Source organism: Danio rerio, chromosome 12 (genome assembly GCF_052040795.2).
Source record: "Danio rerio strain M-AB ecotype USA chromosome 12, GRCz13ab, whole genome shotgun sequence".
NCBI lineage: Eukaryota > Metazoa > Chordata > Actinopteri > Cypriniformes > Danionidae > Danio > Danio rerio.
Genome location: NC_141032.1, coordinates 28191496 through 28479853, shown reverse-complemented (window position 1 = coordinate 28479853; position 288358 = coordinate 28191496). Strand labels below are relative to the sequence as shown.

The window sequence follows — 288358 nt, the reverse complement described above, 5'->3', positions numbered from 1 at the left end:
AAAAAACCTCAAAACCATTGTACATTTTAATTTTTACACTTTAAGAACAACTGAGAGTAATAAAAAAATAGTGTTTAATGGGTTAATTGATAAAATATTAAAACAAAAATCTAGCTAAGAAAGAATTAGAGAAGCCTGTTTTGATAGAAATGCCTCAAGGGAACCTTTAGTAAGTCACATTGACTAGTGCAAAATTGCAAAATTTTCCATTGACCCTGATTGTGAGTTAATTAAGTTAAGCATTATGTATGTGAGCCTGTGGGCATGATGAGCTGATAGCTGCTGATCTGGAAGGGGAGGGTGCATAAACTATCGACAGCCTCTGATACAGAACTGTCAATAACCTGCCTGGAAATCGCACCATTCCTGCTGGCTGAGAATCACACTCTGTCAGTGCATTTAATGCCATCTAAGACTCCAGCCTGAACATTTAATAGGCATTAGACGAGCTGTACTTTCTGTCATTGCCACTTCACACACCTCAATTAGCCGTGAGTGTCTTCTGAAAAGTGTCATCCAGTGGACACTTTCATTCTTTTTCTGAAGGACTCTTTTGTAAAAAAAATCCTTTAAGCTGAACATGAAGCAACTTGCATTACTATAATGGTGTGGGTTTAGGCCTAGAGAACACTATTTCACCACTGTAGAGATGCTCCATCTCTTTGTCTTCTATATGACTTTGTTTCAGAATTGAAGAGTTACATTCTCCTCAATTCCCACTGGTGAAACAAGCATTAAATCAAAGTGAATTTCAATACTTTATCAGCTTGTAGACATGAATATTCTTCCCTTTTAAGTGCTATTAAGTTTGGAGTCTGGGGAATCTTCATTCATTCTTAAAAGAAATCATCTTTTGTACACTTTCTGCAATGTTTATAAATGAGGAGATTAAAGTCATTAACGAAGAGGTTAATTTTCCATAAAGCAATCCCAGAGCAATACTGTTTTAATTCCTATTAAAATGTTTAAAAAGTAATTAACACATTTGTGACTAGAGGGGATTTAGGGTTTTGTTTTTCTATATTTTTGTAATTTATCCCAGTTTTTTTCTTTTCAGACTTTAGCTTCAGCGTGTTTCATGTTAAAAATGATATGGCAGACTTGAACACCATGTAATTTAAAAAAATAATAATTAGAATTAGCTAATTTCCATCATTTTTTTAGTTCTTGCTATTCTCACTTCTCCCCCACTCGTATATTATATGAATAATTTGATGAATTCTTACATGTATATTCCTTTTTTGTCATATTTTTTCCCATTTATCACATTTGACACAAGGTTACCGCACAATTTTTAGATAATCAGTTTATATCTTGCAATAACAGCTTTTTTCTCTCTTAAAATTGTTAGATTATATCTCACCACTCACGCTATTTCTTTTTTGCATTATTTTTGAGTTATACCTTTAGTGCAATTCAGAGAAAAATGTTTATATAAAAGTTTATCAAAATTGTAACATTCTGTCATGCAGTTCTGATTGTGCATTACAGTTATCTTTTCCTCACAATCACATTGTCATGGTTTAGCTTTTTCACAAAAGCACAGGGACTGTCAAAACATATTTTATTTATTTATTTATTTACAAAACACTCACAAGAACACAGAAAGGAACAGGAATAGCAATATAACATTAGACAAAGGACTGAATTAAACTCGGGTATAAATACATAAGACATGATTAAACTGAATACAGTACATACAGGAGTGCGACACAGGTGGAACTAATGAAACTAATGAATGGTGGGAAAACAAATGAATCACATGACATAAACACAAGCACATGAAACACAACACATGGGAAAGCATATGACACAAATACATAGAAAACAACACAATGGAAACACTATGTAACACATTCATTCATTCATTTTCTTTTCGGCTTACTCCCTTTATTAATCTGGGGTCACCACAGCGGAATGAACTGCCAACTTATACAGCATATGTTTTACGCAGTGGATGCCCTTCCAGCTGCAACCTATCACTGGGAAACACCCATACACTCTGATTCACACACACTACGGACAAGTATCCAATTCACCTGTACTGCATGTCTTTGGACTTGTGGGGGAAACCTACGCACCCAGAGGAAACCCACGCAAACACAGTGAGAACATGCAAACTCCCCACAGAAACGCCACCTGACCCAGCCAAGGCTTGAACCAGCGATTTTCTTGCTGTGAGGTGACAGCACTACCTACTGCGCCACCACGTCATCATGTTGTGATATATGTAATTTTAAAAATCAAGATATAAATTTGCAACTGCAAAAAAATAAGTCATTATTATGAAATAAAAATTTAACCTCCTAGTACTTTTTTAATCTGTGATGGAAACAACCTTTTGTATGAAAACCGAACATAATCTAACATTTTTAAGTGAAGAAGATTTTTATTTTCTAAAGCTGTTTAAAGACACATTTAATTGGTTGAGTGGGGGGTTTGGCATATGAATCTACCATAATATGTCTTTGAAAAAAGGTGATGTGTGAAGGCTAAAGGGTCATAAAAGAGCATGAGAGAAGACTTGGGGATACAATGCAGAACCATCTGTGTTAATAGAGCCAGAAAAGCATGAAATGTACAATAAATGTAAATGGGAGAGAAGAGTCCAGTTTACATGTTTGAAATATAAACACTAGTCATGATTGCGAAATTTGAACTGTCCCTTCGGGTACAGGTGAATTGGGTTGGCTAAATTGTGTGTGTGTGTGTGTGTGTGTGTGTGTGTGTGGATGTTTTCTAGAGATGGGTTGCGTCTGGAAGGGCATCCGCTGCGTAAAAACGTGCTGGATATGTTGGCGGTTCATTCCGCTGTGGTCACCCCAGATTAATAAAGGGACTAAGCCAACAAGAAAATGAATGTTTCTGACATGTTTAATGCTCAATAGTCTATTGTCAGATGATTTTTGCTTTGGTCCGCAGTGATTCTGCCCACCTTAAGAGGAGCTTGTTTGCAGTGTGTTTCATGTTCATTGGTTTGTCAAATTATGGTACACCAAGGTTATACAAGGCTTTAGTGTGGATGCTGAGGAACCATAAATCCTTAAAGCTGTTTATTTTAAGGCTTAAACTGATGATAGATACAATCTGGCTCCTGCTTTTGAAGGCCGTGCGGTCAATTCTTTTGATGCCGTAAGCGAGTGTGATCATAGAGGCTTTTTAGACACTGCGCACAGCCTTCAACACCTGTGAGATGCTCTCTTAATGGATTCTCTCAGAGCTCTTTACTATTTCTCACTTGTTAAACCCTTGTCACCTTGCGTCTTTCAGCTCAGAGCATCATGTCCTTGTACAAAGAAAAGATTAAGTGAAGTTCCTCACATTCATACATACATACAGTACGTCCATCATCCCATTGTTTCCTCTCTGTTAGACATGCTGCAAATTTCCTTTGTGAAGATCAGTACAACCGTTACTCTGTTTCGCATTGTTAGCTTTCACTGTTGCCAATTCAGCTTTTTCTTTCATATGTGAAGTAGAATTAATTGATAAGACATATGAAGCAGGGGTTGAAGTTGTGTAGTTAGACTTTGCTCTCAGCAAGTTGGCCATGTTTTTTTTTTTTTTTTTTTGCTTTTTTTTTTTGCTTAAAATCTTTAAGAATTCTTCTCTGTAGTGATGGACAAATTGTCTTATTTAATTTGGAGTTATACTGTACCACATTCTACTAACAAGCTACTATTTTCTTTGATATAAAAGTTTTTAAAGGACAACCGACCATTAGTTTGTGTTAATGGGCACATTTTTACCCCTTTATAAGATGTTAGATAAGCCTTTGGTGTCTTTAGAATGTGTCTGTAAAGTTTCAGCTCGAAATACCCTTTAGATAGTTTATTATAGCCTCCAGAATCTGCCTGTTATGGTGTCTAAATACAGTGTAGCTGTTTTTGTTGCCTGTGGCTTTAAATGCAAATGAGCTGCTTCTCCCCACCCACCGTTCCCACGTGTCTGTTACTTGTCATGCATTTCGTCAGATAAACAGCAGTTAGTGACAGAGACAGACTCGGATGAAGCTGAAATACAGCTCTTTAGTCAAAAATACCAAGTAATTTTTTAATGCATTTGTGGTAGAGTTTATGGCTTTTGCCGTACACACACCCACACACTTTAGCATTTACTGACACCATCTGCGGTGGTGATTATTTTGGTTAAGACTTACACCAATTTTGCTGTCTTTATTACAAATACTCTGTTTTATAAATGTTTTAAACTTATAAAATGAATAAAAATCACAGAGAGTTGGAACAAATATTTTAATCTCAGTTTATTTGCAATAAAAATGCTCTGTGAACATGTACATGTCTTTATAGAAACATGGCATCTGTCAATCAATTTGGTGGGTGGGGAAAACCACACTCCTACATCATGTTGCGGTGGGGCTAAAAATCGCTGGGATTTGGGTCCTATTTTAATGTCAGGAAATGTTGAAAAAGAGACTTGTTGTCAGTGACAGTGGACACTATACATGCAGACAGTTCTTTCCAAACAGCTTACAAAAGTTGATTTTCATCATAGGTGTATTGTCTTTGTTATTATTGTTTAAGGGTGTATTCACACAAGGAAAGTGTCTTAGTTCACTTGATTTTGTCTGGACTAACCATGGTGTTGATTTGTTTTTATTCGGTGCGTTTGGATTTCACACTGCTTTCTGAAATGCTTGCTCACCCACGATGTCTGCAGTGCAATCATCAGCTGCGTTGTCAGAAAAACCAACACTAACAAACTCTTTCTGTTGCTGTGTGGGTCTGTTCACATTTTGCATTTTTTGCTTAAACACAAGTTCTTTATTTCAAATGTAGATGCACACAAGTAGTGAGCAATACATTCATGAAATGTGTATTATCAGCCTAGCCAGCAAACTATTTTGTGTTTAATAGACGTCTGATAGACATCTAAATGTAGACAGCTTGGCTAAAACAAGACTAAACTTGGGCTGTCAGTGAAAATCTAGTAGACATCTAAGAATAGTCTAAAACTAAAATAGTTATTAAACAGACAGATTTGACAGACTTCATATGTGTAGTCATTTATTTCTGTTTTTTGGCAACTAGTCTGTGTCATGAGGGTGCAGTGGGTAGCATGATCACAGCAAGAAGGTCGCTGGTTCGAGCTGCGGCTGGGTCAGTTGGTTTCTGTGTGGAATTTGCATGTTCTCCCTGTGTATGTGTGGGTTTCCTCCGGGTGCTCCGGTTTCCCCCACAATCCAAAGACATGTGGTACAGGTGAATTGAATAAACTAAATTGGTTGTAGTGTAGTATGTGTCTGAATGCACGAGTGTATGAGTGTTTCCTAATGTTGGGTTGCAGCTGGAAGCATATATAGTACATTGATTATAGAAACCTTTTAAAAAAAATAGAATCTTTAAAATAGCAAAATGCTGCTTTGTAAAGAAGTACATAATGCACTCTCACACTATTGTTATTGTACAATGGATATTCAGAGCTTGCACAATTTTGTATGAGGTTCACTAACATGACTTTAAAATAATACACTAAAATATTAAAAAAAATTACCCGTTTTACACAAAGAGTAAGGGCTGTTGTTAGTGATCTCAAAAGTCATTTCAGACCACTGAAGAAAATGAAGTGTATTTTGTCGCTGTTTTGCCGTGCAGTAGGATCATCATCTTGTCTGGTTCTGTCAGGGCTTAAATACACTGGGATGAAACTTCCTGATCAATAGAGTTTCCCATGTATTGATTTGTGGCATGGAAAGTTGCAGTGAGAGATTTTTTTAATCAGTAATGTGAGGCGCGGCGTGTTGCTGTTTGTGGTAATGATTCATAAGAAGCAGCTCTGTTATTCTTTGATGTTCACTCGAGTCAGATGATTTAGGTTATAAACTGCTGCTGCCTCTCTGAAGAGAACTAAATGTCTATAAAGTCATAAATTGCTGCAGAAGCTGATTTAGGAAGAAAACTGTTGGTTCAACGCAGGAAGTACAATACAAGCAAGAATTACCGAAAAAAAAATCTGATTAACTCTTTATTTACAATTCTTTTTATTATTATTATTTTATACAAGTTATCACTTTCTGTTAAAATTATTGCAAAATTTCAGTTCCTTCAATAAAGTGTCATTCATTCATTCATTATATTATTTGGCTAGTTTCTTTATTAATCAGGTGTTGCCACAGCAGAATGAACTGCCAACTTATCCAGCAAATATTTTATGCAGTGCAACCCATTAAAGAAAGTAAGCCGAAAAGAAAATGAATGAATAATAATAATAATAATTGAAAAAATTAAGACATCAATACATTTTACAAAGTAAAACAAACAACTAAGACTAGAAAACACACAGGACATCCAATTAAAACAATCTAAGATTTTAGAATAAATACAAAAATAAACCTTCTGTGCATTTTGCACATATGTGCTCCTTTGGATGAAATTGAATTGCACCACCAATAAAGGGGAAATACGTGTGCATAGTTACCATAGAAATACAAGTTTTTAGCCCTTTATTTTATCAATAATAGTAAAATATAATTTTTGATATATGTTATTTACCACTAGCCAAAATGATTGCCCCATACTTTATTTTTAATTATTTGAAGTTACTGTGTGATTTTTTTTTTAATAGTAAAATGTTTGTTTATTTTAAATTATGTTGCTTTTCATAAATAAAATAAGAGTTTATTTACCAAAATTTGAATAAATTGTCCTTTCTCCAATCATGCAGTTGCTTAACATGTGATGCTTCATATTTGTTTATTTTTGAGTTGTGCATGAACATAAATAAAGGTTTTGTTTAAACCTGTATTATTTATAGTAGTAGTATATGTTGGGGGTGCATATACAGTATACATGTATATACCCCAATGGCTCTTTTAAAAATGCATTTGCCAAAAATATCAGAAATGCCTTTTTGCAGAAAAAAAGGTTCCGTAGCCCTGCTATAGAGCATAAGAAGAGTATCTTCTTGAAATCTTCTTAGAAAGGTTTTAGGACCACACCCACCCCCGCCCCCAATTTTTTTTATTTTATTTTTTTTATTTTTTTGATGGTCTTCAACAAAAGTGACAGAGTGAAGTCTAGGGATATTTCTGAAATGGGGAAAAAGTCTTAACGAACAGATGTGACATGAAAGACAGATGTGAATCTCTTACATTATAGTTTGTGAGTCACCAATGTTTAAAATTTAATAACCAGCTGCATAAAACTTAAATAAAGTCTTTTCTTTATTAAGACACAAGAAGTTTTTGGACATCAATATTTTAATCTCAGAAAGATATTTTTCTCAATTTCTTTTGCTCAGTTGTCGATTGAAATGTTTATAAAAAAAAAAAAAAGTTTAGATCTCTGAACAATTAGCTTATTGTTCACGTCAGAGTTCCATTGCTTATTTATTTAAGCAAATTACAAATGCTTTGACACGTGTACAAACAGTAAGTATAATCGTCTGCAGTTTGGACAAAAACTAATTGCATATGGCTTGTTGAACAAAACTAAGTCGTTTCTCATTGAGGCTGTCAAACACTTCACAACTTCTCAATCATTTTTGATTGTGTAAGCCACCACACTCAAAATTATTTATTTAATTATCAAACATTTGTATACGCACTATAAATATCTGAAATTGTATACACACCATAATTATCTGAAATTGAAATTGGTAAATGAATTCTATAGTTGCAATAAAATTTGCGTTATCTAATCATCAATCAAGTTTGGTAGTGTATATACAGTTAGGCCCATAAATATTGGGACATCGACACAATTCTAACATTTTGGCTCTTTACACCAACACAATGGGTTTAAAATGAAACAATTTGTGCTTTAACTGCAGACGGTCAGCTTGGTTTGAGGGTATTTCAGCTGTGGAGCTAAGCTTCGCCCATTGAATTGGCATTTAATTGGCCCGTTTTCATATCTTCAGAAGTGATTGGTTGTCTAAAGCACACCCAAACGTCTGTTTAAGACAGACACATGTAGGAGTTCCCTTATGAAGTGGAACCAGAGTTTTTCACTCCAGCCATCTTCGTCTTGAAGAATTCCCCCTTCCACCCCTACTCCTTCCCTTCTCTGATAAGGCCAGTGGTTAGCACTGTTGCCTCACAGAAAGAATGGTGCTTTTTCGGCCCCTCGTGTGAAGTTTGCAAGTTATCATCATGTTAGCATAGATTTCCCAGTTTCCTCTTACCGTTCAAAGACATACACCATAGGTAAATTGACTACAACAAAATGGCATTTTAAGGCAACTCTTAGCCAGATTTATCTCAGCACGTTCACTAACAGGGGAGTTCATGAAACTTACCTGAGCTCAAACTTCCCTCTCGCCCTTCAGACAGGTAGGAGCCCCGGGCTCAAGGATATTCTGAGCTCAGGGCTCTCCCACGGAGTTCTGAAGTTCTAGCAAACAATGTGCCAAAATGTGCCAATGCAACAGCGAAAGACTGTAAAAAAAAAAAGAAAAAGAAATGTGACCATGCCTAGAATGGATAAAAATCTGAGTGTCATCTGCATTAAAATTTAAAAATTGCATTCAAATAATCTTAAGAACAATCCAAGTGGAAATATGTAAATGCTGAAAAGAAAGAGGCCTAAAGCTGAACCTTGAGGAACACCTATATACATTTATATACATTTCAATTAATTAATAATTTTTAATTTTTTAAATGTTTATTTAGATTCATTTCAGCTGAATTGGCATTAAATTGTTTAATATTGTTAAGAAAACATATCAGGCAGCATGGTGGTGCAGTGGGTAGCAATCTCACCTTACAGCAAGAAGGTTGCTGGTTTGAGCCTCTGCTTGAGCATTTGACTTTCTGAGTGGAGTTTGCATGTTCTCCCCGTGTTGGTGTGGGCTTCGTACGGGTGCTCCGGTTTCCCCCACAAGTCCTAAGACATACGATATAGGTGAATTTGGTAAGCTAAATTGTCAGAAGCATATGTGTGTAAATGGAAGTGTTTCCCAGTAATGGGTTGCAGCTGGAAGTGCATCCGCTGTGTAAAATATATGCTGGATAATTTGGTGGTTCATTCCGCTGTGGCGACCCCAGATTAAAGAAAGGGACTAAGCCGAAAAGAAAATGAATGAATAAATGAAGAAAACATCTCCAAATACTGTTATTTAATTTATAATTAAATCTGTATTCATCTCTATCATTTTTGATCAGTCGTAATTGAAAAAATGACTTTTTTACACCTTAATTTCTGTGATTTTAGAGATAGATATATTTTGCTCTGTTATTTTATAAAGCACATCTGTGTATTTATAGCTTCCCTTCCACGTTATAGATAGTACATTGTACAGTCTACTTTTAAACAGATGTCTCAGCAGACTTTTCCATCCAGTTGACTTCTCTCACATCAATTCCCCTTGTTTTGCCATTGCAATCTCTGACACCTGATTTCTCAGTTTGCTCTTGCTCGTTTTCATTGCATCTTTACTCACATTATCTCACTCAGTGCTGTTTGCTCATGCGACCCCTGTTTATGAAAGGGATGAAGGCTCTACCTGTGCATGTGTTTCCATGTGGGAGGGAATGCTGTGGGATGGGATTATTGTGGGATTTATGTACTTAAAAAAATCCCATCTCCCTTTTTTCATGGTAATCCTTCCATCAGTGTAAATCCAGGCTTCCAATCACTGCAGACTTCCACGCCGATGCTCTCTGACATGACTTAAGTCCACATTTGTCTTGTACGTCTTCAGAAAAATCCACAATTTTTCCATGGCACACAAGGAAGTCAACAGAAAACACAATTTTTCAAGTGTAATTTTTTGACTATTTGCCCAGCTGCAGGCTTTATTCTTAAATATGACTGGATGAGGAAAAAAAGATGCAGCAATGACTCAGCTGGCTACATGCATGGACATTGATTCATGCAATGAAATTACAGATGTATTTGCGTCACCTGTCAAGCGTGCAGAGGTCTATGAACAATGAACTCAATCTAATGTTCACTTAAAGCAGATAATAAAACCATCTTTTACCACAGATGACTGGAATTAAAATGAATGTAGTGATTAAATGTATTGTTAGATGTTAGGAAATATCTAAAGTGATTGTAAATTTAAAGTCATTGATCATCATATTCACCCTTAACCCTCTACCACACGCATTATGATAAATCTATTTAAAAAAAACATTTGACTATTTTTCTTTTCTTAAAATAGCTTAACTTGAAGTGCAAAAACGTCCAACAGTGGACCTAACTTAGAAATTTCAAATTTAAAACTTTCCTTATAATTAATTTTTTTTGTTGTTTGAAACGGTTTAATTGGTGTTGCAGTATTATGAGCTTTAACACAGAACTTATAAATGACACCTTAAACATACTTTCCAACAACTCATATTCAACCAGCTTTCATTTATTCCACTGTTTTTTTTTCTGCTTAATATTATTAGAAACAAACCTAATATTGTATTAGTGTTGCCATTTGGTAACATGTACATTTGATCCATTTACAAAAACTAATTTGATAAAAGTTTTGAATATTTCATCATAACTTACTGGAGATGATGTTTCAGATTTTTTTTGTGGATCTGACATAATTTGATCCTTTGTTTTTATTGACGTTTACATTTGCTTTCAGCAACTACTCACAATAAACGGCAGTCTTTCAGAAATTACAACACAGCATGTCATGTGACTTAACCAAAGCACATGCTACTCATAGTCTTCTTTTTCCAATAAAAAAAAAAATGAATGTTGGTCTTAAAGAAACAGTGGCATGGAAATTAGCATAAGTATCATGTTGCCATATGGTGACACCATGCAGTAAAGGGTCACGAAACACCAAAACACATTTTTTGAGATGTTGACAGTCATATATGTGTCCCACGCTGCTAAATCCACTATTAGGACAAATATATTTCACCAAAAAGTGAAAATTGGTTGTTGGTACAATGTGACATCTTTGAGTTTTCATCATTAGTTCTAGAGAAAAGGTGCATTCGATTTGAACCATGGCTGCAGCTGGTGATAAACAAGATTAGCCGAGCGCTGGTGGGGGTGGAGTTGGAAATGGAGCCATCAAGCCGGACACTTCGGGGCTCAAAGTTGTGGCAGTTATGATGACCGATCACAGGGCGTCATCATCATTTATTTTTTTATTTATAACAACAAAATATTTACAGGACAAATAAAACAGAATGCAATCTCTACAAACTATGGTTCATTTTTAAACAACAAGGGAATTATAAATTAAATTTAGGTAGCTAATAACAAACTCAAGAGAAAAAAAAGGGAAATGAGAGGGTTATATAAACATAAAAACTAATAGGCCTATTAAATACAACGCAATAAGCACTAATTCTAGGTGTTTAAACATCTCTCTGTTGGCTAATACTTCTTGTTTGAATATGCTAAAAAGGGGTTTACAGTTATTTACATTTATAGCCTAGATATAAAACTGTCCAATAGATATTAGTGTAAAACCCCCCAAAAAAGTGTTTTGATTAAGTCTTAAACAATGATTAAGATTATTTTGGATAATGAAAGCATTTTTTTTTTTAAAGCACTTCAATCCGAAAAAATTGAACAAAGGACTTTCACAAAAGAAGTGAGCTATACTTTAAGTAGAAATTTCCCAGGAAGAGCAAGGTACATCAATGTCACTTTTAAAATTTGTGCAAAACAGCTTCAGAAGACATAAAGTATTTTATAATCATATTAATAATTTTATATTTATTTAATAAAATAGCTTTTTAACATAATTTGTTTAGAAATCTTTATAGGGGTGTCAGGGTCAATGATGATAATTATTTTATTAATTCTGTAAGATTTCTTTGAGTTAAAATTTAGGTTATTCACTAAAATATATAATTTAAATCGTTTATGGAGCTGAATACAGTAGTCTGTATAAAAAAGGACGAAATTAAACCTATGCAAGCAATCTAGTCTTCATAAACAAATTATTTCAAAGAAGATACTGCAGTAAAATATCTGTAGTGTTTTAATAAGTATAATATATACAAGATAGAGATTGTATAAAAAGTAAACTCTTTGTTTCGAAGTTTGTGAGACGGAAGTTGTCCAACAATAATCTCAAAACACATGTGGTTGTTGTCATGCAGTAAACTCAACCATTCGTGTAATATCATTGTCGTCATCGCAGCTCCTGCTGTCGCTCTTTAGACGCTGCAGCGGCTGAGTCCACCTTTTGTTCTCGTAGGGCTGTTGCGGAACTTTGATGCCACATGTGACAGTCACGTGGCGTCTGCGCAGTGTCAAGCCGGACAAAATTTCTAACCTTCATGCACCGCTTTGTAAAAAAGCTTGTATGGTATTTTTAATACATTTTGGACTGCAGCAATCACTTCCTGCACACGGAATAGATGACTTTTCTGCACTGATGGCATTCTGAAACTGAAAAACTTTGAGAAAAATTTAATTAAATATGTGAAAAACACATCTAGCACATATTGTAACATATTTTAGCAGATTTACATTTTGCCGGCCATTTCAATGCCATTTCAATGCCATTTCAATGAAAATGCTAATTAAAATTCCACCACATTAAACAATACTGTCTGAATGACTTATTAAGGTCTCTATTTATCATACTAAAAGGGACACATGCATCTCCCCAGAGCACTAACAAGTTATCATTCACGACTTTTCACACCTGTCCATGAACTGTGAAACAGTCTACCACTCTGACCCAATGTTGAAGAATTACAACATAGACATAACTAGCTCTAAATCAAATTTGGTTAATGTTTTCTAGAATAACTAAATATTTGTGTGTTCTACACATTAAAATAAACACATAAAAATATTTAAGAAATTATGCTTACTTAAATCTTGACAAATCCAGACGTGCAACATTAAAAGAGATCAGCTCAATGAGAAAATTGCAGGTAGAGTAAATTCATGGCAGGATGACCAGGCCTATAAACAATCCAACTATCCAATTGCATCATGAGGACACACAATAGGACTCAGTCAAGGTTTACTATTATGTAATTATTTATGATACTGTGACAGAAATGTATTTGTTTGTAACAGTATATTGTGTAATGAAGGGTGAGTGTGACCCAGTGGCAAACTTAGTATAGTGCAATACATTAAATCACACAGGAACCTCAGTTTTTTCTAAAAAATCTGTTTTTGAATTGTAAGGTTTTATCTCACATGTTTTGCCAAAATTGAATTATCTTATTCTTACTCTGTGTCAACCAATGCATATGTTTCGTTTCTGTTTTTGCAGCTGGTTATGGTAGCAAAAGTGGCGTAAAGGTTTTCTCAGCTGCTTTGGTACATTTTTTTCAGATCAGAATTGAAATTTGCAAAACAGTAAGCTCACTTCTTAAAACAACGCTTAAAAAATAGCAAAAACACCATGGATTACATGCAAAAGCCAGTCTTTTTCTTAAAATTGTTAGTCAATCTCTCAAAAATAAATTTCTGCGTCAATGAACATATCAATGCCATCAGAATGACAAGTCCTTGTCTCATTGTGTATGGATAATATGTCAAATTACTTAGTCTTGTTGTCAGTATAACAGTGTACTCTGGAGGGCTGTTCTGTTATAAACTATGTTCACATTTATTTATTTTTTGCTGTTTGTACTGTCATTTGTTGACAGATCATGTCATTGTAATAAAGAAAGGAAAAGACAGCACTGCATAACACAAAGAAAAAACAAAACAAAAGTAGAAATGTGAACATAGGACAATCTCCTTTCAGATACACCTTCATTAGAAAAAGATTTACCTGGGAGAAATTGACCAGATTTAGGAAAAAAGTTTAATAGAAAGTTTAGAAAAATGCTTCATGATAAAATGTTATGACAACTTGTTTAGCCTTTTTGCATGTAAAGACTTATGCCATGAACAAATTATTAAATTTTGTGGGGGATGAAACTATTCAACAGACACCAAAATAATACATTTAGATCAACATGACATACACAATTGATAGAAAACATCAGATAATTGCACATAATCATTTACATGGATGTACAAAAGCATTGTTCAAACTAATGAGAAACAGCTTTTTTGATGCCCACAAGTGACACTATGATGTAAAGATTGAACAGGTAGTTTTGAGAATTTCAATTTTGATGTGAGAAATGGACCAACATGACTGAGAAAAAAATATATATAAATAAATAAATAAATAAATAAACAGAATTTTTTAAGGTTTTAGATTTTATATAGTTTAGAAAAATTATATTACAGAACGTCTTGGCTACAAACACAATAGGGAACAAGAAAACCTAATTGGGAACGGAGACCTGTGTCTTGAGAAAGACAAATGGGAGGTTGCTAGATGATCAATCACTCTGAAAAATTAGAAAACATGTCAGGCAGAGCTCAGCTCCACAGGTGTCTGCAATAAGTCATTAACAGAGTCTATCAGCTGGTGCCTGTAAAGCCAACATTTCATTGGCTGCATCCGAAACCACATACTTTCATACAGTATATAATATTAAAAACTGTATGTGTGCATCCCATGCACGCTGTTCTATCCCATAATGCCCCGTGAGAAAATTAATGAATGGGAGTGAAGCAAAGCAACTGACGCAGGTCGCATGATCATGACAAAATGACGGAAGTAGTAGTAGACAGACAGACAGACAGACAGACAGACAGACAGACAGACAGACAGACAGACAGACAGACAGACAGACAGACAGACAGACAGACAGACAGACAGACAGACAGACAGACAGACAGATAGATAGATAGATAGATAGATAGATAGATAGATAGATAGATAGATAGATAGATAGATAGATAGATAGATAGATAGATAGATAGTTTTAGCTTCATTTATTTTATATTTGAAGTGATTGTACTGGACAGCAACAATAAAAAACCTCATAGAATTGCAGGCAGTAACAATGGCCTTTATATATTTAATCAGAAAATAAATCTGTCTTAAAGTCTGCAGGATAAGTACCTAATAACCAAAGGAAAACACTAAAAGATTGCCAAGCCTTTCCCTCTGTTTTTGGCCAGAAATAAATATGTCGGCCAGGGTTATGTGGTGATTTGCAGTGGCAAAATGAGCTCAACCAGAGTCTGAGAGGAGAGTAATATGACCAATCTCTTCTTTTGTCTCAGGAGGAATCTGAGTGCCAAATTCCCTGCTCAGATTCTACACTTTAATCATCTCCAACATTAAGGCACATTTATATTTCCTCTACTATCTTGTTCTAGAAATCATTTTGTACGTCCAGTTTTGTTTGAAACAAAACTCAGAAACATCAAAGATTTTAATATGTTGTGCATTTTATTAAATTCGACAGAGTATATATATGCATATATATGCATATATATATATATATATATATATATATATATATATATATATATATATATATATATATATATATATATATATAGTAATGTTTTTTAAATTTTTTTAGTTTTGTTAGTTTATAGTTTTTTTTAGTTTGTTATTTTTCGTGTGTAACACTTTATTTTAGTAGACTATTTGCTTAAATTTACTGATATTGTTCAGTGGTTAGCACTGTCACCTCACAGCAAGGAAGTCGCTGGTTTGAGCCCTGTCTGGGAAAGATGGCATTTCTGTGTGGAGTTTGCATGTTCTCCCCATGTTTGCCTGGGTTTCCTCTGGGTGCCCCAGTTTCTCCCACAGTCCAAAGACTTGTGGTATAGGGGAATTGAATAATCTAAATTGGTTTGGAATAAAAGGACTAAGCAGAAGGAAAATAAATGAATGAATAGTTTAAATTGTGATTATTGATCAATCCTTTTTTGATTACAAACTCTAATGCTTTACTGTACATGCAACAAAATGTGATTGTGTATACCCACTGGATCATTAACAGCGAAGATGCCATTCTGGGCAGCCCCATTAATGTTTTATGATTAAATTAACATCACAGAGCTTCACATATGGCATGATGCAAGTCCTGCTGTCGTTTTTAAACATAGATTGCTTAGATTCACGAGACCAAGAGGTGAGCCAGTAAATATTAAATAAAGATCTGAATGCCAGATTTGAAAGAAATGAAAGAATCTACAGGACAGGAACCGAGAACCACTGCTATAAACAATGTGCAATCTATAAAGTGTTGACAAAAAGCCCTCAAAATTAAAGTAACACTGTTAACACTTGGTGACCTTGAGAAAAAACTGCAACCGTAGACCAACAATTTGCATGAAATTTATTTATTTATTTATTTATTGATTTATTTATTTATCTTTGTATTTGTTTCTTTATTTATTTATTATGTTTATTTATTGAAGTAGAATCTGATGTTCACTGAAACAGAAACGCATAAAATAGAAAAGGATCACTGTTTTTTTTTATTTTGTAATTGTTATAACCTATTAAAACCATAAGAACTGTAAAAAAATACTTTTATATTCTTATGAAAGTTTTTTTTAATGAACACCTACACACAAATACACTGTCAAAAAAATGCTGGGTTCCATACAAATCCTTTATGTTGTCCCAACACAAATCGATTAAGTTAACTTAATTGTTTTTACAAATGTAAGTGGATTGAACATAAAACTATTAAGTTATCCCCCTAAAAATTCAAGAATTGTGTTGATTCAGCTCATTTTAAATACGTTGATTGAACAAGCAGCAAAAATCATTGTTTGAGTGTAATTTAATTCTGTAGTGATGAAACTTTGTGCCTACTTCCACATTACACAGACATGCACACAAAACATCTCATGCAGAATCTTGACAGCGTTTTCCTAAAGCCACTGCAACGTTTTCACTGTTTCTGGCAGGATCTGTATAAGAGTCAAAGATAAAAAGCTGCTTTCAAGCATAAAAACAAGAGTAGTAATAAAGCTTTAATTTAGTTCTTCCCACATTAAAACATGACCTTGACCATTTAATATAAACAGCATTTATGACCATCATATGTTCTGGCCATAATTTAAGGCACCTATTAAAATTGCATTGTTATAAAAGCGCCAAGATTTGTCATTTACAATCTTTAAACAACTAGCAAGAAAATTTTAAATGGGTGGTCCACTATGATATTATATTTAAAACTTTAGTTGATGTGGAATGTATCTGTGTGAACATAAACAACATCTTACATCAATGTAAGACGCTCAAAATTCAATAAAAAAGGGAAATGTTGTTTTTTACAGAGTTAGCTTAGCAAAGCCTACAGACAACAAAGTTTGGGGACTACAAAAAATACATCTGGGTTAGTGAGATCTCAAATGCTCCAAGTTACATGCATTCACCATGCGCATAAACAGTACAGGAAAGATGCATGGCCATAGGTTCTGTAATGTTATAGCAGAGAAAGCTAAAATGCTGTCTAAACACTCATATTTCCACTGAGTTTGTTCTGTTTCTGTATTTGAGCTTCCAAATGACACAACACAAACAGGGAGATGCTTACAATTTGATTTTAATTAAGTTCCACAGAATTATATATAAAAAAAGATATAGCTAGCATTTGACTAAGGACAGATTATAGAATCTTTGCCAGTTCAGTGTTGGATTCGGCTAAAAACTAAAACAAGGAAGGAGCAGCTCCAATCATAATAGAAGAAGCTGTGGATTGTGAGCCACAACCTGTAAGTGTTTTTATTTGTTAAAATTGATAAATTACATACATAGTTTCTAGCAATAATGGTATTTTGTAGCAAGGATGTTAAAAAGGATGTAAACAACAGGAAATGCAGTTTAGCACAGCTAACAATTTAGCTACAACTTCATATTTATCTTTCAAACCTCTGTCTCTCTATGCTGATGCTTTCAGTGTTTCTGCGGATGCTTTCCATGCATTCTACTTCTCCAATAACAAACTCGCAAAAGATATGTCATATAACTTACACAGGCTTATTCTGAATCTATATGATAGACACTTGTCAGATTTTATTTCAGAGAGCAGGCATGAGGTCAGCTGGTCCTGTCTGATTCAGGCACAAACTGATAAGGCTAACAGCGTCTCTCACTGACAGTGTTTAAACAGTGTTTATACAGCACAAAATACACTGACACTAGAGGTGTCAAAATTAATTTTTTCATCAGTGCACCACGTTGCAGATGGGTACAATTTGATATTGGTTCAGTAATAGATCATAACCGGTTATTACATACTGACGTCATTTGTATCATATGTGCAATGTTGCAGTAGAATACTATGGCGAAGGAGGTGAGGGCAATAAATAAAACGCTCCTACTACTTTAAAAGTAAATACATATGCACAATTAAACTGCTTGTGAGTTTGCTGGAAAGTCTTTCATTGACACTGAAGAAGGCACAGCACACATGCCGCTTTTTCACTACTTGGGAGAAATGCTGTAAAAAACCATCTTAGACAACTTAGACAACTTCAGACATATGACCCGCTGGCCTGTTTGTAAGGTAACTTTTCCTCTCCTCTTGACTATTAAAATGAGGCATGAGCGTGCCTGAGGTGTTTTCTTCACTGTGTCTATTATGGATTACCTGTGATAACCGCGCATTATGCACATATAGACTGTAACCGCGGCTGTTTTTCCCACGTCACTCATCGGTGAACAGCGCTTTAATTTTTTTTGTTTGAAACTTTCAAAAAGGTAAAATTAAAGGTACACATATCTGACTGCTTGTATTAAAGGACAAAATTGTGTTACAAATAACATAAAAATTTTATTATATTTAGATTTCCCCGTGATGGGTTGCAGCTGGAAGGGCATCCGCTGTGTAAAACCTATGCTGGAAAAGTTGGTGGTTCATTCCGCTCTGGCGACTAAGCTGAAAAGAAAATGAATGAATGAATGAATGAATAGTATATGTATAGATTTTAATAAAAAAAATTTATTGTGCTGCGAAGAAAAAATCTAATTGTGTATGTTAAGCATCATCAATGCACCGTGATGCACTGAGCTATTGAATTAAACCGAATCGATGGTATGATAATCGTAACCGAACTGAACCATAAGACCAGTGTAGGTTCACATCCCTACTGGTGACCTGGAGCCTGTCTGCAAATCACAGCACATTATGTTAGCTGACCAATTAGAGCCTCTTGAGGGTGGGCCTTTTGGAGGAACTAGGAAATATGACAGGTGAGGATAATTATGCAGCTTTAGTTTTTATTTAAATATGTCTGCTACTCTGAATTATGTCGGAACATTATTTTATTGACATTTTGACTTTCATTTTTGCAAAAAATTTGAAACATTAACATTGTTCTCCCAGTGTATGCGTGGGTTTCCCCCGGGTTCCCAGGATTTCTCTCAAAGCCTAAATACGCTCTACATCATAGACCTTATAAACCTAAGGCTGTACTCACACTATGTACAGTTGCCTTAAACTGGGCCAAAGCACGTTTTTCCCCCCTTCCATCTCCCCCGACGGTCTGCACTAACATTACATTCGGGCCTGGGCACGCTTACATCATCGATGCTGCGCTGTTCAGTAAGCGCTCTCACTCAGCATAGTGGAGATTCCTTTCGTTATGTCTTTAAGTCGTTTGATATGCAGTGTCACACAGTCAAATATTTCGCCGAACAGATCAGCCACCTTTGATACTCATAAACAATCATAAAGTCCTCGTGCTGCAGGAATTAGGAGGTTTGCTGAAGGTCGTGCAGTGAGGGGTTTGTGTCTTTAATAGGGATGGGAAGATTAACCGATATGTATCGATACGCGGTCATGTGCGTGCACGATGCGAGTGCATCGGTTGAGCAGCAGAGGATGAATGAAATTTTGGAAGCAAATCGAGATGCATCGGTTTTTGCGAGATGCATCGATTTTTCCGAGATACAGCTTATATTTTTAATATAGAATGTATTTTTTATTTATTAAGAAGTGTTGTCAACCTGTTTTTGGCGCATAATTTAATCGACCTACATAAAGTAAGCCTTAGCAACGGATTTGCGGATGTGCACACACTACAACTCAGTGTATCAGGTGTGCGGATGAAGCTAGTGGAGCGCCCTCAGAAAGCGCGAGAAGCAAAACAAACATTTTATTCCCCACTGAGTTTTAAATCTAAAGTATGGCAAGCAACATTATGGATTTAAGGATGGACGACAAGACAGGACAGATGCAATTTGCAAAATGTGCCGCGCATCTGTAAAATACGCGGGCAGTATGACTAATCTGAAATCTCACTTGAAGCGGCACCACGGTGTTGTTGTGAAAGCATCTTCCAGTGTTTCTGCATCCCCGGCTTTCGCACTGCTTCAACCAGCTCCAAAAGTGGTGAGAAAAGCATTGCAAGTTTTTTTTTCCATGCGCAACAGTTCTGCTCGCTCTACGCCAATAACGAATGCTATTGCATTGTTCATCTGCAAAGATATTCAGCCTAGTGTCACGGAGAACGAAGGTTTTAAACACCTCCTCCTGTTAATTTTTATTTAATAATAATAATATTAATAATAATAATGATAAAAATAATTGGGTGTCACGGTGGCACAGTGGGTAGTTTGACCACCTCACAGCAAGAAGATTGCTGGTTTGTTATATTTTTATTAGCCTGTTGTTTACAGTGACAGTGATGTTTCAAAGCAGCATAACACTGCTAGTTTACCACCTTAAGTTTTGAATAATCAGTGGCAAAATATATCTTTGTAAAACTTGTTTTCATAGTTGAAAAGTTAAATCACAATTCTTGTTGTGCAATGCTAAATTTATTTATGTTGAAAGAGTGCAAATATATACATATTTTTTTAATATATATTGCACTTATACATTCTGTTTATCTTGAAAATACTTAAATAATATGTGCTATAGGTTCTAAAATGGCCCTCTACTGTAAACTGACACTCTGGCTCTGAGAGAAGAGCCAGTTTGTAAAAAAAAAGTCTTGGTTTTGCTTGGTTTATAAATAATCAAACTCATTCAATGGCACAGCATCCTCTTTCACATCATCTCATAAACTTGATCTAATTAGTTAGTGCTGAAATATCGCATCGTATCGTGATATGGGTGTGAATCGTATCGTGTTGCATCGCAATATGTCACAAATGTATCGCTAATATATCGGATCGTATTCTTTGTATCGAGATGCGTATCGGATCGGCATTATAGCTTAGATGCCCAACCCTAATCTTTAATAATCCATGACAGTTTGCGTTCACTGAACAGTAAGAATGATTAATTAATCCATATGAAACAGTCCCTTAAAAGTCACGTCTCGCTTTCAGTTTCGGGCTTAGGCGCGTTTTGCACTCACAAAGCCCAAGCCCAAGTGAACCGCGCTCAGCCCTGAGCCCAATTCAGAGCACTCACACTTTTAGACGTCTCGCTCTCAGGAAGTTCACCTTGGCCTTAGCTGCGGGAGAGTTTTGAGATAGTCCAAGCTCAATCTCCCCTCGCCCTGCAAAGGGAGGGAGCCCTGGACTCGAGGATCCCTTGAGCTCAGGGCTCTCTCCTGGGACAGCATGCCAAACAATCTTTTGTAAGTTATGAGATAAGTGTGAACTCTTGAAATGGGACACATCCTCTGTCTTTGACTGTCTTTGACTATACTTCTGTTGATAGCACCACCTACTCTTGAAAAAAAGTAAGCAACCAATAAATCAGTGTATAAACTTTTTAGACTTGCAGTCATACTTCCAATTCATCTCTCTTTAACAGTGAGTTTTATCATCAAGCTCAAGCTTTGCTGCTTGTTAGTTATGCTTTAGTTACATGCTGTTAATAAAAGACTTTTCTTTTTTTAAACCAAACTCAATTGACCTCTGTATTGATCTGGGTATTATAAACTAAAAGTAGCTTTCAGTCTTTGCTGGCTTAAAGCACAACAGTTATTTATGACTTGGTGACATTTTCCTGCAGGAATCTCCAGTGAGTTTTTATACCTAAAATGTCAAAAGCAATGGAGGATTTAGGAGCCTTTAGGCTGTGTCTTAAGACGGCATTTGGGTCTTATCTGACATCTTAATTCACGCACTGGAATAATAATAATTATAATAACATCTGCAACAAAACACTTCAATGGTTTACGACTCTATTATAAAAAACTTCATACATACATATATACATAAGTTTTTTGGCATACAAAAAAGTATTCTTGGAGATTTGTATGATTGCAGTTGAACCACTGAATGACATGGAATGTTCTGACAGTGTATTTGTTTCTTTTTCTGGACTTTAAGTGTCTTCTGGACTACTGATATCAATGGTAGGTCAGAAAGCTCTTGAATTGAGATATCTTAATTTGTTTTCTGAAGATGAACGAAGCTCTTAGGGTTTTGAAACGACATAAAGGTTAGTATTTAATAACAGAATTATTTTTGGGTAAACCAATCCTTTGATTAGAAGTCAGGCTTTGTTAATTGGTTGTTAGCCCCTTTCACACATACAGACCTTTCTGGAAAATTACCGGCAATTTTATGGAAAGGTCTGTACTGTATGTGTGATCAGGCCCTTTTTGAAAATACAGGTAAATTCAATCCGGCAATGTTCCGGAAAGAGAAGTTATAACATTACCAGTTTTTTTTGAGTGCTGCTCTGTGTGAACGCAGAAGGAAAATTGCTGGAAAGAGCATGTTCACGATTAGAACATGCTGATGTGAGATGTGTACTTCAGCCAATCAGAACACTCAGACACATTTACATCCATGCTGTTTATGAAAATAAAAGCCTTATATTTTTCCAGACACATTTAGCTGCTAGATGTCAGATAGCGATTCTATGTTTCTTCTTAAAGCCAACTGCAGACAAAATTTTCGATAAAATGCCTATAGTAAACCGCTGTTTACACGTGTGCATGTGAAGCAGCCGATGAGCGCCAGCACACTCATAATATATACATTTCGACATGGGAAAGTGTTCCTCCATATGTTTTCATCAAATTTGTTCACAATACTTATCCTTTCACAGAGTTTGTAATGTAGTCAAATGTTTGCAAATACAAGCGCAGCCGTTTAGAGATAATTTCTGTTTAATAATGTCAGAATTTACCAGTATTTTGGAATGGATGTGTGAATGGATGTGTCTTTTCCAGAAAAAATTATGTAATGTCCTTGCCTGTGTGAACAGCACTTTTTTGAATTTACTGAAAAAAGTTGTTCTGGAAGTTAATTAATTCATTCGTTCATTTATTCATTTTCTTGTCGGCTCGGTGCCTTTATTAATCCAGGGTTGCCACAGCGGAATAAACCGCTAACTTATCCAGCACGTTTTTACACAGCGGATGCCCTTCCAGCCGCAACCCATCTCTGGGAAACATCCACACACACACTACGGACAATTGAGCCTACCCAATTCACCTGTACCGCATGTCTTTGGACTGTGGAAACCCAAGCAAACGCAGGGAGAACATGCAAACTCCACACTGAAATGCCAAATGAGCCAAGGTTCAAACCAGTGACCCAGCAACCTTCTTGCTGTGAGGCGACAGCACTACCTACTGCGCCACTGTGTAGCCTGTTCTGTTTTTTTTTTTTTTTTTTTTTCCCTGGTATCACTGTGTGAAAGGGGCTTATGTGTCCTGTCCTTCTTAATTGCTTTATATTTTAATGAGCACATGCCATATTAAGAATTCTGGTTCTATTCGGGTTCTGGTTCTATACACAAATATGTCTATTAGACTGAATGAAGATTCAAATTATTTCACCAATAAATTGACCTTTCATAAGTTGTTTAATACATGATAGTTGCATTTAACATCTGCCCTAAGTTCACAAAATCACTTTTGTTAATTTAATTTGATGCAGACACCATGAATGGGGTGTCTTTGACCCATATTTGGAAACAACTTGACTTTTTTTTCTGGTTGAACTTTCCCATTAACAAAACCAATGCTGTAAATCATTGGAAAGACAAAAAAAAAAAAAAAAAATGGAAAAAAAAAAAAACGTTTCCCATAGCCATCGAGGCTACATGTGATTATTTACAATCTTATGACTGCCGGTCTTCATATTTGCTCTTTGGTGCACTAGTTTCTCAAAGCAGAAGCAACTCGTACTCAACACTGCTTTTGATGAAAAAAAAAATAGATAGCAATGAGAGAAATGCACCAAAGATTGACCTCACTACTAGACTCAAGGCCAGGCTTTAGACAATATTTCAGTGCTGGGTTAATTGTTCTCTATTTAGCAGAGGTCACAAGTCAGAGGTCACAAGTCAGGGTTATATCACCTGACATCTGCTCCGTAATTGCTTTTTTTAATGTCTGATAAAAGTTTTCAAAAATCCATACCAGTGAAAGGCATACACTTTACTTCACCATGGTACTGTTCTACAGAGTGGCTTTCAATTGCAATGCATTCCAGCTAGATTTGCTGGGATTTGTCCATGCATTGGGCAATGTGTCTCATGATACTGAAGTAAGAGGATAGGTCCTGAGGACGCAGTGACAAGCACCTTACGCACAAAAAGCTTGTATAACAGTAGATTGTACGTAAAATATTTTTTTTATTGCTTGAAAAACAAAGCTGTTCTTTGTTAGTAATGACCCATATTTGTGTACTTCCTCTCAGAAATGCCTCCAGTGTTCAAAATACACAGATTATTTGCCATTATTGTACAAGAAATATGTTTAAACTGTACCGAAAATGTATAATATAATATAATATAATATAATATAATATAATATAATATAATATAATATAATATAATATAATATAATATAATATAATATAATATAATACACTCACCGGCCACTTTATTAGGTACACCTTACTAGTAGCGGGTTGAACCCCCTTTTGCCTTCAGAACTGCCTTAATCCTGTGTGGCATAGATTCAACTAGGTACTAGAAATATTCCTCAGAGATTTTGGTCCATATTGACTTGACATGATAGCATCACGCAGTTGCTGCAAATTGTCAGCTGCACATCCATTATGTAAGTCTCCCGTTCCACCACATCCCAAAGGTGCTCTATTGGATTGAGTTCTGGAAGTAGCTATCAGAAGATACGCTGTGGTCATAAAGGGACGGACATGGGCTGCAACAATACTCAGGTAGGCTGTGGCGTTGACATGATGCTCAATCAGTAATTATAGGCACAAAGTGTGCCAAGAAAATATCTGCCACACCATTACACCACCACTACTAGCCTGAACCATTGATACAAGGCATGATGGATCCATGTTTTCATGTTGTTGATGCCAAACTCTGACCCTACCATCTGAATGTCCCAGCAAAAAATTTAACTCATCAGGCCAGGCAATATCTCTGCAATTTTCATGTGATATATTCAGACCATTCTGTGTAAACTCTAGAGATGGTTGTGCGTGAAAATCTCAGTAGATCAGCAGTTTTTGAAATATTCAGACCAACCCGTCTGACAGCAAAAACCATATTCCCCATTCTGGTGCTCGGTTTGAACTGCAGCAGATCATTTTGACCATGTCTACATGCCAAAATGCATTGAGTTGCTGCCATGCGATTGGTTGATTAATTTGCATTAAAGAGTAGTTGGAGAGTTGTACCTAACAAAGTGGTCGGTGAGTGTATAATAATATAATATAATATAATATAATATAATATAATATAATATAATATAATATAATATAATATAATATAATATCATGTTTTAGTAGGCTGTATTTGTTTCTAACATTTTAATTGTGAGCTCTGGGCTTCACACTCTTTAATCAGCATTTTATATGTGTGTCTGCTGCTAACTGACTGTTAATTAAGGCTGTTTCTGAATCTGAACTGGATGTTGGTTTCAGAAAGAGAAAGATAGAGAGAGTGAGAGAGAGAGAGACAGAACAGCGAGCATGACTGAGCATGTGCAGCTTCTTTACATTTAGCCTATTGATATGAACGTCCTGCTGGCACATAAACACATATGGGGCAAACGGGCACACACTAACACATGAGGCTCACGCTCAGTGTGATTATGAAGGGCTTTAGCACAGGGCTGTTGGGTTGCATGTGGGATGTTTGAGTTTGCTTAACTGAACATCACTCCTCATGCGTACTGGAATCGGCACATGGTTACTGGCATTGACAAACTCATCACACACACTCATGTCGGGCGCAGTTGACAGCTCAGCTCTAGGTTGCGGACAGAGAAAGGCAGAGGAAGATCTTCTTATATAGTAATGCTATTTCTGACATTTAGGCAAACTCTTTTTACGCACGAACTCTGAGCTCTTGTCCCCGCGCGCGATGAACGCGTCGCGCTCGCTTAGCATGGGGATCCCCACTCAAGTGGCCAACAGCACCGCGGTCAGTGACTCTCTTTCCCCGTGGAATTACAGCGCAGTGAGCGCGCACAAACTGATGGAGCTGCCGGCGCGAGCCACTACGGTAAGAGGATGGAGTTTGACAGTGTTGGAGTGCGCGCGTGTTCTGAGTCGTCTGCGAGGAGAAATAGTTTACGTGTTACCTTATAACAGTTATATTAAAGCAGTTGAATTTAAAACTAAAATTTTGGGGAAAATGAAGGCGAATTAGGAGCGCGTGCGTAATCGGAGCAGGTATCTGAGGAATAAGCGCATCCGTGCAGGGGTGCGAATTATACGGGGGTTGACTCTCTCCAATGTGACTGTTAAAAGTACATGCACGAATTGTTTTATGAGTGCTTTTGCATGTTTAACTAGCCACAAAGTTACAAGTGGAGCTGGAAGTTGCTCTCCTAATGTGGTGACCATAGTAACGGTGCGGATGGGTATCGGATGATACAGTACATCGACGATCAGCATTGGAATGATTATTCATTTCATTCATTTATACATTTACTTGTCTTAATTACCTGATTTAGTAATCAGATGTGTTTAGAAAGGATGGTGGATAGCTGACTAGCTTGTCTTGAATATTTGATGTGTTTACTGTGCCAGAGGCGCCAAATTATTTGGGAAGCAGCAAATCAGATCGCTGCAGAACAGATCACTGACATGTTCATTTTCGGCGTGTGGACACGCAGCAGGGACCCTTCATGTCAATTAAATGTGCGCGCTTCTCAGTCACACCTCATTGTTATAGCTTCCGGACTCTGGGGAATGTTGTGTGTGGCACGGTTATCCATATGTGATCCACAATCGTAAGTTTAGTGAACCATTAAAACGTAACGGATTTCACGTGCTTAAACATGTGATATAAGATGTAAATGACTCTCTTAGCTTAAAGCAAAAAAGAGGAATTTTAACTTTTACAGATTTTTTTTAAATTAAATAACATTGAGTTAGATTTTAAGATTAAGATTAGATTTTTAAAATGTTATTTAGGCACTAAAGCAAATGTGGATCCTTGAAAAATTGTGCAATGAAAGGTTCTTTGAAGAACCAAAACGTATGTGAAATCTTGTGAAAAATAAATTATAAATAAATAAAATAAATAATTTAAAATAAATTATTAGAGTGCATTGAGACTTAAATCATTTACATTTGCTGAAAATTTACTCACCCATGGGTCATTTAAGATTTTTTTGACTTCAATGCAATATAAAAGAACATTTTTAGCTGACACTGTGAAGCTCCTATTCATAAAATGGAGGTCAACAGCTTCTGGCACTTTGAGAAAAAAAAAATTATACCATTTACTGGCAACACAAAATTAATACCTGGGTCTAGAAAGACTCAGGAGGCAGATACACATGTTACATATTTTCTTGTATGTGTGAAAATGATCGTAAAAATTGAAGCTCAATGCAAGTGTGAAGGGCAAAGAATCTGTTGGCATACGGTATATCAAATGTTGGAAAAAGTTAATCTTGCCTATATTTACTTACTATTATCATTTTGATGAACAATACACACAGACATGCACACAATATGCACACAATCTCTCTCTTTCTCACATGCGAGTTTGCCCTCACTAACAGTATATGTCATTATGTGACAGGAAGTTTGCTCTGTAGACTGCCATGAATGTGTTCACGTCTGTTTGCTAAAGCTGCGAGTTGAAGATTATACAGCTGTAAATGATGATCTTTTTTTGCATAGAGTGAACATTTTATTTTGTAAGACCTCAGTGTATCATCAAGAGCCACATGTATTAATTTTGTTTTGCCTCGTATGTGTTTTTTTATGCTTCAGCGAAACATCTCCTTTAATATTCTACTGAAGAAAAACTATATATGTGTGGCATGCTCTTAATTAAATGAACAGATAATTAATATTTTGACTGAACTATCCATTTAAATGTTTATAACTTGTTAGAACATTAGTTTAAAATTACAATTGTCTTGGCAAAGTAGGACAATTCCATGTTTTATGTCTTCTCCACAGACCCCCTGTAGAACCTGGCTCAGAGTGTTGAATATTTTATGACAGCACATATTCAGCTACAGCAATACCTCAAATCAAAGTATTGCAAGAACTATTGCATTGATCTTTACCATGTGAGTGAAGCAGTCAAGCTGTGATGTGCAATATAAAGCTATTCATTCTCAGCATTTATGAGTTATATTCATTTGCATAGTCTGCAGTCAGGATAGACTAAATAATTTGTATTTTGACTTTTTTTATTCAGAGTTTTTCTGCAATACCCATGTGTATTCCCTTCTTTAGAATACTTATTTTTTATTTTTAGGAATAATAGAAGTGGTGCTTTTCTAGTTCTAAAATGGAATTAACTTGTTAACAAAGGTTTAGCATCAGGACCATGCCTCCTTAACCAATCAGCTACTCCCTAAAACTTATTTAAGGCAGACCAGCCTCGAGCACTGTTCTTCTCGTTCTCTCATACCCACCCTCCCTCCCTTTCTCCCTCCCTCCCTCCCTCCCTCCCTCTATTTTCTTGCTTTCCATTGACAATCCTTTTAACCCTATATTCCCTCCTAGATTGAGTCGGGGTGTCCAATCACTCTACCAAAATATTACAGAGATGGTACCCCCACTCTGTTTCTCTGGGCATCATAGCATGCCATATCATCCTATTTATCTGTTCATTGTTTATCCTCTTACTTCCGTTTCTCTTCATCCCACTTGTTATCTTACCATCCTTTTCATCCCTACATCCCTGCAATAAAATCTAGCTCAAAGTGTGGCATGGTCCATGCTGGTAAAATGCATGTATAAGGCTATTCTGGGGTGCGTTTCTTAAACAATACCATAACTTGTGGTTGAACTATCATAGTACGTTGGCGTTTCACAATTGTGGGGAAAAAAAAAAAACGATGTAGTGATGAATGTTTCCCAAAACCATAGTTGCTTTGTAGCAGATCCATCGTTTGAACCGTGTTAGTTATAATGTAAAATGTCCATAATAATGCTCTAAACGGGGTGGATAAGATATTCTTTAGAGAAAATCCCCATACTTTTTTTTGTGCAAAATATATATTGTTTTACACACACACACACATTAAAAAATTCTATATTAGTTTTGATAAAAACATGCACTCAATAGTATTATTATTAAGTAGAATATTGTTTATTCATTTTTTTTAAAGTCTACTTCTACTATTTGACACATTCAAACCACTGCAGACATGTTCTAACCAACAGGCCCATGTCATATACAGTACAGATACATTTCTTAATAAATTACCTACTATAAATAAAAATCATTAATATATGCCATTTGTTTTTGTTTTCACAAGCTTTGGAGACGTAATGTAAATTCAGCCTTTAAATAATAGGTCACCTATAGCTTCCATCATGAGCCACGGCTGCATTCAAAATAACATAAATGTTTTCAAAGTGCACTGCAAAGGATACGCAATTGTCAATATGAAGATCACTAAAACAGGACAGTAAAAAACTTTAAAAGCAAATTACACCTAGGGCATAAATGGGATAACTGGGAATAGAACACAGTGTGCTGGGATCGGAGTGAAATGGATGACGTAATGGTTAGAAGTCCGGAGATGGTGACCTCTGCTGGTCAGCGAGGGGAATGACTGGGACCGAGTCGGTGACAGAGCCCCCCCCCAACGAACGGCTCCTAAAGTGAGGCAATTCTCGACGCCGGGGTCTTCCACGGGGGCGAGGGGCCGGCATCTCCGGATGTTGTGAGTGGAACTCTTCCAGTAGTGTGGTGTCGAGGATGTCCTTGCGGTTAATCCAAGATCTCTCCTCCGGGCCGTACCCCTCCCAATCAACGAGATATTGGAGTTGTCCACCCCGGCGTCTGGATCTCAGGATCTCGTGGATCTGGTAGGCCTCTTCACCATCGATCATAAGAGGCGGGGGACCCTGTTCACTGGCTGCCACCTCCCTATCCGTCTCGGCTGGACCAGCAGCAGGCTTGAGCAGAGAGACATGGAAAGTGGGGGAAATACGAAAATGATTAGGGAGTGTCAGTCTGAACGAAACAGGAGATATTTGTCTTTCAATCTGGAAAGGACCCACGTACCTGGGACTGAGCTTCTTGCAGGGCAGCTTGAGGCGTAAGTCGCGGGTGGAAAGCCACACCCATTGTCCTGGGGAATACATGGGACCAGGACGTCTGTGTCGATCGGCTTGTTCCTTGAAACGCCGTACGGCGTGAGAGAGGTGAGTGTGAGCTGCGTTCCAGACCTCTTCGCAGTTTTTAAACCAGGTATCCACCGCAGGGAGTTCAGAGGTCTCGCCGGACCAGGGAAAGAGCGCAGGTTGGAAGCCCAGCACGCATTGAAATGGGGTTAATCCAGTAGATGCCTTTCTGAGGGAGTTCTGAGCATATTCTGCCCACATCAAAAATTTGGCCCATTCGTTCTGGTTCGAATGACAATACGTGTGGAGGAATCTGCCGATTTCCTGGTTCAAGCGCTCTGTCTGCCCGTTGGATTGGGGATGATAGCCGGATGTTAGGCTAACATTGATTTGGAGGTTTTTAAAGAATGCTGACCAGAGTCGGGATGTAAACTGGGGACCTCTATCCGACACGATGTCTTCGGGGAGACCATAGTACCGGAACACACACTCGCAGAGTAACTCGGCCGTTTCCATGGCTGTAGGCAGTTTGGAGATGGGGATAAGGCGGCAGGATTTTGAAAATCGGTCCACTACTGTGAGGATGGTGGTTTTGCCCTGAGATATGGGTAAATCGGTGATGAAATCTATAGCGATGTGGGACCAGGGGCGATGTGGCACCTCCAGGGGTTGGAGTAATCCAGCTGGACGGTGACGGGAGTGTTTGGACATCTGACAGGGTGAACATTTGTTGATGAAGTTGATTACATCCTTGTGTATGGATGACCACCAGTAGCGGGTTTGAATCATTTGTACGGTGGCTGTGCTGCCTGGGTGACCGGAACTGGGGTGGTCATGTACCTCGGAGATGAGTCTTTCTCGAAGTGACGGGGGAACAAAGATTTTATTCTCTGGACAGGGCTGCTGAGATGGATTATTTTCGGCGGCTTGAAGGATCTCCTGTTCGATATCCCACTGGATAGGAGCGACAATTAGAGGGTCTTTGATTATGGGTTCATCATGGAATTCAGAGGTCTCATCGTCTGAGAGGCGGGACAGAGCATCTGCTTTGATGTTTTTTGAGCCAGGGATATAGGTGACTTGGAAGTCAAATCGGGTGAAAAACAGCGCCCATCTTGCCTGTCTAGGATTCAGACGTTTACATGACCGGATATATTCTAGGTTTTTGTGATCGGTGATGACGATGAAAGGGTGTTTTGCACCCTCAAGCCAGTGTCTCCATTCTTCTAGCGCAGCTTTCATGGCGAGGAGTTCTCGGTTTCCCACATCGTAGTTCCGTTCAGCGGAGTTGAGCTTGCGAGAATAGAAGGCACAGGGATGGAGCTTCTTAGTCACTAGGGATCGTTGGGACAGGATGGCTCCAATTCCAGTGTTGGACGCGTCAATTTCAACTACAAAGGGTTGCTCGGGATCAGGATGACGCAGAATGGGTGCACTGGAGAAGCGAGTCTTTAGCTGGGTAAATGCTCAGACAGCGTCTGGGTTCCATTTAAGGCGAGCATTGTTGGCTTTGACCATGGCGGTCAGTGGGGCAGCGACTGAACTGAAGTTTCTTATGAAGCGCCTGTAGAAGTTAGCAAAGCCCAGAAATCGTTGTAGTTGTCTGATGGTTTCGGGTTGTGGCCATTGTGTCACGGAGTCGACCTTTTGCTGGTCCATGGCCACGCCTTCTGGACTGATCATGTAACCAAGGAATGAGATGCAGGTCTGGTGGAATTCGCACTTGGAGCTCTTTGCATACAGCTGGTTTTGAATGAGGCGTTTGAGCACTGCCCGGACGTGCTGGATATGCTCAGATAGCGAATTGGAGTAGACCAGGATGTCGTCAATATACACTATGACCCACTTGTTGAGCATGTCTCTAAATATCTCATTTACAAATGCCTGGAACACGGAAGGACTGTTTGCTAGGCCGAAGGGCATAACGAGGTACTCGTAGTGGCCGTCAATTGTAGAGAACCCGGTTTTCCACTCGTCTCCCTGTCGTATGCGGATGAGGTTATATGCACTACGGAGGTCCAACTTAGTGAAATACTGGGCGGATCGGAGTTGCTCAAGAGCGGCTGGAACCAGTGGCAATGGGTAGCGGTATTTGACTGTGATCTCTTTTAAGCCTCGGTAATCAATGCATGGGCGTAAGCTGCCATCCTTCTTCTTGACGAAGAAAAACCCTGCTGAAGCGGGTGAAGTAGATGGTCGAATAAAGCCCTTCTCTAGCTCCTCAGAGATGTAACTCTTTATAGCTTCAGTTTCAGGTTGTGAGAGAGGGAAGATGCGACCACGAGGGGGCGTGGTGCCGGGTAGCAGCTCAATGGCACAGTCATTTTCACGATGTGGAGGGAGCTTGGTAGCCTTCTGCTTATTAAATGCCTCAATTAAATCGTGATAAGCGTCAGGAACATGACGGAGTTCAGAGTCTTCGGTCTTGTTAATTGTGTTGATCTGGACAGGGGAAACAGAGTGCCTGTTTGAAGTAAGATTGGCAGGGTTTGGAATTTTATACGTCCTTCTCCCAAAGGGCGCCCGTCTACAGCAGTGATGGCTATGGAGGAATCACAGGAGGTTAAAGGAATGGAGTGAGTGGTGGCAAACGTGTAATCAATAAAGTTACCAGCGGCTCCTGAATCGATCATGGCCATAGTCTCAATCTCATCTCCATCGTTTCTCAAAGTGACAGGCAGATTCACAACATTATTAGTGGTAGTGAACATAGTGGTTGCACTCACCGAGAGGGTTTTAGGGAGAGGCTTGTTGGGACATAAAACCTTCGTATGACCTGGAAATCCGCAATAAATGCACAGGCGATTTCTTCTCCGTCGTTCTCGCTCTTCTGGGTTCAGGCGGGTTCTACCCAATTGCATGGGTTCAGGGGATACAGGACTGGAAGCAATTGAGCATAGCGGATTGCGAGTGCGGAGGAGAGTGTCTAACCTTATGGAAAGTTCGATTAGTTGATCCAGTGTTTTTCCCTCGTCACGACATGCCATCTCTCGCTGCAATTCTGGTCTTAGAGCCTTTCTGTAGAGCGTGGCAAGCGGATCATCAGCCCAGCCAGTTTGCGCTGCCAGAGTGCGGAACTGCAGGGCGAACTCAGCCGCGGAGCGATCTCCCTGTTGGATGCACAATAGCTCCTCGCCAGCGTTACGACCACCCTCCGGATGATCGAACACAGTGCAGAAACGTTTGAGAAAGTCATTAAACAAGGGAAATATCGGGGTACTGTCTGGCCAAACTGCAGTAGCCCAGTCTAGCGCCTTCCCAGTGAGCAGGGAGCACACAAAAGCAATTTTCCCATTCTCGTCCTTAAACAAATGAGGCTGTTGGGCGATAAACAGTTTACATTGCAGTAGGAAGCCTTTACATTTTGCTGGGTTACCTGAGAACTTGTCAGGAAAAGCCAATCGAACTCCGGAAGTCATCGGGGTTTGTGCAACAACAAGTGGACTTGGAGAGTAGTTGGCGGTGGGTTGCGCAGTGGCAGCAGCTTGCAGGTTTTGTAGGGATTTCACCAGTTCGTCTGTTAACTGAGTTAGATGTGTTAGTTGTTGTTGGTGTGTTGACAATACCTGAGCTTGTGTTGTGACTTCGTGAGACAAAACCTGGATGGCTGCGGGATCTGTGTTGGGCGAAGTCTTCTGTAACGGGGAGACTGACACGGAGGGATCCATTTTGCAGTATTTATTAAGTCACACTTAAACATCAACACCTCGCACGGCTGTGCGGACATACAACATACAACTCAATGATGATTAGCAGATAACAGAGGCAGAGTGATTACCAGGCTTGAGTCAAGGGCAGGCAGCGTGATTCAGAGTCCGTGTTACAGGCTTTAGTCAGGGGCAGGCAGCGAGAATCAGAGTCCGTGAAAGCAGGCTTTGGTCAAGGGCAGGCAGAAGACAGAGCAGAGTCGAGAAACGGGCTGAAGTGGTCAACGGGAAATCAGGCAGGATAGAACGCTCAGAAATGCTGGCCGGGGCTAAACAAGACTTCGCAATGAAGTGTGTGTGTGAGCTGCTTATATGTGGTACGTGGGTCATTAGTGAGATGGAGAACAGGTGTGCTGGGATCGGAGTGAAATGGATGACGTAATGGTTAGAAGTCCGGAGATGGTGACCTCTGCTGGTCAGCGAGGGGAATGACTGGGACCGAGTCGGTGACAGAGCCCCCCCCCAACGAACGGCTCCTGAAGTGAGGCAATTCTAGACTTAGGCTTCTAACTACAGAGGCGTAGTTGGAACTTACAAGTTTGTTGCGAATGTTCATTGGAACAATGGATTTGTGAAACGCCAAATAATCAAACTATGTTTGTAACGACGGAACTTGCGACCTTAGTTGGCCAACAATGGTTACAGAAATGCATCCCGGGATGTTTTTTTATGATAGGGTACGTACACTTGAAGTCAGATATATTAACCCCCCTGAATTATTAAATCCCCTGTTTATTTTTTCCCCAATGTCTGTTTAACGGTGAGAAGATTTTTTTTCAACACATTTCTAAACACAATAGTTTTAGTAAAAAAAAATTTAATCGCTGATTTAATTTATCTTTGCCATGATGACAGTAAATAATATTTTACTAGACATTTTTCAACACACTTCTATACAGCTTAAAGTGACATTTAAAGGCTTCAGGTTAGGGCAATTAGGCAAGTTATTGTATAGCCATCATTTGTTCTGTAGACTATCGAAAAAATAAAGCTTAAAGGGGCTAATCATTTTGACATTCAAATCATTAAAAAACTTAAAATTCAAAAAAATTAAAAGCTACTTTTATTCTTGCCGAAAGACTCTCCAGAAGAAAAAAAATACCATCAGACATACTGTGAAAATTTCCTTGCTCTGTTAAACATTATTTGAGAAATATTTATCAAATAAAAAAATTCAAAGGGGTTTTAAAATTCTGATTTCAACTGTAGCTGAATTTCTGCAAACTTGATCACATACACACTTGCACATCTTTATGGGGACCTCCCATAGTTGCAGTGATTTTTAACCTAGAACCCAACCCCTAAATACAACCCTCACAGGAAACATGTTTACATTACTTAATTTTGTGGTTTTATGAGTTGTTTATTTAAGAAAAATGTCCCCACAAGGTCCAACTTTACTGGTATTGCAACACAGGGGAAACATTGTTTGTCCCTACAAAGTCAGAAATACATGACAAACACATACCCCACTGGTTTTACAAGTGCAAACACCCAGCAAATGATCAAAATTTACCAGACCCATGCCAAAACAGACTGAGAAAGAATCACACAAATGTCAGATGTGAAAGCATCATGTGGGGATCTGCACATGGGATTAATTCCTGAGAGAAGTAAGCTATTCCTGGACATTTCCTGTTTGGTGATTAAAATGAATTCTTGGAGATGCAGAAAATGAATTCAGGGGAAGAAATTAAACGTATAAAAAAAGCAAACAAACATGCATAATGTAGTGCACAAGAGCATCATTTGAATTGTATCATTTCATCAGATGAAAAATGATATGGAAACAGCATGACAATGATGGGAAATCCTTTAAAGATTTGAAAGCTTTACAGCTAAATGTTGCTAAGCTATAATTCTTTCTGGAGGGTAAGAAAAAAAACTATTTGCTGATGCTTTTCTGACAGTGAGGCTGTTTGCAATTCAGATCAGATAATGCATAACCTTTTCTCTGTAGCAATTCATTTATTTACAGTCTAATTGCAAAGATTGATAGTGATTCACACTAATGTTATGTTATAACATTCTTCAAACAAAGGGTGTCCCTGTTCCTCTGATAAATCAAGACTTTATTTAATAATGTCTTAGCTTCAACTCAGAGCTTGCATTAATGTGCTGATGTGATGTGAGAACAGTCAAACTCCTATGTCTTCCACTGGCCTAATTACATATTATTCAATCCATGTATTTCTCTGCACTCTACACTTGTGCATTTAACTAGTTATTTTCATTCAAATGATGATCACTTGAGTTAATTTATTGTCTTATTGCGCGTTGTTAACCCTGTTTCTGTGGACTATAGTTTTCTGTATAATTGTTTTCACCTTTCACCTTTTGATTGCGAACAATAGACAGATTCGAGTTTTTGCAGCAGTGTGTATAAACCTGTGGGAGAAAGTGATGCAAATGTGGGCTCAAGAATGTAATGGAAGGTGAAAGGTCATGGTTGTACAGGGAGTAAGGAGAGCTTGATGTGTGAAACTCTGCTATATAAATTTGTAATCATCTGTTAGGCTTTGTTTGCCCACAGCTAATATTTGACAATCTACATGAGTTTATATGATGATTGGTTGCATAAACGCTACACATGTGGTCTCAAAATGTAAGATCTGCAACTTTTTGCTATTGCTATCTGCATCAGTTTACATTTTTGCGAAATGGAGTATACATACCTCTGGGTGCATTTTGTTGCACATTTCAGATGACAAATCCACTAGAGTGTGCTGTCTACATTTTTTGTGAATGAAATACTGTACTTTACTACGCTACATTTTTGTTATCTACAACATTCTTTTAGGGGCTGCATGGTGGCGCAGTGGGTAGCACCGTCGCCTCACAGCAAAAAGGTTGCTGGTTCGGGCCTTGGCTAGGTCTGTTGGCATTTTTTGGTGGAGTGGCATGTTGTCCCCGTGTTCACGTGAGTTTCCTCCGGGTGCTCCGGTTTCACCCACATGTCCAAAGACATGTGGTACAGGTTAATTGGGTTGCCTAATTTGTCTGTAGTGAATGAGTGTGTGAATGAGTGTGTATGGGTGTTTCCCAGTGATGGGTTGCAGCTGGAAGGGCATCCGCTGTGTTAAACATATACAGGATAAGTTGGTGGTTCATTCTACTATGGCCACCCCAGAATAATAAAGGGACTAAGCCGAAAAGAAAATATATGAATTAATGACATTCTTGTACACAAAAGAAGATGGGGATTGTTGCACAGATCACTTAAAGCCTTCCCAAATTCAACCAATAGTCTTTTTAAAACCAGATGTAAGAGAAAAGTGAACTGTGACCACATTTTTTTTTTACTTGATTTTCGTTAAAGTGAAAAGGAGCAAAAGTTGTTGGTATCATATAGGGATATCCGGTCACGTGAAAAAGCACAAAATCACAAAAGCAGCTTGAAGCGGAAAGCGTGAGTATGTCTGCGATCTTAAGCTAATTTAAAATTAATGACAACAACATTGCCATAGCAAACGGTAAGATATATAAACTTTGGATTGAAAGAGGTGGAAAGGAAAAGGCTACATTTAATACAATAAATAAACAAAAGTTGTTGAATGTTAAAATAAGGTGAATTAAATAAAAAAATAAGGAACATCCTGGATCTGTTTCTTTGCTCTTCTTTTCCTTTTTTATGTATCATAGGAGTATTTGATCAGGTTTCGGTAGATACTCAAAATCAAATGACTTGGACTCGAGGGCAAAAAAACCTGAACAGGACATTCCTATGCCATACTGCCTCATAGCATTCATGTTACCTTGAAACTGCAGTCAAAGGTATGTTTCAGTATGTTTTTGTGGTTTCACAAATTTGTAGGTTGAAGGATGTATTTCCAATAAGCCTGTGTTGCTAATTCTTGTGAAAAAAATCTATTGATAATTTGCCCAGATAACCTGTCCTATTGATTTTACATTTGTAACTGTTTTTAAAAGATTAGTTCACCCAAAAATGATAATTTTATTAAAAATACTCATTCCAACCCCCCTGAAATTTTTGTTCATATTCAGAACACAATTTAAGATATTTTGGATGAAATCGAAGAGCTCAATAGCTATGTTTCCACTTACCTTTTTCATGCGCATCTTGCATATGCGCATTAAAAACGGTTGATGGAAACGCCAAGATGCGCATAAATTTTGAAAATGCGCATAAAAAACTGAGTAGGATAAACTTTTTATTCGATAAGAAAAGATGCGCATAAACTATGATGGAAACACTTTTAGCGCACAAATTTCAGTATGCGCTTTAAAAAAGGTCATGTGATTTTGTTACAAGAGATCTTGTGATGATGAAAATGTGTGTAAATGGATAAACCAGCAGGCTGAGTACTTTGTAAAACATCTGAAATGTTGTTTAGGTCATTCTAAAACTCCTTATCATTTTAGTATTAGTGTTATTATATTAATAATGACCTCCAGAATCAAGAGCGTCTGTGCTCCGCATCTAACACCTTCAAACGCCACCGTGCGTTTATTGCATGTCAGGAATGCCTTCTGAGGCGCAAGTCATTTATTAGATGAAAAAAAATTGACGCGGCTTTTCCTACTGCAGCAAATTCAGTTTTTACTGTTGATATTTGGTGCCAGTTAATCAGGAAGTGATGCATGTTTTTATGCAATAATACAGTTTTGTGCATAAAGTTCATCTGCATTTTTAGATGGAAACATAGCTATTGACCCCCATAAACAGCAATGGTCCCGACTCATTTAAAGTCCAGAAAGATACTAAAGAGTCCATTTCACTCTGCCGAACTGTTATAAGAAAAGGCAGGTACAGTTCCAGTTATGTTTTTACATGAGGCTGGTGAGGCACAGCCAGTTTATACACCATTCTTGACGCAAAAAAACATTTGACTGGACTCGACGGCATGATTCGGAACTGTTAAGTTTGCCACAGCCATATCACCCTGCAGTCCAAGATGGGTAACTCACTGAAACTATGCAGGGCTGAGCCTGGTTAGTACCTGGATAGGAGACCTCATGGGAAAACTAGGTTGCTGTTGGAAGTGGTGTAAGTGAGGCCAGCAGGGGGTGCTCAACCTGTGGTCTATGTGAGTCCTAATGCCCCAGTGAAGGGCACACTATACTCTTAGTGAGCGCCGCCTTTCAGATGAGACGTTAAACCGAGGTCCTGACTCTCTGTGGTCATTAAAATCCCATGGCACTTTTCTTAAAGAGTAGGGCTGTAACCCTGGTGTCCTGGTTAAATTCCCTCCATTGGCCCTTACCCATCATACCCTCCCATTCATCTCCATCCACCGAATTGGCTTTATCACTGTCTCTTTACTCCATCTATAGTCTCCATCTATGGTGTGTGGTGAGTGCACCGGTGCCGTTGTCCTGTGGCTGCTATCGCATTATCCAAGTAAATGCTGCACACTGTGGTGTGGAGACAAAGCCCCTCATGATTGTGAAGTGCTTTGGGTTTATGGCCATACATGATAAATGAGCTATATAAATACACATTACTTACATACTTGCTATTTACATACTAGTAAAAAAGTGGCTCCTCAGTGGTTCACTGTAAAAAAAAAAAGGAAAAAAAAACATAAAAAAAGGTCAAATGACTGGGTGCTATGGTTGTTAAACAAAAACCATAAAATTACGGTAAATTTTTTTTTGTTGAAATAAAGTGCAAAAAACAATAAACCTACAGATATTTTCATTAAAATGTTTACAGAAAAACACTGTTATTTTACAGACTTTTCCCAGATTATTAAGACCAAATCCGTTCAATAAAGTTACACACTAAGAGTTTTACAAAGAAACACTGTTATTTTACAGACTTTTCCCAGATTAATATGATCGAACACCATCAACAAAGAGACTGCACTAAAAGTTCAAGAGAAAAGTATGTTATTTAAGAGAATTTTCGCTAAATTATTACGATTAAACACCTTTAATAAAATGCCAAGACATGCTCATGGTCGTAATTTAACAGCTTTATTTTGGATCAAAACAGTCTGAAAAAAACAACAAACGAGATACAACTGATTAAAATTCTCACAACTTTAAAATGACAGTTGTTACATTTTATTGAATAGTATTTATGTAAAACATGTAGAGGTTTAAGATAAATGGAGTGATTCAGTTCCAAAGCTTAAATGAAATGGAACTGTAAAGTGAAGGGGACGCTGACAAAAGAGTGCAGATCCAAATGCAGGTTTATTACACAGAGATGGTCAGGCAAGCAACAGTCAACACAGGGGCAAACAATATGTATGCAGGGAATCCAGAGTCATGGTCAAATAACAGGCAAATGATCAGTCCCGGCAGCAAACAACGTTAACAATTACCAAACAAAGCAAGGCAAAAGAAGAGAAAAGCCTCATAAAGTTCACATAACAGTATAACAGTATAAGTTTTGGTTTGGCAGCCATAGCTGCAAGGTCATTTTACCTTTTTTTAATGTTTTTTTTTTTTTTACAGTGCAAGTAATTTTATGTAAATTTTAAACGTTCTTAAAAAAAAAAAAAACAGGAAAAACACTGTGTAAATAAGACGGTAATTTTATTGTGTAAAACAGACAAATTACTGTAATTTGTCATTTATTATATAGTACATAAAATAACAATCAAGCTGTTAATTTACAGATATTGTTTGTAATTTTTATGAACTTTTGAATATAATTTAAAATAACAGAAAAAAAAACTGTATAAATAATACAATTCCCTGTATAAAAAACTAAAATGACAGTAATTTGTCTTTAATGATAAGGTACGTAAAATGAAAGTCAAACTGTTAAGTTAAAGAGATTGTTTGTCAAGTTTTGAATATAATTTAAAAGGACAATAAATACTGTAAAAAAATTAAAGATATTTTCTGTAAAATTAGTTTTTTTTAAACAGTGCATCAGAAGATCATGAGCTAAGAGAATACGTTTGTATGCACATAAAACAAAAACAACAAATTTATTCAACAGTTTACAATTTATTCAACAGATCCTGATGAGAGAGCTCTCAGAGTTCATCTGCTGTAAAATATCTTAATTTGTGTCAGAAGACAAACGAAGGTCTCAGGAGTTTGGAGCGACACAAAAGTGATTAATTAATAACACCATTTTCATTTAGTTAGTGCACTGTGAGTTAACAAGAACCACCAATGAATGACTTAATCTGCTAAATTGCTAAATACTACAATGTATTGTTTGTTTGTTCATGTCAGTAAATGCAATAATGAAGTCTTATTCTACCAGATATTGTACTGCATACTCTAATAATTAAATCATTCCATTATAAATGGGGGAATTCCTTTTGTAATTTTATGTTGCATGTTTGGTGTATTTTATGATTCTGTTGATGGCCACAAAAAGTGACTGAAAAAAGCACTTTGTGTCCCTCGGCTTTTAATGTTTGTGGCTAAACCACTTGACATAAAAGAAATTCTTAGGTAATTTTGTATTTGAATGCTAAACCTTTTATTCTACTTTATTTACCAATGTTATGCTGTGGTTTGTGTGAGCATTGTTTACAGATGTTGAGTGGCATGTGTACATTCATAGAAAACTAATTGGCCAAATTTAATGTGATGTGGCACTCTTTAGAGTTTGTCTGTGTCAGGCAATGCAGACCATTGGTGGTGGCCTGATGCCGTTATGAATGACAGAAAACCAAAAATCAAATGACAGAAATAAAAAAAAACATGCAGCACATTGTATATGCGTGTATGTATGTTTGTCTTTATCAATAAATATTGGTTAACTATGGAGTCTGGGTGCTGGTTTATAAGTTTTCTGGTAAATTCATATGGCTAGGCAATATGGAAGTGTTACTCTGGAAGAATATCGTATCAGATTTTAGCCTGCTTTGCATTCTGTTGGAAAGGTCGACTGCAGCATGATTTATTATTGTACAATTTGAATGTTTTTTTTAAATATTTTCTTAATTTTTGGTAGACCTTCTGCTCTCAGGGTTATTTAGCTGGCAGGCTTGAAAGAAAGAAGTTGTAAAGTTAAACTTAGTTTTGTTTCTAAAGAATCAGGCTGAGCCCAAGGTTTGTTTTCAATTTGTTCAGCGTGTGTTTAAATTGATTTCTGGCTTGTCAAAGGTATAGTAGAGAGCAAACAGGTTTCTGTAATACAAAGTCGTTCACAGAATGGCAACAACTAGACACTGGTCTGTGCTCCATATATAGAGCAAGTGAAGAGTAAAGCAGGCATAATACAGGGGACGTGGGCTGTTTTTGTTTAATTTTGTGAGTATTTATCGGGATTGTGGGGAAAATAAGACTTGCTGCATTATTAATTGATTGATAATTGTTTTTATTTTAAAATTATTTTGGTGAAAAATAGTTTCAAAATATTAACTTTGTTCGTTTGATAGCTGATAGTTTAAAAAATTCAACTATGGGGTGTCTATATTTTCCCCAAATTTGGGGGCAAACAAAGCAGTTCATTGTACAACCCTTTGTATGTATAAAAACATTACACTACACTAAACTTAACTACACTAAAAAAGACAGTTTACAGTTTGTTCACCCAATTTTTGTAAAATGAGAAAAAGTTTTTTTCTTTACATTTTTTCTTAATTGTTCTATGCTTAATCCACTTAAATTTGTAAAAACTAATAATTTAACTGAATTCCTTTATGCTGTTCCAACACAAATTGATTGTGTGGAACCCAGTATTTTTACAGTTCAATCAATAGCTATTTAAAGTTATTTTAACAGGACTATGCAGCTACAATAATTGCTGATCTTTTTTTTAAAATGTTTTTCACAAACTAAAGAGTTTTTCTTGTAGTGCTTTGCTGATTTTGTAAATTACTTTTCTACTAGCATTTTAACTATAAAGATGACATTTACTGAAAAATGTTGATAAATTTTTCTGAAATTTAAATTTTCATTGCAAATATAATGCATAAAGTCAAAGGGCACTATCACACACCCGGTTCATTGGCGCGAGGGTCATTTTGACATTTTGCACCACACTAGTTAAAAGGCAAATGCTTTTTTTAGTTTATTCATGACAATTTGCATTTGTATAATGTTATTATTAGTAGTATTATTTATTATATGGATATTTATATATATTTTTTATTAAAATCAAGCTTAGATTTGTCCACCTGTCAGGTTTGGTTGTCAGGAACATAGCATGTGTATTTGGATATAACTCAGTTTTTTGACCACACTTCGTTATTATTGCTCATTTATTTGTTTGCTGGAAATTAGAGCTGGATTTAGAAATAGTTTGGAAACAAATCTTTTTGCTTAACAAACAAATTGAACTCTAATAGATGTCTTTGCGTACAACAGGTTTTCCTATCCACGAAAGAGAGTGAAAGTGAAAGTAAATAATGAGGAGGCTCATCTCTCATTCTCGCGCTGTAGATGTTTAACTGTTGAGACTCTCATTGGTTTATTCTCAAAGCACACCTATAGCTCATTAAGAGAATAAGCTCAACCCTGTTAGACCATGCTCTGCGGCGAAAAGCGGATTTTTCCGTCGTTAAAATAGCAAAAGTGGATTCTGACATGCCCTTGATGCTTTTGCACTCTGCGGTTTGGACTTTGCTCCTAGATCATCAAAATAGAGCCCTAAGAGAAATCAACCTAACCATTAGGTTTATCCTTATCACTTTAATTTGGCTTAAAACAACCCAGGTTTTTTTTGTTACTACAGAAACTTCTATATAAACACCAATGATTTTGACATTAAATGTTCAAACTATTGTATTTAAACATTTACATACTACTGGCATATGGATGTGAATTTTACACTCCAAAAGGACTGAAGCAGAACATCTGTTCAATCTACAGTGACTTTGCTGTGTCCTTCAAGTCTTTCAGACATTAGCATTCTTCTTAACATCTTAATCTGACAATACACATTGTAGGTTGTCTTTCTTTGTGTTTCCTTATGTTTCTTGTGTTAAGTTATAGTGACATGACTTGAAGCTACATATATAATGTAGCTTTACAACAAATGTTTTGTGTTGAAAATGAACAATTAAGAGGTCTCTCAAAGGTCATCGTGGATTCAAAAGGCACTGAAAAAATCTTACAGTACATATAGTTATACATATACAGCACATCTAGTCTAAATATCTTCAATAGATATTTAGAAACATTAACTCAAATAAATAATAAATCAAAAATATTAAATGAAATGACAAATGTAACAGGGCATTAAACTACTTTTTATTTTTTTGCATTTTAAATTTGTAAACTATAAAATCATGGGCTCCTCATGGTTTGTGTCTCATTTTAAGCTAACTGACATCAGTTGTTTGCTCCCCTCCTTCTCCCCTGCTGTGCTGGCCACACCCACTCCTGCATCTGATCGCGGAGCTCCACGCACATTGTGATGCATTTTTTTTTAAAATCCTGAGGTAGACTACAATTAAAAGTGGGGGTGTCATGACCCTTTAAGTTAAGCCAATTGAGTAAGTAAAATCATCTAGTTTTCAATTTGAAATAGGGTTATTTTATTTACCCCACTGGCAGATGGTTTAGCTTGTTTCAGAGAAACACTCATTTAATATCGACTTATTATTTCTGAAAACAATATTTTTTATTCTTTTAGAAAATGATTCTTAATTTAAGAATATTTAGATTTTATTTCTTGTTGCAGTGTGATGACAGGAATTAGGGCCAAACATATGCTTTTATCTTTGCTACACATGATTGTTTATTCATGTTTATGCATCTGGTAGCTGCTTTTATCTTAAGTAGAAGGTACATCTTTTATCATCATGTGTGTTCTTTAGGAATCAAACTCCAATAACCTTGAGGTTTCAAGCATTATACTCTTGCAGCTTTAGCCATTAAACCACACAGTTCTTCTGCATTGACACTGAACAATATGAAGGATGTGTTGTGTGACGTCTCAATCGATTTTCCTTCAAATGCGTGTGTCATGTCAGGCAGACTCTGAGCCATTCCGCTGAAATTCAGGCTCACTGATAACAGACAGGCTTGTGCTTCTACCAACATTTTTGCGAAACTCAAATAACTTATTAATAACGTCATCTGGAATAGCAAAGAAACCATTCTTGCAGGACTTCCAGAGTTTAACAAGATTATTTGGATTCATCTTCAATGCCTCCTTCTATATCTTACCCCAGACATGCTCAATAATGTTTATTTCTGGTGACTGGGCTTGCCAATCCTGGAGCTCTTTGACCTTCTTTGCTTTCTGGAACTGTGTACTGGAGGCTGAAATATGAGAAGGAGCGCTATCCTGCTGAAGAATTTGCCCTCTCCTGTGGTTTGAAATGTAATGGGCAGCACAAATGTCTAAATACCACAGGCTGTTGAGGTTACCATCCACTCTGCAGATCTCATCTCACGCAGTATCCCCCATACTGAATGTAACCCCAAACCATGATTTTTCCTAACCAAACTTGACTGATTTCTGTAAGAATCTTAGGTCTATGTGGGTTCCAATAGGTCTTCTGCAGTGCTTGTGAGGATGCAGTTCAACAGATGATTTATGGGAAAAATCTACCTTCTGCCACTTTTCCAAATGATCAAATACTGTAGAAGTCAGATTATTAATTGTTGCTCCTACAATTGGGATTGACGACAAGTCTTTTGTCAGGTAGTGTACTTATACATAACATTCACTGCAGATTTCAGAGGAAACGGACACTTGAGAGGCATTAAAGCACTAATTAATTTATGATAATGTGGTTTCTTACTCTACAAGTGATGATTAAATGGGCTGATTAATAATTAATATAGACTCACTTTTACACAGTTGTTTTCATAATACTTATACAAAGCGATTTTATTGGTTGCATCACACATGTACTCCTCCCCAACATACTGCACTGCAGTAAACTTTCTCAGTAGCTCACCTTACAGTGTGTCAACAAAAGAGCTTAAAGCCAAGTGGAAGCCAGTTAAAGTGCCATGGCTACTTGATCAAATAAATTTTGATCACAACTGTTTTATATAAATATTATTGAAAGAGCTCATGTGACCACTCCTCTAGAATTAAACAGTTAAGTTTGACCATTTATGAATTCATTATTATTCTCCAGCTAAGATTACATTCCATCAATATAACCAAATCACCAAAATTGTTAGTGATATCATTAGTTTCAACATAAAGATACAGATACTCATTTTCAGGGCTTAAATGTGACCCTGTACAACAAAACCATTCTCATGTTGCAAGGGTGCATTTGTAGGGAGGCCAAAAATACATTAGATACATTATTTGAATTCAAAATGATTGATTTTTATTTTATACCATTACAAGTCAAGTTTCTAAACTTCAGCTTGAATTCAAGTTCACATTGCCTCAAGAAAGTGAAGTAAACATACCCCTGCTCTTTGCGGAAAGGTCTCTGCTTTTGTTGGACAGGTATAGTAGATAATGTATAAAAAGAACCTTTTTTTTGTTGTTAAAGCAGTGGATCAGTCATCCTTTATCAGAGTTTCTGCTTGAGAAGCTTGTGGCCGTTAGTCTCCAGAGATGCTTTTCGTTGATCAGAAAGCTGTCAGCTGACAGATTTGGAATTGATTGTGTGTTTTTCTCTTATCCAGACTGCTTCTATTAGCCGCAAGCTATGATAATAAGTGGAGCGGCACAGGCAAACAAATTCATGCAATCTGTTGCTCTCAGTCTTGCCAGGTTTATTTTTTACACTTTTAAATAACATGTACATATATGAACGGTAGAGGTCAAAGTTACACTGTAAAAAAAAGTTATTTAAAAAGTAAATTGGCCATGAACTTGGATGTAGCCGCAGCCATAAAGCAACACGTTAACTTTTCTTTGATAGAGTAAACTCATTGGAACTTGGAACTGTTAAGTTGACATAATTATGCACATAGTTCATTTAATAAAACAGGTTTATCCCATTATTTCAAGTTAACTAATCAATTTTATCCACCTACATTTGAGTAGGCCATTTGAGTACAATGAACTCATTGTCATGTTCAAGAAAATAGTCTGAGATGATTAGCTCTTTATGACATGGCATTCTATCCTGCTGGATGGAGCCATCAGTAGATGTGTACACTGTGGTCATAAAGATATGGACATGTTCAACAACAATAGTCAGTTAGGCTGTGGCATTTACATGATGCTCAATTTATATTAATGTGCCCAAAGTGTGCCAAAGAAAATATCCCCCACACCATTACACCCCATCACCAACCTGAACCGTTGATACAAGGCAAGATGGATCCATACTTTCATGTGGTTGAAGTCAAATTCTGACTTTACCATCTGAATGTCGCATCAGAAATTGAGACTTATTAGGCCAGGCAACGTTTTTCCAATGGTTTGTTGTCCAATTTTGGTGAGTCTGTGCAAATGGTAGCCTCAGTTTTCTGCTCTTAGCTGGCAGGAGTGGCATTCGGTGTGGTCTTCTGCTGCTGTTGCCCATCTGCCTCAAGGTTGGATGTGTTGTGCGGTCAGAGATGGTCTTTTGCATACCTCTGTTATAACGAGTTACTGTTGCCTTTATGTCAGCTGGAACCAGTCAAGCCATTCTCCTCTGACCTCTGGCATCAACAAGGTATTTGCACGGACATGACTGCCGCTCACTAGATATTTTTTTCTTTTTCAAACCATTTTCTGTAAACCCTAGAGATGATTGTGAGTAAAAATCCCAGTAAATCAACAGCTTCTGAAATACTCAGATCAGCCTGTCAGGCACCCTCAACCATGCCACATTCAAAGTCACTTATATCCCATTTCTTCCTCATTCTGATGCTCGGTTTGAACTGCAGCAGATCGTCTTGACCATGCCTACATGCCATTGAGTTGCTTGTCTGATTAGAAATTTGCATTAATGGGCAGTTAGCCAGGTGTACCTAATAAAGTGGCCAGTGAGTGTGTGTGTATGTGTGTGTGTGTGTGTGTGTGTGTGTGTGTGTGTGTATATATATATATATATATATATATATATATATATATATATATATATATATATACAGTGCACAAATTTTGCATCTCTTTACCCATTGCTCAGTCGATATAGCCGATATATTTTGGTAAATTGAAGCAAAGTACTTCATACTTAATAAGTACTTAAAAGAAATATTTAGGTTCTTAGGCATCACGGTGTCACAGTGGGTAGCACGATCACCTCAAAGCAAGAAGGTTGCGAGTTTGAGCCTCGGCTGGGTCAGTTGGCATTTCTGTGTGGAGTTTGCATGTTCTCCCTGTGTTCGTGGGGGTTTCCTCCAGGTACTTGTTTTTTTTCCACTTCTCCCCCTACAGTCCAAAGACATGTGGTATAGGTGAATTGGGTAAGCTAAATTGTCCGTAGAATGTATGTGTATGTGTAAATGTATGTGTATGAGTGTGTATGGATGTTTCCCAGTGATGGTTGCAGCTGGAAAGGCATTCGCTGGAAGGGCATTCAAATAAAAAGGTAGTACATTTAAATTTAAATCAATTTTGTAAAAAGTAGAAAAAAGTACAACATTTCAACTAAACTATCTATTTTTAAATAAAATAAATTTTTATAAATAAATTTTTTTTGATTTTTCAAGTTTTTTTTTTTCAAATTTTATTTTTGATTTTTAATTTGAGCATACTAATTTTAGGACTGTGATCTTCAGTTTTTTGTTACTTTAATTAATAATTAATTCCAGTTTTGGCTATGGTGCTGATGAATGTAATGTATATACACCAATATATTGTTGTAAAGCATCCTATAAAATATTATTTAAAAGAGAAATATGTGAGCATATGTACTTAATAATGCTGACCACTGTATAGTGTAACTATATTCAATGCCACTATATTCTATTTTAGAGGGTTGTTATAGGGAGACTTTAGGATGTTTTTTGTTGTTGCAGCCCAAATCTAATGTACCATGGCATCATTCTCACACAACTAATGGGACAAATAAGCTCCTCGTGTTGACATGATTTGTCATTTTCTCTACTTTATGTCTCTTCATATATCTCTTACTGAATGCCTAAGTTATAGTGACATTTTAAGAGCACTTTTCATCTATTTGTGCTTTTGAATCATTCCTCTAAATAGCAGAACGTGCTCATCGATGGACCTATAACAGACAAGCACTTCAATAGAATAGACCTGATGTATGAGGATTAAACCAAATATCATCTCTGTCTCTCTAGATTAGGTGAAATGACAGTTGAGACCAACTGCCTTTGGATATTCTGTCTTCCAGTTTGGTCTTTTTGTAGAACAGTTTGCTCCAGAAATTGTGTCATTTACCTTAAAATTATTATTATTATTTACTTTGTAGATCATTTAATCTGATTAAAATTCTACCTATATATTTATATATATATATATATATATATATATATATATATATATATATATATATATATATATATATATATATATATATATATATATATATATATATATCAAATATTCTGATTTGCTCAGAAAATATTTATTCTTATAATTAATCTTAAAAGTTGTTGCTTTGCTTTTTTTTTTGTGAAAAAGGAGATACAGGAGATGTTTTTTTATGGATAGAATGTTCTAATTTATTTATTTTTAGTACATCATTTATTTGAAATAGCAATGTTTTATTTACCAACACTAATTTAAGACCAGCTCAAACTGTTTTATCTGTTGCTTAAAATGGCATACCATAGTGCAAAAAAGGGACAAACAAGAGAAATATGATGGGATTAGTTGCGTCCATAAATTACATTATTTACTTTTGTAACTTTGACAAATTAAAAGGGTCCCTAAAATTGTTATGCTTTTAATAAAAGTATTTCTTATAAAATAAAAAAATTTGGATTAAAAATTAAATTTGCAACCCCTTCCAGTTTATTTGTAAAATATTTGATATGTAAATATATAATATATACATGTATATATGTGTGTGTGTTCCCCTAACATGGTGAAAAAAGACAAGCTTTTTTTTTTTAACTTTTCAGTCTAAGGTTAATGTTGAGGTTCTGGGGGTAAAGTCTGCCTTCAAACATGATTTGTATGTCACTCTGTAGAAGAAGAGCCTCTTTGCCACAAGTCCTGACTTCCCACCGTGTAAAGAAAATTCCATGTAAATGAGACACCAAAATGCAATTCAAGTGTAAGAGCTGTGTGCTAGATGGTCTGATTAATGCTCACATGGCTTTAGAGAATAGACAGGCATATGACTCAAGGTTCAGTCTTGAATGGTGCGAAATAACCCAGCAGACACACAACATCATAGGACGTCAATAATAGGTTAGATATAAGTCTAAGCACAATGTTATTTTGACGTCTAATAATTACGTAAAATGACGTTAATATTTTGTTGATTTTAGGTTGTGTTGGAAATTTATCAACATTCAATGTCAAGCATCTTAAACCAACATCATATTGACGTCAAATACTGGCATTTATTTGTCAGGTATGGTCACCAAAATCTAACATCCAATAGATGTCATATTGGTAACTTCCACACAACCTCAAGCTGTAACATCATTCGATGATGATATTTTGTTGTTTTTGGGTTGCGTTGGAAATAACCAAAATGCAACGTTTGTCAAATGTTGGACACTGACATCGGCCTGACTTTGAGTTCTGACGTCAACCCGATTTTTATTTCCAAACAAAATGCATTGTCCCATGATGTTGGGGTACACCGTCAATCTGATGTCATGTTGACGTCCTGGCCCAGTCAGCATTTCAGTTTGCATGTTCTCCCTTTGTTCACGTGGGTTTTCTCCGGGTGCTCCGGTTTCTCCCACAGTTCAAAGACATGCGGTACAGTTGAATTGGATGTACTAAATTGGCCATAATTTATGAATGCTTGTAGGTGAGAGTGTATGGATGTGGCCCAGTACTGGGTTGCGGCTGGAAGGGGATCCGCTGTTTAAAAAAAACATGCTGAAATAGTTGCTGTTTCATTCTGCTGTAGCGACCTCCGATGAATAAGAGATTAAACCGAAGGAAAATGAATTAATGTGAATTGTTTACGAATTGCAACCACATGCGTTATCATGTGTGGCAGTCTGATTATTGTATTATTCATGAGGCACATAAAGCACAGAGGATCTCATGATCTAGTGTTTGACAAGGATGTTGAATTGGCCAAATGTAAAAAAAAAATAAAATAAAATAAAAACAAGGGTTCACACTTGGCTAGAATAAAATACAAACATTCAGCAGACCAGAACTGAAAACTTGGGCTTCAGTCCACCTCATAATGAACTGTGGTGTGATTTAATTGAAATGTTAACCCAACACTGACAAAAATTATCCAAATCAACCAACAACAGTTCATAGTGCCAGAAGATGCAACTATAAAGAGAACATAATGCTCAAAACTCCAGTGTGATTAGTCACAAACCATATTCAATTTTAACCTTCAGGTTTAGTCTTAAAAATTAACCTATTAAAGAAATAGACCACCCAAAAGTACATGCTGTATAATGGTATTTAAATGATAGTACCCTTTACTTTGAATAATAGTAACCTTTATTTAACCAAGTAAGCCAAAAGAGAGCCAGTCCTCATTTACAATGATTTCCTGGCCAAGAGACAAAATATAAAGCAGATACGAAACAGAAGTTTCCCAGAAGAACCCATACACCAGCAAGGCATTTCTGTTACAAAAACAAATCTATTTGCTTTATATGAAACAAGTTAAGCCCCCGAAGATATATGGGTTTGATGGTGGATTTATGTGTTTTTGGAAGCTTCAAAATAAAAGCCACCATTATACAGTAAGGAAAATCCAGGGTAAAATGTAAATGACTGTTTTTCTGACAGAACAAAGTCACAGAGGATGGCTTAATGATTTTAATTTAAATTAAATAAAATATTTTGGGTGAACTATTCTTTTTAATTTTTTTAACCTTTCATTAAATTTTTTTTAATTTTTTGAGTGTACACTATGTAAATTATGTGAGGTTGTTTCACAGAATTAAATAGGCCCTCACTGTTTATATATTTAAACACCAGGTATCAAAATGCCTCTTAATAGTATTTTTTTGTTACGTTTTCATATTTTATGTTATTGTTTATATTTAATGTTATGTTATTTTAATAGTAATGTGCTTATGCCTCATTTCTGAATGTTTTGTTCCTCGCCACTGTCGCCACTGTCCTGGTTTGGGACTTGTGGAGCTGAGCATTGATAGAGTTGCTCTTCAGTTTTTGGACTTTCAGCAGTTAAAATTAAACTACACTGAAATGAACTAAACTGAATTTTAACTCTGAACACTGGGCTGAATAATTTACTAGAACTTTTTTGTTAAGCTGCTTTGACACAATCTACCTTGTAGAAATACTATAGAAATAAACATGAATTGAATTGAATTAAATATTTGAAGAGTTTAAATGCAAAAATCTCTAATTGCCATCTAAAATTTTCCTTTAAAATGAGCATTTTTATCAAGCTTCTGTGTGTAGATTTGGTAATATCACTTTTATGGCGGAGATTAAATTCTTTTCCTGATCTTTAAAGTTAAATATTTTAACATAAACAAAGGATGCTGAGAAAAATGTTCATTTTTGATGGAAAGGTTTTTGCATCTGAACTCTTCATTTATCATTATCATCAACCATTGCAACTGTACCTTTATGTAACATAAATATGAGAAATGTTTTGACAAAATGTAAGACAATTACATTACCATGTGTGGATAGAGGGTGGGGGGTGTCTATTATATTTATTAATGATTTATTTCATTTATTTATTTATTATTTTGCTAATTGTAAAAAACAAAAAAAGAAATGCCCTGATATTCTTTGTACACTTGCAATGACCTGAAGACATTCTTTGTCTGACACTCTAAACAAGACCTTTGAATCTAATTTCAGACCAGCTTAAACAGATTTATCAGTTGCTTAAAATGGCATATCATAGTGCACAAAAATACAAACAAGATATCTGATAGGATTAGTTGCGTCCATCAAAATCTGCATTATCTTATTAAGATATATACACCTTCTTTTGTTTGCGGTCTAATTTTATTGATGGCTGGGTGTAGTAAACACAAGAGTATTCAAAGTTTTAACCCACCATAAAAAATCTTTAAATCCAATTTAAACCTGGAGAAAAATAGAAAGTTTGGTCATTTAAAAGAAAAAAAAATCTGTACTATATGGTTCTAATCAAATAAGCATGTTTGTGACATTGATGATGCTTTGCACAGACGGTCAGATGCTCTTCTCAGGAAGGCAAACTCTATTAAACTTTGCACGTAAAATTCTTCAGCCATTACTAATGGAGCGGACACTTCAATGAAATGATAAACCTCTTTAGCGACCCATTTATTTCCCAGCTACTACTGTATATCACAAGCAAAGATGTCCACACTCATTGCATTAATCCACTGCTGATCTGAGGCAGATTATAAACTCATTACTTCTCAAATGTCCTCTTCCCTCAATGTTTGCGATTATCTACTGAACAGTCTTACAATTTCCGCTATCGATACAATCTTCCCATCCACTTCTTCAAAGGCTAACCAGTTTTCCAGTCATTGTTCAGCAGACTGTTTCATTTACGAGAAATGTGAATGATTTGCTAGTGTGTATTACTCACTCTAACTATACAAGTGACCTGCAGAATGTCAATTCGGCTTGTTTTGTTCTGTTCGGCTTCAGCCAATGGAGTCAATAGAGTGGCTTGTGGATGGATAGAAGTACAGTATAAATGGAAGCTAAAACTAAGGTATTGACAGTGGCGAATCGAACTGCAGTGTTTGATACAGTAATTGCCTCTTAAGAACTCAGTCCGACAAGAGGGCGATAAACCCAAAGTTGGCCCCTCTTGCCTTTCTAAAAGCTTTTATGTGTTCTCAGTTCTACGCACCAATCTAATTGAAAGCAACATCAACTGCGCCTCATGCTCTTACAAAAACAGTAAATATGTCTGCCTAATTCCATCTCAGCAGGCTATTGATGTATTAAACGGGTGTTATAGAGATTATATGAAGTAGAGGATTTGAAACTAATGGTCTTTTGGATGAATTCAGATATTGATAATTGTATAGGCATTGTAGTGCCTCTGTTATGCAAATTTAAGGTTCCTAATTTTTGGTTTTAAAGGCGAGTGCAATGTTTGCATTCATTCAATGTCAAAACACATTCTCATAATGTGTATTTGAGCATTATTATTTCATAGTTTATTTCATTCAAGGATTATACAACCCATTGGCTTTAATTCTTTAGTTGTTTTGGTTTATGGAAATAATACTGAATAAACAATCAGTTTTTCATTTTCTCACAGATTTTAAAATGAAAAATAAAAATGCATGGTTATAGCCAGTGTGGGATGCATATACAAAGTAACGTTGCTGTAATTAAAATGTGTTTCTACTGAAAAATTAAAGGGTTGACGTTCCATTTTTAGTTTTTTTAAATGCTAGTTTCAGTCTGTTAGTTTTAAGGATATCAATTAGCTAGTGTGCACCAAAACAGTGACAATTTGCATTTATTCATTCATTTTCTTGTCAGCTTAGTCCCTTTATCAATCCGGGGTCGCCACTGCTGAACGAACTGCCAACTTATCCAGCATGTTTTTACGCAGCAGATGCCCTTCCAGTCACAACCCATCTCTGGGAAACATCCACAAACACTCACTCACACACACTCATACACTACAGACAACTTAGCCTACCCAATTCACCTGTACTGCATGTCTTTGGACTGTGGGGGAAACCAGAGCACACGGATTAAACCCACACAAACACAGGGAGAACATGCAAACTCCACACAGAAACGCCAACTAAGCCGAGGATCGAACCAGCGACCTTCTTGCTGTGAGGCAACAGCACTACCAACTGCGCCACTGTTTCGCCCAATTTGCATGTATAAAAAATATAAAACTGATATAAACATGCAAAGCTTGCAGATTGTCACTTTTGCCTAAATGGATCAACATTTTTTTCTGTCAACTCATACTTGTTTCTCATCAAATCTTGATCAATCAAATTCTTTGTAGTATTTAACATATCTCGCCACCTACAAGATGATCTTGTTTGCTCATTTAATGCGCTTGATCTCAATCACTCTCACTGGCAGAGCAGTGATAAAAACAAAACGCTATTGTCTGTTTTTTAAAAGGGAGGAGCTATGTCCCGTCCTGCCCTCATTTTTAAGTTGAGATCACGCCAAACCTATAATAAAAAAATCCACATTTCAAAGCACTTCACGGGACCTTAAATTACAGTTACTTAAAATATACACTCAAAAAATGATTCTGCTGCTTGTTCAAACTACTTATGTAAACTGAGCTGAAAACAATGCAATACTTGAGAGTTTTTGCAGAACAACTTAATTATTATTTTTTTTAAACAAAACGTTAAAATCCGCTTAAATTTGTTAAGTTATCTTAATTGGTTTGTGTTGGGAAAACCTGAATGAATTGTGTACAACCCTGCATTTTATTACAGTGTATTCGCCTAAAACACTGTTCATAAACTGTCAGAGAATTGTAAATATACTGGTATACAAATAATTGAAGAAGCTTTTCAACTTAAGAAAGTTAAATTCAGCAGATAGTTACACATTTTTAGAAACAATGAATTGAGTCTGAAATTAATGTATCTTATGTATATGAAATATGGTGTCATCATTACATTAAAACATTCTGTGTTTTGATGTTTAAGCTAACCTAAATGTTATTTATTTTAATGAAGCTAAAATACCCTGTAAAATTGAAAGAAGTTTAAGAGTTTAATTTGTAGTCTGTATTTTTTGAGATTCAAAATATTACATTATCTGTGTGTTCAAACTACTTATATAAAAGGAGGTGAATCAACACAATTCTTGATGTTTTTTCTTTCTTTCTACAAGATAATCATTTTCTGTTCAATCCACTTTATTTGTAAAAACAATAAGTTGACTTAATTGCTTCATGTTATCCTAACACAAATTGATTGTGTGGAACCCAGCATTTTTGCAGTCTATTGTAAGTAGTATTGACTCAAGTAAATTAATTACTTATTGAGTAATTAAGTCACTTTTCAGACAAGGACATTAGAAAGTAATATAAATACAATCTTAACCCAACACTATTTCTTGTAGAAGCTTTTGATTGTTTTGTGTCTAAGCACGGATTTTGTATAACTGAAGCACTATAATTATTATTTTTGCATATTGTTAAGTGACAATATTATGTTTTAGTCAGTGATTGTTACTTAATTTAAAAATTATTTTTTTTAAAAACTAAATTCTAGGTTTGTGCAGGATGTAAGACTTACTAATAATTACTGAAGACTTATTTTGAGACACAATAACTCATTTTTATCATTTAATTTTATCTCATACTTTGATCTTTAAAACTTTGCTGAAAAAAAAAAATTATGATGAATTAGTCCTAACCGCATATGTTTTTAGGTTAACAGCAGTTGTTTAGGTTAATCTAACTAAGTTGTTGTAACTTAATTTATAAGTTACGCAAGCTGTTTTAAGTGAGTTTAACATAATATAAATTCAATGGACTAATAAGCATAAAGGGCTCACACACTGTATGGAAGTTAATATAAAAAAGCTTATTTTCTCATTCTTTTCTTTGGTCTGGTTAAGTTTATTTTGTTTTGGAAGTAAATGACAACCAGTCTCTTACATTTTTCAAAATATTTACATTATTATATTTACATTTTTAAAAAATATATTTTTTTTGTTCAAACAAAAGAACGGAAAAAAAAACTCAAACAGGTTTGTGACAAGTCAAGGTCGAGTAAATGGTGGATTAAATAAAGAAAGAACTTTCAGTTTTGTTTTCAGTTTTCATTCTCTGATTTCCTTGTCCTTTACTGTGTAAATGTCGTACACGGTCCTCATCTGTAATCATCTCCTGACATTTTCTTCTTGCACTGTTCCCACAGGTGGCGATGGTGCAAGATGTTCGACATCCTTTCCCGACTGTAGATGTTCCAGATCATGCTCATTACACCATCGGCTCTGTCATTCTGGCGGTGGGCATCACCGGCATGGTGGGAAACCTTTTGGTCATGTATGCCTTCTGCAAGTGAGTCCTGATGTACAGCATCTTTTTTTTTTAGCTTATCTGCTCATTTAGGGACAGATTTTCAGAGGCCTTTTGTCATCCAGTGATGGGAATAACCTGTCACTAATATAATTACTACAGTATCTTTAGTAATGTAGTGTGTTTTTGTTACATTTGCTACACTGTAAAAAATAAATCCGTTAAATTTACGGTAAAAAAATGGCAGCTGTGTTTGCCAGTACTTAACCGTAAAAAACATGGTACAATCCGTAAAAGTAATTTCTCATTTTTACGGTAAACTACCGTCTTTTATTAATTTATAGAGGTAATATGTCTGTATTTTGAATGACCAACATCTACACATCTTTTGTTACACAGTTAGACACGTTTGCACATCCATATGCAGGAGGTGATGAGGAAGTTACATAATGAGCCAGTTCTCATCACAATCAACTTTTCCCACAAACAGAAATGAGTATCAGCATATAGAAGGTGCTCAGTGTCATTCACACAGCAACTAAACACTAGTGTGGTAACACGCATAAAACTATGTTGTATAATAAGTCATGAAAAAAAAAGTCATGAAATAAACATTGTTTATCAACATTAGATGTAACATAAATCTCTAATGTACATAACTGATGGGGAAACTACTAAAAAGTTTCATATTAATGTCAACAAAATGCAAAAAAAAAAAAAGTGATGTGCCATGCAGGGAATTCTGGGAAAGTAAATTTATGGTTATTCGTCTTTTATATTAAGGAAACATACCATTAACCAGGTTACGGATTTGTACTGTAGCATTTTTACAGTTTTTTTTCTGTTGAAATCACGGCCATTTTTTACAGTCTAGGAAGCATAATTTATTTTTAGACTTATTTGTTGGCCAGTGGTTGTGTGTGCAATATTAAAAGTTCTGAACCATCTATTTTGTGTTATTGCTCCACTATAGAAATGACAATACTTACAGTAAAATATTACATTTGATATGTGTCTCTCACATTGTCCCACAGCAACGTAGATAAAATATAGAATAGTATACAATGTTTTATAATATTAATTCTTGCAATTTAATATTTGGGCATCCAAGTTTTTTGACATAGACCTAACACAATAGATATGTTCACTCGTATTATTATTATTGTAATTATTTTTATTAATATTGTTATTATTAGTACTGCTCATTACTTTTTTATATTTATTGCTCAACTTACTGCATAAGCTATTTATAAGTTTTTCTTTAGGAGATAATATATGGGAGAAAAGTATTAAAGTCAATTAGAAATTCAATTTTATTTAGGTTTCCAGTACTCATTTTTTTTAGTACTAGGTATAAGTATTTTGTTTATTAGTATGCGTACCATTATTTAACACCTCAGGAAGCATGCCCTAATCCATTTTGTGCTTGATATACTGTGATATTTAAAAAATGCAGTTGGAGAGTTTTCTCCGTTGGGGTTCAATTGTTTGGAATAGCAGAAGACGATGATCAACATAACAATTACCAAGCCGTATTATTTCTCTGATCTTGGTAGATTGTTTTGGTCATTATGCAAATGAGCTGCTGTGTCTGTTAGTTATCTGACACATGTGGAACTTTGTATGGGATTGTGGTTTCATGCTAATTTGCTCTGTTTAGTAAATCTGACCCCTAGTGAAAGGTGTGCACCTCAAAGCATGTTTAAAAAATATTATGATTTATGGCTTATTCAAAACACGCATAACCACACCATAACAAAGACAACCAATCAGGGTGTGTTTCTAAAATCCATCATTAGCCAACTAAGGTTGCAAGTTGTGTTGTTACAAACATAGTTCGTTGATTTGCCTTTTCCCAAATCCGTCATTCCAACAAACGTTCGCAAACTGAGTCACAAACTTCTATGATTGCAACTACACCTCTGGAGCTGTAGTTAGAAACATAGTTCCTGGCTGTGTTCTATTTCTAGTGGCTCGTTTGCACTGACTGGTACAGTACGGTACGGCTCGGGTCGGTACGGGTCACCTTTATCAGGCTTGCGTTTCCACTACCAAGGGTACCCTTTTGGTGGGCGTGGTGTATGACAAAGTTTCAGTCGACATCATTTTCACTCGAGAATATGTCTACAATAAAGCTGCACAGGTCGCTCACATACAGTATCATATGAAAAGCACTTCTCAAAAAACAGATGCTTTACACACATAAATACTTGTGCATAAATGTTTATTACTAACTTTTCTATGAACATGAGTTGATTATAACTGCATATCAATGACGGTGCGAATTAGCCACACTGTAACATCTGTAATTATATTAAATAAATAAATAAATGAACATATATGAACACATACAGACCCTTACAGTCTCTGATATGTTACCAACTACAGAAGAACTGTACACTGGGTAAATCTGCTCTTCTCCATGGCTTTGTGGCTGTTTATCAAGACAACGACAGGGTTTGTTTGAGCCCGGATCGACCATGGTTGCATATATATATATATATAATTCCGCTGTAATCTCTTGCTGTGTATTTCAAACATGGCGGGTCCTTTGTTTACTTTCTGGCTTGTTGAGTCTACGAATGACGTATCTCTGTAAACCAATAGCTTTCAACTGCGCGTGTAGCTCCACCTTTTGGGACCCTTTCTGCAGTTTGAGACCCTTTCGAAAGGGTGCCGAAAAAGTGGTGAGGTACGGTTTGGTTCGGTACGCCTTTTGACAGTGGAAACGGCCATAAAAGCGTACCAAACCAAACCGTACCGTACTGTACCATTCAGTGGAAACGGGCCATAGTTATCCCATCTATGCCCTAATTATTTAGAACATTCTAAAATTTACACTTGGAATGAATTTTTAAAAAAAGTATTAAAGTCATAACTCTTTGATCTAATTTGCTTTCAAAGTTTTTGTACAGTTCAGTTTTAGTGATCTTCATGTTTACAATTGTGCTCCTTTCGCAGTGCACTTTGAAAACATCGATGTCATTAGGAACACAATCGTGGTGGATAGCTATAGGTGACCTATTATTTAAAAGCAGAATTTTAAAAGCTTGTGAAAACATCATCATAATATTATTACTATTGTTAATAAAGTATGCTTTTTCATTTCCTAATAATTAATAAATATTACATTTAATTTCCTAATAAAATACAAGTTTTTATCAAAACTAATAATGGATTTTTTTAAAACCTTGTAAAACAATATAATTTGCACAAAGAAATTATGGGTTATTTCTCTAAAGAAGTTGTTACCACCCCATTTAGAGCATCATTTTGGATGGTTTACGTTATAACTATAGTGGTTTAAACGATGTATCTGCAACAGAACTCTTGCGCAAAACTGGAACAACGCATAAAACATTTGTGCCATTTCCAGTCATTTGAGTCAAAGAGATCAAAATTCACTTCTGGATACATTGGTGCAAAATATCATAAGAAAAGTCACTGCAGGCCTTATTTATTAAATATTAAATTACCTGCGTTTTTGGAGGTGTGAGAGCAGTCTTTGGGAGCGCAGCTGCTCATAACCGAACCACTTTGATGATAGACTTTGGCTGAGGGATTTTAGAATGACCAAAACTTCATCCATCTACAAAAATTCAACAATTCAATATGGTGTGTCCGCTGGTATGTCCATTAATGCTGTCCCATCTTGCCCTTTTTTGTTTTCATTTTGTTTGTTTGTTATAGTTTATTAAAAAATAAGCTTTCATGTCTTTTCAGATGTGCATGCTGAATTTATTTATTTATGAATTGATTTATTCTTTAAACGTGTTTCCTTTGTACTTCATGCACATTTTTCTAATTCGATAAAAAGTTTATTCTACTTAGTTGTGAACATAAGTTATTATGTGCAATATCAGAAATGTATGAGCAACTTAGCATTTCCATTAAGTATTTTTTTCTAGATTTTCTAAAATGTTCATAAAAATAGGTGGATGGAAATATACTGATAAACCAACGCAATTCGTAACTTTTTGATTTAGTGGTTAATTCGTATGAATTCGTACGATCTAATTTGTACAATTTAGTATGATTTGCTTATTACTTAATGAATTTTGGGGTTAGGGGTTGGGTACCATGCCTCCTTTTTAAAATCGCACATTTTCGTACGACTGAACTTGTGAGAATTCATACGAATTAGTCACTAAACTGACAAAATGTAAAATATTTACATTTCCTTGTGAGATCAGGCTGGATAAACTGATGTTCTCTTTTTTAAATTCAGAACTTTATAATTTGTCTTTTGTTTTGTTTATGTTTTCAGGAGCCGGAGTTTGAGAACACCTGCCAACATGTTCATCATCAATCTTGCTGTCACTGATTTCCTGATGTGTGTCACTCAAACACCAATCTTCTTCACCACCAGTTTGCACAAGCGATGGATCTTTGGAGAAAAAGGTAATCCAGCTGTTAGAAAATCACGACTTGATAAAACAAATCTTTTGAAGGCATTCAAGATTTCTTGTACAGATGTTAAGAAAGAGCTGGACGTCAGGGGAACTGCATTTTTTTTTTATAGCAGATTATCTTCATGATTCACCGATTGTAGTACAGATGAGAGGAAAGTACAGAACAGATAATGCTAGAGGATCACATTTGGAGAGGGATTATTCATTGATGCATAACTGCATCCTGGTCAAGGAGAAGAAACACCTCAGTGTCCTCAGAGGTCATAGCGGAAGAATCAGTGTTTTGATGACAATGCAAAGAGGCTTCTTTAAATCAACCATCATTATGTGCAATGGAAATGTTTTTGGTACATCAAGCAGAACGAACATAATTGGGGATACATTTATCAGTCTTTTTTCAGGGTGTTATTATTGAGGAGAATAACTGTGGTAATTATGTTTTCATCATCCTAGAACAACAATAAACATAAATATATTAAAAACAAATATTTTTAGGAAAAGCACATATTATTACTTGTTTATCAACTTTTTTTCTGCAATTAAGACATTTAATTTGGTCAGTTGAGTGTGCCTTTTGATTTGTCTAATGAATCTTTCTCTCTCTCTCTCTAATTCAATTAAAATTAAATTAAACTTGCTTTATTGGCGTGACAAATGGATTGCCAACGAATTTGCAATGTTTACATTAAATTGAACATACTGTATAAAACAAATGATATATAGTAGTGATAAAAAAATAAAATAAAAATAATACAAATATATATATATTTGTATTATTATATATGTATGTTACACCCTATATATATATATATATATATATATATATATATATATATATATATATATATATATGTATATATATATATATATATATATATATATATATATATATATATATATATATATATATATATATATATATATATATTTATATTTATATATATATATATATATATATATATATATATATATATATATATATATATATATATATATATATATATATATATATATATAGGGTGTAACAGTTCAAAAAAATGCAAGTTGTTAGGTTAGGTTTGATACGACACAGTGGTGCCACGGTTCGGTACGTTTTCGATGCAGCACAAAAAGAAAAAAGCCAGAGGATTATAAAAGTATGATCTTGTTTTTTTTTTCTTTTACTTTAAACAGTGATAGAGCTATACTTCTGGGGTTTCTGCTTAGGTTTGTTGCAGATCCGGTTTCTTCTTTATACTCAAAACCAAAAAGCTTCCGATAAAAAATAAATGTAATATGTAGTAGTTAAACAAGTAAAAAGAAAAGAACAATTTAGTTTTTATATGGAACTCAGACTCAATCAATTTTTAAATATTGTTTTATTTGTTTTTGACGGTCACCTGATTTAGTGGATATGAAAGCAGGAATTATCTGACTGAAATGGGCTTATCAAGTAATAATGTAACCGGGCTCTATAACATTTAACATTTTTTTGAAACCTGAAATTTCCACTACCGTTTAAGGTCTCTCATATCCACAGCTATAAATGTACTGATCGCCTCGGCCTTGTTTTGAATGAAAGTCATTAGAATCAACAGCAAATCAGCAGAGTATCAATAACGGGCTTTTATTGGTCATTTTTGTAAATTACATGACTTATACCTGTTAAGTTTTGTGCCATTGCTCTATAATGCAGTGAAGTATTGGGCGCGTGTGTGTGGGGGAAACTATATTTCTGACGGCAGACACGTGAACTAGGAGAAAGTTTTCCTCTCGTGCTTGAACTACATCTGACTGTTCATAACGGCTTTAACACACACTTTTCAAAGATGAAAACACTACGTAATCCACTCAAAACTCTATTGAATACCATTTTCGGAGTGCAAATTTTCAGTTGTAAACGCTGTAAATCGAAGTTCTAAACATTCTACCTGAAGACGCTGGTCGCTATGGCACCATCCATGCAGCTGCCAAGAAAAAGGTTTGTAGGAGGATGACATTAACTAGCCATTTTGCGAACTAGTACAATGTGTGCCTGACAGGAGTTGTGTTTGGAGGTGGGCGGGTGTGTGCGGTGATATGTGAACAGGTAGGTTATTGAGATTGGCTGTTCTGGGGTCGAGGGTTGCTGGGACAACAGGGGCGGAGCTAGCACGAGTAGGCTGACAGTGACACAGAAGGCAGCAAGATTGCGTGCATGTTTAATAAAGTGATATACTGAGTTCAAAAGCGATGTTCTACTGTTTAACATGACAGCGGGGACGGCAGCATGTTGTCTGCCACGTCATTTAGGATACCATGTTGAGCGTTGTTGCACTGAAAACATTATATTTTGTATTTCTTCTCTTTTATTTTTTTAGATATTAGTCTAAATCGAATCGTTCGGTTTGCAATGCGTACCGAACCGAAAGTCTCGTACCGAACGGTTCAATACGAATACGCATATCGTTACACCAACAATATATACATATATATATATATATATATATATATATATATATATATATATATATATATATATATATATATATATATGTATATATATATATATATATATATATATATATATATATATATATATATATATATATATATATATATATATATATATATATATATATATATATATATATATATATATATATATATATATATATATATATATATATATATATATATATATATATATATATATATATATATGTATATATATATATATATATATATATATATATATATATATATATATATATATATGTATATATATATATATATATATATATATATATATATATATATATGTATATGTATATATATATATACATATATATATATATATATATATATATATATATATATATATATATATATATATATATATATATATATATATATATATATATATATATATATATATATATATACATAAACGGAGAGAGGATTTTTTAACACATATCTAAAAAAGTTAAACGCACAAGTTGTTTGTGTCTGCAGTGTGTGCATGTGAACTTTGTAATGATATTCTGTGTGACTCATCATTGTAACTTCACAACAAATACATCAAACATTAATCAGCTTACTGTAGTGTTTCTCACAAAAGCTTAATGAGATCTGCTTCCTTGATGTCTGTCACTGTGCTGTTTATTTAACGCACACGGGCAGAGATTGAGGCACACTCTGACAGGCACGTGGGAAAGGTGGGTTGGGAGAACTAGCATTAAAGGCACAGCCAACAAAACAGCTACAATGTGTTCAGAGCAAAAAATTCCAATATTTTGAAAGGTATAATAAATAATCTGATGGGTGTTTTAAGCTGAAACTTAGACATTCTGGAGAACAGAAAACCTATCCTAAAACTTGAAAAAGAGTTAAAATAGATACCCTTTAATGATAATGAGTACAATTTGCTTAATAAATAGCACATAAAACATTTTTGGAATTGCACATGTGCCTTAATGTTCCTTTACTTATTCATAAACAACTTTGAGGGAATAAAAAATGTAATTTCCTCAAATGGCTTGTTTATCTGCACGTTTATATCTATGTATTTTTATTCATTCTTAATTTTAGTACATGAAGATAATTTGATGCCATATTTCCTTGTCAACTACAATAAAAAAATATTGTTTTACTTGTTCAAACTACTTATTTAAAATAAGCTGAAACAACACAATTCTTAAAATTTCATTGGAACAACTTATTTTTTTATGTTCAATCCACATAAGTTTGCTAAAAGTGTTAAGTAAACTTAATCGATTTGGGTTGGAAAATATGAATGAACTGTGTGGAATTCTGCATTTTTTTTACAGTGTAACTGACATCAAATGAGTTGAAATATTTTTAAATATTTAATTTCACTTGATTTTTAAATATATATATATTTTATTTTGTTGATAACAATAGTATTTTGTGTTGATTGATCAAAAATGCAATGTTCTATTGTAATAACAAATCTACTTCACATTTGTTCTAAAAACCAGAGGTGAATTAGCATAGTTGAGACATTTTCTCTTCATGGCTTTCTAGAATAGCAGTAAATGCTCCATGACTCAACAGCTCCATGCAAATGCATTAAATTACAAATGTGATCTCTCATTCAATGAAGCTCTCCTAAACATATCACTCTGCTTTGAATTTTGATATCAGTCAAAAAAATAAAACAATTCCTGGAAGCACAACATTGACATGATTATACATGTTCATCTGGTGAGCAGAAGCAAATGTGGGATAATGGGTTGCTCTAATGTTAGGCTTTCGAATAATGGCAGTAATGAAACAGAAAATGCAGGTTGACCGAGGTTGCCTGGGATCACTGATGGTCTTGTTTAGTTTTCAGACCTTTTAAGCACTTGTTCTTTGAAGTGAAGTAGTTGCTGTATGGTTGATGAGGTGGAATGAGCTCAGTTAAACTCTCTCGAGTCTCTCGTCCACCTGAGGTTTTTGAGAGAGATCTGATGTTCAATAAAACACTCTCAAACTGCTGTAGAAGAATGAGAAAGTGGCATCCTTTCTTTCTTTCACTCATTTATTTATTGTTATATGAATCAATGATGTCTTAAGGCAAGACACTGCAGGCAAAGACAAAGTTTTTTTTCCATTTGACTGTCAGTTTTGAATTTTTTTACTTTTTTTCAACTTTTCGTATATACTGTATATGTATACAGTTAGGTCCATAAATATTTGCACATCGACACAATTCTAAGAATTTTTGCTCTATACAACAACACAATAAATCTGAAATAAAACAAACTAGATGTACTTTAAATGCTTTAACTTACATCCAAATAAGGTGACTGTTGTAGGAATTACAACAGTTTGCATCTGTGTCTCCCACTTGTTAAGGGTCCAAAAGTAATGGAACAGAATAATAATCATAAATCAAACTTTCAGATTTTATTACTTGGTTGCAAATTCATTGCAGTCAAATACTGCTTAAAGTCTGGAACATGTAGACATCACCAGACGCTGGGTTCAATTTTTTGTGGTGCTGGCTGTATTTGTACTCTTGTTGCTGGCTGTATTTGGGCAGAGTAATACACAAAGGGTAAAGAGGCTGTACGGATGCTGATATTACTTAAATATATCACAGCTATCAGCCAATTAGATTCAAGATCCAGACAGAACTGTATAACCCAAAATATAGATATGTGTTGATTTTGTCATTCTTTATCAATTTGTATCAGTAGATTTTAACAACAGTGCAGTACTTTATTACAGTAACAGCATTTACAGTAACAGTATTTTAAAGTCAGTTTTCTCAAAATGAGTTTTTTATCCTGCACCAAACTTTAGTTTAATTTATATGTGTATTCTATTTTTTTTACAGGTGGAAAGTGTGTTGGTATTTACTTCTTTCTATTTTTTTGTACTAAATTACTTAAATATTTTTTGATCTTTTAAATGATAAAAAAATATTCCAAATATAGCATTTATTCAATTTAATTATTGTTTATTTAAAATTAAATTAATTTAAATTAAATTAAATTAAATTAAATTTGCAGTTTCTTAAAGGAGTGGTCAGTCAGCTGTTTTCAAATGTTTAATTATGTTTATGGGCATTCATTGAAACAACCCAGGCTCATTCTGATTATGTACCCCTATACACATTCCTGAATTTGTTTTCACGAATCCGCCAGAGGACACTGTATGCATTTTGAGATCTCAAATTTCTTTCACGAGTGCCATGCGTGCCTGCTCTTCACGCATTATTCTACCAGAGGCCGCTTTCAACTGACTGACCCACCTTCCTCCTTCCCCAAACCCAATCGATAGTTTTTTAAAAAGCACAGATTGACCAGCTCCCACCCACTTCCCTGAACCCAATCGACAGTGTTTTCAAAAGCAATCCAGAAAAAGAAAATCCCTCACAGCAGCCTGATTTTTACTACATTTTCAGAATTTACCACATTCTTACCTTGTTAATTACTTGTTCATTTTATTTTTTGGCTTTTGGTTTTGTCTTACCCACTTTTTGGAATCAATCTTCGCCGGACTTGAACCCTGTTGTCACAGTCAACTCCGCTCTGCATCTTAAATCCTCCAACGTACGCGGCGAGCCACTGGACAGACTAACAGCTGAAAAAATGGTCCACATGGAGGTAAACGGTCAGATGGTAAGCGTGAAAAGAAATGGCGTCATTCCACCCTGTAGCATTCATTATAAAGACAAAATACAGCAATACGTTTTTCTGGCTACATCATTTGGGATCTCCAGAAATGTATTTATTTTAATCTTCGTGTACATTTTCAGAATGAGCCTATGTTGTGTTTAAAAACCAAAACAAACAAACAAAAAAATGCATAATTTTTCAAACAATTCCCTGTTATTCTACACCAACTGTTTTCTTTTGACTCTCTGATAAAGCTTTCTCTGAATCCTGTCCTTCAGAAATACACAATGGGCTCTGACTGGTCAACTGGCACATTTAACCACCTAGTACACTCTGAAAGAAGGCCTTGAAAAGTGAATTTTATTGAATAAAATTATCTCCCTTTGCTTTGAACTTTCAGCATTATAATTTTTAGCTATTGATGCTCAAAAGTCAACAATACACAGTAACTAATAATAAAAAAGTTAAATAATAATACATAATTCATAACACATGTCCACATTCAAGGACCCCTTCTAAATCTTACTCAATCAGAATTTAACAAGCATTCTTTGGCTTGACTTGTGTACTGCAAACATCACCTAATTAATAATATCTGAGAAACGTACAACTCCCAGCAGTTATGGATTGTTCATGTTGTTTCATAGTTAATATTTTATACAGGAGGTTGTTGTTGTTCTTTTATAGTTGGAATGCATTATTCTGTCAATGCTTATTCTTAGTTTATTTCATTTTAAGCTCTAGTTATTGCAGCGCATCAATTTAAATGAAATTTAAGGAATACTGTTTTGTGACAGCTTAAAAAAATATAGTTATAAATAAATAAGATTGAAATGTTAACTTATGGTAAGAAATGTTAACTAATGCTAAGAATAACTTTCTTAACATTAGTTGAAAAAAATAAATAAAAGTGATTTGATTTGATTCGAACCACATTTTTTTCAGAGACATTTATTTATTTTAATTAACTTTAATTTGAACATTACCAAATGCAACTTTGGATTTTAATAACATATCCATAAATGGCCGAGGACTGCCATTTTGCTAACAAATACGTAAGAAAATTTAAATGTTTACAAACAATGTTCCTCAAAGAAAGATGCAAGACATTTGTATATTTCACCTTCTACATAGCATAACACGATTCAAAGAATCTGGAGGAATTTCAGTGCGTAAAGGACAAGAGTGCAAGCCTAAGCCTGATCTGTGATCCCTCCGGTGGCACTGCACTAAAAATCGTCATTCATTTATAAGCGATATCACCACATGAGCTCAAGACTAATTTGGAAAATCTTTTTTAACTACAGAACATAGTTTTATCAACAAATGCCAGTGAAAACATTATGGTGCCTAAATGAAGCCCTATGTTAACAATGTCCAGAAGTGCCGTCCACTTCTCTGGGCTTAAAGTCATAGCAAATTTTGAAATTCCTACTTTCTTTTTTTATTTGCTTGCTCAATCCTGTCACAACTGTTTCTGTTTTGGGGTTGTAAATAATTAATTAAATATTGTTCACTATGTACCTTTTCAGAATTTTTTGCAGGATTTGTTAACTTTTGTTCTTGCTTGTTAAAAAAAGTTCATGTTAGTTTACAGTGCATTTACTAATCCTAACAGATCTAATTATTAAATTTACAATTTTATTAATAAATGTTAATAACAACTTTGCTTATGATCAAGATATGCTGTAAGGCATTATTTATTCTTTGTTTGTGTTTAATAATAATAATGTCCTTTTTTACATTTATTTTATTTTAATTAACAAAAGGGTTTTCATTTCAAGGCTTTAGTTTTAGCTATTAAATAGCTCTGGTATAATATACGGTCAGTTAGCAATTATTGCTAAAACAAAATCCTTTAGGACAATATGAGATCAAATGATTGTACATTATCCCTATCTGCAATTATACACACAGCGCTATTCAAACCATAGAACTATAATCGAGTCTAAAGCAATATTTAAACATGCAGTCAATAAATATGGGCTTTTCAATGACACATTCCTAAACTTATACCATTCTCCTGCCTGCACAATGAGAGCCCGGTTCACATTAGTGACATTTCCGAAGCAATTATAGATTCACAGGGTTACAGGGCTTTCCATTATTATTATAATTACACATCCACAGTCTCCAGCATGTGCAGCTTGTATGAATTAACTAGCATTTCTGCGTTGATAAGAAAAACATGTTTTCTTTCATCTAAGGCTATTTCAAGTCTTACACTTTTCATAAAGAAACGCAAGTGAGGTGGTTGATTTATAGAAGGACTTGCTTTTATTAGTGCTGTACAGGCAGTGGTGGACAGTAACAGCATTTTACTTCACTACTCTACAAAAGTACTTTTTTTTGAAGTATTTGAACTTCTCAGGTGTATTTTTATCTCAAGAAACTTTTGCTTGTAGTCAGTGTAAATTAAACTGTGACTATCAAGGGGGGTCTGCTTTTTTACAGTGTGCCTATGCTTGCAAAAAAAAAAAATCATATTTTTGATCTAATTTATAAATCAAACATATTTTCAGTGTTTTTGTGAATAATTTGATTTTGACACAGTAAACTGTGATGAGCTATGAAAGATGCAGGCGGGTGCCTAATTAAATACACACCATAGTTTAATTTGGCCTCACTTTTAGGCTATAATTTAGGCTATAAATTAGATCTAAACACTTTATTAACAAAAAAAGTGTCTTTTGAATAGTTACAGTGCCTTTCAATTGGCTGGATCTGCTTGTTTCAGACCGTTGACTAAATTTTTCCAGCATCCCGGGTGCGTTCATGCATAGGCAATGGTATGAACTATTATAACGGGGTCAAATTTATATTTATAATATAAATAGTTTGACTTCCTTCAAGTGAGTTCAAGCATTAATTAGGGAGGGGGAGGGGGGTTTCCTCTCTCTCTCCACCCATTGTAATCTGCACACTGCTTTTAGTATGGTTACATATTACATTCTTCTTAAAACATGCTCTATGCTTACTGTCTTTTTTATCATGTATGTTTGTATTTGTTCACTCACATTAACACACATTTTATGTTTATTATTTTAAATATGCTATATTATCAAATATACTTATACAGTTGAAACCAGAAGTTTACATACACTCCAAAAAAAGGAACATAACCCCTTTTTAAAAAAGATGTCGGATGAAAAATCATACTAAACATTTACAATTTTAAGTCCGTTAGGATTACCTAAATGATTTAAATTGCTAAATGCCAGAATGAGAGAGTTTTTTTTTTTTTTTTTTTTTTGAGAATTTTTAATAAATTTTTAGACAGTCAAAAGTTTTAATACATTTCCTTGGTATTTTTGTAGCTTTGCTTTTAAACTCTATAACTTTGGTCAAATTTTTTGGGTATCCACAAGCTTCTCACAATAGTTTAATGCAATTTTGACCCATTCCTCCTGACAGAATTGGTTTTACTGAGTCAGATATGTTGGCTCTCTTGCTCGCACAAGCATTTTCAAATATGCCTACAAATTTTCTATAGGATTGAGATCAGGGCTTTGTGATGGCCACTTCAAAACATTCACTCTGTTGTCCTTAAAGCACATTTTAACTAATTTGGTAGTATGATTAGGGTCATGGTCTGTTAAGAAGACCCATTTGTGGCCAAGTTTTAATTTCCTGGCTGATGTCTGGAGATGTTGCTTCAGTATTTCTAGATAATGTTCTTTCTTCATGATACCATCTATGCTGTGAAGTGGAGCAGTCCCTCCTGCAGCAAAACAACCCCACAATATGATGCTGCCGCCCACATACACAGTCGGGATGATTATCCTAGACTTGTAGGCTTTCCCCTTTCTTCTACGAATGTAACAATCAGACCTCAGGACATATCTCCAAAAATTCTTTTTCCCCAGTGTAATTTAGCAAATTGTAATCTGGCTTTTTTGTTGATTCTGGCTTGTTGATTTTCCCATGTTGTCACACAAGGAAGCAGTGTGTTTGAGGTTTTTCTTAAATACTATTCTACAGTTGTGCCTCCAATTAACTCAAATGTTGTCAATTAGCCAATCAGAAATTTCCAAAACCTTAACACCATCAGCTTTTTCAGGGGCGCAATAATCTTATTGTATGTAAACTTGACTTTCAAGAAAAGTTATAGCAATTTCTCAAAAAATATCTCTCTTATTATTCTGTTATTAAGCATAACAGAAACAAATTTGACAATCCTAACTTACCCAAAAGAGAACAAGTTTAGTCATATTAACATCTGACTTTTTAAAATGGTTATGTGCCTTTATACAGTGTATGTAAACTTCTGGTTTCAACTGTATGTGTCATTTTTCAAAGCAGACACTTTAGTTATCATTTCTCAGTTTTGTTAATAAATTGAAGCATTTTCTTGCTAAATAAACAGGCTCTTTTTAAATGCATGTGGTAGTTTTCATTTTTGTGAAACGTAAAATATGTTACTCCAGGTACATTTTGTTGTACATTTCAGATGACAAATCCACTAGAGGGTGCTGTGTAAAATATTGGCGAATTTTAAATGCTTCATGAAATAAGTTGACATTTTTTCGTACAGTACATTTCAGATACACATTGTCCACTGGAAGGCGAACCACTGACCTAAACTTTTCCCTATATTTAACAAATACTATCAAACTAGTAAACGTGAGAAAAGTACACTGCAGCCATCTAAATTGACCCTCATTTTAAATCAGTTGTTACTAAACTGGAGTGCTCTGCATCACAAGTTTACCATCTTACAAACTGAGCTACTAAGCATACTGACTATGCCAAAAAATAACTTGCAAACTTGGAGCGCAGTGAAAAAGAGAGAGTACAGCAAATATATATATTTTAAATCATATTTGTTGAAATAGTTCAACTGTTATGAACTGTTATCAAGACTTTCAGAAAGAAGAAAAAAATAATGTGAGAATGATGACGACAGTCAGAGGAGAGAATAACATCAAATTTACTCTCAGCCCCATTGTCACTGCATTACAAACACTTTGCTTAAGAGGCATTTCATTTGTTGTAATTTGACACAAAGATGACATAATACATACATAAATGCATATAAATGTTCATACGTTTTTAAAAGAATCTAAATAATAAAAACTTTTAAGGATTTAAGAATATGACCGTTAAACACATAACATATATCATAACAGGCTTGTGAAAAGGGTCCATTACATTTATATGAAGCTATCTGTGCTTTTACTCAAGTGCTTGATTTGTATACTTTGTCCACGACTGGACTACTGGATTATATACGATTTTACAGTATTTCTCATGTGTCTGTTCACAGGCTGTGAGTTATATGCATTCTGCGGTGCTCTGTTTGGTATCTGCTCGATGATCACACTCATGATTATTGCAGTAGATCGATACTTCGTGATCACTCGTCCTTTGGCCTCTATTGGCGTTATGTCACGCAAGCGAGCCTTGCTGATCCTCTCTGCTGCCTGGGCTTACTCTATGGGCTGGAGCCTGCCCCCCTTTTTTGGATGGAGTAAGTAATTACAAACACAAGAGGCGTTTTGCCTGTAAGGACAAGAGGGAAGCATTTAATCAGAGTCAGAAATGTAGACATTGAATGTGACAGGTCAATTAGAAATGGTCACATTTTTTAGTAAATCAATATTTGAGATTGTAATGTTTTTGTTTCCAGCAAACATTTTCCATAGACTTAAGCATACAGATCTTGGCTTAAAGAAGGCTACATTTGTGCTGTCAGTGAAAATCCAGTCATGTTAAGATGTCTAACAATACTCCAAAAATATACTAGTCATCAAAAGAAATAAACGACTACACATGTGAATCTGTCTAATACCAGCAGGCACAGAACATCAACATGACATCATCTTTTAGTTGTACCCCAACATTGTGGGGACGTTGCCTTTTTTTTGGAAATGAAAATCGGGTTGACGTCAGAACACATCATCAGGCCAGTGAGTCCAACTTTAAACCTAAAATCAACCAAATATCAACGTCTAATGATGTTACAGCTTGGCGTTGTGTGGACGTTATCATTATGATGTCTATCAGACGTTCGATTTTGGTTGCCATACCTGACAAATAAATGTCAGTATTTGATGTCAGTACTACGTTGGTTTAAGATGTTGGCTCAATGTTGGATTTTGAGGACTTCCCAACACAACCTAAAATCAATCAAATATCAACGTTTTTTGACATTGTTATTGAATGCCAAAATAATGTTGTCCTAAAATGCTGGCTAAACATTGAATTTTGGTCACCTGATGTCACAACCTGCTGGGATCTCTCTGTTTAATGACAGTTCTAATCTTTTTGCCATTTATTAGACGTCCATTTCGTTTTCACTAACTGCCCAAATTTAGCCTTGTTGTAACTAAGTTTATTATGTAGCTAGTATGTTTAGTATGTATCAGCAAGTTACGATGTTATTGATGTCTATTAGACAACTTTTTAAACACAAAATCGCTTGAATGATTTGAAAGTAGGCCAAAGTTTAAAGTACAGTCCAGGAGTTTAAAACAGCTCTTTTTTGATACTTTGATCTTGTTAATAAACACCTTCAAACGACCATTGGTCAGTGATGAAACAGTCCATGTGACTTCAGTTGTTAACTAATACCATTTAAATCTCCAACAATGATTTTGTGCAGCAAAAAGTAAATATACTTTTTTTTGCATATAGTTTCATATAAATACAGTAAACCACTGAAGTCACATGAAATGTTTAGACAATATTTTGCCTTCTTTTTTTGGACACTGAACTTCTCAGGACTATTACTGTCTATAGAGGATGAGAGAGCTCTTGCATTTAATTTAATATAACTTAATTTGCTAGAACTTCTCTGAATTCTTAAAAAAACATGAAAGGAAGCCCACAATACTGTACATACACTCAACAATATGTAATTATATTTTCTCCTGTCAGGTGCATATGTTCCTGAAGGTCTGCTGACGTCCTGTTCGTGGGACTACATGACCTTCAGTCCTTCTGTTCGAGCCTACACAATGCTGCTCTTCACTTTTGTATTCTTCATTCCCCTCTTCGTCATCATTTATTGCTACTTCTTTATCTTCAAGGCCATCCGTGAAACCAACAGGTAAACTGGTTAAGTACGTCATACTGGAGAAAAAAAAAATCTGTAAAAGAGAGGTTCATTATTTATCAAAAAAAGAAAGAAAGAAAGAAAGAAAGAAAGAAAGAAAGAAAGAAAGAGAGATCCATTTTAGATTAGTGCTTTGTTGTGTTCTTTACGTGGTTGATTAAATATGTCACTGCGTAAACTGATGTGCATTGTATTTATCTGTTTGTTTTCACATCTGTATGATGGGAATAATAGAGCTGTGGGGAAAATCAATGGAGAAGGAGGACCCAGAGATTCTATCAAAAAGATCCACCGGATGAAAAACGAATGGAAGATGGCAAAGATAGCGCTCATAGTGATCCTGTTGTATGTCATCTCCTGGTCTCCATACTCCTGTGTGGCTCTCACTGCTTTTGCTGGGTGAGAATCAGCATGTTTTACAATTACCATCCAGAACTTTTGATTGCAATTTACAATGTACTTAAAGTTTAAAAAGCAATTACTTCACTTTAGTTTAAAAAGTGAGTAAACCAGTTGGTCTCAAAGCAATAAATTGACTTTACTTAAAAAGATAAGGAAACTCATTGCCTTAAAAGTATTAAATCAATTAATAAAGTGCCTAATTTTAAAAATTAAGTCCTCTAAAACAATTCCACCACTCCAAAAAATAACTTTTGCTGCTTGTATAAAGTGCATTGGAACAATACAATTCTTAATTTATTTTTTTTTTGGGGGGGACAGCCTATTTGTTTTATGTTCAATCCACTTAAGTTTGTAACAATGATTAAGTTAACTTAATGGATTTGTATTGGGACAACTTGAAGGAATTGTGTGGAATCCATTTTTTTTAAAGTGAAGTTACAATGGGGTTACTTACTTTTTTAAAGTAACGTATTCCTTTTTACAGTGAAAGTACTGAGCTTAATTTACTGATTTTATAAGCTAAATACATGATTTAATACATGTTTTTTTCACGCACCTATCAATTTGGGTTATTCATAAAGTGATAAAAAAAAAAAAAAAAAACCTTTTCCATTTATAGAAAATTGTATTCTACGGAATTCTTTCAAGTAGCAAAGACTATAGAAAACACAAGACATGTTACTCGTATTGTTTTGAGTGGGGGAAAGTGTAACGGTCAAAATTGCAAATAAAGCCCACCTTCTAGTACAGGAGCCAATTATCAATCGCTATAGATTGACAATACTCAGAGGAAGAGGGGAGGACCAGACATGAGTTTCTGCAGATTTTGTGTGATTCAAACGTTTATAAATGAAACTAAAGGCGCAATTGTTGTTTAATTTTATTGGTGATTCCTAATATGAAATTTAATCGTAAGCTTGGCAAGCAGTTTTGATGAATTTGATGTGTCCCCATTCAAACTGAATGCCTGTGCACACTGGGTGTTACAAAAATGCCCACCCAGTGAAATGACTTGCCTTAGAGAGACTTTGACAGTAGATACGTTGATTCTACTGTGTGAAAAGTTAAACAAGAATTTTGAACGTGACGTCTTGCAATATTAAGATTTTTGTTCTAGAAATGTATTCAAATTAGCATATTTATTGAGATAGTTCCTCATTTGCATATTTTAATAACATTGTAAAAATTTTTAAACAATCGTTTTAGTTCAGGTCACAATTCACAGTATTAACAAACCATGATCTAACACTACTACCCCAATAAACTACCAATTAGCTGTTTATTAATAGTCATGTAAAAGTTTAGGTTTTGGGTGGGATTGGCGCTGAAGAATAAGATCATACTTTATAACTAAAAGTCAGTCGTTATTTGCATGAACTATGATCTAAACTTAAGTGTTACCAAATTATTTGCAATTTTAAGTTTTAGGTTTAGGTTTATGAATAGAATATTGTTATGCATTCATTCATTTCCTTTTTGGCTTAGTCCCTTTATTAATCAAGGCTTGCCACAGCGGAATGAACCGCAAACTTATCCAGCATATTTTTTACGCAGAGGATGCCCTTCCAGCTGCAACCCATCACTGGGAATCATCCATACACACTCATTCACACACACACACACACACATACACTACGGACAATTTAGCTTACCCAATTCACCTGTACCCCATGTCTTTGGACCTGTGGGGGAAACCGGAGCACCCGGAGGAAACCCACGGGAATGCGGGGAGAACATGCAAACTCCACACTGAAATGCCAACTGACCCATCCGAGGCTCGAACCAGCAACAATTCTTGCTATGAGGCGACAGCACTACCTACTGCACCCCCACGTCACCCAGTATATTGTTATTACTCAGTCTATGCAATGACTATAAATATATAATATTATTTGAGAAACAGAACTGTAAAATACAGAGCTACATTTTTATTACAATCTGCTGGATAATGTTATTTTTTTTCTTATAGCTTTTTATTCATTTATAGCTACTGGAGGCAACCAAAATAGCTTAATATTTGATGGATGAACTTCAGCTGCCAATGTCACTATATTTTTACACGACATTCACTGCTAGCACAAAAATAAAATAAAAAACACTTGACTTTAGTTGTTTGTTCAGACAGTGCAAAGACTCAAAGCAGAAAGATATGTTAACAAGAGCAGAAAAGGTTTTAAATAAAATATAATAAATATTATCCATTTATGTGAGTCAGCATATAGTGCAGTTTTCTCAAGTGAGAAGCAGACATTTTTTCAAAGTATTTCATGAGTGTAGCCAAGAAGAATTTCTTCTTTAAAGTACAGACATTGCTGTTTCATTTCTCTGGCACTAAAGTAAATAATTGTCTACACAATATGATAATTTAACAAGTAAGACTTGAATAAATATTTAAATCTTTGAACATATTACATTCAAATGTATGTACATATAAATTATAAATATAATAAGACAAAAAGCTTACAAATTCTAATAATATTCAAATCACTATATATATATATATATATATATATATATATATATATATATATATATATATATATATATATATATATATATATATATATATATATATATATATATATATACCCTTGATTTTTTTTTTCCTTTTTTAAATATTTCCCAAATGATCTTTAACAGAGCAAGGAAATTTTTTACAGTATGTCTGTATTAGCACCTTTAAAGTATTTTTTTATCGATAGTTTACAGAACAAACCACTGTTATACAATAACTTGCCTAATTACCCTAACCTGCCTAGCCTTTAAATGTCACTTTAAGCTGTATAGAAGTGTCTTGAAAAATATCTAGTCAAATATTATTTACTGTCATCATGGCAAAGATAAATAAATCTGTTATTGAAGGAGTAAATTTCAATAAATTTAAAAATAACTCAATAAATTTATTTCCTTAAAATTTTACACATTTTTTTAAAATTGTTTGAATTAAAAAAAAAAAAAAAACCTGAAAAATCCCATGTAAGTAAATATTGACAGCCTTTGCCATGAAGCTCTAAATTGATCTCAGGTATATTCTGTTTCCACTGATCGTTCTTGAGGTGTTCAGCAGCTTATTTTGAGTTCATCTGTGATAAATTCAGTTGATTTGGACATGATTTGATAAGACATACACCTGGCTATATAAGGTCCCAGGGTTGACAGTGCATGTCAAGGCCCAAACCAAGCATAAGGACAAAGGAATTGTTTTTAGACCTCCGAGACCAGATTGTCTCAAGGCACAAGGCTTTGGAAGGTTACAAAAAAATTCTATTGGTCTGAAAGTTCCAATGAGCACAGTGGCCTCCATCATCCAAGTGGAAGATGTTTGGAACCACCAGGACTCTTCCTAGAACTGGCCGGCCATCTAAGCTGAAAAGGGCCATAGTCAGCGAGGTGATCAATGACCCGATCTGTCTGAGCTCCAGCGTTCTTCTGTGGAGAGAGGATTACTTTACAGAAGAACAACCATCTGTGCAGCAATCCACCAATCAGACCTGTATGGTAGAGTGGTCAGACAGCACATACTTATTCAAAGATGATTCCTTGGATTTACTTAACTGTTTTACTTTAGTGGTTGTAAACTATTTATTTGGGCTGAATTTAAACAAACAAATTAAGTTAAACATTATCACATTTTAATTTGTTTGCTTTAATTCAACACAAATAAGTTGTTTGCTTTTTTCAGTGTAGCAGCCCACCTGGAATTTGTCAAAAGGCAACTGCAGGACTCTTAGAGCATAAGAAACAAATTTCTCTGGTCTGATGACACTAATATTGAACTCTTTGGAGTGAATGCCAGGCGATACGTTTGGAGAAAACCAGGCACCGATTATCACCAGGTTAATGCCATCCCTACAGTGCAGCATGGAGGTCGCAGCATCATGCTATGGGGATGTTTTTCAGCAGCAGGAACTGGAAGACTAGTCAGGATAGAAGGAAAGATGAATGCAGCAATGTACAAACACATCCTGAATGAAAACCTTCTTTAGAGTACTCTTGACCTCAGACTGGGGCGACGGTTCATCTTCCACTAGGACAATGACCCAAAGCAAACTGCCAAAATATCAATGGAGTAGCTTTACAACAACTCTGTTATGTCCTTGAGTGGCCCAGCCAGAGCCCAAACCTAAATCCTATTGAACATCACTGGAGAGAGATTTTATTTTTAATAAATTTGCAACATTTAAAAAAAAAAATCTTTGGGGTATTGCTATAACATAACACAACATAGCACAACATAACATAACATAACATAACATAACATAACATAACATAACATAACATAACATAACATAACATAACATAACATAACATAACATAACATAACATAACATAATAAACATGAATTAAACACTCTTTGAATTAAATATTTTTTCTCTGTTTAATGATCTCATATCCCACATACTGTACATGCTGTTACACATTTCCAAAAGACTGAATCATTTTGCTCATTTACCTCCTCTTTGGCTGTGTTTGGATGTTATGTGGGTTGAATAAAATGAAAGCATATGGAATGATGTGTAATGCCGTGTCCTCTTATTCTTTTCACAGATACGCAGACATGCTGACACCCTACATGAACTCTGTGCCCGCTGTTATTGCCAAAGCATCTGCCATCCACAACCCCATCATCTATGCCATCACTCATCCCAAATACAGGTTTGATGATGCTGAGCCTGAGCCTTTTTTATAAACTATTTGCTTGCTGCAGATTTACAGTTGAAGTCAGAATTATTAGCCTCCCCTTTGTTTTGTTTTTTACTTTTACTTTTTTTAAATATTTCCTTAATGATGTTTAATAGAGCAAGGAAATTTTCACAGTTTGTCAGAAAATATTTTATCTTCTGGAGAAAGTCTTATTTGTTTTATTTCATCTAGAATAAAAGCAGTTTTTAATAAAAAAAAAAAAACATTTTAGGGACAAAATTATTAGCCCCTTTAAGCTATTTTTTTTTGATAGTCTACAGAGAAAAAAACATTGTTATACAATAACTTGCCTAATCACCCGAACCTACCTAGTTAACCTAATTAACCTAGTTAAGCCTTTAGATGTCACTTTAAGCTGTATAAAAGTGTCTTGAAAAATATCTAGTAAAATATTATTCACTATCATCATGGCAAGGATAAAATAAATCAGTTGTTAGAAATTAGTTATTAAAATTATTATGTTTAGAAATGTGTTGAAAAAATCTTCTCTCCGTTAAACAGAAATTGGGGGAAAAAATTAAACAGAGGAGCTAATAATTCAACGGGGGCTAATAATTCTGACTTCAACTGTAAGTACTATACAGTGACTTCAAAGAGATCAGTAGCATGTCAACATTTTTGCACATATAACAGCACTACGGTTTTTGTTTTAGCGATTTGTTGTATTGAAAAGTAGTTAATTTCATTAAAAAATCTTGGATACAATATAGTGTAAAAGTATTATTAAAACAGTGTTAAAAACAATATCTCTAACAAGGCCGTTAAATAGTTGTACAGTTAAATATTCACATATCACGGAATATCAGTGATGTAATTTTTATTTATATTTATTTGTACGTTGGTTTTAAGTAATATAAATAGAATAGAATATGTTGTTACAATAAAAATGTCTCTTGTGTTACTTTTGTATGGTGGCCAAGAAAGCTTACCCTGCTGCATTTTTTTTTTAAAATAAGCAATTACAAAAAGTGCCAACAAATTAAAAAAAGATCTTCATCTTCACACGTGCTGCAAATCCTCACAACGCAAACACATTTTTAAAAAAATTTGCTGCATTTTTTCACAACGCAAACAATTTATAAAAACAAATTATAAAAACACGCTGCATTTTCTTACAACACTTTCAAATAGAACAAAATACAATGGAAATGTTTCAAGGGGACTCTAAAACGTGCCGGACCTTACTATTTATGTTATGGTTATTTAGGCCAATAAAATACAAAACAAGGGAATCAGGATGTTAAAAAAACAAAAAAACTCACCTTTCAAAGATCACCTACAACATACACTGAGTAATAGTCATGGCACAGCGGCGTGCATCACAGTTTTTGGGTCCTCTTGCCAATACCAATTTATTATCAGCCAATTATATTTTAGCACCTTGGTGGAAAACAGCTTATTTCATCATTCAGTCAATAAGGCTCTCAAACCTGTGTCCATGACCAAAATGCGAACTCCGGGGGACAGTAGCAGACTCTAAAATGAGATGCAGATTCAGACATTCACGTGAGGTGGTTATTAATTAGCAAATAATATAAATATTACAAACATAAACATTAGGTGAGCAGGTTACATTGTAACCCTGTGTCCCAACAATGCAATGTGACACTGATATTCTGTTCTGTAAGCTCAATTTCAAACAGTTTATTTTGAACTATCTGCAGCTTCCTTCAGTAATATGACAATAAATGCCATGTAAAATGGCATTCAAACATTCAAAAGTTTGCATGTTCTCGATGTGTCTGTGTAGGTTTCCTGATGCATAAAACATATGCTGGATAAGTTGATGGTTCATTCCGCTGTGGCGACCCCTGATTAATAAAGGGACTAAGCCGAAAAGGAAATGAATAAATGAAAATATGAAATTATTCAAATTGAGCACCAAAGCAGACCTGACTCAGTAACCATCTGCTCCAGTTTTTTTTTTACACACCCTGCTTTCCAGTTTAAAAAGGTCTGTCCAGTGAAATGAAACCTTGTTCTACAAAACAAAATGTGTGCTGCGTGCTTCAAGGCCTGGCAGACCTAAATCGTTCAGTGACTTTGTGTTCAGAGTGCAAGCACAAGTACCTTGAGATGACAGAGGTAGATTCTGACCTTTAAAAGTCAGATTTGCTTCAGATTGATCTGCTGTGAATGCGCTGAGCCATGTGTTGCTCTCATAACCGATCTGTGGTGAGACACACAAGATTAATGCCCACCATGAAGCACTTGAATGATGAGGTCATCACTTACACATCACCTCAATTTGAGGTCATCCTTATGAAGGATTGATAAGTTACATAAGACACAACAAACACAAAGCTCTCTTCCCCTATTTAACAAGTAAACATTTTCCACAGTTAGGCATTTTTAAAAATTAACTCATTCTGTTTGTGATTGCTAATGGTCTGCAGAGTTTAAAGGGTTGTGTCATTCTTGTTTTACTTTGTTACTATGTTGTTATCTATTTCGATCTTTAACAAATTAGCATAATTACAGCTTAGTGTTTTTATTTGCTGCCTGCAAGTATCAATTCTAACCCTCAAACACTTTAGTTGGGTCATTGTTATTGACGTCATGTCAAGAAGAAACATTTATTGTAGAGACAAAACATTTATTCAACCGGAACTTATGCAGTATTTACAATCACTGAAGATTGAGAAAGGTTCTGAAACTGAGTTTCAGATATGTTAATGAGTGTTTAATTTTCTATATATGATAGACCAATTGCAGCTGATTGGAACATCTGACCAGTCAATGCAGAGCATACTCATGAAAACAACATAGGCTCATTCTGAAAACGTAGCCCTATATACATTTCTGGAGATCGTGAATTATGTAGCTAGAAGTACATATGGCTGAATTTTGTCCTTAAAAGAATGCTATGGGGCAGCATGATGCCATTCCATTTCTCGCTTACCAGCTGACCACTTACAGTACCTCTGTGTGGATAGCTTTCAAACTGTTACCAGTATGTCCAGTTAGCTCGCCATGTACTTCGGCCGACTTGAGACGCAGGGAGTTGGCCATGACATTGGGGTTTGAGTCCAGTGAAGAACAAATCCAGAAAGCAGGTAGGACACTTTTCTTTTTCTGGATTGCATTTTAAATCTGTTAGTTGGGTTTAGGGAAGTAGGTGGGCGGGTCAATCGATGAATTTGAAACCACTATTGGTTGTGTTCAGGGAAAGAGGAGTATTGATTGGTCAGTCATTCAGTAAGTCAGTTAGTCAGTTATCATTGGCCTCTGATGGGTTATGCAAGAACAGCAGTCGTGAATGGCACTCGCAGGAGAAATTAGAGATCTCAAAAAGCATACACATCGACCTCTGATGAATTTACATAAAACAGAAACACAACTCCTGAGGGCTTACCAGAAATGTTCATAGCAGTACTTTTTTAGAATGAGCCTGGGTTGCATGAGAAGGAGGGGTTTTTAAATATCTTTTAACAAATCTTTGTGACAGCATTGGGACATGAAAAAACAAACTGAAGCAAAATTATAATTTTGTGCAAATTGTTTTGTAACAAACCTGAAACGTGACTATGCTAGATTTTATTGCAATGCTATACACATAGCCGGAGTTCAGAAATACATTGTATTATTTGAATAATATTTCAGAATAGCACTTAACCTAAAAAATAAAAAGCATTTGCTAAAGAAATCATGTGATTTAATCTTTTTTCTGTATGTTTGTCCTACATAAAAATGTAAAATGCAACAATCTACCGGGTGGACTTCCAAGCAAGTTTACCAGAAAAGCTATGCAAATTTGCATTTACATGTATTTGTTAATAAATCATCCACTAATCATTTTTCTTTCTTTTTTAAAATTGTACAGATAAGCCTGTATCCAACAGTTTTCTCTGCAGTCCTTATTTGTGTAAAAAGAAGCAGATGTCATTGGTGTTTTACTGCCTCACATTTATATTTTCTCCCTTTTGCTCTGGCAGGTCTGCCATTGCCAAGTACATCCCTTGTCTTGGAGTGCTGCTCTGTGTTCCTCGTAGAGACCGCTTCAGCAGCAGTAGCTTTATATCCACACGACGCTCCACATTGACCAGCCAGTCCTCTGAGACCAGCAGCAACTTGCATCGAGCCGGAAAGGCACGCTTGTCCTCTGTATCTGACAGCGAATCAGTAAGAAAGCACCTCCAGGCCAGAAACATTGAACCCATATATTTGTAGCCACATACTTCTGATTTCATGTGTGTAGTTTCAAATTCCCTTAAAATCACTGTTAGAAATTAACTTGATAGTTTTTAATCATTTTCAAGGTTTTTTTTTTATTCTACAAATGACTACTAATAGAACATTGTTACTATTATCCCCTATGTTAAGCTGCTTTGACTCAATCTACATTGTAAAAGCGCTATAGAAATAAAGATAAATTAAATTGAATTGAACATTGTACTTACACTTTTAAAAATGAAAGTGCGGGATTTTCTTTTTGTCGAAAGCTCTTCAAAGAAATGTTTTTGGTGTCAGGAACATTTTCATAGTCTTCCACTATATATATATATATATATATATATATATATATATATATATATATATATATGTGTGTGTGTGTGTGTGTGTATAAACAAATCTACTATATACACACTTTTGTGGACCGAAAATGTTGAAGGTTCCTCATGGAACTCTCAATGCCAGGAAAGAACTTTTATTTTTAAAAGTGTATGTGACATAATTCAGTTGAATAAATTCCATCAAAAGTTTACCCTGTAACTTTTTAGACCAAGAACCAAATATTATGATTTATATTAAATATTGGATAACAGATCAATCACAGAGGAATTCACTTTGTATAAATTTGACTCATATTTGTCAAATTGTCCTTCCTCATCCAAAAGCACACACAAATCAAATGGTTTTCCTTATGTCAAGCTGTAAAGCAATAGTTCACCTAAAATTTACTCATTTACTCATCCTTTTACGTGTTCAAACCTGTTTGACTTTCTTTCTTTTAGTAAACACAAAAGAAGATATTTTGAAGTAATTTGGAAACCTGTAAGCATCAACTACTATAGTATTTTTGGTACTATGGAAGTCAATGGTTAGAGGTTTTCAGATTTCTTCAAAACATAGTCTTCAGTGTTAAAGGGCACCTATGATGAAAAACAACTTTTGTAAGCTGTTTGGACAGAACTGTCTGTATGTGTCAATTGTCCACTGTCATATTGGGGCGATAACCCCAACGAGTCTCTTTTTTTAAATTTACTGACGTTAAAATAGGACACTTGGCGATGCAGTGGCGCAGTAGGTACTGCTGTCACCTCACAGTAAGAAGGTTGCTAGTTCGAGCCTCGGCTGGGCCAGTTGGCGTTTCTGTGTGGAGTTTGCTTGTTCTCCCTGCATTCACGTGGGTTTTCTCCGGGTGCTCCGGTTTTTCCACACAGTCCAAAGTCATGCAGTACAGGTGAATTGGGTAGGCTAAATTGTCCATTTTGCTGTGGCGACCCCTGATTACTGAGGGAACTAAGCTGAAAAGAAAATGAATGAATAAAATAGGACACAAATCCCAGTGATTTTGAGGCCCACCACAACGTGGTGTAGGAGTGTGGTTTTCCCAACCCACCAAATTGATTGAATCCACAGAACTTTTTTTAGCAAATAAACTAGGATTAAAACAAATGTTACAAGTCTCTGTGATCAGCTGCACCTCAGTAATTATTTTTGTAAGTTTAAAACGTTTTTAAAACAGAGCATGTTTGTAATAAAGACAGTAAAATCGCTATGTAATTCTTAGCCGATATAATCACCACGGCCACAGGGTGTCAGTAAACTGCAAACGGCATTTATGTAAGACTCATCATTTCAGAAAGGCTTAAATAAACTCCACCACAAATACATCAAATAAACTTGTGACGGTATTTTAACTTCATCCCAGTCTGTCTATCACTGACTGCTGTTTATCTGATGTAATGCAGGAGAAGCAGACACACATGTCAGAGCGGTGGGCAGGGAGAACCAGGTCATATGGATTTAAAACCACAGGCTACAACAACAGCTACAGTGTACTCAGACACCAAAATGGACAAATTCTATATTACATGTTAAATAATCTGATGAGTATTTTTTAGAGCTGAAACTTCACATACACATTCTAGAGACACCAAAGGTTTATCTTACATCTTAAAAGGATTTGCCCTTTAAACAGAATAAAGAAACTCAAAAGTTTAGATCCACTTGAGTGTGAGTAAATAGTGAGTACATTTTTGGTGGGTGAACTGTCCCTTTTTTAGCAAAGCTCTTTCTGTTGTAACTGCTTAATGTGTGTTGTGTATGGACAGGGCTGGACAGACACAGAGGCAGATCTCTCCACCGCAAGTTCACGGCCTGCTAGTCGCCAGGTCTCATCGGAAATCCGCAAAGATCTATGCGATATCAAGCACAGCAGCTCTCTGAGGCTGAAGGTCAAAAGCAGAGACTCTGGAATCTTCGACAGGACATCAGCCCAGAGTCTAGCCGACCCGAGCACCAACCGGCCCTGTGCGTACATCAGCGTAAGTGAGAGACTTCATTTAGTGTCATATCTACCTCATTTATCACCAGCTCCACAGCTCACCCGGCGCTCTTTGATTTATGAAATTAGGAAGTCCCACATTCATTTTAAGAGAGGAAACGACTCCATCAGATTTAAAAAATTAATTTGGAAATTTCATTCCATCCTTCATATCTCGACGACAGTTCGCTGCCCTGGTTTTAGCCAGCGCTGTACTTTGACAAATGACAAGAGTGCTCAAGAGTCTGCATGCTTATGTGTGCTAATGATGCACTTTCTGGGATTTCTTATGACTGTACGCTAATTAAGTTTGAGAGAAATTGGTGCCTCCTTCACCAACTTTTTCTTTTAAATGTAGTGAAGCTATTGCTGTCTGACATTTAAATACAGCTCTTTTTAACTAGTAGATGAAGTAGTGCTTTTTAATTGAGCCTCCTGGTACAGTATATATTTTTTTATCTAAATGATACATCATGGGTAATTTTTAAAGTACACCTATTTTATAAAAACTAGGCTAAAAATACTGTTCGAGTTAACAGCTACATATTACCAATACCAGTTTCATGTGCTGCTTATTCAGTCCTACTTTGCAAAATTATAAGGTTCTATCTGCGTTCTAAATGATTTTGAGATATTGAGCTTCAGAGTTTTGCATTCCATATAGCAAACAATATGTGTGTAACAGTTCACTTTCATACATTACCATGACATAGACCCCAAATGTACTCTAAATGTAAATTATCAAAATTCTATTCAAGTGGTAAATTGGGGTAAAATAAACGGCAAATGCACATAAAACCTTCTAAAAAGTCATATTCTGCTTGGAATAATGAGTTACTATCTGGCAGATCCTTAATTGAAGTATTGCTTTTCAAGAAATACAATGAGTCTGCTTATTAATTTATTTAAAAAAATAAATTAGGTATTGTAACAATATGTTGATGCTTGACAAGGTTTTAGGCATACAAGGCTGTGCTAAATATTTTGTCCAGTGCAGATGTTAATTTTATGTAATTAATATGCTAATCTTTATTGGATTATATATTTTATATGATATTTATTCAATTGTAAGCCCCATTAATTAAAATAAGTATTTGCCCTTCAAGGTTTAATATCAAATTTAAAGACTTTAAAAGAAAACAGACAATGAGCAAATGAGTTCAACAAAGTTTAATAAAGACTGAAAATGTTTCACAGACTATATATATAAAGACAAATATAAATATTTTACATTTAATATTTAATTTTTTTAAATTCCTGTTTCTTTTTCAACAACGTAAAATGTAACATTTCAATGTCAAAAATGCTTCCAAATTCTAACATTTTCGCAGGTTTCTTTTCAATTTTGTGTGGTGCGGCATTATTTAGTCAACTCTTTCTGGTCTTTCCAGCTGTTAACGGCAAAGAAAGCTGATCCTGATTGGTGGCAATTGAAATGCTGGTTGGCTCACAGAAAGAAGCTTATAGAGCCAAGCTAGAGTTTGTTTGTTTGTTTTTTAAGTAAAAAGTCTTAGGACCCTATCACACACCTGGTGCAATAAGGTGCAAGACATGTTTGCCCTGACGTGTTGCTATTTTCAGATCAGCGTAACCCTAATTTTCCCATTTTCCACCACTTTGCTTAAATAGCAAATCCATTTGCGCCACTTTGTGGACTCATGGGTGTCCGGTCCAGAAAAGAGATGTGTTAAGGTGCATTGTTGGTGCGCTGATATTTTGAGGAACCAAAAAAGACCAGCTGAAAGCTTAAAACATGCATGATGTACAGCAATGCTCAAATATCTTTACAAAAAATAAGTAAATAAATACAGGATTAAAATAGTTCAAAATGATTACTTTCTACATAAATATAAAAACCACTACCTTCATGCTTTCATCTTGGGGGGCTTTTTTGGTCTATTCACAACAACTTGCTTTTGTGTAATGATATTATTCATAGTAGTATTGTTTATCATATGCATATTTATATTTGTTTTATTAAAAACAAGCTTAGGTTTGTCCACCTGTCGGGTTTTGTACCATATGGGGCATAGCATATGTGTTTGGATATATAACCTTTTGACCACAAAAAATTATTATTGCTCATTTATTCGTTTGCTGGAAATTAAAACTGAATGTAGAAATAGTTTTAAAACAAATCTTTGCGCTTACAAACAAAATTTATTATGTAGGCTTGTGGATGCCTTCAGTGGAGTGTACAACACCGTTTCCACTGTAAAAAGTGCTATCCACAAAAGAGAGAAAGAGAAAGTAAAGGCGCGGAGAGTATTTTTCCATCCTTAAAATAGAAAAAAGTGGATTCGGACATGCCCTTAATGCTTTTGTGCCATGTGCTTTAGACCTTGCGTATAAATCGTTAAAATAGAGCCCTTAAAATGTAAACAAATTAAAAAAAACATCACATAATGTAAATAAGTTGCTATTTAATAAGAATATGTGAATAACTGAATTTTGGCAAAAATGTTAGACAGAACCTTATAATTCTAAGATGACGAGGCATTCAAACAAGGGCTTTTCTATATCGCTTTTTTGCAAGTAATGTGAACTGATCATCAACATATCATTGTGCATTATGTATGCCCAATGTGATATATCCCTGCAACCTTTATTTCCAAATGAATCAAAACTGAATCAAAGGAAATCGAAATCAGAATTGCAATCTTGAGAAATAAAATAAATTGTAGAATATGTCTGTTTATCAAATTTAAAGTTTAGAACAGAGGCTTATGAGAAATGATCCACAACCCATTTTTGGATTGCGTTTCAGAGAGCAGAAAATTGTCATGTGTTAATGGAATGAAACAAATCCAGCTTTTCTGCTTATTATTCAAGATGTATAATGTAGAACTGTTTCTATTTTCCTAAAAAAAATTACTTGTACATTTTTAAACCAACAGAACTTTCAACAGAACACAAATCAACAGAAGATGTAAAGGTAGTTTGGATAATTACAAATGGCATTCCTTCAAAGAGCCGACTTCAATGAGGGTCCATTACATTGAGATTAAGCCTGCTTTAATTCTCCCATCCTAATCTGTTGGTTTTAGAGAGATTATCCCTATAAACAGAAGCTCATCCTATGTCATCAAGATGAATGGCATTAGTGTGTCCACTGGGTGGCACATTCAGCTCTGCCCATCTACCTCTTTCTTTTGATTGGTCACAGTCCAGTTTAGACAGTGGGAGCCTCACAATGTGTTAAAATAAACTTTCAAATTAGAAAGAGAAGTGTCTACTTCAAAAAAAAAAAAAAAATTAAATAATTTTAACTACTGTTAGTCAGTTAGTCTCTCATTATGGTAAATTTTATGTGTATCTTCTCTGTCCTTCTTTCAGACGGTTGGTGACAAAGATGAAATCTCCATGGCCGAGGTCAGCCTGTCAAGCTGTCCCTCGTCTTCTGTGAGTACTTATATTGAACTGGATTTGTTTTTACAACCTAAAATAAAAAAAATAAAAAAAAATAAATAAATAATGTATGAAGAGAATGAAAAACGCAAATAATAAAATAAATTAGCGATTTCTAAATTTTCTTTGACTTGTATTTCATTGCAGACAATACAACAAACATGTAATATTTTCCTTATGATTTTTATTTTATTTTATTTTATTTTTTTCAAAATAAACACATATTCCAATTTTGGTTCTAGCAACACATTTCAAAAAAGTTGGAACAGTAAATTATTTACCATTTTGTAATGTTGACATTCCTTTTCACAACAATTAAAATAAGTTAGGGACTGAAGACCTGAAGACACCGAGTGATGAAGTGTTTCAGGTGTCATTTTGCCCCATTCTTCCTCATACAAGTTTTAAGATGGGCAGCAGTACGGGGTCTTTATTGTTGCATTTTGCTCTTCATAATGCACCACAAAATCTCTATTTGAGACTGGTCGGGACTGCAGGCAGTCCAGTTAAGTATCTGTATCCTTTTCCTCTGCAGCCAGGACTTTGTAAAGTGTGCAGAATGTGGTTTTGTCTTGTTGAAATATGTCCCTGAAAAAAAATGCAGCATATTGTGCTCCAAAATCTCCAATAACTTTTCAGCATTAATGGTGTCATCACAGAAGTGCAAGTTACCTTTGCTAAGGGCACTGACCCAACCCCATACCATTACAGACCTTGGATTTTTGGCTTGTTGGTGGTAGCAGTCTGGATGACCTATTTTTTTTGGTCCAGAGTAGACATTTGTCCCAAAAAATACCTGAAATACTGTGTTCCACTGTGTGATGGTCCATCCCAGAAGCCTCCGAGCTAAGAGAAGTCGATAACGGTTCTGGACACTGTTAACCTTTTAGTACAGTACAGTTTAGTGGATGTCACTGTGGATGACATTACAATAATTTTCTCACACGTATTAATTGGCAAACTGGCGATCCTCGGCCCATCTTTCTTCCTACAGGTGTAGACCTTTCTTGGATGCTATTTTCGTAACAAATCATAATAACAATCACCTGTTGACATCCTCTGTTTTAAATCACATTATTGAATGTCTTGCAGGTCTGAATGTCTGAATGACCAGACAAAACATGAAATATATTGTGTTCATATTGTCTGCAATGAAATACAAGTCAAAGTAAAATCATTGCAAATCACTACTTTCTTTTTTGATTTGCGGTTTCCATTATGTCCCAACTTGATGTTTAAATTCAACACATTAACAAATAGGGAGTTCCTAACCTCATGCTTATAATAATAATATTACATTTTATTATTAAATTAACCATTATCTTTTAGATTTAGCAAAAATAATCTGTTTGAAATGATAGGAAAGGGAGATCAAAGAAACAAGAAACACCAAGAAACATATAATGCAACCACGGTAGTTTGATTCCTGAACAAACTCTTTTAATGGGACAATTTGGGGGTGATTTTTGACCCTGTATGTATTATGGTTGGATGTTCACAGTAAAACATAAACACAAGTTTTTGTATTTAAAATTTTAGTGATTAAATAAAACTAATCAAAAACGTGCATAAATATTAAGATAAACTGATCAAAATAGACTGATATAACAAAACAAAATTGTCCTTTAGGGTTTTTTTAACCCACAAGGGACACTATTGAAACCAAACGTCATCCCAAAAACCATTGTTATCCAACTACAATCATCCATTGTTCATTGTTCACAACCAGCACAAACTCTATGGATGGAATTGCAGCTCGTGACCTGCTTATTTTCTTTTCATGACAGATGGACCTGAATAGATCATGAAAGTGTCTAAATAAGCAAGCTTGCATGCTATACAATATATATCTTTCATCTCACATACATATATATTTCATTCTGCATGTAATAGTGTGTTGTAAGATTTAAAGCATTGTTTTGTGCATGTGCCTATGTGCAAATGTGCTCCTTATACCAACAACCATGACACATGCAAAATCACTTACAGTAAAACAACTTTCTTCCTCATTCTGATGCTCAGTATGAACTTTAGACCATATCTTCATGCATAAATGCATCAGGATGCTGCCATTGCCATGATGGTTTATTGGATATTTGCTTAGTCTAACAGGTGTGCTTAATAAAGTGCCCAGTCTGGAGGAGAAATGTTATGAAAATAATAATAATGATGCACCACGATCATAGATATATCTATGAGATGAGCATCCTATTTCTCAAAGGATGCTGAAAAATAACAGGTAATTTACTCTGTAATCTTTTTCGAGGTTGTGTGTGAATAACGCAAACATGCCTCATTCATACGGGATTACAATCACAGGGTCCATCTGTGAAATGCAATTTTACCATACCTCTACAGGGAACACTTGTCCAAATATGTCTTCTATATTACAGCCATCCCATAGACGTTCATGTTTATTAATCTGATTTGTAGCTCCCTTGGTGTAAATGTGGTAATAAAATATCTATTTGGTTCGACATAATAGCATACAGGATTTCATTACACTGAATTCAGACCAAGAAACAGTGTTGCTTGATCTTTAAAGAGAAGGGATACGCAAATGGCACACTATAACAAGTAAAACAATCGGCATGAGGTCAAATTAAGCTTTCAGATTGTCCTGTGTTGAGCTATGGTGTTGTTGATCACTGGCTGAGCTGCACTGTCATAAAGGTACCCCCAGTGTGTCATTATTAAGAACAACAGTGACTGGAAGAGAAGACAGGAAGCAAACCTGTCAGTGAATGCAAACACACACAAAAAATAACAGTCCTGCAAGTTCTCTCACAGATCAAGCTGAAAAAACTCCCTGTGCTGCTGAGCATCAACATGACCATGGCAAAACATGGTTTCAAGCTACAAAATATCAAGCCAGTTCTATACTCTCAGCCTGGTCTGATTTGTATTCAGTTATTATACATGTGAGGTTTACAGTTTGTTGTGCTTTGTATGTGAGCTGAAAAAAATACATATGTGTGGAAAATATATTCAGAAATATAAAGTATTATCTGTTTCATTATTTCAACTCCCAAGCATCCGAGGAGACTTTTTTGGGGCAATATCATTTAGTTTTCATAAAAAACATAGTTTCTTTCTTCTCAGCGGCTGACAAAAATTGACTCGTTTTGTAAGTTTGCCATCCGAAAACATGAAAAAAGAGGACTCGATTTAACAAAATAGAGTGGTTAATGAAAAACATTAAAAAGTGACTCTATAAATGCAAATGCAGTTTCTGAAGCAAAACCTAAAATTCACAGGATCTGTGGGGTGTGTTTCTGGGTGCCAGAATATGGTTGACTCAATGTGCAGCAGTTATAAAAAAAAAACAAAAAAAAAAACAAAAAAAACAATGGCAATGGAATTGCTGTTACATTTCACATTAATTACTTACATTTTAAAACACATTAATATACAAAAATACCATTTTTAACGGTGGTTCATTTCGCTGTGGCGACCCCAGATTAATAAAGGAACTAAGCCGAAAAGAAAATGAATAAATGACTTATTTGTAACAAGCATTTTATTTATTTCACAGCTATACTTATAGGGCCCTATTATACAACTGGAAAAAGACATGTTTGCTTGATTTGTTGCTATTTTCAGATCAGCGCAACAGTCATTTTCAAGTTTTGCACCACGTTGTTTAAATAGCAAATCCATTTGCGCCGCTTTGTAGACTTGTGGGTGTGCTGATTTATAAAAAAGGGTGTCTTGCTATTTTGATGAACTAAAATAGACTGCACCACTGACAAACTAAAACTGGTCTAAAGTCCAGCACAGAGCACTTTAGTTATGCATTTGTGTGGGTCCAAATACTTACACATTGCTTAATACACACATGATGTGCAGCAATTCACAAATATCATTACACATGAAAAAAATAAAAGATTAAACTGTTTCGAAAATTCTGATTTTCTACATGAATATAAAAAACACTATCTCCACTCCTTCTTCATCTCTGGGTGCTTTTTTCAGTTTATTTATGACAATGTACATTTGCAATAATGTTATTATTATTATTATTATTATTATTATTATTATTATTATTATTATTATTATTATTATTATTTATATCATTTATATGTATATTTATATTTGTATTGGTTTTTTTTTTTTTTTTATAAAAACAAGTTTAGATTAGTCCACCTGTTGGGTTTTGGAAATGTATGCATCACCATATGGGGCATAAATTAGGACATGGGTTTGCATATAACTCTTTTTTTTCACACTTTGTTATTATTGTTTTTTTATTCATTTGCTGGAAATTAGAACTGAATTTAGAAATAGTTTTGAAACATCTTTGAGCTTAATAAACTAAATAAAAAATGTAAGCTAATGGAAGCCTTCATTGTCATGCCTTTAGACAGGTATGTTTTAAAACAATTTTCGCCACACAAAGCTTATTTAGATTATGTTCTTGTTTATGAATGGGTTTATATGCACGGAAGTGTTGTTCAGCTACTGAAAACGTCCGGCAAAAGATTGGCCATTTTCAAATACATGGAGTACCTTTTACAGCATCCATAATATAGTCAGTTAAATAGACCTGAGGATTCGTTTACTTGTTCAAGTGAAAAAGGAGATGAAAAAAAGTGATGTACAAGGATCAGCGAGCACAATTAAAAATGAAAAGTCATTCGTTTTCTTGGTAACGGAAACATAAGTGTAATGTAAAAAGAAGAAAGGATATTGCTGTTTTTAGCACTCTTTTTTTTCCTGATCTAATATTTATTTAGTATAATAACAAAACATAAATGTGCTCTTCCGCCTAACCAGCTTTACTGAGGTAAAGTTTAATTTATATTCACACATTTGTTTAGTTTTGAACAGGACAGCCTGTGACACACACACACTTTTTTTTTTTTTTTGCTCGTTCAAACTACGCATTTAAAATGAGCTGAATCAACGCAATTCTTCAGATTTTACTGGGACAATAAAATTTTTTTATGTTTAATCCACATAAATTTGTTAAAAGTGTTTAGTTAACTTAATCAATTTGTGTTGGGACAACATGAATGAATCGTGTGGAACCCTGGATTTTTTACAGTGCAGTTTTGGGGAAATATAATTCCTGCACCCGCTGGCCTGTCAACAACTACGCTTAATCAAGTGTGTGGCTCCATAGAGTTTTCCAACTGGTGAATGACATGATCTAGTGTTATATCTATCAGTGCACGTTCGCGTGTTCATGACTTAAAGGAGGCGTGGCTTTAAATGACAGGGGAGGGTCGTAAAATTTCTAAGCTATTATGCTAATGCTAGCATTCTGGCAGATCACCTACTGCACCTTTAATACTTTAACACCAATGTAATCAATACAGAAATGTAGATTTTTAACATCAAAAACTGTAAAATAGAAAAATTTTATAAAAAGTATTTATGTGTTTACTCCTTCACTCATTGTATTTTCTCTGTCTCAAATCAAGCAGAATGACGTCTCAGAGAAAGCAGATGAGAAAAGGCCATTGGTTCGGATCCCCTCCATCATTGTGACTTCAGAAACCTGTCCTGCTGTCCTGCCAGCGGGACACTCTTCCAGGCTCATACCTGGAGCTCCAGCAGTCACAGACTCTGTCACCGTGACTGACTGAACACTGATGCTCTGTCATCTGACTGTCTCTTCCTCATTTCTGTCTTCTTTACCCAGGGCTCAAAAACCAACCTGCATGCAGTTACAACTGACATCTGAATTATTGTTACCTTTGCTTGTTTTCAGATGGAAAACAAGCCACTTTAAGGTAAACAGGGTGTGTATTTTTGACATGAAAGTGGGGTCAGGACACCTATTCAGGCTTTTTCCGGTGGTGTGGAGATGATCCTCTCCTCTCAGGGAAGAAAAGCAGCAGTTGGTGTCTGTGTTGTGGATTTTGGCACCGGTTCTGAATATGTGTTCAGATTTCCTTTTCAATGAGCTGCTTTGTCCATTAATGCCTGTGCAGTATAGGTCATAGCAAAAACCCATTGCCTGTGTCTGCACAAGATCAGAAACAACATGCTATTTTAGAAATGAGGATTTAACACTTAAGACCCCAGTATACTTCAAACAAAATTGGACAGTGAGCAGAAATTACATAATTTTAACAAATCTGGAAAAAACTAAGATTGTTTTGTTCAATTTGGCAGCTCATTATACAACAAACATGACTAGTTAGCAACAGGAGAGTATGTAGCAGAGCTGGTACAGATATATCCGCACCTGTATAATTGCTAGCAGACAGATTTAAAAGACTCTGAAGGAGTGACACACCAGACAAAAAGCCCCAACATGTCACGTGTCACATGTGTCTTACGCTGCAAAAAAACTATGTAATAACAATATTTTTTTTTATTATTATAAATAATAACAAAGACAACATTTTTTACATCAACTTAATTTAGAAAGTTAATCTGATTTAACTTTATTTTTTAGGTTAAACAATTTTTAAGTTGATCTTTTAAGTCAGCTTAAATGATGTAAGTAGTGATGACTAGTTAAATTAATTCAGCATTCAGTTAACAGCAAACGTGAACTTAAGTATTCACATAAAAAAATTACAAAATGTGTGACGTGAGCAGGCCCGTGCAGAGACCGTCCAAAGGGCATGTGCAGGATAAATTTTTTGAAGACCGGGGGTGGGGGGGGGGGGGGGGGGGGGGAGGTGGGTGGGTGGGGTTGTTGTTGCGCGCGTACTGAAGAGCGGTGTTGTCGCGCGCCTACTGAAGGGCGGGACCGAGGGTGTGTCGCGTCGCGGGGGCACTTTTGATAATTTTGGAAGGGCACTTTCTATTCAAGACTAAAAAGGGCATGTGCACTGCACAGGTTGAGCCCTATGTGTGCACGTGCCTGGACGAGAGAGACGTTTTACAACCCTGCCTATTGCAGCACAGGGATGTCAGAAAGCTTGAAAACAGTATACCATCACTTAGCCCTTTAAAACGTCTTTTTAACCCTGAAATGAAGAACAAAAACAAAGTTTGTTTGAAGTATAACAGGGCCTTTAGATTTTATCTAGTTTTCAGAGATTTTGGTCTTGCTTTGACATGTAGAGCCCTGTTTATTTGTGTGCACTGCCAATTTTACTAGAATTTTTCACTAGTACATATGTTTAAACATTCTTAAACCAAGATGCATTTAATTGAGAAGAAAATGGTTGATGATATTTAACTGTGTTTAGTTGAAATATATCAAATTTAGCTTGAGGTTAAGATTAAAATGAGAAAACAATTCTGATAGTGTGGCTACAAAAATATATTTAAAGCCTGTGGCTACCAGAACGTTGTGAGTAAAAAAATACATACATGCAATTAAATAAATCACAATTATCTGTCTGTGCAGAAAACTGAGCATTACTTACAGCAGCATTACCTTTAATCCTTTAATCTTTTAATTACAAACAAAAGCAAGATTTTTCCCACATAGGCTCATTCTGAAAATGTACCTCTATATACATTTCTGGAGATCGTGAATTATGTAGCCTAAGTAACGTATGGGTGCATTTCCTTTTCGTTCCTTGTCGCACTTACCAGATGACTACTTACAGTACCTCTGTATGGACTGATTTCCCGCTATTACCAGTTTGTCCAGTTAGCTTGCCATGTACTGTATGTCAACAGACTTGAGATGCAGAGAGCAGTTGACCAAGATGACGGCATTCGAGTCTGGCGAAGAATGGTTCTAGAAACAAGGTAAAACAAAAACAGAAGCCAAAAAAAATTAAATAAACAAGAAAATAACACAGTGGGAATGTGGTAAAATCTGAAAAACGTGGTAAAAGTCAGACAAATGCTTTTCTTTTTCTGGATTGCTTTTAAAACTGCCAGTTGGGTTTAGCAATGTGGGCAGATCAAAAAAAAAAAAAAACATAGCTCCTGGCACATATTTGGCACTATCAAGAAATGTATATAGCGATACATCTTCAGAATGAGCCTGGGTTAGATTTTTGATGTTTTAATTTCTGATTGAATTTTTGGTGGGACTTAGGCATTTGAGGAGTTTAAGCGGAGTTAAACTTTAAAAGGAGTTAAACTTTTTTTTTCAGAAAACATCCCTTGATTTCCCTAGTAATTTGTCTTCTGCAAGAATTGTTGAATATTTTGTCTTGTAATTCTAAAATAAATCTTTTTTTGGAGTGTAACCATGTTAGGACAGAAAGTTTGGGTTTATGTTTTAAAAGTGGAGTGTGTAATTACATGTTCATTCATTCATTTATTCATTTTCTTTTCAGATTAGTCTCTTTGTAATTACATGTATAAATGTAAGAAATATATATTTTTACTATAGTCACTATTTAAAGAAAAAAGTTAAGTATACTAAAACACCATATAATATTGTGATATTGATAATTTTACAAACAAAACTAACAACAACATATTGTTTTAAATACTAAATGAAGAAGATTAGGTATTATAACATTTAATACAATCAGACTGTTTATGTTACGTTAAAAATAAAGTTATCATTATCCAAGTTCATTTAAATGTATCATAGAAAAATTAAAAACATTGCAAAAAATTGCATAAACTACAAAACAGTTGTTTACTTATGTAGTATTTTCAGTAAACATATTGTAAACATTCTTAAATCAAGATGCATTTACTTCTGAAGCCAAATGACAGAGAGGCAGAGATGCCCAAAGTTGGCCCATTATAAACTTTGATTTGGCCCACCATCCCATCTGAGATGAGAATGATGGAGCGATCGTCATTTCTAATTTAACGTAACCTTTTTTTTTATTTGTTTTTTTGCTAAACTACAAAAATAATGATAATAAAATAATTGAAATTAAATGTTTCAATGTAAATACTGTCACTCGAAGAATAGAGGACTATGCAGAAGACATCGGCAAGTAAATCGAGGCAAAAACTAGTAAATGAGTAAATATAAATGAGATTGTTTTGATTTAACTGTAATGAGTTCATCATAAATTACTGTATTGGTTAATAAAAAGTAATGTTTTAGAGTGATTTTTAAACATTATTAAATAATTTATGAAATTACCAATGGCAACTATATTTACCTTCGGCCCTATAGTGTCAATCAAGTTTGGTGTGTGGCCCTTTATAAGAAAAAGTTTGGGCACTCCTGTTATAACGTGTTGTTCTCTAGAAGAAAAAAAAAGCAGCAAAATTTTGTACGTTTATATTTAAAATAAAAAATATATCTGCCAATTGGGGTAAAAAATAAAATGTAATTCTAAGGAAGAACAAGATACTTTTCCTTATTGAATTGGCAGATATTTCATTGTTTAAAGTATAAACCTAAACCCACTTTTTTTAAGAAAACAACTTAACATGTTATTTAGGTTCTTAAGTCAATCTACATTAATATAAGAATGTTTACTTGACTGTACAAGAAATAAAACAAGAAAACCAGTTGTAGCCTAAACATCCAAGAATACAATGTAAAACAAATAGACAAATAGAGATAACTGATCTAGTAAATATACATTGCGCATACCCAATTAGCTTTAAAATATCATCTTCATCTAAATCAGCCTCAATCAAAACCATTGACATTGTTCTTGCTGCTGCTGATCAAACAATGTTTGTCTTATTTTGTAAATGAAATTTTTTCAGCACTCTGTGGCCAATGTGTATAATAGTCTATATATTATTGAATGTTTTTATGAAAGCGTGCACAACAAATGATCTCATGATGTATGATTTGCCCTCTTTTTGTGTTAAAATCCCCCAGACTGTGATTACCTGCATGCTTTCTAAACTAGGCTCCTGAATGAAATATTTAAATGTTTTTTTACCGTCTGCGTAGACTACAATAACATCCCAACTCGTATAAATGTAAAAATCGTCTTTTAAGCTCAAGCGACTGATTTTGGCGCCTGTGGCGTTAATGAACTGTACCTTTCAGATGCAGATTTGCCTTTCTGCTGGATTTCAGAGATGCTTTAGTGGGATTAATATGCCGGCATCTGGGAGTCCTTAGGGATTAGAGGGGAAACGCTTTTAACAAGATTACTTTTGGAAAAGTGCTCAGCCAGAACACGCCATTGCTTTTAAAGGTTGGAAGTTGCGTACACATTCTCAGATAATGGTCTCTGAAGCAGTTCAAATGCGCTGTCAGTCTCTCTGTGTCTCCAGAGAGAGATGTTTACCTTTCCTTTTTGAGCTAAATGTCTTTCAGAGATGGTTTATGATCTCCTTTGCTGTGGATATTTACTGATGTTGCCAGAATGTTCACCTTTGACTGCATTTCTAAAGCCACTCGTGGTTATCAAGTGAGTCAATGGCATGTCCTGCTGATTTGTTGTCTGGACGCCGTCAGGTGACATAATCAAGTGGTATAATAATGATAAGGTTAGCTTATTGGTGAGAGCCACGAGGTCATACATTTTTACTTGTGATAATATTGTCTTTTTTGCCCTTCTCTTTCCTGTTTTCTTTCTTGGGTTCAGTTCTGATGTTGTCGCTATTTAGGGGCAAAGTTTATGTGGTTGTTTTGTTTCTTTCAAAGCACCTGATAATGATTTACTTTACCATAATGAATAAGCTAAGATGAATAAGCTAAGACATTGCAAGTGAAAACAATATAATGTAAAGAAAACACCCAAAATACACTTTGTTACAATACAATTGTTTCTTTTGTCACTTTTATGAGTTTTAATCAATACATATATTTAATTTTTAAAGGCTGTATTCTCAAAATAACTTTTTTTCTCTTGCATTAAGATATAAATCTCCCTTTTAGCAGCAGTTACATACAGAAATCGTTCAAGTTTGTATCTGCTGTATATAAAATAAAATTTGTATTTTCAGTTTGCAGTATTTTCTCAAATATGGAGTGATAAAAAGATTATAATTGTGTAAGGACCATTGACTATAATTGGTTAAAAAATAACCTGACATTGGGTGGCACGGTGGATCAGTAGTTAGCACAGTCGCCTCACCTAGAAAGTTGCTGCACACCTAGAAGGTCACCTAGAAGTCCTGGCTGGGCCAGTTGGCATTTGTTCTCCCCGTGTTTGTGTGGGTTTCCTCCAGGTGCTCTGGTTTCCCCCACTGTCCAGGGACAAGTGCTATAGGTGAACTGAAAAATCAAAATTGTCCGTAGGTTATGAAATGTGTGTGAATGAGTGTGTATGGATGTTTTCTCACATTTCCTCCTTGGTTGTGGCTGGAAGGGCATCCGCTTTGTAAAAAAACATATGCTGGAACAGTTGGGGGTTCATTCCGCTGTGGCGACCTCTGAAATATAGACTAAGCCGAAGGAAAATTAATGAATGAATAACCTGTCATCATCCAAAGATCATTTGTTGTTTGTTTGTTGATTTTCCCACTTCTGGGTTGCAGCAGGAAGGGCATGCGCTGCGTAAAACATATACGCAGAATATAGACTAAGCCGAAGAAAAATGAATGATGAATGAATGTTTTTGACTTTACTAATCTGCAGTGTCTTGCCTTAAGAAAAAAATATATATTATTAGTAGTAGAATTGTACATTTTTACTGGCTTTAAACTGCATTGTGCTTGTTTTTGAAATAATGAAACTACTTTTTTGAACCCCTTTTAAACAGCATCATCATGCACAGGTGTAAATGAATTTCTGTCTTCATAATGATATAGATTAAACCATTACAGGAATGTATTAAATCTAATGCAAATCAGATTCATGCAGATCTTAAATGCAATCCACATGAGCTGAAGTTAACAAATAAGTGAGGCAAATAATTTAAACATCATATATAATATGACACACACAACCTGACAACCTGTCGCCTATCCAAGTTTTAAGAAAAAAAAATAATAACTTAACTTCTAGTTGATCATCAGAAGTGGCTTATATGAAAGGCAAAGGCTTCTAGATTACGTTTATTTTACCAAAATAAAATATGATCATGGCTTGATTTGTAATTATTTAATTATGATAATATAATCTGACAAAACAGTTATTTACTTATGTAGTATTTATGTGCTAAAAACATTGCAAGAACATCAAACTTAATTATCTGTTGAAGACCTTGAGCATTTAAAGAGGCGAGCTACTAAACACACTATACAAACAACCGGTGCTGGAAATATTGCTTAAAAATATTAATTTGTTACTCAATATGGTCTTTTTGTCAAAAATGTAATCTGCACAACAGTGCTTATTTTACGGGGATGTATTGTGACTACTTTTGGATTTCTTTACGATTACTTGCCTTAAGTGTTTTGTTTGTTTGTTTGTTTGTTTGTTATATAGTATTATTAAAATATTCAGAAACCTAAATCTTATTTTTATATAGCCATTTGTGAATGTTTAAACTAAAGATTATGACAACCAGTATAGTTTTTGGAAAGAAACATTTAAAGAAAGAAATAATATGAATCAGAGAGAATCAGTAAATTAAGAATAATTTACTGCCACTGTGCAAATTATTTGTAAACATGTAATCCTTAAGTACTTTTGATTAGATTGACAAAAACACATCTTAATACCAACTGTAAATTGGCTAGAATGTCAGATAGGAGACTATCAAAATACTGTGTAACCTTTTGGGTTGTGGGTGTAGAGAGACACACCACAGGTTCCACCATCAATCTACACAGTCCACATCTGGAAAGAGGCAGAAATCATTATGTAAGCATGCAAATGTTTGCTTGTCAAGTGGTCCAGATTAGATGGTAATGTGTGGCTCTTATGCATAGGCGCTGATCACTGCTGTCTATCATTTTTACTCCTCAGCCAGACTAAATTTGCCAGCTCAGATCAATATCCCAAAGCATTTAAATCCAATTTAGCCATTTCTTCTTTATTTAAAGTCCCCCTTAGCCGGATGTTGTGGGGACTTATTTATCAGTATAAGCTGATATATTTCCAATTGAATGGAGTATTGAATAGGGCCTGGGTTTTTTTGTGCATCATAACCTTTTACCAAAATAATGGTGAGGGTAAAAATTTTGTGTCGAAAGCCATCAAACTGATGTCAACAGAGAAGGAAGCAATTTTTTTTATTTAATTTAATTAAATTGTACAGATGAATTGTTCACCTAAAGAACAACATTATGTGCTAACAAAATAAACATTGTAAATTTTGATTTCACTCAGACATTAACTGCTTATAATGCTTATTTTTTATACATCTAATTCTGGAGTAAAAGTTTGCATACATCTTGTAGAATCAGCAAAAGAGTTAATTATTTTAATAAAATAAGAGAGATCATACAGAATGCGTGTTAATTTTATGTAGTACTGACCTGGATAATATATTTTACATTAAATAGTGTTTTATTTCCTGTTTAATATTAATATATTGACTGTTTATTTATACTTTATATATGTATACTTATAAAGCCCATATTCTCCACGATGCTATTCTACATTGCCAGTCAATACCTAAACCTAACTACTTAATAATTAATAAGAAGCAAAAAGTTATTTGCTTGTTCGCAGTGTTGGGTAAAGTTACTTTTAAAAGTAGTGCATAACAATATTGAGTTACTTAGTTACGTTTTATGTAAAATAATACATTGTTACTTTTGAGTTACTGTTTTCATACCTGCCTGACGCTTGATCTTTGTTTAGAACTTGCAGAATGTTTTTCTTTAAATTTGAATAATGTTACCTTCAGAGAAATTTCAGACGCTATACATGCTGTATATACAGATTAATGAAAGTTAAAGGCAATGTGTTTGCTCCTTTTGTATGTTTGTCTTATCATTTCAGTAAAATCACTGTCCATTGAGACTATCCCCAATTTTTCCATGTGTTCAAAATAATAAGAATACTTCCCTCACAGCAATGTAAGCCATCTTGGTTCTTGTCTGCTCCTGCGGTGAGCTCATTCTCTCATTGAGTGTGATTCAACGTGATTACACTAATTTTAATTCAGCAATCTATTTTCAAAAGTGTAGTAATTAATTTGAAAAGTATCTCGAGTTAAATTTTTTAAAAAGTGACTTAAATGTTATTACTTAATTTTTTTAAGTAATGCGTTACTTTACTAGTTACTTAGAAAAGTAATAATATGTATATTACGTTACTTGTAAATAATGCATTCATTCTTTCATTTTTTTTCAGCTTTTTAAGCTTATTGGTTTCTTTATCAATCTGGGGTCACCACAATGGAATGAACCACCAACTTATCCAGCATATGTTTTATGCAGCAGAGTCACTTTTATGAGTTTTAATCAATACATATATTTAATTTTTAAAGGCTGTATTCTCAAAATAACTTTTTTCTCTTGCATTAAGATATAAATCTCCCTTTTAGCAGCAGTTACATACAGAAATCGTTCAAGTTTGCATCTGCTGTATATAAAATAAAATTTGTATTTTTAGTTTGCAGTATTTTCTTAAATATGGAATGATAAAAAGATTATACTTGTGTAAGGACCATTGAATATAATTGGTTAAAAAATAACCTGACATTGGGTGGCACGGTGGATCATTAGTTAGCACAGTCGCCTCACCTAGAAAGTTGCTGCACACCTAGAAGGTCACCTAGAAGTCCTGGCTGGGCCAGTTGGCATTTGTTCTCCCCGTGTTTGTGTGGGTTTCCTCCAGGTGCTCTGGTTTCCCCCACTGTCCAGGGACAAGTGCTATAGGTGAACTGAAAAATCAAAATTGTCCGTAGGTTATGAAATGTGTGTGAATGAGTGTGTATGGATGTTTTCTCACATTTCCTCCTTGGTTGTGGCTGGAAGGGCATCCGCTTTGTAAAAAAACATATGCTGGAACAGTTGGTGGTTCATTCCGCTGTGGCGACCTCTGAAATATAGACTAAGCCGAATTTTTTTTCAGCTTTTTAAGCTTATTGGTTTCTTTATCAATCTGGGGTCACCACAATGGAATGAACCGCCAACTTATCCAGCATATGTTTTACGCAGCAGATGCCCATCCAGTCTCAACCCAATCACTGAGAAACATCTATACACACTCATTCACACACACACACACACACACACACACACACACACACACACACACACACACACACACACACACACACACACACACACACACACACACACACACTACGGTCAATTTTAGATTACAAAATTCACCTATACCACATGTCTTTGGACTTGTAGGGGAAACCGGAGCATGAGGTTACATACACTTGAGTCTTAATACAATCTTTTTATGAGTCCCTTTGTTTTCCTTAACGAAATATCCAGAAATATCCATCTGCTTCAGTAAATAAACAGCTTTTCGTTTATTTTTATTTTTTATTTTTTTTTTGCATATTGGAACCCTTTTCAAGAATCACAGCATTTTTGAGATCATCTTTTCACATAGAATCCTACCAATTCAACTTATTTTGTCTTCTGGGTAACTTGAAGCTTCTGAGTGGAGTAGTTGATGAAAAATAAAAATATGATATTTCAGCCTGATCTCACGAGAAAACGTAAGTATTTTATTTTTTGTCAGTTTAGTGGCTAATTGTGCAGTTGTACAAAAATGTACAATTTTGAAAAAGGTCTCGTGGCACCTAACCCCAACCGTCATTGGGTGATGAGCAAATTGTACTAAATTGTACAAATTAGATCGTACAAATTCATACGAATTAGCTACTAAATCAAAAAGTTACGAATTGCCATGAGATTGGTTGGAAATTTAGGTAAAATTCTTTCTGCTTAAAGGTTTTCAGCCCTTCACTTTTAATGCGTGATTTTTTGCTAGTGGCCGTGGGCCAAAGTTGGCACATGGTAATGTTTGATTTGGCCCACTACCTCATGAGAAGAGAGGAGGAGGGATGGGGATGGTTTAGAAATTCATTCATTCATTTATTTTCTTGCCGGCTTAGTCGCTTTATTAATCCAATGTCGCCACAGCGGAATGAACTGCCAACTTCCAGCACGTTTTTATGCAGCAGATGCCGCAACCCATCTCTGGGAAGGTTTAGAGATTGTCATTTCAAATCTAATGTAAACTTGTTTGCTTTATTATTAAAAGCTATCTGAAATTAAATGTTTCAATTAAATATTGTAATTTAATCAGATTTAATATTAATATTAATATTTAAATATACATACTGTCACCTGATGGATAGAGGACAATGCAGAGACTTTAGTGAGCTAATCAAAGCACTAGTGTACACTAGTGTTGACTAGTGTATTCAGCATTGAACTTCACTAGTCACTTTTATGCATTTATTGCAATATTATCATTTGAACGTTACACTGCATTAGTTAATATGATTTAAATTCATGTTTTTATTTATTTTTAAACATTCATTATGAAATAAATTAGGACATCTCCCATAGCAACTTGAATGTAATATAGTTTTGTATATTAACTTTTGGCCCACGGCTCTCGATGGTATTTAGTTTTCGGCCCTTTATACAAAGAAGTTTGGGCACCTCTGTCCTAGAGCCTCAGTAAGACTTTGAACCTCACTCAATCTCTATTTTTTAGCTCAGTTCCTGATTTATCAGGGGTCACCACAGTGGAATGAACCACCAAAAACTAACTTATGTTTTATGTAGCAGATGCTCTTCCTTCCCAAGAGTTTGAACCTAAATAACTAAATACAATTTTATACTATATAAATGTATAAGTATTCTTTTTATGAGTTAAAACGACAAGAACTATGTATGTATGTATGATGCCCCTTATTTTTATATATTATTCAAAAAAATTAACACAGGGGTGTCACGGTGGCATAGTGGGTAGCACAATCACTTCACAGGAAAGTCACTGGTTGAGTCCTGGCTGGGTCAGTTTTTGTGTGGAATTTGTGTTCACCCTGAGTTTGCATGGGTTTCCTTCAGGTGCTCCAGTTTCCCCACAAGTCCAAAGACATGCAGTATAAGTGAATCGGGTAAGCTAAAATGTATTTGTAGTGTATGAGTGTGTATGCATGTTTCCCAGTGATGGGTTGCAGCAGGAGGGATAAGTTGGCGGTTCATTCCATTGTGGTGACCCTAGATTAATAAAGGTACTAAGCTGAAAAATAAAATGAATGTTGATCATTTTGCTGATTCTCCAAGGTGTGTGTTAAATTTTGACATTAACCTTATCAATGTCACTCAATTTGATTGCTTTGTTGAAATGTGAAAAGAGTGTTAAAAAAGGCTACACAGAGCTGCCAACCTATGTGTATTTATATAAGCAGTTGGTAGAAAGTATGGCTCTGCATTTATGTAACATTTACTCTGACTCCTGCAATGAGCTCTGAACAAGGTCACGAGCGCCTGGAGATACGATTATAGAGTAAACAGCTCTATGCTATTGACTAGTGCAATTTATAATACAGTATAGCCTGGACTCTTCGACCTAAAATAGAGCTGACCTTACACTGGGGTCGGTACATAACACTGTTCATTGGCCTTTCCGAAGATTTTATATTTCTTTGCATATATTGTTTTCCTAATCTGTAAATCCTGTGTGGTGCTATTTGTATTTCTTCATGCAACATGGCCAAAAATATATAAAACTCTTGCTATGAGTGTGTGATTTCACTTTACTTAATTGAATGATGCATTTGAGTGATTGATATAATGACAATAAACATAAAAGTCTAATACGTATTATGAATTATGCTTGATTGTTAATGCTTTTTTTTACATATGTATGATGAAGATTGAGTCTGTTTTGTTTTACATAGTTTTCAGTTTCTATAAGAAATAAAATGCATTTAAATATACATGTATGCCAAAACAAATGAGTAAAACTAGTTTTGGTTTGGGATAGGGGTAGACGCTAATAAAATACAATTAATAGGAAATTTAATAAAAAACTTCTCATTAATATCCAGTTGTATGTGATCTAGAGCTGATTAACCACGTGGATGGATGACAACAGCATTTTGAGCCTTTTAGTAGGCGCAGAAGGCCCCTTCTGGCATATATCTATCAGCTGATAACCACTGAAAACGCCCATTAAATTGAGTAGTAACATTTGAATCTGCAGAATGTAACAAATACTCAATGACAAGAGAGAAATCATCAGCGCAGGCCATGCATATTAATCTATGGACACAATAAACCATGTGATAGCTGGTTTGGCATCTTCCACTGCAACTTGTTATCATAGCTGATTATTCAGGGTAAAGATTTCAAAGGTTATTTTGCCAAATTTCAAGAAAGAAAATTAGTACACACAGGACATGCTTTTAGAACCAGGCAATATTCAATAATGTACAGAATACACAATTTGTTTAACACATAATAAATAATTATTGTTTTGAAAGCTTTTTCTTAGGGAGATAGTTCACCCGGCGATGCGGTGGTGCAGTAGGTAGTGCTGTCGCCTCACAGCAAGAAGGACGCTGGTTCGAGCCTCAGCTGGGTCAGTTGGCGTTTCTATGTGGAGTTTGCCTGTTCTCCCCGCGTTTGCATGGGTTTCCTCCAGGTGCTTTGGTTTCCCCCACAGTCCAAAGACATGCAGTACAGGTGAATTGGGTAGGCTAAATTGCCTGAAGTGTATGAGTGTAAATGAATGTGTATAGATGTTTCCAAGAGATAGGTTGCAGCTGGAATGTTGGCGGTTCATTCCGCTATGGCGACTCCAGGTTATTAAAGGGACTAAGCCAAAGAGAAAATGAATGAATGAATGAATGAATGAATGAATGGATAATGAAGATAGATCACCCCCAAAAAGGTGATACACTCAAAAATTATGTTTGCTGCTTGTTCAGGTACTCAATTCTTGAGTTTTTACAACTTAATTGTTTTTAGTTCAATCCACTTAAATTTGTAAAAACAATTAAGGTAACTTAATCGATTTGTATTGGGGCGACATGAGGGAATTGTTTTCAACCCAGCTTTTTTACAGTGTCGATCAAAGTTATTAATCTTATTGTTTATTATAATCCTTCAATAATATCAGCTGAAGCCATTTTATTTATTTATTTATTTATTTATTTATTTATTTATTTATTTTTACACGTAGTATTTACTGTTGACTTTGACGGAACTGAAACTTTCTTATTACTAATAACTCATTACAGTATATAAAGTGGAATAAATATATTTATAAACATGAGAATGTTATAAATTTTGCTAATTCATGTACTTACATGATGCAATATGTTTAATCTTCAAATGCAGAGAAATAAGCAATTTCTTACTAGTGATACAGACTGTGTTCTGTGCGGCCATGCTAATCTGGACTGTACATAAACTTCTATGTTAAGCGGCTTTGGCACAATCTACATTGTAAAAGTGCCATATAAATAAACATCAATTAAATTGAAATGAATCACATCATACACCCTTGATTTCTGATTTGGTATCATAGAAAACAGCGAAACACTAAAGACCCCATAATGCAGGGGTGTCCACACTCGGTCCTGGAGGGCCAGTGCCCTGGATAGTTTAGCCCCAACCCTAACTAAACACACCTGAACAAGCTAATCAAGCCCTTACTATTGACCTTATTCTAAAATGCGGAAGTGCGGCTGTTTTCGCGATTGTTTTAGAACTTCCGTTTCAGTCGCCCATGGGAGAAATGACTAGGAATAATAAACGGCAAAAAAACGGTCAAACTACTTGCTCTACAAACAAATGTTTGCCTGACTACACAGACCAAGTAGAATAATATAACAAAGAAATATCAGTTTGCAACATCAAACAGCGAAACGAGAAGTTTTTAATGTCTAAAAATTAATGGAAGTGAATGAGGCCGGAAGTCTCGTGACAAAAAGATTCAAATGGCTGCGCCCACTCGTCGGCAAAGAATAAGGTGAATACTAGAATCTTCCAGGCAGGTGTGTTAAAGCAAGTTGTAGCTAAAGTCAGCAGGACACCAGCCCTCCAGGACCGACTTTGGACACCCCAAAGTATTATGCATTCTTTTAGACTGCACAGAACAACACAACCCTAAAATGTGTTTTAAAAAAAGGCATGAACTAAATGTTTGCTGAGTTATGTATCTGTTTACATCGCCTATTGAAAGCAACGAGAAGATAAATGAGCCAGAGGTCATTTCCACAATTGAATGAATTGACAACATGCTGGGCTCAAAGAAACATCAGAGAGAGGTAAGTCACTGTGATCACTGTGAGGTAAGTTAATTTATAGCTAAGGCAGAGCTTTATATTTCCACAGAGCAGCATTGTTTGTAATAATAGCTGCTGTGTGTCATTGTGTACCGTGATGGACCCCGAATGCTGTCTGTACTTGTCACTCTTGAGAATAAAAGCGACAGGATTCAGATGGAGTGACTTGGCTAAATTATACCTCTGATCTTTTACTGTAACACATGAATGGCACAAGGACAGTAGCTGGATGTACGTCTGAGTGAATTGACAGTCACTCATTTTTTTTTTCTGTAGGGCTCCATTCAACCTTTCTGATGACATCAACTATAGTGGGTCTTCTTGATCCAGAAGTGCATTTCACAGAACATATAAGCATTATCAATGCTTTATCAAAGTCATTATGAATGTATAAAGCTAGTAATGTATTTAAATGGATCAACACCGCTTCAAAGAAAACTGTTCCACACCATGAGGTCAAAGTTTTAATGTTTGGCATAATCTAGTCATGTAAAGCTACAAGCCAGTTGTAAAAGCTTTAATCTAAATACTTTGATTTTAAAGCAAAGTGTATTTAAGTGAAAACTTTTTAAATATAGGCAAGGCAAGGCAAGTTTATTTATATAGCACATTTCATACACAGTGGCAATTCAAAGTGCTTTACATAAACAAGAATAAAAGAAACAAGTAAAATAAAAATAAAAACAAATAATAAAAATGCGTAAAACAAAACAAAACATAAAAACAGGTAAAATGTGATATAAAAGAATGAAGAAGAGGAGAAAAACATGATAGTGCAATCTCTCGGACGCAGCACAGTGCTCATTCAGTAAAGGCACAGCTAAAGAGATGTGTTTTTCAGTATTGATTTGAATGTGCCTAATGTTGGAGCACATCTGATCATTTCTGGAAGCTGATTCCAGCAGCAAGGGGCATAGTGGCTAAAAGCCGATTCACCCTGCTTTGACTGAGCTCTTGGAACTTCTAGTTTATATGATCCTAAAGATCTGAGTGATCTGTTAGGTTTGTATTCAGTGAGCATATCTGTGATGTATTTAGGTCCTAGGCCATTTAGTGATTTATAGACCAGTAATAATACTTTAAAATCTATTCTGAATGTAACTGGCAGCCAGTGTAAAGACCTGAGGACAGGTGTGATGTGCTCTGATTTCCTGCTTCTGGTTAGAATTCTGGCTGCAGCGTTCTGGATGAGCTGTAATTGTCTGACTGTCTTTTTAGGAAGACCAGTGAGGAGTCCATTACAGTAATCCACCCTGCTGCTGATAAAAGCATGAACAAGTTTTTCTAAATCTTCACTAGAAACAAAGCATCTGATTCTTGCTATGTTTTTGAGATGATAGTATGCTGATTTACTGACTGCTTTGACATGACTGTTGAAACTCAGATCTGACTCCAGAGTTTTTTTAATTTAGAACATTCTACTCATCAAAGAAGTGTGGGGCAGGGGGGCTCACAACATATGGTTATTGCTAATAATTACCATTTCTTGATTATCAAATCAGCATATTAGGGTTTGACAAGTGTGAGTGCTGCGAATCGGACCCATGCGCGGTTCAATTGGCCGGACCTGGCTTGGTTGGAAGAGGTGTGCCAAAGCCGGTTAGGTTGGGCTTTGGTGTGGTACGCTTGTAGTGTAAGTGCAAATCGTGCCTGTGCCTGAAACTGAGGACACAATGTCACTTTTTAGGGACTGTTACATATGGATGTTTTATTCATTCTTAATTGTCAATCAACGTCAACTGCCATAGTTTATCAAAGACGCAAACCCCTCACTGAACGTCAGCTGCACCTTCAGCAAACCTCCTAATACAGGCAGCACAATGACTTTTATAATAATTTATGAGCGTCAAAAGTTGTGGATCTGTTCCACAAGATATTTGACTACGTGTCACTGCATATCAAACGACTAAAATTATATAATTAAATATTAAGTATATATATAGGACATAATAAGAATATATATAGAATATAAATATAAAGGATTAAAATAGTACAAAACATATTATTTTCTAGCCAACATAAATATAAAAACCACTGCCTTCATGCCTTCTTCATCTCAGGGGGCTTTTTCAGTTTATCCACAAAAATTTTGCTTTTGTATAATGTTATTATTATTAGCAGTATTATTTATTATATTCATATTTATATTTGTTTTATTAAAAACAAGCTTGGATTTGCCCACCTGTCAGGTTTTAGACCATATAGGCACAGCACAAGAAGTGTTTTAAAACACTTCGTTATTATTGTTCATTTGTTCGTTTGCTGGAAATTAGAACTGAATTTAGAAATAGTTTTGAAAAAAATCTTTGCGCTTAACAAACAAAATTAATTATTTATAGGCTAATTGATGTCTGTGTGTACAAGGTTTCCCTATCTACGAGAGCGAAAGTGAAAGTATAATGAAAAGGTTTATCTCTTAAAGGGAATGGAAGATGAGACTCTGATTGATTTATTCTCAAAACACACCTATAATTCATTAAGAAAATAAGCTCAACGCTTTTAGACCATGCACCATGAAGCAAAGCGGATTTTTTCGTCCTTATATTATGAAAAGTGGATTCTGACATGCCCCTAATGCGTTTGCGCCCCGCACTTTGCACTTTGTGCATGGATTGTCAAAATAGAGCCCTTAGTTACAACAATTCAGCATTCTTATAGCCAGAGCCTTATCATCTTGCACCCCAAGACCGGTTGCATGGGAGATTTTCTAGTAAAAGTTGAATACAATCCATATAGAAGAGATAATATTTTAAATCAACCTCTTTTCTTAAATAATAAAATTTTTTGTTTGTTTGTTTGTTTATTTACAAATGGATGAAAGTTGGGATACAAAATTTTGAGATGTTTTATATGAATTCAAAGAAGAGTTTTTACCAGAGCAATATGTAGTTGACAATGGAGGAAGCAAAAGAAAAGTACAATATGTGAAATTAAAAATAAACATGATATAATAAACAGGCAATTCCATCCAGGGAATAGAGAATGGATCCAGAGAATAGAGAATATTGAGAAAGAGAAACGAATTATTTAAAAGAATGTACAGTAAAAATATTTACATTTAATTTTATTTATTTATTTATTTTTTTTTTTGAGATTATGCTTTTAAAGAACCCATAGTAAATAAATAATTGATGCAAAAAATCAAAAATGTAAGAGAGTGCAATATGGGGGAATATGAGAGGATGATATGTGATTCAAAAGTTGAATGTCTAGAATATTTTATAAGACACAAAGCAGTTTTTTCAGACACAATTTTAAACAAAATAGAGATGCAACAGAACAGACTAGTATTTCAAAGAGAGGAAGAAGGGTGTTTATATGACAAGAGCAGGAAGGTTTTTTTTGAAGACAGCAAAAACTTAATTAAGAGTTTGATTTTGATTTGAGATTGGGATGAAAATGAATTAGAATGGAACGGATTGGTGATGGTTGGCTGGGAAAAGAAAACTGAAAACAAGAAATTCGTAAATCTATAATGTTAAAGAAAAGCGCTGTGCGGGAAAGAAGAATTGTAGCAAGAAAAAAAATTGTGATGGATGTATGGAGAATTTTTAGAATTAAAACAGAAGGATATCTAAAAAAAAAAAAAATGGTAAGTGTATTTTAAAAGTGAGAACACGCTGAAGAAATTTCACAAATTATTATTACCCAAAGCAAATCAAGTTTAAAAAGGAGTGAACTGGATATTGCCAAAAACTTAATGTTCTTAAATTGTGTTTGTTTTTTTTAATGTTTTGTATAATGTATGACAATGTATTTGCATATTTAAAAATAAATAAATAAATACATGTAAAAAAAACTGGTTACTTACTGAAGCTAAGAAGGGCTTAGCCTGGTCAGTATCTGGATGGGAGACCACAAGGGAAAACTTGTTTGCTGTTGGAAGTATACTGTTAGTGAGGCCAGCAGGGGGCGCTCAAAATGCAATCTGTGTGAGACCTAATGCCCCAGTAAAGTGAAGGGGACACTATTGACCTTGATCTAAAATGCGAAAGTGCGGCTGTTTTTGGGATTGTCCTAGAACTTCCATTTCAGTCGCCCATGGGAGAAATGACAAGTAATAATAAACGGCAAAAAACGGTCAAACTACTTGCTCTACAAACAAATGTTTGCATGACTATACAGACCAAGTAGAATAATATAACAAGAAAATATCAGTTTGCAACATCAAACAGCGAAACGAGCAGTTTTTAATGTCTAAAAATGAATGGAAGTGAATGAGGCCGGAAGTATCCTGCCAAAAAGATTCAAATGGCAGCGCCCGCTCGTCTGCGGAGAATAAGGTCAATACTGTCAGTGAGCGCTGTCTTTTAGATGAGATGTTAATCAAGGTTCTGACTCTCTGTGGTCATTGAAAATCCTGTGGCTCTTCTTGTAAAGAGTAATGCTGAGTTCAGACTGCATGATTTTCAAAGTAGTCGTGTCACAGATGTTTTCACACTGCTTGACTATCTGGGCTAGCGTTTCGTTGCTCCTTTGTTTACACTGCAAGATGGATCGGCGACAGGGAAATTCACATTGTATGACTTTACTATAGGAAGAATCGCAGACAACTTCGTCCAAACTACGTCTCACAGCCAAAAACACGTACTATATCTTTTGTTATTAACTACATAATGAGAAAGAAGCCTTTAATGGGGTAGAAAATGTACATATTTGCTCACTTGTGTTTAAAGGGAATTAGCCATTTCTCCTCAACGTTGATAATAAACTAATTTCTTTCTGTATGAAACGTCAAACAGACACGGTTGCTCCTTAGTCCTGTCAAACCTCCACTAGTTTTTCCTCCATTTCGTGGGTCCAAATAAACAGAAAAAAAGCGCTTTTAACTTCTCCCCCAGCCTCCCGCTGGCCTGCCGCAGGTATACACACACGCAAGTGAATGCCGCTCTCTCATTGGCTGTAGGTGATCGCCGATGTTATTTTCAGTCAAAACTCAATTCACACGGCATGATTTAAATCGCCGACAGCTCCAGATATTTAGCACGCCAAATATCTCACAGGCACCGGCGACTTAGCGGCGATTCTCTCATATGGTGTCTTTGATTGTTCATACTGTGTGATTGTCACTCACGTGCACGAGCGCTGATTTGCCTGTGATTTCAGCCATTTGTCTGCGATTTCTCAAAACCTGTCGGCGAGCCAATATCGGCGCTAAAATCACGCAGTCTGAACTAGGCATAAGGTGGCCCTTACCCATCATGGCCTCCTAAACATTCCCATTCACCGAATTGTTTCTCCACTCCCCCTATAGTTGGTGTGTGGTGAGTGCACTGGCATCATTATCCTGTGGCTCCCGTCACATCATTCGAGCAGATGCTGCACACTAGTGGTGATGTGGAGAGACCCCAACCCCCAATACATGACCATGCATTATAAATACCCTATTATACAATACACATTACATTACATTACATTAGAGTGTATTGGTATTGAAATGAACCAAATCAACATTGAATAAGTAATTAATTATGAGATTGCAGCCTTTTGTATAACCACTAGCAGAATCGAATCATGCAATTTTAAAGACCTCTCAAATTGATTTGATTGACTTTACCTCTTTTCCCCCTGTGGCACTTGATTCATTAGTCACATAACATTTACAGCGTGTGATTGATTTAAAACATGCTCACATCAGAACTTGAGTGATTAAGATTTAATGAAATAACTCAAATCGCAAAAGTCTGGAGGTCCCATGAAACCCAAACAAATGATTTATATAGGAATCCCAACAGATGGTTTCACCTGTGACATCTGCAATCAACCCCACAACCTCTACCAAATCTTAAACATCCATTGATTTAGAGTTAACCTCAAAAAAAACATTATGTCAATTATAATCCACTAACATCTTCTTGTTTATTAGTCGCTTCCCACTAACTGGACATCCACAGCGCCCTCCAAGTGGACACCCATAGGAGCCAAGTGGAAAAATGTGTTACCCTAAGAAGAGGCTATATTCGCCATGTGAATCATGGGGGCCTGGCATCCGGGGGTGTCCCCTTACTCACCATATAAGGCCCCCGAGAGCTTGAGAGTTATCACTTTCTGCAGAGAGGATCTATTCTTAGGCTGTCTGTCCAGGCCATCCGAGCAGGCAAGAACTCTTCTGCTTTTTTTTTTACTTTTTTGACTTTTTGTCAAGGGTGCGATGGAACTGTTTGTTATTTTATTCTCTGATTGGTTTGGTTGTGTGATTTTGAGTTGTGTTGATGCATGATAGTTGCATAACAATGCTTGTGTATGGTAATTCAGCGTATTTCACTCAACTGCATCTCCGGTTTGTTGTTGTTGTGTTTTCAGAGGCTCCTCGGTGCCTGCCCGTACCCGGGTGTTTGGTCATCCCGACTGGAGTGAGAACAACTGAGAAGAAAAGGGGGGAAAAAAGGACTTTACTGATTTGCAACAAAGCTTTTGGCTTTAAACACACTTCAAGATGAGCAATTACACAGTAACCCTGTCAGGACCTGCACCATGGGGCTTCAGACTGCAGGGTGGCAAAGATTTCAACATGTCCCTGACCATCTCCCGGGTGAGACTACCCAAAACAAACCCATCATGCTTTATTGATCAAAAAAAGAGATAGATTTGACCAGTCTCTATATGTGAATGGTCATGTTAAAACAGAGCCTCATGTCTTCTGGCATTATGTAACAGTATGTTGCAGCTGTTGTTGTATTGGTTATCATCCAAGCCAAAGAAGAAATTCTTCAACCAGCTTTGGTGTTTTGGCTTGAGAGAGATATGTTGTGGTGTATTTACAGTGGAAAGCTCTATGAATAGAGTTAGATGATGCAAGCCTTCAGAAAATGAATCTGTTCTTGTGAGGTTGAAAGAGAAAGATGAGAAGGCCGGATTAATACCGCTTGTGGAGGTTAATCACACACACTGCATTTAACCTCTAGTGTTATTTGACAAATGTGAAAAATGTGTATTCTCGATTTTCATATACAATGCTGATTCGACCTGTAAAGTCTAATGAAAAAGTAAAGTTTAACTTTTGTTACATCCCCTGAAAAAAAGTATTTTAAACGGAGAGATAACAGATACATTTTTTTTATTATTATTTTAAAAATCTCAATCATCCAATGTAAGCTTCTGCCATGGAATAAATAAATGAATTGTGACTTAATTGCGATTTAATTGGAAATTGTGACTTTTAAACTCAAAATTTCAGGATTATCCCAATTTTGTAAATTTTACAGTTACAAAATGTTTTCTCAGACTTGCAAGTTTATATCAAGTATTTTATAAGCTGGAATATTTAATAATTATAAACTATTATATTCAATTTTTGTCTTATAATATCAGAATTACTTTGTATGAGTTTTGTAATTCTTAGATAATAAAAGTTAAAAACAAAACTGGAAAATGTAATCAAAATGGCATAAAAATTGCAACATTGCTTGTAAACTTGAAAACTGGGAAAAAAATTGTCAAAATTTTGAGAAATAAATCACAATCGTGAGATGTAAACTCAATAGTTTGACAAAAAAGTTGAAATTGTAGTAAAAAAAAAAAGGACAGAATTGTGAGATAGAAAAAAGAACACAAGATAAGTACAAAAAAACGGGTTTGGTGTTGTTTTTGATCCCATTTGTGTGGATGATATGTTTTTCCGAACATGAAAACATGATTACATGTTTGATATGACATGAAGGTGGAAGTGATGATGGCAGTTTTCATTTTCAGCATAAAAGCCATTAGCTTCTGGATGCCTCTCAGTCTGTATTGTCTGTCATTTATGCTAAGCAGCTGTTGACGTCATGTTTCATGGAAAAATGCTTCGATTCTTGTTGCTTAAGGATGTTGATTCTCATTTCAGCTATAGGATTATTCTGTTTTCTCAGAATTCATTTCTTGATGGTAAGCAGTTTCCCATTTATCATCTGTAACATGACCGTTACATAATGAGTAGTAAAATTGCTTACCTTAAAAAACAGCAATGATATTAGATTTTTTTTCTATGAGATCATTATGAATGACACTAAAGTCATTCATGATACTAAACTAAGAAGCAAAGCGATAGTTTTATCCTCCTGAGCCAATCAATAAAAAAATGTTATTGACAAACTATAACCACTTAAACATTTAAAAGCTAAAAGAGTGTCATTACTTTAAAAAAACACACCTTTCTGGTGGGGTGAATTTAGCTTAGCATGATTATTTTTTGTATTAATTATATTCGTAAAAAATTATATTTTTAATTATATTCGTAAAAAATATAATTGATAGTTAATATTTGCATTGCTTTAGTTTTTAAATTAATAGTTTAAAGTAAATTAAAAAGCACCTCAGCTTAGTTTGTAGGTTTGTTTATGTAAAGATCATTATGCATTAGGCTTAAGGTTAGACTTAATTGGTTATTTTGAAAGTTTAAATGTTACCATTTTCAAATGTTAATCTAAACACCTACATGCTGAAATATTGATTGAAAATATTGTGGCTATAGGGCTGTTGTATATTACCACCATGTAATAAGGCTCCAATAGTTAACATTAGTTTATCTGATACGAATTTCTTAGTTAATGTCTAATAAAGTTTTAAAATTATAGTCATAATCAGATTGCATACATACATACATACATACATACATACATACACACATACATACATACATCATACATACACACATACATACATACATACATACACACACACATACATACATACATACATACATACATACATACATACATACATACATACATACTGTACATACATACATACATACATACATAATCATTTTATTAAATCAATTTAATTACTAAAAACTTATCAGTTGTATTTCTTTATATTTTGGACCATCAGCAGCAAAAGTCATCATAGCCGAATAAAAGTAGAAAGCAGTAAATAGGAGAGTATGACAAATATAATTTTTGTATTCCTATTTGCTCAAATAATACAATACAAGTTCCACAATAGTGTTTTCATGACTTCATCAAAGCAACAACAAAAAAGAGACATCAACATCAAATTTACTGTCCTGTTCATTGACGCTGCATTACAAAAACCTCACATAAACAGTAATTCATTTGTTTTCCTGTTTGATGCAAAGTATAGCTTTATAAATGTACATAAATAAAAAAAAACATCAAGATATTAAAAACTTCCAAGAAATTAAGATGCTGAACACACCGCGATCACCATCATGTAAAAAAGCTTCTATTAACATAGTACAGTAGCTGTAATAAATTGCCTTTTATTTACTGCTGATTTTAATCCATTAACTTACATTTACTAATGAGATTTTATTGTAAAATGTTACCTATATAGTCCTTTAGTAATTTTATAAGGTTGAAACATTTACACTGAGCATGTGAACACACTAAACCAATACCAAAATAAGTATTTATTTTAATTATACCTGTGATAATACCATATATGTGACAATAGCTTCAGCAATTCATGGGCCACATGCACAGCTAGTGTTTTTCAGCCTATGGTAAACTTCCATTGAAAGCTTAATGTGACTACTATAAATTTTATAAGGTTCCTTTTAACCCTTTCCAGGCAGGCGTTGCTGATTTGCAACAGTTAAAAGCATTGACTTTGCCTGTTTCTAAAATTTAATTTGAGCCTGAAAGGGTTAAAAGGGACTAAGCCAACAAGAAAATGAATGAATGAATGAAGGTACCTTTTACAACATTAAATAAACTTAAGCATTCATTTAGTTGTTCAAGCCTAAAACAAGATGATAGATTGTGTAACTCCATCAAAAACACTGGGGTAAAATAAATGTTCATATTTTAAAGAGATGGCAGGGAAAAACAGAATTTAGTGCAGTGTTTCTTGTCCCGTCTGAGACCTTCTTTATATCATTTATCTATCAGGCAGTGACGATCACTTATTCTTAAGAGAAACAGATCTTAAACATGGCAAATTTACAATGGAAAGACAGTTCACTGGAAGCGCATGGACTGGCTGACTGAAAATTAAAAGTTTAGAACCTAGAATTATCAATTAAGAACCAAGAGTGTTGCTGATGCACCTTTCATATGCAATAAGGCACCCAGAAGTGCTCATGCCTTGTTCATGGACTCATAGAGATTGTACTGTCCTATCAGAGAATGAGATGATTTTCAGTCTGCATTGACAAGAAGAATAGTTTGTTTGTTTCCTAGCTGACACCTTTCTTGCCATTTGATTGGAGAGTCATTACCTCTGTTTGTCAGGTTTATGGTTGGTCCGGCATGTCATAGTGGGCCTTACAGACAGGTCCATATCTCTATTGTTTGTATTTCCATTACTTTTCCAATCAGCATTTTCAGTGGCATGCATTTCCACGCTGTAATCAGTGTCAGTCCATCTGAATTTAATAGTGTCACCTGATGCAGAATGTGGAGGTAGATTAAAACGTGGAAGGTTATGTTAGGTTCATGTCTCATATGATTGATGCACGTGTATTTGGCAGAGGTGGCGCTCTCTGTGTTTTTTTTTTTTTTACAATCACACACTGTAATAAGAGATCAGCCTCTATCCTAAAGCATTGAAGATAATCTACATTAAATCTTAATCCTGGTCCCAAGGCGGACAGAGCTGCTGTCTTTAAAAAAATAGATCAGTAATTGCTTTTGCTGTAAAAATGAAGTCGCAGTTTTGATAATTGAAAGATATAAACTCGGAATTGTGAGAAATAAAGCTAAAATTGTAAAAGATAGTCAGATTTCTAGTCTAAATTGTGTTTACATTTTGACGTTTTGGCTTTTAGTCAAATCTAATATGGCCCAAGTGGTAGAGTACGGGTCGGTACAGGTCACTTTTATCAGACTTACGTTTTCACTGCCAAACTGGTACCCTTTTGGTGGGCGTAATGTACGACAGCATGTTTCAGTCGATGTCTCGCTTGAGGAAATGTCAAAGTAAAGCTGTACCAGTCGTTCACATATCATATGAAAAGCACTTCGCACAAAACAGATGCTTTGTACACATAAATACTTGTGTATAAATGTTCATCACTAACCTTTCTATGACCATGATTTGATTATAACTGCAGATGCATGTGCAAAATAGCCCACTGTAACGTCTGCATGTATATAAAATAAATAAATCAGTCCCTGATATATTACCAATTGCAGAAAAACTACACACACATACATTAAGTCCTTATTTGGCCTTAAAAACATGCAACATATAGTCCACAGTCTGTGCAAACCTCTCATCTGTATCTTTAATCTTCACCAGCACATGTAACCTCTGTTAGAAAGTAATTCCATCATTCCGAGTTCATAATAGTCCAAAAGGCGATGATAATAGTTAAATATGGCAGTTTGTTCATGTTTTAGGTTGCTCCTTTGTGTTTTCCGGCTTAACGCTCACGTTTATTTGTTTCTTAAAGGATCGGATGTCAGAAGCACTTCAATAATCATGTGCATGTTATTATCTTGAGCTCAAGTTTGTTATTTCAAATATAATACACGTGAGCTCTCTGGAGAAAGTGTAACCACTTTCACTCTTAGACGGCCTCATAAAACAAAATCAGGACGCGGCAGATTTTGTTCTTCTTGGCTTTTTGTGGGTTTATCAAGACAACAACAAGGTTTGTCTGCGCTTGGGTCGACCATGGCTGGTTATTATCTGTATATAGTATTATGATGTAATGTCTTGCCTGTGTATTTAAAAATGGCAGTTCCTTTTGTTTCATTTCTCTGTAAACCAATATCATTCAGCTGCACATTCAGCTCAGTCTAGCTCTGCCTTTTGGTACCATTTTTTTCTAGCTAGGTACCCTTTCTAAAGATTACCCAAGAATTGGGACGGTATGGTTCGATTTTTGATATCATTTGACAGTGAAAACGGTCATAAAAGCATACCAAACCGTACCATACCATCTAGCTTCACTCAGTTGAAATAAGCCAATAAACATTTTTACAAACAAAGGGGGGGTTGGGGTCCTGAATTGTGAGTTGTTATTTAATTGTATTTTATTCTATTGAATCTCAGGCTGGATTTCCATTCAAATCTGTATATTATTATTATTATTATTATTATCATTATTATTATCTTTAAGTCTTTTTTCCCTAATTTTTGTTCAATGGAAAGAAAAAAATGTCAACACATTTCTAAAATATAATAGTTTAATAGATTAATAAAGGGACTAAGCCGACAAGCAAATTAATGAATTAATTAATTTTTAGGCAATAGAGTGGAGGAACTATGATGTCACCTCGGCTGCTAGCATAAAACTGGTTCCCCTAAAATCCCTATTTTTTCCATAGGCTTTTTGAAGATTGCAAATAATAAGCTCTGTGTTGAAACACTGTTCATTACACTTACACGTTTTGTCGAGCCAAAAAATCCTCACACGAAAATAAAACTTTGAGCACTTTTAGATCTTAAATGTAAAGTCAAGATTTAAAAAGCTAAAATTAGGCTAGAAACGGACTACAGAGCCTTTGGGGTGCTTGTCTGTGACGTCAGCACCACCCTTCTACAGATAACTTTACAAGCTTATTTTTTCCATGACAAAAAGTTAATCTCTCTGTTTATAATATTATAATCCACACTATATATTATAAACAAATATATACGCAAAAACACATAGACCCACGTGCCTTTTGGATCATTTTTACAGAGGAAATACATCTGTTTTGCTTTACGGTTGTTGTAAAAGTTTTAAAACTGTATGTATAAATGTGCCTACATAGTAATATCATAAGACATTTAAATAAGTGTTTCGCTCGCGTGCACACAGCCTGCTTACCTATACAGATGACAGAAATTAGGAATGAGGGACAAGTCTATCAAATGCCTGCAAGTTCCATCATGGATCGAGAACAACATTCAATACTCTTTTTGTCACGAAGTACAGCGAAAACAGCCCATACAGACACATATGCTATACATTTTATGGAGGAGTGTAAATACTGCATGCATTCTGTATAGCCAAAAAATAAAATAAAAATAAAAATAAATAAAAATAAAATAAGACTTTCTTCACAAGAAAAGATAGTATAGAAAATACTGTGTAAAAATTCCTTGCTCTGTTAAACATTTATGAAATGTTTGAAAAAGAAAAAAAAATCACAGGACGGCATAATAATCATGACTTTAAATGCATAAGTGTTGTTTTGAGCCCTCTTGATTTTCTTTGCTGGGAGAGATGTTGCATGTTTCTAAAATATCTAATCTCAGACAGAGCTGCTGTCATCAAATAATAATAATAGTAATAATAATAAGCACAGTAATTGCTTTTGCTGCTACAAGCCGAGTGTTTTTAGACAATGTGTTAGAAAGAAGTTGTGAAATTTATTGAGAACAAAGAAGGAGTGGGTGATTCAATTTAATACTTTGATTCAGTAATTATTAGAACCTCATATTTTGTCCTAGTATGTGAGTAAAATACCCCAGGATATGAGATATTGGTGTCAATAATGGAGCCGACAAACAGCTAACGCTGGACAGGAGAGCTACGCTTTACAGTAGCTGTTGACAAATGGATCTAGACCTGAAATGTAACCTTTTGAAATATCAAATCACAGACATTGTTTTATATTTCATGCACACCGTGATCCATCTTTAATTAATATGTCCTGGCCTTAGTGTTGCAGACATGAGAAAATGACAGCGCTAATCTAAAGTTCATGCAAAGTGAGCAATAATAGGCGTATTTGTTTATGCGTGCGGGTTGTTTGCACAGTTGTTGATTGCCTTTTGAAATTTGAGGTTTTAGGTCACTTTTTGAATCTTTGGCTTACTCGCAAATGAAAAGCTGCATTGTAGCTAATGATAGCATTGACTAGCACTTTTGGCCCGTGGGTTCAATGGCTGACTTGTGGTCACCTATTTTAGCTTATAGCACTGAAGGTCAGGCCAGCAGAAATACATGTGAGTCATACATGTGAAGAGCCCAGACAATAGACTCATTGTGAATTTATATATTGCTTGGAGATAGTACCATAACTATTGCTATTGAAGCTGGTAGGGTTAATGTACGTTCAGATGGTTGTTATTGAGAAATTATAATGAAAACAGAGGGTTATTATGTACTATGTATAACAACTGGCCAGTTGTAATTATTCTGCTTTTTACACAGCTGCTAAATAATTTTGTAAGAATGAGATGAGGTGGCGAAGTGGATAGCACAAAGGTTGCTGGTTCTAGCCTTGCCTGGGTCAGTTGGCATTTCTGTGTGGAGTTTGCATGACTTTCCCTTGTTTGTGTGGGTTTCCTCCAGGCGCTCCGGTTTCCCCCACAAGTCCAAAGACATGCGGTACAGGTGAATTGGGTAAGCTAAATTGTTCATAGTGTATGAGTGTGAATGAGAGTCTTTGGGTGTTTCCCTGTGATGGGTTGCATCTGGAAGGCCATCCGTTGCATAAAACATGTGCTGGATAAGTAGGCTGGTTATTTCACTGTGGCGACCCCTGATTAATAGAAGGACTAAGCCGAAAAGAAAATGAATGAATAAATGAATGTAAGTTCAAAAGAAGTGAACATTTAAAGGAAGTTCACCTAAAAAATAAAAATATGCTCATTTTTTACTCATCCTGAGAGGTTCCAAACTGTTATTTTTTCCTGTTGAACATGAAATTAAATATTCTGAAGATAGTTGAAAGCCTTACAAAATAAATAAATAAATAAATAAATCAGACTGGTATGGAATAAATGGAGGATGAGTAAATGATGAGTAAATGATGAAAATTTTATAGAATTTCAATAATATTAATTTTAAAGTCATGGCATGTAGAAAATTAAACATGGTCAAATAAATAAGTTGGAAAAAATTGTAAATATTAATTTCATTTAATTAAATTTTTTATTTTATTTTGTTTTATTTTTTATTTTATTTTATTAATTTATTTGTTTTTTTTTTATTCATTAAAAAATATTTTTTTAGCCTTAGTCCCGTTATTAATCCGGGGTCACCTACACAGCAAAATGAACCGCCTTAATTTAATTTAATTTAATTTAATTTAATTTAATTTAATTTAATTTAATTTAATTTAATTTAATTTAATTTAATTTAATTTAATTTAATTTAATTTAATTTTAAAAAAAATAATTTTCTTTTCAGCTTTGTCCCTTTATTAATCAGGGGTCGCCCCAGCTGAATGAACCGCCAACTTATCTAGCATATGTTTTATGCAGCATATGCCCTTCCAGCCACAACCCAGCACTGGGAAACATCAATACACTTTCTCATCCACACATATACACTACGGCCAATTCAGCTTATTCAGTTCATCTAATCAATGTCTGTGGACTGTGGCGAAAACCAGAGCACCCGGAGGAAACCCACGCCAACACAGGAAGAACATGCAAACCCCAAGCAGAAATGCCAACTGACCCAGCTAGGGCTTGAGCCTTTCATCTTGCTGTGAGGCAACAGCGCTACCCACTGCACCACAGTGTCTACCTTAATTTAATTTAATTTAATTTAATTTAATTTAATTTAATTTAATTTAATTTAATTTAATTTAATTTAATTTAATTTAATTTAATTATTAATATTTTATATTATTTTTTTATTTTATTCATGCAGAGTGCTCTCATGAAAACAGATGAAACAACAAATGTGCATCCTTGATTTTATTGCTGACCTTTGACTGAATTGAAAGCTTTTTAATTTCAAATTGTCCTTTTGTCAACCAAAACACAATCTAAAAATGCAAAGACAATGAATTCTGGGGATTCTGATAAGAGCAAACACAGAACTTTCTTAGCAGTGATGCATTTAAAACAATGCCATTTTGTCAGTGTGTCTTTGTAGAACAGCCCTGCTGATAGCAGAAAGCACTAAATGTCCTCTCAGAGATTACTTCTGTCATTATATGTTATTGCGCATGATATGGAACTCCAGCCCTGAAAAATGCCAACATTAAATTCTGTAAAGCACTTCATAAAGCCCAAGACAAAGACCATGGATTCATTTAGAATCTACTATATTTAGTTATTTCACCAAATCTTTATTTTGTCGTCATTATTCTATCGTCTTTTCACATGTACATTGGGGCTTTTCAAACATGTAAGTTCCTTTAACAGATGTCTTGTTCACTCTTTAAGTTCTCTGACACTGAGTACTTTAAGAGGTCAGGCTACTTTAGGCTGAGGTCAATGCCTTTCTGACTTGAAGGTGAACAGAGTCATGAACTTCTGTGCATATTAGTATTGGTGTGCCGAAGCATAGCAACCAAAAATACAAATGCATATACTGTCCACCTCCTTCAGAGCTTAGCAAATACTCACAGGCAGTGCAGACCAGCACCCCGACCTTTATTTTCTGTCAGAACAGTCAAAAGACAAATAAAGGTGGCAAAAGACAATTAAAGATGGCATTTACCAAGGGCTGCCTCATAAATCACAATGCCTACAATGCTAGACCCCACTTCTTCACTAAACAAGACTTGTACTATCACACGGCAATCTGACATATAACAGATGCTCTCATCTGTAACTTTGAAAGGCATATTGGATCAACTATCATTATTTAAGATGAATGTTCAGATTTTTAGGAAGGAACGGGAGAGCTGGATCATCAAATCTTTAAGTTAAGACAGTTGCCATCTGGACTAAACAATGCATCAGATGTTTTCATATGGATCTTAGCAGGTCATCGGATTTACCGTCTGTTGTGATGCGATTGATAGATTAACTTAAACAGCTGTATTATTGCATTTATTTTGTTACCTGTTATACCTTTATATATTTTATTGTACAGCTGAAAATGATCTATCTAATATATTAATTAAAAAATCATAAAGTGCTAAAAAAAATAAACTAGCTTCTGAAGCCTGTTTTTAGGTGTCTTTTCATTTGTATGAAATGCTTTCCTTGCAAATGTGACTTTATAACTCACAATTCTGATCTTTTTCCTCTGAAGTGTGACATAAAATCGCAATTCTAAGAAAATAGTCAGCCTTGGTTGCAACATAGGCTCATTCTGAAAACGTACCCCTATATAGATTTCTGGAGATTGTGAATTATGTAACCAGAAGTACGTATGACTGCATTTTGTCTTTAAAACGAACTCTATAGGGTGGTATGACGACGTTCCCTTACGTGCTTACTAGCTCACCGCTTACCTCCATATGGAGGGCTTTCTCGCTGATACCAGTTTGTCTAGTTAGCTCGCCCTGTATGTTGGCGGACTTAAGACACAAAGAGGAGTTGACCACGACAACGGGATTTGAGTCCGGGGAAGAATGGTTCCAGAAAGCAAGACAAAAACAAAAGCCGAAAAAATAAAAAGTAAATAGCAGGGTGAGAATGTGATAAAATACGAAAACATGGTAAAAAATAGACGACGAAATTTACTTTATCTGGATTGCTTTTTAAAACTGTCGGTTGGGTTTAGGGAAATGGGTGAGCGGGTCAATCAGTGCTTTTGATTTACACGAGAACAGCAGGTGCAGATGGCATTCGCGAGAGAAATTTGAGATCTAAAAAGGATACACAGCAGCCGCTGGTGGATATGCAAAAACAATAACTGCAAAAAATGTAGCTCCTGGGACGTATTTGGTGCTCTTCAGAAATGTATATAGAGGATGAGCCTGAATGAGAATAAGCCTGGGTTGCTTTTCTTTCTCAAACATTTTATGACTCGAGTATTTATCTCTCCATTCTGTCTTAGGAACTAGTAACATTTTTGTATTCCTAATAAAAAAAACAACTGAATTTTGAAAAACAGAATTCCATATCATGGTGTCAGAAATTATAATACTTAAAAAGATAGTTCAAACAAAAATGAAAATCAACAGAAGTGTTCAACAAAAGAAAGAAACTCATAAAGACAACTAAATTTTATTTTTAGGTGAACTTTTCCTTTAGATACAAAAATAAGACAGAATGCTATTTTTAATATTTATAATTTAATTCAATATTATTAATATTTCATTTTACTGATAATAAAAACACCTTCCTTTACATGTAGAACCATCAGTACTAATGAAGAACCTTTTTAAGTGTGTTTAACATTACACTCAAAAATTTTTTGTGGTTGTTCAAACTACTATTCAAAATGAGCTGAAACAACACAATTCACGAGTTTTTCAGGACAACTCAATTTATTCAACTTCATTTATTCAATCATTTACTTTTTGGCTTAGTCCCTTTATTCCACAGTGGAATGAACCACCAACTTATCCAGCATATGTTTTTTACGCAGCGGATGCCCTTTCAGCTGCAACCCATCACCAAGAAACACCCATACACTTCCATTCACACACATATATACCACAAACAACTTGCCTTTCTTATGCCATCTGACCCAGCCGAGGCTCTAACAAATGACCTTCTGGCTGTGAGGTGAGAGCGCCACCCACTGTGCCACCATGCTGCCCACAACTTAATTGTTTCATGTTCAATCCACTTAAATTTGTAAAAACGAATAAGGTAACTTAATTCCTTCATGTTGCCCTAACATAAATCGATTGCGTGGAACCCAATATTTTTACAGTGTAGATAAGTGTGCAATATCAGTTCAAAATCAGTATGATTAACTGTTGTTTTCCAAAACCTTCTTCCTGTCCGTTAAAAAAGCAGAATTTCAATAGAAATATGTTCTTCTTCGAGTGTGTTTGTGTAATTAGTGTCTCTGTGCCATTCATGTGCCGCTTCATAATTGAAGTGTCGGTCGAGCAGCACTCTGTTGGCTTAAGTGAAATGTGAACAGGAGGAGGGCGATGATGAGGTTTCTGATCCAGCTTGTAGGACCCTGACCAGTGAAGCATGCGGTGGGATTTAATTACATAATAGCCAAGCAGAAATGTGTCTCAACAGTAAAGCCAGTGCAGTGCGTGTGGTGAATAATTATACTAGTGTAAAAAATACAATCAAATGAGAAACTTTCTCCAATGCATTACATGTATTAGTGAATCATTCATTCATTCATTCATTCCTTTTCTTTTCGACTTATTCCCTTTATTAATCAGGGGTTGCCTCAGCAGAATGAACCGCCAACTTATCCAGCATATGTTTTACGCAGCAGATGCCCTTTAAGCCACAACCCAACACCAGGAAATACTCATACACTCTTGCATCCACACTCATACACCGTGGCCAATTTAGCTTCTTCAATTCACCTATAGAGCATGTCTTTGGATTTGTGGGGAAAACTGGAGCACCCGGAGGAAACCCATTCCACCACAGTGAGAACATGCAAACTCCACTCAGAAATCCCAACTGACTCAGGCAGGGCTTCTTGCTGTGAGGCGATCGTGCTATCCTCTTTGCCACCGTGACACCCTTAGTGAATCATATAGAGTTTATTCATTCATTTTCTTTTCGGCTTAGTCCCTTTATTAATCTGGGGTCGCAACAGCGGAATGAACCGCCAATTTATTCAGCGTATGTTTATATTACAAATCATGTTTACATTCTGTCCACACAGTAAAAAATGCTGGGTATCACACACTTCCTTCATGTTGTCCCGACAAAAAGGAATTACGTTAACTGAATTGGTTTCACCAATGTAAGTGGATTAAACATAAAACATTTAAGTTGTCCCAAAATAAAAATCTCAAGAACTGCTCATTTTAAATATGTAGTTTGAACAAGCAGCTAAATAAAAAAAGTATAAGTCATTGCTTATTCTGGATTTCTCTTATTTTCAGATATACCACATGATCTTGTTTGGCAGTTGTGTATTTACTAGCAGAACATTACATGAAGGAGAGCTCTGTATATGTGTGCATGTTGAATAATGGCAGCAGGTGGGACAGAACGGTTGGTGGCAGGGCCCCAGAATACAGGGTCAAATTGAGGGAAGCAGGGGGAGGCGTCAACAACAACCTTTATTTTTAACATTTTAATGAGCTGGCTGAAAGTATAGCCACTGCCTTGTTGCAAAGATGGGATTTCAGTATATGTCCCTTTGATTTCTGGGTAACACTTTATAACTACACACCATGAATCATTTACTAAGCATTAGCATCTAGTGAGTTCATTATTTGTTAAGCATTAACTCTACATTAACAAATGTTAGTAAGCAGTTTATAACTGCACCTATAAATGCTGTATTCTTTACTTACAACCACATTTATAATGTGCTTAATAATTTCATACTTTATTAATGATTTATTTTTCATTATTAAATGAAGTACTGCATTATTTACAAACTTGTTGTATTTAAGAGTAGTTAGTGGTTTTTAAGATAATTCAGAATGAGTTAGTAAATGATTAATAAACTATTGAAATCAACGTCCATATATCTTATTATTAAGGCATACAGTAATAGTTACTATGTATGTTAATAAATGCTACATTCACTTCATGAAGTTTTGTGACCTATTAAAGTGAGGACTATGCTTTATAAATCCCTTATAAATGACAAATAAAGGCTTCATATCAAATTAACAATAATCTTTACAATCTTATCTAAAAAGTAAAGGTGCAACTAAAGTTGCAAAGATTTATTTTTTATTTGATACAGTTTCATTTGTGTATCTTCAAACGAATAGGAGTGTATAATATTGTTTATGTTCTTTTTTCCTGTTTAGAATTTAACTGAGCCTATATTTGTCATTTATAAGGGTTTTATAAAGCATAAATAGTCCTCACTTTAGATTAGGTTTCAAAACTGCATCAAGTTGAGTTAATAAAGCATAATTAACATACAAAGTAACCATTAATATATGCCTGAATAATAAGAGTGACATATGTTAAACTGAATAGTTTATTAATCATTTACTAACTCATTCTGAATTATCTTTAAAAACAACAAACTACTCTTAAATACAACTGGTTTGTAAATAATGCAATACTTCATTAGGCAATGAAAAATAAATCATCAACAAAGTATGAAATTAAGCACATTATAAATGTGGTTGTAAGTCAAGAATACAGCATTTGTAGCTGTAGTTATAAACTGCTTACATATGTTAATGTAGAGTTAATTTTTAACAAATAATGAATTCACTATTTGCTAATGCTTAATTAATGGTTTATAGTGTGTAATTATAAAGGGTTACCGATTTCTGTACTTTTTCAAACATGAGTGTGTTTTTCCACTCATCTGCGCTGCTTTTCAAACCATTTTTTTTTTTTTGCTTTTCCCTCTTTGTAATAGTAACTCTATCTTTAGGTTATGCTTTACCAGTGGTGTAAAGCAGCAAATTACTAATTCTCAAATTAGTATGAATTAATAAAAATAGTACAATTGTAAAAAATGTGCACTTATACTTTTGCTTGAGTACATTTTAGTGCTGCATTGGTACTTTTACTGCGCACTACTCTGTTTATTTTTGTTGTCTACGGTGTTTGCCTAAATAGAACATCAGTTCTGTGGATTAATTCAATCAAACTGTGCATCAAAAAAATCACATCAGACAGACTGACCTCAAGACATGGATGCTTTATGAATGCAGCAAACATGTACAGTGTGAAAGCATTAAAAGAGCCTAAGAAGACGCAAAATGTCACAAAACAACCAAGAGACTGTTATACTGTACCTACTGTACAATGTCCTCCTTAGACAATAGTTTCTATCAATTAAAAAATTATATAAGTGCTGTATGAGCTGACACTCATAACTGGTTAGTGAGGGCTCAAAGACACTTAAAAGGCCCGTGAAGTGCTTTGAAATGTGCATTTTTATTTGATGTTTAAGGCACAATCTTAGCCGAAACATGAAGAGAGGGTGGAACATAGTTTAGCCCCTCCCCCTTTTTAAAAACAGTTTTGTTTTATCACTACTCTGCCAGTGAGTGTGGTTGAGATCAAGTGCATCAAATGAGAAGCGTCTTAAAGAGTGAGGGGCTTGTCAGATACTGGAGAGCATTACATTGGTTATGATTCAATAAGAAACTGAAGTATGAGGTGCTGTGGAAAAAATCGTTGTTTAATTAAGGCGGAAGTGACAAACTACAGGCTTTACATGTTTATATCATATCATTTTATCTTCTAAACGCTCTTTTTTTCTGTTTTGGAGCAACTAACAATAAAAACTAAACTAACAATACTGATATTAACATCTAAAAAAAACTTTATTTTAATTTCATAGGACCTTTAAAATCAAATTTCACTTGTTTCTCTTAAGCTGGACGTGCATAACGTGATTTTTGCTAAATGTGTGTTAGATTTTTCCCATTGTGAGAATTTGCATGGAAATCTTTGATGCCATTATGATCATGGCTCTTATGGTGTGTATTAAATTAATGAGCCTAGCCGAGCTGCTCCAGATCATTTTAAAACATGTCAAACATTTTAGGAGCAGTTGGCTTGAATTTGTCGAGTTGATCAGTTAAACCATACAAAGCTGACCAATCAGGAGCATAAATTCACCGATCCTGAGCTTACAGCAGACTAGGTGTTCTGGTTTTGCATTTCTGAAAAAGAACCTGTCTTTGTTGCAAACATTCATGGTTCATAATAGTATAAAATTTTATTAGAGAAACAGAGAGAGAAAGAGCGAGAGACAGTCGCAAAGCAGTCAAAATAATGTCTTTCTCTGTTCATGTTTTTGGCGCAGAATTTCATGTGATTGCTTTGGAATTTGCCAGATCATAAAAGCATGTATTACTACTTCCGAATGATTTCCACATGAACTCACATGATGTGCACAAGCACATATGACCTTCTGATCATCAGTACTGTGTGTACAATCAGTATTGTATGTACGTCCAACATTAGATGTGCAGCAGATAAAAAGATAATGCTTTTGAGAAAATCTTTTTAATTTTCAATGCACTCTGTCTTGGTTAAAACCAAAATTTGCCAATATCACTAAATTTTTTATATGCTCCTACTTTTATTCGGAGGGGGTTTGGGGATTTATAAAAGTGTTGCTTTTGTTGTATTCATATAGCAAAAATTATATTGGTAATCAAGTTTCCTTAATAAAAATTCCCAAATCCCAAAATGTACAGTTGAAGAAAGAATTATTAACCCCCCTGAATTATTAGCCCCCCTGTTTATTTTTTCCCCAATATCTGTTTAACGGAGAGAAGATTTTTTCAAAACATTTGTACACATAATAGTTTTAATAACTCATTTCTAATAACTGATTTATTTTATCTTTGCCATGACGACAGTAAATAATATTTGACTAGATATTTTTCAAGACAAAAAACAAAAACTGCTTTTATTTGAGCCAAAATAAAACAAATAAAAGAGAAAAAAATATTATCAGACAAACAGTGAAAATTTCCTTGCTCTGTTAAACATAATTTGAAAAATATGTAATAAAGAAAAATTCAAAGTGGGGCTAATGATTCTGACTTCAAATGTATATTTGTCCTAAATCCACGTGCCCTATTGTCACAAGTAGTGTATGCACATGTAGCATGTAAAAAAATGGAAAAAAAAATAGTTTACTTTCACCATTTTTGCAGTTTTGACTTTATCACTAATTATAAGGAGTTTATTTGTGTAATTTACTGCATATCTGATGTAGACGGTGAACGCTCATATTTAATTTAATGATATATATTTGATGCTGTAAGGATTTTTTTTTCCAAGTATTTTGTTTATATTACATAACCTACTATCATCCTAATTTATTATATTTGTTTAAATAAATGCATGCAGATGCAAAATGACTAAGCTGTCACTTAATTAGAAAAAAAAAAAAACTTTATATTTGGTATTGGGCTTCCACTAACTTGTAAAAAGCCCTCCAGTGTACAAATGCTGCTTTCATTTGACAAGGGCTTTTATTGGGAGGTCACTTTTTATTTACTAAATGATTTCCATTTTCAAGATCCCAAATGTTGTACCATTTGTTTAACGTCAGCTGGACCTTTGACAACATTACCTATTGTGAGATATACCTGAATGAATGACGGATGAATCCTGCAAAACAATACAAAAATAAAAAATCAAATATGAAGTTGAAGTCAGAATTATTAGCCCCCCTTTGATTTTTTTTCTTTTTTAAATATTTCACAAATGATGTTTAACAGATCAAGAAAATTTTTACAGTATGTTTGATTATGTATATATATATATATATATATATATATATATATATATATATATATATATATATATATATATATATATATAATTCTGACTTCAACTGTATAAATGAATGAGTAAATAAATCCATACATTTCTGCATAAATAAAACAATATAAAAATAAAAATGCAGTATATAAAAAATCCACAAATTCCTGCACAAATAAATATCTAAACAATCGATAGTGCAGGCAGGTAAATAAGTCACATGAATGTCGGGGAGTAAGAAGATGCTAAACTGAAAGTTGATTCTTTTCCTCACCTCAACATGCTAATGAGAGGCGGTCTTTATGCCATCATTGGTTGATCGTTAGAAAAATTTTGCATTAAATGTTTTTGATTGGCTTCTGATGATTGACAAACAGCCTCTCATTAGGCATTATCGCTGAGGAAAAGTAAATACACAACAACTCGTTCTCATCCCTAAGGCGTCAAGGTACTTGACCATGCTTCAGTTCGGGGTGAGAATGGGTTGTACGCAACTACGTTCAAGAATGAATAAACGTTTTTAGTTTAGCATTGACGTATTCATGTAATTTATTTTATTATTTACCTAAATTTGTGGATTTATATATACATTTATTTATTTATTTGCAAATTTATCCATTGATTTGTTCATGCAGAAATGTATGTATTTATTTACTCATTTATTTATACATTTGCGTATTTATTCATTTATTGTTTTTGCAGATTTCGTCATCCATATTCATGAAACAGCTTTGCAAACAGGAAAAAAGCAGAGCACAGGACTTCAGTTAAATGTTTGATTAGATGATTTTATGGTTTTCATTTGCTATTGCTGTGATCTTATTGAGGGAGTGAAAGAAAGCAAGGATGTGCACAGATAGATAGTTTATTATAAATCCTGCAATAATCCATACAACAGAAAAATACATATGATTTCATCGTCACTTTAACAATTGTTTATAAAGAAAAGTGTCAATGCTTACCATGCATTCATCTGCTCAGAAAGTGACAAGTTAGTAATTAAATGTGACCGATGTACCATGCAAATGTGTGCAAGCGTAGTGTGAAAATTAATTTGAAATGATTGCAAACAAACAAGGATTTTACATTGATGTTTTTGCAAATTCAGCCTGTGGTGCAATTTGTAATTGTTCAATTAATTAATTGCTGTGTGTCCACAGATCACACCAGGCAGCAAGGCAGCGAGTGGAAACCTCAATCAGGGAGACATCATTACAGCAATCGATGGGGTCAGCACTGAAGGCATGACCCATCTGGAGGCCCAGAACAAGATAAAGGCAGCCACCACCAAACTTAGCCTCACCATGCAGAGGTAAACCTCAACGATAATGTGTTTACAGACCACCTCAAGCGTTTTGATATTTCTGAACACTTTGGTCAGACAATTTCCTATTATGCTCACTGAATGGGTTTTCTTTAGAGCATAAACAATTTACTTTGGCAGCAAACAGCTCTGGAAAGCAATAAAAGTTCTCTGCAATTTAAACAGCTTGAATGTGAGTATTATAAGCAGTCAGCGTTGAGCCGACACAGACTACAAGTGATGGTTAGCATATAAATATACCAGCAGGACAATTGAATTTTAAAAATATGTCTGTGATAAATCACCGGAGTCTCATGAAGTCCTTCAGGTTGCTTGTATGCATGAATTAAAGCCATTGATGTTTAGGAGGTAAGGGAAATTACATTTGGAAAGGTTTTCTGCCTTTTTTAATACACTTTATTAATTTAGTACGTACACCCCAAAGCCTCTGCGCGAAATGAGATTAAGCCCTTTCATCTGGCCGCCTGCTCTACAGCAAAGAGAGGAAATGTTACTTACAAAGACACCTCAGCTCCCAAGTGACATTTCCTAATGCTGGCTCTAGTGTTCACATTCATAAGCTGCTACACTCCTCTGACTGTGTGTTTCCATCGTGAGTGATCTTCTGAAGCTTAGCCTTCTCCTTATTTATTGACATATACCATCTTTATTAGTTTGAGGAAGCTGCTCTTATATTCATTTGGATGTTTTTTTCTGTTTTGTTGTGTATTTTATGCAAAATATAGGAAGTACCGTTAAAGTCAGAATTATTAGTCTTGCTGAATTATTTGCCTGTATATTTTCCCCAATTTCTGTTTAACAGAAAGAAGGAAACATTCTAAACATGATAGATTTAATAACTAACTTCTAATAACTGACTTTGGTCACACTTTATTTTGATAGTCCGTTTGTTGAATTTAAGCTACATTGCATCTACATGCCAAAAGATTCTCATTAGATTATAAGTAGACTGTTAGGTTAGGATTAGTGTAAGTTGACATGTACTTGAAAAGTTTCTTATAGTCAGTTAAATGTCTGTTGAAGGAGCAGTATTAACATAATAAACAGACTTTCTTTAGACTGTCTGACCGTTTTAGAGCAGGGGATTTAAAATTTTTCAGCACACGACCCCTAAAATAAGAATGTCTGTGACTCACGACCCTCATTTTTCACAAAGACGGTTAAAAATATACAAACGTTGCACATACAACTATAGACATAGATAGACATGAGCATATTGACAACACAAAAATGCAACAGAGTAATAACCATATAAGTTGTTATAGTCATTTACTAATTTAATTTAATTTTGACCTCGAATATCTTATTTTTAATGTATTAGAGTGCCAAAAAGGTTGTCAGAAAGTTTAACCTGGCCCCTAAAATCAATCTGCTGCAAAAAAATATATCTTATATTTTAATACAATTTATTTGAGTTTCAGAAATCACTGAAATGGGAGCAACTGTTTTAGAGCACACAATAAATTACAACTTCAACATCTAAAAGATTTATTTAGTTTCACAGGGATTTTAAAAAGATTAAAGGGATTTTTTTTGCAGCATTGCCATAAAAGAAATATTTTTTTCTTAACGTGAAGAGCAAACTAATAATCTTAAGAACCTTTATCCACTATAAAAAAAAACATTCTGTGGAATGATCGATGTTGTTAATGGAAACATCATTACCAATAAACAACCTATATTTTTAGTCGCTGCATTTTATTAGATTGGACTTATGGATTTATGTAGCTCTATCATCTTTCTATGCTTCTCTCCAGTCAAAAGCATCTCACAAGGAATGACAGGTTATGCATGTATTTCCCCAAGACTTCACTTGATGATGGATTCCAAGAAATTTCTTCTGCCTAGTGACGTGTGAAAAGCCCTCAAGTGTTGCTGCCTGTTTAGAAATGCTGCTATTGCTTCACAAGAGCTCTTACTGAGAGGTCACTCAATGAGGGTTTTTTATTGTTCATTTTAAGTTCTTTTTTAATCAGTGCTTCAAGCATTTATAGAATTTATGTATTAGCCACTTATAATTGATTGTGGCATGATTTCAATATAGGTCAAAGGTCAAATGATGAGTGTTTTGCACAAAAATTCCTTATAGCTCTCGTGTCTTTGAACTGTCTTTGAGAGGTGACATCTCTAAAGTGATATGCTGCACCAGCAAACTCTTTCATTTTAATGTAGTTCATGTTCACATTTAAACAATTCAAACATGCTCATTCCTTGTTCATATATGCTAGATACACTACCCCTCAAAAGTTTGGGACTGAAGAATTTTTACTTAAAAAAAAAATAAAATCATGGTTTACAAATAAGACAATCAACAATAAGAGGAAAGGTAGAGGTGACTGGGTGATTTTTTAGACTGCATTCATTTGTAAAACAGTAACAATATGATGTAAATTATAACTGAAACATAACTATTTTTTAGTCATGTGGCTGGAATGGCATTGAGTCAAAGGAAAATGAATGAATCAATGTTTTTTAGTCATTATTAAATATATATCTAATATTAATCATATATATTGTTTCTCGTTTTAAAAATTGTGAGTTTCAGATTTATTCAATGTTGAATTACAACTATTTATTCTTAAATATAATTCTTAATGTGCAATAGTTTGTGTTTAAAGTGCCCTTGAATAACTATGATTTGAAGAATTAAATTTATTTACATTTTCTGATAGTTATTCTCTTGACTATGTAATTAACTTTGAAACTGCAGTACATTCCAACTAAACTTAATTTGAGAGTATTACTAAAGTTTTAGTAGACTGTTTGGTTAGCAGAATAACTTGATAAATACTTGAAAAGTTACTTATGATCAGTAGAATGTCTGTTGGGGATCATAAAAATTAATTGTTAAGCAAATAGTCTGCTAGTACTCTTGTTACTAGATATTAATGTGGTTTTAAAGTCAACAATGTCTAAAGGGGATTATCAAAATAATCAAAACATATATTTACAACCAGTAACTAATAAGTTTAATACTTTCATTCATCATTTTTTTTTTAAAGCTGACATTTTGTGCCATTGACCTTTGCCTTGAATTTTGTACTGGTCCCAGGTCGAGACGTCCCGCTCCAGTACCCACAGCCACTCCAAGAATGGACTCCCCCATGCCAGTCATCCCTCACCAGAAGGTAAAGTCATGTTCTGTCTGTCTAAAATGTTCCCTATCCTAATAATACACATTAAACTGATCTTTTGATACACTGCCTGTCCAAATAAATAAATAAGTAAATTAGACACTAATATTATGTTGGACTGCCGTTAGCTTAATTTACAGGATGTATTTGCCATGGTATCATTTTAATATGCTTCTACAAATGTCACACATATAATCTAGTTCAGAGTTGCATTACTGTTTTGCCAAGACCTTGTGACTCTAAATAAGTTTGAGGTCTGGGCTCAGTAAGGGCCATTCCATGTGTAAAAATTATGTTTCATGCTCCTATGTTTCATGCTCCTCTTTCACAATTTGATCCCGACGATTCCTGGCATAGTTATTATGGAATATGGCACATTACATTGTTGGCCGCCATAAGCTTGTATGAAGGCCATGGTGTATGGTAAGATGGGTGCATCAATTCATCTGCCTCTCTTCTTACTCTGACGCACCCATCACTCTGGAACAGGGTAAATTTGGACTCATCAGACCACATGACCTTCCACTATTGCATAAAATCCTACTGTATCTTTATGCTCCCTGCAAATCGAAGCCCTTTTTCTGATTAAATGGTTTTCTTAAGGCTACACAGCTGTTTCGTCCCAATCCCTGGACTTGCTTTTAATCTGTGCATATAGAAATGCTCTGACTTTCACTATTAAACATGAGTTCTACCACATTTTTTGATGTGGTTTCTTAAAATGTCAAGTATGATAGTTCCCTGTTATCCTTCCAGTTTTAAAAATGCATGACAGTTCTTAGCCTGTAGTTCCAGCAATCACCTTAGATCAATATTCTCGAACTCAGTTCCAGGAAGACCACAGCTCTGTATAGTTTTCTCCAACCACCTCCAACTCACACCTGCTTAATAGTCTCTAGTAGTCTTGAACACCTTGATTAGTTGGATCAGCTATGTTTGGTTGGGGTTGAAGCAAAACTGTGCAGAGCTGTGTCTCTCCATAATTGCACTAAATCCAATAAATTGTACCATTCTGATACAGATAACATTATTTTCATGCAGAATGCGTCTTCTGACATGGTTTTAATAATAATAAAAAAAAGATAAGCTACTCTTGTTACTTGGGGTGGTGTGGGGAGATAGGGCAGTGTATTTTGTATGGCATAAATTAGGACTCAAATATATTTACCTTGTATGGATGACACAAATACTCTAAAGGAAACCCAATGTTTTTTTTTGTGTGTGTGTGTGTAAAGGCAAACCATTTCAATATAATCCTCTTAGTAAGTCATGGGAATTTCTGAGCCCATTGCATGGAGGAAAAAAGGAAGGGGGGATTGTAAAAACAATAATTCCTTGTAAAGCTGACACTTAACTCCCTCTGCAGGCATTTGTTGGTCAAGCAACAATAAACACCTCACATGAAATCCTCATAAGTTTCCTGTTGGTCCAATTTTCATTTGCATTGTAGTTACCTGATTAATTCTATGCAAACATTTTTTTTCTATGCCTTGACATTTCAATTAGTTGTTCTGATCTAATGGTTTATTTTATACCAAGGAAACTACAGACACTGGGGATGGAGAAGACGAAGAGCAACCTGTCAAAAAATATGGCATCCTCTTAGCCAAAAAGCCTTCCAAAAAATCTCTTATTCCAAACACTGAGGAGAAACCTCAGGAGAATGCAATTCATTCTCCGGCTAAAAGCCCTGTCCCAACTTATTTGCCATTCGGGCAAGGGATGAAAACCACCCCAAACCAGAGGGGACAGTATAATTCTCCTATAGGCCTGTATTCAGCAGAAACTTTAAGGGAAATGGTCATGCAACAAGACAGTCTAAATGGCCTGCCATTCCTGGGGTATGTAATGTTACACCTAATCCACAAATCTGCATCTTTATGCAATTACACCAAATTTGCTTTAACAGACTAGTTGCTAGTGCTCACTTTTCACTAACAGGCCATGGAGGCATTAGTCTTACCTGTATTCTTGTGGTATAAAACTTTGGCAGAGAATACTCAGAACATTCCATCATTACCTCTGTACATTCCGCTCTCACATGCAACGGATCATCTGGGAATGTACTTGGCTGCAAATGGACCAATGCTCTGTTGCGCTCACTTCACCCTGCTGCCTGCAACACGAGCAAGGCCTGGTGTAGTCGTATCTGTATCTATGAATGTAAGCTGTTTCCAAATGACAACATACTATGATTATTTTAGTGTTAGAGCTACATCTCGCAGTCAGATGAGGATTGCCAAGCTTCAAGTTGGCTTATAAATTATGCCAATATTTTAAAGATGGAACTTTAACCTTTTTAGTAGTTGGTCTCATCTTTTTTAAATCAGAAAAGTCCAATCCAGCTTCCATCCTGTAGAGCAGGGGTGCCCAAACTTTTTTGTTTAAAGGGCCAAAAACTAAATATGATTGAGAACCGTTGAGATACCAAACTATATTATACTACAAGTTGATGTGAAATTTCAGATTTTTTTTTCATAATATTTTCAAATAAATAGAAAAGATTACTTTAAATCATGTTAACTAATACAGTATAACTTTTTAAGTGATAAACTATTGCAATAAAAACATAAACAATCACATTTATAACACTGGAGTTCAATGCTGAATATACTGGTCAAGCAGAACATATCAGTGCTCTTTGGGCAAGGGATTCATCAAAACAAACAACAAAAATCAGTCCAAGGCACTCGAAAGGTGTGGAAAAAATGTAATAAAAAGCATTTATTCACATGGCTAATCTTCCCATAATTGAAACCATACTAAAACAATATATTAAACAAGGTTAACTCAACAATCATCATTAATTCAGCATTGATAGATGGAAGAAAATAAATAAATGAATGAATGAATGAATGAATGAATGAATGAATGAATGAATGAATGCATTTTTTATGCATGTGTGTGTATTTATATAGTTGAAGTCATAATTATAAGCCCCCCTGCTTATTTTTTTCCCCAATTTCTGCTTAACGGAGAGAAGATTTTTTTTACATTTCTAAACGTAATAGTTTTAGTAATTCATTTCTGATGACTGATTTATTTCGTCTTTGCCATGATGATAGTAAATAACATTTGACTAGATATTTTTCAAGACACTTCTAAACAGCTTAAAGTGACATTTAAAGGCTTAACTAGGTGAATTAGATTAATGAGGCAGGTTAGGGCAATTAGACAAGTTATTGTATAATGATGGTTTGTTCTGTAGATTATGAGAAAAAACAATTATCAGACATATTGTGAAAATTTCCTTGCCCTGTTAAACATTCTTATATAAATTAAAGGTTAACATGAGACAACTTTTACCTGCGGGCCCTAGTTTGGGCATCTCTGCTATAGAGTTTAGTTTAAACCAGCTTACTAGCATATCTGTCTTGATGTTTCTAATGAGTCTGAAGTTCTTGATTTCTTGGCTCTGTTTTGGCTCTCCAGGAGCAGTTTTTTTTTTGTCACAACTACCATGTTGAAATAATCAGCAATGTTAGCCACCAGCATAAGATACGTTATTTAACATTGGTAGCAGTTTGGGATTTTTTGGGTTTTCTGGTCCTCACCATGAGATATTGATGCACTGGTAGACAAAAAAAAAATTGTCATCTGGATGCTGGTATGATTCTAGAAAGGCTAGAACAGTATTTGAAGAGTTCATTCACCATTTTGGTGATCCATGTTCCTATTAAATGGACACTTTGTCCTTCACTTTGGTTGAATTTCACTTTCAGCAATTGTTGAAGTGCATTCTGTCATTGCTGCCTACATAGCTTCAATTTCTGTGTTTGTGCTATTTATTCCTATTGAAAATTTGTTGGGGTCAGTTTGCTGTTGGCTAGATTTGTTTCATTATATAATTGCCGCAAAAAGTTAAAAATTGTAGTCAGACACTTATGGCTTGTTTATAGCAGATTTAACCAATTTTGCATTCCATTTCATTCAAATTTTGAGGATTATGCTGGTTCTCCATAATCAACACTAAAAAAAAAAAAAAAAAAAAACAGTCTAGACCACCATTGTTGGTTTTTGCTAGTGTTTTCAGCAGGGAATGTGTCTTCTCTGTTTAAAAATAAGTGAACAGACTCCCAGAAGATCCCAGCGTTGAGCCGTAATTGAACATGGTTGCAAATGTGTGCCCGTTGGCTCTTTTTAAAATGCTCAGAATGTCACAGCTCCTGTAACAGTATATCCCAAATGAAGTCCTACTGCAATGATGCCGTCACATATTCCATCCTCTATTTGCAGCTCACAGGAACAGAATTCCCGCTAGGCAACATCACATGCACAGCTGAGCAGAGCACGTGCATTCATCGACTTTTCGTTTTGTTAATCTAGGTGTTCAGGTGGTCTTTGATCTGCTTTTTAATGACATCCTTGAGTATGAATTGTTCAGAATTATTTTATATTATTTATTTGCTATTATTTCTTTATATATTGTTTTACTGTTTATTTTGGTTTCCAGACTTCATTTAATATTAGTTTTGTGTGCTTTGTCTATTTTAGATTTTGTTTTTATATATAGTATATAATATAGTATATATTTTATTTACATTTGCATAATTTTAGTACTTAAACATATATTTTTTTCCAGTTGCCATTTCATAAAGAGTAAGAAGTATTAGATATCCCTATTTGGTTACATTTTATTTTGATACTTTGCAACTATGTCAACTAATTTCTTATTGCAGAGTGATAGCTGTGTTTTAGTAAACTGTTAGAATAAATCTATTAGTAATAAAATAGAAAACAGTTGATATATATTTAGGAAACCTATTAAAAAGAAAGCCAGCAGTCTAATACTAATGACTAGTAAAGAACATTCCAAACGTATAGTCTAAAAGGGTTTATATAATTGCAATAGTTCAAATTAACTTTACCATCACTGGATTGCTTAGTTTGTTGAATGAGAGGATGAGACTTATTTAGCTCCAGTGTTCTGTGTGTCTCGCTGCAGCCAAATATCTGCTCCAGTCAATCAATCTGTTCTAAGAACAAACCAGAACGTCATTCTGATGAGAAATGTAGCCAGTAATAACTATCATTTACATAAGGGGTATCCAACTCAGTTCCTGGAGGATGGAGCCCTGCAGAGTTTAGCTTTAACCTTAATTAAACCCACATTATTAAACTAATTGAGTCCTTTCGTGCTTGTTTGAAACCTACAGGTAGTGTGTTGGAGCAGGGTTGGAACTAAACTCTGCAGGGCTGCGGCCCTCCAGGAACTGAGTTTGCCACTCTGATCTACATCACAGAACAACAAATTATAAGAAGCATACACTACCGGTCAAAGGTTTGGGGTCAGTTGGATTCTGCATTTGTTTCATAAAAGAAATACAGAATAAATTGTAAAATTGTGAAACATTGTTGCAACATAAAAAAACTGTTCAAAAGTAGTTTATCATTTAATTTAATCATTTATTCCAGTGATTTTAAAGATGATTTTTCAGCTTCACGATTGTTCAGAAATCCCTCTAATATTAATTATTGTTATATTTATTATTATTATTAATATAATTATTATTATTGGTATTAAAAGCATTAGGTATTAATAGTAATAAAATCCATAATGACTGGAGTAATCATTTCATTTGAAATAACATACAATAAGAGAGTAGTTATTTAAAATTGTAATAAATATTTAACAGTTTAGCATATTTTCAGAACTGTTTTCATAGTTGAAAAACATGAAAAAATTTAAATAAAACTTTTGACCGGTAGTGTATATTTGGACTTGTATTTAAGGTCATCATTTACCCACCTCCAGAGGCCATTGCTAAAAGTTCTTTCTTCTGCATAAAAAAAAAAGTATTTAACTTCCCTCTAATTGACTATACAATGAAAGTCTTTCATTGCATGGAAAAAGGGTCACTGTGACATTATTCCACGATATATTCTTTTGTGTTCCACTGAAGAAAAAAAGTCAGGTTTAAAATGTCAAAATATACTGACAGAGTTTAAATTTTACAGGTGAACTGCCACCAAATTATTCAAATATATTCAGATTTAAGATGCAAGATCTTTAGGCCACGTGAAGCAGTTTGCATTATTTGTTAATATAATGAACGTCGATGCATTATCATTCAACACACTGCCAAATCAAGGCTAACATTGCCTCTTTTGTCTTTCTTTTTCTGTCTATATTCCTCTGTGTCAACCTAGGTCATTGCCAACACAGCTGCCACGTCAGTAACAGTTTTTGAATACAAAATTTCTAGAGTGAGAAGTTGAGTGTGAATCGGTGTGCTCTGAAGCATGGCCACATGCAGTACTGTGGTTATTTTTGCATGCTTACATTTTCAACTCTCTAATGTTCAAAAGCTTTTTTGAACAATTTGACATTTCGGATGTGATGAAATGTTAAATGCTTTTTGAGTGATGTTTTTAAAATGAATAAATCTGTAGTTGAGTTTTGGTATTTATTTACAGATTTTTCCAATTGTTTATCCACAAATTTCAGAACCCTGATGTCAATTTTCAAAACCTCCTTTTTAACACAGGCTTTCCAGTTTTCAAAACTGCCGTGTTCATTTACTTAAAGAAGTCTTACATTTGCAGGATCATTGGTTCATAATCCTTCCCAGCAGGTACACAAAATCATAAGACATTAATATAAGGTTAGATTTAGGTTGTGACGTCTGGTGACCAAAATTCAATGTCTAGTGTCTAAGGACATTGTTATTTTGATTTCCAATAATGACATCAAATTACGTTAATATTTGGTTAATTTTAGGTTGTGTTGGAAAGTGATCAAAATCCAACGTCTGATAGATGTCATAGTGGTAACGTCCACACAATGTCAAGGTGCAACATGATTAGACGTTCATATTTGGTTGATTTTAGGTTGATTTTTGGTTGGACATTGGACATTGATGTCGGTCTGACATTGGGTTCTGCCGTCAACCTGATTTTCATTTCCAAACAAAATCAAGCGTCCCCACAACGTTGGGGCACCACACCATTATACTACAGGAACACAATTTTAGATTAAACAAACACAGACAAGATACATGTCAGTTCGATAAACAATCTTTAACAATCATTTAATACTGTTGTTTAGAATATATGTCACAGGTTTTAGGGGAATAGTACAGACAGTGGAATCACTAACGTTTTATTCATTGCATCACAATGTATACAAACAAACATACAAAAAAAAAAAAAAAAACAGAAGATCGAAGTTAAGCAAAGTGTTTCTCACTGCCCATCCCAATATAGAAAGCATGTGGCATGATATATGGCACCATATGCAAATTCCAATTGGATTTCACATACTGCATAAAATGTCATAATGTTAAATACTGTAAAAATGACAACATTTTTTATGATACACACACACACACACACACACACACACACACACACACACACACACATGTATGTGTGTGTGTGTGTGTGTGTGTGTGTGCGTGCGTGCGTGCGTGCGTGCGTGCGTGCGTGTGTGTGTGTGTGTGTGTGTGTGTGTGTGTGTGTGTGTGTGTGTGTGTTGTGTGTGTGTGTTCATATACAGCCATATGGGTACCTATACAAACTATAGATAATATATTTGTAGGGGTAAAATATATAACATAATAAGTAATATATTTTTGTAACCTATATGTACCCATTTGTAATTCTAATAGTTGGAAAACAATGGCAAAATTTTGGCATGTGTGACAATTTTTATATATGTGAAATCCATATGAACTAGGATGTCACATGTGTAATTTAAAGTAATATGTAATAAATCAAATTTCTATTTTGGAATCTGTGTTTCCATCAGTCTGGTCTTGTGGATTTGGCCACAGGTTCTCCTTTACATCACAGTGGTGTTTTCACTAGTCAAAAAACTTGGAAAGAACCTTCTGTCAATGTGAATCCAGGCCTGACATTGATCTGCTGTTATGCTGTGATTGGGCTTTCTTACATACAGCAATATCAAATATGAAAACATTGTCTGTAAAAGTGGTTCATGGTCAAATAGACCATAAATATGGAATAAGGATGATAAGAGATGAAATCTATAGATAATGTCCTGTTGGGTCATCTTCTGTAGTAACTGATGTCATTTGAACTATCCTGAAACTTTCATCATGTAAATATGTAAAATTGTACATCAGTTTCCATGCATCCAGAGTAATGCAGTTCTTATTTTGAGTGCTTGCATCAGTTAATACTGTAGTTACATCATGCTAATTTTTAAATGGGATCAATTTGATGTTTAATTGTATTATATTGAAAATGTGATTTTAGTTCAATAAAGAAAGTATCTTTGACTTAATTGAATTGTATCCAAGCATTTGAAAAAAGAGTTAAGAGTTTTGCAACAATGTGCAATTTTGTCATTGGTTGTGAGTTTTGAAAATTGACACCAGGGTTCTGAAATGTGTGACAAAACGATTGTATAAAAAATGTAATTGGTATGCTTTGCATGAACTCGTAGTTGGATGTGTTGCATGCCATGTGCAGTGCAGCCCAGATGCCTTTGTTATATAAGACACAGTGTTTTCAAACATGGGATTTTATCATAATTAAAAATTAAAAAATAACCGCTTGTGTAAACTATATAAACTAGTAACTGAACAGTTTATTGCTGTTTAATGATACAGATGCATAAACTAAGGTAAGTCATGGCTAAACCTTTTCTTACTGTCAAACTTTCTCTCTCTCTCTCTGTTTTCACTCATATTTCTGGCTCCTCACCATTACCCATCCTCTTTGATACTATTGCACCCTTGGCACTCCTACACCCCCATGTTGTCACCTGAAAACTGACAGCCAAGAGTATGTTCCCAGTTTCAACCCCATCGCACTGAAGGACTCAGCCTTGTCCACTCACAAGCCTATTGAGGTGAAGGGTCCTGGTGGGAAGGCTACTATCATCCATGCCCAATACAACACTCCTATTAGTATGTACTCTCAAGATGCCATTATGGATGCCATTGCTGGTCAGGCTCAAGCTAGAGGAAACGAGATGAGGTAGGTGTTGTTTTTCTGTGTCAAACTTTACATTTTATCACACCAATGCTTAGGTAAGAGGAAGCTATATATAGTGGCCCCAAAATAAACATTCAAAACACGCTATGTGACAATCACATCAAGGCCAACAAGAAAAACGTTTGGGTCAAATTAGTTTTTCTGAGTAGATGAATTTCTATATTACTAGAACATTGTTTTAAACCCCTAAGACCTTTGTTTATCTTTGTAATACAAATGAAGACATTTTAGTTTAAATCTAAAGGCTCTCTCATCCTACATAGACAACAACTGTCCTGGCTTGTTTAAAGCCCAAGTAAATCCCAAAAACCAAAGCATCAAAACAGACAACAAATATGCCTTCTGTTGTTCAATCAGAATGTTACCAAACTACAAGTATACTTTTGTGTAAAATGTTGAACATCCATTCTCAAGAGCATTATTTAGTCATGCCAATATTGGTTGTGCTGCTGTGATTGTTGCATTACATCGACGAAGTCTAGAAGGGATACATCTGCAGCTCCTAGCCATGCACACATTTGTATCACATTATTTTTTAACAAGATAATAAATACTATTTTTACTTTACTGTGTGTGGTAAATTTAGTCCCCAATCACACCAAAATGCACTTTTTTTGCAGTCAGAGGTGCCTTTTTTTTTTAAATGTTTTTTTATTTGTAGAGAGTCTTTTGTGTGCTTTTTATGTGCCCTGAGCACCTTGGGTTGTAACCATCAGCTGCACCTCAAGTTTATAATGGAGCAATCCCACATGGAAAGAACCTATATATGTTGTAATATAGGTTTTAATATAGGTTTTCAATATATTTGACATAAATTAAAAACCTTCATTAAAACATATATGTTTATATAGGTTCTTTTCTTGTCTGCTTTCACTTATTTGCCATAGGTAAAACCCATAACATGCCAAATACATGTGATTCCAATTTCAAGTGTTCGCACATAGATACGTTTTATTCTTTTTTTTTTCTTAGTATTTGCCTTGAGAATAGAAAAAAATGAGCTAGGCATCATGTATGACAGTTGCCAAAATGAGATATGAGTTATATAGGAGACATATCTTGTATGCACATATAGGGCCGCGCAAGCCCGATGAAGTTAGTGTTTACAAGTGTGGAGTCCTGTGAAGGTCCAGATGGAGACTGTTGTTTTTGTTTACCTTGTGAACCTCAGAATGAGCGAAGAAACTCGACACAGAGGAACATAAAAACCTCACTGCCAGCTGGCATTTCGAAAGTGTTATTGCAGAGCGACACAAAAAAAATAGGCAGAAGTATAAATGCATGTGCCATGGGTTACGTTGATCACTCAACGCAGATGTTTAAACCAGGCTTTATTAGAACAGAAAGTAATGGTTTATTTAAAAAAAATAAAAGACAAAATTAACTTCTCGACACAGCTGTATCTCTTCTAGACTTTATCTTTTTTCTTTACATAGTTTTTTAATTCCTTTTGTCTTTTAATAGTCTTTTAAAGTATTTTAAAAGACACGAAAGTATTCTAGTAGCTTCATAATTTTTACACTGAAACACTGAAGGAATGTAGTTTGTTTTGAGAATTTCTATTTTTTTTTTACTTTGAACTAACTGAGATTGTTGCTGTCTTTGGAGAATGAGAAAGTTCTCAGATTCCATCTCATTTCAAAATATCTTAACTTGACTTCCAAAGTCAAAAAAGGTTTCAAAGGTTTGGATCGACAGAGTGTGTAATTAACAACATAATTTGGGTGAACTAACCCTTTTAAGTAAACATCTATTTTTGATCACTCTTGTAATTTGCTTAAATCTTTCCTTACTTCATTAATCATTATTTTTAGGTTCAAGTGGTATTTGTAAGGAATTGGATGCAAGCAGGGTGTGTCTGTTTGTAAAGCATACAGTGCCATCTGCTGTAAAATTCCAAATTCAAGAGACAGTAGTGATTATTTTCCATCACAGCCCTACATATTAGATTTCATGATGTTCAATGTGCTCTACCTTTCTTATATCATTTGGCCATGCATTTTTCTAGACAAATACAAGCTCTGAATAAAAATTAGAATAAGTGATGTTTTTTTGCTTGTTGAAAACATTTTGAGCCTTAAAAACATTTTTTAAATATCAAAAACACATTCAAAAATCATCAGGACATTGAAACCAGTCAAGCTAAAATAATAGAATGGTAACTTTTTCCCAGCTTTCAGCACTATGCTGAAAATAAGTAACCATATTGTGATTATTACAGGATGTTAGAACAGGGATAGTCAAGTTTGTCCTCGAAAACCGAAATCCTGCAGAGTTTCTCTCCAGCTCAAAGCTAACACATCTGAACAAGCTAATCAAGATATAAGTGCTACTAAAATGCTACAGGCAGGTGAACTTATCAAGGCTGGTTAATAAACTCTGTAGAACTGCAGCACCCCAAGACTGATCCTGCCTTTCTCTGTGTTCAGTATTTCCAGTTTTGAATAGCCTCTATAAAACTTTCTTCAGATTGCAGTGTTTATAAGAATAAGAGCTCACAGTCTGTCATAAAGTCTGGGCTGAATTCAGGCTTCCACAAGGTCATGTGTATCAACCTCATTTGTGCTTTTCCTCCCCCTTTTGCTTGCAATCATGTCACTCCATTCACAACCAATCATCCGTCCACACCTCATCACTCATCCTCGCCTCACCTCTACCACCTTCCCTTCCTCTCCATATGACATGGCTCTGTCTTGCTCCCTCCATCCCGGTTCATCTTGTGATTGACAGTGGCGATGACTCCGCTGGATCTCCCTTGGCGTAAGTAGCCACAGTCTTTTTTCGATCCATCACAGCTGCACTGACTCATCCCATGTGTTAAATTCTCGTTTAGAGGCTGGTTGCTCATGATGTTTTTGGGTTATTTTCAATTACCATGGTTACCACTGTTAGGAATATCAAAGTAAGTCAAGTTCTGTAAGAAAAATAAATAATCTTATATTAAAAATGAAAAACCTCAACACAATGTTCTGAGTATATCTGCCAGGGGAGAATTGCATAGAACATCTAACATCTTACTTCACATTCTCCTAAAATGGTGTGTTATCCTAACTCATTCTTCAGTCACTTCCTTCATCACAGATCTCTCATTAAGATGGAACCAGGGGCGTAACTAGACCCGTTCTTCTGGGATATGAGCTCCAGTGAAATACTGCTGGTCTCCAGGAAAATTTTAGACCCACTGATAAATCTATCATGTGTCAGTGCTTGACATAATCCTTCAGCTATGAAGATGTGTGCCAGTTCATATATTAATCATGTTTTGATCAGTCTGACAAGAATGCAACAAGGGTTGTGTTTAAAATCACCCTCTTCAAGTTTAAATAGGGCACTATAAGAGAGGCGAGCCATTTATAGTTCAGTCTGAAACCATAGTGGGCATTATTGAGTGCACTCATTCATTAATTCCTATAAGGCACAGCCATATCGAGTTTACAAACAATGTGTGCTTTCAAATTAATTGATTTAACAATGTATCCATCCATTTTCCAAGCAGGTCTAAAGTAAGTGTGCATGGCACAGAGTTTTTCACAACAAAAGTTGCCCAATGGCCATTCCAACTAGCCTAATCTCTAAACTCAACTCAATAACTTGTCTTGGTAACACCTGCCTGACATATCTTGAAACTAAAACATTTTGATCACCGCCCTCTAGTGGCTGGTTGTACTGTATATGGCACAAACCCCACCCATTACATTTAAATAAATAAAACATGAGCCATACTAATAACTTTTAATGAAATTTTTAAAAAAAATTTCTTAGAGATGGTTTCTGATATTTTAGATAAAAAGTCTAGATTCCAGTTTTCTAGTAAATTATATTGCAGTCTGTACACTGTAAACCCTAATAAGTTGAGACTACTCAAGCGATTTGAGGAAAGTGATTACCTCAGTTCGTTTGAGTAATGGGGAATCCACAACTCAATTAATTGAGTTGACCAAATGTAGTCTCTTTATTGAGTTAATTTAAATGTTTAATTACAGATAACCTAAAATTGCTAATAGACTAAACTTCCAAATTTTTTCAGCTTTTATATTCTTTTCTTACTTATTCCCAAGGCTGTTTAAATCAACGTTGATATTTACCCGCACCATGTTGGTGTTTTGTAACATCGCATTTTTAGAAGGTGCGCTCAACCGCCAACCTCGAGGACCAGGACATACACATATGGACAATTTAGCTTACCTTTTCATCTATAGAGCATGTCTTTGGCCTTGTGGAGGAAACCAGAGCACCTGGAGGAAACCCACACGAACACTGGGAGTACAAACAAATTCCACACAAAAATGCCAACTGACTCGAACCAGCGACCTTTTTGCTGTTCGCTACCCACTGCGCCACCGTGTGGCCCCTGCATGTATATCACTTAAGAAAAACGTATATAAGCATTTAAATATCTAAATTAACTTTTCTCTTTCATCAGATGGGTTCAGGTAGTGCCTCTGTCCTGCTGCGCTTCAGCAAAATTCAGCATCACAAGCAAAATGACCACCTTGTGTCATATAACATATTAACCAATCAGTGCAATTGTCAAGGCAGAATTTCAAGCACAACCAATCATAACAAACACATGGTGAATTGTTTAAAGAAATTATAATGTTAAGTTCAGAGAACTTAAAATAATATATATTTTTTTGCTGCCTAATGAATAAGTTAAACACACCTGTATTTTAAGTAATGTCAAGTTAAATTAACTTAATACCTTAAGTAATACCAACAGCGGGGTTTACAGTGTAAATAGCAATGTGATTTTAAGAAGACTAAAAATTAAAAAAAATAGCACTTATCTCTGATGCACTGAAATGTTTGAGGTTGTTTCAAACATATTTTATAACACATGAAACAATAAATATCATGTTCATTTAATATTTCTTAAATATATATATATATATATATATATATATATATATATATATATATATATATATATATATATATATATATATATATATTTATATATATTTATATATATTTATATATTTAAATTTTAAATAAGCAGCTCTGCATTATTTGTGTATTCTCAACGATAAAGAAAATGTATTTCCTTTTATTTTAGACAGAGTATTAAAATATGGGCATGCTTATTTATTGTCAAGCAACAGTACTGGTTAAAGGCTAGAAATGTCCCTGGATTGAACTATAATTCATGCTATAATTACTTAACAATCTACAACAAGTAGAATAATATGTTAACATGTTTGCTTTCAACAAATGCAGCCTTTTTTATGGTTCTTGCAAACTTATTTATGCAATCATTTGTAATGAACTCAACATTTCGAGAACACTTGATCATGACTGTTCTTGTATTTTCTTTCTTTCTATTGGGGAGTAGTTCACTTCCTATTAAAGACCCTCTCGTGGACAGTGCTTCTCCAGTCTACCAGGCCGTGATCAAGCCTGATGATAAGGGCCTGGAGATGTCTGAATGGGCCCGTCGTGCCGCCAACCTGCAATCCAAATCCTTCCGCATCCTTGCTCATATCACAGGAACTGAATATTGTAAGTACAGGCATTACCTATTATAGCACTCTGTGAACTGGAAATAGGTCTGACTTGATATGATTCAGACATGATGATATTATTGTTTGTTTGATCAAATCAGTTTAGAAGATTTGGTGTATAAAGAGTAACTGGTGTTTTTTTTTTTTTCTCACAGTGCAAGATCCAGATGAGGAGGCTCTTAGAAAATCAAGGTAATCAACCACTTTGTTTCAGTTTTTGCTGTATTCACCCCGTTGAACACTGTAGCAATATATATAGCAATATATATATATATATATATATATATAAATATATATATATATATATATATATATATATATAATTTCTGAGAGTAAGCACGTCTGCGTTTAGAGTGGACTGGGGGCTCACAGGTTGACCATTATCTGTGCATGTGCCTGTCCACCAGTGATATACAGCCACATTGCACTGCTATGAGTGTGATATTGCATTTATACAACAGTTCGATGGCCTAATCATGTGTATAAAAAAATGAAAATCAAACACATAGACTCTAAAAATCTTTGGTATGGGGAACTACTTTCTTCCGCCATTCCTTCACATCTGCAGCTGAGGTCAGAACAGAAGAAGCAGAGTCATTACTAATTCACAAATGTCACTTTAGAGCTAGTATTTGAATAATTTTCTAGCGTAATATCTAAAGTGATGCCAAAACAGGTTACTTTGCTCACATATCAAGATTAAAAGGCTGAACAGCATGAAATGCCATCAGTTTACAGAGATTTCACAGTATTTCTCTGTAGCTATCGGAAGATCACAATAATTAACCCTCAAAAAAGTAACTCAGGGTTATACAAAGAGTCCCATGTCACACTTAACACTCTACAATTATTTGGTATATGTACAGCACTACAACATAGAAAAGAGAGAGATCGACTTAGAATATCACTTACCTGTTTTATAATGATTTGATCAGCTGTAGTTAGGAATTACGCTGTTTCTCTTCTAAGACCTTATTATGCGGTCTCTGTTGCCATCTTGTTGATGGACAACATCAACCGTCTTTGCTCAGCTCAAAGACAGGCTAATGGCCGCCAACTCTCAGAAATTGTAAATATTTAAATTAGGCACTACCCTTACAAATAAACTGCATAGTTACAATCTAAACAACTACTTTATTGACTAAAAAAAACCCCTGAAAACTACATTATGTTGTCCAACAGCTGCAATATTTGTCAAAATGTAGAGAGTCCTCTGCTTGTTGCTGTATGTGGGTGGAGTAATGCACAGGGGTAAAGAGTTAAGAGGCTTAACGAATGCTGTTATTTGCTGAATATTGCACGGCTATTAACCAATCAGATTCATAAACAAAACAGAACTGTTGTAGAAAATTAAATAAGATTTTATTTTTATGAGTGATTTAATATCTTTGTTAATACATCAAAATAAGTGCACTTTAAAGTACTTTAAAGCAAATGTTAAAGCATTAAATTAACATTTTGTTGTTTCCCAAACAAAAGAAATGAACTGAACTGAAATGTTTCATTCTTATGTGCCTACATATGTTTAAATTGCATAATGCCAAGATCTACATTAACCATACGCAAAAAAAAGTCATTTAGTGAGACCAAATGCTTAAAAGAAGTGTTTCAGACACTGTGAAAGACGAAATGATGCTGCAATATATATTATGAGAAAAGCAAAGTGCTTTTTTAACCTTTGATGCAGACAGATCTTTTGTAGTGGAACTCCAAACTATAAAATCAAAACCTTAAAAAGAGCATAATAGGAGCACTTGAATATTTGACACACGCTAGCTCTTTCATCGGCGGATTTGAAAAGGCAAAGTGTTGAATTTGTACAGTTTAAGAATGTAGGTGTATTAATTTATGAATATGTACCTTTCTGGTTTCATAGGGAGAAGTTTGAATCTGAAGTAAAAGGCCCAAGATTTGCCAAACTGAAAAACTGGCACCACGGCCTGTCTGCACAGATCCTAAACATCCAGGGGTAAAAATGTCACCCGATGTTGCTGGAAAAAAGTTGAGGCAGCATTCAACCAGGAATCAGGAAGTCGATGTAAAGTGAAGTGCAATGGGTCAATAGGACAGAGAGGAGTAGTCTAGTGACTGGAATGTGAGTTAGAGTTATTAACTAGCCTGTAGACGAGTACATAAAGCTCCTGTGTTCAATGTTCATATGTCTGTTTGTTTCATGTACAGTGCCTATAGAAAAATCATCATGCAGCTTTGAAATAATTACTTTATTCATCATACAACCTGACATCAAATCGCGTTCCAAATAACTCTTCCAGCCTTTGAAATATTTTGTAGCCTTCTCCTAACCTGTGCCTTTCTACAACTTTATCTTGAAGGTCTTTTGAAAGCAGGGTGTAATGCGAGTAAAGGGATAGATTTTCACACGGTGTGATGACTTTCTATAGGCATTGTAACTTTCAGCCACTGAAACATAGTGCATAGTGCTTAGTTGTCATTTTCTTTTTCATTTTATGTTTCTCTTTTGGCTGCTCTGTTTATTCTAAATTATTGCTGAGTAATGAATTGCCTGAATGAATTGCTAATGTAAAAAAAAAAAACTAACCCTTAGAGAAATGATAAAATATATGTACCACATCCACTTTAATACACTACAGCACATATTGAAACCAAATGTACTATTGTCAATGTGAATAAAACATTATTACTTTTAACCAAATAAACAACAGTGTTGCAAATATTATTGTCTTCCAGTTAGCCACAATCACTTGCGTTCCATTGTGGGAAAAAAATGTTTAGCAGAATGTTCAGTTCAACATTTTGTAAACAATATGAGTGAATGGGGTTTTTGAGTATGCAAAAATACAAAAATGATCATAGCCAGTTTGAAATGTTTTATAATTGTTTTTGAAGTCATAAAGGCCCGCCAGTGATCAGGCACACACACAGACACACAGACACACAGACACAGACACACACACACACACACACACACACACACACACACACACACACACACACACACACACACACACACACACACACACACAATAATGACTTCTGATGTCCCTGGCATTAATTTGAAAGAACTGTAGGCCATTCTTAATGGCTCGACATGACTATTTTGGGTGTGCTTAGCTCTCTGGAAGGTGTGATTACACTTGGCAGGCTTGCTTTGAATAAAACGAACTCTGCATTGATTTCTCTGTTAGTGCAGTTCATTTGATTAACTAAGAACTTAGTCCACTTCCACAAGAACTCTTGTAAAATGTAAATGCGACTTGACCACAGACATCTAAATGAATCAAAAGTGGTTCAATATTTGACAATGAAATGAACAGGAAGTTTTGTATGAGTAATGAAATTAAATAATACACAATTTATTTAATGACAACAATTCGCATTAAATTAGCATCTTACATAGGTTTTCTTAGTGATCATGTGACACTGAAGACAGTAATCACTATTACAATTATTCATTCATTCATTCCTTTACGGCTTAGTCCCTTTATTAGTCTGGGGTTGCTACAGCAGAACGAATCACCAACTTATCCAGCATATGTTTTACGCAGCGGATGCCCTTCCAGCTGCAACCCATCACTGGAAAGCATCCATACACTCCCATTCACATACATACATTACGAACAATTTAGCTTACCCAATTCACCCACACCACGTCTTTGGACTTGTGGGGAAAACTGGAGCAACTGGAGAAAACACGGGGAGAACATGCAAACTCCACACAGAAATGCCAGCTTACCCAGCCGAGGTTAGAACCAGCGACCTTCTTGCTGTGAGGTGATCGTGCTACCCACTGCACCATTGTGACCCATCACTATAAAATAAATATGACAAAAAATTCAGTTTTCCATCACATAAATAATTACATTGTAAACAAAAAAAAATCTAAATAGAAAATCATTGAATGTGAATTAATAACTGAATATTTGTTATAGAAATTAACCTAACCACTTATTTCATCAACATGATAAAAACATTAAAATATAAAATCATTGAATTTGATTGATATTCTAAAACTGGATATTTGTTATAGAAATTAACCTAACCGCTTATTTTATCAACATTATGAAAACATTTAAATAGAAAATCATTTAATATGATTTAATATTTTAAAACTGAATATTTGTTATAGAAATCAACCTGCTTATTTTATCAGCATTATAAAAACATTAAAATAGAAAATCTTTGAATATGAATTAATATTTATTCATTCATTTTCCTTTGGCTTAATACCTTTATTTATCAGGGGAATGAACTGGCAACTTAAACAGCATATGTTTTATGCTGCAGATGCAACCCAATACTGGGAAACACCCATACTCATACTCTTGGACTGTGGGTAAACCAGAGCACTCTAAGAAGATCCACACCAACCAGGAAAACATGCAAACTCCACACAGAAATGTCAACTTCCCCAGCCGGGACTCGAAACAGCGACCTTCTTGCTGTGAGGCAACAGGGCTAACCACTGAGACACCGTGTTGCTCTAACTGTGTTAACCTTTTTACTTATTTAAAAATGTAAAATAGTATAAAAATATTACCTGCTTCAACGAAAGTTTACTTTAAATTTCTCATATTTATCTAAATTCATACCTCATGGTGAGTCTGGCTATATTCACCAAGCCAATTTCTGCAACACCTCAACTGCCCTGTAGATGGTAATGTAATTAGGAGTGATGACGTTGTTCAATCTTACTTTCTGGTTATAAGTTCATAATTCTCCCCACGTGTTTTTGTTTATATTATCTTATTTATATTAAAATATACGCGCATTTAACACTTCGTTAATCTTGTGCTAGATTATATTCATTATTATACATTTAAATTGCAAACTGTGGCATATTAAACACTTCCACGTTTTGTCAACAGATGGCACCCGCAGTTCTGATTTTGGTAGGACCTCCTCCCATTCATCCATCTCCTCGCTCTCCGGCGCGTTTCTCTTGCTTGTTATTCGCCGCGCGCGTCCGCGAGTAAAACGCTCGCGCTCAGACGCGCGGCAGTGATTGGAGGACGAAAGCAGCGCGAGGTTGTGATTGGAGGACTGAATCAGGGCTCATCGCGTTACGCGCACGAGTGGAATGTTCCCTCACAGAGAGGCACAACTAGAGAAAAAAGAACGAAAGAAACAGGAGAAAACGTTCTCGAAAGAGAGAAAAATCACATAGAACCACACCAGGGAAACTCTTTATTATTCACGCTTTGAAGTAGATTTTCGTCACGTGCCATAAGCCCTGATTTGGAAGGCTTTGGACTGTTTTAGCAGCTTCATCAAATAGGTAAGTGGGAATTCCGGATATTTGCGTGATGATTTTCTTTCCGGTTGTGGAGGGAGAAAGTTTGTCTCTTGTCATGGTTTCGTTTTGCAAAATAATGGACGCTCTTAACGAACATAGTACTAAAATAATATCAGTTAAAGGTATTCAGAGTGTTGTACATCTGCGTCTGCGTGTTAATAATCAATTTTGTTTATGCCATATTATATTATCTTTTTCTACAACACCCATGTTCTCATTTAAGGCAAACCTCATTTATACTGTCTGTCTACGCTGCTTCGTGTTTCGTCTATTGTATTTGTTTGGTGTTGTATTTGTTTGTATGTTTGCTGTTGCTTTGATAGCATCTGTGTTTGGGTTTTGTTATCATGTCCCAACATGCATCGCGTAAAATCACGTTGACTACCTGCTTGTGTAGTTTGGATTGGCCTTTGTCAGAAGCTGAATAGAAAACAGTTTCTCCTTGATTAGAGGGTTTTGTTCTTTTTACATCAACTTTGCAGCATTTTAATTGTAATTGACAGGCTGCACACTGTTTTTTAACTGAATGTAAATGTTTAGATGCTGTCTGTTGGCATTTGCATGGTTTGTTTGTCCTGTGGTTGCTACAAAACCTCAAACATAATAAGAGAGAAAATAGTGGCTTTATTTCTGCTTGTTGGTATAGTCACGACTTCAGTAATGAACAAAATATGCTGTTCGTTACGATTATTGTATTAACAACAATACTGTTTTAATCATGCTATTACATTTGTCATTTATATGGCCACAGATGAATTTGATTTCTTATTTTTTTTAGTTTACATTAATTTGGTTATTTCTACATCTAAACACTGTTGTTGCTAAGACAAAAATGACATATCCATTGTTATTAATAACCCAATCAAGTCGAAAATTGCAGTCAAACTGATAATTTTATATCTGTTAAATTAAAACATAAGGATAAGGTAAAACTTTATTGTCCCAGTTATGTAAATTTGTCTTGGGCTATTGTCCTTAGCTGCAGTCATCACATACGTAAAAAGATAATACAAACATACAAAAAGCAAATGTGTATATAAAATTATAAATCTACAACCCCACCCCCAAAAAGTTACATACACACCTCCATATATAAACCCACAAATAGGCAAAAAATAAATACTATCAATCCAAGCCACCACTATTTAATAGCTTAATGCTCACTTGATAAATGAGTTTTTTTATCTATTTATTCTACAGCAAAGAACCTTTTCCTCATAGATGACAGCTCATTGTCAGCATGCAGAACATGTAAGAAGTCACATACAATTTATTTTTTAATTTCGCAATTATTCGTTAAATTAAGTTTATTTACATCATTAATATTACCATCATCTAGGGTTGTCGCGATACGATTAATTCATGTTACGATACTTTTCCAGCTGAAGTATCGTGATACCAAGTAGTATTGTGATACTGTAATTCATACCTCATATCTATGAAATAAAGAAAATAGTCTGAAATACTACCGTTTATGAATTAATGATTCTCTTATTATTGAAAAAAAGTATTTGCTTGTCACTTCACCTAAAATGTATTTGTTCTTTTTGTTTATTTTGTAGATAACTGACCATCAAAAAATACTTTAAAATAAAGATACAAATTATGCCAAATTCAATTAGTTAAAAAAAGAGCATTTTTCCAACCAAATTAGGCTTTATGAAGTGGTCTAAAATTGTTCCAATGTTTCCTGTATCTATTGTTCTTTTTAGTCTCATCAGGTAAGATTCCAAAGTAATTCAAAATTTCACTTTGCGAGTCGCTGTTTTTAAGAGATTGTCGCAGTTGTTGTAGCTACTGAATCATATTGACGAGCAGAATTAAACTGATTTAGATTCGAAACGAAGCGTCAGAAAATGAGCAATAGGCTACCATAAAAGGTCTGCATTCTACACAGTTTTGCAACTTTAAAGAGCTCCACAGATTATTCAAATAAAATGATCTGTTATTGCACAAACATATAAGCATTTAGTGACTTATCTATTGTAAATAGACATTTAATAATGATACTAGCTTTTACAGTGACACTACAGTGGCACAGCCAGTAATTTGGAGCCATACTATCACCATACTACCATAGTAATCCTACAGTAAACCCATAGTAAACAGTGCAACCATTATCATCATTACTTTAGGAACGACAATTACAGTACAGTAATATAACTTCTAATGCTGATTTTCTTTTGCTGATGTCTTGAATTTTAACATTTTGTTTTGGTTATGAGGACACGCGTCTGTACATGATACGACAATAGATTTTGCTTGGATGTTTGTTACCACAATTGAATCATCTTTGTGTGTGTGTGTGTGATATTATGGCATATTTTTGCTGTAAGATTTTCTTTCTTTTGAGTTCTTTGAGAGCAACTTTTAGAATAAGTGTAAATCTTTTTTTTTTTTTTTGGTCCCGTTGACCCTCTACAACACCCAGAGAATGAACAGACCAGTGATTACTCCCAGGGGCTATTAAGCAGAGACAGAGATAAATCTCCTACGAGGAAAGAGGCAGCTTTATCCATATATCTTAATTTACCGTGGTATTGGTCTTGCAGATTTGTGAAGGGGAAAAAAGCTGAAAGCTCCAAATGAAAAACAGAGAACCTCAGAGAGGCCTGCGCTTGCTCTTGGCTCTTCTGAGAAGCCCTCTCTTTTTTTAGTGGCAGTGTTCGGAAACACAAATAGACCTAATGCCTACAGTTTATTTTCCCTCTCTCTGTGTTGTCTTGAATACGAATAGTTGTTCAAGTAAACACAGGGCACTTTCAGCTACTTAAATATCCTGAAACTGCTCGACTGTGGAGATATCATTGTGAACAGATTTGAGTTTGCATGCTGGCAAGTGTGAATAATGTTAATTGAAGGCAGACTGGAGTGTCTTTATGCATGCCTTCAATGGGCTGTGGAGATTCCTGTTGCATGCATTAACCGCCAGATGTATTCTCATGTACCACTGTGTGAAAGATACTGCTTCAACTCTTTAGTGAATAAAGCATTATTTACTGTGAATCGAATCGTATTATTATTTGCATTTGTTTAGCCTAGTCTATAAAAAATATGTGAAAAGTGCATATACCCAAAATATATTGAGGCAGTCGTAAAATAATTAAAAATACTTAAATTATTGTAATAATTAAATCTTAATACTTTGCCACTATTGCTCTTTGTGAGCAAGATATCTTTATTTCTTTACATTAATACATTTTAACATATGTATCAGTAAGTACAGAAGTATATTGCTTTTTTTATTTATCCATAAATATGTCTTTTATAATGAATGGCGATGGCATGTTATGTCATTCTTATTTTGACATTCTATTTTTATAGGACTCATTTGTAGCATTAGACACTTTGCTTGCGTTTAATACGCTCTCAGTGCTTATCAAATTACATTTGTAAATGTAGTTTGATGTAAAATAGGGCTTTAAAATATATTGTTTTAGATAGGGATGCACCGATATGGATTTTTTGGGCGATATCGATAACAAATAATTCTTTCGATATGGAGGTTGATAACCTGTATATTAGAGGATAAAAAATATGTCAAAATGTTATAGTTCTGTACAATGAACAACTGATTTTATAAAAACAAACTTCATTAAAGTTGAGAACAGATCTTCGGATAGCCTACTCAAAGGAAAAAATAGCAATAATTTCAAAATTGCAAGATCATTATATAGACCTATATTCACGATTTCACATCAGTTAGCATGCCAAAAACAGATTATTTTCTTTTCTTTGCATAGCAAGTTAATATGCAACTTGACTATTCGAGTTTTGACCTAAATTTGATATCAAACCGATAACATTAAAAATAGCATTAATCGGCCGATAACGATATGGCTGCTGATATATCTTGCATGTCTAGTTTCAGTATCGATTTTGCAAAGTACACATTCACAATAGTCACATTGCAATAAATGCAATGTTGAGTCTGAATTTGTTGAATAGGAGCCACATAATTGTATTTAATTACTTTATTTATATGTAATATACTGTAAATAATTTAGGGGAAAAAATGTTCCTTGTTGTAACTTTTGTCTTGTTTTTAGTTCAAATATCTTTATTTCAAAGCAAAAGCAAGATTATTGTTCTTCCCCCACCGGCAGATAATTTAGCTTGTTTTAAGGAAAAACTATACATTTTGATTTAATGCTTTTCAAGTTGAAAACAAAACAATATTTTTATATGATGGAACAACTTTTTGATAGTTGGACTACAAATGATACAGCAAAGTAAGAATAGCATTTATTAGAATTGTAATTGTTCCATTTCTGTACCAAATGTCAAATAGTCCCATTAAAACCATTTTGTAAAACTGTAGTCTATCGCAATATTTATCACAGAAACAAAAAATATGGCAATTTCAGATTTTTCCAGAGTCATGCAGCCCTAATTTCAGATGAGGTATTTGGGGTATGTTTAGTAGTACATTTCATATACACACTCTTGTACATGTCAACGAAAAGGCAGGGCTTGTTGTACAGATCACATAAAAAAACACTGAACTAAATCCTTCCTCAAACCAAACTAGTAGTTTAAGTAGTTTAAGTAGTAGTTTACCCTTTTTGTGGATCTTGTGAAACTGTAGTCATATCAAAATATTTATCACAGAAACCAAAATATGGCAATATCAGATTTTTCCAATGTTGCGCAGCCCTAATTTCAAATGACTTACTTTTGTCTTGTTGCACCTTTCATATACACACTCTTCTTGTACATGTCAACGAGAAGGCAGGGCTTGTTGTACAGATCACGCAACAAAACCACTGACCTAAATCCTTACTTAGACTAAACTAGTAGTTTTTAAGAACCAACACACAAGCAAAGTGAATTGAGTTACCTTGATTTTGCATAGCTTTTACTTCTTTTGTGGATCTTGTAAAACTGTAGTCATATAACAATATTCAATCGCAGAAAAATAAAATATCGCAATATCAGATTTTTCCAATATCCTGCAGCCCTAATGCAGACGTTAAAGTGGAAATCTTTGATTCTTATATAATATTGGTATGCACACACATACATCCCTTAACTGTTTAAACTGAGAAAGTGCGAATTCAAAATGTGCAGTGACATATGACCAACCATTAACCAATTTTCTTGTCTAAAAGAAGTCCAAATAGTTTGTGTATAATTGATTCCAAATCCTATTTAGATTTGATTTGATATTTTAAAGGAAACTAGAGAAAAAAAATGAAAAGGCAAGTGATTTTTGTTGTGTCGTAAGCATTAATAAGACAACAATTTGTTATGTAAGTGCATGAATTGTTTAAATGGAGACGTATAATCTGGACTGCTTGCCCTGAAGCATGTTTATAAGGTTAGCCCTGCCCTTCACACAGGAATTCACATTCACAGTCTGATAGATGCGACCTGCGTCTGTTTATTCTCACAAACCACAAATTTCTTGCCATTTGCATCAAGTTTTTTGTGATCACCTGGCATATTTGCTAGTGCAAGATGTGGGTTTAACTATTTCAAGAACCCCACAGCACCCCACCCACCTCCAGCAGCACATGAAACCTTCAGCGATCCGAATTGCTCTTGCAGCTACGGGCCAGAAAAAGGCCTGCGCTCTGCTTGCAACTAAAATAGAAGGCCAGAAGTGGGAGGGGAAGAGAGAACCAAATCTAATTTTCTCCCTAAGAGCCAGGCTTTCTTTATTTATATATCGTTATGGCTGTATTTAAAAGAGGAATGGTGGACTGTTTCCTCCATGCATGACTCGATCTTTATTTTTCAGCCTGTGGGCCGTCGTCTGGCCTTAGAAGAGCTTCTCCTTGGAAAGGGGGGAGGAAAGAGAGAAAGGGAATGAGAGGGAGGGAGAGTGGAAAGGGGGAAGAGAGAGGAAAAGAATCAGGTTTCGGTCCCTGTGCGCTCTAAGCTGAATCAGACAAGAAAGCAATATCGCTCCAACCCAGACGTTCCTTTAAGCAAAGACACTTTTAGTTTTACATGCTTGTGTTTGCTTAAAGCCCCAAAATACTTCAAATGCAATTCTAAAAACAAACTGTTATGACGATGATTCAAATGGAGATTGTAAAAAGTTTGTTTTGCTTTGTAAACACTATTGAATTTATTATTAGTTTGTGGCAATTGTATTAATAACATCTTAATAGTGTTAAGTGGAGTTTTTTCATTTTGTTTTTCAGTATGTTGCGGTCAAATGTCTGTCTGTATAAATATAAACATTGAAGAGCTGCTATAAACTAGGATGAAATGAAAAGTACTCTAATTAAAAACAACAATGGCACTGTTTTTTTTTAATACAGAAAATTGGCTAGCTTTAAAACAATCTACAATAAAAAGTGGTGAATTCCTGAGCTTCTGCGATCAGATGCTTTTCTAACTGCTGTTTTCTCACTGCTGGAATTTATGTTTCAATTAAATAAGATTTCAATATAAAAACCATCAAACCTTTATGAATGCCAAGTCTACAAATGGCTTGCAACTAGGGCTGGGCTGATAAATAATATTAAATCAAATTGGGATAAAATTTATGTCAAAAACAATGATAAGCTCTGGGCTTTTTACTCTATATTGATCTAAGTCACACATAGGCATGGGCCGGTATAAGATTCTGACGGTATGATAACCTTGGATAAAAATATCACGGTTTCACTTTATCGCAGTATTGTGATTATTGCTCCAAAATGTATACTTTTTAAATGTCTGGGTAAAAAACTACAATTTCTTTCCCTCTGAAAAGAATATATTTTATTTTTTGAAAGATTTAAAATATTTTGGAGCAGTAAACATGTCAGGCTAAATAATGAAAATAAATCATTGAATTGTGCTGTCTTCATTAATTTCAAAAACACTGATTTCTCTACATTTTATATAATTCTATCACTGCAGTATCTATCGCTGCAGATACTGTTGTCCAAAAAAAACTAACAAAAAATAAAAAAAAAATCTTACACATACCTTAGAAAAGGTATTAGAAATGTTTTTACAGTTTTAAAACCTTGACTTTTCCAAACCGCGGTATACATTGAAAATGGTTATTGTCCCACGCCTAGTCACACAGCAGAAATGTGCAACAATGGGAATCTAAAAGTGTATTGATATTAGAGATGTATCGAATTTTTTGACAGTGAAAATTTATCAGACAAAAAATATGTTATGCCATTTAATGGATCCTCTAATTTTTGTGGCTTCAGTCATTGTTGGGGTACTTTTTTAAATCTGGAAGCTTTAACAACTTTTCTCGAAATAGATATTGTTATTGTTTAATATGGAAAGTAATTATCGCGATTGCATTTTTGCCATATTGCCCAACCCTAATTGCAACTGGCAATTGAAAAATGATTCTTTTGAAAAGCTTTGAGAAGGGACAAAAGTTGTTTCAGGTTGAAATAACACACACACACACACACACACACACACACACACACACGCACATTACAAAGAAGCCAACTTTTATGACCGGGACACACCAATCCAACGGCAAACAACTAGCACCAACAAACTAAACTCTGTTGTTTCCTTGCATTTGATCGCATTGAAACCTAAAAGCAACACACCAAATTAATGAAAGCCAACTGAAATGGGAGCTGCATTCTCTGCCTACATAAGAGAACATGTCTTTCCTCTCCATAGGGGGCAGTAGTCTGTTTTTTGTTCAGCAAAGGGAAGCCAAACTTCTGACGCACACAGACAAAGCGTAAACAAAGCACTTAGTTCCATTATCACTATAATTTTCACTCACCATGGAAGGATTCACTCTTTCAAATATGTCTGATAATCTAAAAATTCATATAGTTTGCAAATGTTTGAGAAATGTAGTAAAATTATAGCCGATGTCTTTGTGATCTTTCTTGGCTTGGCTCTTTATTTGCTACGTGACTTTATGTTACACTCGCATTCTGATTTGTTGCTGAATAACATGTCAGAGCGCTCTCTTCAGCTGATGGTCCAATGCTGATTCTGAAACTTTAATCATATAGGTAAACACAAAACAAAAGTTTCAGTCTGTAGCTCCTTCATGGGACTTGACACTTGTAAACACTCACTCTATCTGGCTCACGCCTCTCAGCATCGTCACCCATACAAAGTCGACCAATCACAGAGCATACAATATGCGTTGATTCAATGTGTAGTCACATTTTTTGGCTGCGCTGTACAATACACGTGTGCTTAACGCAGAAGTATAAATCTGCCTTAAACCTAAATGTTCATTGAGTTTTGAAAGTTTATTCATAAAGGTGAATAAATAGTGACAGAATATTTTTTATCTGTTTAATTCTCAGTATATAGTGTCACATGTCATAGGCTTTTAGTGTTCTTCTGTGGTGTAATTCAGCTTGGCCGTATTAAGACAAGGTAGTGAAAAAAAAAGAATAGAGCTAGTTTCGGAGCCTTGAATGGCAGCTGAAATTGAGTCTGGGGAGATTTTATCGCTTTCTGCAGTAACAGTCAGTGTGTTTATTTCCCTTTTTTAGTGCATGGAAAGATGGAGCGCACATTGCTGCTTGGTGAATCTTTTCTCACTAAATGTTAACTTCAAACCTTAATCAATGCCAAGTCTACAAATGGCTTGCAACTGGCAAGTGAAGAATGATTCTTTTGAGAGGCTTTGAGAAAGGACAAAATTTGCTTCAGGTTGAAATAACACACGCGCGCACACACATACACTCACAAATCTTGTTTACTACAAAGAAGCGAAGTGGATCTTTCATGCATGCAGTTTAAGCTTGCTGTAAACATGACTTGATGTGGGATTTTTAGTGGGAAATGCATCAAAAATCTCTCGTTATAGTTGGAAACCACAACTAAATTGCCTATTGTAAAACCTTTATACCTTCTTGTTGATGTTGAGCTCTACGCAATACCCTTTTCCATGTCACTGTCTTTATCTGGCTCTGTATAGGACATGCCATGTCTTTCAGGAGTGTTTTGTTGGGGAGTGCATTTGTGACCACACAGAACAATAGAGCAGAGTTGGTTGTGGTTAGCTGAGCGTGCAAAGTACACACGTGTCCATTATTTGCCATGTCGAGACCTCCCAATGTTTAGCTCTGTCATCAGCTGCTACTTTTCTATACCAGTCAGGTGGTGACTTACTGTATTGCTTGAAACTGTCATCATGTTTATCTTGGGCACTTTTACAATTCTTCCTACAATGATGTTTAAAAATATTATGCAGGGCTGCAACTAACGATTATTTTGATGTGATTATTTTTTAATTTCCGATTAATTGGATTACTTAATGCTATTTTAGTTTGATGCTTTGCTTGTAACTATATAAAAATACAATGTATAGGGTATTATTTATGTTTAAATGTATGTTTTAAAAATGCAAAATTCACAAATCGAGTTTATTAGCTTTTTATTTGAAAATTTTAAAACTTAAATGGAAAATAAAGTTAGTTTTTAAACAGTAAAACTTCTATGTTTATCCAAAATATAAATAAACAAAACAAAGCAAAACAACTGTTGTACTCCTATTATATCCTCATTATAAAATTACGACTAAAGGTCGGTGCCAATAGTCTAGTGGTTAGCATGTCAACAAATTGCACCAAGGTGCTCATGGCGACCCCAGTTCAATTCTTTGCTCAAGGTCATTTGCCGACCCTTTCAATTTCTCTGCTCCCCACACTTTCCTGCCAGTAAAATCTCCGCTTTCCTATCCCAATAAAGGTGAAAACCCCTAAAATATGTATTATTATTATTTTTTAATTAGGACATAGGCATGCTGACAATAAAAAATATTAAGCAGCTGGTTTATTTAAATTAAAAAATATATAAATTATAAACCAAAGTTTTTTTTTTGTTTGTTTTTTTAAATAAATTATAATAAGAAATTTTCCAAAAAAACAACCACAAATATTACTTTTGGAAACAGAGGTAGAAGAACAGTAAACTTTCACTGTGCATATGGAGTACTTTTTTATTCACTTCTACAAAAATTTATTTATTTGATAAAAAAAAAAATTACATATTGATACAGAGGTAGAACCAGAAAATTTTCAAACAAAAATGTTTTGCATATGAGCATGAACCTCATTGACTTATTGTAATATTCTACCGCTACTGTTTCTTGCTAATATCAAGTCTCTCTATTTGCGTTGATTAATTTTAGGTAATCTCAAATGGTGTCATTTAATTATTCAATATAGCTTGTGAGGTGATTGAGCAATATGATACATGCAAGTGGCAGCCGAACAGATCTAGCACGACTGTCACAAAATTAGCAAACAGTTCAAACTAAATCACTTAAAATATGTTTTACCATCCGTAACTCCAACATGTTTTTTTATGTGCTCCTGCATGACTGTGATTCTAATGTGGCATAAAATATGGTCTTGTATAGTGTTCAGGTTAACGTCTTCTTAAGGCTGGTTTTTACATCTGCAATCCACAGTGCCTACCTTGCGTGTAGCTGTGCATTTATACTTCTGCATGCTGTTTGTGTTGCTCTACAATGACCTCCGAAATGCTAGATGGCAGTGAGATTTTTATATCCCTCTGTGTCAAGTTTTTTTCACTGTTGTTTTGTTTTTTCTGAATGCTACCTTGATGTACTAGTAGCTAAAACTTATTTATTCAGAGGTGGGAACCGGCAGATGTGCAACAACTTTAATCGTAAGGTAAACGCAAAACAATAGTTTCCATGTGGAGCTCCTTCACGGGACTCGACACTTTTAAACACTCGCTCCATCAGGCTCACGGCTCTCAGCACCGCTCACACTTAGCACTGCTACCAAGCCAACCAATCACAGAGCTTAAGCTATGGTTGCGACATGTAGTTCCGCTTTTTTCAGAAGTTTGCCTCTACTATGGAGAGGGATCTGTGTCCACACAAAGGCTGTGCGGGATCATACGTGTGCACTTGTTGCAGAAGTATAAATCAGCCTTTAGAGCAGTTTAATGTTAAGTGCTCCCATGTCTTGGAGGACTTAGGGTTCATGCTTTTTCCTGCAGCTGGTTCTATACCTTTCATTTTGCGAGTTGCTGTGTATTATGTAATCACACCAAAGTAAAGTGAGCAGTCCAACAAATCGATAAAATCATTTGTTGATAAACTAATTTCATTATTGATAATTATCGATTTGATCAATTATTAATTGTTGCTGCTACGCATGGGTCGGTATAAGTTTTTGACAGAATTATAACCTTGGACAAAATTATCACAGAATCACAGTATTGTGAATACTGCTTTAAAAAAGTTATTTTTAAATGTCTGGGTAAAAAACACAGTAAACATGTCAGGCTACATAATTCAAATAAATCATTTATATATGCTGTCTTCATTTGTTTCAATAACACAGATTTCTTTACAACACATTAGGAACACATGAAAACCCTTACATATACCCTCAGAATGGTATAACAGAAAATTTTTGCAGTTTTAAAAACCTTGACTTTTCCAAACCACGGTAAACCTTGAAACTGGTTATGTGCCCTAATATTATGGTTAATTTAATATGTATGCTAGTATTTGCATGTTGTTCTGATTTAGTTTGACTATTGGATGGCTTCCCTCTGCTTTGCATGGGTAGTTATTTTTGACATTTTATTATGGAAAGGTCTACCAAAGCCATGCTGTCTGCATTTCTGCAGTGCATTATGTCAGGTCTGAGAATTGTTTGGCATCTGCACAGAACCACACGGCTATAAAGAGGGGCATTTCCAGAGTCTCACTCTCTCGGTCTGAACTTTTGCATGTGCTCATAGCACTGCTGAACCTGAACAAAACCCTCAATAAAAAGCATTCATTAGTACTGAGCCCTCCAGCAAGTCCCGCCATCGCAGCCAAAGAAAACAGGCTAAAATTTCTGTGTGTATAAAGGTTAAATGCGTACAGAACCCCAGGGCTTGACAATAAGGATGCCCTGGTGGCCAGAGGTCAGTGTGAAAGGTTTTTGGAGCAGTTGAGCGACTGTTACTGCTGTCATTCATTCATTTTTCATGCGATTCTGTGCATCTAAAATGTTTCGGTAATTAAATTAGGGTTGCACAATATGTCGATTCAGCATCAACATCGCTATGTGCACAACCACAATGGTCACATTGCAGAATGTACAATGTCAAGTATGGATCATAGTTGACCAGGCACCACAGTTCAGAACGTGTGTGATTTGTGGAGTAATTGCAAAGTTATACTATAATAGAGTGAAAGTTTATTTTATACGTTTTAAAAGTGTTACTGTGCAAACATTTTAGTTGTGTTTAAAGCACAAGAAACAATAATAGCTTTAACACAGGTTACATTTATTTAATTTATACAGTCAAACTATGCAAAATTTTACACTTGATAATTCTATTTGTATGTGTTGATAGATAGACTCACCAGAAAAAAATAAAACACAGATTATTCTGTTCATTCACTTTCTATTAGAAAACGAACATTATTGAACTAAAATCTAGATGGTAAAAAACAAAAAACAATCTTGAACCAATTGTCATATTCAGTACACAGGTCTGTTTACATAGTAAACCAACAACATACACATAACAAATTAAAACCATGTTCTGAATGTACAATATTCTAAATGTGCTGATGTGCTTGTGTAAATCCTGTGCATCATAGCAATAACTTTTACCTCCTCAAAGAAAACAATATTTTTGAATGTATCAAACAAAACTCAAGTACATGCACAGAACAACATGAACATTTATAGCAAATAAACAAATATAAATATTATCCGGCTGTTTTTTTAAGTGTTAAGTGAGTTCATAAACAACTATGATCGATTACGCACTTAATAGAAAAGATTGGCTCTTAGGGCGTACTCACACCGTACAGTTGCCTTGAACCGGGCCAAAGCACGCTTGTCCCTTCTCCCACCTACCCTGATGGACCGCACTCACATTACATTTGGGCCTGGGCATGATTACGTCATCGATGATGCGCTTTTCAGTTAGCGCTTTTGCTTAGCAAAGTGGAAATTTCTTTAGTTAAAATCGTGTAAGTTGTTTGATATGCAGTGACACGCAGTCAAATATTTCGCCGAACAGATCAGCCACTTTTGACGCTCATAAACAATCATAAAGTCCTCGTGCTGCAGGAATTAGGAGGTTTTCTGAAGGCGCAGCTGTCGTGCAGTGAGAAGTTTGCGTCTTTAATAAACTATGACAGTTTGCGTTCATTGAACAGTAAGAATGATTAATAAATCCATATGAAACAGTCCCTTAAAAGTCAAGTCTCTCTTTCATTTTCGGGCTTACGCGCATTTTGCACTCACACACAAGCGTACTGCACCAAAGCCCAAGTGAACCGCGTTCAGGCACACTTCTTCCAACCGGGTCAGGGCTGGCCCAGTGAACCGTGCCTGAGCCCAATTCAGCGCACTTACACTTCTCAAATGATCCTGGACATGGTTCGGATAGCCTAGTGTGAGTAGGCCCTAAAGGTCAGATCTGCTCTGGTGCTGTTCAGGAAACTGATTAGGGCTATGCAATTTGGCCTAAAATCTAAATCTTGATTAATTGAACATTTTAACTTGATTATGATTAATAAACAAATATTTAATTTATTTATTTAATTTTTTTGCCTTCATAGTTCACTGACAGGTTTTGTACAGTATATATGCTCGCATAATCCAAGTGAGGGATGTTTGAATGAAGTGTGCATTATTGATTTTTAGAATAATTGAAGGAAACACAAACTATCTACCATCCATGATTATTTATTGAACATCAGCATTGAACAAATCATATTAAAATACACATTGCCTGAATTCAACAGTCACTTTTTTCTTACACTTTTGGAAACATTTTTAATTTTTAGTTATTAATTTTTAATGTTTTTCATATTAAAAGTATAAAATAAGCTGTATCTCTTCTGAATTAAATAACTCTTGTATATCCTCATTCATTCATTCATTTTCTTGTCTGCTTTGTCCCTTTATTAATCTGGGGTCGCCACTGCGGAATGAACTGCCAACTTATCCAGCAAGTTTTTACGCAGCGGATGCCCTTCCAGCCGCAACCCATGTCTGGGAAACATCCACACACACATATATCCATGCGTAGGATGCATAAGTATAAATCAGCCTTAACATAGCGGGGTAACGTGACTACACGAGAAGTAGAAAAAGTAATTGAAAAAATTTACCTGGAAAAATTAGATCGATTTTAGGTTTTGAATGTCGATTTCGATTACTTTTTGATTAATTGCCCAGACCTAACACTGGTGTTAAACGGTTGCGACGATCAGCTGATCCATTATAGACGGCAAAGGAGTGGAGAAAACTTGCTCTGCAGATACGAACACACCAGCAGGTCAAAGGGGCCACAGAGAGTGAGAGTCTACAGTTTATTTTCTAGCTGGGTTCTGATGTACTTCCATGCCAGTGAAAGACTGTCCTGCAAACTCAAAAGCAGTAAATTGTGCTCAGTTATCTGCTTTTTATGTAGTTGAAGTATTATAATTTAGTCTCTTCCCTCGCCATAGTAAGCTACTGACATATAGCACAAATAAGATAAATGACATCAGTACGTAATAACCGGTAAGAATCTATTACTGAACCGATACCAAATTGTTCAAGTCTGCATCGCGGTGCATCTAAGAAACAAATAAGTTTGACACCCCAATTGATTGGAGTCCTCAACCATCAAAAATTTACAAGTGAGATGCATGTTTGTTTTGCCCAGGCAAGAACATAGTTCGAGGCATTGGAATGGTTTCACATTCTGTCCGATCTGTATTTCACATAGGGCTTGCATTCCAGATTAGGGTTGGGCCGATAAACAATATTATATCAAATCACGATAAAATTTATGTCAATAACAAAGATAAGCTCTGGTCTTTTTTACTCCATATTGATGTATATAGATCGAACAGCAGAAATGTGCAACAATGGAAATCTAAAAGTGTGTTGATATGTATCGAATTTTTGACCACCGAAAACTTATTGGCCAAAATATATTATGTCATTTAATGCACCCTCTAATTTTTGTGGGAAGTCACTGTTGGGAAGCATTTTTAAATCTGGAAGCATTAACAACTCATGTCGAAATATATATCGTTATCATTCAATGTAGAAAATAATTATCTAGCTTGCATTTTTACTATATCGCCCAGCCCTACTCCAGATAGCATATATCTATTTTAATGACAAAGGGTTACATAATTGAGCAACAGATGTCAACATTGGCATCAAAATAGCTAATATGTCTAAAAAGTCACATAGAATTCACCAACAAAATTATTTTAGACGAGTCTATATGAATTGATCATTTTAAAAGTGTTATGATATCTCTGAGCTTCTCAACTCCTTTATGCAATGTTGTTTTAAAACATGACTGGGTTTTGGTAAGCAGATTTGAGAAGACAAGTCTAGCTAAAGTTCTTGTACAGCACAAGGAGCAATAGCCTACATTGTGTTTTCTGTTTCTGGGCTGTAACTTAAATGAATGGAGAATGGCTGGTTGTAATTGAATGACTTCCTCCATAATAGGTCTCTGCTTTGTAGAGGAAATGAGTAAGAGTTCCTAAATGGTGAATATGAACAGATGTGTTACAAGGGGGTCATCACCACTCAACTATTGTGAGGCCATGGTTAATTATTAACTCTCTCCTTTATTCCATGCCAGTCACACCTTTCAACGCACTGTTTTGCTTTGGTGTTTATTTCAGCGCAAAAGGAGATGTGTGCTGGTTGTCCGACTAATAAAAACACTTCCTGGGGTTACAGAGTTCACATGTAGACTTAGAAGGAATCTCTGACCGTTTAAAAGAAAGTTTTTGTGGCGTTCTGCTCATTGATTGTTGGTTTTAAGGCACGCACAAAGTCGTGCAGTAAACAAGTTTGCTGTCATCTCACACAACTAAAGATTCTAACAGAAAAGCTCAGCTGTCGCCTTCCCACTGAATCGTGACTGCTCTCTATGAGCTTGTAAAATATCACAAACATTAAGGATCATCGTAATCACGGTGTAAAAAAACGTGTGGGTGCTTTGCATGCACAGTTGAGCCCTCCCTCCAAGCATCTGTGTTCCCATTGCCAGCGCCTCAGTGAACCACACTAACCTTCTCATTTCATGGGTTTTAATTTCAATTAGCTATGGCTGATCGTTCGCTTTGATCGTATTAGTCTCCCCTCAGAGCCCCGATTGCGTTTTTATACACCCTGTTGGTTTTACTAAACCCTCTGGAATTAACAGCAGTGATGGCATCTTCAAATGTTTGATTTCCACTTCCTACAGCTGTCTCTCAACTTTTAGCACAGTTTCTCTCTCAGCTCTCCAGCAAAGCGTCACAAATTACACACACGAGTTTAGTTTAGTGGAGATGTGTATACACAAGCCACTGATTAATTGCTGCTAATTATTTCATATAGTTAACTGCTGGTTTTTGATGGGGCTTATTGAAAAGACTTCTAAAGCTCCAGATTTGGGAGGAAGTCAACATTCCTGGACTTGGGAAATAAGTTGTAATCCTCTTTCTGAGCAAGGGCAGCGGGGTCAACTCCTCCTGGCACCTGTGCGGATCTGAATGTCTCAGGCTTGGTGACACTCTGTCTGAGGAGTGTTTGGGAGCTGTGTTGGGAACTAATCCACACAAACTCTCAGTTCTGTTTAATTCTTGGAGAACACCATTTCTGATCTCATGTGTGGCTTATTCAGTGTCGTTTAGTAAGTGTGAAATTCTTGTTAGCTTTCAATTTCCACTTATGCTTTGTATATTTTTTGGTGTTCAAAAGCCACATTGTTTAAAGCCCAGGACACAACAAGAAATTGGTTGGCTGTTGGTTGGGTCGTCAGGACCGGCTGGTGTATTCCACACATCAACTCTTGTCAGGTTGATGTTGTATTGAGTTGACCCGATTCGCTATGTAGGACAGTATGACTGGTCATTCAGTTACCCAAGTAAACAATTCAACAATTGTAAACTAGGACTGTGCGATTTGGGTAAAAATATCTAATTGCATTTTTTTTTTTTTTGATAGATAATACGTTTGCGATTTTAATTTTATAGTTAAGATTCAGCTCAATAATCTTTATCGTAGCTTCTTCAAAAAAAGACACTGAAAAGATACTTATTTACTCCAACATTTACTAGATTGAGTGTCATTGGCAATACTTTATGTTGGCTTTTTGCAAGACACTCTCCATATAGCTGCCTGTGGTGCTTTTTAGGTGCTGGTTGTTCTATTTCCTTGTTATGTGGCAACAAGTCTACAACAGCTTTTACAAATGACCTGTTTTTGTTCGTTCTCTGTGACTTTGAAACCAACATATTACCAATCCCATATTATCGTTGTGCTGTTTTTCTTTAAAATGAATTTGGCTTTGATATTAAGTGACAGATGCCATCATCCTACTTGTCTATGCCTTCCTGTTTGTTTGTTTGTTTTTTATTGTGTGTGTTCTGTGTAGTCCAGTTACTCAATTCTGATTGGGTAGAATGAATGTGTCCTCACTCAATTGGCTAGTAAGCCTTTCACACATAAGCCCCTTTCACACAGTGATACCGGTAAATATCCGGAAAATTTCCGGAACAACTTTACCGGTAAATTCAAAAAAGTGCTGTTCACGCTCTTTCCGGCAATCTTCCTTCTGCATTCACAAAGCGCAGCATTCCAGCAAATTACTTCTCTTTCCGGAAAATAGCCAGAACGAATTTACTGGTATTTTCAAAAAGGGCCTGTTCACACATACAACCTTTCCGGAAAATTGCCGGTAATTTTCCGGAAAGGTCTGTATGTGTGAAAGGGGCTATAGACAGTAATCACGCATTTGCTCTGGGCGGGAGAAATTAAATACATTTTATATTGTACCCTCTTGCGATTTCGCTAATCACAACATTTTAAATCACGATTGCGATTCAGTTTTGATTAATCGCACAGCCCTACAGTAAACAGTTAAAAATTCTCAGCATTTATCAAATATTTGCAAACAATATGGATTATTAGATGTCAGCAGACATATTTACATGAGCAAATCCAATTTTGACAAATCCAAAAATGACAATTACTGTGATAATGGTACTAAATCCTTTTTTTATGGTTTGTGTGTGCGTCTTAAGTTCTGGTTTCCCTTTACTGATTAAAATATGACATTACTGCCCCCTGTGGGTGCAGAAAGACCTGTCTTAAGATGCAGGCGCAAATCCACGCAATCACTCTTCAGTAGGTTACCATCCACATCAGTGAGACCCAACTGGTATTGGCTAACGTCTGTTTTCATCTGCGCTCCTTGTTTGGCGTTGTATTTGTGTGTCCTGGCTCTAAGGCTCCTCTATTGAACTCATAATCGGCTTCAAGCTTGCATTCATTTTTGAGTGCAATACCCACATCCTCAATTTCATTCATTAATTTTTTTTTCGTCGGCCTAATATCTGAGTGAACCGCCAGCTATTCCAGCATTATTTATTTATTTATTTTTTGCAGGATGTGCATTCAGCCCAACCCAGTACTGGGAAACACCCATACACACACACACACACACACACACACACACACACACACACACACACACACACACACACACATTCATACAACTAATTCCATCCAATTGACCTGTACTGCATGTCTTTGGACAGTGGGGAAAACCCAAGCAAACCAGTGACCTTCTTGCTGTTAGCCGACAGTGCTAACCACTGAGTTAACACACATTTTTTCCCATTATTCTTTACACTTAGACATGCGCCACAGTGATTAGGAAAAAAAAATCAGGTTGCATCCCTTAAATCTCAATGTAAATGTAGAGTATTGCAGTACTGATTAATTGTGTTTTGCATTTTTTTTCTCAGTTAAATTTGTATATCATTTATGCTTTTTTTGGTGCACAATGACTGAACAAATCAATATAACATATATAACATAACAAAATAGCAAGCAAATGAATACAGTGTGAATGTAAACTGTGATTTCGATCGCAGTATTTGTCATTTGACACAAGAACAATAGTACAAATAGCTTGTTTGGGTACTTTTTCCTCACACTACAAGTTGTATTACAATCTTGTGTTTGGTCAGTAGGCCGAGAGTAGTTGGTCTTGTTGTTTTGATTTAACCACATGAGCGTCTCCACAATAAAAAACAATCAAATCAAATGTATTTTCTGCCAGGACATGAAGTTTTCCAAAGTGGACTCAAAGCTTGAAATGTTTTAGACCCCATTTATACATGTATTTAGCATTTTTCACTTGTGATTGTATTGACAAGAAATACTAGTCTTAATAGGGCTGCACAATATATCATTTGAGCATCGATATCCCAATGTGATCATTCACAATAGTCACATCGCAAGCACGCACAATGTTTAGTCTGAATTATAATTTACCATTTTGTAAGTGTTTTTGGAGGAATATATATATATTGCAATGTTACATTTTTTTCAACATTGTGCAGCCCTACATCTTAATTTTCTGATTAAACAGAGCTTTATATCCATAATTTCAGGTAAAATCATTTGATAATGCTCTTTTATGGCTAAATTACCTTCTCAGTTTTCAACATGTAATATAATACTTAAATATGTATATCTTTGCTTTTCCATTTTTAGGTTTTTACAGGAGTTAGTGGCTTCAGCTTAAGACAGAAGGACTCTGTAAATACTGACACTGATGAGTACACTGGATCATCATGTACTGCAACGTTTGCTACCCTGTCAGGTAAGAACCTGCTGCTGCTGCTGCTTGTGTGCTGGTGTATGATACCCCCTTCACTTTAGCATTGAGTTTATGCCCTATACCTTTGATCTGTGGGTTTTTATACTTGTAAATCAGCGTTTGTCATATTTCCCAGAAGGCTTTGTGAAATTAAACTGCCGGTAAATGGTTGGAGCGTTCTGCTCTCTGTTACCAGAGGGTCACCTCTTTTTCAAAGACTCACTCCATAGCGAATTACATTAGTAAATGCTGCAATTTTTCCTGACTTCCTTCACTTTTGGCTGTATTTTCATGGTGAAAGAAGGATCATGCAGCAACCTTGATTACTGAAGCCCAGAGATTAACCCTTAACCCTATGTCTGAGACAGAGACAGACCTACGCAATCAGTGGGTTTCCTGTCTCATAATTATTGGCGCATGATTGGTCTGTCAGAATCCAGCTCCCCTGCAGCCCACCTCCATCGCATTAATGACCTACAACATATGAGAACTGTGTTTACATCAGAACTCCATACCACCTCATAGACGGGATCACCATTGGGATTTTCTCAGGTACTTATGGGCTTTACTCTTGATTAGCCTATAGTGCACATTTAGCCGTCGCTCAGAGGCATGGGTCAATCAGTCCATGATGCAGAGGGTCGTATGGACCTGGGATGTTTACATGGGTCTGGTGGGACGGCTGGCTGGAGGGAGGGGCTGTTCCACTCAATTGCAGCCACATGTTTGCAAAGGATGTGGAGCTGAACGAGGCCGTGTGATCTGCCAGACTTTAAACAGGGCCTTCGCCTGTGGGCAGCTCTAAAGTTTTCCAGCGTGTTCCTTCAGCCTCTTCGTTACTGTGGTTTCTGGGCAAACACACTGCCCTGTTGCCATACAATTTCGCATTCATAAACTGAGCCTGCGCTGCCTGAGATTCCCATACAATTTGCTCAGTCCAATCCGTTCCTTTATTGACTTGCGCTAACACTCAGACCACACACATATAAGGAAGTTATTTTGAGATTGGGCATGGAATATTTCATACATGCCAGCGAACATCTGCAAAGTTCAGAAGCAGGAAATCTTTCAAATATGCACATGGGGCATAATGGAAAGTGACATTGTCAGCGAACTCTGAGTTTTGTTAGAAATACTTCGGACACCTGTTTTATGTGATCTATTCCACTGTTTGGAACTGTTTATATAAGTATGTGTCTTTTACATATAGTCTGAGTAATCTGTGTATGCTGGAAAAATCCTAGATACAATCCATGCCAGTTACTGGAGCTTAGTAAAAAATTTGAACTGGAATGGTTCAATTAGACAGAATGGTTTATGATTTACAAAGACAAATTATTGTTTATTTCTGGCTAAAATTGAACTTTTAAAAGTTTATTTGAATTCACTGATTGTTGGATCTGGAATGAGAGTGTCCAGATTTCACTGTTTGAATGGGGAACAAAGACTTTACAACTTTGAGTAAAAGAGCAGTAAACTCTGTATAAAGTTGTAACATTATAGACTTTTAGAAGTTTAACAGATTGGGCTATGTATGGCCTATATTGCAGAGTTTGGGAAAAAATAAAAAATAAATAACAGTGGTTAGCTTGAAGGTAACCTTCTTTAAAAAAAAAAAGATAATTTTTTATTTATTTTTCAATTTTTTTGCTTTAAGCCTGGCTTATCTTCTTTCTAAACTTTTGTTTTTTTCCAAATATGGTTAGATTTTTTTTCTCCACAGCCACACACTTCTTAGATATGTATATACACATATACATACACACATATACACATTCAAATGACATAACTAAAATATAAAAATAAAAAATAATAATAAATAAATAAAACTAGTGAATTGAAACATAATGACAAATTAACAAAAACAATAATGCACACAAGAGTACAGAGAGTACCAAGACTACAGAGCTTTACATTCAAAGAGATTTTAATATTAAACATGTCTGACACACATCCAATTATCTCTTTAGGACATTGCATGAGGCTGTGATATAGTATACCTTTATTATCGAAACATTTAGAGCACACATCTAGAATATTAGCAGATAAATGAATAAGTTTATCAGGGGTTATATACATTCTCATTAACCATTTATTGAAGTAGACGGACGTCCAACGTTCTCCAGCCTCTGGCACTTAGACTGCAGCTTTGCAAAAGAAGTTTGGTCAGAGGAGAAATGGTCATGCCCAACTGAGCCTAATTTCTCTCAAAGTTTTTTTCTCTTCACTTTAGTCAATTAATGAAGTTTTGTTAACCGCTGTCACCTCTGGCTTGCTTGGTTTGGGATTTATGGAGCTGCGCATCGATGGATTTGCTCTTCAGTGTTTGGACTTTCAGCAGTGAAAATCCACACTAAACTAAACTCTGAAAACTGGACTGACAGTTTCAATTTACTAGGATTTCTATGTTAAGTTCTTTTGACACAATCTACTTTGTAAAAACGCTATATAAATAAAGCTAAATTGAATTAAATAGTTTAAACCTGGTATTTATTTTTTGTGTTGAGTTTTCAACCAAGCATAATTTTTAGTTTGATTCATCTATATCTTATTTCACACTTTTATATTCGAGAAATCGGTTGAGCGCTGCATTTTATACAGTTATGAAATCTTTCCACTAAAATATTTTAGCATTTTTTTGTGCTGTTAATACCACATTTCAGTACCAAACATACCAAAGCGGGATAAACAAAGCCACCAGTCAGTCATTGGGCAAAAAGTTTCTGCTTAAACCAAACTTCCTCTACAGGACAGGTAGAAAGTTTGCCACAGATGATAAAACCTCTTTTGTTATCCAACAGCTATGGAATTTGAGAGCAGATAATAGAAAATATAGCATCTCTTTCCTTTATATGCCATGCCCTACTGCCTTTTGAGAGACAGCAGCTCAAAACAACAGCGATAAGACAACAAGTCTCCAGCAATCCCAGAGTCTGTCTTTCCAATCTATGTGGATAAGCAAGAAAAAATAGCATCATTTTAAACACCTTGTGGCAGACATCTTGATTTGTAAGCTCATGCGGGAACAGACATTCTGGCAGCACGGGCTCTGCAGAGTGTGAAAAGGATCTGTTTGATACAGAGGAATCTCCTGCCGCAGCCATTAAGTGTCCTGTCTGGAGGATTGGAGACATCGGAGAGCCCTGCATGAAGTGCTCTTTCATGCTTTGCTCATCAGGGTAACGTCCTTCAGCTCAAAACAATTTGCACTTAGTGTTTTTGGGGAAAGGGGGCAATGTCACATTCACTTGCCAGCTGGATGACATGTGTTTCTATACACAAAGGGACTAGCCACTTAGTAATATGGATTTTGTTCTTCGTATCCAAAAAGAATTGGCTTGCATAGGTCAGCACTGTGGTCTCTGATCTGTCAGACAGGATTTCACACTCATAAATGTGTAGATTGGTGGAACTCAGATGACCTTCCATGGGTAGGGAACACTACTCTGATTTAAAAATGCAGAAAGGAAAATAAAATTGGATGAAAATGACATTCTAAGTGATATCCAAGCGTTTGTGGCTCCTGTACATTCATTTACTATAAGGTTTTTAAAGAGCTATAGTAGCTCAATTTGTGCTACATAATTATTACTACAACAAAAATCCCTGTCTTAACGAGTATTTGTCAACTTCTCAAACATTCAAAATGGCTAATTCATTTATAAATGAAACGAGTGATTATTTATAAAAGGATCTTTAAATCATTTACTCAAATGATTAGTTAAAAAAAAGATTCATCCCGGAACAAAATACTGCAATGTAGGGTCAGGTCGATAGACGATGCTATCGTCAATCACTGATGGCCGATAGAAATCATGATGCTGAGCCGGCATCGCGATCCTCCATCGCAGCAGAAAACCGCTTGCGAAAAAATTCACACTAAGGCCCCGTTTACACTAATGCGTGTTAGTTTGAAAACGCATAAGTTTTGCTACGGTTAGGCCATCTGTCCACACTGCGCCGGAGTTTTCGAGCGCAGAAAACAGAGCGTTTTGAAAACACTGAAGAGGCCGTTTTCATTCTAAAACGCTGCTTCTCCGTCTCAGTGTGGATGGGGGTAAATGGAGACATCTGAAAACAAGCGGTGCTGCAGACATTCACCTCTCTGATTGGGGCTTTTTCCTCAATATTAAGTAGCCTACACACACAGTTCTGCATCCTCTCCTTGAAGTTCAGACTTCACAAGTTTGATATGGAAAACAGACTCCCAAGGACATTTTGGGTAATCTTCAAGGGGAACAGTGTACTTTATAACCGTATTCACATCATCCTGGCTACGTTGTTTCACTATATCTTAATAATGACATGATATAAGGAACTGCTTTCATTTTGATATTAACAACTTAATAGACAGCAGAAAAGGTTGAGGCGTTGTGCTGTATATATGAGCATCTTCTATACTGTATGCGTATTCAAAACAAGACGGAGCCTATAACATTACTGCCTCCTCTTCATTTTTAATGAAAATATGAAACCCTCTCTTTTGCTGAATATCAGTTTTAATAATCCATAATGGCCATTATAACAGTATAATGTACAATAAATTTATACATTATTGGAAATTAAGGCAAGCAATCAGTCAATATACAGAATGTACGTGGTTACATTAATCATTAACTTATCTTTGGGCTCAGTCAAAACACGTTACCTGAGAACAAGTCATAGATTAAAAAGACCAAAGTCAGGGAATATATCATTAGATAGAGACAACAAGAAAAAATGTGACGTTTAACAAATATAGTGAGATTAGATTCAGCGTTAGATCCTTGATGCTCGGACGAGCACAGCTCTCATCTGGGTTGACAGGCTGCAGCGCATGCCTGAGTGCGTGTGTGTGTGGTCACGTGATGTGCGTTTTCAGCATTTTGGTGTAGATGGAGAGATGTTCCGAAACGCTAGTGTGGGCGCGGAGGCCCCTTTACACTATTACGGCTTAGTTTTAAAATTGCATTTGAAAAAGAATACGGTCCCGTTCACACTGGCGTTTCAACTAGAAATTCTGAAAAGCCCCCCTTTCACACTATACCGTTTAAAACACACATGACATGACCCCACACACACACACACACACTCTCTGTCATGTATTGCAGTGCAGGGCTATGTGCGAGTCTGAATCTGAAGTCTAGCAGTCACCCCAGAGAGCAGTGCACGTCAGACAGTTTATCAAGGATATACCGCTGGATCGCGTCTCACTATAAGTATTATACAAGATATTTATTTAATCTTGTTTCTATCTAACGACTTTTCAATCTTATCTCTATCTAACGACTCTTCAGTCTTTTGAATCTATCAAGTAATGTGTCACAGCATTAGTACACTGCTTTAATCTGTCACTTTCACGCTTGTACTTAGTAATTTTAGCAAAAATCTCAGATACTTTTGGTTGCTTGTTGTTGGTTGTGCTCCTATTTTATCAACCAAGTTTTTCGACGCCATTGTAATGACACATCATTCTGCCTATTCATGCCAGAGTCCTGGGGAAAAAGTGATTGAAAGGTGGTAATTTGTATGTAACTTATCTTTATTTATTTATGATTTGGTCAGGTAGTTGAAACTGTAGGCTACAAATGATTAATTAATTTGTTATAACTTAATTAATTATTTATAAATAAACAATTCACCGCCGCCTACGACGATGATGCCATCATCCATTGCGATGTTTCACATAAGACATCATACAATGCCAAATCGGTCAGCATCGCCCAACCCTACTGCGATGTTGATCTCAATGCACAAATGCTCTGCAGTTTGTTTCAGAAATAGTTTTGTTTGCAAAACCGAAAATTAGCCTATTTTGTCTAAATTGAAACTCGGCAGGATTAACTTCTTGTTTGTTGTATAGTTCTTAGGACATCGGTCAGAGATCTCTATTTGCCGATAATCACATTCAATGACTCAATCGGTAATTGCTCTCATGAACCGAACGCAAATGTTTGTTTTTGCATTTACAAGCAGAAGAAGATGCAAGTGCGCACCGATGTTATACATATAGCAGTTACTGCATGGATTTAGGCCATTTTACAGTTTGCAATGTTTCCAAATTGAATTGTTAGTAAAAAAAATTTTTTACCAATTTTTATTTATTTATTTTTTATGAGACAAGCTTAAGGGATTATATGCTGAATTTTAAATTTATTCTCTTGGGTAAGGAGAGATCTCCACTTAGGTATCATACTTTTGAAGGGAAAATGTGCTTAATGCATTATAATGCATCAGAATCGGTACTCTGTAACAGCTGATCACCATGACAAGGTATCAGTATTCAGTATCAGATGCAAAAATCCTGATCGGAGCATCTCTAATAGGTATATGTGACTACATATCTAATAAGGCAATTTTTAGTTTTTGTAATTTAACTTGATTTTAATTCTAAACTACATTTCAATAGGCGTTATCACATAGGGAATGCTTTATAGACTTACAGGATGTGTTCATATTTTTGAATGCCATAACTTCTTGCACATTGTAAAAATATAAGTATTATTATCGAAAATAATTGTTGTAGGCCACTAGACTAAAGACAGTCATTTATTTTATACGTTTTTGTTTAGTGTTTGTGTGTGTTTTGTACATTTATGAATAGAATAGAATAGAATAGAATAGAATAGAATAGAATAGAATAGAATATGTCATTTGATGTATCCTTTCCCAAAAGTTTCACAATGATTCATATTTGGCCAACCTTTCCAAATATATCAGCACCAAATGCACCACAGATTTGCTAGTGACTAGTTAACTTGTTTACTGTGTGACATAAACAATTGTCTGTTTGATTTCAAATACACTGAACTCTGTGTTCATCTCATTTGCTAAAAATATCGACTGACCAATAAAGTAATTATAGTCAAGTCATATGAAAATCAGTGAAGTACAAATACACGTACAGTGTTGTTGATACAATTATGGTATGCTCACTAAGGCTACATCTTTTAAAAAAGAAATAAAGTAAAAATTGTATATTGCATTGCAAATCTTATTACTGTTTAAAATAACTGTTTTCTATTCTAATACATTTCACAAGCTTATTTGTTCCTGTAATATGACAGGGTGAATCTGATAGCTTTGATTATTAGGATTTTGATTAGAATACTTTTCTGAAACCATAACAATGACTTTGAACAATGGAAAAAAACAAAACATTTGTCCCATTACACATTCTCTGGTGTCACATTTGTCACAAAAAAAAAAAAAAAAACTGGCACTGTGCCTTTGTACAATAGTGTAATGTATAACGTTCAGAGCATTTCTTGTCCAGTTTCCAGATTTGTGATTGTTGGGCTGAGCTTGGGCCTTCTGCTGTGTTTTTCAGAAATGAACCTCTCAGCCATATGTCTCAGTGACGTGAAGCCCTCTCTGGAGAACCAAGTTACATTTGGTTGTGGAATGTGCTGGAGCGTGTGCATCTGCTTAAACAAAGCCTTATTTTCAGCTCAATGTTGTAATTACAGACTAGAATGGATCTAGCCGTCTTGTGAACCCACAGCAGCCTCTGCACAAGTTTCCCAGGATCTGCTCTGTACGTCCAAACAGAGAGTGTTTATGGCAGTAAATCTGAACCACCATTAACACAACTTCTCTCAGACAAATTTACTTACTTTTAGAAAAGTGTGTTTTCTGTGTGAGGAAATGTTATGATTGTAAAATTAAATTGTGATGTGCTGCTATTTGACATGGTGCTCATTGATGTTAAAGTGAGGCTAGAGGTGGACTCTCTGAAGTGGTCAGTTTCGGTGCAGCTTGTAGTCTGGCTCTTGTCTAGACATTTGGATCGATGGAAGTTTTTTGTTATAAAGAGGAAAAGCAGATTTGGAGTTTTGAAAAATAAATCCCAGTAAATTCGATGCTTAGAGATTTTCAATAAGGGTTATTTTTTTTTTATAAAGAATGGGCTATTCTTATTAATAATAACCCTGGAGAAAAAAACAGCCTGAAACCAGCCTAAGCTGGTAAACCAGCCTGGTTTTAGAGTGGTCTTGGCCATTTCCAGCCTGGTCTTAGCTGGTCAGGCTGAAAAAGGACCAGCCAAAACCAGCTTGACCAGCCTGGTTTGAGCTGGACACAGCTGGCTTTGGCTAGGCAGGTCAAACTGATCTTATCTAGTCATCTCCCAGTCTAACCAGCTAAGACCAGGCTGGAAATGGCTGGCAGACGAGAATAAAACATTATATCATGCCATGTAACAATTATATTTGAGTTTTGAATTCTCCATTCTAAATGACTACTTTTGCTCTTCAGAACTATAATTAGTGCACTTGATTGAACACATCAAATGCTAAATAAATCAATACTGCCTCAATCGAATGTCACTAGTTGGTCTTAATTACCTGTTTTGAAATGTTAATTTCACTGCATATGCTATAATTGAAACATTTAAAGACTTTTATCCCTTCACATTGCATTTTTTTCATTTTATAGTTTACAGTTGAAATTTGTACAATTTCTTATACTTTGAAAATGTCGTATTAAAATTATAGTATTAAAAAAAGAAAATTAAAAAAAAGCCAGAAATTAAAAAGTTCACATACAATTCTGTCATAATATTTCCTGTAGGCATGGGCCGGTATAAGTTTCTGACGGTATGATTACCTTGGATAAAAAAAATATCACTGTTTCACACTATTGTGATTACTGCTTTAATGTATGCTCTTTTTAAATTGTCTGGGTAAATACGACAACTTTTCCCCTTTGATGTATTTTTAATATATCCTTTTGTAACCGGCAGCAGACTCTGCTTTTGCTTTAATTATTCATCGAACAGATTATTATCAGGCCTAACATTAATCATCTTTCATGATCACACATGGTATGTTTTTTTTTACCTGCTTTCTTTTGCTTACAGGTATTTTTAATAATATTGTTTAATTATGTTTTTTTTCTTTCTTTTCTTCTTTTTTTTATTTTTTTTTTACCCAAAATATTGCTTTAATATGAGATTAACTCTCCATTTACGTGTAGTTGGTCACATAGGACCTTTAGCCAGGATAGATAAATTTGGTAAAACCTTAATTTTGAGCCCTAAAAAAAATCATGTGAAAAAAAACTAATTGCAATGTGACACAACGCATTAGCGCATGCACATTAAGCAAGCTCATATGCAACACATGGCATGTGGACACAACACATAATCTAAATCAAGTAATTATAGCAAAGTCAAATTTAAGCATACAAAATATATTTTCCCAACAATAAAATTGTGGCTAGTGAAAAAGGCACGTGGCTAGTAATGTTGGAAATCTACTAGCCACAATGGCTGGGGATCAAAAAAGTTAATGTGAAGCCCTGGTGACAAACAATTGTAAATATGTGTCAACCACTATGGCATCACTATGGCCTTCACGTGGGTGTTTGGTAGAGCAGGATGAGCTCAAAAAACCACATACAGCATCATCAGTGTGTTTTTGAACCCACAGCTGTCTGGTTTCAGTCCCGCGCCTCAAACCTCCGCCCCATTTCCTTCCCTTCAACTTTCTGCACTTTCCACTCAGTTTTACCCACAGATGTTTCATTTTTACCCTCTTGCACCTTTTCAGTATCAATACTATCAGTTGTACGGTCTTGTTTTCCAATAACCCTCTTTTAAATTTCCATTAGTCTGTTCTGTGTCTCTTGAGGGTTGTTCAGACATCAGATAAGCCACAGATACAAACTGAAGGCGGCTGTAGATGTGAGAGGAAAAGGCGAAAGGCAGGCGGTGCTGGTAGCCAGGGCCGGATTAACCAATGGGCCTTATGGGCACAGGCCCAGGGGCCCCTGCGCACTAGGGGCCCCTGCGAGGGGGGAGAAAAAAAGACAATTTCGGAGTGTCTTTTTAGGCTAATTGCAAATAGCGCATCTAGTTGGACTAAGCTATCCAGGGTTTACGCCCATCGATGCCTGATTGATAGAGACAAGATGAGTAAAGAGCAGTGAAATAATACATCCGCAGTGGCGCACCTTGTAAGGCACACGGCATCATCTTTTGACGCGATTACTCATAACATTGGTTCGAATCCACCATCAGTTGAACTCCCCATTACATATCAGATTGGAAATATATTTATTTTTAACAGGAAAGAAACATTTTTTAAAAATAATGCAAATGTGATATAAAGTCACAAGTGTCTCGTGGGTATTTAATAATGTTTAGCCTTTTTATAGGCGCCTGCCGCGCCTCCCTCTCTTCAAAAACTATATTGCTCAGACAACTGTATTTCCTCTGAGCAAAAAAAATCGCGATCACATAGTAATATTATTATTATATTTAAATTGCCTTTCTTTCGTTAACTAAACAGAATGCTGTCATTGGTCAAGCGCGGAAACGTCAGTTCTGTAATAACCCGCACTAAACTGAGCGGACTTTAGTGTAACGTTAACGTTATATCTGTCATAGATCAAAAATGAGTGGACAAGTGGATTTAGCAAACGCGAGAAAAAGAGGAGAGGAGGCATCTTTATTGAGGCATTTTCCATACACACCATCTTTAAACAGACCCGTGATCAGGAGAATGAGGGTACAGAAGAAGATGTTAACTTTAAATGATGAGTAGCTAGCATTAACCAGGCGGAGGAGGCTAACGACAGCGCAGCGCGGACTGGATTCATCGTGTGAGAGACAGACAGAAAGGGAGAGAGAGAGGGAGAGAGAGAGAGAGAGAGAGACGGGAGAGAAGAGGTATAGTGTGTGTGATTTCGGATACTTTTAGGTTTATAATCAAGTCTTCATCACAAGAAGAGTAGAGAAAATAGAGGGAGAGGAGGAGAGAGACAGTAAATTAGTGTTTGTATTATGAAAGACTCAGATTCATAGAACTCAGATTCATTGAACTGGATTGGAGAAGCATTGTGCGTTATATGCCATGGCAATAATATGCTTTATAAGTTTGTAAAAGCAATACAGTAAAATACCCTTAAAAAAAATAAAAAAAATAAAAAATAAATATATATATATATATATATATATATATATATATATATATATATATATATATATATATATATATATATATATATATATATATATATATGTGTGTGTGTAGTTTTATTAGTATTTTTATTTAGTGCTTTGAAAAATAATTTGAATCTTTACAGACTATAAATACATATGTACTATAATCATTTATTTGAATATGTGGGCAACAAATTATAGATTCATTTTATTTAAAAATTATTATATTATTCTTATTTTTTAAATTCAACTATTGGGGTGCGGCCAGGTAGGGGGCCTTACAAGATAATGTGCCCAGGGGCCCCTGAGTTCTTAATCCGGGCCTGCTGGTAGCAGAGCGTGACTGAGAGATTGGAAGAGGTGGAATGATGGATAGAGCAGGGGGAGGAGGACAGGAGAGAAGAAGTGCAGCAGGAGGTTTGCTCTGCAGGAACGTTTCAGTATTCTTATGGTAATCCAGCCTTGGATGAGCCTCAGAAGCAGCCAAGCAAACAATGAGAGTGGAGCCAGGAAGTCTGCTCTCCCTGCTGGCCGGCGTGACTTGAGAGGCAGGCGAGGCGCTGGGTTGCCTGCAAGGAGGGGCCCCCAGGAGGGGCCAGGGAAACGCATGCCAGCACACATATCCACATACCACATTCACTCTATCTACCAGTTAGAGAGCATGCTCCGTGTTGACGAAAAGCATGTTTGTGTTTGAGTGTGTTGGGGTGAGCAGGGCTTGTCTTGTTTTTCTAAACACTTCATGGAGATGATGGACACATTTCAGTCCTGTCATTGTTAGATTACCTCTTTTAAGACATTCTGGTTTTAAAAGTGCAACTTGTTTATGCCTTTTTGCTGTAGGTTGATAATTGTTTATGATGAAATCACCATGTTTTATCCAATTAGATTATAAATCAAGGCCCTTCGAAATCAGTTTCATCGTTTATCTATTTCTGATTTATTTTTCCTGAATTCTGTTTATTTTTTCAGTTTTTATAACTTTTTAAGTGTTTTATTGTGCTCAATTTTATTCATCAAAATAACTACATTACCCCAATTTTGGCACAGTTATCGATCACACAACTGATTTTTAATAGTGTGTTATTGTGGATGCCACCTGACACAATGTCTAGGACACTTCATGGCATCCTGATAAACCCACTGGATTGCTTTTTTATTTTTTATTTTTGTCCTCAGCTAAGGGTTCCGTATCTCAAACGTTTACTCTATGAGATGATATGGCATGGGATGATAACCGTTTTTTAGGTATACCGCGGTTTGGAATAGTCAAGGTTTTAAAACCCTACATTTTCTAATAATTTAATATATACTTTTAATAATTTACTTTAGAAAACATTTATAATATTTTGTAACAAAGCCTAAATAATTAAAATAAATAAATGACATCTGCTACCTTTAGTTTCAAAAACACAGATTCATTTACAAACACATTCAGAAAAAACTTCAGATCGGTATAACAGAAAATTTTAGCGGCTTTAAAACCATGACTTTTCCTAACTGTGGTAAACCTTGAAACCGGTTATCGTCCCATGCCTATCCAAGTCTGACCAGACCAAAAAGGTTATGTGTAACCCTTTATTTAATTAGATATAATTGTAAAGTGTATATATTAGGCATGGGATGAAACTGTTTTTAAAGTATACCACGATTAGGAAAAGTCAAGGTTTTAAAACAGCCAAAATTTTCTGCTATACCGTTCCTATGGTTTATGTAAAAAAAAAAAATTGGACTTTTTTTTTTTTTTTTTAGGACAACAGTATTACCAGCAGAGAAGATGCAGTTGGACATTGTAAAGAAATCTGAAGTCAATGAATAATTTGAATTATTTGGCCTGACATGTTTACTGCTGCAAAATATTTAAAATGTTTCTTAAAATAAAATATATTATGTTCAAAGGGGGGAAAAAACATCACAATACCGTGACTGTTATACTGTTAAACTGTTATATTTTTATCCAAGTTTATCATACCGTCAAAATCTTATACTGTCCAATGCCTATATATATAGAACAATATATAACATATATAAAGGTAACTATAAAACTGTGAGCATATTTAATTGTTTTATTTAGTTGATTTAGTTATCATGTTGATAAAAATTATGAATAAAACAATGTTGTGTTTGAATTAAGACTGTAATCCTTTAAAAATGATTGCCTTAAAACAATAGTTTTAAAACGATAGTGATTTATTTTTCATTTATTGAGCCAGCATATGTTGGTTTAATATCATAACATTGTACTGCTAATTCTGGATAAAATCATGTTCTTCAGTGTTGCTCTGTGTATTTTTGTATTTTTTGTCATAAGACTGGTTTTGTATGCAATTTTTCAGCATGTGCATCAATCAAGACCACAGACTTAAAGGGACAGTTCACCCAAAAATGAACATTCACTCATCCTCAAGCGGTTTCTTTATTCTGGTGAACATACAAAAAAAAAATATTTTGAAAAAAGCTGAACATCTGTAACCTTGACTTCCATAGTAGAAAAAACTAATACTATGTATGTCAATTGTTACAGGTCTCCATCTTTCTTCACTGTGTTTTCTTTTGTGTTCAAGGAAAGAAAGCAAGTCAAAACAGTTTTGGATCTGTGAGTAAATAAAGACAACATTTTTCAGTTTTGTGTGAACAATCCCTTTAACAGGATATCCCGCGGGATCCCTTTTGCTGTTCATCTGTTCACCTGCCTTTCCAAAACCTGTCTGAAAGGGGATGTTTGGCATCTTGCGCTTATCTTTTCCTTCTATGAAATGGACTTAGCTGAAAAAACAAAGATACTCAAAGGCCCTGTCAAAGCAGCATTATCTTTAGGGAAGCGAGTGACACACAGCTCACTCTGTTCTTCCTCAGATTTCTGTCTCCAGAGCGACTTCCCCTTTCAAGCATCATATGATTGACGATGGTGGGAATGCCTTCCCAGAAACCACATGCCATGCCTCAGTGATTTGCTATAAGGTGTGGTCATTCTATATGGTGGCTACAGTTGCTTTACCTTTCGCCCTCGTCTCTCTGCTCTTTCATCCATTCAAAGGAAATTAATGAGGAGCTTTCCTCTAAAGGAATTCTCAGCGAGACTATAAATTATGCCATTTAGCTGCACGACTCTATGGCATCTTTGGCTTCTGATTTAATAGTGCTCCATCTGCTGCAGAGATTTGCTTGGTGCCAGTTTTCAAACTCTGTTATTGGTATTAAACTTTGTGTCACTGCAAATTCACATCTGTAGTAATTCTGATTTCTAACAACAAGATAAAATGGATTTTTCCAAGCCGGGACTTTGTGATTTGAATAAAAAATGAAAAACCTGAATTTTTTTCTTTTCCTGCAAATTTAAGAAGGCTATTCTCTTTACCCATAATACAGTATTTCTCAAACATTTTGAAATACTATTACAGTTTAAAATAACTATCTTTATTTATTTTATTAAATGTAGTTTAGAATGTAATTTATTCCTGTAATTTAAAACCCAATTTTCAGCATCATTACCTCAAACTTTTTAAAAATCATACTGATCCCAAAGTTTTGGCTTGCAGTGTATATTTCACTTTATTTCTGTGTTGTGACTGGTGAAGTGATCTCGTTCACAGATGTAAGTGTCGAGGCTTTATGATGGGATTGTTCTTTCTCTGTCAGCACACTTCCTGTCCTCGGGCCCTGAAGCTTTCCACACAGGCTAGTCCTGACATGCTTTTACTAGACTTCTGCCTCTCTCAAGGCAAAACTTCAGAGTGAATCTTTCAGTCTGGTTATTTACAGGCTTTAATGCAAGATCCAACCCATCCATGAGTATGAGTGATCTAATCACATTCATCATAATTATTATTATTATTATGAATGCTAGTTGATGACTGAATAAATTTTAAATGTAATTAAAAAATAACTACTGTTCTAACTGTTAAGCCTTTTTTATTAAACATTTATAGTGCAGTATTATTTAATATATACTTTTTTATTATTACAAATCTAATATAAATACAACTTTAATTAGCTTTTAAGTTGCTGATTTAATTGTCAAACAAACATTTACTAAAAACGGAATCATATTAAAAAGAAATGTTGTATGTATATTTTTAATAATATTAAACACTTTAATAATATTTAAAAGTGTAATATTTTTGTCATGTAATAATGGCTGTATTATTATGATTTTATATTATTAATATGAAGAAAATTAGTTGCTATTATAACTGATTACATCACTAGAATATTTGCTCTATTAAATATATATAGTAAATATGTGTGAGTTTCAGTACTGTTTTTAATGTAGTTTAATTGAATAAATAGTTTTGGATATTAATTATGAATAAATAATAATAGTAATAGTACAAATAAGAGCATTAGTAGTGGATTTCATATATTGATTCAATGTTTTGATATTTACATTATAAAATGTAATAAATATTTAAATATTAAAATAAATAATAATGAGAAATAGTGATAATGAAATAATAAAAACAAATGTGTATTATAGTACATTTATGAAATACTACTATTTATTAGCAGGTGTGAACATGTCAAAAAACAAATTGGGAAGAATAATAACTAACAATGCAATTTGGAAGCAACATATCTCAATCAAGAAAACATTTGGAGTGCTAGTTGCTGCAAAAGAAGTTAAAATGCAAACCTATTAATCCCTTACTTCTTTACTTAAAGGGCAGTAGATCTATAAACTACTGTTTATTGCATTAAGTACATTACAAGAAGTTATATTATTAAATATTCAAGTGAAAAAATATAAGTTTTACGTTTTTGTTTTTTTTTTTGTTTTTTTTTTATCTAATATTTCCAGCCAGGTTTTAGTGAACTTGCAATATTGTCAAAAACACTGAACATTTAGTTCTGTTCTAAAAAGGCCTAAATACATGCAAGGTCATTCAAATATTTTACTCATCTCCAACAAACACAAACATTTGCTATCGGTTCATGAGATCAGTGAATACCAATTAAGTCATCAAATGTGATTATCGGCCAATACCGATGACCGGCTGATTGATCAGAGCTTTTCTAATAATAATAGGTAGTAGTAGTAGAAGAAGAATATTTTATTGCTCTTCCTTAGAATGTAGCATGCCAGTTTAATAATTGATGTGGGAAAGAATGAGTTGTTGAAACCTGTTGCTGGTCACATCTCTCCATCCCTTGCCCTGTGGTCCTGTGTGTAGAGGGATCCAGTCTGTCTTAAGGGGTCCCTGTGAGCCACGGGAGCCCCGCCTTTTGTTTCCCCATTACCCAGGAGTCAGGGAAGTGTGAAAAGTAGGGCGCAGGTCGGGGCTCTTTGTCCCCCTTGGCCAAATGAAAAGTGACAGACACCGGCCCCCTCTCTGTGCCTGTTAATTCAGGCCCCCAGTCCCGCGGAGCCTCTGGGAGCCACTAATTGCATCGAGACAAGCAGGAGCTAAGAGAGAGCAGACACATTATGTTATTAACGCTGGACAGAACCCAACATCAGCCCTCTGAATGGGACACTCCAAAAAAATGTATTTCTGTCATCATTTGCTCAAACCTTGACTTAGGAGCATAAAGCAAGATATTCAAAAGAGTGGAACAGTAGGATCTTTTTTCATGGTTCTTAGAACTATTAGCAGAAGAACTATTTTTAAAGGGTGCTTGCACTGCAGGAACTGAGAATGATTTTACTTCTAGGAACACCTTTTAGAGGAACTAAATAAGCTCCTATTTTAGAGCAGTCTTATCCAGCGTAATAGGAACTAGTGACATAAATGTTTACTGATTGGGTAAACTGATGCCATGCAAAAGCTGGCACAGCATGCATTGAGAAGAGTTACAATGCACATCCAGGCTAATGTTAGCAGCATTTGCCAATTGCATTTGCCTTAGATGTTGTGCAATTTTTCCTTAGCCTTGATGATATGTAGGACTACAAGGTTCCCTAAGGTCACTTAGTTCTCTTTGCTGTTTCAATCACATTACTTATGCCTCATTTTCACTAAGCAGTACGGCACAGTACAGTATAATTTGGTACAGGTCATCTTCATCAGGCTTTCATTTTTACTGCCAAATCACTACTGCTAACTAAGGAGAAAGTCATACGGGGCACTTGTATATTGCATCTGTAACACACTCAAATTCATTAATTTAAATTTAGGCGAGAGGCAACCACACGCAAATAGAGAAGCACTTCATGATTTCTACATGGTTAGATGCAACAAGTGAACTGCCCCATGAAGAGCTATGGAGGACATACAACCGATCACATTCTTGCTTTTTGGCATGTGGCTTTGTATCACAAGAAGAGACTAGCATTTCTTTGACCATTAGCTATGATTCCATTCAAAAATGCGAATTAAATTTATGTGCAAAAAAGACGTGCATAAAAGACGTGGGAATAAAGCAGCGTTTCCATCCAGCCAGTTAAAGAGAACAAAATCATCATTTCCTGCTTAACTGGCGCCAAATATCAACATTAAAAATGGAATTTGTTGCGCTAGGAGAAGCTGTGTGAATATTTTCTTTATCTAATTAATGACTCAGAAGACTATGCCAACATGCAATGAAGGCATGTTGGAGTTGAAGGTGTGAGACGCGGAACACAGACACTCTTGACAGTTCTGGAGGTATTTATAATATAATATCACGAGTACTGAAATGGGAAAGGCATTTTAGAATGACCAAAATAACATTTCAGATGTTTTACATTGTGCTCAGCCTGCTGGTTTGTCCAGTCACACACATTTGTATCATCACATGATCTCTTGTAACCTTATCACATGACTTTTTTTTTTTTAAGCGAATACTGGAATTTGTTCTGAAAAAGTATTTCAATCGTAGTTTATGCACATCTTCTCTTATTGAATAAAAAGTTTATCCTACTCTGTTATGCGCACGTTTTATGCACATTTTCAAAACTTTTGCGCATCTTACCATTTCCAACATCTGATAAAAAAAAAAAAAAGATGTATGTGCATATCTAACTTCACATAAAATAGGTGGATGGAAACATAGCTACTGCAAGTCATATTTTAGTTGTTTTTAAAAATAGTCTTTTCTGTGTGGTTGTTCACCCTATAGCACTTGCTAATGATGATTCTCTTTAAACCTGTAGTGTTCAGCAGCGAGTCTAGCCCCACTTTTAGGGCGTACTCACACTATGTACAGTTGCCTTGAACCAGGCCAAAGTACGCTTGTTCCCCTCCTGTCTCAATCGAATCGCATTACATTTGGGCCTGGGCATGCTTGCATCATCAATGATGCGCTGTTCAGTAGGCACTTCCGCTCATTACAGTGGAGATTTTAATATGCAGTGACACGCAGTCAAATATTTCGCTGAACAGATCAGCCGTTTTTCACGCTCATAAACAACCATAAAGTTCTCATGCTGCAGATATTAGGTATATTATATTATATTATATTCAGCAGATATTGCTGAAGGTGCACAGCTGTCGTGCAGTAAGGGGGTTTGCAATCATTAAACAGTAAGAATGATTAATTAATTCAAATGAAACGGCCCCGTAAAAGCTATGTTTCGCTTTCAGTTTCAGACTCTGGCGCGTTTTACACTCACACATAAGTGTACCACCCTAAAGCCCAAGTGAATCGCGCTCAGGCACACCTCTTCCTACTGGGCCAGGGTAAGTAAACCATGCCTGAGCCCGATTCAGAGCACCCAAACTTCTTAAATGATACAGCAAACGGGCCTGGTCACGGTTCGGATAGCATAGTGTGAGTATGCCCTAATTACTGTACTGTTGTGCTAGGTATTCTTGTGAAACAGTCCCAAAATGTTGTATGATTTGCTATTTTAGGACTTAAAGCAATGGAAAGGGAAATAAATTTGTACCATACTATACTGTACTGAATGAGCCATTATATTATGATAAACTCATGACACATAATGAAAATGCAGCTTTGATCTTGATCTTTCATCTTCACCAGCACTTTTACAAAACAATTATTTGAATGAATTATTGAACTAATCACTCATTCAGACAAGACTTGACGCCATCTAATGATGGTTTAAGTGTCAAATTTATTGATCCATAACAGCCAGAGTACCAGCAAAAAAACACTCCGCTTAAAGGGTTAAATTCTCTTTTTCAAAAGCTCAAAAACTTGTTCTATAATTATTGTTAATATACACTATCTGACAAAAGCCTTGTCAAAGATCCCAGTTGTACAAGCAACAAAAAATGACTTGACTTTTAGTTAATCATTTTGAAAAGTAGCAGAAGGTAGATTTTTCTTATGAATCATCTGTTGAGCTGCATTCCAATCATCACAAATACTGCAGATGACCTATTGGAACTCACATGGACCCAAGATTCTCTCAAAAATCATTCAAGTTTGGTGAAGGAAAAATCATGGTTTGGGTTGCATTCAGTATGGGGGCGTGTGAGAGATCTGCAGAGTGGAGTGCAACATCAACAGCCTGAGGTATCAAGACATTTGTGCTGCCCATTACATTACAAACCACAGGAAAGGGCAAATTCTTCAGCAGGCTAGCGCTCCTTCTGATTCTTCAGCCTCCACATCAAAGTTCCTGAAAGCAAAGAAGGTCGAGGAGCTCCAGGAATGGCCAGCCCAGTCTCCAGACATGAACATTATTAAGCTAGTCTGGAGTAAGATGAAGGAGGCATTGAAGATGAATCCAGAGAATCTTGATAAAATCTGGGAGTCCTGCAGGAACGCTTGCTTTGCATTCCAGATGACTTTATTAATAAGTTATTTGAGTCACTGCAGAGCTGTATGAATGCAGTCCTCCAAGCTCATAGGAGTCATACAAAATAATTATTTTTCCACTGCAGCAAGACTTTATATTCTACATTGTACATTTTTTCTGTTAAGTAAGAATACTTTTGTCTTAGCACAGTCAGACCTTACTGTCCTAATTAAATAATTAAAAATCAAGGCATGATCATATTTTATTTTGTTAAAATAAGTGTAATCTAGAGGCCTTTGCCTTTCATATTAGGCACTTTTGATACCGAATGATCAACTAGAAGTCAAGTTATTATTTGTTGTTCCTAAAACTTATATAGAGGACAATAATTTTGTCAGGTAGTGTCGTCTTTAAATGTCAATATTGCATATGTCTTTTGTACATCATGATTTTTCAGAAATTAATAAGTGTCTCTCTCTTTATTACAGGGTTTTCCACAAGAGGAGACTGTAAAGAGGCCTTAGAGAAGTCTTCATACTCTTACCGTGTCCATTCATCTTCACAACTGATTGGATACTTCAGTAATTCAAAAGTGGTGCAGTACATCACGACCAACACAGCCATACAGTTCAACAACTCGACCTTCATGATGAAAAGCACCTTCACGATCATCGTCTTTGGCGTTTTAGTAGCTGCTGTCCTCCTCTCACCATTGGCCGAGGGTAAGTCCAATTCATTACTATAAAGTGCCTACATTTGCCCATTGCTTTATTCCCAGTGGACCATACAGATGCTTGTCAGTAACCTCAGTGTGTGTCTTTTGGATCGTAAACAAAAATGTGTTTTTTGTTTGGCCTTGATTTGAGTGAAGGAAGAAGGCGAAAACTGATAGGGTCATCTGTTTTGTTTCATCTGGATGCGTAATAGAAATCCAACAGCAATTTATAATACAAAGCAGACTGAGACAGCAGGAGAATTGATTTCGCCGTGTTTGGATGATACCCAGTGTTAGCAGAAGCCTGTTTTAATGGATGGTGGCCTTTAAAAACATGGCGTGGTAATGGCCTCGCTTTTTATTCTCATCAGGCCCCGAATGCTCTGGATCCGTCTCCTCACATTTGCGATGCATTAGCAAACAAACACTATCTGCCAGGATATTCATCTGAATTACATTATTTAATTTTATTGATTTGATGCCCTTGTGATCTTCTCTCAGATGGGTCGGCAGTAATGGAGACTTTGACTCCATTTCAGGTAAACGCAGACATGAGGAACTGCACACTTCTTTTCTCTCTCAAATGACTGGCTTTATGTGAATGTAATGGCCTCTTTTAGAGACTGTAGTGTGTTCACGTAATTCATTCATTCACTCAGAGGTGATTTAGGCCGTACTCACACTAGGTACAGTTGCCTCGAACCGGGCCAAAGCACGCTTGTCCCCCCTCCCGTCTCCCCCGACGGCCCACGCTCACACCATACCGGGCCACGGCACGCTTACGTCATCGCTGCTGCGCTGTTCAGAAGCGCTCTCTATGGCAAGCCTTTTTAGCATTTAAATCTTTGTTCTGACTCCATAAATATATTTAGAGATATCTCTAATTATATTTTGACTAGTCATAATTATAATTCGACTAGTCAGAATAACAATTAGAGATATCTACAATTGCAAATGTACTAGTACGAAATCAGATTGGAGATATCTGCAAATATATTATGACTAGTCATATTCCTTCATTGACTTCCATTGAAAAATATTTGCAGATATCTCTAAATGAGTTTTGACTCGTCACAATTGTAATTAGAGATATCTCTAACTGAGTTTTTACTAGTCATACAGATGTCTTTAATTCGTAATATTTAGAGATATTTACAAATATATTTGAAGATATCTCTAATTAATTTACTAATAGTCGAATTGCAGTTGTAGATATCTTGAATTGGATTTTTGACGAGTCAAAACTCAGAGATATCTGCAAATATTTTTCAATGGAAGTCAATGGAGGAATATGACTAGTCATAATATATTTGCAGGTATCTCCAATCTGATTTCGTACTAGTACATTTGCAATTGTAGATATCTCTAATTGTTATTCTGACAAGTCGAATTATAATAATGACTTGTCAAAATATATAATTATATCTCTAAATATATTTATGGATAGTCAGAACAAGGTTTAAATGTTAAAACGGCTTGCCATACGCTCTCATTTAGCAGCACAGTGGAGATTTCTCTAGTTATATCCTTTCAGTCGTTTGTTATGCAGTGACATGCAGTCAAATATTTCGCCAAACAGTCCTTAGGGATGCGGGGACACACAGTCAGATATTTTACCGAACAGATCCGCCACTTTTGGCGCTCATAAACAATCAAAGCTCTCGTGCTGCAGGAATGAGGAGGTCTGCTGAAGGCGCGCAGCTGGCGTGCTGTGAGGAGTTTGCGTCTTTAATAAACTACGGCAGTTTGCGATCACTGAACAGTAAGAATGATTAATAAATCCATATCAAACAGTCCCTTAAAAGTCACGTCTCGCTTTCGGTTTCGGGCTTTGGCGCGTTTCGCGCTCACACACAAGCATACCGCGCCAAAGCCCAAGTGTACCGCGCTCAGGCACACCTCTTCCAACCGGGCCAGGGCCGGCCAAGTGAACCGTGCTTGAGCCCGATTCAGCGCACTCACACTTCTCAAACGATCCGGGAAACGGGCCTGGGCACGGTACGGATGGCATAGTGTGAGTAGGCCCTTATATTTGGAGAATACACATCTTTAGGCTGAGGTGTGAAGAGGTTGCTGGGGTCACATTCGGCTGTGCAGAGAAACAAAGGCTTGGGCCATTGTTTTGAAATTGGAGTCTGTTTGTGTGTTAAGGAGAGGATTGGGGAAATTTAGTTCAAACGCATAGCTTTTGCTACATTTTCGCACTCCGTTCACACTATCCTAGAGTTTTCGAGCCCCAAAAACAGAGTGTTTTGGAAACTCTGAAGATGTTTCCTTTTAAAACGCTGTTGCTGCTTATCAGTGTGGATGGGGGAAAATGGAGACATCTGAAATTGGTGGCACGGCTGCAGACATTACACTATCTGATTTGGGCTTTTTCTCAATATTAAGTAGCCAATTCAAAGTGCAGTCTTGCATCCTTACCTTGAAGTTCAGACTTCACAAGTTTGATATGGAAAAGAAACTCCCGAGGATACGACGGGTAAATCTTTCAAAGGGAACAGTGTACTTTATAATACTTCACATCACCCTGGCTATGTTGTTTCACTATCTTAACAAAAATATGAATATATGATGAAAGGAATTTTAATTTTGACAACTTAACAGACACCAAAAAATGTTAAAGCATCGTATAGTTACATAGCCTATTTATGTTACAGTCATCTTCACTGTATGCATATTTATAACAAAACAGAGCCTATAATGTAACTGTCTGTCTCTTTCATTTTCATTAAAGAAATAGGAAACATACCCAGTCTCTTTTGCTGAATATCAGTTTAATAATCGCCATTATTAAAGTATAACGTAATAATAGGTAACATAATAAAGGCAAGCAATCAGTCAAATGTGCAGAATTGTTGTACGTGGTTACATTAATATATTGAAGGGGTGGTCCACTATGATATCATATTTTAAACTTTAGTTGATGTGTAATGTAGCTGTGTGAACATAAACAACATCTCTGAATGTAAAAAGTTCTAAGTTCAATGCAAAGGGAGACCTTGATTTTTAAAGAGTTAGCTTGGCAAAACCTACAATGAACGAATTTTGGGGACTACAAAAAATACTTCCGCCCCGAGTGAGATCACAAGGGTTCGTTTACTGCGCACACAAACTGCGCAGCTAAGGGCCGCGGCCAGAGGCGCTGTAACGTTATAGCAGAGATGAAGCTAAAACTGCGTCCAAAGCTGCTGTTTCCACAGAGCTTCGTCTGTTTACAGTTCAATATTAATTATGTTCCAGAGAATTATAAAATACATAGCAAGCAAGATTTGACAAAACAGCTCCAGAATCTCTCCCAGTTCAGTGCTGGATTCAGCTAAAATCTCCTCAAAGCAGAAGCTGTGAACTACAACCTGTAAGTGTTTTTATTTGTTAAAATTGATCATGACATGTACAGTGTTTAGCGTTAACAGTATGCTGTAGCAACGATGTAAACAATGCGAAATGCTGCTTTGCAATGTTAACGATTTAGCTACAAATTCATATTTATCAGTCAAACTGCTGTAAACACAAACACACACACACACACACTCCACTAGCACGTTCGTGTCTCTTATGTGTGTGCGCGACTTTGCATTGATTGTCTTTAGGCTGCTTTTCCATGCGTTTCAAATCTCAGATAATGAAGTGGCAAAAGTATGTTGATGATCCAAATTACTTACATCTACATATTTCAAATATATGTGAAGCACGTTGTGTAACGTAGAGTTAAAAAAATACAGGATAGCTCACCTGACTCGTGGTAGCAGCAGAAAACTAAATCAAGGCTCACACAGGTCGCATCCCACATCTTGTGCTTTATTCTTGTCCTGATATATTACAGAAAATAACTTAATCCGAGCATCAGAGAAACAGAAAAAAAAACTGCCTTGCACATGCGCTTGTTATAGAAAGTTTACACATTCACACACACACACACATACACACACACACACACATAGACGCACACACAATGGCAAACGCTCTTAAAGGACCCGTGCCCCATTTTCACTCATTACAGACACTTGTCAGATCTTATTTTAGTGAGCAGGCAGGAGGTTGACTGAGATTTACACAGCAGAAAAGTGCGTGCTGTACGGGCGTGACATGGAGCCGATCCGCGAATCGCAGCACTTTATGACAATGACCAATCAGAGTCACTTAAGGGCGGGCTTTTTAGAGGAACTAGGAAATATATTAGTCGTTTTCATGTTAGCTAAGTAGCTGTTTATAATCAAAGTGAGATATATGAAAAATAATGCGATTTCCTTCAAGTGAAACATGAGCACACATTGCTTTGCATCTTATAAACACAATCAAGCCGTAAAATTACATTCTGGACCACCCCTTTAACACAAAATATCTTTGAGCCCAGGCAAAATGCGTTACTTAAGAACAAGTATTAGATTCAAAAGACTGAAGAGTCATTAGATAGAGACAAGATTGATTAAATATCACAACTTAAATATTAACAACTATAGTGAGATGAGATCCAGTGGCATATTCTCTGAACTGTCTGACGTATGCATCACTCACCTGGGCAGGTGTGCTCAAAGCACCCGTGGACTGCCTGGAGCTCAGACGTCAGCATACGCTGCAACACATGCCAGAGTGTTTGTTGTCACGTGCATTTCAGCGGTATAGTGTGGACAGAGATCTTTTTAGAAATGCTAGGGGAAACACCAGTGTGGATGTTGATTGTTTTCATTTGTAGTACATGGGAATTCTGGAAATGACTATTTCTCTTCTAGGGTTTCACCGTAGAATGGTAATGAGCAAATGAGCAAATGAGCGCTAATGCATTTGGTATTTAAACAGCGTACACTGGGAACACAACGAACATTGTCAGTTGTGGTGATTTATTTATTTTGGGGGCATAGATTTCATTTTAGTTCAGCTATGAATTAAAGTATACTTTGTTACATAATAGTTTGTTATGCAGTCAACAAGTTTTCCTGCCAACAAAACACCACTCAGCAGTTTTGCACTGGTCCAGCCTTGTTGCATAAACAGTAGGTTCATTGTTTACATTTGACTCTGGAGTGTCTCTGAGTTGCCCACTGTTGTCATGAGCTTTTACTATCTGTTTCTGTTAAGTTCTTTGACGTTCATTCTGCCCTAAGTGCATCTCTATTTTAGGCAATAATATCCTGGAGTCATAAATGCTGTCTATTTTTGGCAGGAAAGCCATGAGAGAGAGAGAATGTGTGTGTTTTCCTACCATCAGGAACTGGAGTTATGACCCAGTGGAGTCTTTTAGAAAAAGAAAAACAGATTGAAAGAGATTAAGAAGTTTAAATTAGTAAGTTCACAACCCCATTACCTCCTTTTAAAGTTAACCCTTCTGCATCCTTTGGAACATTTGTCTTTTTTAGTTTATTTGTTGCTATCATTTTGGTTGTGTGAATGCATAAATTCAGTTTTAGATTTTTAATTTGTATTTATTTATATTTTTATTTACTTTTTGATAGAGTGTTTTAAGAATCTTGGGTGGGGTTCTGGTGGTTCGGAAGACAAAGGTCCAGCATGTATCCTATACATGAGGTCATTTTTCCTATTTTGACTGCTATACCATCATAATCAGTAGGGATGTCCAGATTCGATCATGTGATCGGAAATTGGGCCCAACCACACAGTTTCAGACTTGCTTGAAATCGGACATTACCTCCTGATCAGGACTCGAATATATATATATATATATTTTTTTTCTCATTATTTTTAAACACATCTTTATCTATGCGCTGGCACAAAGTTAGACCTTCTTCTTGACTTCACACAGAAACAGCAATGTGTGCGACATGACTTAATTTTGTTGGAGAGACGCTATTGGGTAAATGCCTACAAAGTAGAACACGGAAGCAGCTTGAAGCGGAAAGCGGTCTGTAATAAATAAATTTCCCTCACGGGACTTTAAAAGTTGTTTTTGTTCACTGCTCTGACACTGTTTCAACTTTACGATTGTTTGGATTGGTCACTGTCTGCTTGTTAGCCTAGCTTAGCCTCTTTAAATATATTCCTGCTTCTGTCGTTCTCCTCCCTGTAAAGGAACAAAAGAAGAAATGTGTGCTGGGAGGAATTCCTTCTCGCCCGTAAACTTAACCAGAGCCTTTAAAACAAAGGCTAACTACCCTCGGTCACTGCAAAGGTTCCTGTTAAACACTGCTGTATGTTTTGTTATGTTTTTTTTTTCCTGTGGAAGCTGATCTGAGGGCAGGTTTAACGACTGACAGAGAATAATGTCTGCTGACTGCATATGGCGGCTCGTTCCTCTGAGAAATGTCATGTCATTCAACACATTTCACACAGGCTTTCAATGCTGGAACTAATAAATGAACTTTATGGAATTTTTCTGCCTTCAGAGGTGAAGGTGAGCTTGAGCATGTATAGACTGAGACTCACAGGAGAGAAAAACTGGCAGTGAGAGGATCAGGTTACTCCACTGTGAGGAAACCCAAGCAGACTGGAATATAACAATCAAATTGAGGCTTTGTTTCATTATAAAGTAAATTTATTGAGGTTATATGATTTTGGATCAGCGCTCGGTTTGTTTTGTTTTGACTTCCTAGGTTATTAGCCGAAATATACCATGCACTATCTGACAAAAGTATTGTCGTAGCTCCCAGTTGTAAGAACGAACTATAACGAATTATAACTTGACTTCAAATTGATTATTTGCAAAAGTGGCAAAAGGTAGATTTTTCCGATGAATCATCTGTTGAGCTGCATTCCAATCAACAAAATACTGCAGAAGACTTACTGAAACCCACATGGACCCAAGATTCTCACAGATATCAGTCAAGTTTGTTGAAGGGAAAATCATGGTTTGGGGTTACATTCAGTATGGGGGCGTGTGAGAGATCTGCAGAGTGGATGGCAAAATCAACAGCCTGAGTTATCAAGACATTTGTGCTGCCCATTACATTACAAACCACAGGAGAGGGCAAAGTCTTTAGCAGGATAGCGCTCCTTCTGATTTTTCAGCCTGAAAAAATTCCTGAAAGCTAAGAAGGTCAACAAGCTCCAGGATTGGCTAGCCCAGTCAACAGGTATGAACATTGTTGAGCATGTCCGGGGTAAGATGAAGGAGAAGGCATTGAAGATGAATCTAAAGAATGAACTCTGGGAGTCCTGCAAGAGCGCTTTCTTTGCCATTCCAGAAGGAGTCATACACAATATTAAATATTTTTCCAATGCATCATGACTTTATATTCTATACTGTACATTATTTCTGTTAAATGACAAGACTTTTGTCTAAGCAAAGACAGACCTTAATGTCCCATTTAAATAATTAAATAATAAAAAAATCAAGCCATGGTCATATTTTATTGGTAAAATAAATGTAATCTAGAGGCATTTGCCTTTCATTTAAGCCATTTCTGATAACAAATCATCAACTAGAAGTCAAGTTCTTATTTGTGTTCCTAATACTTGAATAGGTGACAAGACTTTTGTCAGGTAGTGTATTTTTATACATGTATATTGTTCCTTTGCCCTCAATTGCCATTCTGCACTGCTTTGCCATATTGGGCCGCTCGCCTGGGTCCCACTACAGGAAGCTTATTGAGTCTATTGTCGGCGTTGTGAGTTTCCCCAACACTTTAACTATTTCCTTTATTGCGCTCCCTGACAGGTAGAGGACTAAACATGCCAAATGCATGCCGCTCTCCGGAAATAATCATTACAGTCTGACAATGAAGGCCTATGTTGCTGTGTGTGACTCTGCCTTTTCCTTGTTTTTGGTAAACCACAGCATTTGAATAGCGTTTGAGCTCCTGTATGGTGACATGTGTTCAGCGGTGCGGCCTGTTAAAGGCGGTCTAAACTCTCACTTTTATAGCTTGCTGTTGGGTACTTGACTCTAGAGGTGTCTCTGAGCCCATTAGAGCTTTACTTTCATAACGCCAGCCAAACTTTATTGGTCTGTGTCAGGCAGGCTGTTGTTTTCCACATGTTCCCTTTTTTCTTTCCCTCCTCATTTCGTTTTTAACAAGCCGGTCCTCAAATAAGACTGGATTATTACGTGTCAGGGGGGATTTTTGCCCCGAAATGGGAGCCCGTGTGATAATTATAATGATCGTTATTGAAGAGATGAAAGTAAATAAATAATAATGGCAGGTTCAGGTTAACGGCCACTTAAAGCTTAAGTCTTTGCCAGCCCAACAACCCTAAGCCACATTGTTCTTTCTTTTTCTTTTTTTTTTCTTTTTGGTGTAAACGTGTTCCGATTTTAATGAATAACCGATGTGGGATTGAAATAAATAAATGGCTCTAATATTTCAGTCTCTCACAGAAGGGCAAACCTCCTACGTGTCGTCCCTGGAGGAGAGATGATTCACATGTTATTTTGATGTATCTAATGTCTACCCAGTGATGTATTTTGGCGCAAGGACATCTTGGAGGATTTTTAGTGTTTTTATTTACCCTCTCCTACGTTTCTGCTGCAGACACTGAGAGACGGTCATGAGGACCAGCGTCTTGATTATAGGCTTGTGATCCAAAACGCCCTCGTCGAGACTTGGCTGGCTCATTGCATCATTTCCTGCTCACTCGTACTGAAATAAAATATGACACAGAGAACACATGTAGACTGATCCGTTTATGGGCAAAACATGCTACTTTATAGTCCATGCTTAACTTGGAGGACAATTTTTCTTTTTAGACCATGGTGTCATAAGAAACTAGTACGTCGTTTACACATTTTCATTTTAAAACACATCAATTTGTTATGATTATGTCTGGTGTCCACACCACTCTGACAACTTGTAAAAACAGAGCTTTTTGAAAATGCTGAAGACCTCATTTAGTTTGGAAATGCTTGTGTTTCGTTTTAGTTTAGACGGTCTTAAATGCATGCTACATCCATAATTGCTTCTATATCCTCTAGGGCTGCACAATTAATTGAAAAAAGATTGCTATCTCGATTCAACCTCCGACATGATCTTAATCCAGCATCTCTAGTCTTCACATCATTTTATATACGTTTCTCAGCAACATATACACCTCCAATGGTGTTAAAAGTGTCACATACTGTATTTATAAGGTATAATTCACCCAAAAATATTATTTCCATTTTAATGTAATGATATTTTTGTGGCTGCGAAATCACACATGAGCTGATGCACTATTCAGGGTTCTTAAGGTCATGAAAAACTTGGAAAAGTCTTGGAATTTTGACATGGCATTTTCCAGGCCTGGAAAAGTTTTGGAAAAACAGAAAAACCCACAAAGTTTTGAAAAAGTCATGGAAAACGGATATATGTATACTTGAATAAAGGTTATTTACTTCTTTTCTGTCATTGGCCAATCACATAGCCCCACATTATTAGTGTGGTGTAAGCATTATCCAAATCAGTTTTACATAGATATAAATATAAATTGAAACCAAATCGATTGTTGCTTGTTTTACGATATGCTATAATACATTTGAACATGCATAGTTTTTCTTTCACCACGCATATGTAGTCACATTGCATGACACATTTAGTCATAAAAATTTACTTAAAAGTCTTGGAAAAATCATGGAAAAGTCATGGAATTGTATTAGTAAAATTAGCTCGTCAATGATATCATCGGTAGTGAACAGAACCCAAAAGTATCTGGATGCAGCCTTTATGATGCAAGCTGAGACTGCATCACTCAGCGATGCAATGTCAGACTCAATGCACTCAATGGGGTGACTGACGTCAATGTGATGTGTAGGGTTAGGGGAGCGCATTAAAAGCATTGTAATGTAATGTAATGTATTGTATCATTTGAGAGCCGCACAGCAGGTATGATTTCCATGTATGCTTTTATTCTTGAAGTGACTGCAGCCATGACATGGGCACACTCGGCAGTAAAAGTGAAACCTAAAGTGCGCACATCGTTTAAATGATAATATAACATTTTAGAGTTATGATTGCAACAAGCATTTGATATGTTTTTTTCTTTCATAGCAAACACAAAGTTTGTGCATGAAAATAAATGTTTACTGGGTCAGTTTAACTACTCTAGCCTATATAATGTTGATTATAAAGCAATAGAGAATCTGATAATGACAAATGCTTCATTTTATCAGTAAAAAAGGCCTAATAATGCTGTTAATGACAAATGACAAGCATATGTTACAAACATATTAATTCAACTTTAGAATTGTGAATAGTTGTATTCTGATGTCATCACTTATTGTGAATTAACAAACAGGACATATTTAAAGACTGTTCAAATCCACCATTCCAAGTATATACAAAATTGAGCATTTTAACCAACAGTAGACGACAAAAAGGCCTAATATTATTATTGTTGTTTAACCATATAATTGAGAATGACAGTAATAATAGCCTGCAAATTTTACCCTTTATTTTAAATCTACAGAATCGTGAGAAAATCGTGATTGTCTTAATTTAAAAAAAAAAAAAGGGGGAAAAAAGGGATTTTTATTTTAGCCAGAATCTTGCAGCCCTAATATCCTCAACATTCACTGTCTTGAATTAGTGTACTACTATTGTCCACTTGAGGAATTGAATGAAAACTAGTGTGTAAATAATAATAGTTATTTATCACCTAGGTAGCTGTCTGTTAGTAATGAAACTAAATATTTTGATTTTTGTCATTTTTCAATTTTTATATTGAAGCCTAGACCAGTGTAATCAATCAATAATCAATATGATTCCGCTGTTGATGCAATGTTGTCAGAAATTCATTCGGCATGCAAACTCTCACAATGCGTTATGGGGATTCTCTAGCTGTTGATTCTCTAGCTCGTTATTTTAGTGCCTTGTGCACTGTTTTCGACACTACAAGAAACGGCTGCTCCCTCCAATAGTGAACTATTCAGATTTACATTTAGTCATTTAGCAGACGCTTTTGTCCAAAGCGACTTACAATTGAGGAGGTATTCAGCAATTCCAACAAGAGGAGGCAATAAACAAGAGAAGTGCTATTTAAAGTCTTCTGGACTATTGTACGTTGTCCCCTGATTAGACTCTCTAATACAGTCATTACACAAGCGCTATACTTCAAATATGGATGGCGGCAAAATATGTACATTCCCAGTGAGTGTGAATGGTCATGTATCATGCATTTTAGGCTATGGACAGATACATTTACATTCTAAAATGCTATTTTAAAAGAAAAATCACTCATCTAAACAGCACCTAGAAGCAGTTAGCATAGATTTTCATGAAGGTGTGAAGTCTGTGAAGCGTCATTCTCCACTCAGCCCTTGATCAACTTCCCCTTCCAGCTTCAACATGCTCTGAATTGCCCACTCTAGCCTCTGCTTTTATAGGGTCAAACCACAGATGTTTACCTTAGAGTTCACAGTCTCCCCTGTTCATAGTCTGACACAGTCTTCAGGCTGCACAATAACTTGATGTTGAGCCCACATAATTTTAGGGACACTTTTATCACATTAACCTGTGTGCATCCATTGTGTTTAGTGATTTTGTTTGGCTGTTAATGCCAACCGCATACTTAATGGCCAAAAAGCTTTTTATTTTTACGTTTCATCCTCATTTCCTTTCATAAATCTGTTTTACCCTGGATATAAAAAGTGTAACTCGGGACCTTTGGGACAAAAATGGCCCCATTGAAGCTGACTGCAACATAGTGTCAGCAAGAGCTAAACTCTAGGCTATCAGTTTTATAGTTCAAATTTTAGCATTTGCCATATCTCTGTGAATTTTGTGTGAATGAAATCCATATACTGAAAAAAATTTACATGTTCTGGAGTTTGACATGAGAGCAAAAAAGTATCTCACGCTATTTTATTTAAGTTTATCACAAAATCATTTGACCAACAGAAAGCTGCTCGGTTGAAAAGTATCACTTTTGACAATAGACAGTGCACCTTTTTGCTTACAAAATGTTTTATTTCAGCGTCACTTTGGAGACTTTCTGGTTGTCAAGTTTGTGGAACATGTTTATAGTTTATTTGATGAACTACACTGTGGTTACACTGTTAGGACATCTGCTTGACTTCAAACATCCAAGAAAAAAGACCTTGAGACCACAAAAGAAGATCTTTCTGAACAATGTTGTAGCTGTTTCTGTCCAGATAGTCAAATTAAGTGTGGTTCAAAACAACATTTTTCAATATGAATTGTCACTGTATAAAAAGCAAAAGAAAATAGAGACATCAATAATATATTATTATCTGTTCCAAATACAAAAGTCATACAGATTTGGGAAGAGTGTGTAAATGATGACGAAAGAGTTTGAGTTTTTGTGTGAACTTGGGTGAAAAGTTAGCTCTGGGTAAAATGTGTTCCGTTTAGATCCCACTTAGCTTTATATTTTGATATATTGTGTTATTCAGACATTATTAAGTGTGACCTAAAGGTATACCCCCCCCACCCCCACCCCCCCAAAAAAAAAGAATAATTAATGAACCTTCTGCCCGTCTTAGATGAACAGAAGAACAGCTAAAAAAAGGTTAAGTTCATGTTAGCAAAACATTAGTGAGACCTTAATGATTCCCAGATTTGATATACATCATTATTTGACTAGAAACTTGTTATAGTTTCTTTCAGATGTTGATAGTATCTTTTTGTAAGACCTCAGTGTTCCCAATAAATTGCAGAGCTAATAATTTGATTCTGGCTTTATATGCTTATTTATTTATTCATTTGTTTGTTTTACTATCTAAATGCCCAAAGCCATTGATGTGATGAATTTCCAAGAAAAAAGCCACTGAAGAAAAAAATAGATCACACTTTATTTTGATGGTCTGTTTGTTGAATTTAAGTTACATTGCATCTACATGCCAACTAATTCCCATTAGCATTACCAGATAACTTCATCTCTGTTTGGGTAGAATTAAAAATTTCAAGTCTACTAGCATGTATAAATGCAAAAAATAAAAAAATACATTGTATTGTTTTCCAAGGAGTCTAACAGTATTCAGGTAGAAATTAAATGTAAAAAAAGTCTGCATAGTCTTCATTTTATGAATAAATTAATAAAAATATTAGTTATTAAAGTTACAAATGGTACAATTTCATAGACCTGAATGCCTTTAAACAGTCACAGGCCTCAAACTCATGCAAATGAAGAATATTAACCCATTCCCAACATTGCATATCCTTCGATGTGACTATTGTGAATGATCACATTAGGATATCTATGCTAAAGTGATATATTGTGCAGTCCTAGTAATTTATTTATAAATATTTATACAGTTCTAGTCAGAATTATTAACCCCCCTAAATCATTATCCCCCTGTTTATTTTCCCCCCAATTTCTGTTTAGTGGAGATACTTTTTTTTAATACATTTCTAAACATAATAGTTTTAATAACTAATTTCTAATTGATTTATATTATCTTTGCCCTGACAGTAAATAATATTTGACTAGATATTTTTTAACACTTTTATACAGCTTAAAGTGACATTTAAAGGCTTAACTAGGTTAATTAGGTAGGCAGGTTATGTCACGTTTGGCGTGATCAAAACAATATCAAAACAGGAACAAAAGATAGCGGATTCAAGTGCAGATTTATTTACAGTGCAAAAAACATAAAACAAGGCGTTCAAAGTACAAATAAACCACAAAATCAGAAACCAAAACAGAGACAAGGCTCAGGAAACAAAACTCGAAAAAACTAGACTAAGCAAAAATACAAAAACACGATCAAGAACAAACAACTAAGAATATCAGACTTACTGCAGGACTGGGATCAAGACAGACAAGGTAGACAACGACGCGATGACAAACATAGGTGGAATGGTGGAATATATAGTCCAGATAATCAACGGTAACACAAAACAGATGTGATGACATATCAGTGTAGGTGTTCCGGTGTGTGCGCGGGGCATGTATGAAAATGTAGTTTTTCCTGGGGCACTGTAGCGCCTACAAGTCCTAGAGCACTACAGCGCCCTCAGGTGGTCACAGACGGATGTGACATTACCCCCCCTCTAAAGAGCGGCTTCCAGACGCTCCCAGACTGGTTCCAAGAGGGGGGGCGGAGCGGAGCAGGAACAAAGGGAGGGATGGGAGGGTCATATCAGGGTCAGTCTGTGGGTCAGGCACCCCAGCAGGAAGCCAGGGTGCGGCCGGTGAATCCGTCCCAAGTAGTGGGAAGGACCACCAGGGAGGGTCGGGAGGGATGACCCATGGATGATCCCTTAGGGGACACAAGGCAGGGGTCTTTAGGAGGACCGGCGGGACAGGAGGCAGCTGGGCTAGAGCCGGCGGGACAGGAGGCGGCTGGACTGGAGCCGGCGGGACAGGAGGCGGCTGGACTGGAGCCGGCGGGACAGGAGGCGGCTGGACTGGAGCCGGCGGGACAGGAGGCGGCTGGACTGGAGCCGGCGGGACAGGAGGCGGCTGGACTGGAGCCGGCGGGACAGGAGGCGGCTGGACTGGAGCCGGCGGGACAGGAGGCGGCTGGACTGGAGCCGGCGGGACTGGAGGCGGCTGGACTGGAGTCGGCGGGACTGGAGGCGGCTGGACTGGAGCCGGCGGGACAGGAGGCGGCTGGACTGGAGCCGGCGGGACAGGAGGCGGCTGGACTGGAGCCGGCGGGACTGGAGGCGGCTGGACTGGAGCCGGCGGGACTGGAGGCGGCTGGACTGGAGCCGGCAGGGCATGGAGCCGGACTGGGGCCGGCAGGGCAAGACGTCTGGGAGGTGCCGGCAGGGCAAGACGTCTGGTTGGTGCCGGCAGGGCGAGGAGTCTGGAAGGTGCCGGCAGGGCGAGGAGCCTGGGTGGCGCCGGCAGGGCGAGGAACCTGGGTGGCGCCGGCAGGGCGAGGAGCCTGGGTGGCGCCGGCAGGGCGAGGAGCCTGGGTGGCGCCGGTAAGGCCAGAAGCCAGACTGGAACTGGCATTGTACTGCGCTCTGGGGCTGGAGCCGACACTGGCGGGCGCTCTGGGGCTGGAGCCGACACTGGCGGGCGCTCTGGGGCTGGAGCCGACACTGGCGGGCGCTCTGGGGCTGGAGCCGACACTGGCGGGCGCTCTGGGGCTGGAGCCGACACTGGCGGGCGCTCTGGGGCTGGAGCCGACACTGGCGGGCGCTCTGGGGCTGGGGCTGGAGCCGACACTGGCGGGCGCTCTGGGGCTGGAGCCGACACTGGCGGGCGCTCTGGGGCTGGAGCCGACACTGGCGGGCGCTCTGGGGCTGGAGCCGACACTGGCGGGCGCTCTGGGGCTGGAGCCGACACTGGCGGGCGCTCTGGGGCTGGAGCCGACACTGGCGGGCGCTCTGGGGCTGGAGCCGACACTGGCGGGCGCTCTGGGGCTGGAGCCGACACTGGCGGGCGCTCTGGGGCTGGAGCCGACACTGGTGGACTTTCTGGGGCGTGAGCAGTCCTGTTCCTACCCCTCCTCCCGTCTGGTGGTTTGAGAAGGGAGAGCATAGTTAACAGGTGAGGGAGCTTGCTCTGGAGCTGGAGCCGACACTGGCGGGCATTGTGGAACTGGAGCAGACACTGGGGTTCCACACAGTTCAAGCAGGCTCTCTAGAGGCTCAGAAAAAGGTGATCTTCGGACAGCCCGACGCGGATAAGGCCGCAACTCCAGTCCTGCCTCTCTCCTCTTTCCCTTGGTTAAATCAGCTGGCCCCGAAAATATCCCTCCCTGTTGCCCTCCACTCAGGCCTCCCTCCTGAGGGTTCTTCTCCCTCAGGGCAACAGAGAGAGGGGAGCCAGCGATCAACAAAGCTGCTTCAATAAACCGGTAAAGGTTCCAGTCCTCCTCATATGGTGGCATTAATGAACGGACAGGATCCAAAAGTCCTCCCCGGAAAAACATCATGAGCAATAAGTCACTATGAGAGCTCTTCGGGGCTAGCTCCAAAAACTCCTTGATATATCGCTCAATTGAGCGATTACCTTGTTTCATACGCACTATAATGCTATCTGCTGAATCCATTTGTGATCGCGTCGTTCTGTCACGTTTGGCGTGATCAAAACAATATCAAAACAGGAACAAAAGATAGCGGATTCAAGTGCAGATTTATTTACAGTGCAAAAAACATAAAACAAGGCGTTCAAAGTACAAATAAACCACAAAATCAGAAACCAAAACAGAGACAAGGCTCAGGAAACAAAACTCGAAAAAACTAGACTAAGCAAAAATACAAAAACACGATCAAGAACAAACAACTAAGAATATCAGACTTACTGCAGGACTGGGATCAAGACAGACAAGGTAGACAACGACGCGATGACAAACATAGGTGGAATGGTGGAATATATAGTCCAGATAATCAACGGTAACACAAAACAGATGTGATGACATATCAGTGTAGGTGTTCCGGTGTGTGCGCGGGGCATGTATGAAAATGTAGTTTTTCCTGGGGCACTGTAGCGCCTACAAGTCCTAGAGCACTACAGCGCCCTCAGGTGGTCACAGACGGATGTGACAGGTTAGGGTAATTAAAAAGTTATTGTATAATGATGATGTTATTTTCTGTAGACTATTAAAAAATGTATAGCTTAAAGGGGATAAAAATTATGACCTTAAAATGTTTTTTTTTTTTTTTTTAAATGTAAAATTGTTTTTCTTCTAGCCGAAATAAGACAAATAAGTCTAAGACATACTGTGAAAATATCCTTGCTCTGTTAAACATTATTTGGGAAATATTTAAAAAAGAAAAAACAAATTCAGAGGGGGACTTCAACTATAATGGACTATTTTTTTATCAAAAAAAAGGTTGAATTTTAAAAAAACAATTCAGACAAACTATTTCCTTTCACTGTCTAAATCCATTTAGATGGCAATTTTAACTCTTACTCTGTTCACTCATCTCCAGAGTGACATTGCTGATTGGCTGCGCCTCTTGTTCAGGGCTGGTGAACGTGCTTCACAGCGCCTTCTTGACTGGTGCAACTGTAGAGTCCTGTGTATACATTTGGGCCGCGTGTGTGGAAAACAGACTGGAAGTGTCTCTTTAAGAGGCTGGCGCTGGAGTCTGAGCTGAGCTGCCTACAGGCTGGGAGAATGCGGTCAACAGGACTCATTACTGCCTGAGCACTGCCAGACCTCAGACTCCACGCTGACGGCGAGCCAGAATCAAGCACACATGTAGGAGCACGGCGATGCTCAGATCCATCTCTCCAAGCCAAGGCAAAAATGCAAAAAGGGGGGAAGGAGAGCAAATGTATTCAGTGGCTTCGTAATGTCAATGAATCACTCAGAGGTACTTCAGAGGAGATAGTGCAACAAGTCGCATCTGCTCTGATTTAGTAACCCTTCTGGCTCCAAACCTGTTTTATGTGTTTCAGCTCAGATAACATTCCTGAGCCCTGCGGTTGTTTGTGTGCCGCTGTTGTGGTTGCGGGAATTTAGCTCGCGCTTATCTGCGCATTGTAGCTGTTAGGACGTGTAGAGCTCAACACATCATAACAGATTAGCCTGCCTTTTACAGTCGCTCCTAAAAGCGGCCTGTGTTTCTGACTACGCCGTTCACATTCCTTCAATTTACTGGTCTCTCGCTGAGAGCAGGGCTTTCAGAGCCATATTTTGTTTCTTTCTCTTTCCTGTCTCCATCCCACTATGTTTATGTTACCGGTTTCCACCTCCATTATCACACTGGGCCCTGTGTGACAGCAACGGCGCCTGGACTAAACTGCGAAGTGATCAAAGATGGAACATCTAATACTTTCTCAGTGTATTTTGCATTTTGCCCTAATGGAGGGGGCCATGGGACGCCTTCGCTGCTTCAAATGAACATTTCTCAACTGCAAAAACCTGAACCGTGACACATAAACACAAGATTTATATCAATGGCTGTTGCTGGAACACAGCGTATGAATATACTGACTCATCCACCAAGAGACAAAGTATTAGATGAGACGAGAGCGCGTTTGATCAGTCTCCAAAGCTCGTGCCGCTCGACCCGGCTTTCAACCTCACTTTTATATACTGTAATCCTGACTCTTGTGTTCCTAATCTGGTCTTTCACTCTCCCTCTTAAATCCACTTCTCAGCATTTCACCTTCAGGCCATTCAGGAGGATGTTTCGTGGCACGTTCTTTTGTTAGCAATGTTTCCACAAATTGACTCGGTGTTGAGTAACATCTTATCATGTTTGACGCATCTGTTCCAGGATCCCTCACTATAAAACTGATTATGGCCTCTGCACTGTCAAGCACGCTTTCATTCCCGTCTTGAGCTCGATGTTTTTCCACTCAGATCAAGTCCCTGGGTGAATCTTATGAAACATGGCCAGGTCATGTTTCAGCCAACAGTCAAAATGAATGAAATACATAGTGCTGAAAAAAAAGAAAACATGCATTTACTGTGATTAATTATATAAATAGATGCATTAATTTATAACGATAATCATTATGAATATATTTGTTTCATTGTCTGTTGATATTCTTGATTCTGATTGGCTGAAAGGTTTGCAATAAAATTGCTTAATGCGCAAGTAGTTCCAGTCAATTTTTAACACAGTTAAAAATAAATGCTCTTTTCCTCAAACAATAGGAGTAATCATAGAAAGTAGAGGTGTAATGGATCACAAATCACACAGTTAGGATCACATAGTGTTTTTTTTTTTTTTTTTCGGATCAGCTAAAAAAGGGAGGAGACAAATGTAATTTGCTTGCCATTTATCACAAAAACAGTACTGCAAGACACTTGGGTTTAACTAACAGAACTTAGAACCTGTAATTTTATTAAAAATAAAATGAAGAAATAATTAGCTGAATAAAAATAAATTGTAAATTATTCAGTACTGTGAAAACTTCAGTTACTACTACTGTGGCTGATGACACTAAATGTATAAAGTGTATATTTAGTATAAAATGTAGATTTAAATCTAGATTTAGTCTATTTTTCAATAAATGATTCAGTTAGTCACTCATAAATCTAATTTCTAACTCATTTCATTGTTAGATGTATCATTTTTGAAGAATTATTCAGTGGCATATTTTTTATGGCTGGTTGTCGCCACCTATTGGTTAAATAATGCAATTTCTGCCTACAACATTGCTAAATTTTGAGCATCATTAAATGTATACAATGGTGATTTTTAAGGGTGTCACGATTCTCCAAATTCTCGATTCGATTACATTTTCGATTCTTAAGTCACGATTCGATTCGATTTTCGATTATGAATAATTAATTATTTGTAGCCTACCGTTTAAACTACCTGACCTGCATGGTCTTTGTTTTACCCATAAACAAATCATACAGTAAATGAATAAAGGCAAGTTACACACATAATTACCACCTGTCAATCACTTTTTTCTTGAGCGCAACTACTGGATATATGCCAAACAAACCACGCTAACAGGGGAAACGAGACAGATTCCGAAACAAACGTCTATGTGTCAAAGCACCGTAAGATTGTATTTGCACACAATTGACAGACAGTCGCAGCACGCAGCTCTGGCTCGATCTGTCAGGCATCAAGGCACCACTGTACACTGGCCCGAGCGTCTCACATGCTGGCTCCGGGCTATCGGGCAGTCCTTATTGTCAAGCCCTGAAGGTTTAAGCTCTGTAGATGGGTCACCTGCATCGGCACAGTTTAACAAGCACTTTAACAAGCGTGTTTTTTCCCGCTTGGCAAGCCAAGCTGACGTGACATGGGGGCGTGGCAGCATCGACGATTCTATTTTTTGATTCGATAATCGAAATCGAGCATAAATTTCGATCGATTTCGATTAAAAATCGAAATCGTGACACCCTTAGTGATTTTATTCTTTACCATAAACATCAGTGGTTTTATTTAAATATAAACTGTTATCTCCCAGTACTTCGGTGTTATTTGACTGTCCTAACATAACCAACTCAAAAGACAAAAGACTGAATCTCTTAGGATTAATAAACATATGCAAATCACAATCATTTATAATTTATGTTGCGTGGATATTGAGATCCAGATCTTTTAATGAATAATCGTGCAGCTTACACTGAATTACATTAATGCAGACTTAACAAGTAGTGACAGAAAACACCTAAGAAACCCACCACATTCCGAATAACCTACCACAACATCTTTCGTCATTATTATATTTTACAGAAAAGCCTGAATACTTTCATACTTCATTTGAATGATGCAAGAGGCAATCTTTCTCTGTGAAATATTTAAAATTAATCTACGAGTTAACTTTTTTTTTTTTTATTGATCCGCGGGTCACGTGTGTTCTGAACCATGGGTTGTGAGCCGTATGAGTCACGGATCAACCGTGATCCATAACACCCCTAATAGTAAGCCAGACACACTTGATGGATCCTTCACTCCTCTGTGTAATCTTGAGGACACAGACATGTTTAACCAACTCAGGAATAACCAACTTGCAAATATTTTGTGAAGAAGTAGCTAGCATAGGTTACCATGAGCTATATAGATATGAAAGTCATTTGCATGCATGCACCATCAGATATTTCTTGGCAAAGAGCAAAACTACTTATAACTTGTATAACATGTCATGCATTCAATAAGAAATAAAGTACATTCAGGCAGTTGTTACCATGAAATAAAGCCTGACGGGTTTATCTGTTGTATAGGTCTGAAAGGCTTAAATCTGCAAAACAAACAACTGGATGTACTTTATTGGGTTTAACAATGAACACAAAAAAAATTTTCTGAGCCATAATAGTTTATTAATCCTTTAATAAGTGCAAAGATGATTAAATTGAATATGGCTGAATGGAGCATACACTAACCTACATATTATTGAGTCACAAGATGGCACCAAACTGTCAAAAACAGCAGCGTGACAAGCTTTTTAATATGGATGTCAAGGTGTGATGATGATTCAAAGTACCTGATGAAGCCTGTGTTATTAGTTTCATCATTTATCTGGTAAAAAATGCTCGAAATGTCATGACTGACCGATGTATTAAAGGATTTTAAATAACCTTTGTCTCCTCGTTGTGCTTTTAAAGTCCATTAACGCATAGCTATTTCCTAATTCAAAAAGTGTAAAAAGTGCAATAAGATTATGCAAAATTCTGCATGTAATTTATAGTAGTTGTTTTTTTTTTTATCTGATACCTTTATTTCATGAAGATAATTGTTGTGGATATGATTAATTTGACAGCCTCAGTGATTATAACTGAATGGATTATGAACTGAGTGAATTGAGTGATTCTCCTGTAGATGTTTAACAAGCGGTTTGTTTGCTCTCTTCCTCTGATATTTTTTCCCCTCAGCTGATATCATTTATGAGGGTTTAAAGCTTTGTGGCTCCACACTGGTGTGTTATCAATCTCTATATCAATATATAGTGCTCTCCACCCCAGCTTATACAGCTGGAGGTGTCACTGTCGTGTAACTGCTGATAGCAGGTAAGATATTCCTACGGGATGGGGTTTGCTGTTTATATTTGTTTGGTTTTGCACATCAACTATGGGAAATGAGGCGCTGTGATTCTGAGGGACACTTGAGACTCTCGTCGCCATCTGATATTTATGTTCTTTTTGAGTGATAGAGATGTAGGGCAGGCTTGAAGCAGTCTGAGACGTTGGACAGGTTTGAATCGCGCCTCTTGTAATGAGATCCTAGGTGTGGAATGTAGTGCTTTACTAAACAGCAGCATGCCTGTTTTAGTGTGGCCTTATTTTGACTGGGTTTAGACCTGTCCGGACCTGCAGGACGAGCAGCACGGCTCTAAGAGGAAGCACCCACAGCATTACTAAACACACGAGTCTTTGTACCCGGGGTGATATGCAACCTGTCTGTCTGTGACAAAATGCTCACGCACTCAGTTGGATCAGGTTACTTCACTGACAAATCTACATGTCTCTGTCTCTCTGTCCCAGATTTCAAAGCTTATCTCCCTCTTGTTTTTACTCACAGGCTGTAGTGATCTGTTTTCCGTACTCCCACCTATTTATCCAAGATCCCCTGCAGTATAAGTGAGCACAGATTAAAGTGAATAAGACAGGGCTTGTGTCCATGTGGCTGTGATTTGAATTTGTTTTGTGATTGTATATACAGTTGAAGACAAAATTGTATTAGCCCTCCTGTGAAAAGTTATTATTATTAAATTTTAAACATTTCCTAAGTGATGTTTAACAAAGCAAGGATGTTTTCACAGAGTTTGTAAAATGAAGATAAGTTGGAAAAAAATTTTAATTTCTTAAAGCAATTTTAAGGTCAGTATTATAAATATCACTTAGTTTTCTTTTGATTGGCTACAATAAAAACTAACCTAGCTTGCCTATTTAACCTAATAAATAACCTAGTTTAACCTTTAAATTGCACTTTAAGCTTAAGACTAGTTTCTTGTAAAAAATATGTACTGTCAGCATGGCAAAAACAAAACAAATGAGTTATTAAATTTATAACTAAAGTTATTAAAACGTTATGTTAATAATGTTGAAGGAAAATCAAATCTACGCTACACAGCACTTTTAAAGAATAATTTTCCAGAAGGGTTGTATATCATATTTTGCTGCATGTTGGAGACTACAGAATTCAGAATATGGCCCTAAAATCCGAGATACTAGGGCAAAAGTTCCCTGTGTTTTGGTTTTTGTCTCATATTTTAGTAGTTATGCAGTATCACATGAGCCATAAGTGCAGTATGACACAAGGACAGTTTTTGTCCTGAAAAAGGCATGTGTGTGACAGTTTGTAAATAAAAAGATAATATCATAAAACGTTTTAGATTGTCAGTTTTGCCAACTAAAATATGAAACTACTACAGGAGTTTGTTGTTGACACACAGTGTTTAATTTCTAAAAGAATTCTGATTGAATTGAACAAATGATTCAGCCATTCACAAAGAGAAGCATTTACTTGACTTAGAAGGAATCAAATTAATACCACAAATGCATAGCATTTTCCTTTGTATTACTGTTATCAAAGTAGAATTGTTAATGTACAGTTCACCCAAATGATTATAATTCTATTATTAACTGCTCACTCTGGTGTCTTTCTAATCCCTAAGACCTCAGTTTGTCTTCAAAACACAAATTAAGAAATTTTAGATGAAATCTGAGAGCTTCTTTGTCCTCCATAGACGTCGACAGTCTTGAGATGTTAATAGTCCAGAAAAGGAACCAAAACCATTGTCAAAAGTTTGTATGTGACTTCAAAACTTCTCTTGTGACTTCAGGGGTTCAACTGAAAAAATAAAAATTTCCAAGAACATTTTTGTGTGCCATAAAAACTGTAAAAATGTACTTGCCCATGTCTTCTGGGTCAGATTAAATTGCAAATTTACTATCAGCAGTTCGGCGCTTGCGTGCTGCACTGCTGACTCTATGTAGTAAAGACACATGTTGCAGCAGAGAAGACGCAGGCAAACTGTCATATTTACAGTTTGTTTTGCTGAACAAAGTTTTTTTGACGCTTTGTAAGATTACAGTTGAAACACTGAAGTTACATAGAATGTTTTGACAATGTTTTTGGTTCTTTGTCTGAACTTTAAATATCTCAGGGCCGTATGGAGGATGAGAGAGATCTCTGATTTCATCTAAAATATTGTAATTTGTCTCAGGGGTTTGGAATGACATGGGGTTGAGTAAATAACAGAACATTCATTTTTGGATGAACGAAACCTTTAACTTTATGATATCAAGATCACTGAGTGAAATGAACAGCAATACTAATCGTACATTTTGGTTTTATTGGTTTGAAATGCTTTGACACAATGATTTCTCTAGCAAGATTTGATTCATCACGATTGCATAAATATAGACGAGTAATGATGAAAATACTATGCACAGTTACATTCTGGGATATCTAAAAAAAAATCTGATTTCCTCTATTTTAACCTTAGGGGGACAGAACCCAGACTACATGCTTCATGGCACTGGAGTCAAGCCTGGATCAGATCCAAGGCGAGCTCAGGCAGGAGACGGGTCCACCGTGGCCCCAGAGGATGCTGCCCGCTTCCTTAGCTGCTACTGTTCAGGCCACTGCCCAGAAGATGCCACAAACAACACCTGCGAGTGAGTACACTATCCTCATCTCACTTCTTCTCAATTAAATGTGAACAATCTGAATTAAACTACCTTTGTGTGTTTGCCCAGGACAAACGGCCATTGTTTTGCTATCATAGAGGAGGATGAGCACGGCGAGGCGATGCTGACCTCAGGCTGCATGAAGTACGAGGGATCCCACTTCCAGTGCAAGGTAATTCATGAACGAGACAGTGAGGAATAGATGTTAAGTGCTAAGGCATTAAGATTGACTGAATGTGGTTATTGTCGTCTAGGACTCTCCTAATGCTCAGACCAGACGGACCATTGAGTGCTGCTCCACAGATTTCTGTAATAGAGACCTACAGCCCACACTTCCACCTCCTATTCCAGGAAGTAAGTGTAACGCTGCTCGAGAACCTTAATATAATAAATATATGAAAACGTCACTCTACAGTGTGGAAATTACTCGGTGTGACCATGAAAAACTATTACCAAATTATAGCACATTAACCATTATATAAATATAATTGGATTAAAACATCTACATTGTAGGCCTGTCACAATAATCAATATACCTACTTATCGCACAATACATGGACATGCCCTCAGTCATTTTTGGTGATGCAATATACTGTATATCACCCATACATAAAACCAAATCTAGCAACATTTTAGCTAATTGCACCACCTCTCTATCTCTATCCAGTATGGTTAAGCACTATAGTATTTACTCTAAATTGTTATTGTATATTTTAATGTGGGTGTCTGACAACTGAAAATAGATCTGGTAGCAGATATGGCAGCCTCAGTTACTATTATATCACACTTTTTTAACATTTATTATTATTCATTTGTGATTTGATGTATGTTTTCACATTTTGATTCCAATGTCTGATTATTAAATTGTTAAAATGCCTATAATAAAATGAAATGTACTTAGGAATAAGATCTTGTGTTCTTTGGAAGAGTGTACTTGGATTATGATGCTATTATATTGTCATTCTGGCAATATGTAATGAGCGACATAAAATGGTCTTAAAATGACAATAATATTGTTTATCGCAATATATTTTGCTGCAATATATCATACGACAAAAATTAGATTTTTAAATAGATTAAAAATGCCCAATGCACTACACTTACATTGCTGAAGGTGAAGTAATTGATAATCAACAGGGTTTAACTGCACAAAGTGGTTGCCACCAACCACTCAATGTGAAGTACTTTAAAATCCTCGAACGCACAGCAGGCTGTTGATTATCCCACTTATTCCATTGTCATTTGCCAGGATATAGATAAGTTAAAAATAGTATTGCTCCATGCAGTACAATGTAAGACACATAACTCGATTTGAACTGGTCATTATTCACAGGTAGACAGACAGAGATAGAGAGAGACTATGTATATGACGTGGGCATATCTAATAGCTCATGGTAAAATGTGTTCGCTAACTCTTTGCAAACACAAATAAATGCTTCTAAAGGAAAAAAAATGTTGCTCAGTGGTTAGCACTATCATCTTACAGGAAGATCACTGAAGTTTCCATGTTCTCCGTGTTCATGTCGGTTTCCTCCAGGTGCTCTGGTTTCCCCCACAGTCCAAAGATATGTGGTATACAGTAGGTTAATTGAAAAAAAAAAACGTAATCGGCTGTATTGTATGATTGTGTTTGATTGAGTGTATAAATGTTTCCCATTACTGGGTTGCAGCTGGAAGGGCATCCGCTGGGTAAAACATATGGTGGATAATTTGGCGGTTCATTCCGCTGTGGTGACCCCTGAAGAAGAAAATTGAAAAGCCGAAGAAAATTGAATGAATGAATGAATGAATGAAATTGGCTCTATTGTATGATCGTGTGTGTGTGAATGAAAGAGTGTTTGGGTGTTTCCAAGTGCTGAGTTGCAGCTGGCATCTGTCAGATATGCCAGGAGTAATTGGCAGTTTATTCCGCCAAAGGATAGTGAGTGAGTGAGTGAGTGAGTGAGTGAGTGAGAACTGTCAAATATGTACGTTTTAAATCTAATATATTTCTGTGATGACAGCAACATTTTTGCCATCGTTGCTCCAGTCTTAAATGGCACATGGTCTTTCAGAAATCATTCTAATATACTGATTTAAATCATTCTAATATGCTGCTGTGATTTTCTTTTTAATCCAGAGCCTCCATTTTGGAACGCCCACTTGCTGGCTTTTCTGATCTCTGTGACAGTGTGTTGCTTCACTTTGGTTGCCATTACTATAGTGTGCTACTACAGGTGAGACTTTTATTTCATAATGCCATATTTGTTTAGCTAAAATGAATGAAAGATGCACCTCAGTCTGTTAATTATTGACCACTACACTGATAACACTAGCACAGGCGCACCTGTTAAAGATAGACAAGTACATTAAGTAGCTTTATGTATGACTTTAATGCTTGGATATATATAAACTGTGACTCTTAGTAATAAGTTACTTATTCCTTTGTAGAGCAGCTTCTGTGATGTAACATTGTATAGAACGTAATGATATGCTGTGTGTGGTCGTTTGATCAGGTTTAAGCTGCAGACGGGACGGAGACATTATCAGAGGGATCTGGGGCCGATTGAGGCCTTTATCCCTGCAGGAGAGTCTCTCAAAGATCTTATTAGTCAGTCCAGCACTGGCTCTGGGTCAGGGCTCCCCCTGCTGGTGAGGCTCTATTTCTGAATGTCTTTTTTGTTACTGTTGAGAAGAACAGGGTTTAACAGTTCTTTAAAAATATTGTGGGGGGAAAAAACAAGCTTCTTAAGACGCATCTTTTTATTTAAGCATTTTATTTGCTATTATCATTGTCTTTTTTATGCAATTTGTAACATTTTGCTTTTCACTTTTTTTTTGTGAATTGTTTTTAAGGATAATTCACAGAAATGTGTGGACAGTTTTGCGATTAAATATATAATATATATATATTATTTATTGTATAAGGGAACCTACTTTGTTAGGTGTGCAATCTGACATAATTACACAAATCATTAAAATAAAGCTTTTTTTATTTTGTTTTCTTGTCAATACGAAATCTAAAACAGATCTGAAACACTAGGGATTAAGCCAAAGGAAGGCTGCATAACTCAAATTTTTTTTCACAATCTTATTTTCTCTCAGAATATCACTCTCTGGAGCATCTGACATCATGCATTACACCTAAAGCACGATTGCCGTAAAAATTCGTCAATGGCAGGGAAGCTTTTGTTTTGTTTGTTTTTTATATTATTTTGTGCTGTATGAATTAGTTACTGATAGGCAATAAATTACACTGTAAAATAAAATGAGTTTTCATTTTATTTTCTAAACTAGTGGGATTTGAATTTAATGAATGCATAATAATCGTGTGATAACCGTGAAACCGTGATTATTTCTCAGACTATAATCGTACAACCAAAATCTATAATCGTTGCATCCCTACAGGTGAGACGTCATTTTTCAAAAGACATTCAAACACATCAAATGCTCTGCATATGCAACATCTATAAGTCATGTAAAACAATTAATTGCAAACTGAAACAAATATAATTGGTTATATTGTTTGGAATTGTTCCCAGAGATGGGTTGCGGCTGGAAGGGCATCCGCTGCGTAAAAACTTGCTGGATAAGTTGGCGGTTCATTCCGCTGTGGCGACCCCGGATTAATAAAGGGACTAAGCCGACAAGAAAAAGATTGAATTAATGAATGTTTGGAATTGTATGTTTTATGAGATTATTTAAATTTTTTTAATTATTTTGCATTTAATTAAGAATTTAGTTGGATCGCAAAAAAATTGTGACTTTTTGTTGATTTTTGCATTTGATTCAGCGATCACAAAATCCTGAAAAATGAGGGGTCTGATTTATTATCCTTGTTTTATTATTGCAGAATGACATCTCACTGGGATTTTATGCAAGCTTGTAATTCTCTGCATTTTTTATTTGTTATTGTATATCTTGTGCTTTGAGTTTAAGAAAAGTGCAAAATAAAGAAAATTTATTATGTTGTGATTTGTTATTATGATAATTAAATTAATAGTCAGGAAATTTATGAAAAGTTTAGACATTCTTCAATATACAGTAAATACAGTTGGCCATTTTGATGTTGTAATCCCTCAAATTTTTTGTTTGTTTGTTTGATGATTTTTTATTTTATGTATTTGTTTGCTGTTTCTTTCTTTTTTGAAACCATGAAGAATGTTTTTTTTTTTCTTTTCAAAGAATAATTTGTTTTTGTTTAGTTTAGTTAAATCTTTGAGGTACAAATTATTTGTTTTTATCAGGCAATATCGATAAAATGTTTTGAGTTAAAATGTCTTTGTCCACTTCTTTTGTTTCACAGGTTCAGCGCACCATCGCTAAACATATTCAGATGGTACGTCAAATCGGAAAGGGTCGTTATGGAGAAGTGTGGCTTGGCCGCTGGAGAGGAGAAAATGTGGCGGTGAAAGTGTTCTTTACTCGTGAAGAGGCCAGCTGGTTCAGAGAGACTGAGATTTACCAAACCGTGCTCATGAGGCATGAGAATATACTCGGTAGGTTCATTAACAACACAGAAGTCAAAGATACTAAGCACAATTACATGTTTTTAATAATTTCATAGGATACTTTTTTCACAAACCCTCAAAATATTCATTAATCATTTACAAAATCTGTATACACAATACATAACGTATTGAATTTAAATTGAATCCCACCCCTCTGTATCCTCTTTACATTATTTCATGTTTTTTTCTGTCTGTCCTGATTTTGTTTTGCCTTTTTATCTTTCTCTAGGCTTCATAGCTGCAGATATTAAAGGCACAGGAACGTTCACTCAGCTTTTCCTCATCACAGACTACCATGAGAATGGATCCCTCTGTGACTATCTGAAATACACTACCCTGGACACACAGGCTCTGCTGAGACTAGCATACTCTGCCGCCTGCGGTCTGTGCCACCTCCACACAGAGATCTATGGCACACAGGGCAAACCTGCCATCGCTCACAGAGACTTGAAGAGCAAAAACATCCTCATTAAAAAGAACGGCACATGTTGCATCGCTGATCTGGGCCTGGCTGTCAAATACAACAGGTGAAAATGACTGTAAATACAAACGGAACACTCAGTGTAATACACACATCAGTTATAGCTAGAATGCAGTTCCATGTGTAATGTACTGACACCATGCTTTGTTTTTATAGTGATACCAATGAGGTGGATGTCCCTTTAAGTACAAGGATGGGCACGCGGCGATACATGGCACCAGAGGTCCTGGATGAAACCCTAAATAAGAACCAATTCCAAGCATACATAATGGCTGATATTTACAGCTATGGTCTCATTGTTTGGGAAATGGCCCGTCGATGCGTCACAGGAGGTATGTTTTATGTTATAGTGTATTTTAGGTTGTGACAACGTTGGCACCTTTCAAAGCATGATTATGTCTGTCATTTATTTAAATATCCTTTTCTTTCTGTGTAGGTATTGTTGAGGAGTATCAGTTGCCATACTGGGACATGGTACCCTCAGAACCATCCTATGAGGACATGAGGGAAGTGGTATGTGTTAAAAGCATGCGGCCAGTGGTGTCTAATCGCTGGAACAGTGACGAGGTAAGATCTAGCACCTTCAGTTCAGATGCAATTTCATCTATTATCATATGCAATTTACTCAATGAAAAAATAGTAAGTGTGCAAAATATACGTATTGATTATATTTTAAAATGTCATGCATTGCTTTTGAAGGCAAATCTCAATGTTCAGCAGTCACTTACTTAATTACAGTCTTCATTGTGTCACATGAATTTTCAGATATTGCGTTGCTGATGTGGTTCTTAAGGGATATTAATTATTAATACAAATTCACAGATACTCGATTTCTCAACTGATTCTGCTAGACCAGGGATGTCCAAACTTGGTCCTGGAAGGCTGGTGTTCTGGAGAGTTTAGCTCTACCTCTAATCAAACACACTTGAACCAGCTAATCAAGCTTTTACTAGATATACTTGAAATTTCCTGGCGGGTGTGTTAAAGCAAGGTGAAGTAAAACTCAGCAGGATACTGGCCCTCCAGGACCGAGTTTGCACATCTCTGAAGTTATTAAATATCTGAGTTATATTTTTCAATTACTTTGGTTCAAATGAACACTTGGTGTCAGTCAAAAAAATATTAGTCAACATTAACTCGTTAACTAAATTTCTAACATTAAATTGATTTCTTAATTTATAAAAAAGTATTTCTTGATATTAATGTATCAATTCAGCTCTTTGGATTGACAAGACATAATTGGGTCTGATTGGTAATACTGATAATTAACTATTATTATTGTAAATGTTTGCAACAGGTTTGTTTTTGTGGAAACTCTGACACAGCTTTTAGGATGCTTTAAATAAGACAAAAAAAAGTAAAAAAATAAATAAATAAATAATAAAATTTTAATCAAGAATAAAAATACTTGAAACAGTAAATTCACCTAGATATATTTACAACATATAGCACTGCAAACCATAAATTTGTTGATGCTGACTTTGAAGAGCTTTTCCAAAATATATCTCACCAATATCTTATCATTTACCTAGAAAAAGCATATTATTGTTGTGTTTATCTGCTTATAAATAATCCATTTGCATGATGTTGACAATTGTTTGTAAATACATGGCTAAAACCACTGCTCTCTTGTCTCCATCTCAATGCAGTGCTTACGAGTCATGCTAAAACTTATGTCTGAATGCTGGGCCCACAATCCAGCCTCACGCCTCACAGCTCTTCGTGTCAAGAAATCACTCGCCAAAATGGTTGAATCACAAGACATCAAAATATGAGCAGTACTCGCTGTGCTGCCAGTCTGAAAGAAATCAAGGAGATACATGTGCTCACTTTGTGAATTACTGCTTCAGTTCCTAACCAGACCTATGGGGGCACTGCTGAGCAGAACTTTTACCTCCCCTTCTGGCCATATTTCCTCACCCATGTTGCAGTTATGCTCTTAGTGTCATGTAGCACTCTCTGCTGGACAGTATGTGCCATAACGCATCTATGGGGAACCAAGGACGAAAAGGACAACTTATCTACAGGCATCGGTACTAACATCAGCCCCATCGCCACTATGTTTTCTATTTTCAGGAACTCTTATGTTTTAGGAGAGAACTGAAAAGCATATGGTGCTTTCTGTGAAAGCCATGAAATACGATACTTTGGTATGGAGGACTAGCATGATTTGTCATGGGAGCGCAGTAATGGAGCCATTCGGGAGCCAAGGTTTAAGCAAATGACTTGAACAGTGGACATATTTGGGGTGATTTTTGGACTGGACCCCATCCATATTCTTGGGATGTGCTGTGTTGTGGTTAACAACTCAAAATGGACACTGCATTTGAGCGATGTGTTGTAGTGGCCACCGAATTGCAGCTCAATTGAAATCAAACGACCCATATTATCATATATATGTATAAAACAAACGAACAAACAAAAGCTTCCCTTTAGCTACATATTGATATTTAAATTTAATAGCCTTTTTGAAGACTTATTCCTTCAGTTGATTACATTCTGAGCAACAATCCATTAGATCTGTCCTAACGAAGAGGTTTTCTAGTGGAACCCTTCCCATTTTTTGAAGACTAGAAATGCATTCACCGATTATATACAGAAAGTTCATGACTGATGTGATCATAACTCCAGCTCTGGCCCCAAGTGTTGAAGTACCACCAGTCAAATATTGCCAACACTGCAGCTATAAAAGATCTGTTAATCTAGAAGATATGGTGACTTTCAATCTTTTGGAGTGGCAGATCTGACCCGGCTTATTGCAGATGTGTCGGTGCAAATGGATGCCCACTGCTCCCAAATGCCTCGTAACCATTGTGTTATTTTATCCAATCGCCTTCAAGTCAGTCCCAGTATATCACATCTGATTTGCCCGTTTCAGATTGGATTGCTGTTTGCATTGCCTCATTTAAACAGTTTTGCCTTGAATCTAATGTTGTGACGCTTGGGAATTATATGACTCATAAATGTCTAATGTGATAGAATAATGCATGTGCTATTTATTCATGTCATGTCATATAGTATGAATTATTGTGGTAAGATACTTTTACTTGCAGGACTAATAACACTGTTCTTGCAACTCGAGAGCAGCTGGACCTTACAAATAATAGTACATTTAAAATAAAACCCTACATTTAACGACTTTCTAATAAAGTGTAAATTATCGTATTTGGCGTTGACCCAGTATGTAAAACTTCCTTTTATATGGAATTTGCTAAAAAAATTAGAACATTGTGGCCTTTTTTCCTCTTAAGAGCTTAGCAATAATCAAAAAACAAGTGGATGAATCATTGAAGAGCATTTAAAGGGGTGGTCCAGAGTTTATTTTTAAGACTTGGTTGTGTTTATAAGATGCAAAACAATATGTGCTTATGCTTCATTTGTAGAAAATCATGTTTTTTTTTCATATATCTTATTTTGATTATATACAGCTACTCAGCTAACATAAAAATGACTGTCATATTTCCTAGTTCCTTCGAAAGGCCATCAAGAGGCTCTGATTGGTCAGATAACATAATGTTCTGTGATTCCTGGATAGGCTTCTTGTCACTAGGAAAAGCAACACCCCTCTACAAGCATGTGGTTTTGCGCTGTGTAAACACTGTCAGTCAGAGTAGCTGTTAGCCATATCAGTTTGAGCCTGAATCAGACAGAAAATAAAGAGGACACAGCTGAACATTATGCCTGCTCTCTAAAATAAAATCTTACAAGTGTCTTTCACATATATCCCAGAATAAGCCTGTGTAAGTAATATGAAACGTTTACATATCTTTTGCGTGTTTGTTATTTGAGATGTAGGACAAACGGAAAGTGGCCACATAGAGAGACACTGCAGCACTGGTGGAGATTGTTTGCGTTTACAGGAATTTGATGGATAAATATGAATTTGTAGCTAAATTGTTAGCATAAACCCATTGTTTACATCCTTGTTTATGTCCTTAATACAACATACCGTTAATGCTAGAAACTATGTATGTAATTGATAAATTTTAACAAATAAAAACACTTACAGGTTGTGGCTCACAATCCACAGCTTTGTCTTTGACGGTTGGAGCTGCTCCTTCTTTGAGGAGTTTTTAACCGAATCCAGCACTGAACTGGGAGATATTTTGGAACCTGTCCTTTGTCAAGTGCTAGTTATGTATATTTTTTTATAGTTCTCTGGAGAGCACTCTTTGTGTCATGTCCTTTGGAAGCCCAAATACAGAAACAGAAGAAGCTCTGTGAAAATAGCAGTATTTAGACTGCATTTTAGCTTTCTCTGCTATAACATTACAACGCCTCTGGCCATGCCCCTTCGCTGCACAGGTATATGCACATGGTGAATGCATGTAACCTAAAGCTTTTGTGGTCTCACTAGCCCGAATGTACTTATTTTTTATTGTTTTGTAGTCCCCAAACTTTGCTAAGCTAACTCTGTAAAGGCCAATGTCTCCCTTTGCATTGAACTTTGAGCGTATTACATCCAGAGATGTTGTTTATGTTCACACAGCTACATTTAATATGATATCATAGTGGACCACCCCTTTAAGCCACAGTTTGTTTGTTTTACTTCCTGAAAAAGAGATACATCTCTTTGCTTGTGCATCTTTTCTCATTGTTCAGGCTGCAGTTATATGCCTGTTTCATGCTCATTCTGTCCATTGCAATCCTACCAGGAATACTGTAAAATCCCTCTTGAAATTGAATTAAGATCATTTGTCTAGGTAAAAGACTACACAATGTTTTTGTCAGAGTTGTTTAATATGTAAGAACATCTGTAAAATGGCCTGAATAATATGATTTTTTTTTTTGTATTGTGCACAACATCTGGTTTTAAGAGAGGTGCCTTATGTTTACCAGGAAAATCTGTTCTGTACACAGAATTAGTCCAATGTATAAATTTTTAAGTAAAATTACCTTATTTTAGTACACAATTATGTTTTTTTCTTGACTAAATAATTCATTGGATGTGGTCATTTGAAATTAGGCATGGGTCATTTTAAGATTGTTACCGTTGTAACTAAAAGATACTGTAGATATACCACGCTCTACCTTGAAAACAGTTTTCATCTCATGCCTAGTTGAAATCCACTTTTGTGTGTACAAATGTGCTCTATTAGTATTGGTACCTTTTGTTTATTCATCACAACTTGTTTTTACACTGTGATCCTTACCTTAATAGATCCTCCACATTTTAAAAACCTAGTTGTTTATGAATGTTCCTCAGGATCACTCCATAACTATTTACAAAACATTTCAATTATCGCTGGCACCTTTAAGAAGAGGATACATGCATACAAATTACAGCATGTCTGGCAGTTACGCACGATGTGCTCAGTCTCTCACCCTGTTCTCATCACAACATGTCCTTGTGCTCTGTAATGAAGAGCAGTAGTCCAGACAGTGTGTTGTCCCCAGGCTGTGCTTTTCGTAATGATCCGTGCGTCAATTCTAAAGTAACCGTCTCCCCCCGCCGCAGCTCCAGCAGAGATGCTCGGCTCACCGGCCCCATTTTTTCTCCATGTTCCTGTTTGAAGGTGGCTATTGGAACGCCACTGCGGTTCAGTACAGCCAATGAAAGGCCTCTCTCAAAGTCTAAGGTCACTAAAAAGAGATAAAGTCCTGTCTCAGGGGCCTGGAACACTCCTGATGTAGGTTTAAACATACCACCATAGTTCAGAAGAATGTTTTTAGATGTGAGTTCCGCATTTGGCTTCTTTATGTCATCCAGGTTTGTGACGAACACCACTGGGGATTGTGGGAACCATGCTTGTTCTAAAAAGATAAGATTTGTTATTATGTGAACATTTTCTGTTAAAGTAAAATCTGCTTTGTCATGATGTAGTACTAGTGTTTTCCACTGAGGGGCAGTGTTGTTTTATTAACACCAGGGATATTAAACTCTTTCGTTCTTTGAGGCCCACAGCTCAGCAGTTTAACTTTAACCATAATTAAACACTTATGATCAAGCTAATTGTGTCCTTCAGGCTTGTTTGAAACATACCGGTAAGTGTTGAAGCAGGACATCCTTGATGTTCACAATGTGGGTCTTTTGGTACTAAATGATGTTAAAAACTAAGGTCAAATTAACTAACTGTATTAAACGGATCTCTTACCTGTTTGGCTGTATCTTTTGCCTCGTCCACTGGAATTCCTTTCTTCATTTCTCATCTGGTCTGCTTGCTTTTGGTCCCCCCTTCTTCTCTTTCCTTCTTTTCTTCTTACCATCCTCCAAACCTCATCTAGGTTCAGGCTTCTAGTTGAGCTGGCTAGTTCTTCTGTTTTACTGAACAGTTTTCCAAAAAGTTTCAAATGATCCTCTAGGCTTTGGCGTAAGGATGCTATTTCTTCCTGCAATTCCAAAACAGATCCACCAGGTGGCTCAGTGCTGTTTCCACAGCGCTCTTCCAACATGGATATTCTATTTGCTAATTGTTCCACCTCTTTTCCCAAACTCCAGAAGTCACTAACAGAGTAATCCACGTCATCCTCTGCATTCGAAGGGTCTGCTGAAGAGGTTTGGTAACCTTCTGTGTCTTTCATCTGTTGTTTCATCCCAGGCCTTTCTGAATATGGAACTGGATCATCACTATTCATCTCATCTCCATCAGGATGCTTTCTCCGAAGTGAAGTCAGGCTCCGATCATGTGTTTCAATCTTTTGCTGCATCATTTGAATTGTCTGTAAAAGATCTGGAAGACTGAGCTCTTTCTGTCGGCTTTGCGACCAGTGTGTGAATTCCAAGACTTCTTCTCCAAGTAGGACTTCCAGGACTTCAGAGTGGCGTACAGCATCATTCAGGAGGGAAGAGAAGGCGGCAGATAGGCCTTGAATTTCAGCGGACTGTTCCCTGTCTTGCTCTCTCAGGCCTTGAATCTCAAGCTTGCTGTCCAGAAATGAATCCTGTAGCTGTAAAATGCTGTCTTGAAGGCTCCTGCTTCTTCCCTGCTCAAAGGCCAATGATTCCTTCATATTCAGCAGGCCGTGCTGAAGATCTTCCATTTCAGTAGCCTCATTCCTTTCTAAATCAGCCTCCTCAAGTGCAAGACTATTCTGTCTCGCTAGTTGGGTAACATTATCCACCTCCTTCTCCAACCTAACAAGGGAACTGGTTATTACTTTACAGCTACAGGTCTGCTCAGCAGTGACTGAATCATTTCTTTGTAGTAGATTGTAGATGTTCACCAGATCAAGCTCAATTTCTCTTAACTGACCCTCATGTGCACTTACGTTAGCTGTAAGCTCACCTAGGCTATTGACCACCTTGATGTGGGTAGCTTCTAATTCCAAACCTGTCTCCGCAAAATGGACTTGAGTGCGTTGTTTGACCTCCTCTAAACTATTTCCTAGTTTCACTTGGTCTCTTTTCAGATCCTGGACGACTCTAGAAGAGTCTTTCAAAGCCTCTGACAAGCTGCTGAGCTGAACAGAGTTACTTTGTGCCTTCTCATCTATTCGAGTGATGGCCTCCCACGCTCCTGATGCCTGTGTTGGCTGGCCTTCCATCAGATTGACAAATTTATCACGCTCTCTCTGCAGTGCCCCTTCCAGCTTTTTTTGGCCAGATCTCACTTCCACAACCAAATCAGTAAGAGATTGAAGATTGATCTGTTGGTGTAACATAAATCATGAGTTATGCACACCTTTTCATGTGTTTAGAACAAGGGTTCTCAACCCAGGCCATTGAGATCGTCATTCATGCAGAGTTAGCTCGAACCCTAACTAAACAGGATTACTAGAAAAAAGTTAGGAGTTAGATCAAGGTTGCAATTGATCTCTACAGGAAAATAAAGAGTCGAAAAATGTCTGTGTTAGGACTTTGAGTAGTCATTTAAAGAATTTAAGTGATTTACTGACCTGTGATTCCTGACTTTGACTGATCTGCTCATCCAACTCTTCCTTCATTTTCGTTAGGTTGTGTTTCAGCAGTTCTTGTTGAGTCTGAAAGGTCCTCTCTATCTGATCTTTCTGTGCCTTAAGTTGAGTTTTTATTTGGCTGATTTGGAGATGGTTGTATTCTAGTCTGTCTTCAAAAGGTCCACTATGACCTTCACCCTTGCTGATGAACCTGTTGTCTTCCTTTTCCATCCGCAACTGCTGCAAGTCCCGAGACAGAGTGTTGACCTCACTGGACAGATGCTCTAGTGTTTGATTGAAGCTTTCCAGCACTGGTTGAATCTGACTCATCATTGTTGACATTAACTGATGCATTGTCAGCAGAATGGATGAATCAAAGATTGGCAGGGGCTTAGAGGTGGAGATCCCTTCTCTGTCATCTGGAATATCAATAACAAGCCATTCAAATGCTGAAGGAATATAATGTGTGTGTGTCTGATGTTGTGTGGGGGAGATTGTGTCTAGATCAGCACTTCTCACACAGTTACAGAAATAGCTGTGCTCATGCCGGAATGGAGCCCCTAGAGAAAATAATTGTGCCTGGTAGACCCTGCATGAGCTTTTTTCGGTAACTTAATCAAGAATAACCCTTTCCTTACATGCCTCCTACACAAACCCATCTCACCATGCCTAAATATACTAATAACTAATGCGTTTTTGATGGATGTTCCTTCACATGCTGTAATTGCATTGAAAACTGAATGAGCTCTTTGGCTGGATAACTTTTCTTTGAATGAGGCTAGACTCAAGGAGAAGCTATAAACCCCTTTCGAAACGCCTATTCCATGACTCATGCTAAGCTTGTGGTTCAGTGATGACTTTTTGCCCTTTTCTCCTCCATCCGCCTGCCCACATCTCTGGGTGATTACATCACATTGGAGGTTGTATATAAGAAAGAGAGGATATCCTCCAGAGGAAGACGTCATTGTTTTAGTGTTTTAATGCGGTTTAATCTAAAATTTTGGATTATACCTACTGTAATGTGTCAATTTACATGTTTTTCAGCTATGCTTAGGTGTGTATCTTACCATCAGGTCTCTTATTTGGAGAAGAATCATGAATGGGAGTTTCCTGCAGAGGTTTGTCAGCCCAGTTTGCATCTTCCATTAGGTCAGTCTCCGTCTTACCTCCTGAAAAAGTACCACCACCTACAAAGGTTAACCACAGTATTGTAAGTCTGAGTTTTAAATAATAGTCCCACGCATATTCCCCATTTCAGAAGGGTTATTTTAGGGCTTAAGCATATTCATGAACTTAATGTAGAGCATTGCAGAGCTCAAAATACTCTGTTGAAAGTTATATTAAATGGCCCAAAGTAACAATGTTATGAAACCAAATATTATTTTTACTAATATTATTTTTTGTTTTAATAGCAGGCTTAGAGGTATTTGGCACAAACCTTTACAAAAAGTCTGCCTTTTTTACTTTAAGTACAAAGGTCTATATTTAAACTGTTTTCAGTAAAAAAAAAAATAATAATTTTTAAAGGATGAGAAGATTGCAGGATACATTTTAAGTGACAAAGACTGTTACAGACCTTTCTGTGCATGGTTATTTTAACAGACTGGGAAAATAGTCTAGCATCACAATAATAGTCTGACAGATATTTTGGATATGTAGGGGAAAAGATCTTGCTGTCCCTCTTAAATCAAAACCTTAATGCTTTTCATTTACACAATGGTATTTTTTACACCTGAAACACCCAAGTATATAAATAAGTTGCACCCTTATCATCTTAATATAAACACGTGACTTTACAAAGTTACAATGCTAACTACTGTCCTGGCATGCATAATATAGCATTTTTATTTATTTTGACAATCACCTGTAAGCTAAATGTAAACAAAGGGACAATTTCACATGCAAGTTTTAAATAATCCTGCTAAGGCTGCTAGAATAATTAGAGCTGCTGGATTTTACAACGTTAATTCATCAAATTCTCCCAAAACACATGTATGTGACTGTTCAACTAAGAGAAGGATAAAATAATAGTTCTAGTAACCTGACCTAATTGAACTTAAACTCTGAAAATTCACTATAAAACTCAATTCACTATAATCTTCTATGTAAAGCTGCTTTGACACAATCCACATTGTAAAAGCACTATACGAATAAAGATGAGTTAAATTGAATAGTTCTAGTAACCTAATCATTGTGTTTCTTATGTGAATAACACACATCATTTATGTTTTAAAATAATTGTTATTGCCAACTTCATAAACATCAGTGTGTATTTTACAAACCATACATATTATGTTTTGCCACTACTTATGTGTATTTAAATGTATGATTCTCAAAATAAATGTTATTTGTTTGGAAACCTCTTTTGAAAAAGCCAAATTAGAAATTTAGAAAATTTAGACCTATTTCTAAGCTACCAGTTTTACCTAGGATTTTGGATTTTGGAGAAAACTTTTTTAACACAATTGCAAAGCTTTCTGGAGCTTAACAGTATTCATGACGTTTTTCAATCAGGTTTTAAGGCATATCATAGAACGGAGTCTGCACTGCTAAGCGTGATGAATGACATTTTGTTATTTAGGGACTCGGGGGTCTGATCCTTATGCTTCTTGACCTTACTGCAGCTTTTGACTATAGACCATGATATCCTTATTCCCCGCCTTGAGAAATTGGTGGGAATTTAGGGCGCTGCTCTTAAATGGTTTAGATCTTATTTGTCAGATAGAAGCTTTTGTGTTAATGTTGGTCAGACCTTTTCATCCTCCACACGCCTGACATGTGGAGTTCTGCAAGGGTCTATTCTTGGACCTATTTTATTTTCTTTTTATATTTTACCTCTAGGATCTATTTTTCGTAAATATGTGGTGGCTTTTCATTTTTATGCTGACGACACTCAGACTTATGTTCCTTTTAAAAGTAGTGATAAAAATGGGCTTGACTCCCTTATGAGATGTCTAGTCGAGGTTAAGACCTGGCTTTTGTCAATTTTTTTTTAAATTTCAATGAAGAAAAAACTTGAGCTGGTCTGGTTTGGTGATCCTAACCTTCTGCATTTAGTAGGTTTTGGTGAGCTATCAACTTATCAAAAACCTGTTGTTAGAAACATAGGGTTTCATTTCGATAGTGACCTGAAATTTAACAAACAAGTAAATTCAGTTCTTAAATCCAGTTTTTACCATCTACGACTTGTGGCAAAAGTGAAGTAATTTCTCTCTTTTAATGACCTTGAGAAGGTGATCCATGCTTTTATTTTGGGAAGACTTGACTATTGCAATTCTCTATATGTGGGTATTAGTCAAAATGCCCTGAATAGATTGTAATTAGTACAAAATGCAGCTGCGAGACATCTGACAGGGACTCGCAAGTATGAGCACATATCCCCAGTTCTTTCCTCTTTGGACTAGCTGCCTGTTAGGTCATGGATTGATTTTAAACTATAAATGTTTGTTTTTAAATCCTTAAATGATCTGGCACCACCTTACTTATCAGACCTACTACAAGTGTGTAACCCTGGTAGGTCATTGAGGTATTCTGATCAATTTGTTCTTTCTGTACCAAGGTCCCAGTGTAAGTGAAGTGGGGATCAGGCTTTTGCTGTTATCGCCTCAAAACTCTGGAACAGGCTTCCACCCCACATCAGACATGCTCCAACTCTACTGTATCTGTTTTTAAAAAGGTTTGAAACTCCATATTTGTTCTTTAGCACTTGTGCCTTTTTAATGTTAAGGGGTTTGCTTTATGTTTTAATTGTTATGTATGTGATGTAGGTTTTGTTTTATTTAGTATTGGTTGTGTTTAGCACTTTGGGCAATGTTGTGTTGTAAAAAATGTGCTATATTAATAAACTAACATAAACAAAACACTGATTTATTGCGATTTATGAAAAGGACCATGCTTTTCTTATTGTAGCTCAGAGCTAGCCATTGTAGGACAGCCTATTTAAGTTAAAAAACTAATGACACAACACACTGAATGTTGTAAATACACCGTTGTTGTCAACTGCTCCAGGGACTTGCCAAGACTGATCACACAGGTGTGATCATATGTTTTAAATGGTTAAACATTATTACTGCTTTTATCCTTCTGGCATAAGTCACTGTTTCTCCAGCTATCCTGAGTGCCAACTGACTCTCCCTTTCCTGTTGATAGACATTCACTGAGCCACAGGCCTGCTTAATATTTCCTCTGTTTGTCAGAAAAGGGTGTTTTAAAAACAAAGGAGCCAAGGTATGAAAGGTTAAAGGTAAAGCCAGCCTTGCCCAAAACAACAAACTTGCCTGAGTTGTCATTGTCATTAACCTCAGACTTTGAAGCTAGCTTCTCATCCTCTGAAGGTTTGTCTGTAAAAAAAAAAAAAGATTAAAAGGAAGCAACACATGAGTCGCCAACACTCGATGGGCCACTCTGCTATTCCTTTTATAGGGATAGTTCAACCATGAATGAAGTTATGCAGGATGTTTCGTTTTTTTTTTCAAGCTAAAACTATGGTCCTTGGTTATCAAAAGTCAAGAATTACTGGTGTTTTGAGAGTCTTGAGTCTGGAGCCAAGCTTCCTGTCGTATACTGACACATGCACAAGCCCAAACTCAAACATGATCGAGCAAAGGCTGTTTGTTTATTGTGGAGCGAGAAGATGAGTGTCTTGTATTGTTTATCAAAATGCCACATTTGCATATCTTGAATGTTGCAATCTATGTTAAAGAGCCCCTATTTTGCATTATGAAAGGTCATATTTTGGTTTTGGGGGTCTCCAACAACAGGCTGATATGCATGCAAGTTCAGAAAACACTTTCATTGTCTTATAATACGCAATTATTTTTACCTAATTATCCCAACGACTCCCATATGATTTGTTCAGCGATTCATTTGTTCCCAATCCCCTTTTTTTGCGTGAGGCTAATCTGTGCTGATTGGTGTGATGGCCCAGTCAGTTGTGATTGGTCGACTGGGTTCAGCAAGAGACAGAGAGAAACGCCCACCACGGCTATGCACACTGCCCAATGCAGGAATGCAATAAAGCAATGCAGTTAAACACCAGCATATCAGTCCACTCTTAAACCTAACCCCAAGTAATAACAACAACACACATTTATATTAATTCGAGTTCAGGAACGCATTTAAATCGGTACAAGAAAAAGCACCTTTTGCTTTTCAACGTGGTTTTGGACATGATATGTGAACAGCCCCATAGAGATTTTCCCTGAAAGATACATTACAAGCAGTGGTCTATAACAGGTATGTGATTATAAGTTGCACGGAGCGATTACAAATTACAACACTCTTAAATGCATATTTTGCAAACTACAGAAAACAAGGCAACAATTTTAATTACACTTACTGTACATGTTATGATCTGGATGGAGGAAGAAACTGGTCCATATGAACTGTAACAGCTACTCACAATGTCTCTGTCAAAGTTTGACAAAGTCCCATAAATATTGTCTATGCGGCCCCTTCCTTTAATAGCAGATGTCTGACTAGTTCTGCATTGCAGTGTAGGTTATTGTATCAATCATCAAGTAAATGACAGGAGCAAACACAGCACATGGTTGGCTTTACTGTGGCATTGTTGTGAAAATGAACTTTAACTCAGGTGCGTTCAGGTTTTACCAGAACCAGCACTTCATATTTGATGATGTATCATATCGACGTTGACGTGTTCAAGCTAAAGATCTGAATCCAAACCGATTCATTTATTCAGAGTCGACTGTTTCTTTAAAGAATCAATAGTTTTAAACAAGGTGCACTTTCAGATTTAAACCTCAGCTGGATGTTTTCTCTTAGAGCTGTGTTTCACACTGCATGGATGGTCATTTTCAAAAACCCATAGGGCTGTAAATGGTTGTAAACAAACAGTGTAATTAATGCAACAAAGCTTGTTTGTAAAGATTGTTTGCTGGGGCTGTGGATTAAAGGTAATAATGTTGTAAATAATTTTCAGTTTTTTCCCCATTCCGATTATTTTCCCTTCTAACACCTTAACGGCACGTTTTAATTTAGTTTTTCATGTATGTTTTTTCTTTATCTTTGTAAAGTTCCAGTAGCAACTGGCATTTTATGAATTGCCAAGGACCAAAGTTTCAGATAAAAATCCTCTGTTATGTTCTTCACATGTCATTGATGGGTACTAAATATACCAGGTTATGTTGCTTTATGATAAGTATCAGCTTTATTTATTATCTAGGTTTTAAACAAGGCTCATTCTGAAAACGTCCCCCTATATACATTTCTGGAAGTCACAAATTATGTAGTTAGAGCTATGTATGGCTGCATTTCGTCTTTCAAACAAACGCTACGGGTGGGATGATGTCATTCCTTTTCTCGCTTACATGCATTTAGGGCCTACTCACACTATGCTATCCGAACCATGCCCAGGCCCGTTTTCCCCGATCTGTTGAGAAGTGTGAGTGCGCTGAATCGGGCTCAGGCACGATTCACTTGGCTGGCCCGGTTGGAAGAGGTGTCTGAGCACGGTTTACTTTTTGTGTTGTGTAATCATTCTTACTGTTAAGTGAACGTAAACTGCCGTAGTTTATTAAAGGCTTTCCCGCTGTTACCAGTTTGTCCGGTAGCTCGAAATGTTCGTCGGCGGACTTAAAGTGAAGTTGATTGCAACGATAGGGTTCGGGTCCAGTGAAAAACTGTTCCAGAAAGCCGGTAAGATAAAAACGGAAGCCAAAAAACAAAACAAACAAGTAAATAACAGGGTAAAAATGTGGTCAAATCTGAAATTGTGGTAAAAATCAAGGGCCTTTTCTTTTTTCTTAAATTGCTTTTCAATCAGTCGATTAGTCGGTCCATCAGTAAATTTGTTAACTGCGGTATCTGGTGGATTTACGTGTGAGGAGCAGGCACGAATGGCACTTGCAAGAGAAATTTGAGATCTCAAAAAACATACACACCGGCCTCTGGCAGATTCGCAATAACAAAAACTGCGGAAAAAAACGTAGCTCCTGCGACGTATTTTGCTCTCTCCAGAAATGTATATGGGGTATGTCTTAAGAATTAGCCTGGGTTGCTTTAAAAGTGTTGAAATTACATCTACAGTGAACTATTATCCAGATGTATTGTTACCTTTTTCCAGGCAGTTGTGTCCACTGTAGCCTGGGCAACAATTCCAGTGAATAGAAGAGAGGGTTGTATGCTTCTGCTTGTACGCTGGCCGTAAGGACTGCTTATACCTGATCATCATCATCATCATGATCATCATCATCACATCTTTAAAAAATGTAAGTACTAAGGCTGTTTATGAGAGTGACTCACATGAGGACTTGACAGTCAGGACCTCCTCCAGGACAGGGGTTCAATGACTTCACTGTTTGAGTCTCTGTAGCACAGAGTGCTGCTGTGGTGACCACACGGTGATTCACATACGCACACCAGTTTCTGATGGGAGAGACGAGGTTTGAGTTAATGTGAAAAAAAGAAGGAAAAGTGAAAGATGAGAGCAGAGATCACAGGCAATTGCAGACTGATGAAGATACACGCTCTTGTTTTCCTGTTGTACCCTTTCCAACATGCTCAAGGCAAGATATTATCATTGAGCAAGAGGTTTTATATGTCGTTCTATTGGCACGTTCGTTGCATTTGTTTTTAGCTTTCTGTTGTATCGGAGAAGATCTGATGAATCCACATTGATTACAATGTTTACACATCTTTAATCTTATTTTGGCAAGTCTGTGCTTTTCTGTGGTGTAGTATTTCGTAAACATGCACAAAATACATTCTGCAAAATTGACCTAGTTTGTGAGTCTGTTGCATCCTGTCAAACACTGGACAAGTATGTTTAAAAAGGTGACGACTGTTCTCAATTGCATGTTGTGTAATAGTCTCATTTCCCAACACTGACAATAGCCGATGACGTATAAACTGTCACACTGGTTTAGGGGACAGTTCAGAGTATTGTTCTCATTAGGATCATTATACCAGACCTCAAATACATGAATGGGGTTATGACTGTCTGGCTAGGTTCACTGTTTGTTCAGATTCACTGCTTGGTCTTGTAAAGCTTATGGAACAGTTTATTCCCCTCAGATGACTTTTAGCATCTGTGCACATGGGATTTGGTCTTGTTTATTTTCTGGAAATGGGACACAAATGCATTGCTCTGCCTTTTTATTTCCGACATTATTTCCCACAGTTCTGAATACATACAGTCTTATGCAAAAATTTGGGCAACCCTCTGTCGCTGCATGGTTGTGAGCTCTATCTTTATAAGAGAAGATCACAGTAGAATGCCATTCAGTTTGTAGAGAAAGGTAATGAGCTATTTTTTAGACAGAACTATGTAGCGTAGCTGTATGCGATTAGTGAAAATAAATTGTAACTGTGTTCAATCTCTTTTGTGTGGATTTCAAAACTTGTATTCACTTAATGCTGATTGATTACAACACAAAATTTATTTGAGTGGTTCAGTGAACCCTAACAATTCTAACACAGGTGCAACCAGTCATGAAAAAGGATACCTTAGACAGCTGATTGCTAGTTGTGCTTCTCCTTATTGTGAACCTGAAAGCAGCAACATGGGAACCTCAAAAGAACTTCCTAATGGCCTAAATATTTGGATATTTCATTAACATGAATTAGTAGAAGAATGCAAAAAGCTATCAGAAAGGTATAAAGGCTATATTTCAACAGTCAGGAATATAGTAAGAAAATGGAAGACCACAGGAGCAGTTGTTGTGAAGGAAAAATGTGCTAGACCAGGGATTCTTAACTGGTGGGCTGCAGCCCACTAGTGGGACTCAGCGAGCTTGCAGGTGTGCTGCAGGATTAAAATTAACTCTCACTATTATCCTATAATTTTTGGATTTCATTATCAATATGCTGTATTAAAATGATCTAAGTAATGCATTATTCTCCTCTTCCCTGATTGAGTACTTACTCAACACAAAAACAGTCTGTTCGTTCACAAACTATGCGTGAAGTGGAACTGAAAGTCTCTCTTTGTGTATTTTTGTGTAAACTATTTCATATATCCACATAGTTGTCCAAATTAATGTCCTGTGTGTGTTATAAACGGACGTGCGCTCATACAGGAGGATCTAGCGAGGCTCAGAGGTGTTTCTGCCATAGAATGTAAAATAAACTCTCATATGAGCTTCAGACGCGCTCTGGCGGAACTAATTACGGTCCCAGTCAGCGATCTCCTAGTAATTTTCAGCTGCAAACTCAACCACAATCAGATCGACGAATTTCAACAGATTTAGGGTGTTTTACTGTATTTTACAACTAAATATATATTTCATATAAAATGATAAAATTCTATATATTTTTTATAAAATACTGATTATAGGAATGCAGCAACAAAAATATGAATTAAAAGTGAAGAATTTCTTAAATTCATTTATTTATTTTTCATGTTTTGTGTAAATTAAAAATAATTGATTTGAACAAATATACAATTACACAAAAACTTATTACCACAAAATAATCATATTAATCAATAATAGAAGACACAACAAATGTATTTTATATTATTATTATTATTATTATTATTATTTTAATACATAAAGGTTTAAATGAGCATTTCATACATACATTTTAGAGAAAAGTAAAAAATGTTGAGAACCCCTGTGCTAGACCAAGAAAAATATCTGAAAGCCATTATGGGCACAGACAAACAACAGAACACCTCCAAAGAGCTCCCGGAACATCTTGCTGCTTATAATGTCAATATACATCATTCCACACTCTTTACAAAGCTCAATGGAATGTTGAATATTTATTTTTATTTTTTTTATTTTTTTATTTTATTTTATTTTTTTTTGAGAACTTTGGGAAATTAAGTTAGAACTGCGAGACAAACTAGAAGAATACATTTCAAATCTAAGAGAGGGGGGGTGATATATATATATATTAGGGTTGGGCATCTAAGCTATAATGCCGATCCGATACGTATCTCGATACAAAGAATACGATCCGATATATTAGCGATACATTTGTGACATATTGCGATGCAACACGATACGATTCACACCCATATCACGATACGATGCGATATTTCAGCACTAACTAATTAGATCAAGTTTATGAGATTATGTGAAAGAGGATGCTGTGCCATTGAATGAGTTTGATTATTTATAAACCAAGCAAAACCAAGACTTTTTTTACAAACTGGCTTTTCTCTCAGAGCCAGAGTGTCAGTTTACAGTAGAGGGCCATTTTAGAACCTATAGCACATATTATTTAAGTATTTTCAAGATAAACAGAATGTATAAGTGCAATATATATTAAAAAAATATGTATATATTTGCACTCTTTCAACATAAATAAATTTAGCATTGCACAACAAGAATTGTGATTTAACTTTTCAACTATGAAAACAAGTTTTACAAAGATATATTTTGCCACTGATTATTCAAAACTTAAGGTGGTAAACTAGCAGTGTTATGCTGCTTTGATACATCACTGTCACTGTAAACAACAGGCTAATAAAAATATAACAAACCAGCAATCTTCTTGCTGTGAGGTGGTCAAACTACCCACTGTGCCACCGTGACACCCAATTATTTTTATCATTATTATTATTAATATTATTATTATTATAATTAAATAAAAATTAACAGGAGGAGGTGTTTAAAACTTTCATTTAACATACATTGAGTTGTAGTGTGTGCACATCCGCAAATCCGTTGCTAAGGCTTACTTTATGTAGGTCGATTAAATTATGCGCCAAAAACAGGTTAACAACACTTGTTAATAAATAAAAAATACATTCTATATTAAAAATATAAGCTGTATCTCGGAAAAATCGATGCATCTCGCAAAAACCGATGCATCTCGATTTGCTTCCAAAATTTCATTCATCCTCTGCTGCTCAACCGATGCACTCGCATCGTGCACGCGCATGACCGCGTATCGATACATATCGGTTAATCTTCCCATCCCTAATATATATATATATATATATATATATATATATATATATATATATATATATATATATATATATATATATATATATATATATATATATATATATATCATAGCTTTTTTTTCCTTTTTCAAGTTTTACAACCATTTCTTTTCTTAATTTTCTGAATTGTAATGATTTGTTATACACTGGTTTGGTAAAACTTTAAAGTTGTGCTAGTTAATGTTAGTTAAGAGCAATCAATAAACAATAGATTTATTACAGTATTTCTTCACGTTATTTAACGTGAATACTAACAGTTCTTGTTAACTCATGGTGCGCTAACTAATGTTAACAAGCAACAAGTTGGATGTTAATCATGCATTAGTAACTATAATTAATAATTAGTGTACAAGATTTGTTCATATTTAGTTCATGTTTGTAAATACATTACCTAATAAAACCTCATTGTAAAGTGTGATCACTAGTTTTTGCATACTACAGTTTCAATTAGCAGGGATTCTGCAGGTCTTGGTGCTTCTGGAAGATCGTGGAATTTTAAAAAGGCTATTTCAGACATTAAAAGTCAAGAGGATTTCATTTTTTATCCATTGAACATCAAGGGGTTTTGTTTGTCTATTTTTATTTATTACTCACTGAAATTATATCACTGAAATTCACTGGATTTACAAAGTGGTTGTAAACAATACATGGGCTGAATTTAAGACACATTAAATTTAGCAATGCTCAACATTCAAATTTGTGTTTAAATTCAGCTTGAATCATCAGCAATGAACCATTTTTTAGTGCCATTGTAGTTTTAAAGATTAATTTCTTAGGCTGTCTCACTATTCTGACTCTATTTGTAAAATAGTTTGTGAAAGTAAACGCTGTTTAACCTAAATCACATCTCCATTCAGTTCTAGTTGTATAAAATGAGAGAACACTTCCTGTATGAACTCATGCTTTTTCAACTGACCTTCCTTTGTGCATCCGCTACAGCAGAAACAAAGAGATGAGATAAAAGTAGGCTGTCCTGTTTCCTCACGTTGCCACCTTCAACCAAAGTCCCCTTTGTCCAGTAAAACATCAGCCCCCATTCAGCCCCTAATTCAGTCATTCTAGCCCTGTCTGCCGCTTTATAACTTTATCAATGATCTGTCTCCATCTACCCACATCTGAACATCCTTCATCAGACCACCTCTCTTTCATCTCGGCCTCTCTTTATCTCTCTTTTATTTTCTTTTAAACACCTAAACACTCAGGGCTAGCGCTCCTCTTGTGTCTTTTCTGGACACAGCTGTTGTAGTCTTTTGTTCTGGTCTAGACTAAAAGGTATACATCCCATTTTAAAAACTGCTATTATGTGAGCATCTAAATTCTCTTTCACTAAATCTTATTCTCCAGAAAGAAGTAGAAAGCTTTCAAAGAGACTTACTGTGTTACCAAGACTGAAATATCAGCTAAAACATTTAAAGAGAGCTGACTATATAGATATACATATACATGACAAGACCAATCCTATACATTCAGTACAGGCCTCTTCATCAGTGTGTGTTTCTTCACTGTGTCAGTCACTGTAATACTTTCCCAGCATTTGTTTAGAGATTAGATCACTGAAGCCCAAACTTGTAAGATTACTGTAATCAAGCCTCTCAGGCAAATTCATTTGTTTTTGTTTTGGTTTCCCTCCCTAAATATAGGGAAAGAAAGCACTGACTTATTTAATATAACACTAATGAAATCAAGACTTTGTGGAATAGATGTGTACAGTCTGATGGATACTGTATGAGGTTCCAATGTATAAGAAAATGAGAAACACCATGGGCACATGATGGAATTAGTTTCTTTTGGTCTTGAAGACTTTAAACTTTTGACTTTTTGTAGAGAAATAGAAATGAATGTGGTTTAATTTTTATTATTTTTTAATGCATGTCAATGTAAAGCATCATTGATAATGGATACATTTTATTGTTACTTGTTTAAATGGATTTGTTTGGCCAAATAACATGGGAAATGCAGCCAACTACTGTCGTTCAAACATTAGAATATGTTTGGGAAAGCATTGCAAGATTGAGACTAATCTTAAAAGGCTGAAATTTAAGTGTTTTTTTAAAGCCTCTTATTCTCACCAAAGCTGCCATTTTTTATAACAATAATACATTTTAATTGATATTACAATTGTTTAGAATTTTATTTAAAATACTTGTTTTCTATATTAACACAGTGCTCAGCATAATTGATTACACCCCATTTTAAAAATGAATATTTTTTTTACATTTCTCAGGGAATATAGACAATGTATTTTTGTGCATTTTAACAAAACAGTCACCAAACATTTAGAAATCGAAAGACAATAAAATTAAATTCAAGCTAAATATTGCAAAATGAAATTACAACCTACAAAATTTCAGCTATTTTTTTTCTTTTGATTTTTCCTCTTCTTTTTTTTGTTTGTATTTAATATTTTTCTATAACATTTTTGTGTACTAGTTTTTGAAATGTTATCGTAAGTTATTTGTTAGATAAGCTCCAGATTTGTCTTCAGTACTGACTAATCTAATGTGTATGCACAAATGTAATATTTTATAGCTTCCTATTAAAAAAATATGAATTTAAAAGAAAGATTTGTGGGGGGTGTACTTGTATATGCTATTCACTGTATTATAAAATGTGATGTGTTTAGAATGTGATTAATACTTGTATACTTTTAGCATCATTGCTCCAGTTTTCTGCATTTCATGATCCTTCAGAAATCATTTGTGTATGTTGAATTATTTATTATATAAAACATTAATGCTGCTTAAAATAGTTGTGGAAAACTTAATTTTAGTCTAATTTGGTCTCCGTTTTTAAGGGTTGTATGAATGAAAGTCCAAGGTGAAGTCCAGCATCATATTTACAGTCGGTAAATTTTCTCAGATTAATGTCTTTTTAAAAACAAAAGTACTTTAACTTTTTTTTAAACAATAGTATAACAATAGACTAATATTTCAGAACTTTTAACTTACCATTCTACAATGTGGAATATGTTAATAATAAGGAGCAGGCATGTCCAGACTTCTCACTAGTCCCATAAAAGTTCAGCAAGTGATGGCTTTAAATATTTGTTGACCTATGACCTTGCAACTTGTCTGAACAGATATATTACACATTACTTACAATTATATTACACACATAAAAATAAAGGTCTGAAAAAAAAAAGCTCATTATTGGCATTGATAGTTCAACAAAGAAACTTTAGCATCCACAGAAATCAAAAAAAGCTTAAAGGGGCTAATAATTTTGACCTTAAAAGGGTTTTTAAAAAATTAAAACTGCTTTTATTCTAGCCAAAATAAAAATAAAAAACTTTCTTCAGAAGAAATATATAGCAGACATACTGTGAAAAATCCCTTGCTCTGTTAAACATCATTTGATAATAATAATAATAATTATTTAACAGTACCTTACAATATAAGAAACAAAATGGTAAATAATACTTTAAGAATGTGGTATCACTGCAAAAACTTTATTTTCAGGAGTGTAACTAATGTATCTTTCCCATTTATCCATCATATTGAACTTCATATTGTAACTAAGTTTTCTTCAAACTAAGTGCAACTAGTTTGAATGGAATATGCCTGTTTGACTCACCCTCTTCGTGTAGGTGGATGGACAGTCTCTCTCAAAGCCGCTGAGTCTTGAGCTGTGCCAGCTGGAGGCATCGGGATGCCCTGATGTGACTGTTCCATAAGGTGAGCCGTCTCAATAGTGCCAGTTGGTTTTCCTAAATTCCCTACAGCCTCCTCTTCCTCCACGTCAGGGTCCCGGGCCCTCACCTCACTGTGGCAGCTCAGAGAATTCAGCACAGCCAACAGCAGCAGAGGCAGAGTCTGGGCCATCCTGCTTTTCAGAGGTACTGAATATGTTCCTCCGGGTGGCAGTTTTAAAAGTAGCCTTAAACAATCCTGGAAACTCCCCACCCCTCTCTCCTTCTCTCTCTCTCTGTCTGTCTGTTTAAAGCAGCCGGTATCCAGCATGTTTTTCTCCCCACCCTCTCAGTTCCCACTCCCCCTCGCACTCATTCCCTTCTCCTCCTTGACAGTATCAACACCCTCCAACAATAGGAGGAAATCTGACGCTTACTAACAACCATAAATCCATGTTTTGCTCTGCTTGCAAACTTACAGCACACTTCCACAAACAAACTCACACACTGAAGATCCTAGTTTGCAATAAAAAGGTAGCTGTAAAATTAACAAACATAAGAATGTACAACTGCATTTTTTATAATTTACGCCAGCCCAATCTCATGAGGAAATGTAACTATTTGACATACTGTCGGAAAAGTGGCTGATTGTGCGAATCATTCATTCATTTTTTTGTTAGCTTAGTCCCTTTATTAATCTGGGGTCGCCACAGTAGAATGAACCGCCAACTTATCCAGCATGTTTTTACACAGCGGATGCCCTTCCAGCCGAAACCCATCTCTGGGAAACATCCACACACACTCACACACACAAATACACTACGGACAATTTAGCCTACCCAATTCACCTGTACCGCAAGTCTTTGGACTGTGGGGGAAACAGGAGCACCTGGAGGAAACCCACGTGAATGCAGGGAGAACATGCAAACTCCACACAGAAACGCCAACTGAGCCGAGGTTCAAACCAGCGACCTTCTTGCTGTGAGGTGACAGCACTACCTACTGCACCACTGCATCGCCTTGTGCAAATCAATATGATTTTATTCACAAGAAGATGAGCCACCAAACCCCACCCCCCATTTGTGGATGAGCAAATCATAATAAAATGATTATAAATAGGGCTGTCCCAATCAGGTTTTTTTTGCCCTCGAGTCAGTCATTTAATTTTAAGTATCCACCAATACTGAAACCCGATCCGATACTTCTATAATTCATAAGAAAATAATTTTAAAAAGTGAAGAAACAGATCCAGTATGTTCCTTTTTTTATTTAATTCACCTTATTTTAACATTCAACAACTCTGTTAACACACAGAGCACTTCTGAGGGGTAGCTTGAACAATCAAATAATAAATAACATAAATTCTTCACTTTTGGACCTTAGTGTATTAGAAAATATTTTTTTAAAGATCTAATATAAAAATAAAGGGCAACTCAAGTTTAAAAAAAATCTCAAGTTTACATATCTCACAGTTTGCTATAGCAGTTTCTTTGTAGCGTATTGGTTTTGTGCCTGCACTTGGGGACACTTTCAAAGTTTTCCCAGTTTTTCGGACTGACTCACTTTCATTTCTTAAAGTAATGATGCCCACTCATTTTTCTTTACTTAGCTGCTTTTTTCTAGCCATAATACAGATTCTAAGAGTCTATTCGGTAGGACTATCGGCTGTCTATCCGCCTGACTTCTGCACATCACAACTGATGGTCCCAACCACATTTACAAGGCAAGGAATCCCACTTATTAAGTCTGACAGGGCACACCTGTAAAGTGAAGACCATTTCAGGTGACTACCTCTTGAAGCTCATCAAGAGAATGCCAAGAGTGTGCAAAGCAGTAATCAAAGCAAAATGTGGCTACTTTGAAGAACCTAGAATGACATAATTTCATTTCTTTTTCGCAATATTTGTTATGTATATAATTCCACATGTGTTAATTTAGAGTGTTGATGCTTTCAGTGCGAATCTACAATTTTCATAGTCATGTAAATAAAGAAAACTATAAATAAGGTCTGTACAAACAAGGTGAGCGCATTAAAAATAAAAAAACATAAAAAAAGCTCACAAAATTTCAGTTCTTGCCATCAAAACGATGTTTTAGGCAACCTCAAGTAAAGAAAAATGTGTATCAAATGTCATTTGTGCTGACTGCCATTAGAATTTTAAATATTGGGGTTTAAGTATGTAGGGTTTTAATTGAGCTTTTAATGTGATTTATGTGATTATATTGAATGTATTTGTGTTGCCTGTTTTTCTGTGATATGTGTAATGTGTACACAGATGTGGTAGTGTGGTGAAGCCAAAGATAAATTTCCATTTGTGGACATTAAAGAAAGTTTGTATAAATGAAATCATACAAATTAGCCACTAAATCGAAAAGTTATGAACTGTTGGGAACTTACATTGTCTGCACTGATTAGCAAACATTATGACCAGTCAAATAGGATCTCAGAAAGGTTTATGGGTGGCTTCTGGTCAGCAGAACAGTGGTCCAAGAAGGGACAAACCACAAACCAGCAAGTGTTGGCGCCCAAGGCTCATCTCGTCTGGTCGGAGCCAACAAAAGGTCTTCTGTGGTGCAAGTCACATAAAATTTTAATGATTGTTATGGGAGGAATGTGTCACAACACAGTGCACTGCACACTGCTGCTTATGTGTAGAGACAGACCTGTCAGGGTGCTTATGATGACCCCTGTCCTCTTTTGAATGTACCTATAATGGGCACACAGGAATCAGAACCAGACAACACATGCTCATTGGAAATACATGCTAAACAAACTTAAGCATACATTTCACTGCAGTTTGTGGATAAATTGACGTTGTTCTTTTTCACACTAATGATGTTTACAGTGGCATGCTATCAACAAATAATAGATTATGTCAATCAAGCATAGTTTAGAAGCACTAAAGTAGACATAGTTAAGTAGATCTTAATAAAAATGTCTATGTACAAAATAAACTAAAAACATTATGTAATAGAGATAAGAGTAGTTAAACATATTTAAATAACAAATCATTAAAATGACAGACACTAGAGGTAACCTGATTGGTAAGTTCACGCTAATACGAATGATGACACATCTGATTTTCTATAAACCAGAGTTTTAAATGTTTTTGAAACACATTGTAAGTTGTTATTTCTCTGATGCTGCCAGGGACAGAGTTCCACTCCTGTGCAGCTGTAACTGAAAAGGCTCCCTGACCAAAGGCACTTTTCTGGATGTGGTACAATACAGTGTCCTCGGGCTGCTCCTGGTGTTGCTCTCTGTGTGGTGTTCCTTATGTTTACAAACCGACTGAGAGGTGAGATGACAGACCATGAATGATTTTATACATCAGACAAATGTTTGAATACTTAATGACATTTTCCCAGTTTAACAGTTTATGTTTTTGTAAAATGGTCTACTGAAGATGTCTTAGAGGCCTTTTATCTGGTATTTTAATTAAAGTCTGTTTGTATAGTGATTTTGGGTTTTAGCATTGTTTTGCTTGCCTGTGACCAGGTAGTTAGACAAGACTGGTTTAACCATTCTGAGACATGAGCCATAGCTCGTGTAAGTTTATCTGCTATTTGAGTTGTGTGTTTACCATTTGTATAAATGACTGTGTCATCTGCATACATGTGAACAAGGACATTTGCACAGACTGAAGGAAGGTCGTTTATGTATAGAGGAAATAACATGACATATTGCTTGGGTTTAGGGAAAGGCTAGGTCAGTGGTTCGGTAGGTGATCTGCACGATAAGCCCTGCCTTTCTCATAGATGTGTACAAGAAGTCATGTATTTCAGATTCACAAAAATGTATCCTGAAAAAAAAATTCAAAGGTTCCTTGAATTTCCTTTTTTTTTTTTTAGGTAAATAGTTGTAAATAATTTATTTGGCCTGAATTTAAACAAACAAATTAAGTTGAACATTAATAAATTAATTAGGTTGTTTAAATGCAACACATATAAATTGATTGCAACAGTATTGCAGACATTATTTGTTTCAGTGTAGGCAAAGCCCTCTTGAGGATTTGTCATCTGAAACATGCTCAGAGCATGTATTTTAAGTTTCACAAAAAGGCACATTTCCAATTACCCTGGACTGGAACTAGACCTTGGCCTGGGAGAAGGTCACTTGGTCTGATAAGTCTAGTTGTCTTTTGGTGGTTTGCTTAAGCATTGACACCACTGCTACGTTGTGGGACATGATAAGCCAGTGGAGGGAGTGTGATCAACTTGACCAAATTGCTGTACATAGGGGTACTAAAGACAGAGAAGAAAGCAGAATATTAAAGAAGCATTTAACAAATAAAAGCAATAAAACAGTGATCAATGAATATTAAAAGTGAGAGACAATAGATAGGTCTTTAAAACAGACTTAAGCACAGAAATGGAGGGGAAAGTCTAATGTGAATTGGTATAGTGTTCCAGAGATTAGGACCAGCAACAGCAAATGCTCCATGTGTTCTGGGCACGGTGAGTAAATTGAAATCATAAGATTTTAATGATCGAGAGGGGGTATATTGTCTGTCCACAAGACTTTGCAAACAAATAATACAATTTTAAAATCATTTCTGTATTTAATGGGTAACCAGTGAAGTGCAGCTAAAATAGGAATTGCTCATACTTGTGGGAACCAGCGAGTTGTCTGCATTTTGTACCAGCTGCAGATGAGAGAGAGAACACTGAGTAATACAGTAATCCAGTTGTGTTGTTACGAAGGCACGAATCACTGTTTGAGACTTTCTCTGGGATAAAAATGGCTTGACTTTAGACAGTTGTCTGAGGTGGTAAAATAAGGATTTTACGACAGTACTGATCTGTTTATCAAATTTTAAGTTTTCATCAAACATAATACCGAGATTTCTTGCACACTGGGTAATATGTGGGGCCAAAGATCCCACATTGACATTTAACAGAGAATTTTATTTGTGCCCAAATCAAATGACATCAGTTTTAATTAGACATGCTCAGTACCTAACATACTTTCAGAATAGGTACAATCATGGTTATAGTGCTCACTGGTAAAAGTGGCCTCTTTCTGCAGGATAATGCATGTTGTCCCACTGCACACATTGTCTAGAAATGGCCTGTATAACAGTGAATAGTTCAAGGTGTTGTCTTGACCTCCAGATTCCCCAAATAGGAATTTTTTTGAGCATCTGTTGTGCTGGACTAACAAGCAGTTTCTACTTCCAACTCACAATCTACGGGCCATCAAAAATCTGCTGGTAATGTTTTGGTGGCAGAAACCTCAAGACTTATTGAGGTTGAGTCCATGCCTTGGTTTTTTTTAATTGTTGAACACTGCTGCAAGTTTACATGACTTCAAAGATCATTTTTTTGTGTCAAGAACAGTTTAATAATCTACAGTTATTTCCACAAAAAACTGCCATTGTTATTAAAAGTTCTTCATGGGTGCAAAGATGCCTGTAAAGAAATGTATTAACATTACTAGTGCACATTATACTTTATGGCTCAAAGAAATGTTGTTTGCATAAAGGAGAAAAAAAAAATGATTTCTGCTTTGCTATAAATATACGCCATGATTCCAGTCCAGAGATTGTCTGCAGTGATAAATGGCGAGAGTTTTTATAACACACAAGAGCCCTTGTTCTTCGTGCTGACCCCGTTTCATAAACTGTGCCTCCCAAACTCTGTCATCGCAGCAGACATCAGCTGCTCTTTCTCAGTCTGGAGTGAAAACATCCCACCTACCAAGAGGTCGAGTTAGATTTAGACTGTTTGAGGTGGTGGTCTGCTCTTAGAGAAGGAGTACTTGTCAGGCATTTTGTCTGTGGTGTGGTGGTCCTCAGGGTCTCGGCTTCATGTCTGCGCTTGACTGCCTCAAAAGTGTGCAGCTCAGCTGTGACAACAAACACGGGGTCTCCTGGGTCAGACACTTTAGCCCACCACTCGGCCTGTGCTTCACAACATGGTTTTCTGCATTTTCACCACAGACTTCCTGTCTGTCCATCAACCTTGAGCAGGCTGTATACCTAAGAGTTGTGGATGATATTATCAGCTCATATTATAAACTATTATAAATTCAGTGGGGTTTTTTTTTTTTTTTGTTTTTTTATTACTTAAACAATCCATCCTTTACACTGCATCCAGACCATTGCATTCCTCTGATCTGTTTCTATTAAAAGTTCCAAAGGCACACCTCAAAAGCAGGGGGGAACATGCATTCGCTATAGCCAGTCCACACCTTTGGAACGGGCTGCTTCTAGAATTAAAAATGGCTTTGTCACTGCAAATTTTCAAGTCTAAATTACAAACTCATCTTTTTTTCCCAAGTCGTTTGAAGCATACGTCCCTTCCTCGGGGCGCCAACGCTTTAGTTTTTAATCCTGTTTAATGTGGTCAACTGTGGTAGCATATCTTAACTAGCAGAATTATTTAAGGGGTGAATTATTTTTTTACTTTTAGGCATTGAAACTAAACTGTTTCTGTATAATCCATTTGACATTTTCTATGCTTTCTTTTACATTACATTATTGCTGTTTTGTTTATTATGTCTGTACTTCCATGTCTGTATCTTCTCTGTAAAGCACTTGTGCGGCTTTGTGGCCATTTGGAATTGTGCTATATAAATAAATCGGTCACACTTTACAATAAGGTTCATTAGTTAAGGTAAATTAATGCATTTATAAACATGAACAAACAATGAACAATACATTTACTACTGTATTTGTTCATGCTAGTTAACGTTAGTTAATGAAAATACAGTAGTTCATTGTTAGTTCATGTTAACTCATGGTGCATTAACTAATGTTAACAAGCATGGACGTGGATGTTAATAATGCATTAGTAATTGTTCAATTATGATTAATAAATTCCGTACATGTGTTGTTCATGATTAGTTCATGTTAGTAAATGCATTAACTAATGAACCTTAACTTGAACTAAACATTTTGTTGGTTATCAGCCTGTAAGTAAACAGGCATCTACATGTAAACTAACTGTAAATAGATTAATAGTACTAAACTTCATACTTCATACTAGTCATTAAAATATCTCTTGGGTGACCAGTAACTTCAGTTTTGATCGTAATCTATATTTTTGTCAGCATTCTCCATGCTGATAAAAGTGTTACCAGAAGTGCTGAACTTGTTCATTAATAACTAATCTAGAGCCGATTAGCCTTAACTAAACTTGATGTAGGTAAGGAGATATTAAGGAGATATGTTTAAGAAGATATTCTAGTTTTTTTCTTATTTAAGTGAGCAGATCCACATGGAATCTCCACATGCAAAACTCTGGGAAAGTTTTCCAGATGGTCGATTATTCTGTTTGCAGGATCCACATTTAAAGCCGTTGTAAATTACCAACAGACTCATAGGAAATACTTGCTTCAGCCTACCTTTCTGTGAAACTGCCAAAACGTACGCTGACATTCATTTGACTGTCGTTTCTTGGGGCAGTATGATACCAACAACATTTATTCCTCCTCACACTGATGATATTTATACAGTATATCGATGAATAAAGATTTGATTTCATGCAGTTATTTGTGCTAAATAAATACCACAAAACTACTTAACAGTGTTTGTGTATATTTGTAATCAGGAACGTTTGCTCACTTTTCTTTGTAGCACACTCAAGTTCAAGTCCAGTGAAGCATAATTCCATGAAGAGGTAAAAGCAATATAAAATCAAGATAAAATTATGTGGTTTTGCAAGGTGCACTTTTTTAATGTTTGCTTTTGAAAACAATATTGATTGGGTTTAGGGAAACTTTAGGTCAGTGGTTCGCTAGATTATCTGTGCAACAAGCCCTACCTTCTTGTAGTCATGTCCAAGAAGGATGTCTGTTTGAAACAACAAACATACTATTTATATAACGTATTTCATATTTGCAAAAAATGTAGATAGCAGCCTCTGGTGGATTTGTTATCTAAAACATGCAGCAAAACATATCCGGAGCAACGTATTTAACAGAAAACTGTAGTCTGAAGCACATATTTCCAATGAGTCTGGGCTGTAAATTGCATCCATCTGTGACCTCATTACATCAGTATTGCTGTGCAACTGTGTCTCTGGGCCTGTACCTTTGCAGTCTCGGCCACTTGAATATCTTTCTGCATGTATGGTATGAGATACAGAGTGACGACTGATATTTCTATAAATTTTATATAAGTCATCTGTTACACTGATATAAAGATCGCATCAAGATCTTAAAGATTTACACTACAAGCTGTCCAAAATATAAAAGATTTTTGGACCATTTAAAATATTATTTTGCTCAGTTTGGGCCTCTCAATAAAATTTAGTCTTCAGCTATTATAATATATGAGACATCGCTTGTTACTGTACTTTGACTCTGTATGCATTCAGCTAAACAATATTAGATATACACTCACCGGCCAATTTATTAGGTGTCCAACTGCTTGTTAACGCAAATTTTCAATCAGCCAATCACATGGCAGCAACTCAATGCATTTTGGCATGAAGTCATGGTCAAGGTGATCTGCTGCAGTTCAATCAGAGCATCAGAATGGGGAAGAAAGGTGATTTAAGTGACTTTGAACGTGGGATGTTTGTTGGTGCCAAACAGGCTTGTCTGGGTGTTTAAGAAACTGCTGGGATTTTCAAGCATAACCATTTCTAGGGTTTACAGAGAATGGTTAAAAAAAAAGAAAATATCCAGTGAGCGGCAGTTCTGTGGGTGCGAATGCCTTATTGGTGCCAGAGGTCAGAGGAGAATGGCCAGACCAGCTGTGTCTTAGCTGTCTCCTGTCAGCTAAGAGTAGAAAACTGAGGCTACAATTCACAAAAGCCCACCAAAACTGGACAATATAAAAAATTGGAAAAATGTTGCCTGGTCTGATAAGTGTCGATTTTTGCTGCGACATTCAGATGGATGGGTCAGAATTTGATGTCAACAACATGAAAGCATCGATCCATTCTGCCTTGAATCAACAGTTCAGGCTGCTGGTGGTGGTGTAATGGTGTGGGATATTTTCTTGCCACACTTTGGGCCCATTAGTACCATTTGAGTATCGTGTCAATGCATAAGCCTGCCTGAGTATTGCTGCTGACCATGTCCATCGCTTTATGACCACAGTTTACACATCTTCTGATGGCTAATTCCAACAGGATAACGCACCATGTTATAAAGCTCGAATCATCTCAGGTTGGTTTCTTGAACATGACAATGAGTTCACTGTAGTCAAATGGCCTCCACAGTCACCAGATATCAAGTGTTCCTTTGGGATGTGGTGGATTAGGACATTTGCATCATGGATGTGCAGCCGACAAATCTGCAGCAACTGTGTGATGCTATTATGTCAACATGGACCAAAATCTCGGAGGAATATTTCCACTACCTTGCTGAATCTATGCCAGATTAAGGCAGTTCTAAAGGAAAAAGGGCAGGGTCCAACCTGGTACTAGTAAGGTGTACTACAATACTTGAGAACAAAATCACAAATAGAGCTCAAAAAAGCAGTTTAGTGCAGTTGCTGATATTTACTGTATATTTTTTATGAAAAAAAAAGTCAAATAAAATGTACAGTTATTATCAAGAAAATGTAGTCAGATTAATAAGCGCAATATCAACTCTTCCTTTAGTTTACTAACAGTAGATCAAGTGCTCATCAGAAAACCTGATGCCAAATCCGTTTCGAAGGGAAATCCCATAGTGCAGAAAAACGTGTTTAATGCCTGCCATAACAGCATGTTCTAACTGGCACATGTTTGTTTTCAGTGGACGAACACAGAAAGCAGCTGGCATATTGACCTGCAAAGCTCTGGCAGGGCGGTGAGATGCATTCAGATGTATTTCAGATGTATTTTTACACTGTTGAATCTCTGATCCTCTGAGCTCTTCTGTCAGAAGCACAGTATCAGCTTATTCTCAGCTCTCGGTTATATCACGCTGACAGAAAAACAGCTTAGATAAAAACTGCGGAGTGTGAAGATGAATGCGTCTGTTCTCTGTGTGCTTATGTTAAATACTGAGCAGCATTTCCTATAGTCGCCGAGATTATCAGCAGCAGTTTAGTGTGCAGGAATACTTTATAAAATGCTTACTTCCCAAAACTGCTCTTCTTGTGCTTCATTATTTTATTTTGGGATCCATGTCTGCGCTCAAAGCTTGAATTAATTTATTATTAATTATATTTGTTATTAATTTATTATTTATGCCATTAATAATTCATTACTGGCACAACTGCATCATTTAAGCAGAGCTTCGCTACATTATATTTCCATGCTAAGTGCACTTGTAAATTAAAAACCAAAAAACACTTGTGTATTTTTTGTATGTTATTTCACATCTGATTGATGTATAATATCATGGAGCAGAATAATGTGAGTCTTGATGTTGATGAGATCCTTATGATACAACCCCAAATTAGAAAAAGTTGGGACAGTATGGAAACAATACAAATATAAAAAGAAAGATTTCTAAATTTACACGTATTCCAATTTTGGTTCTTACAATATATGAAAGTTTGGGTCTAGTAATCAGGTAAATTGGTTAATGATGTGATTTGAAACAGGTGATGTCAACAGGTGATTGTAATTATAATTTGGAACAAAAGCAGCAACCAAGAAATGTCTATTGAGATCCCACTATGTAAAACAGAAAAACAAAACATGCTATAAATAATTCAGTTTTTAATCGTTGGCAGAGGACTGGAATTCCGAATCAAAGGAAAGACATCTTTATAACATACAAACTAAAGAGGGGAAAGAAAGGAAAGTATATAGGAATGGGAAGGGAGACACTGTCATAACCAGACTCGATATAGGACACTCCAATTTAAATAGCTCCCTTTTTTTGTTTGTTTGTTTGTTTTAATAATAGAGACTATGTAAAGAGTTATCCTTCTACCGGTCTCACACTCCAACACAGTAGGTGGCGGTAATGAACCTTAAGCTGGTTTGTTACCTGCTATTAAACCAAAAAGAAGAAGAGGAAGAAGTCTTGTCTAGCCCTTTTGGAGCAAAGGATCACTAGTTTGCCAGCAAATATGTAAGAAAATTAATCAAGTATTTCAGAACCATGTTCCTCAAAAAAAGATAGGAAGACATTTGGATACTTCACCTTCAACAGTGCATAACATCATTAAAAGATTCAAGGAATCTGGAGGTATTTTAGTGTGTATAGAACAAGTGTACAAGCCTAAGCTGAACTACCTTGATCTCCGATGCCTCAGGTGGCACTGCGTCAAGAATTGTCATTCATCTACAAGCAATACCACTACATGTGCTCTCGACTACTTTGGCAAAGCTTTGTCAAGTACCACAATACATAGTCATATGACATGTCACTTGTATCTTTTTGAATGGGGAAAGGTGTAACTGTCAATATGGTGAATAAAGCCCGCCTTCTAGTACAGGAGCCAATCATCGATCGCTATAGACTAACGATACTCTGGGGGAGGGGTTTGGACCAGAAGTGAGTTTTTGCAGATTTTGTGTGATTTGGAAGTTTGGAAATTAAACTAAAGAGAAAGTTTTTGTTCAATTGAAATATTGATTCCTAATTTGAAATTCAATCGTAAGCTTGGCAAGCAAGTTTGGAGAATTTGATTTCTCCCCATTCAGAGAGAATGCTCAAGCATACTGCTCGAAAGGCATTTCAAAGATGGTGGAAACATGTACAGTGCTCAGATGAATCAGTATTTGGGAGAAATGGACGCTGTGTACTCTGGACCAAAGCAGCAACGGATCATTCAGACTGTTACCAGCAACATGTCCAAAAGGGTCTGTCATGGTATGGGGTTGCATCAGAGCCCTTGGCAAAGGTAACTTGCACTTTTGTGATAACACTATTAATGCTGAAAAGTACATAGACATTTTGGAGCACAATATGCTGCCTTTTTCCAGGGACACTTGTACATATTTTAAAAAAAGAAAATGCAAAACCACATTCTGCACAAATTACAAAGTGCTGGCTGTGGAGGCAGAGGATACCGGTACTTGACTGTCCTCTCTGCAGTCCCGATCTGTCTCTAATAGAGAATATGTGATCACAAAGCCCCTATACTGTTGCATTACATAGTAAATGCTTTTCTGCTCCAACTTTTTATGAAATGTGCTGCAGAAACTAAAATTGGAACATGAATTTATTTTGAAAAAAAAAAAAAGAATATATATATATATATAAATCATGAGGAACACATTAAATAATGTTTGTTGTATTGTTTGTAGTGAAATAAATGTCAACCAGTACGTTTTTTTACTTGTGTTTTCCATACATCCCAACTTTTTTGAAAATTGTTGTAGTATATCAGACAACCTACATAAAATACATAATAATAATATCTTCCAGCTATACCAAAATACATATACATATTCTATATAATATAGAATATGCATGTAGAATAGAGTAAATCTTTGTCATATTTCTTGCAAATTACCATAACCAAGTATAGCCTAAAATATGAATCAATGGTTCATATTAAATATGGTGATATAATACTTAAGGACAAAAGACCCAAATTCTTTCTCATACATAAATAAATATAAAATGAATTTTTGTTAGCTAAGGCTCATTTTATACAGGAAAAGATTTAGATAATTGAACATAAACATTTTATTCAGAGACTCAAACTGAGAAAAAAAAATTAATTATGCAAGTTATTGCAGTAGCTAATATTTATACCCAAAATGTAAGATACATTTTTGGTAAGCATGTAATTATATCTTTAAAATCCTGATGAGTATATAAAACAACTTACAAAAAAAAGCATATAAATTGTCAAATAAGTCGTAAAAATATATCTTAGAAAAATGTATTAATGGGACAGTTCACCCAAAAATGGAAATTACCTCTTCATTTATCCATTGTTTCTTCTATTGAACAAAAAAGAAGATACTTTGAAGAATGTTTTTAATGGCATGCATTCACTTCCAAAATAGGGGAAAAAACATAATATATCAATAGGCACTGCATTTTTAATTTTTTTTTTTTCGACAGTAGAAAGAAACTCAAAAGGTTTTGAACAAGTTTTTTGAATAAATTTACTCAACAAGATTAAGTTGTAAATTTTTATTATTGGGTGAACTATATATATCTCTTTTACTATTATTTTGATAGAGCCCAGGTATAGCTTATTTTCAGTGCATTTAGTCCATTATTGTTTCTATATGTGGTGGATGTCATTCCTCATCAGTCTATTTGCTGGTTACATGTATAGTCCTGAAAAGCTGAATTTGTGGTTCTCATAGGCTGTGAACTGTTTAATCGCACACAGGAACAGCTGATCATCTGATGCGCAGCACAGAAAGGAGAGCAGTCGTGTATGATGTCATCACAGATTCCTGCTCCGTTTCCTCTGTCAATCATCATCCTGTGCTCCATAACCAATCGTCAGCCTGCAGGTGGGTTGGTATTTAAAATCCTCATCCAATCAGATCACAGTAGTGGATACTTGCTGAGCTGTGACTTCCAGCTGACAATTCAATATTTTTAGCTTGAAAAGGAAGGCATGATTCAGCTCTTTGTTTATCAGATTATTCACAATCCAAGCAAATAAAGCAAGCAGCAAATGCAGTGTTATCCTATAGGTAAAAGGAAAATAACATTTTTTCTAATAATCATCTTTTATTATAAAAGTATAAGATCGTTGTGTGTGTATCATATGTATATTTGTGTATATCTACAGTGCTCAGCATAATTGAGTACACCCCATATTGAAAATGAATATTTTATCCATTTCTCAGTGAATATAGGCAATGTATTTTGGTGCATTTAAACAAAACAGATTTATTAAATGGATATATTTATTAAAAATATATTTTAGTCACAGAACATAGTCACATTTAGAAATTGAAGGATAATACATTTAAAGTTCCCAAGAAATCAATAACCATATGATTTTGAGGAATGGGAAAATGAAAAGCTGAAAATTCATCATTAAAATCACTGGAATAAATCAATTAATTAAACAATAAACTACTTTTCAACAGTTATTCAAAAATAGTTTATTATTTAATTACTTAGTTTATTCCAGTGATTTTAATGATGCATTTTCAGCTTTTCATTTCTCCATTCCTCAGTCACATGATCTTTAAGAAATCACTCTAATAATAATAATTAATAATAATAATAATAACAATAATAATAACAATAATAATAATAATAATAATAATAATAATAATAATAATAATAATTATTATTATTTATGAGTGTGTGTGGATGTTTCCCAGAGATGGGTTGAGGCTGGAAGGGCATGCACTGCATAAAAACTTGCTGGATAAGTTGACGGTTCATTCCGCTGTGGCGACCCCAGATTAATAAAGGGACTAAGCCGACAAGAAAATGAATGAATGAATGAATAGTTATTTTTTAGTGCAAAAACATTTTACAATTTTACAATGTGTTCTGTATTTTTGATGAAATAAATGCAGCTTTGGTGAGCAGGATATATATATATATATATTCCTCAACCTCAACAGTATGTATATGTATGTGTGTATATATATGTATATATGTATCTTGTGGCATTGGTATAGGCGGTTCACTCCACTGTGGTGAACCCAGATTAATAGAGGGAGTAGGCTGAAAAGAAAATGAATGAATGAATGAATGGCATTGGTATAGCGTTCATTCTCCTTGGGACAGCAGAAATAAGTCCTCCAAAATAAACTCCAGGGATCCAACAAATTTCCTCGAGGTGCAAGAGGATAGCAATAATTGTTAAGAGCATCTGGTTTAATGCACTGTTGGCTAGAGAGTAATAAATATGTAATCAGTCTGTTCGACACTGCTGTGTGTGTGTGTGTGTGTGTGTGTGTGTGTGTGTGTGTGTGTGTGTGTGTGTGTGTGTGTGTGTGTGTGTGTGTGTGTGTGTGTGTGTGTGTGTGTGTAGGTAGGTGGGGGCTGTAGCCGCAGCGCGTCTTAAATGCACTGCAGCATCCAGCAGGTTCTGCCTCTCCTGCGCCTGCTCTCTCTCACTCTCTCTCCCTCCCTCCCTCACTCCTCATCCTCCGTCCAGAGTGTCTGTTCATCCGTCTGTCCCGCACACAATCTCTCCATATCCCTCTCTCTGTCATTGAAACTTTCAGCACCTACACAGATCCTGCAGACCCTCCATCGACACACTCAGCGTCCAGGATGGATGTTCTAATGAAGGGATTCTCCATGGCCAAAGAAGGAGTGGTGGCGGCCGCTGAGAAGACTAAAGCTGGGGTTGAAGAGGCAGCGCTCAAGACCAAGGAAGGGGTCATGTATGTGGGTAAGTGCTGATGTATATATTTGTGTGTGTGTGTGTGCATGTGTTTCCTATCACATTGACAGTGGTGATAATAGCTGTGTTCTGTAAAGGTCTTTGCAATTATTCCCAATGGATGTAATGCAGATTTGATGGATGAGTCTGCATTAGTACATGCGTGTGTGTGTGTGTGTGTGTGTGTGCACGAGAGGGAGGTCTTGGTTGTGGTTTAGTCCGATGAGGAGCTGTGAGAGTGTAGCTACAGCAGCTGCAAATGTGAGAAACACGACTGATTTAAAAAAAATAGATGCTGCAAAAATGGTGCAGGGAACAAAACCTGGGGTGTGGTGAAGGACAGAGGAACGACAGGGTGCAGAGCTGAACGGGACAAAGTAAAAGCTCGTATAAACCATGACAAAAGCAGCGGGAACTAATATTGCAGAAAATAATGTTGCTGTTTAAAAAAAAAAAAGCTGCATTTAATCATTTAAATGATGTTGTTTTTATTCTATGTATCCATTAAGCTCAGGTTTGACATTCTACATTTTAATAGAATAAAGTACAATGCAAAATAATTGAATATTATGTTATGTAATGCATCCCCTCAGAGAATAAGCTGTTTGGAGAATCCATGCATAATATGCTTTCATTTAATATGTATAATACAATCCAGAACTCCTAGATATATGGATTTGGGAAAGCATGGATATGTTAATATAATTATATATAATACAAATAACCAACACTTCTAGATTGGGATTTGTATGCATTATATGAAATAATTAAATATATAAAATTAGTATTAGGCACTAGCATTACTGGATAGTGGTTCAAGAACTTGCATAAATCAATTATAATATAACTATAATGTGATATCAAGACAATTTATTTATTTATTTATTTATTTATTTATTTACTTATTTATTTGTATATTATATATTAATTAAGCAGCAGCTACATTCAGATAAAATATATTACAAAAAAAATAGAAATACTAGAAAAATATGCTATAGAATTATTTCATATAATATAATATAATATAATATAATTTAATAAAAATAATATATTAAAATATAATATATTATGATATAATATGAAATGATGCAATAAAAATAAAATAATTTATAAAAAAATATAATATAATATAATATAATATAATATAATATAATATAATATAATATAATATAATATAATATAATATAATATAATATAATATAAAATAATATAATGAGATAATTTATTATAATATATAATATGAAATAATATTGTATACAATAATATAATATATAATATAAAAACAATATAACATAACATAACATATAATATAATATAATATAATATGATATAATATAATATAATATAATATAATATAATATAATATAATATAATATAATATAATATAATATAATATAATATAATATAATATAATATAATATATCAATTATAGGCATCAGCATTCCTGGATAGTGTTTAATGAATCATGCATTCACTCATTGAATAAAATATTAGCAATGCAACAGCAGGTAATGACAAGAAATGTCTGTGTAACTATCAAATTAATAACTATGTCTGTTACTAATTATTTATCGTTCACTACAGTACAATGCTACAGAAATAGCTTTCATCCGAAATGATTTTACACTTTTTTTTTGAACATTCCAGCATGCATTTATTCATTCACCCATGCAGTGCGCTATTAAAATCATCCCAGCTGCACCAGCTAACAGTCTGCACAGCACTGTGTCCTCCATACACTATAAAGTGTTGTTGATGTGCACGTGAGCGAGAGGGAAAGAAAGGGAGGGCAGTGCACTGAGAGCAGATCAGCTGAGCACTGCAGCATTTCCTCCCTCCTCTCTGTGCTCGCCGGCTGCTTCTGCGTATGAGAGACAGAGAGAGAGAGCCGATGCAGTAGCACAACCATCCCCCTACACCGCCACAAACACTCACCGTTATGTCACAGTCTGCTCACGCTCATCAGCACACAAATGAACAGATGGAGGAGAGAGAGAGCGCAAGCGTGACAGAGACCCAAAATACAAACACTGGTTAACTTGGAAAACATCATCCTCCGGCATCTTTAACTGACAAGGATGTAGAGCTGCACCATTCTGAATAGACAACTTCAAAGAAAATGAATGATGCTGTGACATTTACTGTTTGCTGTTTTATTGGTGGAAACATTTTTTAAAAATGTATTATATTTTTATATAAAGTTTGTTTTTAAATATCACTTAGGGGAATGATTCAATAACAGATGCAAATATGAGTCATTGTTGGATGGATCAGCCATTTTGAAGAATATCTTGACTAAATTATTCACGGATAAAACATTTGAGGAGTTCAGATGCAAAAACCTTTAAATGTCATCTGAAATGTTCTTCTAAAATAAGCATTTTTCGGAAGCTCCCATGTGTATGTTCACTACTTTTATGGCAAAAATAGGCTCTTTGCATGTGAAATAGCTGAACAAAAATATTGGAGGCTAAGACAATTGCTCATTTAAGAAGTAAATATCAAATGGCATGGTTTTTGCATATAAACTTTATTTGAAGCGTTAAAGTGAAAGTTCACCCAAATAAAAAAATCATGTCATCATTTACTCATCCTTGTTGGAAACCAGTTTGAGATTCTTTCTTCTGTTGAACACAAAATCATATACAGTATTTGGAACGGATCTGAAAACCTGCAACCATTGACTTTCATAGCATTATTTATTTATTCATTTATTTTTTTTGGCTATCATTGAATGAGCATTCTTCACAATATCTCCGTTTGTGTTCAAACTAATAAAGAGTTCTAAAAGAAAAACTAATACGACAGAATTTTCAGTTAACTACTTCTAGGGGCCGATCACACTGAACACAATTTTTGGGTTGAGAGGCGCTCTTTTTGAATGATTTACCGATGGTCACTATTGTTTTGCATGCTGCGGAATGAACCGCCAACTTATCCAGCACATGTTTTTTTCAACCCATCACTGGAAAAAATCCGTTCACACTCATACACTACAGACAATTTTAGCTTACCCAATTCACCTGTACTGCATGTCTTTGGACTACGGGGAAAATCGGAGCGTCCGGAGGAAACCCACGCAAACACAGGAACACCATGCAAACTTCACACAGAAATTCCAACTGACCCAGTCGAGGCTCGAACCAGCGACCTTCTTGCTGTGAGGGGACAGCACTACCTACAGCGCCACCGTGTCACCTGGGGGTAGACATTTCAAAAATACAATTTATTGAGTAATTTAATAGATAGCATAAATAATTATTGGGACAACTACTGTTTTCATGTTACTGTGATGGTTGGGCTTAGGGTTGGAGTGGAGGTTGACGTTAATAAAATACAATAAATGGGAAATTCAAAAAATAATATAAATAATTTTCGTTAACTTCCAGCCGCAACCATATCCGATCTTGCAATAACCTTGCAGTGTTTGTGTTGTCAATACAACTATGAAAACTTTTGAAGATGGAGGAGAGACTAGTGGTTGCTGTTTTGAGTTATCTGGTGCTGTATGAATCACAAATCTTGAATATCACAATATTATTCAATTTTAAAATTATCAACAGCAACACTCGCGCACAATATGAAGCTGATTCAGTCATTGTCTTGTGACGTAAAAAGTGCACAGCACTTCTTTTTTTCTTGTCAACAAAAAAGTGTGGTGTGCCTTGCGTTTTTGGAACGTAAAAGTGCGTTTGGTGTGATCGGCCCCTTAGTTTCTAGGATGCTGATGAATATTTGAAGGCTTTTGGTAATATTTGCATGTGATGTGTTTTTGTGCCCTGAGGAAAGCTTTTAAGCTAAAACACATTGGTATTTATTTTATTTCATTATCTTCTCCTTCTATTCTAAGTGTTGCTGAAGTTCCCTTTTTTAGTTAGTTTGGTAGGGATCATTTATAAATGTCTATCTGTCAGCGCCAATAGCCTAACATTTTATTGCGCTGACATATAGCGCCGTGGTGCTCACGGTGACCTGAGTTTGATTCACAACTCGAGGTTCTTTACCAACCCTTCCCCTCTCTCTGCTCCCAATACTTTCCTGTCTGCAACCTCCACTGTCCTATCCTAATAAACGGTAAAAAAAAAAACTTTAAAAAATAATGATAAAAATGTCCATTTAAGTACTTCTGTGACAATCTGAATGTTTGTGTTTGTGGTTTTCAGACTAAAGACTGAATGCGTCATGATGACTGGTCAAATGTGAATCCACTACTGTCCAAATTTTAATAAATGTATGCAGTTGGCATGCATAATTTGCCAAAAACTGAAAATTCCATCCTCATTCTATCCTCATTCTAAACCTGCTTGATTACTTTCTAATATTGAAAAAAAGAAGATATATTGAAGAAATCTGGAAACCGGTAAACATTGATTTCCATTGTATTTGTTTTTCTAACACTGAATTTCAATGATTACTGCATTTCAACATAATAAGGAAACTCAACATTTTGGATGAGCACATTTAATTTTTGTGTGAACTGTCCCTTTAAGAACTCGTTGGTGTTCCAGATCACGATCTTTCAGCAGTTAATGGTGCAGCTCTGCAGGAACATTCTCTATCCTCAGTGCATTTTTTCATCACCTGCGTTTCGACTCAATCTTACCTAATCCAATCACATCAGCAATAAACTCAGCATGGTTGCGTGCGTGATGTAAGCAGTCAGTGGTCCAGCAAGGTGACCCTGTCGTCAGGGGGCTTCAGAGTGCTTATGTGCAGTAGGGCATGAAGTCATTACTCTGCTGGACTGTTGCGAGTGCAGGTTACTTATTCTCCATCCGCCAGTGAGAAACGCTACTGGATATTGCCCTGTGAGCGGCCTGTGATCTAGAACTGGGTGTTCTGTAGATGCACTGCTGTTGTCGTCATCTGTGTATGACGCAGTGGAGATTCTGCAAGCGCTTGATCCAGCAGCAGCTCACATTCCTGCAATACAGATAAAGAAAAAAGAAAGGAAGAAAGACTATCACAGGATATTAAGAGATCTGTTTTAACCCTCCTAATATTCATTAAATAACAAAAGACTATGACTGGATGTTAAGAAATCCATTTTAACCCTCCTAATATTCATTAGGAGGGTTAAAACAGATCTCTTATTTTACAGTCATTTCCTTATTAAATTTTTCGGACTATCACAGAGAGAGCTTTTTTTTTTTTCAAAATATCTCATTATCAAAATAAATGTACTGTTTTGACATTCTTTGTCCAGTTAGAAGTAAGCAAACAGCTTAGGTTGCACAACATATAAAGAAAAAATATATAGATAATTGCATATGCAACATCTATTATTTCAGAGAATTGCAATTCCTTTAATTAATTGGATGTGCCAATAATTTGTGTGATGCAAATTTTCTTTATTATAGTAGGCTAGGCCTATTTAAGTTTCTTAATCAGCGTAAGGAATAACTGGCTGTTTGTATTAATTTTGCATAAAAAAGCATTTTGATCAGTAAAGGTGTCTGCAACGTTTGCAAAGCATCAAATCACTGGCATATTTGCTGTTAAAACATGACCGCAGTATTATCCCTTTCCTTTATATAAAAAAGTTGAATATTGGTTGAATATATCGTTTGTTGATCCAAATCTGACCAATCAGATGGGGGCTTTAATATCTTCATCCCCACATCTCCAGTAGGTTCGGGAGACAATACCAGGGGTCCATTCTTAGTACGTGGATTACTCAATTAGCTGTATTTATTATTTTTTTTTTAATATACAGTTGAAAGCAGAATTATTAAACCCTCCATTTTTTTTATTTTTTTATTTACCAAATGATGTTTATCAGAGTAAGGAGATTTTCACAGTATGTCTGATAATATTTTTCCTTCTGGAGAATTATTTGTTTTATTTCAGCTAGAATAAAAGCAGATTTACATTTTTTTTTAAATCCATTTTAAGGTCAAAATTATTAGCCCCTTTAAGCTATTTTTTTTTTCAATAGTCTACAGAACAAACCATAATTATACAATAACTTGCCTAATTACACTAACCTGACCTAATTAACCTAGTTAAGCCTTTAAATGTCACTTTAAGCTTTATAGAAGTGTCTTGGAAAAATATCTAGTCAAATATTATTTACTGTCATCATGGCAAAGATAATATAAATCTGTTATTAGAAATGAGTAATTCAAACTATTATGTTTAGACATGTGTTGAAGAAATCTTCACTTCATTAAACAGAAATTAGGGAAAAAATAAACAGGTGGGCTTATAATTTGGGGGGTTCATTAATTCTGACTTGAACTTTATTTCTAAAACTTTAATTTTTAAATGCTATCTACACTCGGAAACAAAAGTGAGATGTTCTCTCCCCAAGGGGTTCAAAGAGAACATTTATTAAAATGGAGTTTTCAGATATAAACGTGTACTATTTTAAGGTACTGACCCAGGTTTAGTACAATTTGTGTATGACAAAAGACATGGCCAATATTCAACTTTTTTTTTTATATAAAGGAAAGGGATAATACTGCGGTCATGTTTTAACAGCAAATATGCCAGTGATTTGATGCTTTGCAAACGTTGCAGACACCTTTACTGATTTCAAAATGCTTTTTTATGCAAAATTAATACAAACAGCCAGTTATTCCTTACGCTGATTAAGAAACTTAAATAGGCCTAGCCTACTATAATAAAGAAAATTTGCTCTAAATGTAAAACTGAATTAATTGCTACATACTCTTGACACATGAAAGTGTAAAGCCTGCAGACCACAACAAAAGTGGAAAGTTATTGTGTATTACATTTAACAAACCGTTTACTGCAAATTTTATATAATTTTGCTTATGTGGATAATTGAATATTAATCAGATGATGTCATTACGCTGCTCTGCCGTCAGCCAATCGTTGCATTGCTGATCATAATTTTGAAGATTGATAGATCTGTCCTTCACAACAGTTGCAGAGACCTCAGATCAGTTCATCCAGACATTTTAATCTGATTCATGAAGTCTTGTCTGAAGAACCAAATTAGCCAGAGATCAGTTATTAAGATTAAAAGATCCAGGATTTGGCAAATCATCTTTGATTTTTTTATGCAAGGTATGAAGAACGGACCCCAGGAGACAAGACAGGAAAATGACAACACAATCACAATTTCCAATGAGGTTTTTAGTCATTTGTCATTTGTTTCAGTCATTCAAAATGGTTTTATAAGTCTAAATGTTTTTTATTATTATTATTTTTTATTTAATTGGCCTTGCAAAATATCTATCACCTGATTATTTTAGAGTGGTCATTGCATGAATAAATAAGTGTTTTTTTTAATAATTATCTCAACCCTCAACAACAGTATTGCATGTTTTATAAATATCGTACAACCCTAAGCCCAAAAATAAAAATGTTCTCATTTACTTACGCACTGAAGAATGTTGGTTTAAAAAAAAAAAACAGCCATTGACCTCTTATTTTGTTGTTGTTTTTTCTACATTACAATGGCTGTTTTTTTTTTCCCCCAGAACACTCTTCAGTATATTTTCCTATGTGTTTGTAAAAGAGGGTTAGAACAAGTGAAGGATGGGTAAATAATGACAGAATTTTCCTTTTTGGGTGAATTATCCCATGGATGGATGGATGAATGTATGTGTGTGTGAGAATGTACTCGATTTTATCTCTGCGGAGACTAAATGCACAGACTTATTATATGGGGACCAAAATCGAGGGTCTCTGTTTGTAAATGTTTATAAATCACAGAAAATTAAGTATTGTGAAAATGCAAAAATATAGATTGTTTAAATGTTTGTTAACGTTAGTTAATGAATAGAGTCGTTCAGTTAGTTCTTGTTAACTCATGGTGCATTAACTGATGGTAACAAGCATGAATTTGGATGTTAATAATGCAATAGTGAATGTTGAACTATAATTAATAAATGCCGTACAAGTATTGCTTCTAATTAGTCCATGTTAGTAAACCCATTAATGAAACCTTACAGTAAAATAACCTATCACTTTGTTTCTTTATATAAAATAAAGTGTTATAATACTACTGCAAAAACTGTCATATACTGTAAAATATAAACTATTTTTTACATTTTGATCATTCCTTTAAATAAGAACTTCATAATTTTTTTAAACCTAAAACCAGCAAGCTGTTATTCTGGCAGGTTGCCATAAAGTGAGTGCATGTGCTGCTGGTATTCGAGTAAGTGCATGTGTAGACAAACTGCTAAAACATTTACAGTCAATGAAGTGCCACAGATGTGCGGTTCAGCCAGAGTCTGGCAGCACATAACCTACATTTATGCTTTCAGTTCAGACGGACAGTATTACAGCTGTCAATATTGATGAGACATTTCATTTGACTACTAGACTATTGTTGGAAATTTTTAAGAACATAGTTTGGCATCTTAGAATGACCAGCATAACAATTGGAACAAATTGAATACCGAAAATGTATTCAAACTGTTCAAATTTAATTAATGTTCATAGTTTTATTTTGACAAAACATCAAAATAACAAATGTTTATCAACAAAGATTCCAAAAGAGCATGAGTTATACGGAAACAGATTTTTGAATATTATTATGAAATTTAAGTTATGTTTAAAAAACCAAGGAAATTTTCACATTATACAGTTGAAGTTAGAATTATTAGCTCCCCTTTGATTTTTTTTCTTTAAATATTTTACAAATGATGTTTAACAAAGCAAGGACATTTTCACAGTTTGTCTGATAAGAAAGTCATATTTTTTATTTCAGCTAGAATAAAAGCAGTTTAAAAATTTTTATGAACCATTTTAAGGTCAAAATTATTAGCCCCTTTAAGCTATTTTTTCCCACTGTCTACAGAACAAACCATCGTTTTACAATAACTTGCCTAATTACCCTAACCTGCCTAGTTAAATTAATTAACCATTTGTGGCCAGACAAGCATTTAAATGTCACTTTAAGCTGTATAGAAGTGTCTTGAAAAATATCTAGTAAAATATTTTGTAATGTCAACATGGCAAAGATAAAATAACTTAGTTATTAGAAATGAGTTATTAAAACTATAATGTTTAGAAATGTGTTGAAGAAATCTTCTCTCCATTAAACAGGAATTCAGGGGAAAAATAAACAGGGGGCTAATAATTCTGACTTCAACTGTATCTGATCACATTTTTTTCTAAAGAGAAAAACTCCTAAGGTCAATATTTTTAGCCTCCTTAAGAATTTTTTTTTTCCGGCAACAGAACAAATTCTTTGAGTTGACCAATGATTTGTCTAATTAATCTAACTTGCCTTGTTAACCTAATTAAGTTAAGCTTTTAAACTAATTTTAAATCTACTTCCAGTAAAACATTGTGCACTGTCATGGCAAAGACAAAATAATTTTTTTATTAAATGTGTTTTTGAAAATGTATTGAAAAGATATCTCTAGTAAACAACACAGATTTTCACAGGAGGGCTGATAATTCTTTCTTAAACTGAAAGGTTGCAATAAATTATTTATAACATCTAAAGTCCTAAAGCATCCATACGCCTGGGTCAAAAATGACTCAAACATAAAATGCATAGCTTGTTTACTCAAATGGTTATATCTGTGAAAATTTGTTTGAATAAGGCTTTTAAAAGAGTTTTTAAGTAGTAAATTATTCTTCAGGATTAAAAAAGAGCCAGCGCTGTTAAGAGGGTTAAGGAACATACAGAAAGGCCGCAGGAGAGCAGTTGTGCTCAACCATGCAGAAAGAGCTTTCACATAAAGAAAGTGAGGCAATATATGGAACTCTAAGAATAGAAATAAGCACTGAAATCTAAATTGAAGACACAGGAATAAAGTAGAAAGAACCAGTTTATTTTTAACATCTGCTTGCTTACACTTAACAGAGCAGCTAAATTAAGTCTGTATGCTGAAAGTGTGTGTATGTTTTTTAAAGTGTGTAGTGTCATTATCTTTTGATAAATTATCAGTATCTTCTTATGATACTATTTACCATGCCCTGTCATCCTGAAGTCTTCTCCTGTGAATTAGAGATGAAATCATGTATAAATTATGAGATTATATTGCTATCAAGCATTAGCTTCTGATGCTTTAGAGACGGAACACAGAAAATCAAATTACTCAATGTGCATTTTGTATATCATTCAACCATTGGGGTAGCCTTTGGAACTTCACTAGCTAGAAGACTTACTCTTATGAGTTAAAGGTCAGCAGCTCAACTTTCTTATCGGCAATGGGTTTTTAATTTCTTACTGGCTCTTAGAATGGAAAAGATTTGGTTTGCAATAAAATAAAAACCAGAACAGTTCCAGAAAGTGGAGCCCTTTTCTAAAAATCTTTAAGGAGACATATTGCTTTTTTTGTCTTTGTAATACTTTATTTATTTATTTATTTATTTATTTATTTATTTATTTATTTATCCTTTTTTATTATTCTTAATTAATTTAAAACTAAAATGTACTTACTTAAACTTAAAATTTTGTGTGTATATATATATGTGGTATTTTACCTTACTATTTACAGTTGAAGGCAGATTTATTAGCCGCCCTGTTTATTTTTTCCCCCAATTTCTGTTTAACAGAGAGAAGATTTTTTTTATTATTTGATCAAAATCTCAGTAGAAAGATTGTCAAATAAATGCTATTCTTTACATTTCTATCAAACTTTCTATTCGTCAATGTATCCTGAAAATTTCATAATTTCTATTTTTGTATAAATACATTTATTGACATTGATACGAAATGTTTCTTAAGCACTAAACCAATCAATGACCCCTAAAGATTCATATTCTAGTTACATAAATTGTACTTAAATAAAAAAATATATATATATATATTTTTTTAAGTACTTAATAAAAAATAATAATTAATAATTTAATTTAATAAAAAAGTGAACAAGACGGATTCATATTCTAATTTAAATTAAAAAAAAAAAAAAATATATATATATATATATATATATATATATATATATATATATATATATATATATATTATTTAAGTACTTAATAAAAAAATTTATAATTAATAATTTAATTTAATAAAAAAAAAAAAAAATATATATATATATATATATATATATATATATATATATATATATATATATATATATATATATATATATATATATATGTATGTATGTATGTATGTATGTATAACGTTTAAAATAAATGCAGTCCCTGTAGTAAAAGAAAAAAATCCAGTAAAAGAAAACCCTTCAAATAGTTTATTAAAATTTCTTTACTGTATACAATTTTACAGCATATTGTTGTAATTTGTCTTCTGCATGTACACTTTGCACCTTGTATTTAATTTTGATCTTTATGTAATTGTACATATTTTTCATTTAACTAAAATATGTGCAATGAACTTGGTTATTGAAGCTCTATACAGTTCCATTAAATGCTGTTTACTAATATATATCACTATCTCCATGTAAAACTACAGTATAGTCAACATTTGGAACAAGTGGAAGAAAAGAATGTGTGTTGCTGAATAGTTTTACAACAGCTTTGATGAAAGGTTTTGATCCACTTCAGATACTGGTTACGGTAAATCTTTTGGAACAGAGAAAATAAATAAAGCCAGGTATTCTATTTATATGCAGCGCACACCAATATTTGTACTAGTCTACAATTCTGTTTCTTTTTCTCATCTTTCAGGCAACAAGACAAAGGAGGGAATGGTTTCAGGTGTAAACACAGGTGAGAAATAATCATGCGATGCTGTACACAGCACAATTTGCGAAGTCTTTGCATTTACTCTCTATAATGCGGCCCCATACAGTTGTCCAGAAGACCACCGACCAGGCAAATATAGTGGGTGAAACGGCAGTAGGCGGTGCTAATGTAGCGGGCCAGAATACAGTAGAGGGACTGGAGAACGTGGCGGCATCGACCGGCATGGTGAACCCGGTGAGTGAATACGCAATCAGCCTCCAGATGTCACCATTTCTCCTCCTTTTATCACATTGTGAATGAACACTATCTGTTATTTAATCCGTCTTGTTTATTACATTTCAGAGAACTTAGAATTAATTATGTCTGTAGCCTAAGGGAGCTATGACTAACCGGGATAACCACAAACTCCACATCTATTTGACTGTTGAACAGACGGTTTCGTTTGATTTTGCTGCACAAGGGTCAGAAATCAACTTCTAATTAAAGCAATTTGGCTTTTTTAAAATCCTTATGAGAGCTTTTTTTCCTAATTGTAATTACACCACTTAATACATTAAGATAGATTTTGTGGGTCTTTTTCTGTATATAAGGAAACAAAACGTGTGAATGCCTTAAGAACCCCAGTCTTACAATTATATTTAATAACACAATCATAAAGAAGTTTTACAGCGTTTTGATCTATTTTTTTTTTCTTAAACTGGGTATTAATGGAAAAATACTTGTTGCTAAATTATCTATAAAGATCATATTTAAGATCAAAACAACTCAGGGACTAAATTGTTGATAGAAAAATAAATCTAGTGTATTAACAAGCCATTGCAATTCCAAAAATTTCAGATGTAATTAAATGCAAGTAAAATCATTTTATTTTGCCTGAAACCTTTTCAAAGACTTTCTCTTAAAATTTTTGTAAATATTTTCTGTTGTTTGGATGTTTTGTTAATATGGATATGTTATTAATCTGGACTGTTTTGGAGCAGCTTTAGTTCAAATAAAAAAATTATAGATTTATATTTATTCCAATGGGATGCATAATTCTTTAATTATATATATTCAATGAAATAGCATAAAAGTATGTTTCATATTTTATAAATAGATATTTTAGTTAGGACTGTATTATAATGATGAGTGTGCGATATACTGATGAGTGTAACAATAGTACATGGATTGTGTCAGATAAAAATACAAAACCCATTTTAATATATAAAAAACAGTAATGCATAAAGTGTGTCTGTGTGTTTACATTTTTATAATCCCTTAAGCTGTCTACAATACAGAAATTAATCTCTTTAATATCTATACTTTTTATGATGAGAGAATTTGGCTTTGAATTTCACTGTAAATCACAACAGATTTTACTGACAGTTCTTAAACTGTGAAAATATTTTTACTCCCTTAATTTTCGGGGGCTTTTTAGATTGTTTTGATTCATTTTTTTCTATTCATTTCTGACCCTGTACAGCGCTGTATGAATGCTTGTGTTTTGTGTCTAACATCTTGTGTTTGTTCTTCCCCGTCTACAACTGTGCTGTTGACAGGATGAGGCTTTATATGAGGTGCTTATTCAGTGAATCGACACTGGTGGCTTGTTTTTTTCAGAGAGAAATGCTGAATACGAAACCCAGCTTTAGCTGACTGCTTTATGAAAGCCTATAGTGATGCACAAGCATCCATATAAGAGCAGAGTTCAATTTCCTTCATTCAGTCCCTGTGGAGTCATTCGCTTCATTGTGAATAATGAAACCCAATGGCTGCATTGATTACCTGACCCTCCCATCAGTTCCCATGCAGTAAATCATCTAATATTGTGAGACTTCAGTAATATGCTATAGGGACAAGAAAAAAAATTGTGCACAGCAGTGAAAAAAAAAAAAAGATAACACTTGTGTTTTTTAATAACACTTTCCAAAAAATGGTTAATACAAGCAACATTAACAATGAGCGATGCAGTTGTTAGTGTTAATGAGATTTACAGTGTTTGTTAATATTTGTTTATGAACATACACTTGTCCATTGATGCTTAATCTCAGTTCAGTTTTATAAAATAATATTTTACTAAAACAAATACAAAATATTATTTTAATAATGAATATGTTTTAAAAATAAATAATAAAAAAGAGACCTGCATGAACTGTAAAGTAAGCAATTCATCTAATTTTATCAGGGCATGTAGCAATGGTTAATTTATATATTACAGTATTTATTTATAGTATTTTAATGAATATTTTATTTTAATTTAATGTTTAAATTTAATATTTATTCATAACATATTTATAATTTAATGTTTTAGTTCATTTTAGTCATTTTTCTGTGCTTATGTATTGAAATATATTTTTTATCAGTTTTCTTAATTTAGCTTTATTTCTGTTTTAGTTATTTTAGAGTTTAAACTTTATTTTTAGCATTATTTGTTGTTTTATTTTTTTTTTATATATTATTTATTTTCTATAAAAAACTATAATATATATAAAATATATATTTAAAAATATAAATGTGTGTAAAAAACAATTATATATTATTAATTGTATATACACATATACACACACACACACACACACACACACACACACACACACACACACACACACACACACACACACACACATATATATATATATATATATATATATATATATATATATATATATATATATATATCATAGATTTTGAAAAAAGGTATGAAACGTATTTTGTCTACACTTAAAAAAACACATTTATTAAAAGGTTTCAATTACCTTTTTATTTTTAAATCCTGTGGCTGAAATGTGTATTTATAATTTCATATTTCTTAATTCCTATTACTAAAAATTAATTGTAATAGTTTAACTACACTGCAGGTCCTCTAAACGAACTGTTGTAATCTTTAATCACTGAAAGTTATTTGAAAAAGAAATGATTTGTTACACAACTACACAAGCAAATATCAGATACATCCTTATATTTACCCCAGTCATTCCCATTGCATCAACTAACAGCCTATTCAGTCGGTCATGATAAAAACATTCAGTCCATCTGCAGTGTTGAAGAATGTTCAATCTGCCAGGAGAGAACAGATGCAATCAAAAGCGACTGACATTTAAGCAGTCTTTGTGCTTTTCTAACTGCTCATAAATAATGCACGATTCCTTGCTGTTACTCATATTTAAAATATTGTTGTCTGACAATATTGTCTTTCGAATGAACACCTTCTGCAGCATTAATACTAATGTTTTTGAATGTCTGGAGATTGTGCATGCAGGAATCATGGCTTATCTAGTAGTAAAGTTTGGCCTTCAGACCAGCATACAATGCATGTGTTAGAACAATCCCTAACCTGTTGTATAGTAGTTACAACAACTCCTGACACAGATAAGTTTTTAGAGTTAAATGGCTTATGGTAACTTGTTTTCTCTGATTATAGAGCAAATTATGGTTTAAAAAAATTAATATCAGATCAGAAAGAACCTAATTACATACAAGTTCATAGTCATATTATCTAATACAGAGCATTGTTTTTGGAATTCCAGATTAGATTGTAAGTAGGTACAAGTTATTAAAATTGTATTTTATTTTTGTGTCGAGTAGCCTGTTTAACTTGTAAATCTTATTGAGGTAAAATATAGACTGCAAACTGCATATTATGTTCATTTTTGATGTGGTCATTAATAAAATTCATAATCCAGATTTACTGAAAAGGACAAATCTGTTTTAGAGCACATTACTTTTGAAAAACTGAAACCCTCTTCTCTAAGAAATGATGCATTTGTAAGAAAATTTTATTCTATATTTCTACTTCTATATGCAAAAAAAAAAAAAAAAAAAAATCAGTTACAAAAATCATAGAATTCCAAATGTTTTCCCCCACTACTAGGGCTGTGTTATATGATGATATCCAGTGCATCTGGAAAGCATTCATAGCGCTTAACTTTTTCCATGTTTTATGTTACAGCCTTATTCCAAAATGGATCTATTCATTTATTTCCTCTAAAATTCTGCACACAATGCCCCATAATGACAATGTGAAATAAAGAGTTTTTTTTTTAATTGTTGCAAATGTATTAAAAATAAAAAGCTGAAAAATCACATGTAAGTATTGACAGCCTTTGCTGTGAAGCTCTAAATTGTCTCATGTACATTCTATTTCTACTGATCATTCTTGAGATGTTTCAGCAGCTTAATTGGAGTTCACTCGTGGTAAATTAAGTTGATTGGACATGAGGGTTGACAGTGCATTTCAAAGCACAAACCAAGCATGAGGACAAAGGAATTATCTTTGGACCTCTGAGACAGGGTTGTCTTGAGGCACAAGACTGGGTAAGGTTACAGAAAAATTTCTGCTGCTCTGAAAGTTCCAAGTTACGCGAACAGATTGTAACGAACCACGAATGCTTGCCTTACAACAGCTCTGCAGTAATGTTACACATCATCTGTGACGTTTTCTTTCCCTTAAGCGGGTCGAGACGTTCCCTTTTTGAGTCTATCTCGACATTATGTTTGGAGAACTTTTAAAACTGAGCTGGGATCATGTGGAGACTTTTGAAGCTGCACTGAAACTGCGATTTTATATTAATGCACTCCTGCGCAGACATGCTAACTTATCAACACGTATAAGTTAATTTATTAAATGGTTTTATTAAATTATTTTCCTACAATCATGTGAGTCTTTTATCTAACGCAATTTTATTTGGGTGAGAATGCTTGCATTTTGAGTCTCATTTGTTCAAGGGAGCTGATTAGGTCCCTTAGATGTTTTAAGAGGAAATGGTTACTAAGGACTAAGGGGAAACACTTAATGGCAGCCTTAAGTTGATCTTTTTTTCTCTCTTTGCAAACCAACTTTTACTAAGGGCACCCTTAACCTTGAACTGAGGTATTTTTTGGTTAAGGACTTTCCTGCAAACGAGTCCTGCACTCTCCCTCCCACGTCACTTGCATTGACATCTGCTTTCTTGTTTACAATCATCCTGGGACCTGCTGAATAAAGAATAGTTTCTCAAGTTGTTCAAGAATCATTGCTGTAAGTCCATAATGTGTATCCGTTAGCTGTAATACTACAACTTCTTAAAACAGTGGTCAACAAACTTGTTCCTGGAGGGCCGGTGTCCTGCAGATTTTAGCTCCAACCATAATCAAACACACCTGAACAAGCTAATCAAGGTCTTACTAGGTATACTTGAAACATCCAGGCAGGTGTGTTGAGGCAAGTTGGAGCTAAACCCTGCAGGGACACCGGCCCTCCAGGACCAGGATTGGTGACCCCTGCCTTAAAATGTTAAAAATAAAAACTAAAATTTAAATTTACTTTAGCCTGTTTTTTTTTAGAACTGTGGAAGAATACTTTGTGTATATTTAGACCTGATAGTTTATATAATTAAATAATAAGCTTTGCTGCTATTAATGTTAATAGAAGCCTGCTTTGGTAAATTTACATTAAAGCATATTCATATGATGAATACACAAACCACTTTTTGGGGGGTGTCGGGAATCTGTCATGGTATACAACTTAAGTACTTCAAATTATTTGACAACGTTGTCTCTGGCCATGCAAACAAACTGGAATCTTACTTTCGGTTTATTTGTGTTGATTGCAAGTGACGTGACAGGAGAGTGCCAGTGCCGATTGTAAATGACGTCACTTGCACAGGAACCGTGCATGCCTGAGAGTGCAAGCCCGAGAGTGCAAGCCTGAAGGTGCAAGTGCAACTCTGCAGCCAGACCATTCTCAGTCAGGGAGGTAATCAATAACCCGATGGTGACTTTGTCTGAGCTCCAGCGTTCTTCTGTGGAGAGAGGAGAACCATACAGAAGGACAATCTTCTGTGCAGCAATCCACCAATCAGGCCAGTATGGTAGAGTGGCCTAACAGAAGACTCCCTGCGTGTAATTTGCCAAAAGGCATCTGAAGGACTTTCAGACCATAAGAAACAGTTTTCTGTTCTGATGAGACTAAAATTGAACACTTTGGAGTGAATGCCAGGCATTACCTTTGGAGAAATCCAGGCACCGCTTATCCCCAGGCTAATTCCATCCTTACAGTGAACATTGGTGGTGGCAGCATGGAAGACTCAACTGTAAGACTAGTCAGGATAAAGGGAAAGATGAATGCAGCAATGTACAGAGACATCCTGAATGAAAATTTGCTTCAGAGTGCTCTTGATCTCAGACTGGGCGACGGTTCATCTTCCAGCAGGACAATGACCCAAAGCACACCGTCAAAATATCAATGGAGTGGCTTCACAACAACTCAGTAAATGTCCTTAAGTAGCCCAGCCAGAGCCCAGACCTATTGAACATCTCTGGAGAGATCTGAAAATGGCTGTACACTGTCGCTTTCCATCCAACCTGATAGAGCTTGAGAGGTACTGTAAAGAGGAATGGGCAAAAATTCCCCAAGACAGGTGTGCCAAACTTGTGGCATTATATTCAAAAAGTTTTGAGGCTGTAATTGCTGCCAAAGGTGCATCAACAAAGTATTGAGTAAAGGCTGTGAATACATATATACATGTGATTTTTCAGGTTTTTTTATTTTTAATAAATTTGCAGCAATTCCAAAAAAACTCATTTTTTTACATTGTCATTATGGGCAATTGTGTGTAGAATTTAGAGGAAATAAATGAATTTAATCAATTTTGGAAAGAGGATGTAACAAAAAAAAAATGTAGAAAAAGTGAAGCTTTCACTTTACTGTCACAACAAAATAAAAAGTCTGTCGTTTTATATTATGCTTTATCATGTACTGTATATCGCGGTGTCACAAATTATAATGTTTATGTTAACAATTTTTCGCAATATAAACATAAACAAACAGAAACATGAATAACAGCATGAATAACAGCATCGTTGAGAAAGTTGTGATGAAAATACAATCTAATTTTGTTTTATTTAGAAATACTTGTTTAGGTTGGACCTGTAATCATTAGTTTATTTTTTTTAAATAAAGATTTATTTTATATTTCTAAATTTTTAATCAAACATTTGCCCTGAAGTTCTAAATAAAGTGAGAAACATGATCACTTATGAACGAGTACATTTCTTTGTATATACCTTAAAATTAAAAAAAGAAATATTCCTTTACATAAACTATTAATCGATTGAATTTACAGAAATGGTACTATATTGTGACATATATCATTATCAGGATATAAAATGACGTCTATCATGATATGAGATTTGTCAGTCACCCAGACCTTCCCACTGCCAATAAAAAAAATCAGGATTTACTGAAGACATGCAGTTTTTCTTTTTTCTTAAATTCCAATGGCATAAGCTGTAAATGTTGTCCCTAAGACTGCAGTGAGTCAGAGGACCTGACAGTGACTCAGCAAAAGAGTATAGAACAGCTGTACTGCAGACACTGAGACAGACAAGCTCAGCATTCACTTTCCACATGACCTCCATCTCTGCAGAAGCAGTAGTCATAATAACACACTGTCCCTCTGCTGCATCCCTGCATGAATCAATGATATCATTCAGTCTGGCTGTGATGAGAGCAATGTGATTGAGCTCATGAAGATTCCCTGCTGTATGTACAGTAAATGAATGATGTGTGTGGATGTAAAGCAGAAAAAAAAGCTGTAATCTGGATGATAATGGTGTGCTTCTTTTACAGGGTGACTTCTCTCATGGTGGTATGGAAGGAGGAGAGGGTGGAGAGGTGAGAAAATGCATTCCATAGACACAGAATACTTAGGAAATACTGTGTTTAATGAACATGCTGTTTCTAACATAAAATTAACATTTCAAAATTTTTGTTTTTGCCCCATAGCACCTATTTTAAAATATTTATAATTTCTAAGAGACAGCTTGTTGGTGTCCATCAGCTTGTCAATGAGCAGAGCAAAGATGGTTGATGTTGTTCATCTACAAGATGGCGACAGAGACCACATAAAACCCTTAGAGAACAAAAAAAGTTGATCTCTCTCTTTTGTATGTTTTAGTGCTGTATTTATACCATATAATAGTAGCGTATTGAGTGTGAGATAGGACTCACATATCAGGAATGTATGTATTTTATGTTGGCCACTCTTTGTATAACCCTGAGTTTCTTTTTATTTGGCCATCTGTTTGTTTCTAATGAGTCTCCTGTTTTCGCTACTGCAGACTATTTCAGTAAAAAAGGAAAGAAGAAATGTCTGCATGTGTTGAGCGTTTTTCCTTATTGCAAACACAACAGTAATCTTGTAGTGTTTGCGCTGCTTTGGGTTTTTTGGGGATAATTATTGTGACATCCCGATTGCAACAGAGAAATACTAGGAGATATCTCTGTAGACTGATGGCATTTCATGCCGTTCAGACTTATAATTTTAAAATGTCAGCAAAATCCCCTGTTTTGTCAAGACTTTAGACATTTCGCTAGAGAGTCTTTCAAATACTACCTTTAAAGTGACGTTGCTGAATCAGTAACGGTTTCTGCTGTTCTGACATCAGCTGCAGATGTGAATGAATGGCGAAAGAAAGTAGTTCCTCGTACAAAAGGATTCTAAAACTCTCCTTGTTTGATTTTCGTTTTTATATACACGATTGTGCCATCGAGCTGTTGTATAAACCCAATACCACACTCATAGCAGTGCGACGTGGCTGTATATCTTCACTGTTGGATACTAAGGCTCTCAGCCTGTGGCCTTGTGCCAACGTATGCCTCCTATCATATTTTATTTACTTTTTTATTATTTTTTTTTTTTTTACCATTTTAAATGTATATTTATAATAGTGTGTATGTTTTCCAGATAAATAAATTAAAAAAAACTTTACATTATTTTTATTATTCTAAAATTTTTTAGTTATTTACATTCCTGGTCAGTTGAATAAGTTCCAAATAAGTTTTAACAATCATATATTTAATACATATATTATTCTATATTAAACAATAATGTATAATAAATATAATTGTTTTATAACCGTATAGTACTGTTTTAGTTACAGATTATTTTCTTTTACATCTATTTACTAATATTCTTAATTGTCTATTAATATTATTAATATTATTTAATATCACCAGAATATTTACATTTATGTTTCATTTCATTCCAAATAGGTGTCAAGTTTTAAATTATATTATATAATTATAATATAACTATTATATAATTACTTCCTACATAAATTGTTTAGTAAATCAATACCAATTGTTTTATAATATAATAGAATAGAATAGAATAGAATGAAATATATATGCAAAGGTTTGCATGTTTGCGTATGTCCCAAAGAGATGTAATCCAATTTAAAGTTTTACAAAGTAATTTCCTGATAAAAAAATAAATAATATAATATAATATAATATAATATAATATAATATAATATAATATAATATAACATAATATAATATAATATAGGGCGAGGCAGTGGCGCAGTAGGTAGTGCTGTCGCCTCAGCAAGAAGTTCGCTGGGTTGCTGGGTCAAACCTCGGCTCAGTTGACGTTTCTGTGGGGAGTTTGCATGTTCTCCCTGCCTTCGCGTGGGTTTCCTCCAGGTGCTCCGGTTTCCCCCACAGTCCAAAGACATGCGGTACAGGTGAATTGGGTAAGCTAAATTGTCCGTAGTGTACGAGTGTCTGTGTGGATGTTTCCCAGAGATGGCTTGCGGCTGGAATGGAATCCGCTGCATAAAAACTGGCTGGATAAGTTGGCGGTTCATTCCGCTGTGGCGACCCCGGATTAATAAAGGGACTAAGCCGACAAGAAAATGAATGAATGAATAATATAATATATATAATATAATATGCAAATGTCCTAAATCTGTTTACAATGAACATCTTTTTCCTCTTCTCCTCAGGGATATTAATCCATAAACCTGAAGCTGAAACGGTCCCCCCCTCTCCACCTCTACGTTTCTGCTCCAAAGCCTCACCCGACCAGACTTCCAGATCTTACTGATATTTTTCTGTGACTGTATGGAAAACCAGAGTTGAAAAAGACTTTCCCTGAGCCCTGTAGCCTTTAGATGTGTGACGCTTCCCTCCTTTACATCTGTGGTGTCGTCATGCTGTTCTCTAGTGTTACTGTCAATCCTCTGCCTGTTCACAACACACAAAACACACACACACACTCCAACACGTACTTCCTCTCAAACCTCCCCCCCAAAAAATGAACAGGAACCGTAAAGCCCAGAGGCTGATATTAGAGATTGGAGGTGCTTTTTAGAAGCATGGATGGGGAAAAAAATAAATAAAGAATTAAAGATACCCGCATGACCAGTAATGTAAGAAAAGCAATACATCTCATTTCATCAGGGCATGTAGCAATGTGTGTCTGAATCTTTTGTGAGATATGTTTTTTTTTTCGTCTCGAAAATGCTGCATTGGTGTACATTTAAGTGTACATTAACAGATACATGACATTCCTTTAGTTCGTGTGTGTGCAGAATAGGAGTTGACCAATAGACTTCTCATGTGATTTAATAGAGTAACAACAAAAATGTGAACGCATACCATAGATACTGTACTACAAACTATTATTATCCGTATCGATGTAGCTATGCTAGATTTGCGTTTCTTCATTACAGTTAGGATTAACCCTTTAACTGTCCGTCCTACTCTGAAAATGACTAGTCTTTCTTAAATTGGTGTAAATCTTGAACAATTTTGGTGCGCAGATCTAAGATTGATCTCATTTTAAAGAAGACTCTTGTCAGAATATGGCAAAAAATAAAAATAAAATAAATAAATGTTTTCCAAGTTAGGTTTCTACCAATTTTTCACAATTTTACAAGTGGATTGCTGTAGTAAAGTAATAGTAAATTATTTCACAAATGAAGAAAAAAAATATATATTGCTCAATAATATATTTCAAGACACTTGTCAGAATGTGTCAAGTGTAAAATAATATTAATGATAAAATAAATAAATGTTTTCCAAATTAGGTTTCTTCCAATTTGTCATGATTTTATATGCTGATTGCTGTAGTAAAGTAACAGTAAATTATTTCACAAATGAAGAAAAATATATATATTGCCGATTAATATATATAAAACCTCAAATGTGAAAGCTACAATTTCGATTCTTTCGATTTCGATATATCTTGTCACCATGCGCTGGTTTAATCCACAAGTGGAACTGTCAATTAAAGGGTTAAAAAGGTGTTTATTGAAACAAAGAGGACATATTATGTTATGTTGCAATGCATGTGAAGTCGGTGTGTGATCATGAATTTGTGATGTAACAGCAATACTAATGCACCATTGCGAAGTGTGTGATTGGTGTGTTATTTTTTTGTAGCATTGTGCTACTGTATGCTGACTTTAGGCACTGTGTTTTATCGAGGGAATGCATAAGAAGAGTAGAACTATACTATAAGATGGCCGTCTTAATCATCACCATCATCGTCATCATTATCATCATGAACCCTTATCCAGACCCATGCACCCCAGGCTTGTGTCTGCTGTAGGGAACTATAAGACGAAGCTATCAAACATTGCAGTTTGTATTTTCTTTGACGCCACAAAAAAAATTGAAGACTGCATGTTGCCTTATCAGCATTCCTGTATTCACTTGCACACATGCACACACAAAGCTAAGGATGAAAAACAGTCATCTCAAGCTTTCTTTCTTTGAGCCTGTCTCTGTCGAAAACACATACACACACGCACAGACACAAACAAATGTCCCACATAGTTTTTGTTGGCATCAAAGCAGGCAAGCTGATTTTATAAACTGTATAAGTGAAATAAAGAGTTTTGTTGAAATCTAAACTGCTGTCCAAATATTGATTTCTGCATTAAGTGGTATATATTTTTTTTAGGATGTATTGAAATGTATGGTCATTCACGGTTAACATAATTCATTTTTGGTTCAGCTAAAATATATTTGGGAGTAAAATAGTGTCCAATTTTGAAAGACTTTAACTTGGTTATTATTATGACATTAAAGTTTGAGGTGGGCGAGGCAGTGGCGCAGTACGACTTGCTGTCGTCTTACAGCAAGAAAGTCGTTGGGTCGCTGGTTCGAACCTTGGCTCAGTTGGCGTTTCTGTGTGGAGTTTGCATGTTCTCCCTGCCTTCGCGTGGGTTTCCTCCGGGTGCTCTGGTTTCCCCCACAGTCCAAAGACATGCGGTACAGGTGAATTGGGTAAGCTAAATTGTCCGTAGTGTATGAGTGTGTGTGTGGATGTTTCCCAGAGATCGGTTGCGGCTGGAAGGGCATCCGCTGTGTAAAAACTTGCTGGATAAGTTGATGGTTCATTCAGCTGTGGCGACCCTAGATTAATAAAGGGACTAAGCCAACAAGAAAATGAATGAATGAAGTTTGAGGTCAAGTAGTAATGAAGCATGAAGACCCAGGTGAAAAAATATATATAATTAGATGCAACTAAAATACACTTAAATACTCGCAAATACATTTTTAGTACATTGTTTTTTTTTTTGTGTTAAAAAGTTTGATGGTTTTACACTATAAATATACTAATTAAAAGTATGTTTATACTTCAGTAGGACTTTAGTACACTTGATAAAAGTATACCAAATGCCAGTAATACTTAAATAAATTTTTAGTGTACTACAATAAAGTACACTAGAGTTTTGAGTGTGGTAATTTTAAGTTTTTAAGTAATTTTCAGTAGAAGTACATTTTCCCAAAATGTCTTTACATTTCATATATGTGCTGTAATGTTGCATTTTATTTATATTTTTGTGGTCTCAGTTTTTGCAAAGTTTTTGTTCCCTTATAAGGTATTTTTTGGACTTGTGGTTTATTGCACAAAAATATTAAAGTGTTTTGATGAAGCAAAGATGCTGTTTTCTTTGTACACACATTATCCGAGGTAAAAAGAAAAAAAAAAAGAAAAAGTGCACTAAAATGCACTTTATTTAAGTATACTTAGTACACTTTTCAGTAATGTACTAAAAGTGCTCTATTTTCGCACTAATTTTGTACTTAATATACCAAAAGATAGTATTAAGTATATGTTAGGATAAACTTAATACCATCTAAGTGTACTCAACTGTGCTATTTTGAGACACCCTGAAATTGAACTAAAATGTGCTTTTAACATACTATATCTGTATTTTTAAAAATGTGTTTAGTTACAGCTAGAAATACACTTGAACCCTACTTTTAAACATTTAAATATATTTATGACTAATTTAAAGTATAATAGTAATATTAAAAGGATATACAAATTGTAAAAAAAAAAAAAAAAAAAGTGTGCTAAATACTGTATTAAAAGTGCTTGATTTTCCCAAACTAATTTTGTATTTAATGTACTAAAAATTAGTATTAAGTACTTTTTAAGATAAACTTTACTACATCTAAGTGTACTCAACTGTGCTATTATGAGACACCATGAAGCTGATCTAAAATGTGCTTTTAACATACTAAACATTTATTTAAACAATATATTTATACTTAA

At 35.5% G+C, this 288358-nt stretch overlaps 5 protein-coding genes and 3 long non-coding RNA genes across 21 annotated transcripts in view; 6 read left to right on the top strand and 2 right to left on the bottom strand.

Moving 5' to 3' along the window:
• Positions 1–18681, bottom strand: part of LOC147834483 (uncharacterized) — a 122469-nt gene extending 103788 nt beyond the window's left edge. The window contains exon 1 of the long non-coding RNA XR_015504192.1: positions 18618–18681. This is a non-coding gene — a long non-coding RNA (uncharacterized LOC147834483). The remainder of the gene's footprint in view (positions 1–18617) is intronic.
• A 6864-nt stretch (positions 18682–25545) lies between these two features.
• opn4b (opsin 4b) lies at positions 25546–100011 on the top strand. 5 transcript variants are annotated; one of them, XM_087274537.1, is made up of 12 exons: positions 25546–26119; positions 56598–56740; positions 60966–61099; positions 72466–72669; positions 74079–74250; positions 74491–74655; positions 79207–79314; positions 83298–83484; positions 85641–85853; positions 89189–89254; positions 94690–95802; positions 96060–100011. In XM_087274537.1, the coding sequence occupies exons 1-11, from the start codon at positions 25979–25981 to the stop codon at positions 94849–94851; spliced, it is 1695 nt and encodes a 564-aa protein (XP_087130663.1). In that variant the 5' UTR covers positions 25546–25978; the 3' UTR covers positions 94852–95802; positions 96060–100011.
• A 15211-nt stretch (positions 100012–115222) lies between these two features.
• ldb3b (LIM domain binding 3b) lies at positions 115223–154683 on the top strand. Of its 5 annotated transcripts, none has more exons than XM_087274697.1 (10): positions 115223–115279; positions 115486–115714; positions 134226–134377; positions 137442–137517; positions 143674–143696; positions 146269–146469; positions 149218–149247; positions 151820–151986; positions 152144–152180; positions 153865–154683. In XM_087274697.1, exons 2-10 carry the CDS (start codon positions 115619–115621, stop codon positions 153959–153961), a joined length of 879 nt encoding a protein of 292 aa, XP_087130823.1. In that variant the 5' UTR covers positions 115223–115279; positions 115486–115618; the 3' UTR covers positions 153962–154683. The 5 variants fall into 5 exon arrangements, with proteins under 5 accessions (XP_087130823.1, XP_087130821.1, XP_087130824.1 ...); XM_087274698.1 differs by having other exon boundaries at positions 115257–115328; NM_199858.3 differs by lacking the exon at positions 115223–115279 and having other exon boundaries at positions 115483–115714; positions 153865–154662.
• A 2374-nt stretch (positions 154684–157057) lies between these two features.
• Positions 157058–229069, top strand: bmpr1ab (bone morphogenetic protein receptor type 1Ab). Of its 3 annotated transcripts, XM_087274931.1 has the most exons (14): positions 157058–157245; positions 176724–176832; positions 184139–184345; positions 196868–197101; positions 220750–220921; positions 221003–221105; positions 221188–221287; positions 223053–223149; positions 223429–223564; positions 225219–225411; positions 225653–225950; positions 226061–226236; positions 226341–226471; positions 227554–229069. In XM_087274931.1, exons 4-14 carry the CDS (start codon positions 197026–197028, stop codon positions 227677–227679), a joined length of 1608 nt encoding a protein of 535 aa, XP_087131057.1. In that variant the 5' UTR covers positions 157058–157245; positions 176724–176832; positions 184139–184345; positions 196868–197025; the 3' UTR covers positions 227680–229069.
• LOC147841411 (uncharacterized) lies at positions 208645–215697 on the top strand. Its single transcript, XR_015504177.1, has 2 exons — positions 208645–210481; positions 213429–215697. It is a non-coding gene; the product is annotated as an uncharacterized LOC147841411 (long non-coding RNA).
• A 1934-nt stretch (positions 229070–231003) lies between the features above and the next one.
• On the bottom strand, positions 231004–248592 carry mmrn2b (multimerin 2b). Of its 3 annotated transcripts, none has more exons than XM_087276391.1 (8): positions 248232–248592; positions 241004–241126; positions 240815–240921; positions 238018–238080; positions 234808–234927; positions 233741–234159; positions 232000–233491; positions 231004–231658 (listed from the first exon to the last, which is right to left on the bottom strand). In XM_087276391.1, exons 1-8 carry the CDS (start codon positions 248477–248479, stop codon positions 231240–231242), a joined length of 2991 nt encoding a protein of 996 aa, XP_087132517.1. In that variant the 5' UTR covers positions 248480–248592; the 3' UTR covers positions 231004–231239. The 3 variants fall into 3 exon arrangements, with proteins under 3 accessions (XP_087132517.1, XP_087132518.1, XP_087132519.1); XM_087276392.1 differs by having other exon boundaries at positions 234808–234909; XM_087276393.1 differs by lacking the exon at positions 234808–234927.
• LOC141376809 (uncharacterized) lies at positions 234923–249129 on the top strand. The gene is made up of 3 exons (XR_015504176.1): positions 234923–237416; positions 240825–240969; positions 248245–249129. It is a non-coding gene; the product is annotated as an uncharacterized LOC141376809 (long non-coding RNA).
• A 14073-nt stretch (positions 249130–263202) lies between these two features.
• sncgb (synuclein, gamma b (breast cancer-specific protein 1)) lies at positions 263203–286703 on the top strand. 2 transcript variants are annotated; one of them, XM_087275114.1, is made up of 6 exons: positions 263203–263462; positions 275025–275066; positions 275149–275276; positions 276581–276598; positions 282631–282675; positions 284790–286703. In XM_087275114.1, the coding sequence occupies exons 1-6, from the start codon at positions 263342–263344 to the stop codon at positions 284796–284798; spliced, it is 363 nt and encodes a 120-aa protein (XP_087131240.1). In that variant the 5' UTR covers positions 263203–263341; the 3' UTR covers positions 284799–286703.
• The last annotated feature ends 1655 nt before the right edge of the window (positions 286704–288358 follow it).

Bases quoted from the DNA above. Each gene is read 5' to 3' on its own strand.
- opn4b (XM_087274536.1), top strand. From the start codon at position 25,979: ATGAACGCGTCGCGCTCGCTTAGCATGGGGATCCCCACTCAAGTGGCC. The intron at 74,251-74,490 runs GTAAACTGGTTA...TGGGAATAATAG, and splicing joins GCCATCCGTGAAACCAACAG to AGCTGTGGGGAAAATCAATG. The intron at 74,656-79,206 runs GTGAGAATCAGC...TTCTTTTCACAG, and splicing joins GCTCTCACTGCTTTTGCTGG to ATACGCAGACATGCTGACAC.
- ldb3b (XM_087274695.1), top strand. From the start codon at position 115,619: ATGAGCAATTACACAGTAACCCTGTCAGGACCTGCACCATGGGGCTTC. The intron at 134,378-137,441 runs GTAAACCTCAAC...TACTGGTCCCAG, and splicing joins CTTAGCCTCACCATGCAGAG to GTCGAGACGTCCCGCTCCAG. The intron at 151,987-152,143 runs GTAAGTACAGGC...TTTTTCTCACAG, and splicing joins TATCACAGGAACTGAATATT to TGCAAGATCCAGATGAGGAG.
- bmpr1ab (XM_087274931.1), top strand. From the start codon at position 197,026: ATGATGAAAAGCACCTTCACGATCATCGTCTTTGGCGTTTTAGTAGCT. The intron at 223,150-223,428 runs GTGAGACTTTTA...TCGTTTGATCAG, and splicing joins ACTATAGTGTGCTACTACAG to GTTTAAGCTGCAGACGGGAC. The intron at 225,412-225,652 runs GTAGGTTCATTA...ATCTTTCTCTAG, and splicing joins GAGGCATGAGAATATACTCG to GCTTCATAGCTGCAGATATT.
- mmrn2b (XM_087276391.1), bottom strand. From the start codon at position 248,479: ATGGCCCAGACTCTGCCTCTGCTGCTGTTGGCTGTGCTGAATTCTCTG. The intron at 240,922-241,003 runs GTGAGTCACTCT...GATGATGATCAG, and splicing joins CCTGACTGTCAAGTCCTCAT to GTATAAGCAGTCCTTACGGC. The intron at 231,659-231,999 runs GTAAGAGATCCG...TTATCTTTTTAG, and splicing joins CAAAAGATACAGCCAAACAG to AACAAGCATGGTTCCCACAA.
- sncgb (XM_087275114.1), top strand. From the start codon at position 263,342: ATGGATGTTCTAATGAAGGGATTCTCCATGGCCAAAGAAGGAGTGGTG. The intron at 263,463-275,024 runs GTAAGTGCTGAT...CTCATCTTTCAG, and splicing joins GGAAGGGGTCATGTATGTGG to GCAACAAGACAAAGGAGGGA. The intron at 275,067-275,148 runs GTGAGAAATAAT...GGCCCCATACAG, and splicing joins GGTTTCAGGTGTAAACACAG to TTGTCCAGAAGACCACCGAC.